At 39.6% G+C, this 272,578-nt stretch overlaps 1 protein-coding gene and 2 long non-coding RNA genes across 4 annotated transcripts; 2 read left to right on the top strand and 1 right to left on the bottom strand.

Annotated features, from left to right (window-relative positions):
* Positions 1-30,862: 30,862 nt before the first annotated feature.
* On the bottom strand, positions 30,863-146,977 carry LOC126354496 (ubiquitin carboxyl-terminal hydrolase 10-like). Of its 2 annotated transcripts, XM_050004224.1 has the most exons (11): positions 146,894-146,977; positions 127,348-127,495; positions 118,852-118,965; positions 110,154-111,854; positions 106,211-106,415; positions 105,235-105,478; positions 101,845-101,949; positions 93,602-93,766; positions 83,630-83,858; positions 59,486-59,545; positions 30,863-34,474 (listed from the first exon to the last, which is right to left on the bottom strand). In XM_050004224.1, the coding sequence occupies exons 1-11, from the start codon at positions 146,909-146,911 to the stop codon at positions 34,236-34,238; spliced, it is 3,228 nt and encodes a 1,075-aa protein (XP_049860181.1). In that variant the 5' UTR covers positions 146,912-146,977; the 3' UTR covers positions 30,863-34,235. The 2 variants fall into 2 exon arrangements, with proteins under 2 accessions (XP_049860181.1, XP_049860182.1); XM_050004225.1 differs by lacking the exon at positions 118,852-118,965.
* Positions 146,972-148,333, top strand: LOC126354497 (uncharacterized). The gene is made up of 2 exons (XR_007565336.1): positions 146,972-147,188; positions 147,275-148,333. It is a non-coding gene; the product is annotated as an uncharacterized LOC126354497 (long non-coding RNA).
* Positions 148,334-252,831: 104,498 nt separating this feature from the next.
* LOC126354495 (uncharacterized) lies at positions 252,832-255,655 on the top strand. Its single transcript, XR_007565335.1, has 2 exons — positions 252,832-253,709; positions 255,049-255,655. It is a non-coding gene; the product is annotated as an uncharacterized LOC126354495 (long non-coding RNA).
* The last annotated feature ends 16,923 nt before the right edge of the window (positions 255,656-272,578 follow it).

Genomic DNA, 272,578 nt, shown 5'->3' with positions numbered 1-272,578 from the left:
CTGGATTTTGTTTTCTGAATAAATCTTTTGCATAAAGCTCAACATGCAATAGTCTTTTCGTTGTGAGTAGCAATCTATCCTTTTCATAATGTTGCTGGTATTCCAACCTGGATCTTCCATTACATTTTATTTTTTATTGACTGAATCTTTTGATAAAAGATAGTTATCTCTGCATGAATTCCAGCATTACTTGCCACTGTGGCTTCGTCCTGATTCAAATAAGCAAATTTTTCTGCTATGTTATCTTATCTCTCATGTACTGACTGGAAAAGTTTGTACACTAATGGGGACATTTTTTAAGTAGAGACATCTGTTCTCTGGGTTTATTCTACAGAATGCCCCAATCCTCCAACCAGTGACAACAGGTATTTGACCACATGTGACCAAACACCCACCTCGTCATTTTACCTGCCGACAAGGGGAACGCCACCGTCCTTCTCTCACGAGTTGAATACAACAGCAAGATGGAGGCGCTGCTCGATGATTCTGCCTATCGCAAGCTAAGAGAGGATCCGACTGGCAAAATACAGAGAAAAACATTAGATCTTCTCAAGAAGAGTTCTATTCCTTCTAAAATGACCAAAGGCTTACACCAACAGGCTGCAGTTCCCCCAAGACTGTACGGCCTAACAAAGATTCACAAGGATGGGACACCTCTTCACCCAATAGTGAGCAACATCGGAGCTCCTATTTATTTTCTGGTCAAATATCTTACTACACTGTTGGGACCTCCCACAGGCAGGTGTGATCACCATATTCAGAATTCAGAGGACTTCTTAGGACGCCTGAAGACACTCAAGTTACAAGTGTCGGATATTTTAGTTAGTTTTGACGTTACATCTTTGTTTATGAAAGTACCTCTGCAGGACTCATTAGAGCTTATCAGCAGCCAGTTTGAGAGAGACATTGTGCTTACCTCAACTTATTTCTTATTTAATGACCAGTATTTTGAACAAGTCGACGTTGTCACCATGGGAAGTCCTCTGTCTCCCATGGTGGTGGGAAGTCCTATGTCTCCCATGGTGGCCAACTATTTTATGGAAGACTTTGAGGAAAAAGCACTGCAGTCGGCAAGTCTCAAACCCTCTTATTTTTGGCAGTATGTGGACAATACCTTTTTGGTGTAGCCCCACGGGGTAGAGACATTACCTGTGTTTCTTGGACATCTGAACTCGCTACATCCCAATAAACAGTTCACTATGGAAGTGGAAAAGAATGGCATCTTACCATTCCTGAACGTCTTAGTCAGAAGAAGAGCTGACAGTACATTGGGACACAGCGTCTATCGCAAATCAACTCATACAGAGCTATATTTGCAGGCCACAAGTTGCCATCATCCTGCTCAACGCAGTAGTGTCCTATGCTCTTTGGTGCATAGAGCACATGTAGTCTCAGATGCCGACAGTCTACCTGGTGAGCTACAACATCTGAGAACAGTATTCCAACAGAATGGCCATTCCGAGAGGCAGATATGCCATGCATTCCATTCTCAGCAAACTCAATGCAGGGATGTATATGAAGATGTGGAGGCACCCACTGCAACAGCGTTCTTGCCCTATTTTGGCGGTATGTCTTCAAGAATAGAAAGAATACTCAAAAAGCACGATGTCAAGTGTGTTTTTCGGCCAACAGCAAAATTGAGGAATTTATTGTGCTCTGTCAAAGACAACCTTGGTCTCAGAAAACGTGGTGTGTACAAAATCCCATGCCAATGTGGAAAATCTTATATTGGACAGACATGCCGAACCGTGCAAGAACGCTGCACTGAACATCATCGTCATACACGCCTGGGGCAACCTGATAAATCAGCAGTAGCGGAACATTGCCTGGACACAGGACATCGTATGCTTTATGAACAGACGGAAATTTTATCCCCAGAGTCATCTTCCTGGGACTGTGTTATTAAGGAGGACATACATATTCGCACGGCAGACAATCTTATCAACAGGGATGCAGGTTGAAACTGAGCACTGCCTGGAATCCAGCACTGGCTGCCATTAAATCAAAAACAGGGAAAACAAGAACTTCCGTTTCCTCAAGTGACGCAACGCGTAGCTAAGATTTAGTTCAGACTTTAACCGCAAGAGCGTCCGACAGCACAGTTATTGCCCATAGCGCACGCGCGGATGGCCTTTCTGTAGCTCCCGGTAGGGGGCACTAGAAGTGCCGCTTTCTCCAACTATGAGCGTTTTCCCGCGCATGCATATTGCCTGCTCCCGTCATGATAAATTCTGCCGCCGCCGCGCGATTATCATCAGTCGCGCCTTGCAGTAGTGACAGCAGCAGCTACCACCACCTGATGATGTCGAGCAGTTGCATCGAAGAAATATTGTGCGATTTACACAATACAATCCGGCGGCAAACCCAAGGAGCGTATTTGCAACTTCAAATATTTCTTCACAGTCATCATCATTTATATCATAATATAAGATCTTTCAAGAACAGTAAGTACATTTTCAGTGAACAGCTGCAGAAGTGAGAAATGGGTCATAGTCACTTTAATTTTTATCATGAGAATCACTGTTTCGTGAAAATGAAAAAAAAGTGATACATTCTTGACTGCATTATGTGTTGCATAATATAACACTTTTAAACATAGTTTGAACCACTTTTATAACAAAATAAAGAAAAGTATTTCCATTCCTAAACTGTTATTTACTGCTTATGATATATGAATATAAAAGAATAATTCAGCAGATTGCACCAATGCTGAGACAATGAATGCAACAATGTTACCTGGTGTGACAACATGGCTGTTTGTAGCAATGTCTGAATGACAAATATGTTTCTCATATTACTATAATATTTCATTTTTGCTATTGACAGTAGAGAAGAAAGTACTTGTAAAATTCTTTTTAATTTTTATTCTCCATAATAAAAGTACTGTTGCTTACTGACGATAATTCAATGTGAGTTCTGAGTCTTTCAATGGTTTTGCTTATATTACTGGTCACGTAATAGCAGTATTGGGATTGTTCTTGGTACAGTGGCTACCATCATTTTTAAACAGAGAATGTTTTGTTATAAAGCAAGTCAACACAGCCTTCAGAAGGTGATATACTGCCCAATGACAATGATGTTGATGATGATGAACTGAAATTTGAATATCAGGTAGGTGAGATACTTGGGATACTATAACTACAACAATCTGCAGAAGCTTCGGTTAAACAAAACCTGACAACTGAAATTTCCTAGACCAAATCAGAAACAAACACTACAAATTATTTTTTTAGAAAAAAGTTTTACTAAATAATAACTTTTATGTCATGGACACTGCACTGCAACCATGAAAATGCCACTAAATGGCAGTACCTAATTCCTGTAAAGATGTAGCGACTGCAAACTCACATTCCATTGTATATTGATTTGTCCTGTCTGTATCCTATCAAGAGTTTACTTTGTTTGAATCAGTTTATCACCAGCCATGTCTACCTGAACCAGCAGTTTACATAACATTTGATAAATAATTTCAACTTGACATGATGACTTACTTGTAGCAATAATGTCACAAATTGAAATACTGTTTTTTCCAGCATATAATACACACTTTTCTTACTTTGAAAATAAGCCTGTAAATTGGCTGCATCTTATATGCCAATAGCAAGTTAATGTAGGTACTTGTTAGCTCCATTTCTTAAAAATTACTTTGTTTCAGCTTGAAGCAATTTATCGTAAGCTTTGTTATGAATTCTGATCATTCCAGTTGTATAGAGTTCAGTGGATGCACATGCGCCATCGTCAATGATTTTTATATTGTTCACTCAAGCTTCAGTTATTGTTGTGTGCAGTGCGCAGATCCATTGTGTTGTATCTATATTGTAGTTTCATTTGCAAACTATGTGTTGCAGCCACATGTAGTAAGCGTTTCTTCACGCAGTGGAGAATGGCAAAACAGAGGCATGCCGGAGACCGAGGCGTTGCGAAGTAGGCAGGCACAGATAGCATTGCTGACAGCAGCAGTCTACCAACAGACTGACACAAGGACGCACACAGACCGAGAGCTGAGCGAAGCCTGGGGAGTTCTGAGTAAATGGAAGTGATGGCAGCACGCTAAGTTAAACTACAATATACTGTGGGAGTAATAACAAAAAGCTACCACCGAGGGTAAAAAACGTTCTCCTGCCAGATATAAATAGTCGGGTGCAGGCAGCAACAGACAGAAGCCATTAGGAAGCAATTCAGACCTGAGGACGGATGTGGTGCATGTCCGAATGTTCAATCTTCATAGGTGATGATTCCGGAAGTCTGTTCCAGCTCCCAGGAGTCATCCGTTTGCCGCCAGATGTCAACTTCAGCTCTGTAGGTTGGCCCGAGTTCGGTCGGCACCATTGCTGACTAACTACAGAAAGAAATTCCAGCAGGACCGGCCTCACCACGGTCTTGGTGCATGGTCCATCCATGATGGATATCGCAACTGATGGCTTCCCAGCTGGTGGTGCAGCAGGCATTGTCTGCTGACCTCACGGTGACGCAGCTCAGTGGGCGTGCCCGTACTGGGGTGCCGAGTGGCGACGAGTTCATCTCAACCACAGGGCAACCTGGCTTCAGCAGAGCACTGGTGGCCTGAGGCTCCCGAGTGTGATCAGCGGCGCGTTGCATGCATTATCGGAGAATCTACACAGCAGCAGCCAGGCGGAGGGACCTCAGGGCTGGGCAGCGACGACGAGGGAGAAATTGTAAAGAAAGTTCAATATCTAATTGTAAAACTCCATGCCGGCTCAGTCTTTAGTGCAGCCACTGCGTCTGCTGCTAACAAGTGGTGTAGAAGTCATAACAAGTGGTGTCAGGCACACCCACGCCACAACTTTGACTAGCACCGTGCGGAGCAACTGAGAAACACCAAATAGGGTGAGTCCAGCAACTGCCTTCTTCCTGTTTTCTGTGTAGCTAGACATGTCAAGGGTAAGGTTAAGGGATGTGAGAGTGTCATTTGAAAGGCCTTGCAGCCCTGTAGACTTATCGCAGTTTCATGGGAATGATAGTCACGTTAAGTCAGTACCATATAAACGTGTAGTGTGTGGATTAACAGGTCATGTCGCTCCTTGCGATAAATTTGTACCAAGCATTTGTGATGTGTGTGGCTTCTATGGTCATGTAAAGGGGCAATGTGGTAAGTCTAGATGGTTTGCGATTAGACGTGCTAGGAATTAACGTGCTTCTGGGTAATACAATTTTATTTTTGTTAGGTGAGTATGCTGCACTGAAAATGCTAGACACACGTGCAACTGGGACAAGTGATGCTGTAGTTGCATTGACAGAGCAAGTTAAGAAACTGATTGAAGAAAATAAGTTGCAAAAGCAGCATATGCAGTGGATGGAGCAATATTTGTTGCAAAATACTCAATCAGGCTCGGGAAGCGATAGTGTAGAATGCAAGGGTACTGTCTTTTCCGATGTGGCAGATTGTTCAGCAGCTAATTTGATACCTTCCTTCTTGGGTAAAACATCAGAGGATGTGAATGTTTTCATTGGTGACATACGTAGTACGGCTAGACTGTGTGGCTGGTCGGATGAAATGTGTTTGCAAATGGCGAAGTTACGTTTAGTAGGTGACGCAAAGACTTATGTGGCATACCACAAAGGGTTAAAGGATGCTACTACGTTCACAGAGTTGGCTGAGGGGATTGTTGCAAAGGTTTAGGAAACAAAACAGTGCCAGACTTTTTAGAGAAAAATTGGGGAGGATGGTGCAAAAAACGGGTTAAACTGTAGAAGAACTTTCTGACAGAATTAGGAGGATGAATGCGCACACGTTAACGCAAGATGTGATAACGCAAGATGTGAGTGCAAATGAAGTTCTATTGAAAGAAGCAGAGAATAGAGCTTTAGACACATTTTTACGAGGGGTCTCGCTGGATTTTTCACACCGGATACAGATGGAAAATCCAAGTGACTTAGCAGTAGCATTGCTCGTAGCTACACATTTGCAAGAAGTGGATAGCGACACTAGAAGTCGCAATGACAAGAAAATTTTTTCGTCTTCCAAAGAGTGTTTCCGTTTTGGGAAGTAAAGTCATTTTAAGGGACAATGTCAGGAACCGCAGTGTTTCAATTGTCAGAAAATAGGGCATAAGGCATGGCAGTGTAAAGCCAAGAAACGGGTTAATGATACAGCAGGTAGAAAACTGTTAAACAAAAAAGAGAGTGTTCCTGCCGTCGGGAGGCATTCCCAGTAAAAAGGGGTACTCAGAGAGTGCACGAAGAGGCAGATTGCTGTTTGATGGTTAGGACAAAAGATAAGTGGCGAAGAGTTTTAGTGGATACTGGAGCGCATGTATCTTATGTCAGTGTGGACATCATGGGCAAGAAAGGATTGGAAGCTCCGAGATACAGATTGCACGCAATAGGTGATAAAAAATTAGATCCACTAGGGACACCACAGCTCAAGTTTAAGATACGGAACATGTGGTTCCAGGAGCAAATGGAGGTGTTGTCAACTGTAGGACATGGATTTTCAGCAATACTGGGGTTGGACTTTCTGATTAAACATCATGCCAAAATTGACCTTTTGCAACGTTCGCTGGAACTCGATGGGAACTTGTCCTCAATGGGTACAGCCGTTGCAAATGTTGCAGAGTCGCAAGGTGCACCGATAGCTAAGGTGATACCAACTAAACTGCATACAAGTGCATTAAAGGTGATTTCGCGTGACTATGTGTGAACAGGTACAGGGAAGTTGATCTGGGTACTGGTGAATTTCGATGACCCACAGCAGGGGTTATTCTTGGTAGAGCCACTACTGAGTAATGAGCTTTTAGATGAAAAGCATTGCTTTATTTGTACGAGTGTATCACAAGTAATGGACATAAACGGGCAGTGTATGGTTCCAGAGAGTTTAGATAACTTCGATCTGCCGAAGGGATTAGTAATAGCCACAGTAGAGTTTATGGATGAAGAGGACATTGATAGTTTGAGGCTAGACTATGATGTAAAGCAAACCATCAGCATGTCTGCACTTCGTGACAAGGTAAATCATTTGAGAGAAAATGATCATTCAGGTATGCAAGCATTATTACTAAAGTATAAAGCATTGTTTGAAGCACAGGGTATGTTACCTGCTACACCGATAACACAGCATCGTATCCTGAAAGGGAATCACACTCTGGTGTATCGTAAGCCATACAGACTACCGAAACAATTACAACCAGGAATAGAGCAACAACTGGAAGATGGGATAATCCAGCACAGTAATAGTCCTTCGTCTAGTAGCGTGGTCCTAGTTCTGAAGAAGACACCAGCCGGGTCGAAAAAATTTCGCTTTTGTTGCGATTACAGACATTTGAATGAACGGACAGTGGAGGACGTATATTCGATTCCGAATATCACAGAAATATTAGACAGCCTAGGGCATTGTAAATTTTTCTCCACTACGGATTTTCGAAGTGGTTATCACCAGATTGAAATATGTCCGGGGGACGCCTGAAACCAGCATTTACGACGCATTGTGGTCACTTCGAGTATAAAACGCTCCAGCAACATTTCAAAGGTTGTTAGATGGAGTCCTTCGCAGGTTGAAACTGAAAAAATGCATAGTGTATCTGGATGACCTTATAGTTTTTTCAAGAGATATAAAGCAGCATGTGGAATGATTAGAGGAGGTGTTTAAAAGATTAGAGGCAGCACGGCTAACATTAAGTTTGGACAAATGCCATTTTGCGCATGCACAAGTAAATTATCTCGGGCATGCTATCAGTCAGGATGGGGTACGGACAGATCCTCATGTCACTTCTGCAGTACGAGATTTTCCGGTTCCGCAAATGGTTAAACAACTGCAATCGTATATTGGTCTTGCGAGCTATTATCGAAAATTTGTACAAGGGTTTGCAGAAATAGCGAGGCCACTTACTAAGTTGCTAAGAAAAGATGTTACCTTCCAGTGGATGTCAGAGTGCGAAGAAAGCATTTCAAGAGTTGAAACGGATACTGACATCAGATCCAGTTTTGAAGTTTCCAGACTTTTCAAAGGAGTTTATACGACAATGTGACACATCTAATCACGCTCTTGGGGTTGTACTTGGGCAAGAAATTGATGGCAAAGAACATCCAATTGCATCCGTGTCTCATCAACTTAACAAGGCAGAACAAAATTGCTCCACGACGGAGAAGGAATTGTTAGCAGTAATATATAGGATTTCGTACTTTTGATGTTATCTGTACTGTAGAAGGTTTAAGGTTATGACAGATCATTCAGCTCTGAAATGGTTATTAGGTCTGAAAGACCCAGCGAGTAGGCTAGTGAGATGGGCGCTGAAACTCAGTGAGTTCGATTATGAGGTAATACACAAGCCAGGTGTGAAACACACCAATGCTGACACATTGAGCAGGAAAATGACAGTATTACAAGTAACAGGGGTGACTGAAGATGAGTGGAAAAGGGCACAAGCTGTGGATAGTGATTGCGAATTGTTCAGAAAGCAACCACAGTTCCTAGTACAGGATGGGTTACTTTGCAGCTCGACAAAATGCGGCCCGTGCGTCGTCGTATCAGCAGCGTTAAGATCTGAAGTTTTGCAACAGGCGCATGACCATTTTCTTTCAGGGCATGGCAGGAGAAGAGCTATGTATAGGAGGATAGTGGAGAAGTTTTGCTGGAGGACACTACGTCAAGACAGGGATGAGTACGTCAGGAATTGTGTGCCATGCGCACAGCGTGTGGACTCGAGCCATCAAAAGATTCAGCTTCAAAGATTACCAGAGGCAAACAGACCTTTCCAACAAATCGGAATTTATTTATTAGGCCCATTTAATAGGAGTGCAGCAAGGAATAAGTATGTGTTAACAGTGATTGACCATTTTTCTAGGTATTTAGTCTTGGTCACATCACCAGATCAGAAAGCAAGTACAGTGGCACAAGCTTTAGTTAATAATTGGTTGCTCAGGTATGGGATACCACAGTCCTTAATCTCGGATCAAGGTGCTAATTTCATGTCTGATCTGATGAAGCAACTGTGTAAGTTACTGAAGGTAAAGAACCTACGGACAAGTCCATTCCATCCGCAAGCAAATGGATGAACGGAGAGAGTGCATCGCACAATCGCTAAGATGTTCAGTCACTATGTAAATAGTCAACACACTGACTGGGATGTGTACTTGCAATTCGTAACCAGTGCATATAATAGTAAGGTATGTATGGGTGGAATGTGCCATCACCTTTTGACATGCTTCGTCCAAGGCAGGGAGCGAAGGGTGAGCATGTAAGGCAATTTGCGAAAACCATTAAGGAAGTAAGGCAGAGAGTTAGTCGAGGTAACACGAAAGCGTTGGAACAACAAGAATGGATGGGAGGTACAACGAGGAAGTTGCCGTAGTACAGAGTAGGCCAATGGGTGCTACTATATAATCCATATGTTCCAAAAGGGAGAACCAAGAAGTTCACAAACAAGTTCCAGGGACCGTACCAGGTAGTGGAAATGACATTACAATTGCCTACCAAGGCAACGGTGGTTCACTATAGTAGAGTTAAGCCGTTCCAGGGGGTTAGTAGATCCGTGTATATGTACTTCTCCTTCTGGCAGAAAGCTAAAAGAAACGCCAGAAGCAGACAGTAAACTGAGTATTAGGTATAAATTGCGTTCGAGGGATGTGTAGTTAGCAGTAATTATCATGTGTGTATTATTTTTGTGCACGGACTAGGGTTATTTTATTGGTAGTGATGGGAGTTTTTTCCTTCTCTCTCCATTCTGTAGGTGATGCAGGATGGGGTACAAGTGGATAGTATGGGGCGTAGTCCTCTGGCAGCTGACACAAGCTGGCCAGGTACAGGATATGCCGTTGCGAAGTGGGGTGTTGTTTGAGAAACAACCGGATGTAGTCCTCACAAGTCATGAGTGGACACTTCAGCTGGCACTCAACATCCTGCAGCTAAGAAACGAGATGTGGCAGCTACAGGAGGTGGTATCGAGTGTGGAAACAGTTTCATCTAAGAACGGAATATTATGGGGCGTGCAAGAAGAGTACGAGGCTTTGGATAGGTCATATAAAGAAATAAGGGAACAACTGCGCCAAGTTGTGAGCATGATTCCAGGGAGGAGAAAGAGAGTAAAGAGGGCTTGGTTGAATGCTGGTGGAAGTTGCTGAAAACAATTTTTGGAACAGCGGATAGAGATGATATTGAGGGTTTGAACAATTCTTTAACAGTTATTCACGACAGGGAGGAAAGCATAGGAAAGTTAGTGGATATACATACAACAGAGATATGGGGATTAGGTACAGAGTTGTTGAATGTGATGTGCGTGGTGCATGAGATGGCTACAGGGTTACGAGCATATATAGAACAAACAGAGAAATTATTGAATAAGGATCTGGAACAGGTACAAGCACGATTGGATAGAGTGGAAAGGCTGGAAATGGCTAAATTGCTGCGGGAACTGGTTAACAGCATTGGTGATGCACGAGTGAGGATGGATGAATTGTAAGAGGCAGTACATCACACATTTCACGAGCAAACAAGTGTGACTTTGATGTCACCAGAAAAATTCAGACGGAGTCTGAAGCAGGTAGAGGAAGTTTCCAGAGTGGGTAGAGCATGTAATGCTGATAATTGAAGTGAGTATGTGACTTTTTTATCATATGTCTAGGATTAAGGTAACAACGGATCTAGTTAAGATGTATATAGAGATTAGATTTCCAGTAACTAATGTGGGGAGACAGTATCACTGTTACACAGTGCATCCTTATCTGGTCGGATGAGAGCAGATGGGGAAGGGTGTACAGTTCAGAACACAGGAGGTTTTATTAATTTCTAAGGATACTCATGCTACTATGTCAAGTTATAATTGAGTAGACGTCTAACGGAGTCAGTTTCTATTTGTCCATCATAGGTTGTTTTCACGGTCAAGGGGTCATGTGAGATACAGTTATTTAGGGCAGAAGCAGAAGCTTCGGAGTGTCGGAGAGTAAAAGTGAAGCCTACGCCACATTTTCAGCAAGTTGGGAGGCATTGGTTGTATTCAGCATTCGCTACAGAGAGGATATCAGCCAAGTGTTATGACAATGGGAACTGGACAGCAACCACAGATATGAAATTACAGGACAGTGGTTTGCTAATCAACGATAAAAATTGTGAAACAGTAGGGGATCGTTCCAGCTTACCAGCGACAATCACGGGGGTCACCAATGTTACAGATACTATCTGACGTTGCACTGGCCATATGCGTCATTCAGCTTCACTCCAGAAGAAAATTTGACATATATTAACAACACCTTGGATGCTACACTATTGCAAAGAATAGATAAAATAGTAGATTCGGAGAAAGGTCAAATTTCAATTCAGCAATTATTAAGGCATGTGGAGGAGTATGATACCAGGCAGAAACATAACATAGTGACCATCGGTATTTCAACCAGTACTATTACCGTGTTGATTGTATTTATCGGTGAGGTATATGTCTTATTAAAACAGGGGATTCAGCATGTTAATGCAAGACCGCTCCATGAGATTCCTGTAGAATGGATTACCAGTAGGGCATGAGTCAGGACAACCTGGATGTATATAGGGAAGAAGTAGAATATAGGATAGAACCAGAGTTAACGTGTAGGGTAAATTCGGGGATGAATTTAATTTTTAGGAGGAGGCAGTGTTGTGGCCACCTGTAGTAAGCTTTGCTTCACACAGTGGAGAATGGCAAAACAGAGGCATGCCGGTGACCGAGGCGTTGCAAAGTAGGCAGGCACAGATAGCCTTGCTGACAGCAGCAATCTACCGACAGACTGACGCAAGGACGCACACAGAGCGGGCACTGAGCGAAGCATGGAGAGTGCTGAGTAAAGGGAAGTGAGTAAGTTACGCTGCAATATACTGCAGGGGTAATAACAAAAAGCTACCACCGAGGGTAAAAAAACGTCCTCCTGCCGGATATAAATGGTGGAGCACAGGCAGCAACAGACAGAACCCATAGGAAGCAGTTCGGATCTGAGAAGTCATCTGTTTGCCGCCAGATGTCAGCTTCAGCTCTGGAGGTCAGCCCGAGTTCAGTCAGCACGATTGCTGACTAACTACAGCGAGAACTTCCAGCAGGACCGGTCGCACCGCGGTCTTAGTCACAGATGCCGCCCCGGGGACTGACGCCCGGACTTCACGGCAACCCAGCCCCGCATTGCATGATCTGTCCATGACGTGACTGATGGCTTCCCAGCCGTCGGTGCAGCAGGCGTCGGCAGCTGACCTCACGGCTCCGTGGGCGTGCTCGTACTGGAGCGCTGAGCAGCGACGAGTTCATCTCAATCACATGGCATCCTGGCTTCAGCGGAGCACTGGTGGCCTGAGGCTCGGGAGTGCGATCAGCGGCGCGTGTTGCACGCATTGTCAAAGAATCTACACAGCAGCAGCCAGGACGAGGGAGAAATTGTAAAGAAAGTTCAATAAATAATTGTAAAACTCCACGCCGTCTCAGTCTTTGGCACAGCCACTATGTCTGCTGCTAACAAGTGGTGCAGAAGTCGTAACATATGGCTGAAAAACATCACTGCTATACTACTGCATTTAAGCTGCAAGTGACTGCATATGCTAAATACCACGGAAACAGGACTGCAGAAAGGTATTTTTGGTCCCTTCCAACTGAAAAAGTGATAAAAACTTGGCAGATTCAGGAAGATGTTTTAAAGAAAGCACTTCACAGTAAATAGAATCTGAGAACTGTAACTGTTAAATAGCAAAACTTGAAGCAGAACTCAATACTTGGATTTTAGAGAACAGGCAAACGAGAGTCTCAGTTTCTACAAAAATAACCATTCATCAAGAAAAAGCAGTATACACTAGCAAATCGATCACTGACTTTACTGGATCAACACAGTGGTGTTGAAGACTTATGAAGATGTATTGGCTTTGTATGCAGACCAAGACAAAAATACCATAGAAGATAAAAGCAAAGAACAAATTTTTGAATTTCACTAATTTATCAATGGCACTTGTGACCCAGACATGATAGAATTAGCCGCATTATATCTCAGGAAGCACCCACATTCATTGTAACATATGCAGCAGCAAATCCCATGTCTTCTGTCTCGCCACTCTTGGTACATTTGCCACCCTTTTGGCTGCATAACAGGGTGTTATTGTTTGATCAGGTGCAAGTGATCTTTCTCTGTGCCAGAATTACAGTGGACACAACCAGATTCACAAACTTAGTGAGTCAGCTAGGTCAAAAACACAAAGCAGAAATCAAAGATGTGATTACCACTCTACCAATGTGGACGCATATGAGTAATTAGAAATGGGACTCGTATGATGGGTTTGTGCTTCACACAAACAACGCATCAGACAAGTCTTAACCCAATAATACAGTGGTGACAGAATATGCTCACAACATTTGCGACACCTGTGGAGCAAGGTGGATACAGGAACTGTGTTGATAGTATGTTATGCATTCTGTGGAGTAATTGCTTGCCAGACCAGGTGAAAGTCATTATTGTGTCTCAAACCAGCATGCCCTTAGATGCTGTAGTGGAGTAAGCTGACAAAATATCTGATACTATAATGCTTCAGGCAGTGAGTACAGTGGCAGCAGGATGCAACAGCTTGTTGCACATGGTAACATGGGCCGACTATGACTTGCTGTCAGCCAGAGTAGATTAAGTGACCAAGAAGGTGGAAGAATTATTGGCTCAGTGTGATTGCACCAGAGATAGGAGTCATTATTGCAAGTATTAAGGTGCCATTTGTCTATCACTTCTTCAGTGTTGGGTACTGAAAAGCCCACCATTTTCTGGTATCCCATGAGATTTGGAAACTGGAAAAAGCAAGTGTACAATGCCCTGCCCACAACTAAATGCCAGCAGCAATCAGATGTAGGCACATCGACCAATTGCTGGGCAGTCTTAGCACATGTTCTTCAGTGACCATAAGTTCAGACAGAAATATCTCGTAAATACTAGTTACTGGTTCTGACTTGTGTGTGTTCCTACACATGAAGTTGCACCCCCTTCTGTCTGACTGTCACCAACAATTCAACTATATCAACATTCAGAACACTGTGAATCAGCCTGGACCTTGGTCTACAATGTGACTTTACATGATTCACAGTTGCAGACATATCAGAATCCAAAATAGGTGCAAATGTTTTTGCACATTGTCAGCTGCTTCCTGACATAGCAGATACTTGGCCTGTTGATGGTGTCACTGGTTTAACAGCTGCAGGTTTTCGTTGAAAAGCGACAGAGCACATAGCTAAACTAGTGCAAGAAACCAGCAACAAGTACACTAACTTATTGCAGAGATTCCCAGCACTGACAAGACCCGGGAGCATCGAAGGAGATATCCCAAAACATGGTAAAAATGTAAATGTCATGTGACTAGGGCCTCCCATCTGGTAGACGGTTCGCTGGGTGCAAGTCTTTTGATTTGATGCCACTTCGGCGACTTGTGTGTCGATGGAGATGAAATGATGATGATTAGGACAACACAACACTCAGTCCCGGAATGGAGAAAATCTCCGACCCAGCCAGGAATCAATCCCGGGCCCTTAGGATTAACATTGTCTCACTGACCACTCAGCTACCAGGGGCAGACCCACAACATGGTGCATCACATACAGTCTACAGAAGGCCTACCAGTCTCCTGCTGACCTCGGTGCATGGTGCCAGATCAACTTGCCATAGCAAAAGCAGAATTTGACAGAATGATTCATGAAGGCGTGATGTGACCATTGAGTGGCCCTTGATCGTCTCCACTACACTTGGTACCAAAAAAGAGGTGCCTTTGTGATCATTGAGCGTGCCTTTGTGATTATTGAGCCCTAAATGATAGAACTGTCTTTCACTTTTTTATCCAATACTACCTGACTGTATTCAATGTTTTAGACTGTGCAAAGGCATATACACAGATTCCAGTGGCGGAAGCAGATATACAAAAGGTAGTCATTACCATCCCTTTTGGCCTTTTTGAGAGTAGGTTCATGATGTTTGATTTGAAATGCAGTGCAAAGGTACATTGACTCCGACCTACAAGGGGTAATCTTTTCCTTTGCTTATCATGATGATATTCCAGTCTTCTCTGCCTCTCTGGAGCATCATCAGCACCATCTTACCAAAGTGGTCAGAAGATTTGAAAAAGTTGAAGCCATCCTGCAGAGGGGCAGACAAAGACTATCAAGGAACTGCATCGTTTCATCAGCGTCCTCAACTTGATTGCTGTCATCTACCTTACGCGACTGAGTTGCAAATGCATGACTAGCTGCATTCACTGGTCCAAAAGGCAAGGAAAATTCACTGGTTTCATGGATGGGTGAAATAATTTCTCCTATTGAAGAGGTCAAATGGAATATAGCAGACACAGAATTACTCATGCACCCAGATCTGAGCGCACCACTAGCATTGGCAGTTGACGTGTGTGAGACAACAGTAAGTGCAGCATTGCAACAACTTCATGATGGAGCATGGCAGCCGCACAAACTGTCTCCATCTTCACAGAAATGAAGTGCTACGACAGAGCTTTTATCAACATAAATGGCATTAAATATTTCTGATCATAACTGGAGGCTGGAATTTACCATTTTTACCAAGTACAAGGTGACTGCATATAAGTTGTTCACCTCAGCAGCACAACAAGTTGGTCTATGTTTCTCGGTTCAGCACAGACATAAAGCACATTTCTGGAATAGACAGTATAGTGGCTGACTGCTTCTCTCATGTCAGCAGCATCTCTCATTCAACAGATTTCACTGAACTCGTGATGGCACAGCAATTAGACTGGGAGCTTCACGACTTGCTTGAAGACTCCGAATCATCGCCCAGACTTCAGATAGTAGAATGGCCAATATTACTTATTAACAACGATGTATAATTTCACCCACTGGCAGGATGCCGCACCGGTAGACAACTTCTCGGCAGAGACCTTAGCCTCCGAATTTGTTTCTTCTTGGGTTTCAGCTGCCATTTGCATGTCACAAAGGATCACAACTGCCAGTTTGAGTCTGACCTGTTCACCCAGCCGACTAAATTCTGTGGCATTATGCATCATAGAACATGTTAAGAACGCTGACACTGATCACTAAAAGCATTCCCAATTTGCCATGATGCAAGTTGGACTCAGCCCTATCAATGGTTTTGCTCAGTCTGAGGAACACTTACAAGACAGATATAGACACATCAGTTGCCGAACTTGTCTATGGTGAAATGTTGCACTTGCCACAGAAATTTGTGCATGCACAGTCCTTGCAGCAACCCAACTTGTCAGATAGTGATTTTAATCGTCAGTTCAGAGAATATATTTCCTGATCGGACCCTGGCAAACGTCCAGATTTGGCTCCAATTCCATGTTTGTACACCAAGACGTTCACTAGTGCATACACAAAACGCTACACCCTGATGGTGTCGAACCCATTATGGCCACCTTACACAGGCTCCCATATTGCACAACATTGTACGGCGAGGAGACCCCCCTCACTCGACATTATTATTAATGACAAAACTGCTACTGTCTCACTGGACCACATGAAACCTTCATACATCTTTCAAGAAGGAATTCGAATGAGGACAACACTACACAATCCTAACCCGATTCTAACTCGTTCGTCACCAACGGCTCTGCCACCCATCAATGTGATGAAGACCTCAGGAAGCACAACACGATTATGCCAATGAGTCTACGAGGTTTAAAGACACTGCTCTGCCTTCCAAGTGAGGGCTGATGGAGCAGACAGAAGCGACACTACAGTGCAGTGCAAGTTGTGTAGTTTTCATGTGTAATTTTGTTAACCACTGTATTCTGTGACAGCTGTGTGCTTACTCTTAGATTAGTTTTTTATTCCTTTCTTAAGTAGTTACTTTTGTACTATTGTATGGTCTAGCTATTGGGTCTGTTCTACTTTCTTGTAAAACCCATTGATCTACTATTCGTCATTAACCAATTCTCTGTGCAACTCAATAAAGTGTTTACTGATTCTGACATGAAGAGTCCATTTGTTGCATCAGTGGCTGATAGTGCACACATAGTAATTTTTTCAGGCCACCACAGACAAATTATGAAGATTCAGATTTTGACTGGTGGCTTGAAGTACAAGGTGATTATAATTAAAGTAAAACTTCCAAAACGCTGTAGAAAAACACCACTGGTCAGAATGATGTCAAACTGCAATGGAATATTATCGCAGAAGGGGGAAAACATATGGCAGAAGAAAAAAAATAGTGTGGAAATTGATCAATAGGTGGCACTGTATGGGTCAGAACACTTAAGTGAAAACACCTGTCATGCTCATGACCTACTGAAGTTTGTATAAACACGCCGGGTACGCGGATTTTTCTCCTTTCGCGTCTGAGACGTTTGCCAAGACTGTCTCTGTGCAGGATTGCGCTCTGCTTGTAAAGCTGTATTACAAGAATCATGACTGTGCACACGTCACTCTTCCAAAGTTCCGGACACTGAAGGGTTTGAAAAACTGTGTTGGTTCGATAACTGCCGTGGGTCTGGAGAAAATGATTCGGAAATTCGAAAAGATGGGTTCTTTTGGTGTGCATCTTGGTGGAGGGAGGAAACAAATTGATTCAACGTCAGTGGAAGAAGTGGCCACAGCAATGCAGGAGGAGACAAGTGGTGGCATGCAAACGTGTGGTGCACGTGGAATTGCACGAATATTGGACATATCCTACAAAACACCCTTCTTTGCTATCCATTCAAAATTATCCATGTGCACGAGTTGCTTCATGTTGGCCTCCAGCAAGAGAGAGCTTTGCTTTGGAATTTCTTGCTTGCGTGGAAGTGGATAATGATTGGCCATGTTAGATTTTGTGGACAGACGAAGCCCACTTCCATCTGGCACGATATGTCAATACACAGAATTGTCGAATATGGGCAACGGAAAATCTACACGCAAATCAACCAGTACAACTTCACCTGAAAAGGTCAGTGTGTGTGGTGTGGGTTTATGGCATCATTTATCATAGGGTGATATTTTTTCAAAGAGATAGATGCTACTGGTCCTGTTACCTGTACAGCCACTGGTAAGCACTATGAGTGTCTTTTGTGCAGCCACGTCATTCCAGCTCTCCAACAGCATGGATGTGTGAATGGAGTCATTTTTATGTAAGACGGCGCACCTCCGCCCATCACAAATCCAGTTAAGCAGCTGCTGAAGTACTATTTCAGAAATGCTAGAATTATCAGCCACATTTTTCCTGTAGCTTGGCTGTCCCGATAACCTGTGCGTAATGTGTGTGACTTCTGGGTGTGGGGCTGTCTGAGAGATGATGTGTTCAGTGTTCCAATTGCAAATTTAGCTGCATTGAAGGCACACATCGCACAACACATTCTGAATGTGACACCGGAAACACTTCGATCAGTTGTGGCCTGGAATCACTTTGATCAGTTGTGGGGACATGTTGTATCTTGATTTCATCTTGTTGCAGAAAACAGTGCACAGCATATTGAACATGTTTTGTGCCATTCACTGGGAAATTAATAATCTGATTTTGATTGATGCTTTTTATGCGAGTTTCAGCCTCAGGACAATTCAAAACTGATTTTTCCCATCCGATGTGATATGATCTTGCCGTGGTGGATGGGCTTTAACTAACAGTATCACACCTGTACACTGAATAGTACAGTTTGTACATCAAACGTACACCTTAGGCATTGTTGTATTATTCATTTGTCGTTTGTAGTTGACCAATATTCAATTGCGGTGCTTACAGAGCCATCTATTGCTACATTTTTAACTATTTAGTTTTCCTCTGCCTTATGTTTTCCCCCTTCTCCGATAATACTATGTTGCAGTTTGACATCATTCTGACCAGTGGTGTTATTTCTACAGGGGTTTGTAAGTTTAACTTTAAAATTAATCACCCTGTATTTCTTCCTTAGTTCTCAGAACGAATTCTACAAATTTGAGGATGGAAATTAAGAGGCAAGTACCTTTCCTTCTTACATTGTTTAGATTTCTCATGATGTACATGAACATATGTGTTATAATTGTTTTGCAGAAGATACAATTATAATTGCTCACCCCATGAATGCCATATACAGTATGTGATCGAAACTATCTGGACACTCCCAAAAACATAGGTTTTTCATATTAGGTGCATTGTGCTGCCACCAACTGCCAGGTGCTCCATATTAGTGACCTCAGTAATCATTGGACATCGTGAGAGAGCAGAATGTGGAACTCATGGATTTCGAATATGGTCAGGTGATTGCGTGTCACTTGTATCATATGGCTGTATGCGAGACTTCCACACTCCTAAAAATCCATAGGTCCACTGTTTCCAATGTGATAGTGATTTGGAAACGTGAAGGGACAGATACAGCACAAAAGCGTACAGGCCGACCTCATCTGTTGACTGACAGAGACCGCCAGGGTCATTATGTGTTATAGGCAAACATCTATCCAGACCAACACACAGGAATTCCAAACTGCATCAGGATGCACAGCTGCATCAAACCAGTCTCAGGACTGAAGACCACAACAACAACAACTATGACAATTAGGAGGGGAGTGAGAAAACTTGGATTTCATGGTCAAGCAGCTGCTCATAAGCCACATATCACACCAGTAAATGCCAAACGACGCCTCGCTTGATGTAAGGAGCATAAACATTGGACGATTGAACAGTGGAAAAACATTGTGTGGAGTGACAAATCACAGTACACAATGTGGCGATCCAATTGGCAGGGTATGGGTATGGTGAATGACCAGTGACAGTCATCTGCCGGCATTTATAGTGCCAATACTAAAATTTGAAGGCAGTGATGTTATGGTGTGGTCGTGTTTTGTTGTTTTGCATGGCACTATCACAGCACAGCCCTACATTGATGTTTAAGCACCTTCTTGCTTCCCACTGTTGAAGAGCAATTCAGGGATGGCGACTGTATCTTTCAACACGATGGAGCACCTGTTCATAATGCATGGCCTGTGGCGGAGTGGTTACCAGACAATAATACCCCTGTAATGGACTGGCCTGCACGAAGTCCTATCTGAATCCTATAGAACACCTTTGGCTTTTTTTTAAATGCCAACTTTGTGCCAGGCCTCACCGACCAACATCAATACCTCTCCTCAGTACAACACTCTGTGAAGAATGGGCTGCCATTCCCCAAGAAACCTTCCAGCACCTGATTTTGAATGTATGCCTATGAGAGTGGAAGCAGCCATCAAGGCTAAGGGTCGGTCAACACCGTATTGAATTTCAGCATTACCAATGGAGGATGCCACGGACTTGTAAGTCATTTTGAACCAGGTGTCCGGATACTTTTGATTAGATAGTGTATATATATAGCACACACACACGCACACACACACACACACACACACACACACACACGCACACACACACACACACACAGAAAATATTGTCATATGCCAAGTAACAACGAATGAAGGGTAAAAAATGTCACTGTTTCTCTATGTTGCCACATGATTGAATTGCAGATTGTGATGTTCTAGTTACAAGTACTACTATGCATAATTCAAAACAGACAATCTTCAAGTTGTGATTCAAAGTAAATGAGATACATTTTCTTTCTAAAAGTAGTGTGCTAGATTTTTATAGAAACATGTCTAATTATTTGTCAATTTTAAATAACCAAACAAGACAGAAATGTACATGAATCCGAAAATCTGACCAATTCCACCCAAGTTGACAGTATTGCCAATACACTATTATATGACCACTTTGAAACCACTCTCTTATAATTGTTAACTAGATAAACTAGATGAAATACAAAAGAATATACACAGAAACTGAACAAAGACAATTTAACAAATGTTCATCAACAGCAAAGGTACTCGAAATATGATTCTGACTTCACTTTTCATAATATGAGAGATAATTTTAAAACAGGACGTTTTCACACTATGAGAGATTGGAGCACCAAGTTAAAACAATGAGTACCCAATTATTGTTAAAACGGACTAGCTGTTCTACAATGTTTTAAGAATAAGATAGATATGAAATGAGATATACAGGGTATATCACCTAAAACTTGCACCACAAATATTGCGGAAGCAGAAAGTTCTACTGATGGGCGGTTTTACAGAACGCATTGGTAGTGAGTGAGGGGCTCATACTGTTAACTGATCAACAGCTTGTAATAATTAGGATTAGAATTTTTAGGTACATTCCTCTTTTCTTAGAAAATTAAAGATGTTCGGAAAGATATCACAATGTGAAATGTTGTTTCTAGTTGAAAAAAAGAGAGACATTTTTTCATGCACTTTTTTCACTTTTTTGGGACCTTTTTCCCTAACCATGCCCATAATCTCCTTTTTTCTTTGAAGTTTCATTCAATTTAGTCTATAAGATGTCTCATCAGTATAAATTACTTTACTTTCAATTAATGTTTCCCCAGGCTTCTTGTGTAAGTGCAAATAGTAAGCCTACCTAATTCAGTAAATGCCGCAAGTTGAAATCACACCTGCAACAATGGAAAATAATTGTGCGCGTGACAAAACCTCTTTCTCACGCTTTACCGCAATAAAGTAGCCTACAATAATGCAAGCGACAATGAGTGATCAGTAGTCTGCTGTTTGTGAATTTGTTTTTGTCACTGTGAGAGACGTCATCTGTTTGCATGGAGGCAGAGGCTGGTCTTACAGACGCAACAGTAACCACACCCGCGTAGTTCCAAGAATTGACACCGAGTTCTGCTCAAAGCTACTAGAAATTACTGTAACTGCAGTTTCAACATTAACGAGAACATTCTGGTAATTGTTGTGATGTTATAAGAGAGAGTGCGAGTAGCATGTGAGCAAGTGGACGCAATAGTATTGCGTGACAGTCGCATTGAGTTAGCAAGCTAAATGGTTTATTACATCATGAACACAAGTGTACTACTAGATTTTGCAAAGATCTGCCAAAGGTGTCCAGTGCCCAATCTACTGTTCTGGCTCAGAAATTCAAATAAGATATCATAGCCACTGATGGAACTGTTATGCGATGTATTATTTGCAATTCAGGAGTTTTGTTAGATGAAAAACACCAGTGAGATTGCATCAAACAACACATTTCAAACTAAGCATCAGATGATTCAAAAATAAACATTTGAGGGAATTAAACATTAATTTGTGTGCAGCTCTTATATAAGCAGGAATTCCACTCAATAAAGTGAACCATCCAGCTGTCAAAAAAGTTCTCGAAAAATACACAAAGATGTCAATGCCCTATGAGTACTTTAAGAAAACACCACTTGGAGCCTGTTTACCAAGAAACCATACAAAGAATAAACGAGAAAGTGTCAGAATGATGTGTGTTGAACATTTTAGTTTTTCCCTTAGCAGGGGTTAAAGCTGTATGAGCTGCAGAAAGCCAATGCCAGTATAGTAATGCAATCAATTATGGACTTCTAACAAAAGCTCTGCCTATGTTGAAGCATGTGACATCATGCCCTTTCACAGGGTTCGTGAATCCATATGGAATGAATACGACGTCGCATATCAATTCATTTCTATCCTTAAGAAGATTCTACTGAAATCTCCAAGTTTTGTTGTTGCCTATAGGAAACCGCTGGCCTGTGCCTTCCATATTTCCCTGTCATTACTCAGAACTTTGGACTAAGTGTGCTGCTATGTGTGAGAATTTTGACAAAATTTAGAGTCTTTGTGCTTTCTTTGGATCCAGCCAATGCAGATGCAATTGTCAAGGCACATCAACTTCTTTTACCACAGAAAATACATAATTTGTAGAAAGAACTATATTACGTCCTTAGTTACAAGTATTTAGCTACTATTAAACAATTAGAAGAACAAGGTCTGGAAAAGGAAAAACAATGGGATATTTTTACTTCCACGTCTGAGTTCTTAGATGGCTTTGCCAAAGGCAAACTTGTCTAGTGTTCAAAAGAATCCAGGTATTGAGGAATTTGCCACATCTATAGAGTTGCCATTCCGAGTGAATACAAGGTTTGCCCCACTGATTTCTGTGGATATCAAAAGAAGCTTTAGCATCTACAGAAACATTCTATCTCCTAATAGAAATAGATTCCTTTCAAAAATGTAGAGATGCTTAATGTCTTGACATACAACAGCTGTTGATGTACTTGGTTGTAATTCAGTAAACCAGAACACAGGAAAGAGAAATCAAATAAACTAGCACTTTTCGTCCTTTTTTTATGTTATTTGAGTCCCCTTTCCTTTTCTTTTTTCACCTAAAAATCCTAACACTGGTTACAAGAAGAGGTTGTGTGCGCTACAGAAAGAAAGCTCGAAAGGCAGTGTAAATACTGTATTCTGTTGAAAGTGTTTTTATGTGCCACACATCAGTCAGCTACAGGTAAGTGGTTGTCTTTCCTTTATTTTACATATTATTCCATCTGGAAATTTCCATTGGTGTAACAATTAAACTAAATGATACGGTTGTAACTGACAATTCATAAGTTGTATTTTTAACAAACACTTTCAAAACATACCACTGAAGCAGAGAGATAATATATCAAAGATGTCATTCCACAAAACTTTGAACAACTAGAAGTAACACCAAATTCCTTCACTGAAATTAATAAATTCTAAAAATCCTAAGAAACAAAAGCTCATATATGATATTGATGAAATCGCGCAAAATAATTCTAAAATGTTGTTCTAACTTTACGTCCTCATTGATAATGTGATGTGTCACTGGCACTGGAAATTTTTTACACTTTATAAGAAAGTTGCACAGAAAACCAAAATAATTATCATCCAATTCCTTACTCATATTGTACTCGAAATAATTTACTTAGTACTTCACAGTTTGGATTCCCAGGAGGGTTGTTCAACTGAATATGCTATTTATATATTCCCTCACAAAATATTAGAAGTCTCAAATAATAAAAAATTGGGTCATTCCATGTCACTTCAACCAATGTAAGAATATGTTCCAGCTGATACTCTCAGATTTGGCTGAAATTTAGCACACCAATGCTACCAAGAGTGGAACACTCATGTACAAAATTTTAAGTTCCCCTGCCAATTAGTTCCAGAATTATTGCTTGTGAAAAAAGGTGGCATGACCGGGAAACTGCAACCTGCATCTGGCAATCTATCTTCAGACCAAACTTCAGGTCTTAATAACTTTGAAACTATTCCACACAGTCCGGTGAAATTTTTACAACCCAGGAACATCCGCTTAGAGAACACACTCATGAATCAATACACCAACATATTTCTGAGGGAAAAATAAAAAAATTCCAAAATGTGATTAAAAAAATGTAATACGTTAAAAGATACATATTCTAGGTGCCCTCTATGCCAAATATAATTCACTCAAAAGGATATATTTTTTTGTGGTAGGCTTAATGTGGCCTAAACACACACAGAACTCATCTTGCCCATATCAGTCACACAAACAGAGTTACATGCACACGAAAATACAAAAATTTGAAAAATTACCTGAAAAACATGGATTTTCTAAGTGTGGTAGCACAAAAGGGACAAGTGATATCCAAGCCAAATTTCAAATACTGCATAAGTAGACCATAATATAATGTGTGGCAAAATTTCAACTTGTTATTGCAAGGCATTTGTGTACAATAAAAGTTGACAGAGATGTATCTGATTACGTTTCTTTTTTAACATGATTTAGCAAGAAAGAGTGATGATGCAGACAGCTTGTTTCATATAAAGTTGCAGCAATTGTTGGGAACGATTAGGCAACAGAAAGTTAAACAGTGGCAGTTTTCAGGGACAGAATGAGTCATAGCGAGGCAGGAACAACAAAGGAAACAAGCAACAATTACAGGTTGCTCATGTTTTTAAGATTCTAGTTAGACTGGTCAGTACTGTTGTGGAAAGTCAGTATGGAGGCGAAAGAGTGTACTAGTGGTGCTTTTTTGTTCAAACAAGTTGCTTTAGTGAACCTTCCTGGCAGATTAAAACTGTGTGCCTGACCGAGACTCGAACTCGGGACCTTTGCCTTTCGCGGGCAAGTGCTCTACCATCTGAGCTACCGAAGCACGACTCACGCCCGGTACTCACAGCTTTACTTCTGCCAGTACCTCGTCTCCTACCTTCCAAACTTTACAGAAGCTCTCCTGCGAACCTTGCAGAACTAGCACTCCTGAAAGAAAGGATATTGCGGAGACATGGCTTAGCCACAGCCTGGGGGATGTTTCCAGAATGAGATTTTCACTCTGCAGCGGAGTGTGCGCTGAAATGGAAAACCAGCAAGTTTGCTATGTTATTGCTGTTTATGATGACAACTGGTACTTAGGGTGTGTGTGTGTGTGTGTGTGTGTGTTTTGCAGAGTGCTGTTAAGCAGAGGGTGATGTATTTGTGAACTTCATGGCACCAGCAGGACGCAAGATCATTTCATTGGCCACGTTTGGCAGACAGGTGTTGGATTCCTTTTGAACATATTCTTATGACAGTTCCAGTTCCTACCAGTGTCAGGAAGACAGTACAATTTTCCATTCAATGTACAGAGTACAGAAGTACTTCTGTTTAAAGCACAATCGACTGGTTTTTAGCAGTTAAGGTGCAGTAAACATTAATGATAAGTTGTGTTAATCTGTCTATATGTTGTTGCTTAGTGATTAAACAGTTGTGGGAGAGGATAAGAAGAGGCAGAACAGTTTCTGATATGTTTTTACAAAACTGTTGTGCAAGATTGGCCACATCGCCAAATACACATGTCAACTTCCATTGCACACAAATGTCTTGCAATAACATGCTGAAATTTTCAGATATATATCCTTATGGCCTACGTATGCAGTGTGTGAAATTTGGATTGGATACCACTTGTCCCTTTTGTGCTACCACACATCTAAAATCCATGTTTTTCAGGTAATTTTTAAAATTTTTGTATTTTCGTGTGCATGTAACTCAGTTTTTGTGACATATGGGCATGATGAGTTCTGTGTGTGTTTAGGCCACATTAAGCTTACCACAAAAAAATTTATACCCTTTTTGAGTGAATTATATTTGGCACAGATGGCTCCTACAATATGTATCTTTAACGTATTGCATTTTTTAATCACATTTAGGATTTTTTTATTTTCCCTCAGAGATATGTGCTGGTGTTTGATTCATGGAGTGTGTTCTCTCAATGGGTGTTACTGGGTTGTTGAAAAATTTCACTGGACTCTGTGGAATAGTTCCAAAGTTATTTTTTTTAAGACCTGAGGTTGGGTCTGAAGATAGATTGCCAGAAGCGGGTTACAGTTTCCGGGTCACACCACCTTCTTTCACAAGTAATTGGCAGGGGTAACTAATACTTTGTACATTAGTGTTCCACACATGGTATAATTAGTGTACTCAATGTCAGTCAAATCTGAGACTGAGTTGGAGCCCCTGGTTGAATTGACATGGAATGACCCAATTGCCACTTGGTTTTGAGATCTTTATAAGGCATTTGGGTAGATCATGTTACTATCTCAGAAAAACTAAGTTTTATGGAATTGATGGCTTTACACACAACTGGTTTGACTCGTACTTAACAAACAGAATGCGAAAAGTTGTGCTGAATTATCAATGTTAGAAGAAGAAGAAATTTTAGTAACTGCGAAGAAATTGCAGTGTTGCACAGTGTCCAATTTTCGGGCCCATTCTTGTTCCTTATATGTGATTGACATTCTGCATAAAATTCATCGAATTAGTACTTTTTGCATACAATATGAGATTTATAATACAATTAGAGAGAAAGCAACAGAGGAGATTGTTAATGAGGATTTTGAAAGATTTATCAAGTGGTTTTCCGAAAATGAGGCTCTCCCTAAATTTTGAGAATACGTACTATATTCAGTTTTGTCAAGAATCGATGAAGCACATGAAGAGAAGTCAGTGAACATTCTTTGGAACAAATGAATGAACCTCCTGGTGTATTATTCACATTTGCATTCAATAATGCCGTGTGAAATAATTTTCTGGGGTAACTCATCACTTACAAGGAAAAGAATGATTGCAAAAACGCGAGCAGTTAGGTAGGTACATCTTCAATGAGTATGACGTTTTAACTAACCATCAATACATATATTTGTTAATGAAAATTGCCATTAAAGATCCATTGCAATTTGTTAACATCAATATCCATACCTACAACACTGGAGGAAATACGTCCAGTGACATAAAATGTCTCACAGGTAACAAAACAAGTTTTAAATGCACTATAAAATCATTTTTCTATGGGCAAATTTTATGCATACCCAGCAACATGAATAGTTCCGTATTATAACAATAAAAAAACTGTTCAAATGATCTGTGGAACATGTACAGGGTGTTTCAAAAATGACCGGTATATTTGAAACGGCAATACTAACTAAACAAGCAGCGATAGAAATACACCGTTTGTTGCAATATTCTTGGGACAACAGTACATTTTCAGGCAGACAAACTTTCGAAATTACAGTAGTTACAATTGTCAACAACAGATGGCACTGCGGTCTGGGAAACTCTATAGTATGATATTTTCCACATATCCACCACGTGTAGCAATAATATGGCGTAGTCTCTGAATGAAATCACCCGAAACCTTTGACAACGTGTCTGGCGGAATGGCTTCACATGCAGATGAGATGTACTGCTTCAGCTGTTCAATTGTTTCTGGATTCTGGCGGTACACCTGGTCTTTCAAGTGTCCCCACAGAAAGAAGTCACAGGGGTTTATGTCTGGCGAATAGGGAGGCCAATCCACGCCGCCGCCTGTATGTTTCGGATAGCCCAAAGCAATCACACGATCATCGAAATATTCATTCAGGAAATTAAAGACGTCGGCCGTGCAATGTGGCTGGGCACCATCTTGCATAAACCATGAGGTGTTCGCAGTGTCGTCTAAGGCAGTTTGTACCGCCACAAATTCACGAAGAATGTCCAGATAGCGTGATGCAGTAATCATTTCGGATCTGAAAAATGGGCCAATGATTCCTTTGGAAGAAATGTCAGCCCAGACTAGTACTTTTTGAGGATGCAGGGACGATGGGACTGCAACATGGGGATTTCGGTTCCTCATATGCGCCAGTTCTGTTTATTGATGAAGCCGTGCAGGGAAAAATAAGCTTCGTCAGTAAACCAAATGCTGCCCACATGCATATCTCCGTCATCAATCCTGTGCACTATATCGTTAGCGAATGTCTCTCGTGCAGCAATGGTAGCGGCGCTGAGGGGTTGCCGTGTTTGAATTTTGTATGGATAGAGGTGTAAACTCTGGCGCATGATACGATACGTGGACGTTGGCGTCATTTGGACCGCAGCTGCAAACACGGCAAACGGAAACCCGAGGCCGCTGTTGGATCACCTGCTGCACTAGCTGCGTGTTGCCCTCTGTGGTTGCCGTACGTGGTCGCCCTACCTTTCCAGCACGTTCATCCGTCATGTTCCCAGTCCGTTGAAATTTTTCAAACAAATCCTTTATTGTATCGCTTTTCGGTCCTTTAGTTACATTAAACCTCCATTAAAAACTTTGTCTTGTTGCAACAACACTGTGTTCTAGGCGGTGGAATTCCAACACCAGAAATATCCTCTGTTCTAAGGAATAAACCATGTTGTCCACAGCACACTTGCATGTTGTGAACAGCACACGCTTACAGCAGAAAGATGGCGTACAGAATGGCGCACCCACAGACTGCGTTGTCTTCTATATCTTTCACGTCACTTGCAGCGCCATCTGTTGTTGAAAATTGTAACTACTGTAATTTCGAAAGTTTGTCCGCCTGAAAATGTACTGTTGTCCCAAACGTATTGCAACAAACTGTGTATTTCTATCACTGCTCGTTTAGTTTTTATTGCCGTTTCAATTATACCGGTCATTTTTAAACACCCTGTATTAACTATCAGTGTATAAATGACAAAAGTGTCTGGAATTCAAAGGAGAAAGGACCAAAACTGTGAGACGGTTGATTCTAAAGTCACAGAAACCAATAGAAAAATTTAAGTGTTAAATCAAGTCAAATATACTTAGTGTCAAAAAGGGTGAAGAAAATTATGTTTGTTCATCACCTGTGATAGTGTCTGGGTTCATGAGTGGACTAGGTGACTTGGGTGAGGGAACGTAACAGGTGGAGCTACAAGCAATGCAGTTTACAATACTAAATTTCAAACAAGACAATTTTCTTATGAGGTCAAGACAGACTCACAGGGAATAGACTGAATGAACACGATTCTGTGGCTACAGATTAAAACAATAAGTCTACAAGAATCACCAATTAAGCAGTTAATTACAAGATGATAACCAAAGATAAACTATCTGCGATATATTAAAGATTTGTAAATAAAATAGAAAGCCCTATCCTTTTTCCCCCCTAAGGGAAGTCTTTCCGCTCCCGGGATTGGAATGACTCCTTACCCTCTCCCTTAAAAACGCACATCCTTTTACCTTTCCTTCTCCTTCCCTCTTTCCTGATGAAGCAACCGCCGGTTGCGAAAGCTTGAAATTGTGTGTGTGTGTGTGTGTGTGTGTGTGTGTGTGTGTTTTTTTTATTGTGCCTGTCTACCAGCACTTTCCCACTTGGTAAGTCTTGGAATCTTTGTTTTTAATATATTAAAGATTTGCACATTTATCGAAGGACACTGCAGTGCTTTAAAAATACTGATGCTTGCTCAACATGTTATGCTGTGTAAGGGAGATATTGTGCAATACAAGCCAGTTCCTGCCAAGACCAAGAGAAATTCAACACATTGCAAATTAGTCTGTGCAAAGACCTGAAAAAAGTAAATAACAAAAGATCAGAGTGTGTGCTAGAGGACCTGTGAAATGAAGTTACTGACTGTTTAGGAAACATTGTTCACAATAGCAATAGCACTGAATCCTGGTGTCATAACAGTGACCAAAAATGTTTTTATTTTACTTTTAGCAGTTTTCAGACTTGGCAAGTAAGGCAGTTAGCTGTATAGTGACTATACATGTTTTCTTCTTCTTCTTCTTGCAACAGTTGTCAGACCACAGATGTAAGGCCATGTAAATATTCAGTCAACACTCAGTAAATGATTGTATTCTTTCATTTGTAACAATTGTTGCAGTTGAGAAACACGTAGAAAACATGTACATGATAAATTACATTGATCATTTGTTTCATTTGTAATTAGTAATACTTATGAATTAATGCTGCAGTGAATGAGTTATTTGATCCATTCTATCTGCTTGGAAGGTAAGCAAATGAGTCCCACAACTGAGTGCCGACATGTTCGCTATGAAGGAGAGTTCTAAGCCCACACATTCTAGGCATAAATATTTCAGAATAATATTGTGCAATTCTTGGCTTTGCACTTTCCTGCAATTTATTGACACAGTATTATTGTGTAATAAATATTGAGCCCTTGAGGGATCCCTTACGGAATAAAATAATGTCTACATAGGCAGGCGAAGCCAGGAAAGCAAAGGAGCAGACTGCATATACAAAGAAAGCAGTTTTCGACAAAAAGAAACCTACTAGAATTAAAGTAAAGCTGAAAAATAAATCATGGAAACAGTATGAGAGTAAAATAACATGATACTACTGAGTGAATGATTATGTTGGAAATCAAAACAAAGTTGAAGCATTCAAACAATTATGTTATAGCGATGATATGAAAAGTGTAGTGATCAGAAAAAGTGCAAAATAAAACAGTATTACATCTCAGATAGTGATGAAAAGTTTCAGAGAGCCATAACTTGAAAGACTGAAAAAACTAAGACACCTGAAAACCAATCTGGCAATGGAAGACATTAGTATTGGGAAAAAAGAGTATGAACTGGTTGAGGAGGTAATTACATAATATGAGGAAAACATAAGGATACTGATCAATCTGAATCTCATGTAAACACAAAGCAGCAGCATAGACTAGATAATAAGTTTAACTGATATTGAAAATTTACAGGGCATCCTCCTCTATTGGATTATTTTGTATTTTATTATGACACTGCTGTATCAGTACACTAATTCCTATTATTGTTTCTCTCATTCTCAGACATCTATCTTGTTTAGTGTCATGGATGCACTGATATCTCACACACACACAGACTTCAGCAGGATAAAAAACGAAATAAACAATATTAAAGGTTCAGTCGTTTTATTAACATGGGAAGGATCTATGCACAAATGTACATGAAATAAATTTTAACAACAGCAAACAATAATCCTATATTTACTCATAAATGGAGGGACTGTTCTGAGAAAAACCAATTTCAGCAATAACTCCTTAAAAGCCAGCAGCAATATATACATCATTATTCTGACTATTTGTGCTACCGTTGTGAACCACACAATTTAAATACTAAGATCACAAACCAATAACTAAATTCTGAGATACAGGCCTTTAGCAAGTTTAAAAGCTATAAAACTAATGCAGACAATAACAGAAGTTAGTGGAGGGGAAAAAATTTAAAGCATTTCCCACCCACACAAACCCGAATGATGGTCTAATATGAAAGTAAATTGAAAGTCACAAAAAGAACCTCCCCCCCCCCCCCCAACTTATTTTACTGATTAATTACGTATAATCCTCCCAAACCATTCAAATGCATTACTATTACAATATCACAGATGTGGAGTTTCATTGAAACTGCTAACATACATATCACACAGCAAATCTTGTAGCAAAGAAACCTCTTCTACTTGAAAAAATTTATATAAACCCATAAATATTTCCTTATAAAATTCACTGCTTGGAAAAATATTTGCTTATGAACAAGTTCTTGTAGAAAACAATGTGTGCACAAAAAATTAAACTACAGAATTCAAGACTGCTTGAGCAGATGTATCTGGATGAAGATGCACATTTTGTTTTTTAAAATCACTGTAACTAAAGACAGAGTCATGTCTGTATTGTTACCAGGATGTAATTTCTGAAAGCTAGTTTCTCCTTCAAAATTTTTAAATCAGTGCTATCAACCTAGGGAAGAGCCCCATTAAGATCTCTGACAAAGCTTTACTATACTTAAGTTCACACTTCAAACAACTACTAAGCAAAACCATCCTGTAAAAAATGTAAAATAAACACTATGGCGGAAAAGTTATAAAAAGTTGATCTGAACAAATACTTCCTTTTCAGGCACAGTGTTAAGTGCACATTGCAAACCACTATCACTCATAGCACACTCTCCCTTTAACCATACAACCTCTTAAAATATTTTTTCTTCTTTTTATATTCGGCTGTAGATATAAATGGCAACAATTTTATTAATATACATCATTAACATTGTAAGTAAAAAGTTTTAATTTCAACATTGCAAGTCTACTGACTTGTAGTTTCGTATCATATAGCTTAAAGCTTTGTTAAACTTATACAGTTATTCAGAGGTAATTAATTTATAAAATGTATCATCTGTTAATGACATTTACATTTTCACTTTACATTATTACATATCAGTCATAAGCCATTACCTTTTTTAATTGTATCATTCGTAATTTTGTATAAAAAACACATTCCTGTTGTCATTCCAACAACTGCACTATTATAACAATGAAACTATGATAGGCAAGGTGTTACATATATTGTACTTCCATTCTTTCACAGAAGATGGAATAATATCCTCATGTAAAAGCTTACATGGATTTATTTACATTTAGGAAACTATACATATTAAGTGCACTTTTCCATGTTTCACTTTCAACTCAAGTGAATCAGCACTTTTCTGATCTGGTTATATCAGGAACATTACTGGTTATACTATATCTACACCTTGAGTTATGATCAGGTAACAGCGGTAAAAAGTAAAAAATAAACTCGTGAGGAAGAACAAACAAAGAAGCATTTTGTTACCCTATTCTCACTTACACCCTTAACTTACTGGTAAAGTAACTTTTGTAGCAATATATTATTTACATATTTACAAATACTTGATCATAAAAACATTCTACCTGCCACTGTTAGCAGGAAGTCCTCATAATAAAAAGTTAAGTCAACCTCAAACTTTATCCACCACACGAACATTAAAAAATGTCACTCAATTATTTGTAACACCATAAATCAAATTACGCACTTGATAAATGAAAATTTATAAATATGCCATTTTCCACAACTAAACAATGAAGAGAATATATATAGTGTGTTGATATTATGTAAAATGTTTGAACTGCTTCCACACAACAATTGTTTTCACAATGATATTGACAAAGTGCAACCCATTACATACAGTTGTGATAAAGAAGGAAAAAGGCTGGGAGAGCAAAAACAATTATATAACAGTAAGATACAAGAAACACTATAAAATTTATAAACAATAGTATATAAACTATTTACAAGAAGATTACAGTGCATGACGAGCATTGTATTAAGTTGCTTATTAACTGAGGTTGTGAACAAAAGCTCTATTTGGAACACAAAATGTGCAACTAAATGACTGTTTGGTATCTCACATGAGCAATGTGCAGAAATAAGAATTACAGTTAACATAAATTGAACTAAGAAAATCAGAGTTGAAATTTAAAACAGTGTCAAAGAGGTTTCACTGTCAAGAGTATGAAATTGTATGAGATTGCAAGAGATTCAAACAATATAGTTACCTGTCCATGAATTCTAAATGTATTTTAGGCAACAGATTACTAGTTTACTGCTGATACAGCACAAACAGAAGAAGATAGAAATAGCAAGCATATCACTAGCCTTCCAGCAGTCTAGGCTGCATGTAGTGAATATTATGTGTAACACAAAATCACGAACACTGCAGATTCACAAGAATAACTTTGTTCTTAAATATGTATTGTTTTGTATATAATGCTGCAATGAAAAAAAGCAACAAACAATCAAGGGGAAAATGAACGAGAGATCCAATTTTTTGAATCAGTTCACAGTTACCCCACATTATAATCACTGGGGGGGAAAACCACACACAAATGTGCCAGTCTCATCTCAATTTTGAATGTTAATATAATAAATAAGTTTGTATTAATGGCTATTTAAGACAATTAAGAATAAGATAATCAACCACAGCCCCACAGAATTACCAGATGCAGAATCACAGAGCTCACATTCTTCAAGAACAGAATTATTGTATACAAGACAACACAGTTTGCACAATGATCAAATGGGAACCAAAGATAACATTATCCAAAACTGTTACTCACACAATTCAAACATACTTACAGAGTCTAAATGTTTCTTAAAAAGACTCCTATGAAGAATTTTTACTACAAGGAATATGGAAGAGCATTCAACTGATTCTTAGTGTGCAACACTATAACTTCTGTTAGACTAAGGCACAAGCAATTTTCCTAACTGCTTACATATATATCGTCAAGGAGTATAGTAGCCTTAGAAATGAGTCATTTTCGGAACTGAAGGATCACACTGAGTCTCAAGATCTCCTAATAGAGAACTGTAGTGGGTACAGTGCTGAGCAGCAGTGTAGTTATTTATGAGCAGTAGGTGCAGCATTCAGTACATGCAGGGAAAATATCACACATCCTCCCTGCAAAGAGCACTTTCTATCTTGCCCTATCTGTGGAATTAACAGTAGATGGAGCGCCAGTACTAGGACCAATAGTGTCACAGCGGCGATAATACAGAAGGTACGGAACTCTTGGACTCCGTGGATGCAGCATTTGTACTTCCTGAACAGCTTTCACAGAGCTGTCATCGTAACGTACCCAACTTCCATAGCCAACGTGGAATACATCTGTTACATAATGACCTTTTGTTGCCTCCTTTCCGTCGTGGTACACAACTGAAACAAAAATGGTCTATTAGTGAAAATATTTGTGTGTGTGTGTGTGTGTGTGTGTGTGTGTGTGTGTGTGTGTGTGTGTGTGACAGGGCGAAAAGCATGAAAGGAGGTCTAGTATGAGGCGTGTTCAATATACTCTAACTATATGTCATCACTTTATGCATGGCAGCAAAATGAGGGCAGGCAATAATGCAGGCTCATGGAATATAAAAGATAGTTTAATGTTACATGATTCCTATCCTCCTCATCTCTTTACAAAACACACTTGTGCTTTACCAGATTTCTTTGTGATACTTATTACTTTCTTTTTGCACCTTGTCTGTTCCTCCTCTTGCACACCAATACTAGGCATTTGCTGTTCTCTATCAGCTTCTTTCGCTTATTTGATATGCTACAGCTGGTGTTTCCTCCCTCTTTCTTGCTGATGTTTTCCATAACCCCACAGATTCTAACATTTTTATCCTTTCCTTTAATCCTGTGTTCTTTCAATATTATAATTTCATTTCTGTTCACATATGCTATTCCTCTGATCTTTTTGCAATTATTTGGTGACCTAACATCCTGCTGGATTTCGAGTGTCCACTCAGCTGCTGCATTTGTAATAGAAGCTGAAAATCTACCAGGTGCTTTTAATGCCATTGTACTGACAGAGAAACTGCCCACTACACACAAAAGTGAAACACACAACTTACTGTGTGAAACAAGGAAACACTGAAGAACCTTGTTACCACTAAGAAGAGGAACATTGCCATCAAAATGTCAGTGAAACAGGAGCAAAACATTCATGATAAAGGTGATACTATTAAAAATCTTGAAAATCAGGTGAATGCAAATAAGAGAATGCTTCTAGCATATCTGAAGCCTATACATAAAGAATTTTCTGTCAGAGTCCAAGCAAGGCTGCTTCTGAAGCCAATCCTACACCACATAGTGTTTTGTCCAAACCCCAAAAATCATATCATGAGAATGAATATATTATGAGCCCCTACATATGCCATTAAAGAACTTAATATTGCAGAAAGATGACAAAATATTATGACTATACCAAAATAAAATCTGAAGTTAAACCCATGAATTTTTAAACCAACCTCATTAGTATTTAAATGCTCAATGACTTGGTTATCAGCACCTTGCTGAAAATAAATGTATGTATTTGTGAAGTTCCAAATAATGTTACAGTGGTGAAGTACCATGGAAATATAAAAAAGTGGTTTTTTGCCAATGTCAGATAACTTAAAATCTTGCCCTCTGAGCAAGCCATGTAGGGAGAGCAGACCCCAACCATTGCCAACACTGGCTGACTCAATACAGTCTCAGGATCGGAAAGTATATTGTACAGGTATGCATAAATGTCACTTTTTAAAAGATTAATATTGTTCACAAAGGGTGAACTAAAATAAAGAATAAATACATGAATGAAAGTTTGCATGACACCCTGACATACTGAAGAATCTTCTCACACTGAAATAAAAGTGTGGTAGTTTTAATTTGTGAATTAGATACTTGGATAAGAGCACCAAAACTCTCCCCTGATATTCATGGCTGGCTTATATTAATGTGAAAACATGGGACAGTCTGCCACTCAATTGTTAAAATCAGTTTTCAACAATGTGGGGATAAGACCAAATTCCTCAACCTTTTTTTTTTTTTTTTTTTTTTTTTTAAATCACTGCTATGCTCACTGAATCATCACTTCAAATAGGCTGTGTATCTCCAGCCTAACCATTTAATGCTTTCAAGTCAGGACAGACTCCACTGTTACAGTAATGCCACATGTGTGCTTTTCGCCACACAGGAGGAACCCATGGATCACAGGGCAACCGTGCCCTACTTAGAACTGAGCTAAAATGTTTTTGTTTCATCTGAGTAACTAGTAGAAGGTGACTGGTTTAAAAGTCACAACTTACATCCATTAGTTTCCAGCCACTCTCTTCCCACATACCCATAACTGTCCTCTCCAGTGAGAAATCTTACTGTATGGGGATCTGGCATGATATCACTTATATCTCATTACAAGATTTCTTGGCTGTTACATGCACAATCTTGTTACTGCAAATTCAGACGTCTTGGTACTCAACAGAATGACACCTCTTTATACTGCTTCTGTATAGATAACAAGAGTATCCTCAATGTTTAGGACAAGGTTTTCTGTTTGGTACAAATGGCAGAGTCCCCTCCTCTTTGGTCCATTTCGACTTTCTTGAGTTAATCAATGTTACTTCTTCCTTTACGGGTGTATTGTAGCAGTTGTTTTGTTTTGGAATACACTGATAACCCATTCTTCCTATATGTTTTTCTTAATTTTTGTCTGTATTCCTTCACCTCTTCACTTAAATACCTACATTCTTTCAGATGGTATAATCTTTTTAGCTAGCTCTTCTTGTTACTCGGTCCTAGACTGTTCTCAGAAATCTCACCTCAGCTGCTTGACCTCTACTATAGATTCTAGAGTTTAAACTCCAGTTTTCACTTTCATACAGTCCAAAATTTTGTCATAACTCTACAAAAGGACACCATGCCAAAATTTTATACTTTTCTCTTGCACTTTCTTTTGATGGTACCACACACATCATAATGAATCTCTCAATATTTTTTCAATATCCACTATGCCAACATGTGATAAGTAACAGACCAAAAACCTAAAGGTGGTACCTTGTTCAATAATTTTGTTTCCTGATATGAATTTACATTTTTTTGAGTCATCAGTCCTCTGACTGGTTTGATGTTGCTCACCACAAATTCCTCTCCTGTGCCAGCCTCTTCCTCTCCGAGCAGTATTTGCAACCAACATGCTCTATTATTTTCTCGATGTATTCCAATCACTGTCTTCCCCTACAGTTTTTGCCCTCTACAGCTCTCCTATATCCTGTCCCTTCTTGTCAGGGAGTTTGTCCACATATTCCTTTCCTCTCTGTTATGGGTAGAACTGCCTCATAACTTACCTTATCAGTCCACCTGTCAACATTCTGCTGCAGCACCACATCTCAAATGCTTCTGTTCTCTTCCATTCCAGTTTGGGAAAAGTCCATCTTTCACTGCCATGCAATGCTGTGCTCCATACATACGTTCTCAGAAATTTCTTCCTCGAATTAAGGCCTATGTTTGATACTAGTAGACTTCTCTTGGTAAGGAATGCCCTTTTTGCCAGTGCTAGTCTGCTTTTAATGCCCTTGCCCTGTCCATTGGTTATTTTGGGGCCTAGGTAATAGAATTTCTTCAAGATCATAAATCCTGATAAGTTTCTTGGTGTTCTCATCTCTGGTAGGCCTACTCCTCATTACTTTAGTCTTTCTTTGACTTACTCTCATTCAACATTCTATACTTCAGACTGCTCATTCCACTGGCAGCCATTTTGCCTTTAGTTTCCCTACACTTCCTATTTATTTTACTCCTCAATGACTTGTGTTTCCGTATTCCTGAATTTCCCTTAACTGAAGCGTGTCTTCTGTTACCCTTGGCTTCTTCGTGGATGCCTTTTTTGTACTAACTTTTTTCTTTCCAACTCGTGTGATTGCCCTTTTTAGAGATGCCCATTCCTCTTCAACTGTACTGCCTACTGAGCTATTCCTTATTGCTGTATCCAATAGCCTTAGAGAACTTCAAGTGTATCCCATAATTCCTTAGTACTTCCGTACCCCACTTCTTTGCGTATTGATTCTTGCTGACTAATCTCTTTAACTTCAACCTACTTTTCCTCCCCGATATGGCTCAATATTTGCTCCTGGGTTCGCCTTGCAATCCATATCTGATTTTGGATCTCTGTCTGACCATGATGTAAACTAAATAAAATCTTTCCATATCACCCAGCCTTTTTGAAGTATACCACCTCCACTTATGACTCTTGAACAGTGTATTTGCTATTACTCACTGAAATTTACTGTAGAACTAAATTAGTCTCTCCCCTCTCTCATTTCTTGTCCCACATTCATATTCTCTCCTGTAACCTTTTCTTCTTCTCCTTTCCTACAACTGCATTCTAATCCCCAATGACTATTAGGTTTTCATATTCCTTTAAATTCTTTATTACCCTTTCAATGCCCTCATATACTCCAACTCTCTCTTTAAATTCAGCTTATGTCAGCATGTACACCTGAACTATTGTTGATGTCTATTTTTTGTCGATTCTGATAAGAACAACCCTATAACTGAACTGTTCACAGTAACACTTTCTGCCCTACATTCCTCTTCATGATGAACACAACTCCCTTTATACCATTTTCTGCTGCTGTCGACCAGAAATCCTTGTCTTTCCATTCCATTACTGTATCTAGACTGAGCCTCTGCATTTCCCTTTTCAGATTTTCTAGCTTCCTTCCCACACTCATACTTCCAACATTCAATGCCCTGACTCTTAGGACATTATCCTTCCGTTGGTTATTCAACCTTTTTCTCATAGTCACCTTCCCTTTGGCAGTCCCTTCCCAGAGATCCGAATGGTGGTCTATTCCAGAATCTTTTGCAGATGGAGATATCATCATGATAGTTTTTCAATTACAGGGCACATGTCCTGTGGATACACAATGTGTGTCTTTAATGCAGTGGCTTCCATTGCCTTCTGCATCCTCACACCATTGATCATTGCTGATTCTTCGCCCTTTAGGGGAAGTTTCCCCTCCCCAAGAACAAGAGTGTGTCCTGAACCTGTGTCTGCTCCTCCGCCCTCTTTGACATGGCCGTTGGCAGGGGGGGGGGTGACTTCTTATGCTGGAAGTCTTCAGTCACCAAGTGCTGATAATTAATAAAAATGTAAGCAATGGTGGGTTTCGAACCCAGGACCAAGGACGTTTTGATTACTAATCAAAGATGCTACCTCTAGACCATGGGTTACATCTTAAAGGCAAAGAAACCTGCAATGAAATGGACTTGGTTTTATTTCTTAATATGCTTAAATTGTGTTGTTTCATTATTTACTGTAGTTCATATAGTAAGTTATCTTCATTACCCGCAACTATAGTTAGAGTCAGGAACAATGACAGTCGAGTGTACGCTTGTTCTGATCAATGAGCTTTCAGTAATGTTTTGAGCTCTCCACTGTGAACATCATAGTCAATCCACCATTATAAATGTAATCACGGTTATTTAATGAATTTCTATTCCATTTTTTGTCATCACCGATTGTCGGGGTAAGCGAAATTATACATAATAAGCCAAAGACATTATTTGCAGGATTTATGCTTTATTTAATCGCACAGCACGTATGTGTGCATACCCCAACTGTCACTTGGAACCAGCAACACTGCAATCACTGTCTGCGCCTCGACCTGCGTGTCACACTATCTTTTATGAACCATATGACAGAATCTGGTAGTGGGCAAACATAAAAGTTTTGATCAAATTTATTTCCTTGAAGAGACCTCTATTTTAGATTTCATAATACATTCTTTCCATTCCCTCACCTAAATATGAATTTAAAGAAAATCAGTGCAATATCAAAACCTTGTCTAATCCTTTTATTAATATTTCCAGATTCTAACTTTACAGTTATCTGCATTTATATATACTTTGGACAACTTCAATCAAGGTGCAGTGGTATTCCACTTTTTTTCTGTAATATCCCATAGTTTTTTTTGAGCACAATATCAAAAGATTTACTATAGTCCATTAAGTTTTTAAATTTTATTCCTTCTTTTTTGGGGGGATTTAGTATGTCAATAAGTAGAAACAGAACCCTTATATGACTACTTTGCTGTCCATCTGTGAAAACCATTGACCATTTGTTGTCCGTCTGTTGAGACACTTTCTCTCAAGAACAGGTAGAGATATCATTTTGAAATTTTTGTCACATACTAAGTTCTATGGTCTCTTGATGATGTGAAAAATTTCAGCTTCTAAGCCAGTGCAATGTAAATATACAGGTATTTATACCACCATTTTAAAATTTGCTAACTCACTCATCAAAAACTACAGGATATTTTCCATTTATCTGAAATCATAAAATTTGGCAACAATCAAGATTTAACAGTACAAGTAAAGGATGAAAAAATCCAGTAATTGTTAACTTGTAATTACATCACATAACTCTTTTTTAAAACCCCCTTTTCTCAGGAATGAGTACAGGTATCAATTTATGTCAAAAACCAAGGTCTATGGTCCCCTGGGTACACATAATTTAAGCCTCTAAGTCAATGCAATCAAAAGATACAGCCATACACATTACATGTTTTGGTACTCAAAAACTTACTCATCAAAACTTATAAATGAATTATTAATCTACATGTTTAGCCTGGTGATCTAGCTGTAAAGTGTGCACCTGGAATCAAGGAGTCACAAGATCAAATCTCCAGACCACAGGTTTTTCGGGCTTCTTTTTAACCTAGCTTTCACTTCCGGAAACAGCAGTTGCATGGATTCCACATTAAACTGTAGGTCCTCTTTCGCTGATTCGACAATTGGGGTAGGTTAGATACACCCAAGTTGTTAAGGTGGCATCTGATAAAGACTTTCTCCAGGCCCCTGTTTCCTTCGCTGCTAGCGTTTTATAAACTTAAACTTTGCTGTTTATGGTTTCCAGGGCAATTTAGTTTTGACAGCTTTGTAATATCTCCTGAAGTTTCTTAAATTCCATTTTACAGATTTCTGAAAGACATCTTTCCATTTCTTCTGCTTCCTTGTTCTCCTATTGCTCTTATTCAGGCCACAAATTTTTTTTACAGGAATTCATCCAGTATTCTCTATGTAGAGGGTGTAAACTTGTCACATCCCGTTCTTCTTGGTTTTTTTCTTTATGTGCAGCTCTTATTAATTTCTTTGTTTCTTTCTACATGTTTCATAATCTTCCACTATCTGAGGAATTTTTCTCATGAACCATTGTAATTATAGCTCCTTCTTCCATCGACTGTTTTTTAATTCTTTATTCCAAATAGTAAGTCCCTTTTTGCTTGTATTTGTCTGTTTCCCACTGGGTTTGCTAAGCTACCTTTCCAATCATCTGAGTTCGATTCTACCATTCTAATTCTATGTTTGTACTGAGATTCCTTTCCTGCATATAATCTTATATATGACTGATGCCAGAATCTCCTAATAAGTCAGTTTTCCATATTATTTCATTTGAAGCTTTCTTTTTGTGTGCTGTTCTTGCCTATGTAGTCTTATACATAACTCTCTCTCTTACTTGGGAATGGTATGAGTTCATACCTGTTCCTCTCACCACTCTTGCATCATGGAATAATTTTCTTTTGCTAATGAATAGTTACTGATCTACATCTGAGGGATGCCCTGGTAAATATGTAATATCTCTATTTTAAATTAGATATTTTCAATTCACAATGAATTAAAGTTCACAAATTCTCATAACATTTTTCCCCCCATTCTGATTAATTGCTGTTTCTCTATGTATTCCAATAAGGTCAAATGGACTTTCATCCTGTTCTAGCATTCCTCTCTCTTCCTATGGCAATATAGTAACTCTTATTCATGGAATCTATGACTTTTGCTGGCTCTTGTAAAATTCATGAGGTTCACTACTTGTTCTCCTTCGGGAGCATACACTGATAATCATCATACATCCTGCAGCTATATTAAACAATGCTTGTTACAATTCTTTCGCTTACCTAATTGTAAGCTGTTGTTCTGCTCCTCCATGTCTCACTTAGCAAAATAGTTGCTCCTGCTCTATTTTAAATAGGTACACCACTATAAATTTATGTATAATTTTCCCCTTGTTCCTGTCTGCTGCTTCTAAGCCTCCAACAACATAATGAACTTCAGTCTTCATATCAGCACATCTGATCTGCTTATCAGAGCCATCAAGATCACATAAAACTCCACAATGGAGATGCCGAATTCTAGCGATAGACGAACTCTTAGTATGTTATGTGGGAAAACTATTAAGCAGCCAACTACATAACCTTGAGGTAACCATAAAACCACAATGTCATAAGAAAGCTCATCTAAAACACAAAAGAATGTATGCTGACAGAAAAAAAACACTGATGAATTCAATTTACTGTACATAACCAAGTTAAAATTTATGCTGGGTCTCTCAATCAGCTAAGGTGTTTCCTTGCTCTAACACAGGGATAACCTTCATATCTCTACAACATGCCAAATTTACAGCACATTACCGAGTGTTATCACCTCAACTTTTTACCATAGTTGACTTTTTTCCTAAGAAATGGGAGTTTGTAAAGTTTTCTTAAGTGTGTATATTAAAATGTACATGCAAAGCAGATCCTAGTCAAGTTATTGAGTTTACTGCACTCGGCCAATTGCAGAGCGCGGCATGTGGCAAAGATTACACTACGGAGTACTGGCCTCTAGAACATCACACCAGTGGCCGCTAAGAAGAAACACCTATTGTTGAAGAGAGAATTAACGTGACATTTGTTCGCTGTAAATGGTTCTTGGCTTGTCCCTTAAAGGATTTTAGTTGGTCTTATGAGCAAGTTGCAATGATAGGATCGCAATAAGTTAGGCAACTACAGGGCTTAGACTTGGGAGAGACCAAAGCAACTCTAAATCATTTAAGTAGATACCCTGAAAACAATATGTGCTTGTGGGAGAAATAAATTGTCTCTAATAAGTGTAGAATTTAAGCTCACCGTGTGGAGGGATAAGCAGAAGATAAATTCGTGATGGAATAGAATTTTTTGGATAGTACCAGTTGAGGCTACGATTAACGGAAGTCTGAGATTGGTTTCTCCTGTCTGTTAATTTTGTGTGGACACAGTGGTTGAACGTTGGGTTTCTTGATAGTCAAGCATTTGCAGGTGCACTGTGTTTCATTTAGTTGTAGATTTTCCATTGGGTTGTGGAATAGGAGATACATTATCACTTGAAGTTGTAATTTGATTTTGTGAAGTCAATTATAGTACACACTACGGGCACAGTGGCAATGCATTGGTGTATTTTGGTTGTGGAATAGAAAGCAAGCACTTAGGAACAGTGCCTTTTGCGATTTTGTGTTAGGGTATATTTTATCGCTTCAGCACCAGCATTGTTTATTGCAATAAACATTGGAAATTCTGTAGAGATACGCTGAAAGTGTAATTTTTGTTGTGAAAACAGATGCCCTACATTGTTAATGTAATATTGAGAACCAATAGGAAGTAATCAGATATCTGCACATACGATCTTTATTTAGCATCTTTTCCCACGGTCTCTAAACAACAAAACAAGAACCGTTTTATTGAGTGCATGCTAAGTATTTAAATATTAGTGGGTTCGCAGTAAGTCAACATCTGAAGTAGTAAGATTTGTGTCCTATTTAAAGTTCACACAATTTAAAAGTGACTGTGACACTCAGTTTTGATATTTTTATTATTATGTTTCCACTCAGGGCTGTTTTGTGTAGTTACCCAGCATTCGTAACAAAAATTGCTGACTTATACCTGTACACGAAATACTAACAGGCAATAAAGACATGGATTTTCTGCTTTAAACTATAAAAACAAATCCTGAGTATCATTTATCCCTGAATTATTACCGGAAAGATATAGGAAAATAAAGCTCAATATTAACGCAGACTATTAATTTGCACATATAGTTAAGCATTAACAGGGTGTATACGGGGACAAGGAAAAAAAAAATTCCCCAGATTTCTCCCGGATATCACGTTTAAAAAAATATGCTTTTTCCTGGGCAAAAATACAATTTTTCTGTGCTAAGTGACAGTAGGTTTACTGTAGATTTTCCCTTGGAACTGTAAAACTTATCAATCCTTTGAATGGTTAACGTTTTATACAATCGCGCAGAACTTCCCGGAAAGAAAGAAAAGACGGGGCAGAGAAGTTTTGGAGAGACTTTTAATTAAAAAAAACTTTGATTTGCAGCAACATATATAAGCTGCATATTTTCGTATTACGAAAGTATAAATTCGAATTGCACCAAACACAGCGCGTTAATTTCCGGAGCGTTGAAACCGAGGTTGCGATGTTCTTTTGTAAGCGAGTCATATCTCAAGGACACATAGTCAGCCAATAGCAAATTCACTGGTTACATAGCGCGAACACGCAAGAGGAAAAGTTAACGGTTTACATTAATGTACACAGTACCGTATATCTACAAGAAAAGCTAAGCTTTCACATATAATTTGGGTCTCTAAGGTTAACACGCTACAACAGAAGCTAAGCTTTCACATGTAATATTATTTTTTTTTTTTTTTTTTGGGCCTGTGTTATACTTTTAAGATACATCACACAAATGTGCCAGTAAATTTAAAATTCTGACATAAATGTCTCGGCTCAAAATTCTTGTAAGTGGCTGGTCCTCAAACTGTTTAGTTTCGAACGCTCTGTGATTTAGATATCCACCCCACTTTCTCACACGTAACCTAATTCATCTTGCGTAAAAAGAAATTTACTTTCAAAGTAACGCTTTTCTAACCACTGTTCGCAATACTATCCGGAGACTGTTAGAAATAGATTCGATTTACCAGTTGCCAGAGAGCGCCAGAAAATAGGCATTATTGTGCGTGTGCAACTGTAGTGGTGTAGGAAGCCTGTGTGTGTGTGTGTGTGTGTGTGTGTGTGTGTGTGTGTGTGTGTGTGTGTGTGTGTGTGCGCGTGTGTGTATGAAGCACTAACAAAGGTTACACTAAACCATAAAAGAAACAGGGCATCAGAGGATACTCCAAAGAGCATCGGAATTTCGTAAACCATACTAAAATGCATAAATGGGCTTGAAGTGCAAATTGGCTTTTTCCAGATTCACAATGAAGTAGGTCCCATCTGATATTAAGCCTTTCAGTGTGGTTTTTGGGATGTAAATTTTCTTGGAGTACCAGTTCTCTGGTATCTCATGTTTTGTTCTTTATCATGGCATAATGCCATATATGGCAGAAAATGATAATGTGGACTTGAAATTCAGCGAACAGTTGGAACTAGGCAATACAGTAGAAGGAAACACTTGTTTCAAATAAAATGATTGCCTCAGCGGAAAGATTAATAAAGCCAAATTTCTTCAGAAAGGGGGGGGGGGGGGGGGGGGGGAGCTTCACTGTTCTGCAAGGCGATTAATGCTTGACTGCTACTAACTTGGAAATAAAATAAAATCAGAAAACTGAAATTAATAATATATTTTTGCCCTCCGTAATTATGTGAATGTATTTTAATTAACTTGATAGCTCCCGGCCACAGAAATCCGTTTTGTTTTCATTTGACGTCAGAGCTGTACACAAAGAGAAGCAGCGAAATCACTTAACGTAAACACGGGTCATGTGGAGGTTAACCCCCCCCCCCCCCCACCAGACAACTCTCTGCAAGTGTGAATCTGGCAGCTAGGGTGCGGGAGAAAATTTTTCCTCGTTTGCATCTGGCTGCTTGCTGCTACTACCGATACAGCTAACAGCCAAACTTCAAGTAGCGGGAGAAAGTCTTGCTTATATGCGAGTCAAATGCGGATACATAACAGACCGCTGGCAATTGGTCAAAGGAACCTAACGTGAACAGTTGTGACGTCATGCTCATAGCGAGCAGTTTATTGTTACGAAGCATTACAGTCTGTGCCCTACGGCCTTTGACATATTTTTGCTATTTGCAGACGCTTGTGAGTGCACAGTGTTTTGTTGTTATAAATTGCACATTTCCTTTGCCACCAAAGTTTTATTTTTTCCCCTTTCGTTTATATTTTATTGCTGCAGTATCATTCTCCAGTAGCAGAATACAATAACATTCTTTGCTAGAGAATCAATTCTGCAGTCAAAATTACAAAAATTTAACTGAAAGCTAAAACAACGAAAAATTCCCGGAATTCCGAAAAATTCCTGGGTTTTCCCGGTTTTCTCCCGGATGAAAAAATTCCCGGGTTTTTCCCAGATTTCCCGGGTCGTATACACCCTGATTAAAGAGAAATCACAGATATGTAAAGAAAAAGGTTGGCACTGTGGCAAAATGAAGTTCAGAGATCTTAATCCTCAAGAAACTGAAACAATAATTTAAATTTATTAATTTGCAATGAGAGGAAAGATAATGTGGTTTATGCAAGGGGAAAGATAGTTTACCCTTTTAACGTGTTATAAGTCGATTTAATCAATGATATTGCTGCAGCAAGACGTTACATGTAGACATTATTGTTGACTACCAACGACTCATATGTAAAGATTAAATTACATATTTGGAAGTTGAACATATAGTTTAGTTTACATAAAAGTCTTAATGACCATAATGATTGGATGAGTTTACCTGATACTTTGAAGCTTTGGTGGGAAAAGTATTTAAATGGAATGCAGGTAAGACAACCAATATTTATTAATGTTGCAGTGGAGGCATATTTTGGTTACACCGTTGCTCTGCAAAGAGTGTCATCATATTGTCAATTCATACACTGGAAGATTTTAGTTTTATGCTGCAAGTAATAAAGTGGAATATCTGATTGCTATCCATAATACACTCTTAGCTTTGGTGGTAGAAACTGACGGCTCATTACCTTCAACAGGGGCTAGGATTAGGGCTTGTTCTCTGTGTAGTCCCTGTTGCCTGTCTGATGATCACACAGTGTACCTCATATAACATCTTTTGGCATGGAGGGAGGAGGGGGGGAGTAGATTAGTGTTTAACGTCCCGTCGACAACGAGGTCATTATAGACGGATTGCAAGCTCGGGTGAGGGAAGGATGTGGAAGGAAATCGGCCGTGCCCTTTCAAAGGAACCACCCCGGCATTTTCCTGAAACGATTTAGGGAAATCACGGAAAACCTTAATCATGATGGCCGGAGATGGGATTGAACCTTTGTACTCCTGAATGCAAGTCCAGTACTGCGCCACCTCGCTCGGTTTTTGGCACGGATCTTGAGATTAGCCAAAAACAGTATGATCATAGTCTATAGTATCTGTGAATGTTTCATATAATTTTTACAGACTGGATCTGTCTGTAACCAGACCTTTCCACTAAGACACTTTGAAGTGCCTAAAACCTTTTGCTGATAAGGTCCCAAATTGTGGTAGTCATGCAAGACACTGAGCAAATGTGAGGCACATTAAAAAGCAGTTCTGGGTAATTAAAAATGTCACCTATGATTAAAATGATCACAGTGTGTTTATCTGCCAAAAAATTAAAATTTGTCTTTGTACTTAATCCTTAAGTGTCTGAAGCATCAATAGTATCAATCATCCTGCATGACAGAAGGATTTGCAATAAATCGTAAAATTGTCAACACAAATAAATCTTCACTTGACTCTTCACAGTGTGCTGTTTACATCAATGGTAAAGCGGATGGAAAAATGCTACCGTTGGGGCCATCATTCATCTGTATAAAATTGCCCGAGAGCATGACTCCTACAGGTTTCGGAATGACCACTCTGCATGAGAGATTTCGATTATATTGCAATCTTTCATGGAAACTCCAGTTATGTTGTGTTGTACCTCCAAGTTGTGTCGTTACCTTTTCAGTGACTACGAAGATCCCTACAAGGTGCTGCCTGTGTAAAAAAGCTTCCTGTAGTGTCAGGTTATGTAAGACAAAACGATTCTTCCTCAATCAAAACTAGAAGTGGCTATATACAGTAGAAAGACCAAGCAGGGTTTCTTCCATTTAACTACATATCTGTCTCAACAAGCTATACATAACAGCAAGGGATTCGCAAATGTAGCACCTAGTTTTGGCAAAATTCGCATATACTTCTTGTGAAATTTACAGCACACATTTCCTGCAAAATTCAAATATAACTGGAGGAGCACCCATTGCTTCTCAGAACACTGTCCATGTGTTGCATCTCGCATCTGAGGTGCTCTGGTTCACATTTTTGTCTTGCTTGCATTAGGAGGTTATTGATCATGCCTCTTTTCTGGTTCGGTTGGTGATTTGACAGTTTGTGCAGGTATCGGTGTGTGTCGGTTGTTGATACATGCTGTGTCCAAAGTTTTCACCATTCCTTGTGACCAGCACATCTAGAAATGGAGCTGTCTGTCCTTTACTACTCCATGGTAAATTTTACGTTAGCACAGAGGCTATTTAAGAGTCTTAGGAAGTCACCAAGAGTTATATCGAAATGTTTAGCATTTAACACACTCATAAGGTGTGGTATACAAGTTGTAATAGAGGCAGATAAACCCAGCTCTGATATACTCTTGAAGTATCAGGGAGTTAAATGTTAAAATAAATGCCACAGTTTTTTCAAGTGACTCATTTACTATATTAATGTTCTTGACCTTCAGGACACCAACATTTGACCATTCTTCTTCAAATTCTTTCTGAGTCAATTTCTGTTATCCCATGGCAATTAACTAGCCTATTGCTGAAATTGAAGGTATTATGCACCTGCACATTTTTTTTAATACACTAAAAGCTTTGACATTTGTTCAAAGTAGCACTTAAGTAATGCGACTTCCTTCAGAAATACAATAATTGCTTCTCAAGCTTCATGTATGTAGGAAAGTGAGATTTTTTTCGAAGTATCCCTCCTCTCTCTAAACTACTACAGGATGGTGACAAGCTTTCTTAACCATAATTCTTATGATGTGTTTTCTCTGGAGGGCTGTCCACCTAAGCTCTGTTTATTGGTTGGGTATTAGTACTCCAAGAGACACTTTGGAGATAAATATACACTGTGCCCTGTTTGCCTGGGTACACTTCATACACTGGGAAGCAACAATTGCCCTATAGGTTACCTACTGGTGACTGTTCTGGTTCAACACTGATCCATCCTGTCAGAAAATGTGTAGTAAGGAGTCAAAGTATACCATGTAGCATACAGTCTATTACATGTCAGTGAGACTCTCACATTCATTCTATGCAGTGTTATGTTCTAAATGTTTAGTGTTATAGTTTTCAGTGGTCGGTGTTCCTTAACTCTCTTAGCACTCATTATGAGCAACAGAAAGCAACCATTCCAAGTACGACACAAACAAGCAAGAGGTACAGGTATCAGTTCTTTCAAACATAACTGGAAGCCAGATCTAGGGCAGCAAAAGTGCCCTGGTGTTGCCAAAGGCCTGGAGAAAAACCACAGAAACATATGGTAGTGGGCTTGAAACAGTGCAGAGCATTTCTTGCAAATGCTACTGCATCGATTCAAGTCATGGGTTCACTTGTTTTCAAGCAATCAGGCAAGTGGAAAAAGAGAGAGAGAGAGAGAGAGAGAGAGAGAGAGAGAGAGAGAGAGATGAGCTAACATGGACACATCTGTGAAAATGTTTCATGACATACAGTATTCAGCATTTATGCTTAAGATAAATGATGAGAAAACTAATTATTTTCCACAATAACACAACAGCTTGGAGGTTTACGTTTTGATAACAGAGCACAAGGTCAAGTCAGCTAGTAGATCTTTAATTTATTACACTGATGAAAGTCCATGTTGGAATATGAACAGTTTTATGAAAAGGATACCATACTCACCGTAAAGGCGAAAATTGCAGACATGGACAAGAAGAAGACTGTTACACAGGGGCTTTTGGCCGAAGTCTTCTTCAGGAGAAAAAAAAAAAAAAAAAAAGAAATAAATAAAACCACCGAGAAACACCATACACACTCTCTCTCTCCCTCGAGCCACTTCTGACAAAATGCAACTTGATTTGCCCGAAGCTCATATGTAACAGTCTTTTCATTGTGCCTGTCTGCGACTAAGTGTCACCTTTACAGGAGAAGCATCCTATTTTTCATTATGTTGTTATTACACGGATGACAAAAAAATAATGCAAAAAGGAATGTTATAAAGTAACAAGAACATGGACTGAAAATTCCAATTGGTATAAATTACTGAATTACTGTGGTATGTCATGGACCAACAGAAACGGACATTATTCCAAACAGAAAACCTATTTTTCAGGCACAGACACTAGACTTTTGAAAATAAACATTCTTAATAGATGTACAGTGAGAGGTGTTTTTAAAAATAAATATTAGCATACCACCCTACGCAGATAATTACTGTCACTGTCAATCAGCGAAGCCTGAACTAATAATACTAAAAAAGCAATCATCACATATTACATCACAGAGTACAGGGGAACTGCTAGTTCTTGGCAATCCAAAGAAGCCTATGTACTGGGTACTAGGTTAGAGAAAATAAAATATTTGGGAAAAGAACAATGCATATGTTGAGATACTTACACAGAAAACAGTCAATAACACCACAATCAACTACATGGAGAGCATTTGTTAGAACTGTAGAAAAACTGCAGGCTGACTAGGAGACGGCACGACCATGGGGTCTGGGATTTGTCCGAAATTTTGTGTGGTGAAAGAGGACCCGTAACACCTCACGTGGTTAAAATATTAGGACACACTACTCGGAAAATCCCGAGAAAAATCGATGCAAAGTTTCTTAAGTGCCTTACGAGTATAAAATGTTAGTCCATTGCTGAGCCGCCGTCTGGCCGACGTGGTTAGCGGTCAGACCCTTACGTCAGAGGTCTTGGGTTCGATTCCTCCTCTGGCACTTTTCTTTTTTCTTCTGCTGCTTGCAAAATTGCAGCGCATAGTTACAGGAGAATCGTGAAATAAATTCCCGGGAAGACTGTATAAAAATTCATTCTATAATTCACCATCAGTTATAGTCAACAATATTCCGAGACATGATTCATCAATATGCCTGGTTTGCCTCAAAATTATCAGAAACTCAAAACATTTTCGTAAATGTTAATGGGGCATATTTTTGTACAAATTTATTCCGAACACCCTGTAATTATAAAAAATATCTGCTTTTATATGTTGCGCAAGATGTCGCAAAAATTATTGCTTTGTTTGTTTTTACGATAATACCACTGCGGTTCTTGTTTATAATTATTATATGTATAAAAACTGAATGTTTCCCAATATAATTTGTTATTCTGATTAAAAAGCCAATGATTCTCCTTATATACTTTACAATGAAAAATGGAAAACCCACCACCATGAATTGTATTGTTGGACAAAAAGAAAATTTTTATTCAATAATGTAACTAATTTGTTAAAGATAATGTAGGTTCGGGAAACTTTCTGAATAATTGGTGGAATAACAAAAGAAAGTGAAACAGAATTTTAAAAAAAAGTGCCACAGGAGGAATAGAACCCGAGACCTCTGGTGTAAGAGTCCCGAGCCCTGAACGCCTAGGCCAGAGGGTGGCTTGGCAATGGACTAACATTATGTACTCATAAGGCACCTAAGAAACTTAGGATCGATTTTTCCCAGGATTTTCCAAGTAGTGCGTCCTAATATTTTAACCACGTGTGTTAGGGGTCCTCTTTCACCATACAAAATTTCGGACAAATCCCTGACCCCCACGCTCGTGCCATCTCCTTGTGAGCATAATTGGAGAGATTCACAGGAACACATTTATACAACCTTTTATAATCAATCTTCACAAGTAAGATTGATTTGCATCAAATAGGAAAGACCATAGCACAGATTTCTTACAGTGAACTGCCGTCAGAATGTCTACAAGACTACTATGTCTTACTAACAGCCAAGGATTCATGTTTGGACTCGTAATAATACAGTTTTTTCAAGCACGCACACTTCAACTTCCAATGCTTAAAACATTCATCAGCACCCACTTTTGTGTTCAGGCTTTTATAATTTTCCTGCAATTTACACTTAATGAAACCACATGCATGGGGAAGGGGGGAGGGGAACCAACTTGGCTTTCACATATTATGATGCTGACATAGGATTGGCTTCAAGTTATGTTTACAAACACTACACCCTGTGCTCCCAATTTTATAGCGCTCTGCATCAGTGTTAGTCACTAGAAACCAGAACAATTCAAATCATTAGTGCTATTGTTGCCTACCACTTCCAACCTAACAGTATCTATTAAGGCTTCTCTGGTAGCATAATGCTTGTTTATCAAATTATCTATTCTACCCCTGTATTTGTCGAACAAACATGTAGAAATATCAACAAAGTTTGTCCATTTTAACATCATTTTTGAAGCAGTTGTCATGCTATGTGCACGTCATGAAGTATCTTGATACTAATGGGCACAGCTAGCAATGCAGACAAACCATTTTTTCCATTGACATTAGCACTGTGTATGAAGAAGAAGAAGAAGAAGAAGAAGAAGAAGAAGAAGAAGACGACGACGACGTTGGTCTGGGGTATAGTTGAAATTGAGATGTACATATACCCATTAAATCTAATAAAATAAATATTACACTCAAACCTGATGATAACATTAACTTAACTGTGAACTTTATTTATTTTGCACTGCCACTTGTATGTTGTGCACAGACTATTCACTTTCTTCTTAACATCTTCCTGCATAATATGAGCCTCAGAAAGATTCAATACCTCTACCATTTACGTAACTGCCAGTTCCCTATTATTTTTATCCATATACTCTTTTGATCGTAGTTTCCACAATTGTGGAAACGCTTATCTTTAATAAAAACCTTTGATCATTAAACATGCAAGGCTAACTTCATGCAAACAATGTGCAACAGCTTGTGAAATCAGTCGTCCATCAAAATTTCTCTCACACACATCAAACATGGTCTATATCTGACCAATATATAAAACAAAGCCACGAACTGCAAATAATTTGAGGAACTGTAATCAAGATGGCATAAGAAGATTCTTGACAGCTCCCTGTGTTGTTGCCACCTGTCAACTGCAAATCACCAATGGCTGCAGCCAAAACCATAGCTGTGACAAAACTGAGATGTTGCCGTAGGGACATTTACAAAACCACATTACGCAGGTGGCTGAGATAGACGCATAAAGTTGCTGTGCCTAGCCCACTGCAACTGTCAGTAATCAACTTATGACAACTCAAAGCAACCATAGATAAATTTGACTCTGTGATTGTTTACAGTGGACTTGAATCATTGACTCCAAGAAGACTCCGATTGGTGCCTCACAGTAGTAAACCCTTCAATAGAGGTGAAGACATATGACTTCTGACAAACATTCAATTGTTTCTGATGCTTCTTAAGGTCCACTTGTGTACCCTTGATGACTGCATGACACAAATCTTTACTCCTAGCCTGGGCCCGTTAACACCGGCATTTGACTGTTGACGAATGGAAACATGGTGCCTGATTGGATGTGTCTTGTTTCAAAATGTATCGAGCGGGCGGATGGACGGGTATGGAGACAACCTAATGAATCCATGGACCCTGCATGTCAGCAGGGGAATGTTCCAGCTGGTGGAGGCTTTGTAATGGTGTGGGCATGTGTAGTTGGAGTGATATCGGTCCTTTGTTATACCTAAATATGAATCTGATAGGTGTCACGGAAGTAAGCATCCTGCCGGACGACCTGCATCCATGCATGTCCATTGTGCATTCCAACCGACTTGGGCAATTCCAGCAGGACAATGTGACACCCCACATGTCCAGAATTGCTACAGAGTGGCGCCAGGAATACTCTTCTGAGTTTAAACACTTCCACTGGCCACCAAACTCCCCAGACACAAACATAATTGAACGTATCTGGAATGCCTTGCAATGTGCTGTTCAAAAGAGCTCTCAAACCCCTCATAATCCTATGGATTTGTGGACAGCCCTGCAGGATTCACAGTGTCAGTTCCCTCCAGCACTATTTCAGACATTAGTTGAGTCCACGCCATGTCATGTTGTGGCGCTTCTGCAAGCTCGCAGGAGCCCTACATTATATTAGACAGGTGTACCAGTTTCTTTGGCTCTTCAATGTAGTTTCATTTACGTTAAAGATAAACAATCAACTGTGCCATCTGCTAAGTAAGGTTATCTGGGTTGACTGACTCAAGAAAGCATTCAATATCAATCGATCTATTCAATTTCAATTAATTTGTGTAGCATAGTTCGTAGCTCTTATGCTTACGAACAACATGTTATTTCGTTAGCTGTTTATCAAATATAACAACAGACTTCTCTGTCACAGTTTTAAGATTGAGAATATTATGGAGAGAGATCAGAAGACTCTTTTAATGGAAGAAAAGATTCGAGAAGGTTGAGGTTCATCACTAAACGTGTTGCACTAGCACAGATTTTAGCAATACTTGTAGCAACACTGAATACTATTGTTGAAAACAAATACTTAATTTTGAAAGTGAAAATAAAAGTGTGCCAAATGGAAAAAATTGCAAGTTTTTGAAAACATGCAGAGCTCGAAGAAATTCCGAAGAACTGGATGTCATGTGCCTTGTCTTAAATGTGGCCAATATACTTACAATCAAGGATTTCTCCACATCTAATGGGTAGAGCAACAGATATAAAAAGCGGTATAATATGGTCTACAAAGTTGTTCGTGGGGAAGCAAGTAGTCAATGTATTAACTGTTGGTTACTGGCAGAACAGTAAATTAAAAGAATATAAACAGACCGAAATAAACCTTCAACATCAATAAATGGGGCTCTTTTTCCAACATTTCTTTTGGGGGAAAAAAAACATGCTTCTTAAAGTAAAAAAGAAGTTAAAAATGACTAAAATTTTGGATGTTGTTGTTGCGGTCTTCAGCCCAGAGACTGGTTTGATGGAGCTCTCCATGATACTCTATCTTGTGCAAGCTGCTTCATCTCCAAGTACCTACAGCAACCTACATCCTTCTGAATTTGCTTAGTGTATTCATCTCTTGGTCTTCCTCTACAATTTTTATCCTCCATGTTGCCCCCCAATAGCAACAAAAATGTCTGCTTGTGTGTGTGTGTGTGTGTGTGTGTGTGTGTGTGTGTGTGTGTGTGTGTCCTTTTTTGTCCTTTTTCCCCCATAAGGTAAGTCTTTCTGCTCCCGGGATTGGAATGACTCCTTAGCCTCTCCCTTAAAACCCACATCCTTTCGTCTTTCCCTCTCCTTCCCTCTTTTCTGATGAAGCAACCGTTGGTTGCGAAAGCTTGAATTTTGTGTGTATGTTTGTGTGTGTTTGTGTGTCTATCGACCTGCCAGCGCTTTTGTTGGTTAAGTCACATCATCTTTGTTTTTAGATATATTTTTCCCACGTGGAATGTTTCCCTCTATTATATTTACATAAAAATGATCACATATATTAAGAGCCTTGATGTAACACAGTTTAAACTTGCCAGGAATGTCTGAACCAACATACACATTCCAAAGCAAAATGAAGTTCCACTATGAAAGCGTAAGGCATGTTCACTTTACCTATGCCAACAACTGATTCTCGTAGTTCCTGTAGCCCAGCCAAGAAGTAGATGCCGTGATAATTTTTGTGACAAGCTAAAATTATCCGACAGAATTAAAACTGTAGCACTGTGTTTCACAGGCAGTGCACACATCACAAACAACACACAATCTGCTCTCCTAAAATACATGACACATACTTCTAAGAGCCTATAGTGTAATACCACTGACTAGTGATCAATTTTGACCATAACTGAAAAAAATTAAGTTCACAAATTTGCCGTGTAGTACAACACTAAACTTGGATCAACTGAATGGGGTTCATTATTGATCCTAATTAGCATGAGAAATGCTTGTTAATACTAACAAATTATTATCAGCATGATTATTGTACCTGACTAGATATGTAATAAACATTGTAGATGTATAGTATTTATTATTGAAGATTTCATGTTGTAAAGAAGGGAGAAACTTAAGTGGAAGAAACTTCTCGAACGTCATGAACCAACTTCACCACAGACCAAAATACCTTCTAAATAATAAATGAAAGAAACAATACAATTATCAGCACTAAAAGTTCTTGAACCCAGTCTGCTGTCCACCACAGTGGCCCAGAATGCTAACAAAAAGCAAGTGATAGTCGAGTGGCACAGTTTCACAACACTGTGCCTTGCCTTTATAACCAATATCATAGAGAATACATCCTTGGTGTTTATGTTCTGTGGGAATCAGACCCTGGCCCAAGGCATATTTCTATGCCTAATGCATGATCTCCTAATATCTACAGAGAATACATTGTTCAACAGCTGATAATCCATGCCTGATTTGACTTCAAAAATAAATAGTTTCCCATGTGATGTCTCAACACATCAGACTTTAAGCCGTTTGCTGAGAATGTTGCAAAAATACATACGGTAGAATTTTGATATTATGTTCTTCAATTTTAAGTTTTTCGCAATTCTACAGCATGAATTCATAACCCCTGTGAAACAAGGGTGAATGCTAAAAACTCCGCAATTTTACGTTTCTTCCTAATGAGGTTTACCTCGATATTACCTTCTTATTCGACATCTCGCTTGACTTCATCCAGTTTTCTTCATATTGACCTTTGGTATGACTTTACGAATTATAAATTGCATAAAGGACAGACGGTTCACACGCAGGTGGTGGCAGAGTTATGGGCATATTTTAGGCCGTTGCAGAGAGGAGAGACATATGACCAGAAATGCTGACATAATCGGCAATCCGCACTGTCAACACAACTTGCAACGTTTAGCTTCACCATGCAATGATGTTACAACTATGGCAAAGTTGCGGCAGCAATAGAGAAACACAACAGTCGATGCGAAGTGTTCCGAACTGAGCCAATAAGTGGCGATAGGGCCCAGCCACCACCTTTTCTTATTCCATTTATAATGCAGTCTCGTCTTTTGGCATGTATTTCTGCTTTAATGTTTACAGCAACACAGAGTATCTAAGAACATGTTCAGTTAGGATCAAAGGAACATCAGTCATTTCCGGTTAATAAGCTCTTGTTGGCTGGTACTTGTTACATCACACAACAGCCAGCACAGCCATCACACCACACCATACCACACAACACTACACCAACACATGTAATAAATTTACAGACCTTAGCCTACGAAGAAATTCGAAATTCCTCAGTTATTGGATTATAAAGTATGAGAGGAATGGAAGCTATAAATCAAAGTCGGTGCGGGAATTTCATTCTCCTCCTACTGTGAACCTATTTATTCTTAACATCAACTGACATAACCAAATTGCAAACCCATAAACAAACAAATTTCAAAATTTTAAGTATATAACAGACCTATTAGGAAAAAAGGTGGGTCTTGCCATTAGTAATACTGTTGAGTACATGACGAAGGACTATCACTTTCAGTAATGACCAACTAGGTAACTGAGTCATTTTCCAACACACACCATTGTAACAAATTATACCTTAAAAAAAGACAGTTTTGAGGATTCTTTCATTTTATGTTCACCTCAAAAAACAGCAAAAATTTATAGCCTACATGGTGAAATTACACTAATGCAATGACTTTTAGCGCATAGTGATAAACAGCAAGCTTACTTCACGGCTTGTTCCAAAGTACTGTACAGCTAATGTTATCAGTGTATAGCAAATGGAGTGAGCACAGCTTCCACTTAGGTTTCATTTATGTAGACATATCTCATATGCCCTTCGTTACCACACATTAGCCTTCCTTACAGTAGTTCTGCTTGGAGCCTGTGGGCAGAATCTGGAATGTACTATGCCTCTATGGACTGCAGGGAATGTAGGCTACTCCATTCTCTGTGTGCACCACCACAATTAAAAGGACACATTCAGCGAATAGTTGTGCGAAGACTTGTTTGTCTTTGTCGCAGTCCTAAATGGTGCTTAATGTTTTTTGATGGCAGAAAGCTTGTTATAAACGTGAGAGATTGCAGGGACAGGGAAACACTGAAATCACAACATGCTCAACTTTATTTTATATAAGTAAATACACCATATTGGAAGGAAAACTTGGGTGTATATGCTTGCTTTTACGAAACCTTCTGTGCTTACACTTCAACAAAATTGCGCAAATTGGTAAAACGGCAGAATGCACCACTTTGACCACTCGGCACAATGAACAAGGAAATGCTTAAAGCGATACACTAGAGTTCACTGCTCTCACATCACTAGAGAGTGCTGCACTGCTATTGGGTACAGAAGGTGAACACACACCTCCACACATTAAGAATCATGCGTATTTCAATGTAATTCACAATTTTCAGTTTTATTCATCATGTTCATATATTTTTGCTTTTTTCTGGGTAGGCACAAAGGAAAGATCTCTCAGAAATGCATGTCTTGACATATAATTTATGGTTGTAGCATGTCGGAAAATGTTTCGGAAAATGTTTCCTACTACCCCGATACCTATTTCCATTTTTTGATGTATTTTTACTTGCTGCTACACATACATGTTTCTTTTTTAAAGAACTCATGAAATTCGTTAGCACAAATTATTGTATAAACACAGTATTGTATGTTTGATTTCCTTCACTTATACAGTGTTAATCATATTTGTCAATTACGCATGTTTTTGCTTGTATTTTCGATGTTTTAACATTTTCCTCAGTTTTGCGTTTTTAAGTCTAAACGGCAGAAAATATAAAAAAAAAGGAGTTCCACTGTATTCCTGATTGTTGGTCATGAATTGCAGTGTAGACAAAAGTTTCAATTTTCACCACTGTTATTCAATGCTAACAAAATTTTCGGCACAGAGAACTGAAAGGTGAAATAAGATCTGGCCTGGCTGTCACACCCAGCACACAATCGACGAACCAACAAACACAATTTAGCCAATAAGCTTGATTTTGCAAACTGACTTACATATTAGCACTACTTTTGTTCATCAATGTGTGTGCAGTTTCATAGTAGTTAGAGCAGATGTTCACTGGTTAAAAAGTCAATATGAATTATTCAAGCCTAACAGAGCATTTCTGTTAAGATATGTTTATTCAATACTGGTGCTGTTGAAATCAATATACTTAACTGTTTACTGCAAATAGTTCAAGTTTTCCTTTCTTACTCTGCTGCCAAGTATGTTTGAAATACCGAAAACACTGACATTAATTATAAATCATCTTCAACAATTCTTCTGGAAATAATCATCATCATTATTTACATCGCCAATAACCTCCTACAACTAACTTGACAGACTAAAAAAAAAATATATATATTTCTACATTCAGCAGTGATGATCTATTAAATTCTTTTTTCTTTAATCCTTTTCAACTCTTATTTGCATAAAACAAAATCTGATATTTCTCAGAATCATTAGGCTGTGAATCTATGACAACTTTTGAACTTAAACTGACCTGTAAAATTCTGCTACTTGAAGTTGATCCCAGCTCATGGTAAAATAATCTGATACTAACATTTATACAACACAGATTTTAGAGCTTTTTTGTGCTAATGTAGCTAGAGAAATGAGAATTTTATTTAACCATAGACCCAGAACATCCAAAAGTGCATAAGTACTTGAATTCCCCATATTTTCTTTTTGTGGGCTTGTAAGAAGTCATATATTAAGAGGTACTCACCAGCAAACAATTTATACTGTTTCTGCTTTGCATTGCCCTTCTTGTGTGAGGACATCAACTCTGAAAAAAAAGTAAGTAATAATTTACCAATTTTTCTTGAAATCTATGTGGAAGGACAGTTATGTGATGGGCAGAAAGGATACAGGTAAGGAAAACAGAAATAAAAATTTGTGGAGTATAAGGAAACATGAATCCCATCACTAACATCGACAGTCTTTACCTGGCAAGAAATTAGAAACAGAAAGATCCTGTTACCTCCTGTTACAGAAAAGAAGGAACATAATGTTACAAAATATCTTCGAACAGATTTATAATTAATATTTACAATATAATCTCATTAAACGGTAAAAACTTTGGGCAGTAGCATGCCACTCTCTCAGCAACTCATGATATGTATCAATTGGGGGCCAAATCTGGAGCATGTATCAATATGGGCTATCACAGCAAGGGCAACAGACTTGCAATATACTGTTGAAAGACAATGGCATCGAGACCTTGAAGATAAGGCACAGCCACTTGCATTAAAAGTAAGAAAAGTAGCTCAAGCAACAGTATCACAGATTGATAAACCAGAGTCTCAACAGGCAGCTGTCAAATTCCAACACAATGGTAGGTTCTATTCATTCTTATATGTGGCATAGCAATTTCACACAATGTTCAAATGCAACTGATGTCTGAGAAATACACTGCATGAGCTATTGTTACATATATGTGATAGATGGCTTTACTCCTCCAACTATCCCATTAAACTACACTGAAATGCTACTTATTCTCAACTAAAAACATGTCAACTGGCCATTTCTTGCATGCTGCCTTCATGGTGTTGCAGTTTTAATATCCATGACTTGAATTTATCACATATAATTTTAGTATGTCTGTGTGTGTGTGTGTGTGTGTGTGTGTGTGTGTGTGTGTGTGTCAGAAGACAGTGGGAGATGTCTCTTGCATTTTATCATGTTGCTTGGAATACAACCTGTGTCATGCAGTTCAGCCATTAATTGGAGTAATGCTAACATTACTAAGTGAATTCGACAATGAACTGGTTCACCACGAAAAGCTAAATATTTATATTTACAAAGCAATTACCGAGCAGGAAGCGACAATTCCAGATCTGGTATGTATGTAATTTAAACCTGTGTGTTCCATTTATATGACCAGGACACAAATACCTGAACAAATTTCAGAAACACATTGCACTTCATTACATTGCCTAAACAGCAACATGAATCATGCAGTTCAATCTCCCATAGATGTAATGCCCACATATTCAAAAGAATTCGCCAGCTGATTCCATATGGGGTCAGCATGAAAAGGTTAATCTTTAAAACTACAAAACATACACTATGTGATCAAAAGAATCCAGACACTCCTGTCAGGTACTACGTATCAGCGACCTCAGTAGTCATTAGACATTGTGAGAGAGCAGGATGGGGCACTCCGCAGAACTCATGAACATCGAACGCGGTCAGGTGATTGGGTGTCACTCGTATCATAGGTCTGTATGCAAGATTTCCACACTCCTAAACATCCCTAGGTCCGTTGCATCTAATGTGATAGTGAAGAGGAAACGTCAAGGGACACATGCAGCACAAAACCGTACACATCGACTTCGTCTGTTGACTGACAGACCACCGACAATTGAAGAGGGTCGTTGTGTGTAATAGGCAGACATATATCCAGACCATTACACTGGTATTCCGAACTGCATCAGGATCTACAGAGGTACTATGACAATCAGGCGGGAGGTGAGAAAACTTGGATTTCATGGTCAAACAGCTGCTCATAAGCCAGACATCACACCAGTAAATGCCAAACGATGCCTCGCTTGATGTAAGGAGCATAAACAGTGGGCGATTGAACAGTGGAAAAACTTTGTATGGAGTGACGAATAACAGTACACAATGTGGCGATCCGATGGCAGGGAATGGGTATGGTGAATGACCAGTGAACGTCATCTGCCGGCACATGAACTGCCAATAGTAAAATTCGGAGACGGTGATGTTATGGTGTGGTCATGTTTTTCATAGAGAGGGCTTGCAGCCCTTGTTTTGTTGGGCACTAGCATAGCACAGGCTTACATTGACGTTTTAAGCAACTTCTTGCTCCCCACAGTTGGAGAGCAATTCAGGGATGGAAATTGCATCTTTCAACACGACTGAGCACCTGTTCACAATGCACGGTCTACGGCGGAGTTGTTACACAACTCTAACTGCCCTGTAATGGACTGGCCTGCACAGAGTTCTGACCCGAATCCTACAGAACACCTTTGGGATATTTTGAAATGCCAACTTCGTGCCAGGCCTCACCGACTGACCTCAATATCTCTCCCCAGTGCAGCACTCAGTGAATAATGGGCTGCCATTCCCCAAGAAACCTTCCAGCACCTGACTGAACGTATGCCTGAGAGTGTTTCAGCTGTCACAAGGCTAAGAGTGGGCCAACACCATATTGAATTCCGGTATTACCGATGGAGGACGCCACAAACTTTTAAGTCATTTTCAGCCAGGTGTCTGGATACTTTTGATCACATAGTGTATGTTCATACAATGTGACATTCTATTATGCATAATTTTAACACTATGCTGTCCAGCGACACCACAGTGATGATGTGCGCGATATAGCGGTCAACAGCCGGTGACCCAACAGTGTTGTCTGTATGCATAGCCTTGCTCAGTGACCGGCAAGACCACAGTGGTGTTGTGAGCATAGCATCACACAGTGCTCAGCGACAACAGTTTATCATCTTCCGCATTCTGCTGGTGTTCTGTTTACGTAACAATAAGTTACACAAGTCAACAAGTTTTTTGTTTTTATAAGTACTTGTGCCCCTTTATCACAGCGGATGAAAGTGACAATTGGATTTTATACTATGAATGCGCGGACCTCTTGTCTGATGTTCCAGATGACTTGGCCGATTGGGAAGAAGACATTGGATATCAAAAAAATGAAAGTGAAGAAGAATCGAAGGTAGATAGTGAAATACATCCACGAAGAATTCGGTGAACGCTATGGTAGCCAACTGATTCGGATGAATCAGACAAAGAAGGCAGTGCACAGTGGTCGGACTTTGATTTACTGAGGACCAATAATAAATTTGAAGGATTCCGGGGCCCAAACTTATTTCCCAAAGATGCACAGAGCATTACGGATATCGTAGAATTATATATTGGGAACAATCTGTTTGAATATATTAGCAACGAAACCAACAAGTACTACAGTCAAAATTGCCATAGAAGGAAACTGGATTGAAAAAAATGTCAAATTGTCGACGTTACGGGACCTGAACTTACAAAATGGTTTGGGCTTGCTATCCATATGGGAATTGCAAAAAAAGCAAGGATCGATGATTATTGGTCAACAAATCCCTTGATACACACACCAATATTTCACAAAACGATGTCCCGCAACCAATGCAGACAAATATTATCATTTTTACATTCTTCCGACAGCAACAATAAACCAGATAATGCCAACTGGCTTATCAAAGTCCAATTTGTAAATGATTGTTTTCCCAAAAAGTTTAAAGAAATGCTATTGACACCTTCTGATGGAAAGGGGCATCACCTTTGCATGGATAATTATTATAACAGTGTTGAATTTGAAGAGAAGTTACTTGAAAAGAAAATTCAAGTTTGTGGAACGATACGCAAAATAGAGGATATCTGTAAAATTAAAGCTCGCTAAAGTCAATGTGTTTGAAGTTTGTCATCAACGGAAAGGTGACAAGCGGCCGGCGAAAGGCATATAATCCGAATTAGTGCTGCCTGTGCCATTTGACAAAATCTGTACATAACATGCGGACGGCAAAGTGTTAAAATTTGTAACTGTATGTTCCACTTGTATGACCAGGGCACAAGAACCTGACCAAAAGTCAGGAGCACATTGCATTTCATCACAGCACTACAGGTGTAACGCCAACATATTCAAAAGAATTTGCCAGCTGATTCCATATGGGATTAACATAAAAAGGTTAATGCTTAAAACTACAAAACATGTTTACAAAGTGATTCTGTATAATTTTAAAATTTGTTAACTGTATGTTCCATATATATGACCAGGGCACAAGACCCAGACCAAATTTTAGGAACACATTGCATTTCATCACAGCGCTAAAACAGCAACCTGAATCATGCAGTTTAATCTCCCATAGGTGTAACGCCAACATATTCAAAAGAATTTGCCAGCTGACTCCATATGGGATTAACATAAAAAGGTTAATGCTTAAAACTACAAAACATATGATTACCAAGCGACATTCTAAACCGCACAATTTTAAAATTTGTAACTGTATGTTCCATCTATATGACCAGGGAACAAGAACCTAACCAAAATTTTAGGAACACATTGCATTTCATCACAGTGCTAAAACAGCAACCCGACTCGTGCAGTTTAATCTCCCACAGGTGTAACGCCAACATATTCAAAAAAATTTGCCAGCTGACTCCATATGGGATTAACATAAAAAGGTTAATGCTTAAAACTACAAAACATATGTTTACAAAGTGACATTCTATACAGCATAATTTTAAAATTTTTAACTGTATGTTCCATCTATATGACCAGGGCACAAGGACCTATCCAAATTTTAGGAACACATTGCATTTCATCACAGTGCTAAAACAGCAACCCGACTCATGCAGTTTAATCTCCCACAGGTGTAACGCCAACATATTCAAAAGAATTTGCCGGCTGACTCCATATGGGATTAACATAAAAAGGTTAATGCTTAAAACTACAAAACATATGTTTACAAAGTGACATTCTATACAGCATAATTTTAAAATTTTTAACTGTATGTTCCATCTATATGACCAGGGCACAAGGACCTATCCAAATTTTAGGAACACATTGCATTTCATCACAGTGCTAAAACAGCAACCCGACTCATGCAGTTTAATCTCCCACAGGTGTAACGCCAACATATTCAAAAGAATTTGCCAGCTGACTCCATATGGGATTAACATAAAAAGGTTAATGCTTAAAACTACAAAACATACGATTACCAAGCGACATTCTAAACCGCACAATTTTAAAATTTGTAACTGTATGTTCCATCTATTTGACCAGGGAACAAGAACCTAACCGAATTTTAGGAACACATTGCATTTCATCACAGTGCTAAAACAGCAACCCGACTCATGCAGTTTAATCTCCCACAGGTGTAACGCCAACATATTCAAAAGAATTTGCCAGCTGACTCCATATGGGATTAACATAAAAAGGTTAATGCTTAAAACTACAAAACACATGATTACCAAGTGACATTCTAATCCGCACAATTTTAAAATTTTTAACTGTATGTTCCATCTATATGACCAGGGAACAAGAACCTAACCAAATTTTAGGAACACATTGCATTTCATCACAGTGCTAAGACAGCAACCCGACTCATGCAGTTTAATCTCCCACAGGTGTAACGCCAACATATTCATATTCAAAAGAATTTGCCAGCTGACTCCATATGGGATTAACATAAAAAGCTTAATGCTTAAAACTACAAAATATATGTTTACAAAGTGACATTCTATTCCGTGTAATTTCAAAATTTTTAACTGTATGTTCCATATATATGACCAGGGCACAAGAATCTTACAAAATTTAAGGAACACACTACATTTCATCGCACCGCTAAAGTAGCAACCAAAATTATGTATTTTAATCTCCCATAGGTGTAACACCGACACATTCAAAAGAATTTGCCAGCTGACTCCATACTGGGTTAACATGAAAGGCTTAATGCTTCCCACTACAAAACATATATTTGCAAAGCGGCATTCTATTTTCTGTAAGGTTAAACTCCATAACTATATGTTACATATAAATGACGAGGGCACAAGAAAATGTCTACACTTGAGAAACCTATTATGTACTTCACCTCATCACTACAATTCCAATGTCATCACAGGCAATCATCCCATCTACAGGGTGTTACAAAAAGGTATAGCCAAACTTTCAGGAATCATTCCTTACACACAAATAAAGAAATGATCTTATGTGGACATGTGTCCGGAAACGCTTAATTTCCATGTTTTGTTTCGCCAGTATGTACTGTACTTCCTAGATTCACCACCAGTTTGCCCAATTGAAGGAAGGTAATGTTGACTTCGGTGCTTGTGTTGACATGCGTCTCCTTGCTCTACAGTACTAACATCAAGCACATCAGTACGTAGTATCAACAAGTTAGTGTTCATCACGAACGTGGTTTTGCAGTCAGTGAAATGTTTACAAATGCAGAGTTGGCAGATACCCATTTGGCGTATGGATTAGCACGGGGCAATAGGCATGGCACGGTACGTTTGTATCAAGACAGATTTCCCAATTGATCGGAATCTTAGGGAGCACGGAACATTCCAGCCTATGACTCGCAACTGGGGAAGACCTAGAACGACGAGGGCACCTGCAATGGACGAGGCAATTCTTCGTGCAGTTGACGATAACCCTAATGTCAGCGTCAGAGAAGTTGCTGCTGTACAAGGTAACGTTGACCACGTCACTGTATGGAGAGTGCTACGAGAGAACTAGTCGTTTGCGTACCATATACAGCGTGTGCAGGCACTATCAGCAGCTGATTGACCTCCACGGGTACACTTCTGCGAATGGTTCATCCATCAATATGTCAATCCTCATTTCAGTGCAAATGTTCTCTTTACAGATGAGGATTCATTCCAACGTGATCAAATTGTAAATTTTCACAATCAACATGTGTGGGCTGACGAGAATCCTCAAGCAATTGTGCAATCACGTCACCAACACAGATTTTCTGTGAACGTTCTTCACCTACGCTCAATGGAGCACGTTATCATGATTTCATACGGGATACTCTATATGTGCTGCCAGAAAATGTGCCTTCACAAGTACGACAACATGTGGTTCATGCATGATGGAGCTCCTGCACACTTCAGTCGAAGTGTTCGTTCGCTTCTCAACAACAGATTCGGTGACCGATGGATTGGTAGAGGTGGACCAATTCCATGGCCTCCACACTCTCCTGGCCTCAACCCTCTTGACTTTCATTTATGGGGGCATTTGAAAGCTCTTGTCTACGCAACCCCGATACCAAATGTAGACTCTTCGTGCTCGTATTGTGGATGGCTGTGATACAATACGCCACTCTCCAGGGCTGCATCAGCGCATCAGGGATTCCATGAGATGGAGGGTGGATGCCTGTATCCTCGCTAACGGAGGACATTTTGAACATTTTCTGTAACAAAGTGTTTGAAGTCACGCTGGTACGTTCTGTTGCTGTGTGTTTCCATTCCATGATTAATGTGATTTGAAGAGAAGTAATAAAATGAGCTGTAACATGGAAAGTAAGCCTTCCTGGACACATGTCCACATAACATATATTCTTCCTTCGTGTGTGAGGAATGTTTCCTGAAAGTTTGGCCGTACCGTTTTGTAACACCATGAATATCTACAAACATACTCTGCTAGGCACTATATTGTGCAAAGCGTAGGGTACCGTACACAGCTACTAATCATTCCCTTTCCTGTTCCACTCACATGGGAGCCACTGGAAAATTACTATTTATATCTCTCTGTACGAGCCCCAGTTTCTTTCGTGTTTGTGGTCCTTGCGCAAAATGTACTTTGGCAGCAACAGAATTGTTCTACAGTCAGCTGAAATGCCAGTGTCCCATAAAAATAACTAACATATTCAAATGAGTTTTCCCGCTGACTCCATAAGGGTCATCACTGGAACCTTACAGAGAGGAAAAGTGACTATAATTTTACTATTTTGTCGAAACATAAAGGCATTAGCTTTGTTTCACAAAGCTAGCTCTGTGTGCGCAAACACACACACACACACACACACACACACACACACACACACACACACACACACCATTATATAAATTACAGGCCTGGACCTACGTCATTTGCTTGTATTTCACCTACAACCACGGCAGTACCCCCAAGCTTTCAAGCTAGTTGTTTCCACGCGTGATGCACACACCTAGCCTACTGGCGGTAGTTTACATGGCTTGCTGGTACAGGAATGCAGCATTTTTTCTGAAATTGCTTTAATGTAAAACATATTTATATAAATGGAATGATATATAAAGGAACTGATAAAATACATTTTTATTGTAATTAAATATACATTATGACTTATTTAAGTTTCCATGTGGTCTTCCTTGAAACGATCTTCAAATAATGTCATACACCAGTCTCTCTCCACCAGAACAATGTTTCCTTTAGTTCCCCTAACTGCATATTGCACATTTGTTTGCAGCTTGTTTTCCTTCTCTGTGGGTGGAGTATTCTCAACTAAATACCCTCCTGTGGGACATTCAGGTATAGCAGTGCTTGAAAACCACTCACAATGAGGTGAAACTACACTCTTCCTTTGAATTTACAGCAGTTCTAGCAGCTTGAAAATAACAAGTGTTTCTTCTTTGTCTTTTCACTGTTCTCTTCATTTCAGCACCATAACGCCCTGTGACTACTATGCTATGAGTTAACCTTTCTCGAGTTTTGTATTTTTCAAGGCATCAGGAAAGTTCTTCCTATTCAGTTGAAATGTGCCTTCAACTGAAGTGCAACAGCTATGTTAATACCTCTTTTCTTAAAAAAACTTACACAAATTGACACACTTGTAATGATCATCCATCCAGAGCGTATGGCCAAAGCTGGTAAGACACTCAACAAGGTTTACTATAAACTGCCTTTTTTCAGGACATCTGCTGAAAGAAATTCCATTTCTACCTCTGTGTCACTTCCAGTATAAACTAGAAACTGCCACAAATATCCTGTGCACGACTCACAGACCTCTCATGACTTTATTCCAAACTTTGCTGCTATTATAGATGTGTAGGTTTTTAATGCCAGCCTTTATTTCCACAACATGATGAGATGCATCAAAAGAAACGTTTTCTCCGATGTAATATTAATTTTTAAATGTGCTGAATGACTGAGCCCAATTTGAACAATTTTTTGTTTATCTCTAATGCATGCAGTTCCTCATTATCAACAAAATCATCTACAAAGTGGCTCAAAATCTGTCTTCATGCATAGTCTGGCAAATAAGATGAGATTTTCCCTAAATTTGTCATTTGAAAAATAAAAGGTAGTTTTAATTTTGTAAAGCAAACAATTTCTGCTGAGATCAAAGTTTTCAGATTGTGTAAAAGTTTGTGTAAAAGTTCAATGAGAGCACCATCTTATATTTACAGATGACGCTTTGTCAATTGTCAAGCACAGATTCATTTCAAAGAATTCAGAAGCTTTGGACGGGAAAGAGATACCAGCTTGACAGAGAATGAGGTTGCATGAGGGGAGGGGAATGCTGAGTGGGTACCAAATTTCATAATGCTGCTAGCCTTGGGACTGTGTACTGCGTCCTCTGGTTTTTATGAATGTCTATCACATTAAGCTGCAGTTTGCATGGATCCATTTCTGTTGAGAAATGAACTGACTTTAAAATGGGATAAATGCTCAAATACAGTATAGATTTCTGCAGGAGACAGTGAGAGGTTAGATAAAGGCCAGTGGTGTACTTAATGTGTTTCATGCTCCAATCTTGTCAATGCTCGCTGTGGGATATTGTGGGAATGCAAGGGGATGTGTGTCAGCTGCTGGTTCTACACAGCCAATGATGGAGCAGCAGGCGGACGTGTTTGGAAGCAAGAGATAAAGAAATACTGTTACATTCTCATGAGAATATTGATATGAAAACCGCTATGTATCCAGAACAAGCAGCTGTGTTGTCAGATCCCACCATAACGCATTCTCAGGCAGCACAACATATTCGAAAGAAACAAGCAAGTATTTATGATAACCAAGATTATAAATTTCACAGTTATTCATAAATAAAAATTCACTGTCTCTTTTCATGCCTCTCACTGTTAGGTGAATCTATTTTCATAGATTACGATAACTGTGGTGACAATTATTATTATTATTATTATTAAAAAGAGAGCATTTGAACTTGAATTCTTTAATGATCATTGTTTTTATTTTTTCTGAGCCCAAATTTTCTTGATGTGTTCACTGTGTTGTTTTTTTCGCTCCGCTGTCCATTTGCATCCTGGTCTCTTCTGTGTTGTGGTGTCAAATTTATGTTTTTCGATAATGTTCCTGAATTCAGTTCCATTTTCTGCATCGTTTACTGTTGTGTGTGATTGTCTGAGGTCCTCTTCAACTTCTTTTATCCATTTTGTTTTTCCCCTGCCTGAGTTGACGACTTTAAGAATTCACTTTGAAATTCTGTTTTCATACATCCTGTGGATATGTCCGTAGAACTGCATTCTTCTTTTCCTTATTGTATCCGTAATCTTGTCTGTGTATTTATATAATCTGATGTTGGTCTCTTCTTCCAGATTCCTTACTCTTGTATCGGGCCAAAAATTTTCCTGAGAATTTCCCTTTCTTGTTTCTCTATTTCTTTGATTTTAGTTTGCCCACCTATTTGTGTTGTTTCAGACAGTACGACAGTGTTTAGTGCCTCAATTTTGCGCTAATGGATAAGGACGTTTTGTTATAACAGTTCCACATGAGTTTATATGCTTTCTGTAGTTTTCTTTGTTCTTTCCTCATTGGCCTTTAGGTTGATCCCTGATGGCTGGATGATTTCTCCCAGGTACTTAAAATGTGGTACTTATACGATTTTCCCATGGGTTGTCACAATAGACAATTTGTCTTGTGGCACTCTTTCAATGTACTGGAATTTCTCATACGAGATTTGCAGGCCAGTTCTTTGTGCAATTTCGTGTAACTTCTCTATGGTGTTAGTGGCTTCTTTTCTATTATTTGTGAGGATTGCAAGGTCATCTGCAAAAGCTAAACACTTCACATTGAATCTATTATCTTTTGTAATGCCAATTTGGATTCCTTTGACTTCTTTTTTCCATGTCCTGATAATTTTTTCAAGAATGATATTAAAGAGTAATGGTGATAGTCTGTCACCCAGTCACACTCCAGTTTGAATTTCAAATGATTCAGAGATATCCCCATTAAATTTAACCTTGGAGACTGTGTCAGTTAATGTTTGCCGAATGATTGCTCATCTTTCTGTCAATGCTGAATTCTTCCAGCATATTGCGGAGCGCTACTCTGTCTATTGAGTCATAGGCATTTTTAAAATCTACAAAAGTGACCACTGTGTTTCGGGTGTTTCTCATCTGGAGAATCATTCTCAGATTCCAGATCTGCTCTATGCATGATCGTCCCTTGGGAAAACCAGCCTGGTATTCTCCTATTTGTGGGTCAGCTTCTTGTTCTAATCTATTCATGAGAACTTTTGTCAGGATTTTGTGTGTGACCGGCACGAGTGAGATACCCCTGTAATTATTTGGTTCAGTTATGTCCCTTTTTTTGTGGAGTAGATGGATGAGTGCGCATTTCCATTCAGAAGGGATCTGTTTTGTTTCCCAAATGTTTAATATGATTTTGTGGATTTTTCCTGTTAATCTTTCATCATTTAGTTTCCATAGTTCTGAAATAATTCCAACTTCTCCTGGGACTCTTGTTTTCCAGTGTCTTGATAATTTCTACTATTTTGTTGATGGTTTAGCGTCGGGATTTGGTGTAGACGACTGGTAGTGATTATTATTATTATTATTATTATTATTATTATTATTATTCTTTCATTTCTCAGACGTTATGTCTGGTCAAAAATGGAAAGTGAAGCGGACCTCGATCAAGTGTGACTTCCTTTTAACTGTATGGTATATGTTACATTGCATTTAGGAACTTTTGGGTAATGGAACATGTATCAATAATTACAGATTTCTGTAGTTGTATATGTACGTTTGGATGTAGCTGTATTGCGTTGATGTACTGGTGGATATTGTGTGGTATGACTCCTGTAGTTGATAGTATAATTGGTATAATGTCAACTTTATCCTGATGCCACATGTCCTTGACTTCCTCAGCCAGTTAGATGTATTTTTCAATTTTTTCTTTTGTATATTTGTTGTATTGAGTATTGATATTTCGATTAGTTGTGTTAATTTCTTCTTTTTATTGGTGAGTATGATGTCAGGTTTGTTATGTGGTGTTATTTTATCTGTTATAATGGTTCTGTTCCAGTATGATTTGTATTCACCACATTTTGTGGTGCGTACTTGTATGTGAGAACGTGTTGTTTTATGAGTTTATGTTGTAAGGCAAGCTGTTGATGTATTATTTTTGCTACACTGTCATGTCTTCTGGGGTATTCTGTATTTGCTAGTATTGTACATCTGCTTGTAATGTGATCTTCTGTTTCTATTTGTTGTTTGTAGGTCTGCATTTATCTGTTGTTGTGTTGGGATCTTTAATAATATGCTTGCTGTAATATCTGGTGTTTATTGTTTGATCCAGTATTGTAATCATGAATACTTCCATCTCACTGTATATATTGCCTTTTCTTAGCCATGTGTTGGATGTGTCTTGATAGAAGTGTGCCTGTGTTAGATGATACGGGTGCTTGCCATGTAGTGTTTTCTTTTTCCAATTTACTTTCTTCATATCTGTTGATGTTATGTGATCTAAAGGGTTGTAGAAGTGGTTGTGAAATTGCAGTGGTGTAGCCGCGTATTTATATGAGTGATTGCTTTGTGTATTTTGACAGTTTCTGCTCGTTCTAGAAAGAATTTTCTTCAGTTGTCTACCTGCCCATAATGTAGATTTTTTATGTCGATAAATCCCCTTCCTCCTTCCTTTCTGCTTAATGTGAATCTTTCTGTTGCTGAATGTATGTGATGTATTCTATATTTGTGGCATTGTGATCATGTAAGTGTATCGAGTGTTTCTAGGTTTGTGTTACTCCATTTCACTACTCCGAATGAGTAGGTCAATATTGGTATAGCATAAGTATTTATAGATTTTGTCTTGTTTCTTGCTGTCAATTCTGTTTTCAGAGTTTTTATTAGTCTTTGTCTATATTTTTCTTTTATTTCTTCTTTAATGTTTGTATTATCTATTCCCATTTTTTGTCTGTATCCTAGATATTTATAGGCATCTGTTTTTCCAATGCTTCTATGCAGTCGCTGTGGTTATCCAATATTTAAACATCTTGTTTAGTGTGTTTTCTCTTAACTTTGCTATTTTTCTTACATTTGTCTGTTCCAAAAGCCATATTTATATCATTGCTGAATACTTCTGTTATCTTTAGTAATTGGTTGAGTTGTTGATTTGTTGCTGCCAGTAGTTTTAGGTCATCGATGTATAGCAAATGTGTGATTTTTAGTTGGTATGTTCCAGTAATATTGTATCCATTATTTGTATTATTTATGGGTTCAGGGCAAGGCAGAACCAGAAAGGACTTAATGAGTCTCATTATTATTATTATTATTATTATTATTATTATTATTATTATTATTACTATTATTAAAAATAGTGTTAACACCTACGCTGGTTTAGATGGGAAGCAAAAATGGAAGTAAGGTGCAAACCATTTACACAGCAATACTTGACACTAGTTGTGTCTAGTTTGAATTCCGTTTCTTTATAATTAAAACTGCAGTGAGTGAAATAAACAGCAATCATATTTATAGTCATACCTGCCACAAATACTTCAATGTTTATGCCAAATATTCCAAGATATTCAAGGGTATAGTCAAGTAGGAATCCTAGAGCGCAACTTCATTTATTTATTATAACATTTGTAATGTGAAGTATTTGCTTTGAAATGTAGCAAAGTTTCTTAATAAAAACTCTCTGTGTATTACATTTGGAGGGGGAAAAAAAAAAAACAACACTGCTATGACGTTTTAGTTATGTTGTTTACGATCTTTGATGTACGCTCGCTACATCACAGGTCAAGGCCGATGACTAGTACTCAATATTTGTCATTATTTGACAATCAATAAAAGGCGGAGATACTAAGTCACAGATGGGCATGTGTGCGTGCACGCGCGTGTCAGCTGCTCTCGACAAAGGCCTTGATGGCAAAAAGCTTATATTGTCACAGTCTTTTTATTGTGGCTATCTGCAACTCAGCATCTCCACTATATGGTGAGTAGAAGCTTTCCTTTTCATAATATTATTACACTCCATATTGGATTTTCTTTTGTCTGATTAACCAATAAAAGGCTAAGATAAGAACAGGTATAATGTTAATTTTTCTAGGCACATACTATAAATCAATAAAACAAGTTTGTAATTTTTGTTAGTCGCATTGATAAAATTTTCTGAAGGAGCCTCTTAAAAATGAGGGCTGTAATACTCTGGTAAATATGTCACAAAGCCTAGGAAGTGTTTCTAAACATTGTTTTTCTCTAGCAAAAGCTGCAGAGTAATGGTTATTTCATGGATGACTTTTCACTGAAATACAGTTTTAATACTTCAGCTGCAATATTTACCAGTTTCACACATTCATACTTACTAACAAATGGAATTTTTAAGGGCACAAGAACTGTTCCACTTCTTCCCAATTTCAGAATCATTATATTGCATATTTCATTGGTGTGACACTGTAAGTCATCCTCACTGTCTGTATATTATTCTTCACTTTTTTTGGCATTTGTTCCAGACAACCAATAACATTTTTGGTGATATTTGTTTTATGGGCATTAAGGTTGTGGACCAAGATATATTTCTTTGTCTGTGTATGCATTAACAGTTCGACTTGCAGAGTTTCTTTGTGATCTTTCTGAGTTGTTATATCCTCTGGCATCACTAACCCATCGTTGGCCAGACATGCAACACATTTTGACTCACTATGCTTGTTTGGGATTGTAACTGCTTTCAGAGTTATTATAGACTGGGTTGGGTTGACTTCGTGGAGGAGACCAAACAGTGAGGTCATTGGTTTCATCAGATTACGGAAGGATGGGGTAGGAAACTGGCTGTGCGATTTTGAAGGAACCATCCTGGGATTTGCCTGAAGTGATTTAGGGAAATCATGGAAAACCTAAACCAGGATGGCCAGACACAGGACTGAACCATTGTAGTCCCAATGAGAGTCCCATATGCTAACTAATCTGCCACTTCGCTCAATAGTTATAGACTGATGATATCAGCAACATTGTAAGACAAAACATTAGGCTTAGAAATATGCTTTGGAACATGGTCTAATGCCCACAAAACAAATATTGCCAAAACGGCTCTGGAAACTTACATTAAAGAGGGCAGAATATTGCGAGGCTGCAACTGACGAGTATGCGGTGAAGATACCATTAGTGCATATGGTTAAAACTGTGAGAGTATGCACTCGGGCTCATGGCTTAAGGTGTTAATATTTCTTTACACCTCTATGTCATCTGAAAGTACCACAAATTTTTCACTGTCTTTGCTTGTGACTGTAATGTGACGTGATGTGATGCTACAATGCACTCTGAAGCTTCTGACCTGATTGTTGTTTCTTTATGCCTAATGTTATGATGCAGATGCTGAAAATGGCTCGGATGTGGGCAAGGAAGTAATCGAATATTTAAAACATCTGAAGTCAGCCCAAAGGTAGTGAAATTGAAAGGCAAATAGAAATTTGCAATGATGATATATTTCAGAAAGGGCTGAATTGAATGGAAGTGGTTGGAGTGCACATCGGAAGAGTGCACCAATGAATCTTACAGTAGCATGAATATTTAATTCATCAAAACCAGGTTTTCATTAAGGAAAGGATGAATTTCAACACAACAGAGGAAGAAAGGGAGGATGAGCTGGGTACAACCACCTTAATAATTTTTGTGGGCCATTCGAAATTTGTACAACACTTTATACCACAGAGCATGATCAATGCCACTTGCAATGAGAAACAAAAAAGTCACAGTGCTGCTAGCTCTTGGTAGATCATCATAGATGACACAATGCTAAAAACACAAAACTGCGTGGTCAGAAAGCTATAGGCTACTTGGAAAGTGGTCTCTCTCTCTCTCTCTCTCCCTCTCTCTCACACACACACACACACACACACACACACACACACACTGTCGAGGGAGGACTCAAACCTCTGATGGAGGGAGCTGTGCAGACAGTGACAAGGCACCTCAGAGCATACAGCTACCCCGGGTGGACCAAACAAATTTACATCAAATTTTGGTTAGCTGTATATTTAAATATCAAATGTCTGTTCAGCGCATATCTGTACCTGGTGAGCCCTTTAGGAGTAAGTTATCTTTAAGCTTACCACATACTACAGTGGATGAAATTTAACGACAGGTAATTTTTGTCACATCTTCGAACATGGCAAAACACTTAAGAGCAGTGACAGAAGTGTAGTGTGTACAATGAACTATTAACATAGACCAAAATCAGTTAATAATGTCATAAGCAGCACTATATTATACACTGTTCACTCACATTAATGTGACCACCTTTCAAAAGTCTGAATAACCACCTTTTGCAGTGTGTACCACTACGAGACATGCAGGAAGAAGTCATTTAGGTTCTGGAAGATACTGATAGGGATGTGGAACCATGCTGACTCCAGTGCCACGGCCAAAACTGACTATAAATGGCACCTACAGCCCAACTGAGGTGGCCCCGCAGGTTCTTGGTTGGGTATTAATTTAGTGAGTTTGATGACCATGGAACTATGGTAAACTCATCTTTATGGTCTTCAAATCATGCATGTCCGCCGAGCTGTGTGACAAGTTGCACTGACCTGCTAGTAGATGCCACTGTACCAAAGGGGGGGGGGGGGGGGGGGTCAGTTAATACTTTTATTGATCCACAGTGCCTTCCATAATCATAAGACCACCCAGGAATGCCACAAAAACATTCCCTAGTCCGTAATGCTCTCTCCTCTGGAATGGACTTTCACACAATTGCTGCAGGGTGTTTGCTTTTCAGACGTTTCACGCCATACACGTCTATGGCCACTGTCGAAAGGAGCACAAATCTTGATTCATCTGAAAAGGCCACCTGTCTACTCATTGGACATTCATCTGGAGTAATTGAATACAAATTGCAGCCTTCATTGCCAATTAACAGTAGTCAGCATGTATACACAAACCAGGTGCCTGCTGCGGAGACCCCTATGCAGCAACACTCACTGAACAGTTGTTGAGAAGACACTTAATAGGCTATTGTTTCATTTGAGCTGTCATGCTCAACAGTTGCATGTCTATTCACCCATACATTTCTCCGCAGTCACAGTTCATCCCATCATCTATGGTTTATAGTGCACCACAGTTGCCTTGACACCGGTTTTGGATAGTGCCATTTTGCCATGCACGATATACAAGGTTCAAAAAATTCCAGAGCATTCGTAAGTTTGAGCCAATGGTATGTTGGAGTGAAATGTGGTTGGCATCTCTGCACATTCTTCAATGCTGTATTGAGTAGAATGTTGTGTCGCACAGTGTGCAAATTTTCGAGATGGCACAGCTATAGGAGCAACACATCTGCATTAAATTATGGGAGACACTTTAAAAAAAAAAAAAAAAAAAAAAAAAAAAGAAGAAGAAGAAGAAGAAGAAGAAGAAGAAGTAGTTCTCTCTCTCTCTCTCTCTCTCACACACACACAAACACACACACACACACACACACACACACACACACACACACACACACACCAAATGATGCAGGAAGCCTACGATACTCAGTGTTTTGAGTAGTTCACAGGGTTTAAAAATGGCTCGAAGGAAGTTAACGATAACCCTCATTCAGGAGTTCTACCGTCAACGAAATTGTGGGTGTCTGTCGAAGACTCCAAAAGAATGTAACATTTCAGTTGGATCAACTCCAACTCCTGGTGCAGCACCTTGGAATGCAGCGTGCTGCCGCCAAGTTCATCTCACAGCTCACGAGTCAACACTAGAAAGACCTTCGCCTCAAAATCTGTGAAGAGCATTTGGACTGCACAAATGAGAACGGGAAGTTCCTTAAGAGAATCATAACTGGTGATGATGACACATGGCTCTATGGTAATGATGTTGAAACCAAGATACAGTCTTCACAATGGTTCAGGTAAAGCTCATCAGATCAGGTCAAATGTCAAAGCCTTGCTGACAGTGTTCCTTGACTTTGAGAATTAGTTCATTATGCGTTCGAGCCAGAGGCACAAACTGTTAATTGATGGTACTATTGAGACGTGTTTCAGCACCTATGAGAAAATGTGAGAAGGAAACGATCTGAAATCTGGCGAGACCATGGCTCTTGCATCACAATAATTCACTCGCACATTCATCCCTGTTGGTGAGTAACTATTGCACAAAAAACGAAATCACTGTGCTGCCTTATCCTCTGCACTCTCCAGATCTGGCCTCTGTAGACTGGTTTTATATTTTTATTTTTTTTATTTCCGAAATTGAAAACCATGTCAAACAGAAGACGATTCGTAACAACACGTGAGGGGGGGGGGGGGGGGTGAATTTCGCAGGTAGCACTTCAAGCAATCCAGCAAGAGGCGTACGACGACTGCTTCCAGAAGTGGAAACGGTGTTGGGAGTAGTGTCGTGTCTCAATTTTAGAGATTATTTTGAAGAAGACCATGCACAATAAGTGAAAGGTACCCATAGAAAAATTTTGTAGACAAATTTCCAAATTTTTGAACAGATCTTGTACTTTCACCACGGCAGCATGCAAACAGTTCACAAACTTAGCCATTTCAGAGATGTTTCCACCTTTGGCCCGAAATTCATTGATCATGCACTCTTGAGCATCAGATAAATCTCTCCGTTTCTGCATTGCAATGACGACTGCATTGTTTTCCGCATCACCTGACAAGCTTTATACACTCTCCACTGCCAGTGTTGCCACCTACTGTTTATGAGTGGTTATTGCACACCGATGTCGAACATCAGTAGTGGTCATTTTAATGTGACTGGACCATATATAACTGCTGTGATACAGCATGGAGGCAAATTGTTAATAAAGAAAAATACTCTTTCTCAGTATACTTTGTTCAAAAGTAGAAACTGTGAACTACTTGAGATGTCTACATACTGTAGAATTCTATAACAGAGGGTTTACCTGAGTCTAATGCACTTTTTTTATCACAGGGAGTGTTCAGAATGGAGTGTGCATAAATTCCACGGCATATTACATTTGAGTACAAACTTGACTGCGTCGTTCGCCAGCGACATCATTGAAATTTAGGTAGTGTTCCCCATGTCACAATGAACGGTAATTCTTAACTTTGTTACATTATTCTTGCCTATTACCAAATAGTGTGTTTGTATTAGGTATGGGTAATGTGTTTGCATTAGGTAGTCACGAAATGGAAGGCAAGCAGAAATCATCATCAAACGATGCTACTTTCAAGTGCAAAGTAATTCTTTATGCTGAAAAATATGGCAACAGGAGGGTGGGATGAGAGTTCACCTTAGCTGAGAGTAATGTTCCCTTGTGCAAGAAACAGAAATTGGCATTATTTTCAACTACTGCTACTGGCAAGGTACAGTAGCCATCACAAAGGGAGACATCCTGACGAAGTATTGGAATTCATCTGTCATGAGACCTGGTGATACCATAACAAAGAAAGCATACGAGGTGGCTGCAATTCTTAATACACGATTGCAAGACTAGCCATGATGGGTTGTCACTTTATGAAATGCACGGTGTCATCCCAATGATACCGTAAAATAGTATTCCAAGAGCTTACAGAGGATTTTGAGAAAAAACTTCAAGAATATCAGTGATTGGTCATCACACTTCAAAGAGAAAAGAATTTACTGATGAGACAAATAGACAATACCAATGATATGCCACATAATTACCTAATTATGAAAAGTGACGAAAGAAGTTACCATAACAAAAGCACATACTGTAATACTGGCAACTACGGCAGATGGGCGCAAACTTCCCCATATCTTAATCTTAAGAGGATAACAAACCCCCCAAAACTCCTATAAATGAAAATCTGTTCCTTATTGAAATCAACAGTAAGAATGGATGACAAACTTTAATACTTGACAGGCTCCAAGCGTATAGAAATTCCTTCTTGGGGGATTTTTACCACGAATACTTTCAATGCTTTATGTATTTTGTGGTCCTCTCTCTGACAACATAAAAAAGAGGATCCAACGCTTTGCCTGGAACCTTATTATTTCTGGAAGAACAACTTCCATGTTACAACCCCTGGATATTACTACATAAACAAAGATTTCGAATGTGATGTTCAGGAACAGTAAGAAAAATGGTTTTGTGAACCAAATCATTGACTCACATGAAAAATTAAGCATGATCCACTCCACATTATTGCACACTGGGTTTCGGTTGCCGGGAAAACATTGAAGCACCCATGATCGGAAAATCATTCAAGAAATGCTGCATTTCAAATACTCTGGATAGCACTGAAGATGATGTGCTCCTGAACAACACCCAAGGATGATGGGTAAAGAGGAAATGAATCTGCTTCTCTGGGGATACCAGTAATGATGGTGTTAGTAACTGCGCCATAAAAACTATTAAAAAATAACAGAACAATTCACTTCTTAGCAACTTTCAACCAAATAATCCATCTTCCATCTTCTGTAGAGACTTTTGTCCCCCAACTGCAATTATGGCATCACAGAGGCTTAACACCTGTAATTTAGGGTACGTTTGCATGTCATGTAAGAAATCAAGTTAGGTGTTCTTTTATAATAATGACTGTGGCTCTTACAAATTGTTGGTGTTTTGATGGTTCATGTAAACAGCCATTGTTGTGTAAAATAAATGTAGCCAAAAAGTGATGTGCCAACAAACTCTCTTTCTATCATTTTGAGTTTTAAAAATTGGGATCTGCATTACATTTAACGGTGCATGATATCAGTGTAAATACGATAAAACAAAATTTGGAGTTGATATCCTGGACCAAAAAACTGGAAAAAGTTACACGAAAACAGCTTGGTAGAGATGGACAGAATACGTATTTTATTATGCGCCTTACTGCATAAGAGCAAATGAATAGATTCTTTACATAGCAGTTACAGGGAAAGTAGTAGTAGTAGTAGTAGTAGTAGTAGTAGTAGTAGTAGTAGTAGTAGTAGTTGTTGTTGTTGTTGTTGTTGTTGCCGTCGTCTTGATGATCTGTATAAAGACTGCTTTGATGCAGCTCTCCCATGCCACTCTATCCTGTGCAAGCCTATACATTTCTGAGTAACTACTGCAACCTACATCCTTCTGAATCTGCTTAGTGTATTGATCTCTTGGTGTCCCTCTAATATTTTTACCCCACACATTTCCCTCCAGCACTAACTTTGTGATCCCTTGGTGACTTAGAATGTGTCCTACCAACAGAAGCCTTGAGGGGGGGAGGGGGGGGGGGGGTGGAGCAGCCAAAAAATAAAGAATCACATTCTACATTCAAGGTATACAAAGGGAACATAAAATATAAAAGAACAGAAGTGTGATAGTGTGAGTTGTTTGATAAGACTGACGATAATACAAGCTATTAATACATTGGTCTGGTGGGAATCAATCCCAAGTCATCTCTCACACATAAGCAGGGATCAAGGTCACAGCTATTATATTGTGTAACTGGCTTTGTGACAGGATATTACATGTTATGGATCCAAACATGCAAACTCTGGGTGTTCATTCTTACTAAGAACATTGTGGTTATTATGCCAACACAAGACAAGAAATAAGTACCTGTCAGGTGGTATGCAACGCAAATTGTCCTATAAATGAGGGAACTTTTAATGAAATAAAATTTTGCTGGTGTAATGGGACAAAAACATAATTCTCCCAGAGAAGTCAGTTGATGAATTTCAAGAAAGAGTAGTGTTATCACAACAGGCACATTCCTTTTTTTAACTGAAGGTCTGCTGAAATAAAGAGCTAAAAATACATCCACTTGTTATTCTTTCATCGATCACTGGACTAGTAATCCATTCTTTTTTTTAATTAAGATGTCAAGCGCACAAACGGTGCTGGTTTTTATTAAGAGTGGTTGCAATGACAACCATTAAAATGTGTAATTAGTTTATAGGTAGCATCCACAAAGTTTTAGAAACAATGAATGAAAAAACTATAAAATTAGCAGCTAAAACAAGTATCATGTTGATGTGATTCTATTTCTCTCTTGTACTCCTAAAAGACTTAAAATTATTGCAATAAATTTTTCTTATGCCTGTAGCTTCTGTGCTCCATATGGAAATCTTATACACAAGGCAAGTGCAATTCTAAATCCAATCTGAAGGACATCCTCAATTTAACCATATTCATTACTAATAACTAGTGAATGCCTACAAGAACAAAAATATCTTTAACTGTTTCTTCTTTCTGCCATATGAATATTAGAGTTAATGTAGTTTAATGAGGTATTATATAATTAAAAATACAGTAGTATATCAAGTAAAAACTGTGCTGTACTTTTTTATCTTTTCTCCCTCCCAAAATATTCCAATTTATAAATCTGATTGAAATACTGGAACATACAAAATAAAATGACATTTGTTGTATCTGTCCACCCACAAGAGTGTGGCAGCTGCTGTGAATGAACAATGACGAGCTTATGACAATCTACAATGCTCAACATACTTAAACACCAAGTGGAAAAACAATCATCGAGCAGCACAAAAATCTTAAATAGTATGAAACAATTTTTGAATACCCATATGTAGAACAAGCAGTTTTCAAACTATCATGAATTCACTGCCAAAACAAACCCATTTACAAGAGGAATGCTAATACTGACAATGATACAAGGAAAGGTAGATAGTAATCAGTCTTTACTGCACCATACCACATTTCTTGGGTCAATGAATACTGCCAAAGTTCAGTAATATGATAACTAAAGGTGATTTGCAGCAAGTTGGAAAAACAAAACAAGAAATAATCAATATCATGAAGTACAAAATGGAAATCAGTCTTCAATACAATACCTAATGGCTAACATTCTAATATAAGATTCTGCTAGTTTGTTTACCCTCTATTGATTAAAGTTTAACAGTAACATTAACTGCCTAAATGCTCCGCACTCTCTCTTCACTAGATCCTCTGGCATCCAAACACTATTTCTGATACAGCTCTGTGACAAACTAATTATTAAAACACTAATGAACCATTTCCACACATGTTCTAACTCAAAAAACATTTTTCAGGTGTTCTTAAATGACGAGCTATCACATTTTTTACATTAATGGTGATAATATCCCAAAAATCTTGACTCAACAGTCTCTCCAGAATGAATCAAATCTCACATTTGTCCACATATCTGATCTTGACAAAATATTGTTATGTAGCTTGAGAACTGCACATTTTTTATCACCATCAATCCAACATCACATGAAATGTTGAGAACACAATTTTCTCAGAAATATAAAGAATCACAAAATATATGAAACTATTGCGAAATACTTAAGATGAAAAGCACTTACAATGTGATTCTTTATAATGACAATGCAGAAAGAGATAGCCTGCTACTTACCGCAAAGTAGCAGGCAGGCACTATTAAAAGACACTTATACATAGCTTTCAGCCACAGCCTTCTTCAGCAAAGGAGAAACAGAGAAACACACCATTCATACACGTAAGCAAGCACACCTCACTACACATGGCCACTAACTCTGGCAGATGAGGCCAGAATGCAACTATCATGAGATGGCAGCAGCAATCATCTGGAGAGGGGTAGGGAAGCTATAGCAGTGTACAAGTGGGGAGGGGAGGGGGAGGGTGAGGGGGGCAGAGGAACACAATCTGCCTGAGAGTACAGGGTCTACAATGACAACAGGTGCGGCATCAGGAGGTTGGGGACAGGGTGATGGGGATAAAAAGGGGCGCAAATAAGAGGAGTGGGGAAAGACAGGTGGGTGCATTGACAAAGGGCAGCAAACAAAGAGGAAGGGAGATGAGAATGGAGAGGAGACCACCCTGTGGCATAACAAGCAGCATGCTTGTTTTCAAGGGCTGCTTCACTACTTTTGCCGTCTTGATTCTCATCTCAACCCCCAGCTTTTCTGAACTGCAGACAGTGTTCCTGTGTCCACCCACCCAAACACTACTATCCCTTCATTTTCCTGCTTCCTCCCCCCCCCCCCCCCCCCCCCCCCCGAGTGCTGCTGCAATCCCACATGATAGCTACATTCTGGCCTGAGCTAGAGCTGCTGGAGTTGGAGTTCACATGTGCATGAGATGTGCCTGCTTGTGTGTATGAATGGTGTGTGTTTTCTATTTCTCATTTGCTGATACAGGTTGTGCCCATAAGCTGCATGTGACTGTGTGCAACTTATAGCAATCTATCTCTTCCTACTCTGCTATCCATTGTTTGAATCTTTATAATGAACTGTAAAAAATGGAGTACTATGACAAACTAATAAGTACAAAAATCTGCACGAATTCACTTACTTCCATCAACTTTGAGATCAATAGGAAACTCCACAGTCTTCACAATTTTTGAACAGCCATCCAATTTGTAATCAAACCATTTGAGGTGGAGCACAAGAACATACGGCAACTGTTCTAATGTCACTTGTTGCCAGGCTTCAATCTGCTGATTTGTTTTTGAACATGTAACTCCTTCCAATTGATCCTTTCCAACAAGTAATTCCAGTGCATCCTTCACAGATTGCGCTTTCTGTAGGGGTAGGAAAAACATATTCAATCTGAAATAAGCTACTTTTGTATCTGCACAAGAACATAATACATCTGCAGATGTTTTGTGCCCTCATTCCCATGCACGCACAGAGAGAGAGAGAGAGAGAGAGAGAGAGAGAGAGAGAGAGAGAGAGAGAGAGAGAGAGATATTTTTCATTTAGAATTATAGCTATTTGCTGCTACAGTTTTAAAGAGCTGCGAGTGTTTACACAACAGTGCTATCAAGAACCAAATTATATGCAGGATGGATAGATGAAATACACATAAAGCACTATACATCACTACTGGATAACACTGTTCTGTCATCATACAAGATCAATTATTACAATTGTGGAGTCACTGTGCCTTTTTCAACCTGGTACTTTTTGTGAAGGTATATGTTTAATCCTATGCTTGTATGACAGCAAAGATAACCAAATAAATAACTAGAACTGCTTTGCAATTGTAACAATTTTAATTATGAAATGATAAGACAGATCAATGACAAAAATCATTAACGAAAGTAGCTTTTGATTGTGATTTATTGTGCTGAATTATATTATTATAACAAAAAACGCCATATCACTGGACACTGAAAATTTGGGCGATGCCACTAACATGTGAATGTTTCATCAAGACATTATTAATAAAAACAAATTTAATAGCAAAATTGAGCTCCAAAACGCATATCTTATGAGTTACGAGCACTTGTTCAGTAGAACATGTGCTTGACAGTACCGAAGATCACCTTTTAAAATGTGTATTTACTACACATTTTCTGCTTCAAATGTTCGTCCCTGTCAAAACAACATACAGGAATGTGATTTGAACCCAGCATCACCTCCCAAGCAATGGATTGTTTTCAAACAAGTTTGACACACACACACACACACACACACACACACACACACACACACACACACAGCTTAAAAAACGAGTATCAGCACTATGGGGCAATGAATTACTTGCAAATAAGGGGAGATAATGGGCAAAAACACCGTTTCTTCTAGCCCAACATACAAGTAACTTGCATGACAGGCCTACTGAGTAAAAATAGTGCCAGTCTGCCCTAACCATCTGCTTTTATCAGGGGGTGAAAAACAGTTACCTGAAGGGTATGGGGAAAGGTGGATAAGTCAAAGAGGGGAAGAAGATGGGTAAGGAAAAAGACCAAGAAGAGATGGACAGGAAGAATGGGGATGGGCACAAGATAGGCAGGAAAAAATGGGGTGGGTTATGGGTTGAGAGAGGGGAAGAAAGGCGGCTGGCAGGGAAGAAATAGGGTGGGAGACGGTTGGGTAGGGAGGTAAGGGTGGAAGGAGGGTTGGGTAGGGATGTAGGAGGCGGGATGGGGGAGAAGGGGAGATGGGAAAGGGGGGAGGACGACGGCACGGGGGGGGAAAGGGGGGAGGACGACGGCACGGGGGGGGGAAAGGGGGGAGGACGACGGCACGGGGGGGGAAAGGGGGGAGGACGACGGCACGGGGGGGAAAGGGGGGAGGACGACGGCACGGGGGGGAAAGGGGGGAGGACGACGGCACGGGGGGGAAAGGGGGGAGGACGACGGCACGGGGGGGAAAGGGGGGAGGACGACGGCACGGGGGGAAAAGGGGGGAGGACGACGGCACGGGGGGGAAAGGGGGGAGGACGACGGCACGGGGGGGGGAAAGGGGGGAGGACGACGGCACGGGGGGGGAAAGGGGGGAGGACGACGGCACGGGGGGGGAAAGGGGGGAGGACGACGGCACGGGGGGGGGAAGGGGGGAGGACGACGGCACGGGGGGGGAAAGGGGGGAGGACGACGGCACGGGGGGGGGAAAGGGGGGAGGACGACGGCACGGGGGGGGAAAGGGGGGAGGACGACGGCACGGGGGGGGAAAGGGGGGAGGACGACGGCACGGGGGGGAAAGGGGGGAGGACGACGGCACGGGGGGGAAAGGGGGGAGGACGACGGCACGGGGGGGAAAGGGGGGAGGACGACGGCACGGGGGGGAAAGGGGGGAGGACGACGGCACGGGGGGGAAAGGGGGGAGGACGACGGCACGGGGGGGAAAGGGGGGAGGACGACGGCACGGGGGGGAAAGGGGGGAGGACGACGGCACGGGGGGGAAAGGGGGGAGGACGACGGCACGGGGGGGAAAGGGGGGAGGACGACGGCACGGGGGGAAAGGGGGGAGGACGACGGCACGGGGGGAAAGGGGGGAGGACGACGGCACGGGGGGAAAGGGGGGAGGACGACGGCACGGGGGGAAACGGGGGAGGACGACGGCACGGGGGGAAAGGGGGGAGGACGACGGCACGGGGGGAAAGGGGGGAGGACGACGGCACGGGGGGAAAGGGGGGAGGACGACGGCACGGGGGGAAAGGGGGGAGGACGACGACACGGGGGAAAGGGGGACAGATAGACTGTAGGAGGGAGAGGTGGTGGGTGAGGACGTGGAGAATGACAGGGAGAAAGTGGGAAGAATAGGGCGTGGGGGGTGGGGAGGAGATGGAGGAGGAGGAGGAGGAGAAAGGGTATGATCTTTAGCGTGGAAACTTTTTGAATTAGGCAAAAAGTAATTAAAAACATTTGTCATGAGCCTACAGTCCACTATTCTCCGAAATGCTTCACTTTCTGCTCTTAACAACATCTTAGGAGTGTGAACAGATTACATGTGTCTTTCACCGAAAGATTTGTCAGGTTATTCTGAAGATGCAACCGACTGTGTTTCAATGTTTCCGTCATTGTACATTGAGTATTTGTCTTCCTGCTTGCTAACAATCTTTTATCACTAAAAATACCTTCCCTCACAGTAGTGAAACTGTCTTCAAACTCTGTGTTAGCATAGAGGTAACACTTGTTTGTGTCATATTTCTTGATGTTTTTTTATAATAAATCTTACCAAAAACAGTGTGTTCTGTCAAATGTTTTTCTGATAACAATAAAAATAATTTTTTTTGTAATACACAGACATAAATACGTAACTGCAAAATATGAGAATTTTAGTTCAGAAACACTTGAAACAGCAGGGTGTACATTAGATCTACTACATGGCATACATCGGATTCGCTTCTATCAGGGAAGTGCAGCAATAGGACATTTGGTTATGGCACAGGTTTTTAGTTGTAAAACAGAACATTGAAAACCAGCACTTCAATATCTGCTCATTATTATTTTTATTATCTATTGTAAACAATGTCTAGGTTGGGTGGTAATATTATTATATGCTAGTAGAGTGAACTCAATTGTTTCCATAAGAAACTATTGTACTACTCGTGCAGCATGATTTAAATTAATCTAGATGTCACACGTGACAGTTGTTATGTCTGTTTGGCATCACATATCCTCTGTTATGATAAACTGTTAAAAGCAAACCAAGAAGGCAAGAAGTTGATTTACATGTTACAAAGGTAAAAGAGCCCTAGTGGGTGGTTTTTGTAATTCACTACAAAAATACATAGCTTAGTTGACGCACTAAATTAATGATCTCTGCGAAACGTGTAAGATTTTATATTATTAGCTGTGCAAATGTGTCAGACATCAGTGCATTAAGGTGTTACTGGGACGGAGTTCTTTAGAAGAAGGTATATTCATCACATATCATGTCTAGTGTTTCAGTTCATTACACAGCAAGCAAATGTTTAAGGTTATACACAGATCTCAGCATTGAGAAAAAAATCAAGATACAATTTCAACACTAAATTACAATCAGTTATCACATTAGTAAACTGCTGCCATTAGATTTATGACATTTTTACACAGGAACAGAGAAATGTCACATTTTATAAGAACTGTCAATTATGTACCTAGTACATTCCACAAGATCCCTTTAAAAAATTGCAGAACATTCCAAATTTTGTGCCAATGGTGTGTTGGAGCAAAATTTGGTTGGCACCCCTACATATGCCTATGTTTAATGTGTAACTGCTGAAGTTTCATTATTGTATGGCTGTTAGTTATTTTTCAGTGCCGTATCCAGTAGAACTTTGTGTTGCACTGTTTGAGAATTTCAAGATGGCACAGTTAGAGGAGCAATGCGTCCACATTAAATTTTGTATGAAAATCATGAAAACTTTTACAGAGACACACTAAATGATGCAGGGGGTCTATGGTGATGACTGCTGTAGCCGTACTCTGTGTTACAAATGGTTCTCTCAGTTTTTAACAATGGCCGGATTGAAGTTGAAGGTGACCCTTGTTCAGAACGCTCTTTGCCATCTACCAATGACGTTCAATGTCAGGAACGTCAATGAAACTGTGTGTGAGACAATTGACGACTGGCTGTCTGAGAGATTGCAGAATAATTCAACATTTCAGTTGAATCACGTCAGGAAATCCTGACAGAGCATCGTGGAATGCATCATGCTGCCACCAAGTTCGTCCTATTGCTCATTAGTCAAGACCAGAAAGACCTTCGCCTCGAAATCTGTGAAGAGCTTATGTACCGCACAAAAGAGAACAAGATGTGCCTTGAGAGAAATAAATGGTGATGAGACATGAGTCTATGGTGACACAGACTGAGGTTCCATCTTCACAATGGGTTAGGTAATGTTCTCCAACATCAAAACAAGCTTGTCAGGTCAGTTCAAATGTCAAGAGTAATGCTGACAGTTTTCTTTGACTCTGAAGAATTACTTCCTCATGACTTTGACCCACAGCGACAGACTGTTAATCGATGGTACTATCCAGTCATGTTGCGACACCTACAAGAAAATGTGAGGCACAAACGGCCTGGAACGTGGCAAGACAATCCATGACTCTTGCATCACGATACCATACCTACACATTCATCTCTGTTGGTGCTTTTTTTTTTTCCGAAGTTGAACACTCCGTTGAAAGGACGAAGATTTGCAGACAAAATGAAAGAAAATTCGTTTACAGCACTTCGTGCAATCCAGCAAGAGGCATACCAAGAGTGCTACCGGTAGAGGTAACTGCATTGGGAGCAGTGTATCAATCATAGAGGAGAATATTTCAAAGGAGACTATTCACAAGATTGAACGGTAAGAGTAAAAAAAAGAAGAAGAAGAAGAAGAAGAAGAGGTTTCAGAATTTTTGGAACAGACCTTGTATACATAAAGTTTTCATGTCTCTATATATCATCATACACTCTGCAATCCTGAGTGAACAAAATGAGGAAGGAATGGCACATATCTGCATTAATGTCAAATTGAGGATGACATTGTACTGTTTGCATCTTGTGCAAATAAATTTCGGTTTTGAATGGACTAGCATAATACAGAAATTCTCAAAGTACCACTTAAAATATAACTAAACTTAGCATTACAAGCATCTGATTGGCATACAAACAATGAATGTAACAACTCATTACACAATGAACAGACCGTGACAATTCAGAATTTGTGATAAACTGGGAGCTAAATTACAACTTCATGTTTTTGCTGAAAAGCAGGAAATCTGGGTTTGAGTACCTGTGTGACAAAAATTTTCACTTGTCACGACATATTCATAAGACTGCATGTCTAACATCTCTGACATTTTCATTAATGTTTCATGTCAATCTATCATCTTGAACTTCATGCCCACTGATCCACCACTCTCTTCATTTCAGTGAATATAATTAATGGTAGTCATTGTGGCCAAGTGTAGTTACATGGCTGTTATGAATAGATTGTATGTTTTGTACAGCTACTACTAAAATTGTCTCAATATCATCTATGTGATGGAGTGATGAACTGAACTTGCTCAAAATACACCACAATGTATTAAATTACAACAAAACTTATAACAGTATGAAAAAATAATTGAATTAATTTAAATTCACTCACTATATAGTTCAGGCATTGAAAGTGTGATAAATTAGACTAAAATTGCCCCTTAAATTTTGAAAATGTCGTTCCTCCGACCATACAGACAAAACAAAATGCACACAGACTGGGCTACAGTGACTAGGCGCTGCAGCCTAATTGGAATGCGCTGTTAGCAAGAATTAAGCCGTATGTGCGATTTAACAATTTTGTTCTACTAATTATTACTGTTAGTTCAGGAGGAGGAGGACACTGCCTATAGAGAGAGTGGTTTCTTTACCTCCTTCCATTGTTTGTATTCCACCCATGACTTTCCTGAATTACATGAGTAATTTTAGTTATTAACCTTTTCCTCCTACAACTATGCACCAGACTGCAAAAAACATTAATTACAGAAATGTTTTTTACCAGAATACTCTTCAGAATGAGTTCCTATCTTTGTTAATCATTCAGTGTCAAATCTATCTTTGTTAATTACTGAGCATCAAATCAATGCTTCTGAGCCATACTAATCAACAATCTCAGCACACAATACATGGCTACGTGACCGCTTGGATTGCTGATACAACATCTGAAACCCCAAATTCTTTCCACTGATAATTATATTTATTCATATTGATCACACTTCCTCCCTCATCTCAAATATTTTACTGCCAACTTGTGAACCTAACTGATCCCCTTTCCACCCTCTTCCCTTATCCCAACACACACACACACACACACACACACACACACACACACACACACACCTCGCCCCTTCCTTTTCTCCCATGTTTCTGCAGGTTTTTAACTTATTTGTGCAAATTTTTGTCTAGTTTTATGGACATGCACTTATTTTTTCAGACTTGCACTTTACATATCAGTGTGTGTTTTTGCATGTCCTTATGTAGTAGATGGTTGTGAAGGGAACTGCTTAACAGAAAAATGTTATCCAGTTCTCATCACAACCATCTAATACCATATGCCCACTTCCACATCATTATTTTATTGCCTACACCATTCCTGCCACAATGGACCCCAGCTCCACCTTTCTGCCACAGTGTAGAAAATAATACCTTTCTTTGGCTAATTCCCAGTCTTATACCCTGCTTCTTAAATGCTGCCAAACCCATGGACTCTGTCCCCTCCTCACCTTCTCAGATTCCGCCAATCCCTGTCCCTCACTAAACAGGTACTGCTGATCATCATCCCCACAGCACAGGGGATAACATCATCCCCATGGCACAGGCATCCTGGAACTACCTATGTTCCCTCCACAAGATACTGCTACTGTGGAGTCCCTGCTACATACACCACTTCTCTGAAATTGAATCCCTTGCTATCCTGCACCTGCTATCCCAAGCACCTGGACCAGCATTCCAGGCATCACTTCAATAAGTTATTCAACCTGCTGACATCCTACTGCCATCTTGGGGCACCACTATCCAAAGTCTACAGTATCCACAGTGTCCCTCCTTGCCAACCTCTCATAGCACCCAGACCATGCCTAACTGACCTTTTCAACTTGTCAAATCCCCAAAACTCCCTACCAACATTCAATTAAATCCATTGTCAAAACATTCCCATAAAACTGTTGTTAATCTTTCCACCAAGCCTCTCAGTTCCACATACATTTCAGTCCTATGCAAATGTTCTATGTTCAGCCCTGCACCCAAATTTAATCCTGTTGCATTCGTCAAAGAGCTACTCTCCTTCTCCTGGTCCCTGCAATGGGAACACTTCTTTGCCACCAATCCCTCATACCAAAGCCAACCTAATCCCAACACTGAACGCTGCCTCTCCCAGTTCAAATCAGGATCCATCAGTGATATTCTACAAATTATCTGACACCACCTCCTATAAACTCTGCCAGAGTGATACCCCTGGAGTCCAACATAACCTCCAATCCCCGCTTAAAGCCTTAGCTCTTCCTAGAACCTTGCCCTTGAATCCATTTGCCTCCTCATCCTTTGCATATTCACCTTTCATATGTTCCACAAAATCCAGAAACCCAACAATCCTGGACACCCCATTGCAGCTCGTTATTGTGTCCCCACTGAAAATTTTGCCACTCACTAAGCAACACCTCCAACTAACTGCCCATAATCTAGCCTCGCACATCAAAAATAGCAACTAGTTCTTTCACCAACTCACCACTATGCCCACCCCTTTACCTCCTGGGATCCTACACATCACTGCTGATGCTACTTCCCAATACACCAACATTCCTCTTGCCCATGGTCTTACCACGACCGAACACTACCATTCCAAATGTCCTCCACACTCCAAATCCTCTACCTCATTCACCTTACTTGCTCTATCCTAACTCTCAACTACTACTCCTTTGAAGGGAAGGTATACAAACAAATCTGCAGCACAACCAGGACACCCTCCTATCCTAACCTGTTTTATGGGCTGTCTAGAGGATACCTTCCTAGCTTCTCAAAATGCCAAACCCCTAGTGTGGTCCAGGTTCATTGATGACATCTTCATGATCTGGACTCTGGAACGACACACCCAAAGTTCATTCCTTCACAACTACAACACCTGCTCTCCCAACAGATTCACCTGTTCCTCCTAAACCTAGCATGTCACCTTCCTAGATGTTGACTAGCCCCCCCCCCCCCCCCCCAATGACTCTATTCAAACCTCTGTCAACTTTAAGCCCACCAACAGCATTCACATTTCGACAGCTGTCATCCCTTCTGCACCAAATGAATCCCTCCCATACAGCCTGGTCGCCAGGGCACAGCGTGTCTGCAGTGACAAAAACTCCCTTGCCCAGTGTGCTGAGCGTCTTACCAAATCTTCCCTGCCATTTCCCCACACTTACCAAATCCTCTCACCCTTCCTTCCCCCCAAGCAGCACATTCTTGTCCATCCCATGCCACTCCCATTCCAACACCCTTGCCACTGGAATCATTTTCATGTGGGTGACCCAGGTGCAAGACCTTGGGCAGGCACCCACCCAGCACTTCCTATTCCCCCGTCACAGGCTTACCCTACCCCATCAAAGACTGGGCCAACTGTGAAAGCAGCCATGTTATATGCCAAGTCAGCTGCAATCATTACACAACTTTTTATACTGGTGTGATTACCAACCAATTGTCCACCTGGATGCACAGCCAACACCAAACTATGGCCAACAGCAAAGCAACAGCAACCCTGTGGTGCAACAAGCTGCTGAACCTCTCCACCTCTTTGCCCAATGGCTGTTGAAGCTGCACCTGTTGGCATCTACTCCCTGCACACTGCCAGACAGTGCTCTCCCCCCCCCCCCTCCTCCCACCGCCACCACCACCACCACCACCACCACCACCCATAAGCTGATACCCATTCCCCTTCCTCACCCCCTACAGATTGCTACTTCCATTCTATGTGACAGTTGCATTTCGATTCAAGCTACCACAGATGGCAGCTGTGTGCGTGCTTGCTTGTGTGAATGAAAGGGTGTGTGTGTGTGTGTGTGTGTGTGTGTGTGTGTGTGTGTGTGTGTGTGTGTGTGTGTGTGTGCGTGCTCTTTTCTGAAGAAGGTTCTGGTTGAAAGCTTTATCGGAAAATATCTTTGTTGTGTCCATCTGCATCTCAGTATGTCACCTTTACAATAAGTAGCATTCTATCTTTCTGTTATATTATTATCACTCCACAGTTTACCATTTTAACTTTCTTGATCAGGTTTCCTTCTATCAGATCATTCCCACAATTTGTTTTTCTCATCAGTTGTGGCAAGCGATATTTTATTTATACAACGTGGATTTCACAGAGCAAATAAGTTTCTGAAACCCAAGACTCCTGTGACATTTACGATTTTCAATTACCTAAGACGCAATAATCTACACCATAAAAACAAAAATAGGATATGGATTACTACATGTATATAATGCCATGAGCAATACTTACATCATGCAGCTCTTCATTAATTTAACATATTAACAGGAAACATTAGTTTTTGAATATACACGTCAAATTCTTCTTACTTCAACTACAAGCAAGGAAAAAGAACACAACAATTACCTCTATGTCAAGCTGTAGGGTGAAGAATGGTTGAACGTTATCTGTGAACTCATCCCCAGCACGCTGAACACGAGAGCGGAGCTGCCCTCTGAATATATCTGAAATGGGAGTTCGTCCAAAGTCAGCGCGGCGAGTGATGGAGCCTCTATTCTTTGGACCCATTTCCTATGGAAGATTTAACAGAAAGAATATCTGAGGACAGATGGAGCAGTCAAATCCACACTTCACATTAATACAAAAATCATATACGCTGTTTGCATTTATTAATAAATCACATACAAGTTACTAACGAACTTACAACTCAACTGGCTACCTTTTTTAATTAGAAAATCATGGACCTTCATCTTACACTGTTTAGCTTTACAGCATATTAATGTGTAACATTCGTGATACACAAACACAACAATGACAATGATATGCTCAAAAGTTTGGCTTGGTCTTCCAATAAGAAATTATCAATTATTTTACATTGACATTTTGCACAAGAAAGAATTGGAAACCTGCAGTTAAAAAAGCTGATTTGGAGGAAACCTATGCAAACTGTAACATCAATTAAAACCACTGTTACGTGGATATATTAATTTAATGGAGTTATAAGATGCACAGCACATTTGGCATATTATTCCAGTTGTCTAAAAGAGGTTCCTTCTAATAAAATCATTCATAGAATTCGAAGTAATATTTTCATTAACCTCGTTAAATCATTCTTAAGGCTCTTATGCTGTAAGTATACAGGTACCTTCAACAATTTGCGAGGCTTTTGGAGGGTGTTATGTGCTTCGTGGTTTTGTTTGTGCATCCATATATGATTGTATATCATATGGTGTTGTCAGAATTTATCTGACACCATTATCATGTGACCTGATCATTTATATGGTGCAGTAAAAGTGCAGTGGGTTAAAGAACTAATAATTGCACTGTTTAGAGCCCGAAGTTCATAGTCAACATATTCCCCTTCATCTTCACATCCATCCTGGCACAATGTGAAAGCATTTATCACGACACAATACATATGACATTGCAGAATTCACAGAGTATAATCACAATGCCTTAAACATGTATCACAATATACTGAGATAAAGTGGGATGCAGCCTTGTTACTGCAACCTGATGAACAGGCCACCTCTGGCAAAGGTGTGGTAAGACATTCATTTTTATTTGGGTCTATGGACAGGAAAGTATAAAATCTCCTCACACAGTCTGGGCTTTCATTATGTCAGACATCTGATAGCATCACTGATACAACCAAAATAAAGAGAGAACTTATTCAGGGTGTATAAGTGGACAAGAAAAAAAATTCTCTGGATTTTTTCCCTGTTAAAATATAGATTTTCTCACCTGACAATACCCCAAATGAAAGGACATTTTTTTCCATGTTAAGCAGCAGTATACTTTCCCTTGAAGATATGAAACTTATCAATCCTTTGATCGTAAAAAGCTTTATATTCCGGTGTAGAGCTTCCCGGCACTTTAGGAAATGGAACTTCACAAAACACTACACATTTTGAAAAGATCTTTGTACTTCATTATTCCTTCTGTCCCTATCACATTTTGCAAATCAAATCCATTCATGTTTTCCAGTCTAGATTTCACTTTTGGTGCTGCCTTTAGCTTGATTTTTCATTGTGCTTATTACTAAATTACGATCTGACCCCATTTCAGCTCCTTGTAAGGATCATATGTCATTAATTGTTTTTATATGTTTGCTATCTATGAGGACACGATCAATCTGATTTGCTGTTTTCTTATCACATGAGTACCATGTTTCTTTATGTATTCTTTTATGAGCGAAGGTAGTACTGCTAATGATCATATTTGTTGATGCAGTGAAATTTATCAGCCGAATGGTATTGTCATTACTTTCTTCATGCACACTTTCTTTTCCAATAGTTGGTCTGAAAATATCCTCTTTTTCCTATTGCCTATTGCTATCTTGATATCATGTTTTGGTACTTTGTTGCACGGGTCTGATAAGTTTTCATAGAAGATATCCTTTATTACATCATCTTTGTCATTAATTGGTGCATGACAGTTTATAAGTGACAAGTTGAACCACTTGGACCTGATTCTAAGATAGCATAGTCTTTCATCAATGTCTTCAAACTTTATTACTGAAGGTAGAAGATCATTTAGTACACAGAAGGCCATTCCAAATTCATTATATTTTCTTTACCACTGCTGAATATGGTGTACTTATCCATATCTTGTATATTCTGATCTAATAGTCATGTCTCCTGTATTGCTGCTACTGCTACATTGTTAATGTCTAGTTGTTTGCGAAGTTTTCGGAAGGATCCTTTTTTAAAAATACTCTGTACATTCCATGTTCCAACACTCACGTTTGATTTCCACTGCAACATCATCATATTTTGGGGTCCATTTTCATCCGAGGCATATGTGAGATATTCGTAATATTAGTTTTTTCTGTAGCTGGGTTATTAGCCCTGCGTACAACCCCCAACCTGGAGGACCGGGTCTTTTTCTATATGGGGTGTTCCTCCCTTAGCCTTTGTAGATTCCTCTACCTAGTACAAGACAGCAGTACTAATTTTGGTCCATCGAGAGAATTTTATTTCCTCGGTGCCTATCATATCTGATGAACACGCGATCTAGTGTATCTGGGGAGTTGCCCATTAGGCGGCCAGCAAACTCCAGAAAAGCGATGGTGACTTTTTTTCCTCTTTGTCCCCCCCCCCCTTTTTTTTTTTTGCAGAGTACAGTGGACAGTGGTCTCTCAGAGCATCACTGTGATTAACTGGTGAGTACACTAATGACTAGCTCTTACAGCCCAATCAGCCAAGTCCAAAAGAGGCACACTGGAAAAAGAGGGGGGGGGGGGGGTTATTTGTTTGTTAAACTGCATTAAATTTCCTGGTCCTAGCCATTTTCCCTCTAAGAATGGTAGTTTCCACATTGCAGAGGATGGAAAGACTGCAAATTATTAAAATAGAGTTTTAATTGTATGAAACTGATATTTACTGTTAAATGAAATGGGTTAGGAATCAATATCAAATGTTTGTACTACATCTAAGTCCAGTAGAACCGTATTAAAGGACAAATTGTGTCCACAGCAGTAAATTACTGGAGGGGATTTTTTTTTTTTTTTGGGGGGGGGGGGGGGGGGGGGGGTGGGTGCATCAGGAAAGGAGGCAGCTGGCCAGATTGTGGTCATGCACTTCCCTACTTCATAGGTCTACAATTTGAAGAACCAACACTGGTGATTCCAGAACTCTCCACCCCAGTGTCACAAAAGGCCACAGCACAGTATCTCACAAACTTATACTGGTCTTTCACAGTTCGCCTTACGAATCATTGTTGACGCAGCGTGCAACACATGCAGATGTAAGTTGCTACATGGAGATATGAAACTAATGCAGAAAAAGCATATGGACAGTGTCCAAGTATATATCTTCACATTGTTCTATGTTACTATTGGGAAAATTGATTCTCTAGTAATACTGTCCAGCAACAGTAGAATTCTTCTGGGAAAGGCAACTTCCCAGCACAACAACAGACCATTTTCAATTTACATACAGACTATACCTTCCTAACACTTCCTGTCCATTTCTCTTATGTAAACAGACAAAATAAATTCACTGAGCTTGTTTTTATATTATGGATTTATTTTTTGTTTATTGAGTGAGTACTTATTACTACCTATTGTTAAGTTAACTTCTATGAAAAATGTTCCTATAAACAATGGCTGAGAAGTGCTTAATTTGTAAATGTTATGTCAGGGATTTACTGTTGAGGGGAAAGCAAACAGTTTGGTAAATGTGGCATCTTGCTGCTGTCTGTCATTGACAGAATATTGTTAAGTAATGTAACAGTGTTGTAGTCACTGGGTGGTAAATGAACGAATGGAAAATCACTGTGATTCTCTCATTAGTAACTGTGTAACTGATGAACAGCATAAATCAATTCAATTCAGGAATTGCTGGCACTTGCAGGGTGGGCTGCACTGAGTGTATCCGTGTACCACATTTTTGGATTATATCTTCCAAGATGGGTGTCAATGTCTGGTGGAAGAGGACTGATAATGTTCAAACCCAGAACAGTAATCCACTGTAATAGATTGCCTGACATATGTTGATATATTTGAAGCTCCGTAACACCTGGGTGACCTACTGCTGTTACAGAGCAAGCCAATTTAAACCTCTAGGTCTCTTCAGATGTTGGAAGAGTCGAGACTGGAATAATGGATTTGATACCCCTAATGTTGTGAAAAGTATTCCATCCACTGATAATGAAGAATGAAACCAACACTGCGAAAAAATTTCACAAGCACGTATTATTGGAACAGGCTCTTCAGTGTGGTAGACAGCTGACAGCTCCAGCTGCGAAGCTTCTTTTGCACAATAACTCACGTAACGACTGCAAGTAAGTACTCACTCAATAAGCTGAAAAAACAAAAATGAGCTCAGTGAAGTTATTTTGACTACTCTCATGACTGCAACGGCTAGGAAACACTGGATAGGTAAAATCAGTCAGAAGACTGAAGACTGAAGAGAGATTACAGGGCTCATGGTGGTTCGAAGAATGCTACAACAGCCATACAGGATGACTAAATACAAAATTCCTTTCCAGTATTACAGAACAGCATGCAGATTTACACCGGTTCTGTTCATACTCTTTTCTTCAATGTAATTTTCACACACATTGTGGAAAACAACACCCCCCCCCCCCCATCTCGTCCCAGGAGTGTTAGCACCTGCGTCACCAGTGACTCACGAGGCGAGCTGCGTAAGAACCAGGACAACTTTGTGGCATACCCTGTAGTCACTTCTTGTGATGTGGGGAGGAAAGTGCATGACCACTAGCAGGCGACTTGCCTTTCCTCAAGCATCTCCTCTTTCCCCCTGCCCCCCTCACCCTCTTGCACTGAATCATATTATTTTTTCATTTTTTTTCTTTTCTTATGTGTAAGCTATATACACTCCTGGAAAGGGAAAAAGAACACATTGACACCAGTGTGTCAGACCCACCATACTTGCTCCGGACACTGTGAGAGGGCTGTACAAGCAATGATCACACGCACAGCACAGCGGACACACCAGGAACCGCGGTGTTGGCCGTCGAATGGCACTAGCTGCGCAGCATTTGTGCACCGCCGCCGTCAGTGTCAGCCAGTTTGCCATGGCATTCGGAGCTCCATCGCAGTCTTTAACACTGGTAGCATGCCGCGACAGCGTGGACGTGAACCGTATGTGCAGTTGACGGACTTTGAGCGAGGGCGTATAGTGGGCATGCGGGAGGCCGGGTGGACGTACCGCCGAATTGCTCAACACGTGGGGCGTGAGGTCTCCACACTACATCGATGTTGTCGCCAGTGGTCGGCGGAAGGCACGCCAAGACCGTAGGATCCTACGCAGTGCCATAGGGGACCGCACCGCCACTTCCCAGCAAATTAGGGACACTGTTGCTCCTGGGGTATCGGCGAGGACCATTCGCAACCGTCTCCATGAAGCTGGGCTACGGTCCCGCACACCGTTAGGTCGTCTTCCGCTCACGCCCCAACATCGTGCACCCCGCCTCCAGTGGTGTCGCGACAGGCGTGAATGGAGGGACGAATGGAGACGTGTCGTCTTCAGCGATGAGAGTCGCTTCTGCCTTGGTGCCAATGATGGTCGTATGCATGTTTGGCGCCGTGCAGGTGAGCGCCACAATCAGGACTGCATACGACCGAGCCCATCGTTCTACCATTCCTAGACCGGCAAGGGAACTTGCTGTTCCAACAGGACAACGCATGTCCGCATGTATCCCGTGCCACCCAACGTGCTCTAGACGGTGTAAGTCAACTACCCTGGCCAGCAAGATCTCTGGATCTGTCCCCCATTGAGCATGTTTGGGACTGGATGAAGTGTCGTCTCACGCGGTCTGCACGTCCAGCACGAACGCTGGTCCAACTGAGGCGCCAGGTGGAAATGGCATGGCAAGCCGTTCCACAGGACTACATCCAGCATCTCTACGATCGTCTCCATGGGAGAATAGCAGCCTGCATTGCTGCGAAAGGTGGATATACACTGTACTAGTGCCGACATTGTGCATGCTCTGTTGCCTGTGTCTATGTGCCTGTGGTTCTGTCAGTGTGATCATGTGATGTATCTGACCCCAGGAATGTGTCAATAAAGTCTCCCCTTCCTGGGACAATGAATTCACGGTGTTCTTATTTCAATTTCCAGGAGTGTATATATTGAATGGGTTATAGACACCGACAAAGATAAATTAGTGAGTTGTTTTGTGGCAAGGATAACATTTTGATACGTCTGTATGAAACGAAATAAGAAATATGAACTTCATTTTATTAATTCCTGTATCTTCACCTTTTTGTTTTGATAAGTGGTAGCGTATGGATGTATGTTTGGATCCGTCATACCAGCTTTGTTAAAAAAAATTGTATTTCAACCATACATTAAAAGTGTTCTAAAAAGTTATTAGAAAAGCAAAATTTATTCACACATTGAAGGAGTCCATCCCTATCTGTTCATCATTTTGCTCACTGCCGAGATCCTGCATCAAGAGGTTCAAGGCAGACAGCAGTAATTTGTGCGAACAGTGGAGGAGCAATCCTGCATCGAAGTTGTCACAATCAAGACTACACTCAATGGAATTAATGTGAAGCAGTGCATAACACAAATTATGAACACTGACCTTGAAAGCATTGATACTGAAGGTCTGCTGATATTGGCATCAGTTGAAGTTCACCTTGCATTCTGCACAGATTCATAAATACCTTTAAATTTCTTTTAACTATTCTTTCAACTATTCTTTCCAATTATTCCAGCAATTATTAATGAACAATTTCCATCCCCCCAGGAATACTTACTCTCCTCTCAGTCACACCCCCAGAACACTATTTATCGTGTAATAGTTATATGGCACTTAAATGTGGTACAAGTTTCATATTTGTTCTTAATCCACTTCATTTAACAACAAACATCAATTTTATACCGTTAATACATTATTTTTGACAGTCTGCAATTTTTACATCCCTTGCAATGTAGAAACCATTAGTCCTAGAGAAAAAAACGAATAAGACTTTTTTGTAGGTTATTTAATGCAGTTTAATTTTGTACTGGGAAACATTTTCATTAAAAGTCATAGTTTAAGATATTCAAGGAAAACAAAAAATTGAGTTTTAAATGCTAGCACTCGTGCTGGTCACGATTTTTAGTGTGTTGTTCATCACACACACCCCTACCACTGCGACTAATTTTCCTTTGTTGAACTGACTGTTATAACTAACTTACTGGCACATTTACACAGTAACATGAAGTAGGACCTTTTACGAATTCCAAAAATCTGCTCCACCTGGTCCTCTTCCAGTCAGAAAGCTACCTTCCTGGATGTGTCTCTTCTCTGATGACTACAACAGAAATCTCTACTCTTACAACCCCCCCCCCCCCCTCAACACACCAACTTCTACAGCAGTCATCTGTTAATACTTCAAGGTGTCCTTTATCTACAGGGTGATAAGATTTATCTCAATGTTGACAACCTTAGCAAAGCTTTTACAGACACAAGATCCTGCCCATGTACTCCAGAAACAGGTACCACTGCTTCATGTAACAACAACAAAACAGTCACCACATAAATAGGTAAATGACTTTATGCTTTCCTTATCACCTTATATCAGCAATGCTTTAAAAAATTCAGTGGCAGCACTTTTGTCTACCATGTTGTGCCTTATAATGAGGGACATCAGTCAACAATCCTACGCTCGCTCACCAAATGGTATTCAGTTTCACAACCAATCATTTTCCATCCTTATTCCACCCATGCAATTAAACCTTTTCTGCTAGAGATCATCCCTTATTGACAAATAAGATGCAGGACTTGGCTAATAGACTACCCCGTAATCTAGAATTGGGGTCCTGTGTCCAGCATTTTCTACACTGGCAAACAAAAAGTTTTTGATGCCTGTAATTTTTGAACTGATTCTGGGTATTTTGGCTAATTCCAAAAATGCCATCCATTTTGTTCTAGCAGCTCTAGTTTATGACACACTGATTATATGTTCTCTTACTCACTGCTTTATTTTTACACAATCATTTGTAAACTGATTGACTGCATGATATTAATTTATTTTATCCAAGCGCTATTCATCACAACAACATGAATAGAGCTTGGATAAAAACCAATTAGTATCATGCAATCAATCAGTTCACAAACTTTATATTTTATGTTATATTATACATTAGGTACAGTATTTGGAAGTCACAATGTTTTCAGCATTGTCTTACCTTCCATGCTGTTTCATCTTCATCCTGACTTTGTCCTGCATCACCATTTGCAATATCGCCATTGCTCAAGTTTGTCTGGGAATTGTCTTGGACAAGTTTCATAAGCTGAAGGGAAGAGCACAACAAAATTAAAGAAAAGATTATGACTAGCTCACTGAACAAATTTGGTAAACCATTAGAAACAGCAAAAGTGCACCAATGATATCTGCAATTCTTCCACTGCATGCTGAAATTGGCAATTCATTATACTTGGTCATGGCCCAATCGTATAATCTTAGTTGACACACATGTTTGGCCATTTCTTCCAAATGTCACTATCTCCGAGGTTATGTTTAGGTTGGGACCCAATAGCAATTTTAAATTGATGTGAGGGAAATAAGTAGCAATGCAATTTATAATCTCGGCAGTCACAAATATCTTGTCCCACATTTAAATCACCATACTAAATGGACTGTAATCACAGTTGATGTGCTGCAGATGCTCTACTTAAAGCAAAGATATTTGTTTTCTTTAATATTGTAAATCTTTGGTGGCAACAATTACTGTAACTACGCTTAGTTGTCGGTTATTGTTGGTGGTTCTTACTTCGAGCAGACACACATATTTATTCACTTATTATGTGCGTATTGTGTTCTCTGCTTCCTGTCAAACCTTGAAAGTATATTCAAGTAAGTTTCTCTGTTACTTTAGACCATTCATTTAGAAAATAACTGTATTTCATCAATGGAAATCTTGATTTTCATTCTTTGGAACATAGTTGTCCAATGTACCAAAATGGTAATTTGTGTACTTGTTTTTGAATGTCATGAAATCATTACTAGTAGGTAAAAAAACGAGCAGAATGGTATTTAAAATTCGGTTGAAAATATATTATCTTTCACTTTATTAAATAAGCGGAAAAAATTTGTACTGGTAAAATTTCAAATCTGCTTTTAGGTCATGTGCTCCAGAAAAAGAGAATTTTTCATCACCGATGAAAGTGTTAAGCAGATTTTGGAGGCTTGCAGTAGTGATGAAGATAATCTGTTAGTGGATGAAGAAGATAAAATTTTTCTTGAAGGAGATATGGAAGATGAAAGAGAACATGTTATTATAGAAGACCTTGAAAAATAAATACGTAGACCACCTAGCAAAAGAAGGCATACAGACGAAGTATCAGAACTAAATGCTGAGGTACCTGATTCCCTTCCAGATTTACCAGAATTTAAATGGTCCAAAACTTACCAACCAAGACGGTTCACTGATAACATGAAATGAATTTGGGACATGCTTTTGTTTAGTGTTAGTGAAAATCGTGAAATGCCATTTGAAATTTTTTCTTCCAATATTGGCCTAAAAGATTTGGTGCACGATATATTACTTACTGAAAGTATTCGGTACGCAGAACCATCAGGCAACACATTCAGCACAAATGAAGATGAAATCAAGGCATTTCTTGGTATAAACCTGGTAATGGGGTACTTTATTTTGCATACATTTAGAAGCTAATGGGCCAACTGAATCTAATTTAGGTGTTCCTTATATAGCTCAGATTATGCAACTACATCAGTTTGAAGAGATTTGAAAGTAGTTACATTTTTCCACCAATGCAGCTCAGTCAATAAAGGAAGACTGCACATACAAAGTGAGACCTGTAATTACCCATTTGAACAAAACCATCCAGGAATCTCTTAGTGCAACTAGCGCTCAAACGGTAGATGAGCATATGAGCAGATTCAAAGGACGTAATATTATGTGATAGTATGTCAGAAATAAGCCAGTCCAATGGGGTTTCAAAATGTGGTGCAGATGTGATTCAAACACTGAAGTAGGGCTTGGTGAGTCAATAGTTCTGCAACTGACAAAATCAGTATCCAGACTGGGATGTGAAATTTACAGAGATAACTTTTCTTAACTCTCCAGCTTTGCAGTATCACCTTGGTTTACAAAATATCAGATCATGTGGAACAGTGAGCACCAATCGTAAAAACATCCCAAAGACATTCCCTCCTGAGAAGGAAATGAAAAAAGGTGATTCATTTCCTGAGAAGGAAATGAAAAAAGGTGATTCATACAGTCTCAGTAGCAATGGTCTGACAATCCTCAAATGGCTGGATAACAAGCCAGTTTCTCTACTGACTAATTTTATTTCCCCAATACCATGTACGACAGTGAAGAGGCGTCAGTCTGATTATTCTGAAAAGATCAATGTTCAGTGTCCTCTTACAATAAGAAAGTACAACAAGTGGATGGGAGGGGTGGACCTTATGGACCAGAAAAAAAGATCGACAGGAAGGCGAAGATTAAGTATTACCTGAGAATTTTCTTTGATCTTCTTGACATTAGTGTATACAATGCATATGTAATATATTCAGAATTGGCAGAAGAATCAGGATTTAAATCAACACTATCATCCCTAGAGTTCAGACAATGCATTGCAAGAAATCTAATTGGAAATTATTCAAGTCGACAAAGGAATTTATCAACAGTAGTGAAAACATCAAGAAGGTTGTAGACCTGTTGCAATCCAGAGGCCAGAGCACAGAATGATAAAATCAGACATAAGGAAGAGACGTGTTCGTTGTGCTTCAAAGTGTGTTGAAAATCGCACTTACAATATTTGTGAACAGTGTGGTGGTAGTTTATGCTTTACTTCAAGCAGAAACTGTTTTGCAGAATTTCACATCAAATAGACAACATATACACAGCCTCTGTAATGTTTGAAATAATAACATATTTTGTTTATAAAACCTCCAGTTACCACAGAGCACTTTAGTTTTCTTATGTACCTGAAAGGGTGAAGGACATTTGTGAGTACTGGGCATTACAAATTAACAAAGTGACTGGCAACCACATTTGACTATGATTGGTAACATTCACTTCGCATCACTCATTATGCGAACTTAACCAACAACGACAACACCTGTACAACGAAAAAGCACTGGAAAACATAAGTGCACTTTTACCTTGGGAACAAATGTCTATTTTACATATTCAGGCATATATTCTTACTCTACTCTAGGCCCTTTCTCATAAATAAGTGTTCCAGATGTTTATATAAAAGCTATGCAGTTTTACTTCCATTCTTATACATCTCACTTTGGTGGATTGTAATACTTATGAAGAAACACAAACTTCAGTTCTTTCATCATAACACACACTAATCAACAGGCTACACAAAGCACACATGAAAAAAGTTGTCAACTGTCACTCAAACGAGGACATATCATTAAGCCCGTAAAATTGACATAAAACACAAAGTAAACATCTGTTTGACACTGGAGGAGGAATAGTTTCCTAAGTCTCCTGCCTCTGTAGCCACTCTTAATGAAAATTCAATTCAATGTGAGAGATTAATTTTTATTAACATAAACTGATTGCTATAAAAATGAATAATAAATTTTATCAAACCTCCTGCATCTCGTCATTCAGTGCATTGAGAAGGCAGCTTAAAAATTCTTCTGCATCTTCCTGACGACCTTCAACTTTGAAAGTATTACTTCGAATGCTATTTAACATCTTATAAATGTAGCTGGGTTCAAATGCAATGCCACTTTGTACTTCAATGGTACCATCATCCTTGCGTTGTGCCTTCTCTTTACGGCCCACACGGGAGGCGACAGGCATAGGTTGGAACTCATTTACAAACTGGACTCTGCAAATGCAAACTTCAAATCAAAACATGATCTAAATTTCTATAAGATCACTTAACAATTAACATTGTGTTATCAAAAACGCATACCCCCATACAAACAATTTTTCACACTGGATTAGAAATAACTCTAATTTAGTTAGTATGTTATGAAAATGTCAAAAGGGAAAAAAAATTATTAGTTTTATTGAATGATGAAGTTACTGAAATATATATACTTTCACTTCCTTAGCAACATGCCAAATTCTGTAGTTTACAGTAACTTCTTTTAAACCCTTCTTTCATTTTCATTTACATCAGGCTATTTAATCTCTCATTTACTGTGCAGCAGCCTACTTCCCAAAATTACTTTGTTACAAGATCAGAATTCAAATCCATATGCTGCATACCAGGGAGTTTCTTTAACCCATCAGTCACAATGTTCAATAATTTTAAGTGACCAGTTTCTTTCCTGGGTCACGATCTCTTCCCCCCTCCCAAATAGATCACTAATTACTTCATTTGTTTTTCTTGTGGTTTTTACAGGAAAATATCAGCTTTGTAACAAATAATATTTTTGTGAAAAGTACATCAACATCATACATTAAAACTGAAATTTCATTTTCTTTATCTGTTCTGCATCTTTTATTAACAATAAGTATAGACTCTGCCGCTTTAATCGTTAACTTAGTCATTTGATGGTAAACAGAGCCAAATGGCAGACATAATTTGATAAATGTATTTCAGTGCACTCACATGCTATCAATTATAGGTGTAGAAGATGAACTCATCCTGTTTGTTGCTGATGGTATTGGTAGTGCCTTCATAAGATTGTAAAATGGAGGGCATGCCAACAGGGCTTGGAGAGTTGAATTGATGTAGCACCAATTGCTGCGATTTGTCAAACCACGTGGCTGGAGACTTATGGCACGGTGATCCAGCTGATACTGTGATAGGAATTCTAAACGAAATGCAACCACACATATAGAATGACTACATGAAATGCAGTTTACATATTCACCACTGATTATATGCAGCCTAAAAAATAATTATTATATGAAAAATGAATTAAAAATGAATCAATTACTATGAAATATCACTTAAAAATTAACCATGATGTATTAGTTTCAGTAGGAGGGTCAATCACATACATGATCCTGAATCACTATTGATTCCTCTAAATGAAGGATTATGCCGCACTGCAATATTGTACAGATTTCCACTGAGTGAATTTGCTCTGACAGTAGTGAAAAACTATTGTATTTTCAATACACTATGAGATCACACAAACCCCAAATGGAAGAAAACCTCAAGTAACACGTATTTGAGGTCATTAATCTAATTGTAATAGCATAAAGTACACACAGCTCTTGTTCACAGCTGGAGTTGAGTGCATCAGATTTATGGAACCAAAATTTCTGTCTATTTTAGTTGAAAGTTAATGTTGATCTTGAAGGTTGGTTGCATGTTCTGTGAAGTAACACTGTAGTCACATGAATGCCACGAGAAACAAGAAAAATATTGTGTTGAAGTTACAGTGGTTTTGTTTTTTGACATTAAGTCTGGTCCACAACATACATACTCAGAGTATGTGAGCACATATAGGTAATGAAATTGGACTTTCCGAAAGATACTTTGAGTCATTTATTAATTTTTTATTAATGAGCCAATGTGTCTTTCACTTACTGCAGTAAGTACTTGATACAAAGCTACAGAAAAATTAATCCTTTTGACAACAACACAGGGTACAGCCATCATCAAAGTTACATTACTGCACTGTAACTATGGGTACAGACAACACTGTCCGCTACAGACATAATATGGCTCTTTTGTAGCTTTCTGATTTACTCATATTCTTCATAACAGCACAAACAAATGGCTTTGGGTATAAGAATGTAAAACAGAATTCATACACAAGTTTTAGTCTCAGCTTTAGAAAACATACACGTACTGATCCAAATGAAGTAGAAGGCAACAGAATTTGCTATTTTCTGAAATGCGCATGATTTGTCACAGAAAATCTAATTGACACAAGCTGTCAATGGAACAATAGAAGTGAAACAACTCCAGATATCTCCACATTGCCAGCCATCCACAGAAACACATCATGGCCAACTGGATAAGCTGCTGCTGCTTAGGGGTCTCAGGAGACTAAATATCTACTGTCATCAGTCTCATTCATCCCTAGGACAGAGTCTGTGCACCCAATATGTCCACATCAAATGTGCGAGAACATGTTTTAAATGTTTGTGTGGTGTGAGTCTGAGGCAGGACATGGGTACCAGCCCAGTATTAACCTAATGGGTTGTGGGAGATCGCCTAAAAACAGCAACCAGGCTGGCTGGCTCACCAGCTCTCATTGTTAATACATGAAGAATATTCGATCTGGTTCAGGGTCATCTCACAGAGTTCCCCAGCACAAATATTAACATGTTTGGCAGACCAGAAGGGTAACCGAATAAGGTTATGTCTTGATATTCTGTAACTGCTTGTTAGGTTTCAAAGAGTATTTGTTCAAAGAGTATTTGTTCAAAAATGAAATTTGTCCAATATAATCCATAAAAGAGAGAATGGGAAATCCTGGATGGAATAAAGACAATATTATGGAAAGGATAGTTGCTACTCACCATACAGCAGAGCTGCTGAGTCACAGGCAGGCACAACAAGATGACTGTAAGCAAGTAAGCTTCTGGCCAAAAGGGCCTTCACCCGAATTTTACACACACACACACACACACACACACACACACACACACACACACACACACACACACACACACACACACACACACACAGTCTCTGGCTTCAGCAGTCAAGAGAATGCGTGTGACCACAGTCTCTTGACTGCTGAGGCCAGAGATTGTGAGAGTTCAATTACGATGAAGGCCCTTTTGGTTGAAAGCTTACTTGCTTGTAGTCTTTTTGTTGTGCCCATCTGCAACTCAGCATCTGCTTTACATGGTGAGTAGGTAAACTGTCCTTTTCATAATAATCCCATGAAAGAGAGAGATTTTTATAAACATCAATTACAAATGCTCTTCAGGTGTAGGGTACTGCTATAATTTTAAAGTATTTGCTGGAAATGGACTCATAAGACCATTGACGAAATTATGCCAACCCTCTAGACCAGTCCTAATAATAAAAGGACGAACTGATATGAATATCAGCTAGTAATATGATTACTGTAGTGTGGGCTGAATGATATTTACTTTCTATCAACTGTTTGTGGAGAGTACAACAAACAAAGAGCTGACATGCCTGAGAAGCATTTATCTTTTCATCTACTTATAACAAGCTATGTGGATTATCAAATTAACTTTCCAAGATACAGTCATGCTGAATGCAAATGACACATACCACATATTGAACCTAGATCCAAAGAGCATAAAATTCACAAGTAACAGGAGAAAATTCCCCTAGGTGCATATCTTGCCAAGAAGCAATGCAATGAGCCACTTACACTTCAAGGAAAAAGCTGGAATTATTCTCCAGCAAAAACCAAGTCAAACGCAAACAGAACTGCTCCCCCTAGAAGATGTAAGGTCGGTTGCGATCATGGGCAACATGGAAATCTGTTTTTGAATTTTATAGAAGTTGCACTTCACACAGACAAATTCTTCATTGCACACCATACACACAATATCCGAAAATTTGTCACATTGAAAATTTCATTACTTAAACAGGAGGTGAATGGGTTAATAAACATATGCAATCAAAATCACACTCTCTGGGAAGCTGATAAAGGGTCATAACTAATCACAAAAACAAATGACATTACATGGCTGAGAAATATCTACTGAGAGGCAGGGACCTACAGACAGCAATAACTCAGTTCCAGAAGATCAAACTTCATGAACATTATTGCATCTATGGCACGAAATAAACCTAATTTACGTATTCAATTCAATTGAAAAAATACAATCCTTGACAACAAATTTTCGTACTATCTGAGAATACAAGTGTTGATCAACCCTCATACTGTTGTCTTCTGCGTCTCTGTAAAACACAGATTAAATCTTCAGTTACCACTACCACATTTCAATTATGTAACTGACACAGGAAGTTCTTCAAAATGTTCTGTGCATAGTGTAACAACTTCCTATGAGTTTCACAGTTATGAGTGGAAGTAACAATGCAGTATGAGCAAACATCTTCAAATTTAAAGCAAACAACATTTACAACCTAATACATTGGGCTTTTACATTTATTAACAAAAAACATACTACCATCTCCATTAATCTTATTCTAACAATCTTGTGCACCATCAGTACAAGTTTTGGCAATCCCGTGGTGTACATAACAATTTAAGTACACAGTATAATTATTCATCAAGTCTATTAAGTTGTTTAAACAACAAAAACATTTAACTTTGATTCTGAAACTTGTCACTCTTAAAATTTAGTTTTATACAAATGAAAAGTAAATTTTTATTTCATTATATTTATTTGACTTATACACACTAAGAGAAATTACATAATTTAAAACAAAGAGACATCATTTTGGCAGAAAATATCCTGTACCAAAACTCACAGTAGTAAAAGTTTTCAGGGTAAGCAGGACTGTGCGTCACCTGACATTAAGAGATGCAACACAGCTATATTAAACAAATCATTTCTTAACCATAACCATGAACAAAAATATCTTGCTGGTACACTATATTATGTTGGCCTACGTATCAGTATTTTATTTTGGTGCCTACCTCCCAATCTGTAGAGGTGAGGATTATCTGCAGCAGACTTTGTGAGCTGAGGAAAGTTTTTGGTATCAACAGCAGGTGCTGGAGCATCCATTAATGGTTGAGAATCTTGAGCTTTATAGCTGGAAATTGGACCATCAGGTGAAGCCATCAACTCACTCTGGAATGGCCGTACAGTTGCACGTGGCTTTGGTGCTCCAGTAATTGCAGTGTTCGTAAGTGCAGCTGCTGAAGGAGAGCTGTGCCAGTTTTGACTGAAAAGACTGGCCCATGACCGTCCAGAGCCAGGTGTTGAGGCTTGGTTTACTTCATCACTATTGATAAGAGCTGCTGTCGTGTTCACTGCAGTACGCCTTGGAATCTGAGCAGTGGTAGTAGTATCAGCAGCACTGGGTAACTTTGTAACAAGGGTCTCTTGAAAAGGACCAGATGATTTTGGAGGACTATCAGGTGACAAGTTACTTGTTTTGGCCTTAGTATCAACTAAAACCAGTTCTTGTTGAGCAGTAGCACTGTTTTCAACTCTCACAGTCTCAACAGTCTCACTGCTCGCAACAGTTGGTGTTTCACTTTTGTTGATAACTGTACTGTTTCCATCACTGTCTCTCCTATCAACTAGAGTAGATGTTTCTTTTTCCTCTTCTTCAAATGCATTGCCACTGTGTTCCTTTCCATTACCAGAAAAATTGTGGGTTTGATTTTCCGGTAAACTCGATGATTCTGTGTTAACTCCAGAGTATGAAGAATCATACAATGGGGTAACCTGTAAACCTTCACTAGGAATAGTTTCTGGTGTTTGATTATATTCAGTAGTCTCTTGTTCATTCAAATCTGAAATTACAGAGTTTGAAGTTACTGGCTCCACAACTGGAACTGAAGACGGTTCAACACAGTACCCATCCGTTGATCGTTCATCTCTAACTGTTTCTGTAGGGAAGCTAATTGCTTCAACTGTTTCCGTAGGATGTTGCTGTGATACATCTGTACCATACACAACTGGTGCCGCTGTAGCAGGTTGCTGATGAAAAGGAGGGCACACAGGAGCATGATATACTGGCATAAAAAAATGTGTTCCGGGAGCTGCATGCTGAGACGGCGTATGTTCTGGAGCCTGGTAGTAAGTAAATGGATGCACAAATGGGATTACTTGATAAGATGCACCACCGGGGGAAGTATCTGGCTGCACATCATGCCCACGAAACTGATGTTGAATTTCCTGTCTCCTACTGGCAGATCCAACTTTTCCTGGTTTTTGGCGCCTTCCTGAACTGCTAGTACTGTCTCTTGGTGTGCTATTGACATCTTGTACTTGGTAAGCTTGCTGAGGAGGTATGTGCCTACCATATGGTGGGGTATTGTAACCATGCACATTAACATTAGTTGTCAAATTGCTGACAAAAACATTAGGAATATGTGGAGCAACCATCTGATAAACTGTTGTCATAGCAGGGGCTGGTACAGTCACTGATGATGGGGGAGGAGGTATGGGCACTACAGAACCAGGTAGCTGAGGATGGGGCAAGGCAGTGTGGTACGGTGACTGTGCTGGTGGTGAAGTCACATGCTGGGGTGAATGATCCCGAACATGGTGATGCAATGCCGGTGCAACAGCTGCTACAGGGTTCGGGTTAGCAGTTTCTTGTGCAGCAGCAGCTGCAGCTGCTGCTGCTGCTGCGGCTGCTGCAACAGCAGTGGATTCAACCTCTGAAAAATGAAACCAAACTTTAATACAATTTACTGAGTAAAACACTCAGACAGTACCATACAAAATAAATGATTGTCACAATACCAAATGTATAGCATACAAGTGAGAAAAAATAATATAATAATTATAACACACACAACCTGGCTAAATGCTGTTTGCTACTGAACCTGTAATTCATGTGAATGAAGTATATGCTATGAAGCATTTATATGACTAGTTTTCAGAACACAAGTAGGCCATGATTATGTGGAATAAGCAACTGCAAGGGAATATTCACATCTAACAGTTACTGCAGTACTGGATAAATCATTCCTATGCCCAATGTACTAACATCTGAGCTTTGCACTAGGTCTTGATATGCACTCAAACTTAATCCTGTTTTACACAAGCAGCTTTCTGGTCTAAATTGACTGCTCTAAGTGTGTTCACCTTTTGTAAGTTAGTAGCCAAACACTACGCTATGAGCTTATGATGTGGGGTTTTAAATTTCAATTATGCTGCAAACCACACACTCTACACAAGCACAGAAACAGTGGCCAAAGGCAGTGTCTGCCAGCATCTAAAGTTACTCTGGCCAATCTTACTTCCATAAAAAATGCTTCTGCATCTTCCTAACTTTACTGTGTTGTTTGCTCTGTTATAGTGACACACTGGCAGGTTACACATGGTCCTAGCACTTTTTTCTACTAATATTCTCCTACAAGAGAGACGATCTCTGAAAGAAATAAAGTTCTTACACTTTACAGGAAAAGGCTGCATTATACATGAATAAAACCGTACACAGATAAATGTATTTTAATGACAAATTATCTGAAAAATGAAAATAATCAGAATTATTTGATGACAAAAATAATTTGTTATGTTTATTAGCAATTAGCAAGAAAATAAGACACAAAGGATAAAGCAAAAAAGTACTATTTGCTGTGCTTTACACACTGTTTGACATATTTGAAAGTACATATTTCCTCGAGCAAATAAATGTATACATTCCGAAATGTTTGGGCAACACTTTTCCCATTCTTTTAGATCGCAGGAGTGTAATTACCACACAATCTTTGACAAGAACTTCTACTATGAATTCTGCTGTGGTCAAGAAGACTATCATCATTACCTGTTCCTTCATTTTGTTGTTTAATGAAGAAAGTAAGAGCATACGGACTATCAGACCAATTGCGTGATTGGATTGAGGAGTCCTTGATAACAGAACACAACATGTCATTCTAAATGGAGACAAGTCTTCCGAAGTTAAGAGTGATTTCAGGTATGCCACAGGGGAGTGTCATAGGACCATTGCTATTCACAATATACATAAATGACCTGGTGGATGACATCGGAAGTTCACTGAGGCTTTTTGCAGATGATGCTGTGGTGTATCGTGAGGTTGTAACAATGGAAAATAGTACTGAAATGCAGGAGGATCTGCAGCGAATTGACGCATGGTGCACGGAATGGCAATTGAATCTCAATGTAGACAAGTGTAATGTGCTGCGAATACATAGAAAGACAGATCCCTTATCATTTAGCTACAAACTAGCAGGTCAGCAACTGGAAGCAGTTAATTCCATAAATTATCTGGGAGTACGCATTAGGAGTGATTTAAAATGGAATGATCATATTAAGTTGATTGTCGGTAAAGCAGATGCCAGACAGATTCACTGGAAGAATCCTAAGGAAATGCAATCCGAAAACAAAGGAAGTAGATTACAGTATGCTTGTTCGCCCCCTGCTTGAATACTGCTCAGCAGTGTGGGATCCGTACCAGATAGGGTTGATAGGAGAGAGAGAGAGAGAGAGAGAGAGAGAGAGAGAGAGAGAGAGAGAGAGAGAGAGAGAGAGAGAGAGAGAGAGAGAATCCAACGGAGAGCAGTGCGCTTCGTTACAGGATTATTTAGTAATCGCGAAAGCGTTACAGAGATGATAAACAAACTCCAGTGGATGACTCTGCAGGAGAGGCGCTCAGTAGCTTCGTACGGGCTTTTGTTAAAGTTTCGAGAACATACCTTCACCAAAGAGTCAAGCAGTATATTGCTCCCCCCTACGTATATCTCGCGAAGAGACCATGAGGATAAAATTAGAGAGATTAGAGCCCACACAGAAGCATACCGACAATCCTCCTTTCCACGAACAATACGAGACTGGAATAGAAGGGAGAACTGATAGAGGTACTCAGGGTACCCTCCGACACGCACCGTCAGGTGGCTTGAGGAGTATGGATGTAGATGTAGATAGTTCGATTTTTTCATAGAATAATCGCTCATAACTTCATTTTCACATTCTGCTAAAATGCACACCAGACAGCTCTCACACCATACACAATTTATGCACTGATGTGTAACTGAAAATGACCACTCGAAACAGCCAAGATATAGTACAGGAATAAAATGCCAGAGGCCCTGCAGTAGACTCACTCATCTTGAGTAGCCAATCAAACCACAGGTTATAGTTAAAAGGAGCTTTACACAAAATAATAACTTTTGCTATGGTCTTTAGCATCCTTTTGATAATCTGGTTTTAAATTTGTAGCTGCTTAGTTAATTTGTAATCTTACATTTCCAGCTGAGTTCTTCATTACCCTTGTATATAGAGGCAACATACATGAATAACAAACGTAGGACATGCAGAGAGTGTATCCTGGGGTATCACAGAAAATTATTAAAAGTCAGTAAGTAGAATGGGGCAACAATTTTACCCCATTTTAACAGATATTTCAGGTGTGATTGTGTTTGGTGCTACTGCATCCAGAGCAGTAAGACTGGATGTTGCTGTGGATAACTATTTCATACCGTAACAACACAATGTAATCTGTAGATGAGCGAAACTTCTGGTACTGTGTTATATTAACTTTACACTCTTATTTAAAGGTAAACCCGCCAAAAATAAAACATGATAGAGGGAAACAAATTCTGGGTTAGCCTATGTTTGGTCACTGTGCAACCTTTGGCGAATGATTATGTCAATTAAAATTATACAAGACAGAAATCTTACTAATCTGCTTCTATTTGAATGATTATAAAGCTATAATTACATCATTTAAAAATCTGATTAGTTGATAGTAGAATATATAATGGCACATAACTAATAACTTCACAGCTTTTGGAGATTATGGTTGCTGTTTGTAGAATGTGTTAAAAGTTCAATTAACAGAAATGGCTAAACTACACTCTCAACTAAGTTTAAGGCATATATTCTTTTTGTTATGTTATTCTATAACTTAGTACTTTAAGCATCAAATAAAAGCACATGTTTAACACTCTCCCTGGTTTAGAAATTTTTTCTAGCATTCAACAAAATCCAGTAGTACATTACCTACATGGAAATTCTTAAATCTTTCACTGCTGTGGGCATGTATAAATGTTGTTCTATGCCATTCCCAAGGTGCTGTGGACATGTATATGCATGCCACTTGGGTTTTCCTAAATTGCTGAGGACCTCTGCAGGTGTTCTCCCAGATATAAAACCCAATAACTCGAGCATGAGATGAGACACTGTTCTGCTCTCAATTAATGTAAAATTTCAATGTCTTATTGACATTTCATTCGCTGCAATGTATGAGCTGAAATCAACCACATGCAAAGTTTACACAGCAGGTTTTTACCTCTGCAAAATTTAATGCAATGTTTTACTTAATTTGACGTTGTACAGTATGATGAGTAACGAAAATAAGTTCAGTTCTTTATTGAGTGAAGGTCTCTCTCACTAAGATGGGCACAACTCAATTTTTTTCACCTAACAGTTTTGTAAGATCGGATGACAATTATCTCTTATTAACCAGAACACTATCGCTCAGCACGAGCGCCAGCATTTGGTGACCAATGCTGCCGTAACAAAAGGTGCCTCAGCATGGAATGCAGCCAGCAAGTCTGTAGCATTGAAAGGGTTAAGTTGTTCACATCCACAATAAATAGCTGACTAAATAAATTTGTTTTCAAATAGAAGAAAATCAAGGATGTATCATTTTGTCAGATTGTGGAATGCATACTAACCTTAACATTAATTATTTCAGTTACCACAGATTGTTGATCATGGGAGTGTAACTCTGATGATGTGCTAGAAACGTAAAGATGAGAGATGGTTCACTGTTTCATTTTTAAGGGGCAGACCATACCACCATACCAATTAAAATGCTGCATAATCTTTGGGATTCATTATAACCAGCCCACAAAATTTTGATAATCTACATTAATGTTGTCATAAAAATGAAAGGTTGCAAGCTGAAGTGTCTTATCAGAAGCTACAGAATGATGAGAAGCAAAATGATTCGTAATATGTATGACGTGTATTAGGTTGCTGTGTAAGTTTGTAGAGTTTTCGCTTTGCTTGTTGGTATTCCAGTTGCTGTGGGTTTAGTTATCGATTTTCATTTTATGTTTGTAGTTTACTGTAGTTCTTATTTTGAGAGATCAGGCACGTAATACAAGTGCAGAAGTGGCACTCTTATCCTCTACACCAGGTTGGCAATGCCGACTATATACCTGTTTATCAGGATGTGCGTTCTCACTGAGAACAACTGAAAACAAAAAACAGAACTGCCTTGACACTAGCAGTTAGTGCAGATGGAGTAGAGCTAATCCCTGCAATTCCCAGCAACATAAATCTTGCCATGTGGAAAACTTTTCAGAGTGAATACTATTTTGCTGCCAAGGGAGACTGGATAATTATAGAACTGAATTTTGGCTGCCTTGCTACTATTGGGACACAAGGGAGAGGCTCAGGCATGTCAAACCAATCTGACTCATGTATAACAAGTCATATGTATACCACCTGCTATTGAAGGCTCACAAATGAAAAAAATCAATACATAACTGAGCATCCTTAAATCATCATATATGTGATCCAGAAACATTTTCCAATAAATCAATAAACTTGAGATTTAGGACCGGTATTTGATTCCTATAAGCACCATGTACTCCCCCACCCCCATTAATTCTGCATTTTTTCCTGTGTTTTTTTCGCTCCATACTGAAGTTGGTGGCAATGGGAAGGTTAATAAGATAAATAAATCAATTATTAATAACAAGATATGTGACTAACATCTCAAACAACTTGGATTAATGATGAATTGAAGTTTTAATCCTAGCCGTATCAAAAGTATATGAATTATTTAATTGGATAGATAAAGAATTTACTCACCAAGCACCAGCAGCAGAAAACACACATAAACATCGCCATATTTGGCAAGCTTTCGGAGCCAGGTCCGTCCTCGTTCCGTCAGTAAGTCTCTCCAGACCCACGATTCTGGGTGACTTTCCCGAAATCTATCCCTTTCCTAGACCCCTCCAGTCCTTTTCCTTCACCCTTCTTCCTTCCCCTTCAACCCTTCTGCCTGACGAAGGAGCCACTGGCTCCAAAACCTTGTCAATTACAACAGTCTTTTATGTGTGTGTTCTGCTGCTGCCTGGTGAGTAGAGTTTTTACCAATCCAATTAAATAATTTTGTCAAGTATGTGAATTAGGTTGATATTAATGGAGATTTAATTAAAGTGGGAGACGTACTTATTGCATATAAAATTTTCATTGATTAATATCGCCTATTTTCAGCTAATTTTCCCTCTTCCATTTATGACCTGACATCTCAACAATCAATATAATACTACCATGGAAATGGAAATGAGCGTTTGGTGTCAATGTCCGGGAGGCCTCTTGCAGGGCAGGTCCAGCCACCTTGGTGCAGGTCTTATTACATGCGACGCCACATTAGGTGTCCTGCACGCTGGATGGGGATGAAATGATGAGAAAGACAACACAACACCCAGTCCCAGAGCACAGAAAATCCCTGACCCAGCCGGGAATCGAACCCGGGCCCGTAGGACGGCAATTTGTCACGCTGACCACAGCTATCGGGGCGGGTAACACTACCATGAGATGGATATAATCATACATCCCAATTATCTCCTGCCAAAACTACTTGCCTGTTACTTCTACCTGCAATCAAGACACACCTCTCCCTTTGTACATCTGAACTGACCAGTGCATGCACACGCACACACACCAGCAATAATTTTATGGGGAAAGATAAATCATATGTGAGATTAATGAGTACAAAATACAGAAGCCTAAAAATTATGTTTCTATTTTTGATCACAAATAATAATGAAATGCAAGCATGTCAAACTTTATTCATAATAACCACGATGGCCATGTTTCTCGTATTTTCATTATGATACAATTTAACAGATGTACAGAAAACTAGTTCATTCTTTGCTATCCATGTTACTTGTGAGGCACTGCATATTTTTTGAGGTACTGCATATCACAATTCTCGTGGCACCATTTCTTCAAAAAGAAACTCTGCACTTTTTTCTGAGTAAAAATAAATAACATGCAAGGAAAACTACAGAATAAATTAAAAGGAGCCATCAAATTCACCAGTAAAACACTTCACACACAAGGAATGTTTTAGCAGAACAAACAGTATCACTTCAATACTGATTTTGCTAAATTCAACCCATAAGCTTTTTAGAAACACTACATATTCTCTACAGTACATACGAGATTGCATGATAGAGCAGTGAATTTCAATGAGCCAACTGTATTGCAAATTTACGTGCAATTACTAGTTCAAATCATCATGCAACTATCTAAAATGTTTAAGCAGATTAAAACAAGTTTCTAGTTTACTACAGATGAACAAACACAAAATGAAATACCCAGAAAAGCTGGAACAAGCAAGCAGAAGTTCTAGTACCTGTGGCAAATATTCACAAGAAAAGCTGATATACAATCTTTAAGAGGGAATTTATCAATGCCTATATTATCAGTTTCTACTTTCAAGTTCCATTCTTTAAACAGTGATAAGAAAGGAGACTGAAGAAAGGAAACACACACACACACACACACACACACACACACACACACACACACACACCTACCTTAAGAATGTTACATGCAATGGGAAGTTTTAGGCATAAAATAACAAACCACTAGCCCCAGACACTCAAACCCCTCTCACAAAAAATCCAGGTACCATTCAGGAACATAGCATTACTGGCAAGTTACCTGTTACCGGCACCGGTGGCAGTGTTGGCACACCAAGTGTGGCCGGACCAGAAGTAAAGAGTGGTTGGGGGAGAAAGACACCCTGTAGAGTGGGGTGAGGAATAGAAGCCACAGCTGGATGCAATCAATAAAGACAAGAATTATTAAATGTGGAAAAATAATGTAATAGTCAGGTTATTAAGGTGATATTTATTTACTTCCTAAATCTGTCGTACAACACACATGAACAAACGGATAAATCTAAATATGTAACTCATTCGTCACCATAAACAACATACCATATGAATCATACACAAAAAGCATTAAGGATCGTAAGTACACCCATGCACAGCATGTGAAGACAAAAGTGGAAATAAAGGGATTTCAGATATTTCAGTAAGGGTTCTATCCTAGAGTATTACATTTCTTCTCCCTGTAACTTTTTTGCACCTGAGTGAACAGGAAACAAATCTACTTTATATTGTAACAACATAAATCAGAATATATTGCTACTCGCCATATACAGAAGGTGTTGCACGGAAGTAACACACATTTAAAAGTAGGCAGCTGCGTAAGTTACTAGACAAATTCCTTTCTCATGTGAAACACACACACACACACACACACACACACACACACACACACACACACACACACACACACACAGAGAGAGAGAGAGAGAGAGAGAGAGAGAGAGAGAGAGAGAGAGAGAGAGAGATAGCTTTTTGTTGGAGAGGTTGAAGGAAGGCATGCACACTTTCTCCTCTTTCCTTCATCTGAAGGGCTAGCTGATCCCACTTGTAAATGTACACGTCCACACTCTAAGTGGTAACAATCTACACTAATTAATATTGGTATTCCATCTCAAATTATCCCACTACTTTATACTTTCATACTGATATGGAAACATACAGTATACTATACATTGATTATAAGTGATAATTGGTTATTGGGGTCAGACTCAGACAGACACTAGACAAATAGGCAGTGTGTCGTATTTTGAATCACCTGACTACATCTCAAAGGCCACACATCAGTTTCAATTTTCTGGTGGATTTTATCCACTTCTCCCAAATCCTACAAAAGCACATAAATGAACTTGCTCCTAACTGAGAATAGGTTCAGTCATGACTTGATTACAATTATGTATTTGTAGAAGTTGTCTACAGAGACTGGAAGTGTGTAGCAATGAGGGACAAATTCTCTTTTTTTTAGAAAGGCTGTCGCAGAAAAAAGTACCAAATGATAGTTTCTTGTTGAGTGTCACACCATTTGGAGACTATGTATGTACTTGCACGTTACTTATGTATTCATACAACCTACACTTAAAGCATGCTGTTACGCTTTTGACATTCTGCAGGCAGTCAAACATACCATTGTTGACAGCACTGCTTAGGGCGATCTTCAAACAAGAAAGCTGCCGTATGAATTTGTGAGATGTTTATGTCCCTTCAGCAAGTATGTGGCCCAGTGTTTTACTATATCCTCAATATACTCTTAGTATTAATCTTGAGAGTCACAACTGAAAATTCAGGATGTGTTCAAAAGAAAAACACCTTTTGCATGCTGCACATTAACTTGTTTTACTTATCTCATGTACCTAGGCAGGTTTCACCTTCATTACAAGGCATCTTCAGTGTGTATCCTGAAATATCAGTTATCTTTTGCACTTATAGGTTATAGATCTAAATTAGTTCACTGAGATTTTTACAATGAAGTGGACAGTGTACTTACAGATCAGCATCTAATTCATTATTTCTAAGCCAAACAGTTTTCTCTCTGGTGGCAAAATGGTTGAAAGGTTTCCTTTTTGTCACTGTTTTCAACATATAGCAATTTAAGTGCCATTTTTGTGTCCCCCCCAATGAACCATGGACCTTGCCGTTGGTGGGGAGGCTCGAGTGCCTCAGCGATACAGATAACCGTACCGTACGTGCAACCACAACGGAATGGTATCTGTTGAGAGGCCAGACAAACGCATGGTTCCTGAAGAGGGGCAGCAGCCTTTTCAGTAGTCTGGATGATTGACTGATCTGGCCTTGTAACACTAACCAAAACAGCCTTGTTTGCTGGTACTGCGAATGGTTGAAAGCAAGGGGAAACTACAGCCGTAATTTTTCCTGAGGGCATGTAGCTTTACTGTATGGTTAATGATGATGGCGTCCTCTTGGGTAAAATATTCCGGAGGTAAAATAGTCCCCCATTCGGGTCTCCGGGCGGGGACTACTCAAGAGGATGTCGTTATCAGGACGGAGAAAACTGGCGTTCTACGGATTGGAGCGTGGAATGTCAGATCCGTTAATCGGGCAAGTAGGTTAAAAAAATTAAAAAGGGAAATAGACAGGTTAAAGTTAGATATAGGTTACAGTTAGATATTGTGTGAATTAGAGAAGTTCGGTGGCAAAAGGAATGAGACTTTTGATCAGGCGAATACAGGGTTATAAATACCAAGTCAAATAGGGGTAATGCAGGAGTAGGTTTAATAATGAATTAAAAAATAGGAATGTGGGTAAGCTACCACAAACAACATAGTGAACACATTATTGTGGCCAAGATAGACACGAAGCCCATGCCTACTACAGTAGTAAAAGTTTATATGCCAACTAGCTCTGCAGACGACGAAGAAATTGAAGAAATGTATGATGAAATAAAAGAAATTATTCAGATAGTGAGGAGACGAAAATTTAATAGTCATGGGTGACTGGAATTCGGTAGTAGGAAAAGGGAGAGAAGGAAACGTAGTAGGTGAATATGGATTGGGGGTAAGAAATTGAAGAGGAAGCCGCCTGGTAGAATTTTGTGCAGAGCATGACTTAATCACAGCTAACACTTGATTTGAGAATCATGAAAGAAGGTTGTATACATGGAAGATGCCTGGAGATACTAAAAGGTATCAGATAGATTATATAATGGTAAGACAGGTTTTAAATTGTAAGACATTTCCAGGGGCAGATGTGGACTCTGACCACAATCTATTGGTTATGAACTGTAGATTAAAACTGAAGAAACTGCAAAAAGGTGGGAATTTAAGGAGATGGGACCTGGATAAACTAAAAGAACCAGAGGTTGTACAGAGTTTCAGTGAGAGCATAAGGAAGCAATTGACAAGAATGGGGGAAAGAAATACAGTAGAAGAAGAATGGGTAGCTTTGAGGGATGAAGTAGTGAAGGAAGCAGAGGATCAAGTAGGTAAAAGGATGAGGGCTAGTAGAAATCCTTGGGTAACAGAATAAGTATTGAATTTAATTGATGAAAAAAGAAAATATAAAAATGCAGTAAATGAAGCAGGCAAAAAGGAATACAAATGTCTCAAAAATGTTTCGAATGGTGAAAACACTGGTGGAACGGAGAGTATTTTGAAGGGGATAAGGTTGTTTTGTAAACAATTTGAAAATTTATAGCGTTCAAAAAATAATTCCGGTTTTGGTGGGAGCAATCTGCAGTTGTTTGCTGCTGATGCTGTTGTGTACTGGAACGTGTCGCAGTTGAGTGACTGTAGGACGATACGATACGACTTAGACAAAATTTCTAGCTGGTGTGATGAATGGCATGTAGAAAAATGTAAGTGCAAAATGGCTAAGCAGGGATGGCTAGAAGACAAATGTAAGGATGTAGAGGCTTATCTCTCTAGGGGTAAGATAGATACTGCCTAACTGCCTACAGGAAAATTAAAGAGACCTTTGGAGAAAAGAGAACCACTTGCATGAATATCAAGAGCTCAGATGGAAACCCAGCTTTAAGCAAAGAAGGGGAAGCAGAAAGGTGGAAGGAGCATATAGAGGGTCAATACAAGGGTGATGTACATGAGGACAATATTATGGAAATGGAAGAGGATGTAGATGAAGATGAAATGGGAGATATGATACTGCGTGAAGAGTTCGACAGAGCACTGAAAGACATAAGTCGAAACAAGGCCCCGGGAGTAGACAACTTTCCGTTAGAGCTACTAACGGCCTAACGCGAATTCTTTACAGACGAATGGAAAAACTAGTAGAAGCCGACCTTGGGGAAGATCAGATTGGATTCCTTAGAAATATTGGAACACGGGAGGCAATACTGACTCTACGGCTTATCTTAGAAGCTAGATTAAGGAAAGGCAAACCTACATTTCTAGCATTTGTAGACTTATTAGAGAAAGCTTTTGACAATGTTGACTGGAATACTCTCTCTCAAATTCTGAAGGTGGCAGGGGTAAAATATAGAGAGCGAAAGGCTATTTACAATTTGTATAGAAACCAAATGGCAGTTATAAGAGTTGAGGGGCATGAAAGGGAAGCAGTGGTTGGGAAGGGAGTGAGACAGGGTTTTAGCCTCTCCCCGATGTTATTCAATCTGTATATTGAGCAGGCAGTGAAGGAAACAAAAGAAAAATTTGAAGTAAGCATTAAAATCCATGGAGAAGAAATAAAAACTTTGAGGTTCGCCGATGACGTTGTAATTCTGTCAGAAACAGCAAAAGACTTTGAAGAGCAGTTGAACGGAATGGATGGTGTCTTGAAGGGAGGATTTAAGATGAACACCAACAAAAGCAAAACGAGGATAATGGAATGTAGTCGAATTAAGTCGAGTGATGCTGAGAGTATTAGATTAGGAAATGAGGCACTTAAAGTAGTAAAGGAGTTTTGCTATTTGGGGAGCAAAATAACTGATGATGGTCGAAGTAGAGGAGATATAAAATGTAGACTGGCAATGGGAAGGAAATAGTTTCTGAAGAAGAGAAATTTGTTAACAGCGATTATAGATTCAAGTGTCAGGAAGTCGTTTCTGAAGGTATTTGTATGGAGTGTAGCCATGTATGGAAGTGAAACATGGACGATAAATAGCTTGGACAAGATGAGAATAGAAGCTTTCGAAATGTGGTGCTACAGAAGAACGCTGAAAATTAGATGGGTAGAGCACATAACAAATGAGTGGTGTTGATAGGATTGGGGAGAAGAGAAGTTTGTGGCACAACTTGACAAAAAGAAGGGACTGGTTGGTAGAACATGTTCTGAGGGATCACCAATTTAGTATTGGAGGGCAGCGTCAAGGGTGAAAATCGTAGAGGGAGACCAAGAGATGAATACACCAAGCAGATTCAGAAGGATGTAGGTTGCAGTAGGTACGGGCAGACGAAGACGCTTGCACAGGATAGAGTAGCATGGAGAGCTGCATCAAACCTGTCTCAGGTCTGAAGAAACCACCACCACCACCACCACCACCACCACCACCACCACCACCACAACAACAACAGTGTCATTTGTTTCTATAAACCTATATGTACAAATGAAAAAATTGTATGATATTTCATGACACCCACAGAAGATACCTTGTAATTAAGGCAAAACATGTCCCGGCGCACAAGAAAAACAAAGAAAACTTAATGCGCAACATGGTAAAGACATTTTTCTTTTGAACCACTGTAATTTATATACAGCTGTTGCGGAAATCGCTGACACAAAAGACTTGTCATGATGTTTACTTCCATTACTAGAACAGACTGGCATGCCTACAGCTTGTTACAAGTTTATACAACGCTGGACAACTTAATCAGATACACCTACTGTTTTGGACAACAAGCCCTCCTGTCAACACACTGAATGGACTAGTTCGGCATCACGATATTGGGTTGCTGGTGGCCCCCATACTGACAACCAGTGTGACATTCAAGTACACAATGCTCAAAGCACATCATTTGACTGGAGTCAGATTGTGAGCTGTCAATGAACAGTACAACCTATCTCCAAGATCACGCAGGCACTGGTCTTTACACATGCTATATCAAGTGTGGAGGAAGTATTTTAATTCAGTAGAATCCTCGCACATGTCTCATCTACCTGGACAATAGACTGACATCACTGTCGATAACTGGATCATTTCAGCAGGAAGTCAAACCACAATGCAACCAGTCACTCATTAATTTTAATGTTGAACAATGACAATAGCAACTAAGCATCCATATAATCTACAATTACCAGCTCCTTGCCACATGTAACAGGGTACATACATAAGCATATGTACTGGAAGTCACTAAATGCTTAAAGAATTGAATAAAGTCGCCTTGACTGGTGAATTGCGATTAAATGCCAACGGAAGGGCACAAATGCACCTAAAACCAGACAAGGAGATGCATTATATCTGTCAGCAGGACAGTAAGTGAAAATATCTTCACATGGAGGATTGAAAGGAATCCTCTTGCTGGCAAACAATGTGGGTCACCTATTTTTGGCAAATCATGCAAATAATTTTTTTTAATGATTAAACATACAAATTTGAAAGGTTGTCACCCTATGTGCCTGAAAACGAACCTCAGTGCTTTGAGAAAATGACTTTTTAATAAGTGATTGATAACTCTGACAGGAAATTTTGTTTTAGCAAAAACTTTTGCAGTATTTTTCTGAAATTGTTTTTGCTTTTTTTTCCTTTCTTGTATCTCTAGTTAAGCTCTCAACAAATTGTTTCTGTTCAGAAGCCCCAGCATTTTCCTGCTCATGAACAGAGCACTTCTAGGGGTTACTCGACACTTTTGTTTACCACTTAATTCGTTAACTAGGAAACCTGAAATATTGATTGCGACCTCTCATGGGCATTCATAGCCACACGGTCCATACCTCACAACACTACAGACAACAGACAAGATATTTACTAGTAGAAGTAGTATGAAAAGTAAGTATTTGCACACAGGGAACTTTCGGCATGGTCGAATTCCGCTGTGAGGTTTTGTTTCCTGGTCACCTCCTTCCACAGCACATTCATAGAAAGAAACATTTTTCGTTCATATCTCTCCATCTCGCAGTAATTCTTTACTTCAAAAGAGACCACTGAGGCCATGCTGTCACCTCTGGAACGTTCAGTATAACTTTGTGAAATACCCTGTAATTGCTTCTTTGCAACTTAGTGCAGTGGAGAGACTGGAAGATTACCACTGCTCACTTTTCATTTTGCATATGTATGAAGTACGGAAGAGCACCACGATTCAATGACCTATTTTTTCTCAAGCTTCAAACAGCCAACGTCTCCTTCCCCCTATTACATCCCCAGAATACAATTTATCCCTTAATACGGTTCTACTGCACTCACATGCAGTACACACATTCAATATTTGGTCTTACCCACTTCATTCGACAAATATCAGTTTTATACCATTGGAACACTATTTTTAATAATCTGAGATTTTCTATCTCCGGCAACTTGGAAACTATTAGTCCTGGAGAAAAAATGAATAGGAACTTTTATACTGGAAATTTAATGCAGATCAATTTTTTTTATCGGAAAACATTTTCACTAGAAGCTGAGGTTTTCGAAATATTGAAGAAAAACCTAAAAATAACCTTTATATCCCCCCCCCCCCCAACTTGCATGCTCACACCCCACCAGTCAGTGTTTTTAGTATATTGTTTGTAACACTCCCTCTACCACTGAACAAAAATGTGCGACTATACAGATCCCCCCCCCCCCCCCCCCCCAGATGACAGTGTTTGGTCTTCACTGAAAGGCTAAAGCGCAGCTGTCTTGAAGTGGCACAGGTATTAGAAGGAAAGAATTGGCACAGAAATCAGAGACTAGTTTCCCAAAGACAATGATTTCATTTCCTAGCTACTATCACCAGTTGGTAGTTACAGGTGACAATTTCTATGACATGTGAATACAAATTTTGTTTTCTTTCTGTGAAAAGTCTCAATCCTTTATTTTATGAGTGAATTGAAATAGAAGAAGTTGTAGGTACACAATGACGCGTGTATATTATTATTATTATTGTTTATCACTTTTTTTATTTACACTATACCACCAATGACTCTCTATTTCATTTGCTCCACAACAGTAATAGTCACTTTCAAGCTAATAATCCCAAATCAGACCTGTGGTATCATATCCCTCTGATAACCCAACCACACACATCATACAATAATACCAAGAGGCATAATGTCTAAAAAATAGTATTATTAAGAAATTGTGTACTGACAGCAACTTACAACTCCTTGTTAAGTGATTTAAATCTGCTATATAAAAATTTCATACTATTGTCTATCTTAATTTCAAAATTTGAATGTACAAAACTGACAACTGTTTAACAGTAAATGATAAAAACCCAAAATCAAGTAAGAAAAATTATTGCCAGCTTAAAACTGTGCACTAAGTGCAACATATGCCTGCAGCTTTGTCTTTCTCATGTATAGCAATGTACTGTCTCAGCACGCCTTATGGCATAACTCAAAGTTTGCCAACAGACGGCATGGCAGACTGAACTCCTGCACTAATGTTCTTCACATGGTGGCAATACTCAAGGTTTGGCTCCTCACCTATTACCATATTTTAACATAATCCCACTAAGGACCAACAGTAATACCATCTAATAGGTGAAATCCTGTGATGACTTATCACAAGGGCAATATCAGATTTTACAAAGAAGTATGCACAAGCCTTAAATCCTCTCCTTTCACTAAGTGTTTACATCTTATATGTGCAAATAAATCTTAATAAAATAATCTGTAATGATCAAAATTGATAAACACTATTTTAAATTTCTTGGTTGCATACCATAATGCTGTGGCGTGTTGTCAGTATGACATTCATATTCTGGAGTATCCCAGGGTAATTGTAGGCTTGGATCTGCACTGTAAAGCACTTGGTGTAAATGTTTCCGTTCATCTTCATCTATGTCCGTCAGGTCAAGGAATTTAAACTCCTGTAAAAATATAAATGTATTCAAATAGAAACTTGCCAACTGCTATTCATTATTCATTTAATTTAATCAGAAAAGATAGAAATAATTAAAGCAAAACATTAGGAGTAATGGGAAGCATAGTGCTTAAATATATTTCAGTCTGTTGCAGAGAAATCCACGATACTTCTTACAAGATTTCTTTTTTATAAAATATTTATGAAAATGACCATTAAGAAATTGAAAATTCTGCTCTCAGCCATCTTCACATTGAAAAGTAAAACAGAATGTTTATCTGAATTTGGTAAAAGTTCACTTACAGTGTCCACAGCTGTAGCATTGCATGCTGATATTGATAACAACTCTTATGATGAACAATGGGAACTGAATACGGTGAATCGTAAGTGGTTCATGGTAACCAATCAGAATGCTCTTTCATAATTTCCTATCATTCATAAATTAAGGAGCTGGTATTTTGTTCTACTAGGTTGGAATTTAATCGCACTGCCCGTATTTTCAGCAATACCAGACATACAAGTAGATTATTGCACTGACAAATATTTATTTCACGCTACCCTAAACATTAATCTATTATGGCAAACATATTTTTTGTTGGGATTCGTTGACTTTGACAACTCTCATACAAATTGTCATATTCCAACCTTACCTAGGTCTCCAGTAATACTACAAGACAGCTAGTTTCCTTCCATTCGCATTTGTTGGCTTCTCCAACTCTCTCACAAATTGTCACATTCCAACTTAACTGAGGCCTTGGACTGTGCTATATGTAAGCGTGCCAGCCGACCTAGTTTTCAATTCATAATAACCCGGCAATAAAAGTTATTCTGGCTCTTTCCATATTGACAAATATAATCAATTCTTATCTCCCATTGCAACGACCAACATCAACAAATTACCAACATCGACACACAATGCAAGAGCCGTGACACATTAAGTTCACTTTAGCCTTTAACTTTTTTTATTATTATAATACTGAATATAAATGGAGTCATCAGATTCTTACATGGCACAGCCAATAATTTGGTTAATAGCTACAAGTATGTCCCCAAACAAAGAAACAAAAGACCTTTAATAAATTATAAGGAAGAACTGATCTAAATTATACATTGTTTTTGATTATTCGAATAACACTAGACTGAGATTTTAATGTTCTAGCTCCTGCACTACAAAATAACAATATGGATGTAATATTTAAACCAGGCAGAATGTAGTGGAGGGGGAGGGGGGGGGGATCTTTGAAGCATGTTCCAGGAAAGAACTTGCACCTCAGCTGCCAATAATAACAATATAAAAATTTCATGTAGGTAAGAAGGGTTGATGTGGAGCATTACAGTGGCAGCTTTTAACAAATAAAGAAGGCAGCAGCAAATAGGTAGCTTTCCTTAAATCTTTTTACTACTATTTCAATTGTGTGAACTGTCATCAAACATCAATATCAAAATTTTGTGTGCATCTGGTACAAGATGTTTATAATAACCTGTTTGAAGATGTGATGTCATCAAAAGTATCCGGACACGTGGCTGAAAATGACTTACAAGTTCTTCGCTTCCTCCATCGGTAATGTTGGAATTCACTATAGTGTTGGCCCACCCTTAGCCTTGATGACACTTCCACTCTCACAGGCATATGTTCAATCAGATGCTGAAAGGTTTCTTGGGGAATGGCAGCCATTCTTCATAGATAGCTGCACTGTGGAGAGGTATCGATGTTGGTCAGTGAGGCAGGCCTGGCACAAAGCTGGCGTTCCAACACATCCCAAAGGTGTTCTATAGGATTCAGATCAGGACTCAGTGCAGGCCAGTCCATTATTACAGGAATGTTACTGTCAAGGCCCCAGGTGTACACAGTATTCCATTATAACTACTGACGGACTTGGGAGAGCCAGTCATGACAAAACTCTACCATCTGGTGAGCAAGACGTATGAGACAGGCGAAATTCCCTCAGACTTCAAGAACAATATAATAATTCCAAACACAATGAAAGCAGGTGTTGACACATGTGAAAATTACCGAACTATCAGTTTAATAAGTCACAGCTGCAAAGTACTAACGCAAATTCTTTACAGGCGAATGGAAAAACTGGTAGAAGCCGACCTCGAAGAAGATCAGTTTGGATTCCGTAGAAATGTTGAAACACTTGAGGCAATACTGACCCTACGACATACCTTAGAAGGAAGATTCAGGAAAGGCAAACCTACGTTCCTAGCATTTGTAGACTTAGAGAAAGCTTTTAACAATGTTGACTGGAATACTCTTTCAAATTCTGAAGGTGGCAGGGGTAAAATACAGGGAGCAAAAGGCTACTTACAATTTTTACAGAAACCAGATGGCAGTTATAAGAGTCAAGGGACAAGAAAGGGAAGCAGTGGTTGGGAAGGGAGTGAGACAGGGTTGTAGCCTCTCCCCAATGTTATTCAATTTGTATATTGAGCAGGCAGTGAAGGAAACAAAACAAAAATTCGGAGTAGGTATTAAAATCCATGGAGAAGAAATAAAAACTTTGAGGTTCACCGATGACATTGTAATTATGTCAGAGACAGTTAAGGACTTGGAAGGGCAGTTGAAAGGAATGGACAGTGTCTTGCAAGGAGGATATAAGATGAACATCAACAAAAGCAAAACGAGAATAATGGAATGTAGTAGAATTAATTCAGGTGATGCTGAGGGAATTAGATTAGGAAACGAAACACTTAAAGTAGTAAAGGAGTTCTGCTATTTGGGGAGCAAAATAACTGATGATGGTCGAAGTAGAGGAAATATAAAATGTAGACTGGCAATGGGAAGGAAAGCGTTTCTGAAGAAGAGAAATTTTTTTAACATCGAGTATAGATTTAAGTGTCAGGAAGTCAGTTCTGAAAGTATTTGTATGGAGTGTAGCCATGTATTGAAGTGAAACATGGACGATAAATAGTTTGGACAAGAAGAGAATAGAAGCTTTTGAAATGTGGTGCTACAGAAGAATGCTGAAGATTAGATGGGTAGATCACATACAGTGTGTTAACTGTAAGACGGCAGAGTTCTGAAGGGAGTGCGGGGAGAGGAAGAAGCAAGCATTGGCTGGTGAGGGAAGAGGAGCCGTTGGGGGGTGAAGGGGGAGGGGGGCAAGGCACGCATACCAGTTGCAGTGCTGGCGCTGCACGTCATGCTCACACGAAAGCAGACGAAAGGCTTGGAAATAAAACTCGCTTTAAATGTTGTTCGTAAACGAAACTGACATCGTCATGTACATTAAAATCTATACATATAAAAATTAATGTATGTTTGTCTACTATGCACTCACAAAACATTCAACGAATTGCAATGAAACTTTGGTGAGTTTTTCTCCAAACGCCCGAAAAGTGTAATGGACAATGTTTCAACAGTCGGGTCAACGTAGCATGCGTAGCGCAATTGATTAGGTAAAGGTTTGTCAGGCAGTGGACCTGGGTTCGATTCCCACTGCTCGCAATTTCCCTCCCTCTCCCCCCCCTCGCAATGTTAAACTATTAATTATAAAATTTAAATATACTTAAACAGGTCATATAGTATATATACCATCACGTGCCCAATATTCTTCTTCTGTTTCTTTAACTTTCTTGTAATATCCCTTCCAATCATTGGCAGTAACTGACTGGAAAGCTGCGTCTACAAGATTCAGCATGTTTGTGGCAGCCAAGTCCCATGATATGTTGTGCTCCCTAACATGCCCTTTTATCTTTGCCCATGCTAATTCCATTGTGTTTAAGTCGCAGTTGTAAGCTGGCGAGCTAACGACCCGGTGGCCTTTTTACAAAGGCACAGGCAGTGTTTAAAAAGGATATATTGCATGCAACCGGTGGTGGCGTGTTCGTCGCTGTTAGTAGTAGTTTATCCTGTAGTGAAGTAGAAGTGGATAGTTCCTGTGAATTATTATGGGTGGAGCGAAATACAGGAAGATCTGCAGCAGATAGGCACTTGGTGCAGGGAGTGGCAACTGACCCTTAACATAGACAAATGTAATGTATTGCGAATACATAGTAAGAAGGATCCTTTATTGTACGATTATATGATAGCGGAACAAACACTGGTAGCAGTTACTTCTGTAAAATATCTGGGAGTATGCGTGCAGAACGATTTGAAGTGGAATGATCATATAAAATTAATTGTTGGTAAGGCGGGTACCAGGTTGAGATTCACTGGGAGAGTCCTTAGAAAATGTAGTCCATCAACAAAGGAGGTGGCTTACAAAACACTCGTTCGACCTATACTTGAGTATTGCTCATCAGTGTGGGATCCGTACCAGATTGTGTTGATGGAGGAGATAGAGAAGATCCAAAGAGGAGCGGCGAGTTTCGTCACAGGGTTATTTGGTAACCGTGACAGCATTATGGAGATGTTTAGCAAACTCAAGTGGCAGATTCTGCAAGAGAGACACTCTGCATCGCAGTGTAGCTTGCTCATCAGGTTTCAAGAGGGTGCGTTTCTGGATGACGTATCTAATATATTGCTTCCCCCTACTTATACCTCCGAAGGAGATCACGAATGTAAAATTATAGAGATTCGAGCGTGCACGGAGGCTTTCAGAAAGTAATTATTCCTGCGAGCCATACGCGACTGGAACAGGAAAGGGAGGTAATGACAGTGGCACGTAAAGTGCCTCCGCCACACACTGTTGGGTGGCTTGTGGAGTATAAATGTTGATGTAGATGTAGGTTTACAGCAAAAGACTTCTCAGCTCACTTATTCGCCCGTACTTGTGCATACAGCTCGTCCTCCCTCATACTCTCATCACATGGGGATATTTCTGCATTGCAGCCACTACAGCATTCGCACTTTCGTGTCAAGCTTCGTTGGAGTTCTCTCTGTTTGCCAGTTATTGTAAGAAGTGTTATTCATAACTATTACTGAATTAGGCGAGAGATTTGGCAGTACATTCTCTCCGAACCACTTCTCAAAGTTTGCCGAATTCATCTGACAACGATAATCGACCTTTGTCGACTTTACCCAGAACACAAGTTGCCCTCCCTTGACGAACCAATTCTTGGATCAGACACTTGCAACTATCGGTCTTCTCGATGAGCTCCCCCATGCAGTGACACCAACGACACACTCTTCACGTAAGTCACCCTTCCTCTGCCAACATTTATTAAATGTTAAGTTATTATAGATCCATGATTCATCGAGATAACATATTTCTCTGCCTGCTTCCCTGAAGTTCTTCATGTCAACAATGAAATGAGATCGCCAGTGCACAACGTCTGGACAATCTAACAACACATTCCCCTGGTTTTCCACCTTATGCCATATGAATCCCATAGACAAAAGTACTTTTCTCAGCGAGACAATACTCCACTTCCAGCCTATTATGCAGTGCAAAACTGGAAGCAGTGTTCGCAGGCTCGGCACAATCTTCCGCACTGATTTAAATTCTGCTATCATGTCGTGAATGACACACAGGTTGATATCATCGATCATTACTTCCATTTTTCCACTTCTTTTCCTAAGTTAAAAGAGAGAGAGAGAGAGAGAGAGAGAGAGAGAGAGAGAGAGAGAGAGAGAGAGATTTATAAGAAAAAACCTTCTGCACTGCATGTATTTTTTTGAATATGGAAATGTACTGTAATATGAATGTGTTTCAAAATAATACAGTAACCAGTGGTGTTTCCATACAAAGCAATACGGTAGAAAGGAAAAAATGAAATATAAGATAATTCGGACGAAATAGGGGGCTCCTTCAAAGTGATCGCAAACAGAATATTTGCGATGGAAACTCACCTTTTCTTGCCAGGCGTTTATGGTAATACGCCAGGATGATTCTTGGAAAACTGTTTAATCTTCCAATGCTACGCATGCTTTGTCCTGTGTATGTAGCAGCAGCACTCACTGAAGATTTGTACATGGGGTGAATCTGATTTTTCTGCTCCATTTCCCTTTCGCAGCATTCAATCACAAGCAATATAATTTTGCAGGCATCGCTACATAATACTGGTTCCCTTCTAACCGTAGGCCTACCGGTAGGGGTTGGCAACTCCCAAGATGGGCCAGCAACTGCCTCTTCACTCATTTTGATAATGTTTAGCACAACTACACAATAAAAACATGCAGAACAGTACAGCGCAAAACAATAACGAAGCAGACGACAATGGCTACCTTGTACAACACAGTCAGCTACATAATGTTGGCAGCAGTCGAAACTGCGTGCCTACCGAAGCCTCCCGATGTTTACCGACATCTACCGATTCAGGACTAGGGAGAGGTCTGCCATCTAAAAGTTTACACACTGTAACTAATGAGGAGGTATTGAACAGAAATGGGAAGAAGAGAAATTTGTGGCACAACTTGACTAGAAGAAGGGATGGGTTGGTAGGACATGTTCAGAGGCATCAAGGGATCACCAATTTAGTACTGGAGGGCACTGTGGAGGGTAAAAATCGTAGAGGGAGACCAAGGGATGAATACACTAAGCAGATTCAGAGGGATGTAGGTTACAGTAAGTACTGGGAGATGATGAAGCTTGCATAGGATAGAGTAGCATGGACAGCTGCATCAAACCAGTCTCAGGACTGAAGACCACAACAACATACTGACATGCAACCACTCTGCCACTGGCCACGCATTATGAATAGGCACTCGATAGTGTTGAAAGATGCAATCGCCATCCCCGAATTGCTATTCAACAGTGGGAAGCAAGAAGGTGCTTAAAACATCAATGTAGGCCTGTGCTGTGATAGCGCCCCACAAAACAACAAGGGGTGCAAAGCCCTCTCCATGAGAAACATGGCCACACCATAACATCACCGCCTCCGAATTTTACTATAGGCAGTACACACGCTGCGGAGCACCCGATTCTGCTCTCTCACAATGTCTAATGACTACTGAGGTCTCTGATATGGAGTACATGGCAGCACAATGCACCTAATATGAAAAACTTATGTTTTTGAGGGTGTTCGGATATTTTCGATCAGATAGTGTAGTTTTACTGAAACCAGTCATCCGAAATAACACACACACACACACACACACACACACACACACACACACACACACGTGCCATAAAAATTATCGCGAATGTCACTTGACTTGCATAGTTCAAATGAAGGCAGCAATACCACAAACCTCCAACCCAACCATAAAAACCAGTGGGTCACCCTAAAGTTCCCTTGACCTACATAGGTCAAATAGTCCATGATAGCAAGAATCCACAACTTCCAGAACTACAGATTAGGGATTATCAATTAATAATATTCCATTATCAGTAACAACTTTTTTTAATTGCCATCTAATGGTTTTTTGAGATACAACTCCATTTTCAGGAGCTGTGCAGCTACGATGGGCATTACATCTGATTCAATTTTTCACCTAACAGTAATGGAACAACACATCCATTAGGTTTAATGAGAAACTAGATTGTATTTACTATTATTCCAATTTAGATAAAAGTAAACCCAACACTCCATCATATTATTGTAACATAGGGTATATATTCAGCGACTGAGTCATGTAACACCATGAGAAACAGTTTAAATAGCTTCAAAATGTAAGTGCAAACAGAAGTTTTTCACCAACACAGAAGACTAAAGTTTATATGGTCAAATGCAAGTAATATTTTACTAGAATTTATTTATCACATTTCTCTCACATTCTCTCATTAATCCTGCATGAGGTATAGTTTATCTCATTAAATCTGACAATTACATAGAGGGGCTGGCCAGTACTTACCTCAGCTCAGTACAGCCGATAGATACACAAAACAGAAGAGAAAATTTATGTATTCTAGCTTTTCTGTTCTATTTGTTTCACATCTTTATAAGAGATTTTCCATTAATCGTTTAAATCTAACAATTGTGTTTTTCTGTTATTATTGGGTGAAAAACAAGTAGATGAAAAATGGAGTTGTACCTCCTAATTGCACTGAACAGCAACTATAAGATAGAAATTTGTGACTGATTATAGAATATTACTAAATTAATAATCCTTACCCTAGTGCCACTGTGTGGTGCTAGTATTTGTTTATGTCACAACACACTTCGTGTAGCAGAGTACAGTGATTATTTGCTTCAGAGTGACAGAAGCTGTAATATCTGTTGTCAGTGTTTAGGAGCAGAGACATACAAAAGAAGTTCAGTTACATGCTAACATAGTACAGTCACAGTCTGTACTGACTCTTCCTTTGAGTTGGACTCATATTTATTAGAGAAAAACAGAATAATCAATGATTGGGGATACAGCAGGGCAATCGAAAACTACAGATAACCCCATCCTGTTTATTAGTAACTGATGTGTGATATTACTGTAGAAGAGGTGGCTGGTATTGATAATAAAGAAGGCTGACTTTCCGTGTTAACACATTATATTTCAATATACAGTATAATATTTCCATTTATGTTATTTACATAATTGGTTTACCTTTGCACAGTCCTTTGAATGATGCTTGACAAAGCACAGGAACTATTTGAAACAAAGCTAGCTTGAAAATGAGTAAGAAAAATGAAAGGATCTGAAAGAAATCTCCTACTGTCAAAACCAAAGACTAAATGCAAGTCTTTGCTTGGGAAGAATTGGCTTTTTAAAATTTATGCTTTTCTTTGAAACAAAGCAGATTTGTTAGAATTGCCATATTGGGAAATGATACCCTAGTGAAGATATGAAAGGCAGAGCTGTTTCCCCATAAGCAGTGTACCACCTCACTGCCCATTCAATAAAATGTTTTGTCCAAAACAATGACAACGCCATGATGTCTTAATCTGCTTGTGTTGTCAAGTATTATTATTATTATTATTATTATTATTATTATTATTATTGCACGACTCACATAATTAGTTTATGATCTTCAATGGACATAGTGCAGCACTCACTCAGTGTTAGAACAATACAAAAATGTTTGTTGCTAGTGTGGACTGGAGTGCAACCAACAAACAAGTTGAAACTTCCTGGCAGATTAAAACTGTGTGCCGGACCGAGACTTTAACTAGGGACCTTTCCTTTCGCGGGCAAATGCTCTACCAACTGAGCTACCCAACCACGACTCACGCCCCGTCCTCACAGCTTTACTTCTGCCAGTACCTCGTCTCCTACCGCCTTCAACAAACAAGTTGTAAACAATGTGGTCTTGGTCACAAGTTGTAAACAATGTGGTCTTGGTCAGAAACAATGTTGCAATCAGCAACTTCCTTTTGAACTTTGTGTAAAAATGGCTTAGGCCACTACTGACTAGAACTTAGGAATATCCAAAAATGACATTCACAACTGAAATATGTAAACACAAACATTTGCAGATGCCATCTATGCAGCATATGAGTCACATTTCAAACAATATAACAAAGGCTCTTGTTGTTCACTTGACCCAATAACAAGATATGATTACAAAAAGGACTCCTTGTACTGAAGAACTTTTTTCCCTATGATGTATTAGAACTTTTTTTCCCTATAATGAATTATTAAGTCATATACCTGCAAGTTTGCTATGTTTTACAACAATGGAAATTCCTGGATGGTAAAATATGTAAAATAAGGAAAAGGCAAACCACTTATTTATAGAGGACTGGAGCAGAACAACACAGAAAAATGTAATAGAAAATAGTTAACAATAGCTTTTTAGCTCTTCCTCTTTTTCTACAGAGTGTACCCACACTCACATACGCCGTGATGTCCACATTACTGTAGCAGCAAGACTGAATATTGAAGGAAAAAAACATGCCCTTATTCCCACACAAGAGTCTGAAGTGTGGACATTACTAGATCACTCCTCAACTGGCACACTTCAAACATACAATATGCCTGTCTGTTTCAAAAATTAAAATCACTTGCTGATAAGCAGTACTGTACTGCAGCATTACACAAAAGTGCTGATAAATCATGGTTTTTAATTTGATATGTTTTTCATGCAGCAGCATACACTAGTATGAGATATCAATTTGTAAAATAATTCCTACATTCTAAACCTACACAATACATTGAAATTTTCATCCAGTCTGTAAGACAGACAGCCTCCACACAAAGTACATTTCTCTGGCTGTTCACATTACATGGACAACAGTGTATGGACATATATGTCATATGAAGCAGGGAAGTTTTTAGTATGAAGATCAATTAAAAGTACATGACACAGAACATCAAATTTTCCTAGGAGTGTTCTCTCATAGACAGACCAATTACTGAAAGCAAAACTTGATGCTGCCTTTCCAATATTTAACAATGAAGTTGTACATGCTGTGAAACTTCGAAAAGAGCAGCAGAGCCACATGCACAGTTGGGAGTTTCTGTTGAAGTTCTTACAGTAATAATACAATGGGAGCCTACTAGAGCATCATGTTATTCAATAAAATATATACTTCACGAGTGATAATCTGATTGTTGTTGTTGTGGTCTGCACTGCAAAGACTGGTTTGATGCAGCTGCCCATGATACTCTATCCTGTGGAAGCCTCTTCATCTCCAAACAACTACTGCAACTTACATTCTCTTGAACCTACTTACTGTATTTGGTCTCCCCCTAAAGTTTTAACCCTCTCCCCCCCTCTTCCCACCAATACTAAACTAGTGATCGATTCATGTCTCAAAATATGTCCTACCAACTAAACCCTTCTCCTAGTCATGGTGTGCCACAAATTTCTCTTCTCTCCAGATCTACTCAGTACCTCCTCATTAGCTATGTAGCCTACCAACCTAATCTTCAGCATTCTTCTGCAGCATCATATACAGCTGTATCTACGTGGCTACTCTGCAAATCACACTTACGTGCCTCACAGAGAGTTCATTGAGCTGGCTTCACACTAATTCTGTTTTTTCACTCTTAAACAGTTCTCTATCTTTCTGTACAAGCTCCGATTTGCCTAATTTTATTCTGATGACCTCCCTATGTAGGTCAGTGTCAACAAAATATTTTCGCAATCGATGGAGAAACTTGGTACCTGAAATTTTGTGAGAAGATCTCACCCCACAAAAGTTTTAATGATCTCCACCCCAAATCCTGTATCATGTTGAATCACTCCCCTTCTATTTCTCGATAATCCAAAACAAGCTACATTTTTTTAACTTTCTCAATGTGCTGCATTAATCCTATCTGGTATGGATCCTACCACCATGCAGCAGTACTCCAAAAGAGGACAGACAGGTGCAGTGTATACAGTCTCTTTAGCGTATCTGTTACATCATCTGTGTGTTCTGCAAATGAAATATAATCTTTGATTCGCCTTGCCCCCACAGCATTCTGTGTGTGTTCTTTCCAATTTAAGTTGTTCATGATTGTACTTCCTAGGTATTTAGTTGAATTTACAGTCTTTAGATTTGACTGATTTACTGTGTAGCCAAAGTTTAATGGATTCCTCTTAGTAGTCCTGTGGATGAACTCATATTTTCATTATCAAGGGTCAATTACGAATTGTCAATCTTCAGACCATACAGATACCTCATTTAAAATCTTCTGCAATTGGTTTTGATCTTCTGATGACTTCACTAGACAATAAACAGAATCATCATCTGCAATCAATCTCATACAGCTGCTCATTTATACAGAAGGAAAAGCAGAAGGCTTTTAACACTACCTTGTGGAATGCCAGAAATCACTTCTGTTTTACTCAACAACTTTCCGTCAGTTACTATGAACTGTGATCTCCCTCACAGGAAATCACTAGTCCAGTCACATAACTGAGGCAACGTTCCATAAGAACACAATTTGATTACAAGCCTCTATTTTCTTCTTGTCGACACTGTTTATTGTGTATGTTTCACTTCCACACACGGCTACATGTCATTCAAATACTTTCGAAGGAGACTTCCAAACATTTAAATCTTTATTAGATGTTACCAAATTAGTCTTCTTCAGAAATACTTTACTTGCCATTGCCAGTCTCTATTTTATATCTTCTCTACTTCGACACATTGCTTTCATTAATGTTATCTTACATTCTCTTTTCAAGACACTGTCCATTCCATTTAACTGCTCTTACAAGTTCCTTGTATCTCTGACAGAATTACAATGTCAGCAGCAAACTTCAGAGCTTCTATTCCTTCTCCCTAAACTTTAATTCCTACTCCAAATTTTTCTTTGACTTCTTTTACTGCCTGCTCAATGTACAGATTGAATACCATTAGGGGACAGGCTAAATCCATGTGTCAGTCCCTTCTCAACCATTGCTTCCTTTTCATGTACCTCAACTCATAGCTGCCATCTGGTTTCTGTACAAATTGTAAATAGCCTTTCATTTCCTGTATTTTACCCCTGTTGCCTTCAGTTTTTCAAGGACAGTATTCCAGTAAACACTGTCAAAAGTTTTCACCAAGTCTACAAATGCTATAAACATACGCTTGCTTTTCCTTAACCTGTCTTCTATGAGATGACATGTTTCTACATTTCTCCAGAATCCAAACTGATCTTTCCTGAGATTGGCTTCTACTAGTTTTCCATTCTTCTGTAAAGATTGTTTTAGTACGTTGAACCGATAACTTAATAAACTGATAGCTCAGTAACATTCACAGCTGTCACCACATAATTTCTTTGGAATTGGAATTATTATATCCTTTTTGAAGTCTCAGGGTGCTTTGCCTGTATCATATACTATGTGATAAAAAGTATCTGGACACCTGGCTGAGAATGTCTTACAAGTTCATGGCTCCCTCTATGGGTAAAGCTGGAATTCAATATGGTGTGGCCCACCTTTAGCCTTGATGACAGCTTCCACCAGGTGCTGGAAGGTTTCTTGGGGAATGGCAGCCCATTCTTCATGGAGTGCTCCACTGAGGAGAGGTATCGATGTCTGTCAGTGAGGCCTGGCACGAAGACGGCATTCCAAAACATCTCAAAGATGTTCTATAATCTTCAGGTCAGGACTCTATGCAGGCCAGTCCATTACAGGGATGTTGTTGCTGTGTAACCAAGCCGCCACAGGCCGTGAATTTTGAACCGGTGTTCGATCACGTTGAAAGATGCAATCACCATCCCCAAATTGCCCTTCACAGTTGGAAGCAAGGTGTTTAAAACATCAATGTAAGCATGTGCTGAGATAGTGCCATGAAAAAACCACAAGGAGTGCAAGCCACCTCCATGAAAAACAACCACACCATAACATGACCACCTTTGAATTTTACTGTTGGCACTACACATGCTGGCAGATGACTCATCGCACTTTCACCATATCCACACTCTGCCATAGGATAGCCACACTGTGTTTTGTCACTCCTCGCAATGTTTTTTCCACCTTTCAGTCGTCCAATGTTTACGCGCCTTACACTAAGCAAGGCGTCACTTGGCATTTACCAGCACGATGTGTAGCTTATGAGCAGCTGCTAGACCATGAAATCAAGTTTTCTCACCTCCCACCTTACTATCTTCGTACCTGCAGTGGCTTCTGATGCAATTTGGAAATCCTGTGTGATGGTCTGGATAGATGTCTGCCTACTACACATTTAGAACCTCTTCAACTGTCAGCAGTCTCTGTCAGTCAACAGACGAGGTCGGCTTGTACACTTTTGTGCTGTACATGTCCCTTTACATTTCCACTCCACTACCACATTGGAAACACTGGACCTAAGGATGTTTAGGAGTGTGGAAGTCTCACCTACACACGTGTGACAAGTGACACCCAATCACCTGCCCACATTCAAAGTCCTTGGGTTCTGCGCAGCACCCCATTCTGCTCCCTCACAATGTCTAATTACTACTGAGGTCACTGATATGGAGTACCTGGCAGTAGGTGGCAGCACAATGCACCTAATATGAAAAACTTATGTTTTTGGGGATATCCACATACTTTTGATCACACAGTGTATGTCTTGCACACCTGATGGGAGACTGTCTTGGCTGGCTCTCCCAAGGCAGTCAGTAGTTCTGACAATGTCATCTACTACAGGAGCCCTGTTTCAACTTAGGTCTTTCAGTGCTCTGTCAAATTATTCTCTCAGCATCACATCTCTTATCTACGTCCTCTTCCATTTCTATAATACTGCCTTCAAGATCACTTCCCTTGTACAGACCCTCTACACACACCTTTCAAGCTTTCCCTTCTTTGCCTAGGACCGGTTTTCCATTTCGTTCTTGATATTCACACCGCTTCTTCTCTTTCCTCCAAAGGCCTCTTTAAATTTTCCTGTAGGAGTTATCTATCTTTCCTTAGTCAAATACGTTTCTAGATTCTTAGACCTGTCCTCTACCTGTTACTGCTCATCCATTTTGCTAAAACTAAACTCCTCCCGAACAGGCCATGAAGTCCCAATGGTAGTGAGCAGCTGCCATGTCATCCTCAGCCCCCAGGCATCACTGGATGCAGATATGGAGGGGCATGTGGTCAGCACACTGCTCTCCTGGCAGTATGTCAGTTTCCGAGACCAGCGCCACTACTTCTCAATCAAGTAGCTCCTCAGTTTGCCTCGCAAGGGCTGAGTGCACCCTGCTTGCCAACAGCACCCAGCAGACTGGATTGTCGCCCATCCAAGTGCTGGCCCAGCCCGACATCGCTTAACTTTGGTGATCTGACAGGAACCGGTGTTACCACTGAAGCAAGACCACTGGCTATCCATTTTGGACTTCGGGTCAATCTCTTTTTTAGACATGTTAGACATTTGTGTTCCCTTTCGTTTACTTTATTTGCTATTTGCCCTTTCATCAAATTCAATTTCTCCTACATTATCTAAGGATTTCTACTAGGTCTTCTGTTTATATCTATTCCATCTCTCAAAACTACTCTAATCATCTATTGTATTCCTTTCCACTGTTCTAATTAATCTCTGCCTCATGTGTCCTCTGAAACTTTCAACAACTTCTGTCTATGTCCAAAGTTAATTTCCTACCTTTTTCACAGTATCTTCACTTTTACTCTACAGTTAATAACATATAAATTGCGGTCAGAGTCCACATCTGCCTCTGAAAATGCCTTCCACTTTAAAAATTGTTTTCCAAATATGTTTTACCATTATATAATCAATCAAACCTTCCGGTCTCCTTCATGTATACAACAATGTTTGATAATGTTTTATAAACTACAAACAGACGTTTGACTGTCAAGCATTAACTACTAACGGAGATTCTCTGATAAATTGGTATCAAACATGATTATCTACACAAAACCCAGCCTATATATATATAAATCAGATAGCAGACTTCAACACTCATCAAGGAACTTATGGAACAACCTTGATAAAAGGTGTTTACATGGCTGTGTAATCTCTTCTTTTGTTAAATATTTATTCAAATGTAGTTTTTAAGAAAGCATCAACACAAGATCAAGGAGTGGATCATAATAAATTAATAGCACCACATATGCTGATAACACAGGCATCATAGGGTAGAAAAGTTACCTGCCTTTCAAGGCATGATATCTGCCTATGCCAATGTATTGAGTTTGGAACTCAAAACCAAAAGTCATGCATCCCTAAAAAGGAATTCAAATAAATCACACAATATAGATAATACAATTTGACAAGTGGCCTCTTTCAATTATGCAACCACTACTTCCAATATACAAGAGGATGTAGATGAAGATGAAATGGGAGATACGATACTGCGTGAAGAGTTTGACAGAGCACTGAAAGACCTGAGTCGAAACAAGGCCCCGGGAGTAGACAACATTCCATTAGAACTACTGATGGCCTTGGGAGAGCCAGTCCCGATAAAACTCAACCAGCTGGTGAGCAAGATGTATGAGACAGGTGAAATACCCTAAGACTTCAAGAACAATATAATAATTCCAATCCCAAAGAAAGCAGGTGTTGACAGCTGCAAAATACTAACGCAAAATCTTTACAGGCGAATGGAAAAACTGGTAGAAGCCGTCCTCGGGGAGGATGTTAGGATTCCGTAGCAATATTGGAACACGTGAGGCAATACTGACCCTACCACTTATCTAAGAAAGATTCAGGAAAGGCAAACCTATGTTTCTAGCATTTGTAGACATAGAGAAAGCTTTGGACGATGTTGACTGGAATACTCTCTTTCAAATTCTGAAGGTGGCAGGGGTAAAATACAGGGAGCAAAATGCTATTTACAATTTATACAGAAACCAAATGGCAGTCGTAAGAGTCGAGGGGCAGGAAAGGGAAGCAGTGGTTGGGAAGGGAGTGAGACAGGGTTGTAGCCTCTCCCCGATGTAATTTAATCTGTATATGGAGCAAGCAGTAAAGGAAACAAAAGAAAAATTCAGTGTAGGTATTAAAATCCATGGAAAAGAAATAAAAACTTTGAGATTCGCCGATGATGTTGTAATTCTGTCAGAGACAGCAAAGGACTTGGAAGAGCAGTTGAACGGCATGGATAGTGTCTTGAAAGAAGGATATAAGATGAACATCAACAAAAGCAAAAAGAGGATAATGGAATGTAGTCGAATTAGGTCGGGGTGATGCTGAGTGTATTAGATTAGGAAATGAGACACTTAAAGTAGTAAAGGAGTTTTGCTATTTGGGGAGCAAAATAACTGATGATGGTCGAAGTAGAGAGGATATAAAATGTAGACTGGCAATGGGAAGGAAAGCATTTCTGAAGAAGAGAAATTTGTTAACATTGAGTATAGATTTAAGTGTCACGAAGTCGCTTCTGAAAGTATTTGTATAGAGTGCAGCCATGTATGGAAGTGAAACATGGACGATAAATAGTTTGGACAAGAAGAGAATAGAATAGAAGCTTTTGAAATGTGGTGCTACAGAAGAATGCTCAATATTATATGAGTAGATTACATAATTAATGATGAAGTATTGAATAGAATTGGTGAGAAGAGGAGTATGTGGCACAACCTGACAAAAAGAAGGGATCGGTTGGTAGGGCATGTTTTGAGGCATCAAGGCATCACAAATTTAGCACTGGAGGGCAGCACGGAGGGTAAAAATCGTAGAGGGAGACCAAGAGATGAATATACTAATCAGATTCAGAAGGATGTGGGTTGCAGTAAGTACTGGGAGATGAAGAAGCTTGCACAGGATAGGGTAGCATTGAGAGATGCATCAAACCAATCTCAGGACAGAAGACCACAACAACAACAACAACAAAAACAACAACTTACAATCAACAAAACGACTCCATCCAAGAAATAAAATCTCGAATTGAATATGCCATGGAACAAATTAACATGAGAAAATTTTCTTAACATCAGACCTCAGCACACAACATAGAAACTGAATAATTCAGTACTAAATATTACCTAAAATTTATTTTTTGAATATGACGCAAGAACTGAGGCAACAAATGCATTAGTAACAATGCCTGTTGCGCATATCTTGGATATTGAAAATAATATATGTCAAGGTTCTTTGTCAGAAGATAAAAGGAATTGCTACATATTATAAAACAAAGAAAGCAATACATGGGACATGTGAGGGCAAGATACATCGATTCCTACATCCTACTGTGTGTGTGTGTGTGTGTGTGTGTGTGTGTGTGTGTGAGAGAGAGAGAGAGAGAGAGAGAGAGAGAGAGAGAGAGAGAGAGAGAGAGAGAGAGAGAGAGGGGGGGGGGGGGAGGGGAGAGCGCCAGCTACATTATTATCAACTTTTGCTAGTGCATGGCATCTTGAGAAGTATACTTTAACAAAGAAGGTGCCTACACTGTACATAAATGAAACCCTAAAAAGATTTTAAAACTGTGTTTTTAATGAAGATATGAACACTGAAACAGAATGATAGTGACCTCTCTCTGAAATCATGGTTGCAATGACAGGCTGGTCTGTGGTATAGCTTGAGATCTAGGTTACACTGCAAGGTGAAAATTTGGCTATAAAGTGGCAAAGGCCATTAATATGACTGCTAAATCAAGGTCTGTAGTGTAGGCTAATGTATTAAAAAAAAAAAACTGCAAGATAAATTCAGAAAAGCTGTGTTACACAATACATCTCCAATGGGTATTTTGGTGTATATTGCATACATATATTGTATGTCACCTATGAAAAGTCTTAGTGGAGGGAGGGGATACACCACTACATAAGAATGTATGGAACTTAGTAAGTGGAAAAAAAGTAAGGAAAAAGGCTCTATGTAAGGTCTTATAAATTTTTTTCTTGGGTACTACGTAGAAGTACATACTTTCTCAAACAATTAATGCTGTTACTTGAAGGAGAATTACCTCAAGTTGTGCCAAATAAATGCCGATGGTTTGAAATGGTTGGACAATACTTTTTGCCTTCTAGATACCAGCAGCACAAGCCTACAGTACTCAATATATGACCTTTGCAAAGAACTCATGAAATGCGTGTTTGCAACCGAAACGACTCTGCCACCATTGCCACCATGATGAGACTTGCACAAGAGAGACTAACATGGTTAAATGCAAACATCTTTAAACAGAAGACCACAACAACAATACTATTGCTACTTACATACAACTAAGGGACTGCTGCAGCTTTCTGTAAGACAGTCAATCTCTGATAATCTCATTTCCAGCAGCTAGTACTATGTGGTGCAATATGTTGTGCTGATGTTCTGTCAAGTGTGACATTCGGTTGATGACGAGTGTGAATAAGCTCCTCCACCTCCCCCTTCCAGCTTCAGTGTACTCTGGCTATTGCAGTGGCTATTTTCAACACTTAACATGAGACATCCCAACGATGGCTTAAGAGAGTAGTTTAAAATTAACCTCATTGTCTTATCAGATAAATAATTAAAAAAAGAGGAAAAGACATATATGGGCTGACACACTAAACATGAGACGTGCAGATTCTTGGTGTATTTGTACCACTAAGAGATATGCCACTAACAAAGCTACAGGAAATCCTTAAAAAATAGTAACACATATAGCAGTATAACCATGTCTTAAAAAAAAAAACGCAAGTCTCATAAAATGTATGTAGAACAAAACTAGTCACGGATGTTAAACCTCCGACAACAGAGCATGGGGATATTTGTTAGCATTTTAAAAGTTAGTTAAGTGTAAGCCTACATGTCTCCTCACATGACGTCTGACCTACTCACATTTTTCACATACGTCACAACCCTTTTTCCTAAGCATTATGCACTGCAAATCTTAATACAATCCACCTAAATTAAGTAAAGGGGTTACATTCCTGGCCTTTACAGTCTCTGCCAATTAACAAGACTGTACGATTGTCCAACAAATTAGTACACTTCACTCGCACAAGTGAATTAATTCTTGTAACCCAATCTTTGTTAGATGATGTGGATGAAGGTGGAGTGGAGATATGTAATGCAAGTTTAACATATACCCCATGAGTTAACCTAAAAACTACCACGGTCAAATTTTAAGACTTCAGCAGAACACTGAGGTGTAATTCAATATTTCTGCACCCTGGAAAACGGAGGGTAGGTGGAGACCATCTCGAAACACAGTCCGCCAAAGGAAATCATAAACCACGTGCACATATTATAGGAACGACATTTTGCCGAATGTATGCTGCCGAGTCATTCAAGTAACTACAAATTGATATACACACCGTTTAATTTACAATTTAACTTATACATGTAACTCCCTACAACAAAAACTTAATTCTCCAATTTTACATGTTGCAATTACCTGAAGTGTAGGATCCATGGCCTTTTACACTTGATTCAAGTCATTACTACCACATAGCAGCCATTTTTCTACGAAAGAACTTCCTGTTAGCCGTGAGCGCATGCGTGAATAGAAGATATCAAAGAACATTTGCAGACCGATGCCTCACGCAAGGAATTGGAATTTGTTTTGAAAGAATCTTTGTCGTCGTGATTGCGGTTATAGTTATGTACAGGGATGAAATGATGTTCTAAGTGATTTACTTAGTATCTACGTTTGTTGCTGCAATCAATATTTTTAAAGTGTTATTGAACTGGTATGTCATGAATGTTGATATTTTGTTGTGATGGAAATAGGGCACCTTTTTTTATTTTAAAATTAACATTTTATATTAATTTACAGGGCATAAACATGGCTTTAAGATTGGCTTTCGGCCATATATCATCCAGGATCACGTCAAGAATAATGTATGCTAATATGATCGCTACAACATGTTTTCAAACGAACTTCAACACACTTCGCAACGCTACTTTTTGGAGTGTACGGAATGTTCACTGTAACCTACTACCTCCGGTGTGCCCTATGCTGACATCGGCTTGTGGATTCAAAATGAAAGCCAGGCTTAAAAGACGCTGTAAGGATTGCTATTTTGTCATGAGGCAAGACAGACTGTATGTTATGTGCAAAACTCATCCGCGACATAAACAGATGGCAATCAAACCTCCGGAAAAGAAGACTTGGATATTAACACACGCCACACAAGGAAAAATAAGACCATGGTAACACATTACACAGATACAGATATGCTTCAGATGAAAATCTTGCATAAGCGCTATGATCTCTTAGCAAAGGGACAAGCCCTATTGAAAGAGCTGGTTGGTTGTTACTTAGTAATTAAATGAAAACAAGTCGAATATTTTTAGCAGTTAATCATTTATTGCAGATAAGACATTGCGTTATTTGAAATAGGAAAATGAGTATAAATGAATTCACTTCAGAACATTATCTACTTGGAATTATATTTCCCATTTAGATGTTACGTGTTGCATTTGTGAACTCTCAGATTGACTATAATTTCAGTTTCAAGTGAGTGTATGATCAGCAGCATGGATAACACCTGAAAATGCCATTTTTATTCTCAAATTGATATTGTTATGAAGTAAATTTCTTTATGAAGTCTTTTTGACAAATTTACACCTATAGACTCCATAAATCATGATGCAGAAGTGGATACTGTGAGTTATTTACTCCTCAGTACATTATCATCCACTATATGGCCGAAAGTCTCCAAACACCTGTTGCTGTTTTGTCACAAAGATTTCATGTATGCTACTTATGGTTTCAGCAGTCAATCTTGAAAAAGTCTCTCTGGTACATTTAGGTATCCAGATACATTGTTTTGCGTTATTTATGCAGTTTCAGCCAGATGGATGTTTATTAAATCGATTGGATGTTCTTTCAGCTGTATAAGTGTATTAATTTTTTCCCTGTCTGCCTTTCCAGCAAGAATGAGCAGCCCATGCAGTTCAACAAACATGGCCAAAAGATGTTGTGAGAATTAACCGGTAAAGCACAACAAATGTGTAGTAATACAGCTGAGGTGGTTTTCATTAATCAGTAAAACTTGTCAGCTATAGTTGTTAATGTGATCAAGATAAATCATCATTGTACTGGTACAGACAATTCACACTTACAAACAATTGTCATGATGTGAGAAACAATTGAACAAATTTTGCACAGCATGCATTGTGTAGTGCCATAAACTCATTTGTCACACTCATAGTTGTGTCTTGTTTGATGGGCACTTAAGATTATCAGAATTTTGTTGAAGTTAATAAACATACACTATGTGATCAAAAGTATCCAGACACCTAGCCGAAAAAGACTTAAAAGTATGTGGCTCCCTCCGTTGGTAATGCTGGAATTTGGTGTGGTATTGCCCCACCCTTATACTAGATGCCAGCTTCCATTCTCACAGGTATGTGTTCAGTCAGATGCTGGAATGTTTCTTGGGGAATGGCAGCTCATTCTTCACAGAGTGCTGCACTGAGAAGAGGTATCGATGTCATTTGGTGAGGCCTGGCACGAAGTGAGCGTTCCAAAACATCCCTAAGGTGTTCTATAGGATTCACGTCAGGACTCTGTGCAGGCCAGTCCATTACAAGGGTGTTATTGTCATGTAACCACTCCACCACAGACCGTGCATTATGAACAGATGCTCGATCGTGTTGAAAGATGCAATTGTCACCCCCAAATTGCTCTTCAACAGTGGGAAGCAAGAAGGCGCTTAAAACATAAAAGTAGGACTGTCTGTGATAGTGCCACACAAGACGAGGGGTGCAAACCCTCTCCATGAAAAACATGACAACACCACTGCCTCCGAATTTTACTGTTGGCACTACACGCTGGCAGATGACGTTCACCAGGCATTTGCCATACTTACAGCCTGCCATTGGATCGACACATTGTGTAGCGCGATTCGTCACTCCACACAGTGCTTTTCCACCGTTCAATCATCCAATGTTTACACACATTACTCCAAGTGAGGCGTCGCTTGGCATTTACTGGCGTGATTTTGAGGCTTATGAGCAGCCACTCAACCATGAAATCCAAGTTTTCTCACCTCCTGCCTAACTCTGTTAGTACTTGCAGTGGATCCTGATGCAGTTTGGAATTTCTGTGTGATTATCGGGTCAGATGTCTACATAACACACATTACGACCCTCTTCAACCGTTGGCGGTCTCTGTCAGTCAACAGATGAGGTCACCTGTGCACTTTTGTGCTGTACATGTTCCTTCATGTTTCCATTTCACTATCGCATCGGGAACAGTGGACCTAGGGATGTTTAGGAGTGTAGAAATCTTGCATACAGACATGTGACTCAAGTGACAGCCAATCACGTGTCCATGATTGAAGTCTGTGAGTTCTGCAGTTCTGCACAGTGCCCCATTCTGCTCTCTCATGATGTCCAATTACGACTGAGGTCGCTGATATCGAAAACCTGGCAGTAGGTGGCAGCACAATGCACCTAATATGAAAAACTTATGTTTTTGGGGGTGTCTGGATATTTTTGATTACATAGTGTATATATTGATCACAAGTAACCACAGATTTTTATCTTGGAATAATTCACATTGGATTTCCCATTTATTTTTGACTGCTTTTAAGTCAGAAGGGCAGCTGTGGAATATTTCAACTGGAGGTGAAGAATTCTCTTGTGCAGGAATCTCGTGCCATATTTTATTAGAAGAGAAGCATAAATATTCCTGATAATTTTCAGAAAATGTTTCATGCATACATTTTGCGCTGATCGGAGCTGTGTTTTAAGTTAATTGGCAATACATAATGGAAGAATTCACTTACTGACATCATCCCTTTACTGCTCCCACAATCTTTTTTTTTCTCTCCCTTGTTGCAAAGCATCGAACCTGCAACAAACATTATCAACTAAAGCAGAAAAGATTGGAGGGTAACATTTCCTAAGTGGCTGGACATCCAAGCCAGGACTGATTATCAACACCACCACCTCAGTTGCAGTTCCTCGCTCTCTTTCTTTCCACTTCAGTACACATATATACAAAGCAGATACATTTACATGTCCAAAATAAATTAAAGCGCTGCTTTTTGCATTAAATTAAATTTGGAAAAGCTTATTCAATTACTATGGAATATGCAATAGTTTTGGTTTTTCTGCTTTCAGCAAAATCAAATAAATTTTTTGGCTGACCCACTCACTAACATGCAACATATAATTGACTGTGTGGAAGCCATGTTTAGTCCAAATTTGATCCACACTCTTGAAATGCCTGTCTTTGTTCCTTGGTCATTGAGAATGTACTAAGGCATTTGAAAGCAAATGGCATGTTACTGGGAATATGTGGAATCAGCACATCATCCTCTTTCGACTTGCCAATCAGAACTGTTGCTTTGATGATGTTTTGCATGAGTTTTTTGATAGTGTGCCTTGTTTCATTGCACAATAATAGGTCATATGTGGTGTTAGCTGTAGAGACAAAACTATATATATATCTAGCACATACTGTGTTATACTGATATGGTTAAAATATTACAATGGGCCAAATTGAGACTCGTTGCACTGACTATAATAATTGCTGAAGTCACATAGAAGGTGAACAAACTATATTTTTTCCCAGAAACCACCACTGATGACCACACAACAACTCAACAAAGTTTCATCGTATGTAGATGTATGGTATAGGAATACATAAAAAGTGAACAAACAAATATTCGTCTTTATATATAAGACTTGTCTAGTGGTTCCTATTAGTAAATTTCTCAGGCCGACTGCAACGGTTATTGAGTTTAGTGCTCCTGCAAAATTTGGCTTCTGTTGAACAGTTTTGTGCTTTGAGCTGTTCTAATAAATCTTATGCAAGTTGTTGATGCATTATTGCATGTACTTACATAAAGTATCCTCAGATGCATAGCCTTAAGTTACGCACTGTGGAGTGTACGTGTGGAGAGTTTTCGCCACCTGTTAGAAGTACATCTCCATATCATTACCATTCCTATATCCCTAAAACTTGCTTCCATTACCAAATTGACAAATTCTCCAAATACATTGGGAAATTCCAATCAACCACACCATTCTTTTAGTCAAACTATGCTATCATTTTCTTTTCTTCACAGACTGATTTAGTAGCTTCATTAGTTAATGAATCTACAATCTATTCTTCACCGTTCTTCTTTAGAACCACAGGTGCAATTCTCTTCTTGTCTGAACTGTTTGTCATCCGCATTTCACTTCCATATAGGGCGTCGTTCCTTACAAATACGTCCAGTAAAGGCTTCTTAATTTTATTTGAAGTCAATATTTTCTGTTTTTCAGAAGCATTTTTCTTCTATTGTCACTCTGTATTTTATATCCTCTCCTCTGCAGCCACCATCTCTTATGTGGCTGCCCTAGTAATGGAACTCGTCTGTTACTTTTAATGTCTCCTTAATTTCATCATCAGCAGCTGATTTGATTTTACTGCAGTTCATTACACTTATTTTACTTTTCTTTATTTTCATCTTAGAATTCATTTTCAAGACACTGCCATTCCCTTTTAACTGTTTTTCCACGCCCTTTGGCATTTCTTTCAGAACTACACTGCCACCGACAAACCTTTCTTCACCTTGAACTTGAAGCCCCTTTCCTAATATTTTCTTCTTTTCCATTACTGCTAGTGCAGTGAGCAGATTGAATAACATCAGGAATAGGCCACAACTCAGTCTGACTCTTTTCTCAACAACTGCTTCCTTTTCATGCCGTTTGACTCTTAGAATTGCAGTCTGTTATCTGTACAAGTTTTAGATAGCCTTTTGCTCCACCTGTTTTATCCCTGCTATCATCTGAATTACAAAAAAATATTTCCCAACCAATTTTGACCAAAGCATTTTAAAATCTACAGATGGCGTTGTGGTGTTGTTCACCGCATACACCGCGCCAAGCTTGTCAGTTTGTAATTTGTAGGGTAGCACCATACATTCAAAGATGCAGTCACCAGCCGACTGCTGTCGCATGGACATGGCCTCCTCAACTGGGCTAGTTAATGCCGCTGTTGAAGCGTATAAGAGACTGCCCACAAGCTGTCATCTGGCCCCCATTAGTATTGTGATAAAGGCGTGCAAGTACTAAGCCTTTCTCTCACTGTTTACAGTATTATGGACTAAGACTCTCTGTACTCTGTTTGAATCTGACTGCAAAGTAAATGATTTTTATCAAACTGTTGTGTGTCTCATTCTCTGCTTTCTGCATTTATCACCCACAAATCACTACAGGATAGAACAGATACAAATATATGTTTGCCTGTATTCAGTTTGCTTGCTGAGGTAAGTTACAGGGCTACTATTGTCTTGCATGTCTCTTCATTTCACTACTAGCAAAACATATCTTTCCCAAGGTCATCTTCTACCAACCTTTCCATTCTTCTCTAAATAAATCATACCAGTATTTTGCAATTGCGAAGTATGAAACTGATGCTTTGGTATTATTTCAACCTATCATTACTTCCTTTCTTTGGATTTTTTTTTTTTTTTTTTGTGAAGTCAGAGGGTATTTCACTTGTCTCATCTCTTGTATACCAGGTGGAATAGTCTTGTCATTCTGCAAAACCTCAGTACTGAGAGATTGTCATTTACTCCAAGAACCTTATGTGTATTTAAATTTATAAGTGCTCTGTCAAATTCTTCTCACAGTATTATTACCCATCACATCTTCGTTTACTTCATCTTTCCATATACAAATCCATGGTATGGCAATGGGCACCTGCATGTCACCATCCTATGCCACCCTATTCATGGACTATTTAGAGGAATCCTTCCTAGCCACCCAGAACCCCAATCCCCTCACCTGGTTCAGAGTCATTGATGGCATCTTTGCAATCTGAATCATGGGTGAGGAAACCTTATCCACATTCCTCCTCCAGAACCTCAACTTGCGCAACGCAGCTAGCTCTTTATTCGCACGAAGTAATGGCCGCTATCTACAGGGGATCTCAAGTTGATTCCGTATTTCTAGATTTCCGGAAAGCTTTTGACACCGTTCCTCATAAGCGACTTCTAATCAAGCTGCAGAGCTATGGGGTATCATCTCACTTGTGCGACTGGATTCGTGATTTCCTGTCAGGAAGGTCGCAGTTCGTAGTAATAGACTGCAAATCGTCGAGTAAAACTGAAGTGATATCAGGTGCTCCCCAGGGAAGTGTCCTGGGACCTCTACTGTTCCTGATCTATATAAATGACCTGGGTGACAATCTTAGCAGTTCTCTTAGACTGTTCGCAGATGATGCTGTAATTTACCGTCTAGTAAGGTCATCCGAAGAAGAGTATCAGTTGCAAAGCGATTTAGAAAAGATTTCTGTATGGTGTGTCAGGTGGCAGTTGACGCTAAATAACGAATAGTGTGAGATGATCCACATGAGTTCCAAAAGAAATCTGTTGGAATTCGATTACTCGATAAATAGTACAATTCTCAAGGCTGTCAATTCAACTAAGTACCTGAGTGTTAAAATTACGAACAACTTCAGTTGGAAGGACCACATGGATAATATTGTCGGGAAGGTGAGCCAAAGGTTGCGTTTCATTGGCAGGACACTTAGAAGATGCAACAAGTCTACTAAAGAGACAGCTTACACTACACTTGTTCGTCCTCTGTTAGAATATTGCTGCGCAGTGTGGGATCCTTACCAGGTGGGATTGACGGAGGACATCGAAAGGGTGCAAAAAAGGGCAGCTCGTTTTGTATTATCACGTTATAGGGGAGAGGGTGTGGCAGATATGATACACTAGTTGGGATGGAAGTCTTTACAGCATAGACGTTTTTCGTCGCGGCGAGACCTTTTTACGAAATTTCAGTCACCAACTTTCTCTTCCGAATGCGAAAATATTTTGTTGAGCCCAACCTACATAGGTAGGAATGATCATCAAAATAAAATAATAGAAATCAGAGCTCGAACAGAAAGGTTTAGGTGTTCCTTTTTCCCGCTCGCTTTTCGGGAGTGGAATAGTAGAGAGATAGTATTATTGTGGTTCGATGAACCCTCTGCCAAGCACTTAAATGTGAATTGCAGAGTAGTCATGTAGATGTAGATGTAGAACATCATCTCCTTCATTCACCTCACTTGGTCCTCCTCAACCCATCAAGCAACCTTCCTCGATTTTGATCTCCACCTCAAGAATAGCTACATCAGTAGCTCTGTCCATACTAAACCTCCACTTTGACAGCTGCCACCCACTCCATACCAAGAAGTCCCTTCCAAACAACCTAGACAGCTGTGGCCATCACATCTGTAATCAGGAGCAGTCCCTCTCCATAACTACCAAGTGTCTCATTCCAGCTGTCACAGACTGAAATTACCCTTGCAACCTTGTACAGAAACAGATCTCCTGTGCCTTATCTCTCCAGTCACCTGCCACCACTCACATTCCCACCACCCAGCCACAAAGGAACACTACCCTTGTGACTCATTACCACCCAGGACTGGAATGGAACCGCTGAATCACCTTCTTCTCTCGGTTTTCAACTATCTCTTGTCATGTCCTGAACTGACGAATATCCTACCCAGTTCCACTCCTCCCATAGTAGTTTTCTGCCACCAACTGAACTTACACAGTACCCTTGCCCATCTCTGTCCCTACCACATTCCTGCACAAACTCATAGCCTCGTGCCCCATATCCACACAGTAGATCTAGATGCAAGAGCTGTCCCATACATCCTCAGGGTGTATACGGCCTGGGAGATCCGGGAAAAACACGGGAATTTTTTCATCCAGGAAAAACCCGGGAATTTTTTAGAATTCTAGGATTTTTCATTGTTTTTGATTTTAGTTAAAGTTTTGTAGGTTTGACGTGTAAGATCTGATATGCTGACAAAGAACTTTAGTCCACTACTGCTGAATAATACTGCAGCAATGAAACATAAATCAGAGAATAACACCAAAATAAAAGTTTAGTTGCATATAAAATGAGTAATTTACACAATGCACAAACCAGAGTGCCGACACCGAAAAGTGTCAAAGGCTTTAGGTCGAAGATTATGCACTACGTCCGTAACAACTAACGTGCATTTGATGTGCGTGATGTCACAATTGTTTACATTTCTAACAGATCACCAGAAAATATTACGAATAGTGGCTTGAGATGTGTTACATTCAAAGTAAATTTCCACGCAAGATGATTTATGTTACGTGTGAGAATGTGCAGTGAATTTATTAAACTACAGGGTGTTATAACTCTCATTCAAAATGTAACACTTTGAGGATCAGCCATTTGAAAAACATCGGTCCCAGAAGATAAGTCATTTATGCCACTATTAAAAATTTTACCGGCACATTTGTATTTGATGTGACTTAACGTGTAACACACTCTAAAAAAAGACCGAGCTTCAAGTTAGTTTTCATATTTAATGTTGTTCTTTCATAGATACAAAATTATGCAATCGATGGCAAAAAATGTAATTGACCTTAAAAAAAAAGTGCATAATGTGTTACTGAGCAATGTCACAAATCTCTTCATGCCAGAACACTTCGACTTTTCTACGCAACTGATAATCATTTTGGCACAATTTTAATTGCCAAATTAGAGCCTGTTAGTAGGCCTACAGACTTCCTATCATTGTAGGACTAATAACAGTGGATGCCTTAGACGATGCAATTCTCGTTTGTACATACATTTCTACTTATGAGTTAACCGGTGTACAAAAGCACTTTGCTGAGTTGAGCGAGCTCGGCCTACCTTCGTAATGTACACGCCGCGGCCTGTCTTTCTCGTAGGCCTCGGGCTCTGAATAACTGCCGTCATTCGCTAACGAGATCACGTGACATGAGCTATGACTGGCTGTCAAAAGTGCATCACTCAATGCAATCTCTATTTTAGAGTTTCAGAAGCTAGTGTGCTGTAATTTGTGGAATTTGTGTATACAGGGTGTTACAAAAAGGTACGGCCAAACTTTCAGGAAACATTCCTCACACACAAATAAAGAAAATTTGTTATGTGGACATGTGTCTGGAAATGCTTACTTTCCATGTTAGAGCTCATTTTATTACTTCTCTTCTAATCACATTAATCATAGAATGGAAACACACAGCAACAGAACTTCCCAGCGTGACTTCAAACACTTTGTTACAGGAAATGTTCAAAATGTCCTCCATTAGCAAGGATACATGCATCCACTCTCCGTCGCATTTAAACCCTGATGTGCTAATGCAGCCCTGGAGAATGGTGTATTGTATCACAGCTGTCCACAATACGAGCACAAAGAGTCTCTACACTTTCAAATGGCCCCCATAAATGAAAGTCAAGAGGGTTGAGGTCAGGAGAGCGTGGAGACCATGGAATTGGTCCACCTCTACCAATCCATCGGTCACCGAATTTGTTGTTGGGAAGCGTACGAACCCTTTGACTGAAATGTGCAGGAGCTCTATCGTGCATGAACTACATGTTGTTGTACTTGTGAAAGCACATTTTCTAGCAGCACAGGTAGAGTACCCCGTATGAAATCATGATAATGTGCTCCATTGAGCATTGGAAGAACATGGGGCCCAATCAAGATATCACCAATAATGCCTGCCCAAATGTTCACAGAAAATCTGTGTTGATGACATGATTGCACAATTGCGTGCGGATTCTCGTCAGCCCACACATGTTGATTGTGAAAATTTACAATTTGATCACGTTGGAATGAAGCCCCATCCATAAAGAGAACATTTGCACTGAAATGAGGATTGACACATTGTTGGATGAACCATTTGCAGAAGTGTACCCGTGGAGGCCAATCAGCTGCTGATAGTGCCTGCACTCACTGTAAATGGTACGGAAACAACTGGTTCTCCCGTAGCGCTCTCCATACAGTGACGTGGTCAACGTTACCTTGTACAGCAGCAACTTCTCTGACGCTGACATTAGGCTTATCGTCAACTGCACGAAGAATTGCCTTGTCCATTGTAGGTGTCCTCGTCGTTCAAGGTCTTCCCCAGTTGCGAGTCATAGGCTGGAATATTCTGTGCTCCCTAAGACGCCGATCAATTGCTTTGAACGTCTTCCTGTCGCGACACCTTCTTTCTGGAAATCTGTCTCGATACAAATGTATCACCCCGTGCTAATCTATTCATCAAATGGGCACCTGCCAACTCCGCATTTGTAAACATTGCACTGACTGCAAAACCATGTTCGTGATGAACACTAACCTGTTGATGCTATGTACTGATGTGCTTGATGCTGGTACTGTAGGGCAATGAGTCGCATGTCAACACAAGCACCAAAGTCAACATTACCTTCCTTCAATTGGGCCAACTGGCGGTGAATCGAGGAAGTACAGTACATACTGATGAAATTAAAATGAGCTCTAACATGGAAATTAAGCGTTTCCGGACACATGTCCACATAACATCTTTTCTTTATTTCTGTGTGAGGAATGTTTCCTGAAAGTTTGGCCGTACCTTTTTGTAACACCCTGTATACTTTTGCAATACGAAAATAAACTCTGTGCATATTGTCTCGCATCAAACAACTTTCCAAACACACTGTTTTTCCTGGATTTCATTTCCTAAAGTGCTGGGACGTCCTCCGCCGGTATAAGACCTTTACGATTCAAAGGACTGATAGGTTTTACAGCTCCCAAGGAAAGCATATTGTTACTTAACACGGATGTATTTTCACCCGCTTTATAAGTAATTTCATCCGGGAGAAATTGTGTTTTTAACCGTGAAATCCGGTAATTTTTTTTTCTTGTCCACGTAGTCACCCTGATCCTTCAGCCATCATCTACTCCAGTCCAGTGACAGGTCGGGCTACCTCTGAAAGCAGTCATGTGATCTACAAACCATGCGACAACCACTGTGCTGCTTTCTACATTGGTGTGACAATCAGCAGTGTGTATTTTCACATGAAAGGCCACCGACAGACTGTGGCGAAGAGACAGCTGGACCATTTGGTTGCTGAATTTTCTGCCCAACACAACATGCTTCACTTTAATAACTGCTTCACAGCCTGTGCCATCTGATTTCTTCCTACCAACACCAAGTTTCTGAATCGCAGAGATGGGAACTTTGGCTGCAATATATTCTACATTCCTGTAATCTCTCTGGTTTCAGCCTCCAGTAGTCCATGTCCTTCACCTACTAATCCCCCTCCATCCCCTTCTGCTCCAGTACTACAATGCCTTCTATTTCACCAATCCACCAAGTAATGTTTTTTCCCTCTCTACTTCTCTCCCTTTCCACTTCCCTTGTCCTACCTTCCCCCCATCCACCATAAACCTCCTGACTGCACCTAGTGACCCTACCCTGTCCCTGCCATATACCCCCTGCGGCCGCGGAGGTTAGACTATGAGGTGGAATCCGTAATTTTTGAGAGTGGTGCTGCCATCTGGAAAGCAGAAGTAGTAGGTCTTTGCACTGCTAGGTGGCAAGAGCTGCATATCTGATGAGTCAGTGTGCAGAGTGGCATTCAGCTGGGAGGATGTGTCGCTGTCCACAGTGATTTCTGTAATACTCTATGTTTGATATGTGGCGATTTCATGATGGATCTGTGAATGGACAGTGGGTGTGTATCAAATTTTCTGCAAATCTCAGGAAAAGTGCTATGGCAGCCTTTGCAATGATTTGACAAGTATTTGGGAGCCAGAGCATGAGCCACACGTGTGTGTTTGAGTGGAGTGACATTTTCGGTTCAGAGCCGGCCGTACAGATGTCAAAGATGATGCTCACACTGGAAGCCCCGTTAGCCGCACAATGCTGGACATTGTTGCCAAACTTTAGCAATTGGTTTGTGCGGATGGACATTGGACCATTCAAGACCTTGCGGATGAAGTGGGTATTGGTTATGGGACATGTCAATGAATGTTGACTGATGAATTTGGGCATGCATTGTGTCGCTGCAAAATTTGTGCCAAGGATGTTGACTGCCGATCAGAGGGCACAATATGTTGAAGTGTGCATGGACCTTCGTCAGACCACATCTGATGATCCAACCTTCTTGTCATGGGTTATCACCAGCGAAGAGAGCTGGATTTACAGCTATGACCTAGAGACAATGCAACAGTCGTCCCAGTGGAAGAGCCCAGGCTGTTCAAGACCCAAAAAAAAGTGAGAAAGGTGAAGAGCATGATCACTGTTTTCTTTGATACCAAGGGAATTTGTGCAAAGAGTTCGTCCCACCCAACCAAACAGTGAATTCTGTGTACTACAGTGACGTTTTGTGACTCCTCCGTGAAAATGTGCGGCGAACCGGCCCGAACTTTGGCGTCAAGGGAATTGCCTTCTGCATCATGACAACGTGCCCTGTTACACGTCCTTGCTCACCAAGACCTTTTCGGCAAAAAACAACATGGCGGTTGTGCCCCACCCACCATACTCACAAGATTTGGCACCTTGCGACTTCATGCTATTCCCAAAACTGAAACTCAAGTTGAAAGGCTGTCAGTTCGACACTCTAGAGAAGATTCAAGAAGCATCGCTGGTGGCGATAAACACCCTCAAAGAACAGGACTTCCAGAAAATGTTTGACCAGTGGCAGAAGTGCTGGGACCTGTGTGTACTTGCGAGTGGGAACTACTTTGAAGATGACAGTGACTATTAGTCCAAAGGTAAGGGTTTCAATAGATGGCAGCACAAGTCCCAAAAATTTTCGATAGCACCTCATAGGCCCGAGGTATTTTTGCCTGTTGTAAGAGGCGACTAAAGGGAGTCTCACCCCTTTCAGCTTTTATGTGATGGTCTCCTGTAGGGCTTGACCTCCATTTTTCAAAATTTTCCCGAAGAGTGAGCCAATTGGGGAAGGGCACTTCACATGGTGCATCATGTCCATCATGCATTGAGATATTTAGCTCACTTTCCCATCAGTCCTGCTCATCCTTCATCTCTTGGGTGAGTACACCTTCCTGGGTGCAATTTCCTCTACCCACTATGCAATGTCATTTTCTGTGCCGACAGTGACCATGGAATTCTTTGCACCTCATATCCAGCACAGTAGCCAGTCCATCATGGTGGGGCTGCCACGTACCCTTTTGGTTGTAGCCCTCTGACTGCACAGGGATCGCTCTGTTGATGCCTGCACCATTAACCCCCCACATATGCCAAGGAGTAGATGCCCATCACCCTGGGGCATTGGGACTCCTAGCAATGGCCATCCTGCCAGGTGGCCTTTGCTGAGGCTGGGTGGCACTCATGGGGAGAGCCCCTGATCGGTATGGTTGGCATCAGGATGGATGACACGCGATGAATCGTACCCTATCATCACTTGCTGGTGATCAAATTCCAGCAGTCTCTAAACATTCCAAGTCTCAGTACAATGCAAGGAAGTATGATCCTAAATCATTCCCCTCCCTGGCCACACCATGGGAGGAACACCGGGCTACTGATGGCAGCGAACCTTATTCGCCCCAGTACCTTGTATGTACGAGAGCTGATGGGGACTCCTTTGTCTCGATGAGGCCTCAGATTTTTTTGTAGAGCATTTAGAGGACAAGTTTGGGGAGGTGGAGGACTTGTCTAAAACACGGTCAAGGTCAGTCTTGACAAAAACAGCATCCTCTGCCCAGTCATGGGCATTACTCACTTGTGACAAGCTAAGGAATCTTTCCATTACCATCATGCCTCATAAGAGCTTAAATGTGGTCCGGGGTATTATATTCCACAGGGACCTTCTTTTGCAGTCTGACAACGAGCTGTGCGCCAACTTAGAGCGACGAGGAGAGTACCTGCATCCTGTGGCTATGACCTACTCTTATAACGCCGCTGTGAGAACAGTTGTAGTCCCATCAGTTCCGCGAGTTCCAGTTGGCTCTCAGAGCCGCAGGACTACACCTGCCCCCTCGATGGTGGTGATGGGGGGGGGGGGGGGGGGGTGCGCACTTCCCTCCCTGTTGCTCCCGCACCACCTACCTTGAGAGTACTGCCCCCCTCCCCCCTCCCCCCCCCTCCCCAACCATCGGGGACACCAGTCCACACTTCTCAGGCAGAGAAGCATACATCTTCTTCGGCTCCCCTTGCTAGGAAGGGGTCCCTTAGGTCAGTCCCCTCCCAGGTTTTTCTAGTGGGAAAGATGGCACCTGCCAGTGGCTGAAGTGCCCAAAAGCAGCTGGTCGTAGGGCTTCACGATCACCCTCAGTCCCAGAGACTGAATCAGTGAAGCCCACCCAGCCAGAGAAACCCAAGGATCAGCGAGAGAAATTCAGAAAGAAGACTCCCAAGACAAAGGGAATTGCAGTGGCACCCACACCACCGCTGCCTTCAAGCTCTGTGTCTGAGGATGAGGTGAAGAGTCTGCCATCCGCCGAGGACCTAGATCTCGCCAGACCCTCAGAGACAATGGATATAGCCTGTTCAGGAAATAAGTCGTTGGCAGCAGGTAACCCTGAGGCGTAGACTGCCTCATTGAGTGTTTCATGCCTTCCTAGTCTCATGATGACGTCATCCTCCAGTGGAATTGCAACAGTTTTTTCCACCACATGGCTGAGTTACAGCAACTGTTAAGCTTTACACCTGCTTTCTGCATTACCCTCCAGGAAACCTGGTTCCTGGCAGTGCGGACCCCTGCTACAGGGGATATTACAAATACTGTAGCGAATATACTAGAGTGTCAGGTGGAATTTGCATTTATGTCCTGAACTCAGTATGTAGTGAACCTGTGGGCCTCTAAACTCCTCTTGAAGCTGTTTCTGTCTGGATACGGTTGATGCAGGAAATAACTCTGCAACATATATCTCCCTCCAGATGGTGCGGTACCCCTGAATTATTGGCTGCACTGATTGATCAACTCCCTAAACCTTTCCTACTTTTGGGAGATTTTAACACCCATAACTCCTTACGGGGTAGCCCCATGCTTATTGGCTGTGGCAGAGATGAAAATTTACTGTTCCAATTCGACCTCTCCCTCTTAAATACTGGGGCTGCCACACATTTCACTGTGGCTCATGGTAGTTACTTGGCCATTGATTTATCAAATTGCAGCCCAGGACTTCTGCCATCTATCCACTGGAGAGCATGTGACAACCTGTGTGGTAGTTACCACTTCCCCACCCTTCCTGTCACTCCCACAGCGTCATGCCCACTGACACCTACCCAGATGGGCTTTAAACAAGGCAGACTGGGAAGCCTTCACCTCTTCTGTCACCATTGAATCTCCCCCACATAGTACCATTGATGTTGTGATTGAGCAGGTCACTACAATGATAATTTATGTGACGAGAAATGCGATCCCTTGTTCTCTAGAGTGCCCCCTGCGAAAGACTGTCCCTTGGTGGTAGCTGGAATTCACTGAGGCAATTAAGGAGTGTCAGTGAGCTCTACAGTGACATAAGCGGCACCCTTCCCTAGAGCACCTCATAGACTTTAAGCGGCTCCGTGCCCGCGTTAGCCTGCTTATAGAACTACGGAAACAGGAGCACTGGAAGAGGTATGTGTTGATTATTGGGTGCCATATGTCACCTTCCCAAGTCTGGATGAAGATCAGACATCTTTTTGGGTAGCAGACCCCAACAGGTGTCCCTTCCATTAACATCAATGATGTGTTCTCTACCAATGCAAACATGATTTCTGAGCACTATTCTCGAGCCTCTGTGTCAGAGAATTACCCCTCAGCCTTTCACACCCTCAATCAGTGGATGGAAGGGGAAGTCCTTACATTCACTACATGCCACAGTGAACCCTGTAATATCAGAGTGGGATCTCTTCAGTGCACTTAAACATTGCCCCGATCCAGCTTCTGGGCTGGATCGGATCCACAGTCAGATGATTAAACATCTCTCATCTGACTACAAGTGATATCTCCTCATCATCTTCAACCGGATCTAGTGCGACAGCATCTTTCCATTGCAATGGTGGGAGAGCACCATCATTCCGGTGTTAAAACCCAGTAAAAATCAGCTTGATGTGGATAGCTATCAACCCATCAGCCTCACCAACATTCTCTGTGAGCTGCTGCAATGTATGGTATGTCAGTGGTTGGGCTGGGTCCTGGAGTCAAGAGACCTTTTGGCTCCATGACAGGGCAGCTTCCACCAGGGTCGCTCTTCCACTGAGTCTGCCATCTGAATAGCCTTTTCCAGACACCAACACCTGGTTGTCGTCTTTCTTGACTTACGTAAAGCATACAACACGACCTGGCGACATCATATTCTTGCCACATTGTATCAATGGGGTCTCTGAAGCCCGCTTTATCCAAAACTTCCTGTCGCTCCGTACTTTCCATGTCCAAGTTGGTGGTTGGTGCTCCCATAGAACCCCCCCCCCCCCCCCCCACCGCCCCCCTCCCCTCCCCTGTAGTCGGGAGAAAGGCATTCTGTAGGGCTAGCATTAGCTGTAGGGCTGTTTATCTCCCCTTCTCTATATGCGGATGACTTCTGCATTTCATATTGCTCCTCCAGTACTGGAGTTGCTGAGCAGTGCGAGCAGGGAGCCATTCACAAGGCGCAGTCATGGGCTCTAGCCCACTGCTTCCAGCTTTCAGCCACAAAGTTGTGTGTCATGCACTTCTGTCAGTGTCGTATGTTCATCCAGAACCTGAACTTTTTCTTAATGATGATCCACTCACTGTAGTGGGCACGTATCGATTCTCAGGAATGGTTTTCAAACGCCCAGTTGACTCGGCTACCCTACCTTCGTCAGCTTAAGCGGGAGTTCTGGCAGCACTGAATGCTCTCCGTTGCCTGAGGAACACCAACTGGAGTGCAGATTGCCTTATATCGCTGCAGCTGTACAGAGCCCTTATTCAACCCCACCCAGACTATGGGAGTCTGGTTTGTGGTGGCATCCTCAGCGTTGCATTTACTCAGCACAGTGCAGCACTGTAACATTCGTCTAGCGACGGGAGCTTTTAGAACTAGTCCCATGACCAGTGTCCTGGTGGAGGCCGGAGTTCCTCCATTGCGAATCCGACGTGTGCAACTGCTCACCAGCTATGTTGCACACATTTGTAGTTCTCCTGAGCATCCAAATTACCGTCTCCTTTTCTTATCCGCAGCAGTTCTTCTGCAACATCGGCGGCCCTTGTCATGGCTCACATTTGCAGTTCACATGATATCCCTTCTATCTCAACTGGAGTCCTTCCCTGTACCACCTCTCTTGAGGTCTATTCACATAATTCTTCATTCTGTACACTTCGGCCAAAGCTTCATCTGAACCTTTTGCATGTCCCTAAGGACTCCGTTAACCCTGCCACTCTCCGCTGTCACTTCCTCTCAATTCTTGATGTGTTCCAGGGCTCTGAAGTTGTTTACACTGATGGCTGATGGTAATATTGTCTTCACCTATGTCCACAGTGCCCATATTGAACAGCATTCCTCACCCGCCGACTGCAGTGTATTCACTGCAGAGCTTGTGGCCATATCTTATGCACTTCAGTACATCCGTTCCTATTCTGGTGAGTCATTTCTTCTCTGTCCTGACTCCCTGAGCAGCTTATGCACTATTGACCAGTGCTACCCTCACCATCCTTTGGTAGTTAACATCCAGAAATCCACCTCTGCCCTGGAACAGTCCAGTCGTTCAGTGGTGTTTGTGTGGACCCCAGGACACATCGGAATCCCAGGCAACGAACTCCCTGACAGGCTGGCCAAACAGGCTATGCTGAAACCGCTCCTGGAGATAGGCATCTCTGAAACAGACCTGTGCTCTGTCTTATGCCACATGGTTTTTCGGCTTTGGGAGACAGAGTGGCATAACAGTATGCACAGCAATCTGTGTGTTGTTAACGAGACTGCGAATTTGTGGAAGTCTTCCCTGAGGGCTTCTCATAGGGAATCAGTTGTCCTTTGTCGGCTCTGCATTGGCCATACATGGTTGACACAGTTACCTCCTCCGTCGCAAGGACGCATCTCAGTGTTGCTGTGGCTCCCTAATCACAGTCATGTACCTCTTGCTGGACTGCCCACTTTTAGCCGCTGTACAGTGGACTTTTAATTTTTCCGGCACCCTACCTTTGGTATTAGGTGACAATGCCTCAACAGTAGCTTTAGTTTTATGTTTTATTTGTGAGGGTGGGTTTTATCATTTGATCTGAGTTTTAGCACATGGCCTTTGTCCCTCTGTCTCCTTCACCCTAGAGCTTTTAGAGTGGAAGTTTTAATGTGTTGCAGAGTGGCTAGCTTCTCGTTTTTTGTTTTCATGGTCAGCCAGCCATTGTAATCTGCTTTCATGTTTTTAATCTCTTCTTCCTGTTTCTTACATATCTCTGTGGTTTCCTTGTCCTGTTTCGTCCATTGTAGTGTTTGCTGTCCTCCTGTCGTTCTTCTGGTTCTTACTTTCTTGTGTTATTGTCCCGTACATCATCTTTGTTTTCTTCTCTCCCTTGGGTAATTGTTCTACTGGGAACAAGGGACTGATGATCTCGCAGTTTGATCCCTTCCCACCCCCGCCACCCCCCTAACCCCGTTTTAAACCAACCAACCCACCATATAGCTGTGCACTCCTACAAGCAGCACTACATTTTCCCTTCCCACCCAGCCTTCTCCTTACCCCCACCACTCACAGATCACTTCTCTCATCAGGCGCAGTTACTGTGCACGGTCCAGCCTCAGTGGCCAAAGACAGTGGTCATGTGTATGTGAGTTCCACTTGTATGAATGCGTGTTTTGTACCTTAGAAGAAGGCCATTTGGCCAAAAGCTCAAAGGTATAGCACTTGTTTTGTTCTGCCTGTCTGCGGCCCAACATCTCCCCTAAATGGCAAGTAGCAATCTGTTCCCTGCATAATACTGTCATTATATAATGAAAAGGATAGATTGCTACTCACCCCATAGAGGAGACATTGAACTGCAGACAGGCACAACAAAAAGACTCCTATACATTTAAGCTTTTGCTCAAAAGGCCTTCTTCTAAAGTAGAAAACACACACAATGTTATGAAAAGGAAAGTTGCTACTTACCATATAGCAGAGATTCTGAGTCGCAGATAGGCACAACAAAAAGAACACGCACACATACGTACGAGCAGAAATCAGACGTACATGAGCACCTTCTCTGGCTGCTGAGGCCAGACTGCATGCAGCAACTGTGCCTGATGGAAGAAGCCATCTCTGTGTGGTGGAGGGAAAAGAGGTGGCTGGGGCAGGGAGATGGAGGGATGGCAATGTAGTGGTGTTGGAAAATGTAGTGCTGTTTATGGGTCTGTGCAGGAGTGTGGTGGAGACCAGGTTGGTCTGCTAACTGCGGGGGAGGGGAGCCAGAAGTTGAGTTGGAGGAAAGACTAGTGGGTGCGTTAGAATAGAAGGCTGTGTAGTGTGGTAGTGGGAGCAGAAAAGGGGAAGGTAGGTGAAGGACAGGAAATAGTAGAGGTTGAGGCCAGGGGATTTATGGAAATGAAGAACACAGTGCAGGGAGCATTCCCACCTGCACAGTTCAGAAATGCAGTGTTCATGGGAAGGATCTATGTGGCGCAGGCTGTGAAGCAATCATTGAAGTGAAGAACTTGCTGGGCAGGCACTTTCTGCAATTGGGTGGTCCAGCTGTCTCATGGTCGCAGCGTGTCTGTGGCCATTCAAGTGGACAGACAGCTTGCCGATTGTCATTCCCATGTAGAAAGCAGCACAGTTGTTGCAGCTTAGTTTTGTAAATCACTTTACTGCTTTCACAGGTAGTCCTACCGTTGGCTTTCTATATGAGCAAGACAACCAACAAGCTGTCTGTCTGTGTGAATGGCCACTGACAAACTGTGTCCAAGTGACAGGTGTATCACCCAGTTACCGAGCATGCTGCTTAACACAACGTGCTTCACTTCAGTGACTGTTTCACAACCTTGGATTATTCTTACCAAGACAGATTTTCTGAATTGCACAGGAGAAATGTCTCCCTGCAATATATCCTATGTTCCCTTAACCCTCCTGGCCACAACCTTTGTTAGTCATGGTCTTTCATCCCCTTCCCTGTTTCCATTCCAGCACTACAGAGCCTTCTATTACAACAATCCTCTTCTACTTCTCTCCTTTTTCCATTTCTATCCCTCTCCCACCCTAAACCTCCAGACTACAGTTAGCAGCCCTACTCTGTTCCCACCACATCCCTACATGCTGCCACAAGCAGTGCAACACTTTCTTTTACCCCTACTCTGCCACCCATCCTCCATATCCCCCCCCCCCCCCCCCCCTGCCTCCCACCATGGCCCAGCCTCCTCCTCAATCTCACCACACACGGACTGCTTCTACCATCAGAATCAGTTGCTATACAGTCTGAGCAGAGCAGCGAGAGAGATTGATTGTGGGTGTGAGTTACGCTTGTGTGAATGTATGTGTTTCTTCTGCCTTAGAAGAAGTTATTTTGAATGAAAACTTAAAATATGCAGTCTTATTGTTTTGGCTGTCTTTGATTCAGAGTTCCTGTACGTAGTGAGTGGAAGTCTATCTTTTCACAATATTATATTTCAATGGCATAGGTATTTGAACTGAATGGAAAAAAGTATGTAATTAATGACTGGAACAAAACTCGAAACAAAGAGTCAGTGATTATCAATCTCTGGGCTATTGTGTATTTTACATTTCATGGAAATGCTCATTGAAGATACACCTATATTTAAAAATTTGCATTGGCTGGGAATTGAACCCAAGCACTTTACATGGCACATGAGCATTTTACCACGTAACTGCACAGCTTGTTGAAATAGTGATTATTTTAGGGTATTAAAAGCACTTGGGAAACTTCAGTGCTGATTTTCTCAAGAATTATTAAGAGTTGCATTGAACTGCTTTAGGAATTCAGTATTTAAGTTCTGGGAATTGTCTAACTTAAGCCAAAGTTCGATTTTTTGTTGAATGTATAACGCTTACGACTTTGATCTCTCCATGCCGCTTCAATCTGGTTCAGCTTACCTGGTAAGCAGTTTCTTACCAGACAATAAAGTTCAAACATAGTTCATCATTTACTTCTAAAACCATGCTAAAATCCTTTTCATCAACCAAATTGATTTCTTCAGTAACTTTTATCTTATTTTCCAAAAAATTATAAATTATGCACAAACACAGCTAATCTCCCATGTATGTGACATAAGACTGATAGTTGAATAATAAGAACCAAGAAAACATCTGGCAGAGTTAAAGCAACAGCACTGAAAAGTATTACAATGTATTTATTTCTGGAGATGTTTCTTACAATTTTGTAAGAATGCATGAAATGTGTTATTGCACATTTAGGTTTATGCGTGTATTATGACTATAATATCAGCAAGTCACAGTTGGAACCAGCCAACTCATACAATACCTGGGTGTAATATTTTGTAGGAATATGATGTGGAATGACCACATATGCTCAGTTGTGGGTAAATTTATTGGTTGAATACAGGGGAAGTGCAGTCAGACTACAAAGGAGCTTGCTTACAAATAACTTGTGCAACCCACTCTAGAATATTGCTCAGTTGTGTGGGACCCATGCCAAATAGGACTAACAGGGGATATTGAACATATACAGGGAAGTGCAGCCCGAATGGTCATACATCAGTTTGACTCATGGGAAAGTGTTACAGAAATGCTGAAGAAACTTAACTGGAAATTCTTGAAGATAGACGTAAACTATCCCGAGAGAGAGAGTCTAGTAATAAAGATTCAAGAACTGGCTTTAAATGATGATTCTGCTAATATATTACAACCCACTACGTACCACTGACATACGGATCATGAGTCCGAGATTTGAATAACTGCAGCACACACAGAGGCATTTCAACAGTCATTCTTACTGCGCTCCATTCATGAATGGAAGGGGAAGAAACACTAATAAGGTACAGTGGGATGTACCTTCTGCCACACACTTCATGGTGGTTTGCAGAGTATAGATGTAAATAGACATTGTGTGAAGATCCTTGTTTAATCTGCTGTTGTAATTATGAATATCAGTCTCAAAATGTAAGTGGAACTGAGTATATTTACTCAGCGTAGCATTCATATAATCAGTATTTTTAAACAGTTTTTCAGTCATATGCCTAAGAAATTACTGGGAATAGTAGGGTAATAGCAGTTCTTTTGCTGAGAAAAATTTCGAGTTTTATCTTGGTTTAGATTTGCAAATAAATTTAAGGGACCCTACTCTCTCCTCCATAGTACCAAGATAATGACTTCACAGTTCATACAATATTCAGTAAAACCCAGCCTACTAAAACTATGGGATGTTCAAATTTATATTTACGTCAATGGGGGTTTTACATTTACTCTTGGCATTATGGAAGTTCTGAGTTACAATCTTTTTCATGGAAAGAATGTTTTGCTATACATTGGAGTGTGTGCTATTATGAAACTTCCCTACAGACTGAAACCATGTCAGGTATAGTCAATTCACAAACGATGGCGTTACGCACAGGTCGAGGCATGGGCAGGTATGCATTGTTGCCGGTTCCATGCAACGTCCTTTGTATGGAGAAAGTGTGTATCATGCAAATTATATCTGTCACTTGCCAGATCCATTAAATAACACTGCTGTCATGTTTAGTGCTGGCAATGGCAGTATTAAACACTACTGAGCACTCACTGGCTGTCAAAGAATGCATAACGTAGGTGCCCAGAACAAGCCTAAACTCGACCGCCATTGTTCGTAACTCCAACTATAGGACTGACAGAAGAGACGGAGAGAAGATACAATGAAGGGGCATACATTTCATCACAGGTTGGTTAGTCAGCACGATAGTATTACAGAGACGTTCAACAAGCTCTAGTGGCAGACACTACAAGAGATACATTGTGCAACAGGGAGAAGTTTGCTATTGAAAGTCGAGAGAGTATTTTCCAGCAAGAATCAAACAACATATTATTTCCTCCCACTTACATCTCACAAAATGACCACAACAAGAAAATTCAACGAATTAGAGCTAATACAAAGGCTTACTGAAAATTACTCTTCCCAAGCACCATTCACGAAGGGAACAGGGTAGAGGGGATCAGTTATGGTACCAGAAGTACCCTCCGTCACACACGATCAAGTTACTTGTGGAATATTTATGCAGATGGAGAACTGTGTGGGCTATGATATGAACTGATACCCTTGGCTTGTGTCAAGTCTTTACAGACTGAGGTAAATGGTTCAGTGGTAAGACACTGGCACTTCAAATCCTCGTCCAGATTTAGACTTTTTGTAATTGCCCTCTATTGCTTAAGGCAAATACAAAGATAGTTCTTTGAAAGGGTACAGCCAGTTTCCTTCTCCAATTCAAGCTTGTCTTCGTCTCTAATAATCTCATCATCTGTAGGTGTTGAATTCTAATCTTTCAAACTACATGGAGGCTCTACTGCATTCATTACTGGACAAATAACTGTGGGAGAATGTAGTGAATCTACAGCCAGGGATTAGGCAGGCTGTATTTAATTGTCTGCTGATTTCTAGCGGTATACTGCACTGCAGAACAAGGTAAGTTGAGAAGTACTAAGTATGTGACAATCCAATAAATAATACAAACAAACATAATGTAGCATGCCATGCTAATGTGCCTTCTTAAATATGTTTGAAGAAGGATACCTACGTAAGTTAAAGAAGGTAGTTTTTTACCTGTTGTTACAACTGAAATGAGAGATTATTTGCATGTATCAAAACACTTTACATTTTAATGTATTACCAATAAATACATATGAAAAAAACATTTTTTTACCATGTATGCTAATTACACAGGCCAACAAAAAAAATTTGAAAAACTTTTTTTACTTTGTTAGCTGATCTGTATAGATTTTTATGAGCTGAATCCAAATCTAGTCTTAGTTTTTCTGTACCCCCTGTAGTTTTCGAGCAGTATGCTTTTTATTATATAGTATAAAAATTCTATGTTATACAGTTGTTTTCAAGAAGGGACGTCGAACAGATGTGCAGAACTAAAGACCTATATCTCTAACGTAGATCAGTTGTAGAATTTTGGAACACGTATTATGTTCGAGTATAATGTCTTTTCTGGAGACTAGAAATCTACTCTGTAGGAATCAGCGTGGGTTTCGAAAAAGACAGTCGTGTGAAACCCAGCTCGCGCTATTCATCCACGAGACTCAGAGGGCCGTAGACACAGGTAGATGCCGTGTTTCTTGACTTCCGCAAGGCGTTTGACACAGTTCCCCACAGTCGTTTAATGAACAAAGTAAGAGCATACGGACTATCAGATCAATTGTGTGATTGGATTGAGGAGTTCCTAGATAACAGAACGCAGCATGTCATTCTCAATGGAGAGAAGTCTTCCGAAGTAAGAGTGATTTCAGGTGTGCCGCAGGGGAGTGTCATAGGACCGTTGCTATTCACAATATACATAAATGACCTGGTGGATGACATCGGAAGTTCACTGAGGCTTTTTGCAGATGATGCTGTGGTGTATCGAGAGGTTGCAACAATGGAAAATTTTACTGAAATGCAGGAGGATCTGCAGCGAATTGACGCATGGTGCACGGAATGGCAATTGAATCTCAATGTAGACAAGTGTAATGTGATGCGAATACATAGAAAGATAGGTCCCTTATCATTTAGCTACAAAATAGCAGGTCAGCAACTGGAAGCAGTTAATTCCATAAATTATCTGGGAGTACTCATTAGGCGTGATTTAAAATGGAATGATCATATTAAGTTGATTGTCGGTAAAGCAGATGCCAGACTGAGATTCATTGGAAGAATCCTAAGGAAATGCAATCCGACAACAAAGGAAGTAGGTTACAGTACTCTTGTTCGCCCAATGCTTGAATACTGCTCAGCAGTGTGGGATCCGCACCAGGTAGGGTTGATAGAAGAGATAGAGAAGATCTAACGGAGAGCAGTGCGCTACGTTACAGGATCATTTAGTAATTGCGAAAGCATTACGGAGATGATAGATAAACTCCAGTGGAAGACTCTGCAGGAGAGATGCTCAGTAGCTCAGTACGGGCTTTTGTTAAAGTTTCGAGAACATACCTTCACCGAAGAGTCAAGCAGTATATTGCTCCCTCCTACGTATATCTCGCGAAGAGACCATGAGGATAAAATCAGAGAGATTAGAGCCCACACAGAAGCATACAGACAATCCTTCTTTCCACGTACAATACGAGACTGGAATAGAAGGGAGAACCGATAGAGGTACTCAGGGTACCCTCCGCCACACACCGTCAGGTGGCCTGCGGAGTATGGATGTAGATGTAAACAGGGAAATTAATGAAACACTTTGTTATAACATAAGCGTGGTTTGTATTTACAGTAAGCTATTTAAAACAATGATATGTGTTAGAGGTTTCACTTGTCAGCTGGAATTGATTAGTATTTTCTTTCTCTTTCTTCTTTGAAGCTTCTTGTGTAGCTTTCTCTACGATAAGTCGCTTGCTAAACTTCTCAGTGAAGTGACCGACAGTATTCCCCCATCATGTTGGTGTTTCAGCGGCCTTGGTAGTGTTTTTCCATCACTTGAATGTCCCGGTGAAAACACTCTTTTTGCTCCTCACTAACAAGCCCATATTGCCCAGGAAGTAATCAAGGTGACTGTTCAAAAAGTGAACTTTCAGGCTCATTAAACATCCTACAGTTTTTAACTTCTTTAACATTGTAGCTATAATAGAGACATATTCTGGGTCTTTCTCATGTCCTAAGAATTTTGTAACGACTTACTTGAATGATACCCATGCTTCTTTCTCATGTAAAGTCATTGTGGATTCAAAGTTAACATCAATTTTTCTAATGTCAGGTCCGACAAAGACACCTTCTTTTAGTTTAGCTTCTAAAAGGTGTGGAAACGTTTGACAGAAATATTTAAAACATGGTCCATCTTTAGGCAAATCCTTTACAAACTGTTTCATTAGGCCTAATTTTATGTGTAGAAATGGTAGGAGTACATTTTGTGGATCTACAAGGTTTTTGCATAAAATGTTCTTCTCACCAGGTTTTGAAGACTCCCTCACGGGCTAGTTCTTTCCGCACTGGTGTAGATCCCTAGCTTACTGTCCCTTTCTCACAAGAAACATGGAAATTTGGGAAAGCAACCTTGCTGACTGAGGAGCATGCAGTTACTTTTAGATCGCCACATATCATCCAACTATGAACAGAATAGCCTACTTTATTTAGCACCATTTCCAGGTTTTCATAGCTTTGTTTCATATGTAGAGAATGTCCAACTGGTATAGATTCATACATGTCACCATCGCGTAATAAAACAGCCTTTAAACTAGTTTTGGATGAATCAATAAACAGCCTCCAGTCCTCCTTTTTGTATTCAGTACCGAACTCATTTATCAGACTGGGAATGTCTGAGCAGTACACTAAATCACCTTCTTGTTGAAAAAACTTGAAAAATTGCTGTTCTCTCTTTCTATACATGTATATGCTGGTTCCAACTCCCAATGAGTTCTTTTCTTTTAATCTAGAGCCAAGCAGTTTGGCTTTTTCTTTCATTAAGCCCAGATCCCTAACCAAATTATTGAGCTTGGTCTGAGGATACCATTTGGGCTTTAGACTTTCTGTATTACAGTGGAATTCATCATCATCTGGTTCATCTAAATCACATTGTACATCAGAAAATACTTCTGTTTGAATAGAATTTAAATCATCTGGTGGTTCAGGAACCGGCAAATCTAAACCATTCCCCACTGGTCGGATGGCAGACGGAAGGTTAGGGTAGCTTATTACCTTCTTGTTTTTCGAATTATAACCAGTAATATCAACATTTCAAAAGTAGCAATCAACAGAATGATTTCTTGTATCCCTTCATATCATAGGAACAGCAAATCTAAAGGCTTTTTTTCTTCTTCTTCTTTTTGGACAATTTTCTCAGCTCTTCAACACACACGTAACATACCTTATGGGGCACCCCAGATTCAATCTTGATCACAAAGTTTAGATCCAATATATGACAGATAAACCTTTTTCACAAAGTCTGCAATGTTTCTTTGGTGTTTTTTAATCATAAATTCACCACAAAAATAACAAAAACGGTCACCATAGTTTTGACAACCACGATTAGGCATTGTACTGAGCACATGTACAGGAAACATGAAAGTGAGGTTAGGTTGACCCTAAACAAAACACCATCTGTTAATACAAAAATAGAATCGACCTTTTTTATGCCACCAAATGTTTTTCAGCAGTGCTACCAATGTCGTCTACATTCATTACACCTCCTTTTTAAATCTTTTAACTATATAAAAGTTGTTAAATTCTTTAAAAAATCGCTTAATTTAATAAATTTAACTGTAAAATGTGAAGAAATGGTGGGTGATACAGATTTTTAAGTATCATATTTGGATTTCCCACCCTAAAAGACAGCAGCAAAAAAGTTTTTCCATCGTTGGCCTGTGTTATTGAAGTCACCAGTCTTCTGACTGGCTCGATACAACCCACCACAAATTCCTCTGCTGTGCCAACCTCTTCATCTAAGAGTTGTAACATTATCAAATGTAAGTCAATGTTCATTGAGGCAAATAACTTTGATATTTCTACATTCTGATAGAATAATTTGTAATTCATCCACTGTATGACTTTTGTTGGAAAAGCTAGCTCTTAGAACATTTATATTCAAATGCATTATGCAAGGACATTCTTTCCTATTTATTGTCTCACACACACCCTTTCTTGGGTACTGTTTCGGTCTTGCCATTTTTGTTACCAAACAGTTTTTCATCTCCATCATTTCTTGTAAGTTCCCCTATTTTTCATATTTTTCAGAATTTTACATGTATATGCAAACATTTTATGAAGAATTTTGGACCGTAGCGAGCTTTTTTTGAAAAAGAGAGAGACTGTCTGCACCCAAACATTCATTACTTAAGAACTTATTCAGGTTTGTAAACCCAGCTCCTAGGTCATTATGCACCACCTAATTCTCAACATTCTACTGTTCCAGTTTTCCCATTGTCCTTGATTCACTACCATACATTGCTGTACTCCAAATGTACATTCTCAGAAATTTCTTTCTGAGAATGAGGCCTTTGTTTGATACTAGTAAACTTCTCTTGCCCAAGAGTGGTTTCTTTGCCTGTGCTAGTCTGCCTTTTATGTCCTCCTTGCTTCATCTGTCGTGCTATTTTGCTTCCAAGGCAGCGGAATTCCTTTACTTCATAATCCCCAATTTTTTATATTTATTGCTAACCTTATTTCATCTAGAATGCACACAAAATAACTTTATCCATATTTGCACAGACATTTTGGTAGGGGAGGGAACAACAGTGTTGGTGGGGTTCCACTGCAGATGGACACCTCATGACGGGGGATGTGCAGTTCAACAGCTGAAGGTTACTCACAGGCAGAACTTGTAAGCTGCAGTAAGCAGGTCTCCGAACAGTTGTATTTACAGATTATCCCAGTATGACCAGGAATTCAACAAGTTGACTGTTTATTACCTAAAACACAATGGGCTACAGAATTACACTGAAATTCCAACAGAAGGAGCAATTTATTTGCACCTGACTTGTAAAGATTTTTTTTCTCTCTCTTGTTGCTGCACTAAAATGAGTTTCTTTTGCTAAAACACGGTGGGTTTACACATCTTCATCCCAATAATTTGCTAACACAGTTGCAGTTGCAACAGAAGCCTGGAACAGTCTGTTTTTAAACAGGCTAGTGAAGTCAATATTTTAGGAAAAGAACATCCTCAGTATAAAAATAAATGTATCATTTCTTCACCTATGATGTTGTAGACTCGTACTAATTCTCATTTCACCACATATCAATGGCACTTAAAATAATTAGATTATTTCACCAAAAAAAAAACTCTAGTTACACTGTATTGTGGTAGATAAGAAAGTTTCACATGATAACTGATGGTAAAATACTTTTTTTTTTTTTTTTTTTTTTTTTTTTTTTTTTTTTTTTTTTTTTTTTTTGAGGTTATAGTTTGCCAGAAACTTGTGATGCATCAAACTGTTCATGAAATATGAAGGATGTTATGACTATTTCACTTTTGCTCTACCATTGAGCCCAAGCTGAAGTGAGTGTGATACATACAGTCCGTTTTCTCAAGATTTGTGATAGATATAGGTCTCATCTCAGGTTTAAAGTAAAATTCAATGTGTTAGCTACATGTCATATGCAACAATGTATGTTCTACTATGCATCAAATGTGAAATCATAGTAACCTCTATTTGTCAATTCTTACTGTTCTAAATTCACATTGTAACTTACTTAATGTCGAAGTTTCACATAACTATGACTATTAATGAAATTGTAGGCAGTTCTTCACGAAGCTGACAAATGAGGCGATGTGAGAGAATCAAACTTTGTAACCTTATAGTTTCTTTAAAATCATTTGAGAAAGATTGCAGAGCAGCCCAGCATGTGTGTGGCTGTGTTCCTGCAGTGCAGCAAAGCATTCACCAGCCATGCCAAAGCAAGCAGAGAATGTTTCATTCATAATGGACGAAGTGCAAAGCTCAGTAGGCAACAGGAAATTGAGCTGGCCGCCCCTTTGGAGAAAAGGGATACTCGCCCAGCAATGAGAATGAGAACACATCTCTGCGTAGAGGCCAAGTTGTCTTCCATGAGCCTACTTCTGATTACTTATGGTTTTCTCTCCATACATATTGTGTACTCACTGGACTGTTCATTCCATTCAACATATCCTGTAATTATTCTTTATTTTTACTGAGGATAGCAATTTTATTAGTGAATCCTATCATTCATTTCACACTGAATTTTAATCCCACTCTTGAACTGCCTTTTTACTGCTGTGTACCTTGATGTATAGTTTTAAGAGTAGAGGTGAAAGATTACATCCTTGTGTTATACGCTTTTTACCAAGTCGACAGCCACAAGGCCTGTGGCCACCGGCAGTCGTATGGCAGTCAATATGTTAATCCAAGCACTTCATTCGTGGTCTTCCTTTCCAATTCAGTAAAGAATCAAACTCCCTTGTTTAGAACAATCGGAAACTTCTGATTACGTTAGAAATGACTTAATCCATTACATTAAGCATGTAAGTGAGAAAAAGTTTAAGAAAGGTTAGAAATTATGTTTAAAGTTAGTTGGAAGTCATCAGATGCTCTCATTATCAAGTGTAGGATGATTGTAATCTCAGTAATTTGTGTTCTGTTTTAAGCTAAAGTTTTTTAAGCATCTCAATGTTCATAAAATCGTATCTTCTGAACTATGTGTTGTACAATTATATACCGTAATTTTGTAGATACATTCAGTGGTATATGTGGATACTGTCTACAAGACATGTTGCAGATAAGAGTTAGTAATAAAGAAGTAATAAATTAAAATATCATGTATGATGCTGAAGTCTTACTGCATGAACACTGAAAAAGTTTCGTAAAGGTTTGAAATTATGTATAAAGTTTGTTGTAAGTCACTAAGTGCTCTTATTCTTAAATACTGGATGAACAGAAATGTCATTATTTGTGCACATTCTGTTTGGCACAATTGACATAGAAGTATTATGGGCAACTTGTGTCAGGGAGGCAGAGACATGCTGTGGACAGGGTGTGAGAAGCACACTGAAGAGGCACTGTCAAAGAAATGGATGGCGGTCGTGCTATAAATGGATCAGGATGTGTCATCTTCGTCAGAAGAAGCACTGGATGTTTTGCAACTCGCCAGCGTTCAGCAGTGAAGCAGATATTGGATACACCCTTTAAGGTTGAAGAAATGGCATTTTCAATGTAGTGAAAGAACTGAACATGTATCCCAATCATTTCCAGAACATGTTAAGAGCGTTTCTGTATCGTGTTAGACAAAGGGTAGGACAGCATTCAAAGAAAAACAAGAAATTGGAGCAGCCTATATGTCCAGAAGAGAGATTATTAATAACCTTGAGGTAAGTTGACTAGAAAAAATCTGTTTGTTAAGCAAGTGTCTGTTTAAATTTTGTTTCTAAAAGCATGAATGAATAATCATTATTTGTCACTTTTTATGTGAAGGACAGAATAAAAGAAACGTAAGTTTGTTCTTTTTACAGGTGCTGTAGTAGAGCAGAGAGCTGCTATGAAGGCAGGTCGAGGTCAGATGTGCAGAAGCTTGCGGAAGTGTACCACTTGACTCACAGCCCGTCACAGATCAGGGACATTCTTGTCTTCTTTTCTGTGCATGTTGTGCTATGTTCGTAAATATTACTGTTTGTTTCAGCTGCTGAGTGGTTATTTTACTCCCATAGTGTTCATTGTGAGTTATGGTAAACAATTACTCCATGTGCTGCACAAACAAGCAAGAGGAATAGTGTTCCTTGTGTATGAGTACATGAACAGACATCTTCCCCCGACTCCATGCCAGCACAATGTGTGTGTTGCTCCATTGCCAAATGCCAGGAGCAGACAGCTGATGTGTTTGGTGTTGGTTTGAGGAACATTAAGAGAATATCCAGCAAAGGTAAGGCATCAATGCAAGCCTGCGCTGTTCTTAAGTCACCAGGCATGCAACAGAGCTGCAGAAAAGAAGCGGGTGAGCTAGCAGATTTTGTGAAAAACTTTTTGCGGTGCATAGTATTCAGCACGTATGCTAAAGGTTAATGTCTGACAGCAGAAAAATTAGTTTGACATATGAAGGAAGCTGAAAATTTTAATAAAAGCAAATAGCCCATGTTGAGGATACTGAAGGACATGGCGTTCAGATATCAGAGATGAATGATAAGATGAAATTACTAATGGAGCATAGTGATACGAGGTGTATTCAAGTTCTAAGGCCTCCGATTTTTTTTTTTTCTCCAAACTGGAAAGAGATAGAAACATGCTCATTGTTATAAAATGAGGCCGCATTCATTGTCAATACGTCCCAGAGATGGCAGCACCGTACGGCATATGGAATTTTACCGCCAGCGGCGAGAATGAGAACTGTTTTAAATATTTAAAATGGCGACGTTTTCCTTACTTGAACAGCATGCAATCATTCGTTTTCTGAATTTGCGTGGTGTGAAACCAATTGAAATTCATCGACAGTTGAAGGAAACGTGGTGATGGAGTTATGGATGTGTTGAAAGTGCGTTCATGGGTGCGACAGTTTAATGAAGGCAGAACATCGTGTGACAACAAACCGAAACAACCTCGGGCTCGGTCTGACAAGAAAGTGGAGAGAATTGTTTTGGGGGATCGCCGAATGACTGTTGAACAGCTTGCCTCCAGAGTTGTCATTTCTGTGTGTGCTGTGCACACAATCCTGCATGACGACCGGAAAATGCGAAAAGTGTCATCGAGGTGGGTGCCACAAATACTGACGGATGACCACATGGCTACCCGTGTGGCATGTTGCCAAGTAATGTTGATGCGCAACGACAGCATGAATGGGACTTTCTTTTCGTTGTTTGTAACAACGGATGAGACGTAGATGTCATTTTTCAATCCAAAAACAAAGCGCCAGTCAGCTCAACGGAAGCACACAGGTTCAACGCCACCAAAAAAATTTCGGCTAAGCGCCAGTGCTGAAAAAATGATGGTGTCCATGTTCTGGGACAGCGAGGGCATAATCGTTACCCATTGCGTTCTAAAGGGCACTACGGTAACAGGTGCATCCTACGAAAATGTTTTGAAGAACAGGTTCCTTGCTGCACTACAACAAAAACGTCCGGGAAGGGCTGCGCGTGTGCTGTTTCACGAAGACTACGCACCCGCACATCGAGCTAACGTTATGCAGCAGTTTCTTCGTGATAACAACTTTGAAGTGATTCCTCATGCTCCCTACTCACCTGACCTGGCTCCTAGTGACTTTTGGCTTTTTCCAACAATGAAAGACACTCTCCGTGGCCGCACATTCACCAGCTGTGCTGCTATTGCCTCAGCGATTTTCCAGTGGTCAAAACAGACTCCTAAAGAAGCCTTCACCGCTGCCATGGAATCATGGTGCCAGCGTTGTGAAAAATGTGTATGTCTGCAGGGCGATCACGTCGAGAAGTAATGCCAGTTTCATCGATTTCGGGTGAGTAGTTAATTGAGGAAAAAATCAGAGGCCTTAGAACTTGAATGCACCTCATATTGTACCTGCAAGGCCTGTGTTTTTGAGATCAGTGGAGGAGATCAGACAAGTTGGCATGACTCAAATTCATTATGTAGATGGAACTTTTGTCAGTCAAAACTGTGCAAGGGCTATTTGCTAGAAGGTGGGAGATGGGTATGGTGGATTAAAAGTTCCAGTTGGTGAGGGTAATAAAATTATAGTGCTTAATGTCAGATCAGCAGAAACGGGCTTTATTCCCCACAGTAAGCTGATTTTTTAACGTGTCATAGTCTAAGTATTCTGAAGATTACCATTCTAAAGTATCTTCAAACAGTGGTTTACAGAACAGTTATCGGCTTATATCCTGGCTTGATGGATTATTGTCATGGATAATGTGAGCATACACTCAGTGCTAGTGAACAGATCTCCAACTGCGAGTGCCAAAAAGGCAGACATTGTTGCATGGTTGCTATGTAATGGAATATGTCGCAGTTTGCCACATACCGTAGCATAATTGCTGGTTCTTGTCAATGCCCACAAGCCTGCATGCAAAGTTTATGAGACAGACAATACTGCAAAGCAGCTTGGATACCATACTGTTACATTACTCCCATATAATTGTCATTATTACCCAGTCGAGGTGGTATGGGCTCAAGTAAATGCTTAGATTGCAGAAAAGAACAATACATTTAAAATTGCCGGGTTGAGAGATTAACACTTGAACATCTGTATGGTCAACTTGCATAAGACACACAGAAAAACTGCAGGATGAAGATTACCGTAAAGAAAATATCAGGAACACTATCATCGTACCTTTCATTATAAGTCTTCCTGAAAGTGAGTTATTTACGTCAAACGGTAAAGATGGCAAGGATTTCTTACCGTGAAGTATATAAGTATTAACTACTGCTACTTATGACTTCTTTTGTATGACTATGTCTGCATTTCAATTCTCTAGGATATGGTAGAAGGACACTTTTTCCACATGACTCATCTTTTTGGATGAATCAACATTTCATCTACTGTGTGAGGTAAACCATCATAATGTAATAACTTGGGTGTCACAAAATCCTAGTGTCATCATTGAACATGAAAGAGACTTGCCAAAACTGATTTTTTTTTTTTTTTTGCCATTTTTGTTCATGAAGTTTGATGACCTTTCTTGTTTGGAAGAAACTATGACAAGAATGTTATACCTAGTAATGCTGCAGAATTGGTTGTTTCCTCAACTTCATGACGATTTCAGTTTGTGCATGACAGTGTTTCTTGGGCAGTGCATGGTGCTCATGTTGAATGAATGGTATACTGTCTGCGCAAACATAAAACTTTGAACCTTCTTTTGTATAGTGACATGCACAAGTGTTTCTATCAGCTGTCATGGTGCCTGAACTGACAGAAGAATATTGGCAGCGTGGCAACAGATCTTTCACCCTTCTCTGCACATAATACATGCTGCACCCACCTTTAAGACTGCTCTCCGCCCCACAGGATGCTCATTCAGATCTCCTTCATTCTATTATTATTATTATTATTATTATTATTATTATTATTATTATTTTTTATTTTTTTTTTTTTTTTTTTTTTGGCCATCCCACAGTTCAGCCAGTTGTACACAAAACATCCCAGGCGTTATGGCAAAACCTACAACATTAGTACATGAGAACACCTTCTGTGGCCAAATGGGAGAAAATGACTCACAGTTTTTATGCACTGTGGATCTGCCCAACTGTGTCAGTAGATAGTAAACATGTGAGAATAAAGGACCACAATCTTTGAGATCTGCCTTTGTGAACTAAGCCCTGCTGACAAAAGTAGTTTTATCGATAGACCTTTTAGACCAATCAACAGCGAGAATCTTGAAACCTTCAGACATTTGCAGCAGTTAGCATGGGACACAGTATATCAGGCTAAAAACGTCAATCATAAATTTAACCTATTCCTGAATGAATTTGTTACACTTTCTAAAGCTGTATTTCCTAAGCGAATTTCAAAAAGTTCCAACCTGTGTGATTACAGGAGACAGTGGCACACTAAAGGTATCAAAACATCCTGTAAAACAAAGAGAAAGCTTTCTTTATCACTCAAAAATTCTAACACATCTCAGGGTGGGGAGCACTATGAGTTATACTGCAGCATCCTAAAGAGTGTAATTAAAAACTCCAGGAGCATACTTATTAAATCTGACATTGACAGTTCAGGCAGAAAATAACAGCAATTTGGAAGGTGATCAAAAGGGAGACAAGAAAAAATTCAGAAGATATAGACAGTATCAAAGGGTATCATAATGAAAGGATGGCAGATAAAGGTGATGTAGTTGCCAGTATCTTCAACATATTTAAAGGCCTTTAAATATGTCTGCTTGTGTCTGTGTATGTGCGGATGGATATGTGTGTGTGTGCGAGTGTACACATGTCCTTTTTTTCCCCTAAGGGAAGTCTTTCCGCTCCCGGGATTGGAATGACTCCTTACCCTCTCCCTTAAAACCCACATCCTTTCGTCTTTCCCTCTCCTTCCTGAAGAAGCAACCATCGGTTGCGAAAGCTAGTAATTCTGTGTGTGTGTTTGTGTGTTTTGTTCATGTGCCTGTCTGCCGGCGCTTTCCCGCTTGGTAAGTCTTGGAATCTTTGTTTTTAATATATCTTATAGATACGATGGACAGGGAGAGGGATAATGGAAAAGAAAGAGGGCACTATTTTCTATAGCTGTGATGATAACAGACATGAGTTTGGTACAGGTTTCCTTGTCCATAAAGGTCTGAAACATTTGGTGATGAATTTTACACTCATTAATCCAAGGCTATCAGTAATTAGAATTAAAGGAACATTCTCTAATTATAGTATAATTAATGGACATGCACCAACAGAAGGAGCTATTGAAGACCTAACAGATGATTTGTACGATGCACTTGAAAAAGCTTATGGTAAATGTCCAAGGAATGACATCAGGTTCGTGATGGGTGATTTTAATGCACAACTTGGAAGAGAATACATGTTCCAGCCCATAATTGAAGCCCATAGTAAACATGGATCCACTAATTACAATGGGATAAGACTGATCCTTTCTGTAGCCTCCCAGAGTATGATAGTGGGATCTACCAGGTTTCCCCATAAGGAGATACACAAGGGCACATGGAAGTCACCTGATGGTAAAACCATTAATCAAATTGATCATGTACTGATAGACCAGAGGCATAAATCCAACTTGTTGGATGTTCGAACCTTCCGTGGCCCTAATGGGGATTCAGATCATTTTCTTGTAATGGCCAAGATAAGAGCAAGGATATCAAATGCTCAGAAAGAAAGACATACTAGGAGAGAACAGTACAATATTGCAGCAATGCAATTAACAGAAACTTACAAATCTTACTGTCAGACATAGAACAAAAATGGCTGACTCTAAAAAGAGCCATAGACATTTCAGCTAAGGAAACACTTGGGATGGAGAGAAAATCAATAAGGCACACATGGTTTGATGAAGAGTGTAAGAGCGACTGAAGAAAAGAACATTGCATACCAAAATACGAACTGCACAAGAAGCTCATTGGAGGATTTTTGAGTGAAAAGGAGGAGTGAAAAGATGACACATTGCCAAAAAAAGGGGGAATGGACTAAGACTGAAATAGAATGGATGGGTTGTCCAAGAAGAAGAATGAAACAAGGAAGCTCTTTATAAAAGTGAATAATGCTAGAAGACAATCTGCTCCAATAACCAGCTTGATTAGAGTTGACGAAGGAAACATAATAAGCCTGAGTAAACAGACCCTGGGAAGATGACGAAGATGCTTTAATGACCTGCTGAATCGAGAGATAGAGCAAGCAGAGGATATCTCTAATGATTGTGACCAAGGATTGGATTATGAACAGCCACTGGATGGCCCAGGGTTAGAGGATGTTAAAAAAGCCTTAAGAAAACTGAAGAATAGCAAGGCTCCTGGCACTGATAGCATTCCTGCAGAATTGCTAAAATGTGGAGGAGCAACATTAGAGCAGTCTGTGTATGAACTTAGCATTCTCATATGGGAACAGGAAAGGATACCAGATGAATGGAATGAAGGAATATTATGTCCCATACATAAAAAGGGCGACCGAATGGAGTGTAGAAACCACTGTGGAATCACCCTCCTGAACCTTTGGTACAAGGTGGTATCTAATATTATTTTTGATCAGCTGCTACCACAGGTGGATAAAGAAATTGGAATATACCAAAATGGATTTTGACAAGGAAGGTCAACAATAGACCAGATTTTCAACCTTCACCACATTTTGGAGAAAACTGTTGAATATAAAATTGGAACACATCACCTCTTTATTGACTTTAAGGTTGCATATGACAGCATCAATAGAAGCCAGTTGTTTCATGCCTTACAGGAGATGAGGATACATGGAAAACTCCTGAGGATGGTTAAAATGATGATGTCCAATGTAAGAAGCTGCATTCGAGTTCAAGGAAATTACTCAGACCCCTGGAAATTAAAAAAGGGGGGGGGGGGGGGGGGGGCTACGTCAAGGAGATGCATTAGCATGCTTATTATTTAATGTAACACTCAAGAAGGTGATTAGGCCTACAGACCAGGGGCACTATCTTTTACAAGTTAGGGAAGATTTTTAGCATATGCAGACAATGTAGACACATAGCACAGACAGTACCAGCACTGAAAGAAACTTTTACAGCCTTAAGTCAAGCAAGAAAGAAGATGGGTCTTATGATAAATGAAGATAAAACTATATACATGGCCTGTGGGAAAGCATATCAACCCAATATGCCATCAACTTTCAGTGTGAATGGATACACATTTGAAAGAGTTGATAGCTTCAAGTATTTTGGTTCCACAGTCACTTGCTTCATTGACATCTCAACTGAAATTAAGATTAGGCCAATGTCAGCAAATAAGCCATATTTCGCCTTGAGTAATTTAATCCAGTCAAGACGCCTCAGCTGCCCAACAAAAGTCACCATTTATAAAACCCTTGTTAGACCAGTTCTCACTTATGCTTTGGAAACATAGCCCTTGACAGAAACTGATGCAAGGCTGCTCAACAGATTTGAGAGGAAAGTTTTGAGGAGAATAATTGGCCCTGTATATGAGAGAGAACAATGGAGGAAAAGGTACAATGCAGAATTGTACACTATGTATGTCGATGCTCCTGTAACAAAAATCATATGATCAGGAAGGGTAAGATGGCAAGATTGGAGGAGTCTGAGGTGATAAAGAAGATTCTCTTTGGTAATCCGGGAGGAAAAAGAGGGCAAGGTTGACCTCGAGCAGGATGGCTGGATGGAGTGGAAGAAGACCTATGGAAGCTTGGATGCAGAAACTGGAGGAAGGTAGAATGTGACCGTGATGGATGGCGGAAGCTCTTTGGGAAGGCCAAGGTGCACCCTGGACTGTAGCGCCACAGAAGAAGAAGAAGAAGAAGAAGAAGAAGAAGATGTATCTTATATTATAACCAGTGAGAATGAGAATAAGCCAAATGAAAAATAAATATTCCACTGGCGTGGATAATACGTCTATTAAAGTACTGCTGCAGATTCATTCTTAAAGTTCTCTGTCACATATTTAATGAGTCTATAAATCAAGATGTTGTCCCTAAAAGGGAATTGTTAAACCAATGTTCAAATAACATGACAAACCTGTTTCCAGCTACAGACCAATTTCATTAATACTAAGTCTTTCTAAAATCCTGGAGAAACTTACGTTCAAGAGAGTCATGGATCATCGTGTTAAACAATACCCTGAATAAAAATCAGTTTGGATTCCGAGAGGGTATACCAGCTGAATATGTCAATTTCTCATTTGTCTGCCAACTCCTTAAATCCATAAACAATAAAATGTCACCAGTTGTAATCTTTTGTTATCTGTCTAAAGGATTTGACTGTGTAGATCACTATGACTTAAAGGGTAAAGTAGGGGTGCCGCTTGAATCATATCTAGATGACTGAAGGCAGAAGGTGGTATGGGAGTAACTATTGATAGTCTACAGAACAACATGTGCATTAACTTTAAGGTCAAGTTCTTTGGACCAAGTTTTAAAAGTGTATTTCATTTTCCTCCTTGATGTAATTTGTTGTTCTATTGTGCTGTATAACAAATTTAAGTGGTTTGAGAAGTGTGCTTCATTTTTCTGCTTGATGTAATTTGTTATTCTGTTACGCTGTGTGATAAAGTTAAATGGACATTAGCAAAAATAAGGAAATGTGTTCTCTTTTGTAGTGAGTTCCCCCAACATAAGTGATGACCTTGAAACTACAATGGTGTGCTGCACCATCTTCTACCAGTGCGTCATATGCGCAAGACTCCCTCTGTTACATCTACCGTGCCATGCAGAACATCAAGAAGGAACTTTACTTGATACAACAAACTCCCCAGTCCATGCCATCACAGGATCCTATGCATCAAACCAAACCCATTCATGATGTTACATTTCAAACCAGGCTGGTTATGCCATCATTTCCCACAACACTGCCACAAGATATTGCCTTACACAGCCAATCTACAGGACACAGTGAAATGAAGCCAAATATGAACATGTTCGCATTTCCACCACCTGGTCCGGTGCTGCACCACTAGCTACAAACTTTTTGCTCACAGGGTCTTGTGTCCCACCAGTGTCACAATTGCAAATTTGGGCCCTGCCATCCATGCCTGAACACCTGGAGATGTAGTTCATAATTATGGAGAGTTTCATGCAGCCCGGGCCTGTGCTGCCACAGCTGTGCAACAACTGCTGGATGTGAAAAAAGATCTCTGTGCCACCATCGATCAGTTGACAGCCCAGCTGCAGCACTTACAGAAATGTGACGTCACATGATTGCACCACATGGTGCAGGCTGCACAATATGTAAACAATGAAACTGGTTATTGGTGGTTCCACGAGCAATTTGGCTCACAAGCTACCAAGTGCAGGGTGCCATGTTCACACCCAAACACCTCTCATGACCTGCCTTAGGTGCAGCTGACCTTGACAACCACCATGTGCGACTAAACTCGCAGCAGAGCAGGACACGCCTGTTTCATTGCAAGCCTACATTATGCGGATTGACGTCAACAGCTGTGAGATACAAAGCTTCACAAAGTGTGTTCATCCCTGATTGCTCTACGGGGTGGATGTTTTTGATGGACACTGCGTGAGCTGTCAGCACATTACCTGTTAATTCTTGCCCCACAGACAGACACAGATGAGTTTCAATTGAAAGCCGTCAATGACTCAACCATTCAAACATATAGGTGGAAAGCACTGGTGGTTGATGTTGGACTCAGAGAGAAATGCAACTGGACCTGTGTGCTTTCCAGTATATCGACTAACCTATACTGGATGCCAATTTCTTGACAAATCACACATTGACTGTGGAATTACACAAAGCATGCCTCATGCATTCTGCTGATGGCCACATTATCCATGGAATACAGGGTCAGCTAACATCTCACTCCTGACCGAGGATGGACAACCACACCCAGCTTACATTAGAAGATGACTAAAGCTGGTGGGAGCATTATCACCGCAATCTGCAAACAACCACCCATTGCTTGGAGGGGGAGAGTGGTGTAAATAGAGCCATATCCAATAAGTTACATACAGGAAACAACAGACTGATGTAGGAGCCTGGCTCAAATGACCGCTGCAACAGCCCACCCACCGCTTGTCCTGCTGTGGCAACACCTAAGTCACAGTGACATGGAATGAAAAGAGGCATAGTTAGGCACAAGACCATGCACCACAGTCAGAAAATACCAGACCCATCAGTCTCTTTCCACGTTTGCAGCCTTGCACCTGACTGCCTACACGAAACGAAGGTGTTGTCGGCGAGATATTACAAGAAGAATTCATCCATCCATCCAGCAGCCCATGATTCTCCTTGCTACATCTTGTCCATAAGAAAACTTCTTCATAATGCCCATCTGCTGACTATTGGTCATTGGAAGCACAAATCATGCCAGGCAGAAACCTTGTGCCACACATACAAGGCTTTACTCATTCACTGCCTGGGGTAACCATATCCATTGTGTTTAAGTGTCATAAGACTTAAAACCATATTCACATAGCCAAACAAGACATACATAAAATGTCAGTGATAGCTCCATTTGGGCTGTTTGAATTTTTGTAATGCCATTTTGGGCTCAAAAATGTAGCATAAATTTGACAGAGATTTTTGGACAGTGCACAGAGAGGATTACCTTATTGTTTTACCCACCTAGACAATATTTTGGTACTCTCCAAAAATGTTGAGAACTACGAGAAGCATGTAAAGGAGGCAGGAAACAGACTCAGTGATCATGGAATAACACTTCACGAGGACAAGTGCGTGCTTAGAGAACCAGAGGTGACCTTCCTAGGTTACAAAGTATCAGCTCAGGGCACTCTTCCATTGCCGGAAAGATTAGGATTGTTGCTTACCCTCCCACGCCCTCAAAATTATCAGGAACTCAGGTGATTTCTAGGAATGATAAACTTCAATCAATGCCGCCTTGCCAGAATGGCCACCCTTCAGACATCGTTAAACAATGTATTGGCTGGTAAATGCCTGCTCCTATGGGCGCCTGAGATGGAGTCAGCCTTCATAAAGCTGCAAAACAGCCTGCATGATGAGGTGGCTTTCACATACCCTACACCAAGAGCTCACCTAGACTTAGTAGTTAATGCAAGACAGTTCACAATATGTGCAGCAGTCCATCAGAAGGTGAACGGACATTGGCAACCACTACGTTTTTTTCTCTCAAAATTTACATGCTGGCTAAACTTACTTGGAGTACATAAGACAGGGAACTCCTCACGATGTATGATAGTGTCAAGCATTTCCACCTCTTCATTGAGGGCACACCAACCACAAACCCATCATGTCATACTTCCACAAAACCAGTGATTCGTGTTTTTCTTGGCAGGCTTGTCAAATCGAGTATGTGTGCCAATTTTCTACATATGTGTGTCATATCCACTGAGCTGACAATATTGTTGTCAGACTGTTTTTCATACATCAGTGGACTAACCCCAATCTTGAATTATTCTGAACTTGCAAGTGCTCAAAATTTGGATGCACGGCTACAGCCTTTATTGGCAGATTCTTCCACTGGCCTGCATTTCCAATTTATGGATGCACCCTGTGACTCATGTAAGCTATGGCTCGACATTTCCACTGGCAGACCACACCCATACATTACTCCTCAGTTCTGAAGGAAAGTATTTCATGGCATCCACAACCTCTTTCACCTAGGAACTAATGATTCGGTGAGGTTGGTGATGGACCATATTGTGTGGATGTCAATCAAAAGAGATACACGAGAGTGGGCCTGCACCTGCTTTCACTGCCAACACAGCAAAATAGGACACCACGTGCATGCTCTAGTAGGGCAATTCCCACCTTCCATTATGCATTTCAGGCATGTTCACATTGATTTTATTGGTCACCTCTCCCCTTCCCAAGGCTTCAGGTATTTGTTTATGGCAGTGCTCCGCTGCACAAGGTGGGCAGAGATTATTCTGATCAGAGACTTTTCTGTGAAGGCTTCCATACAATTATTTGTGGAAACACTGGTGGCCTACTTCAGGTGTCCAGTTTTTGTTACCACTGACCAGGGATGCCAATTTGATGCCACACTGTTCCAGCAATTGTCAAAACTTTGTGGTTTCCAGAGTAACTGGACAATTGGTTACCACACAGCCAGAAATGGCATGGTGAAAAGGTGGCACCAAACCTTAAAGGCAGCCCTGATGTGCCCAAAGACTCTGGGAATCAAATGTTGGTGATGGTTTTGTTGGGCTTGCAGACTGCCTTAAAAATTGACGTGCATTGTTCATCGGCGGAGTTAGTGTGCAGGAACCATTACACATCCCAGCAGAATTTTTCTGACATGTGCCATTCCTGAATGAGGCACAGCTATCCCACCTCTTGCAACAAATCAGAAAGCACTCAGAGACCATTTGTGCGAGTCTGACATCACAGCACGGCAGACACCTGGTTTTTGTACAGGAGGCTCTAGATATTTGTCCACACACCGTGCTTTGCACAGATCTGGTATGACTTCCTCAGCAGCCACCATACACCAGCCTGTAGCAAACACTACGACAACACACACACATGCGCGCGCGCACACACACACACACACACACACACACACACACACACACACTCTCTCTCTCTTTCTGTGGACATCCCCCTCCAGGGAAAACTGACCAAAGTCTCCACAGAGTGGGTAAAACTCGCTTGGACACTGCCAGCATTGGCCACCACCCCATGGTCAACTTCATGCATGCCTCACACCAAGTCCCTGCTGTGTCATCTGCCTGATCTGATGAGGCACAGTAAAATGTGGAATACTACAGGACTCATTGCTTGGTTCTGTACTTTTTCTAATCTTTATCAGTTATCTTCCATGGTGTATGACACAAAAAGCACACTTCACTGTATTTACAGACAACACAACCATTATGATTGACAGAGTACCCAACTGCAGATCACTACAACCACTATTTTCAAAGTTCTAGATTGGTTCACATCAAGTGGTCCTTCCCTCAATGTTAACAAGACTCAGTTCATTCATTTTCAAACAGCAAACTAAAAATAGGAAAATACTGAAATCAAATGCGGTGGCAAAGAAATACTGAAATTTCAGTCTTCCAGATTCCTGGGATTACACATTAATTACAACCTTGACTGGTCAGTTCACATCATTAATTCAGCAGCATTTGCCATTCGCTCAATTTCATCTGCTTGTGCCTTGTAAAGTTGCATAGCTTGTATATTTCCATTCACTTATGACATATGGCATCATGTTGTAGGGAAACGAGTCATGACCAAATGAAGTCTTTATTTCACGGAAGGAAGTCATTAGAATTATGGGTAGAGTGCTCCCTAGCTGCTCTTGCAGAAATTTATACAAACAGTGAGGAATCCTCACCATGCCATGCCAGTGCATTTTTTCACTAATGTGCTTTTTGAACAATAATCATACAACTAAAAATCAAACAGTGAATATCATGATCGTGATACAAGAAGTGAACATGATCTTTGCAACGATATAAAAAATCTCTGCCTGGTATGGAAAGGATCACATTATTCAAGTATAAAAGTATACAATAAACTACCAGTTCATGTTAAATCAGTCTTTGGGGATATGACCACATTTAAAAAACAACTAAAACTTCATCTTCTGAATAGTTCTTTCTGTTTTTTACAGGAATTTTTGACAATATGTAATAATTAGTGAAATGTGTTTAATTTTTAGCATTCCTGTAAGAACTAACTGTGTAACATTGATATATAAATTGTTCACAGAATGCTTTCCACATGAATTAGAATGTAAATTTTGTAATTTGATTGTGTAACCATTATTGTTATTATTATTGTAATCTGTGTTGTTATTTGAACATTTGAACCTCATGTATCTGTTTACATATGATTTAGACTGTAAGCCTCATGACCACATGTATTTAGCAATACCTGTACAATAAATAGCGACAGCTACAGGAAAGTTTTAAGTACTGGAAAGCATGCAGATACAAGACAAAAGATTTTATTTCTATCTGATAATCATGGATGACACTGCACTAGTTTATTAAACCAGACACTTCCACCAAGATATTTCGTGACATCCATTGTCAAACCAATGCACAACTGAAATATGTTGTTAATAACATTGAAGAGAAGGTAAAGGTCTTCAGTAAACTTGACTGTGTTATTGTTCTGGCTGGAAAAAATGATGTAGAATCAGATATCAAGGATTACCAATGCACTGTGAACATGCTACTCATAAAAACTACATACAGTAAAGTGCGATTCTGTGTACAATACCCTGCAGATTTGACAGGGTGGACTGAAATGACAGAATATACCAAATGAACGCATTCTGATGGAAGATGTTGCCAAGTACAGTCACGCTAAGATACTGGATTTTAGTCTGTTTTTGAGGAGGACTGATTACATGAAGCATGGGTTACATTTGGTGCTGAAAGGAAAAGAAAAACCCTGCAGGAACCTTCATTATTCAGCCCACCACACTGTCAATAATCTCTGTTAACTGCTTGCAACAGGCAGATCAGTCAGTCACCAAAATTGAATGCTTACAATGTGGGAAAATAACAGAAGACAAAACCAAAAAATTAACAGTAAATACACATGCTATGGAACAAAAAGTGACAAGGAAGCAGCACAGAAGACAATATCACTACATTATGAGAAAATAACAGAAGAAGAAACCAAAAGGTTAATAATAAATATGCCTTCAGTGGAACAAACAAATGACAGGGAAGAAGCACAGAAGACAATATCACCATGTTAAAAGACTGAGGAGGAAGCTGTATTAGAGTTGACAGAAAATAAAAACAACACATCAGGATGAAGCACCAGGCAGAGGACAGCATCCAAACAATACATGAACAATTTTTTATGGCCCAATCCACTGCAGAAGAAAACAACCAAGAAGTAGTCCAGGACTCTGAAGAGATGAAAATCAAAACAGAAATGAAAAGAAGACTGGAGCCTACTCTTCAAAAAATAAATCAGGCAAGAAATATACCTCTCATAGAACTGCATAATTCTTTAACCTCCCTACATCATAATGTACAGGACTTTACCAGTACGTTGTATGAGCTAGAGGTCTTTTGAATGGTACATTGAAGGAGGTATCAATCCTGTGTGTAACTGTAAACTGGCTGCAACAAGTACAAAAGTGAGCACTGGGATTTCAGATTTCCAGTTGACCAGCAGCTTTTGCAGGGAAGCATACAGAGGGGGTGGAAAAAAAAAGACCACAAATGTCTGCTTGTGTCTGTGTATGTGCGGATGGACATGTGTGTGTGTGCGCGAGTGTATACCTATCCTTTTTTCCCCCTAAGGTAAGTCTTTCCGCTCCCGGGATTGGAATGACTCCTTACTCTCTCCCTTAAAACCCACATCCTTTCATCTTTCCCTCTCCTTCCCTCTTTCCTGACGAAGCAACCGCCGGTTGCGAAAGCTCGAATTTTGTGTGTATGTTTTTGTTTGTTTGTGTCCTTACCCTCTCCCTTAAAACCCACATCCTTTCATCTTTCCCTCTCCTTCCCTCTTTCCTGACGAAGCAACCACTGGTTGCAAAAGCTCGAATTTTGTGTGTATGTTTCTGTTTGTTTGTGTGTCTATCGACATGCCAGCGCTTTTGTTTGGTAAGTCACAGATATTCTATGTTTAAGTGAACATTGGTGTTTTGATATCCTGCAGGACAGAAAAATTGTGAAAGAGCTCAAAAATGTGTTTTGACAATTTAACCTGTACTATGTTAACTGCAAACCTACCAGAGGCTTATCCTGCCTAGACAATATATTTACAAATATTAAGAGAACTAGTATGTCCACCAGAGGCTTATCCTGTCTAGACAATATATTTACAAATATTGAGAGAACTTTTATGTCCACTGTTGTAATTAGTTTCCCTTACTCAGGCCATAATGCAGTATATCTTAGTCTTAATAATGTAACTTCAGACTGCACCAAACCAGAATCTAAAATTGTGATTACTATACCAGTGAGCAGAGAGAGGATGGATAGGTTTAGACATGTCTCACCTATTTCAGTTGGGACACATGTTTTATTAGGCTTCAACACTGTTCAGCTGATAATGTTTTCACCAAGTTTTTCTCTGTATTTTTAAATATATTTAAAAATAACATCCCTTTGAAAAAATGTACAGTGAATATTAGTAGTAACTACAAGAAAAGGAAAATGAAGAAATAGTATACTCCACAGTTAGGGCAACTGAAAAATATTGTTATGCTGTATTCTAGTCTGTACAAAACCAGTAAATCAGAACTGTATTCTACAGCTAAATACAAGTATAGGAAGGCAATAAATGAAGCAAAGAAACTGCAAAACATAGTAAACATTGAAAAATCTAACAATAAATGCAAAAAGGCCTGGAGTGTACTAAACACCATTGCACACACTAAACACAAAGAGAACATCACCATTACCCCAGAAGAATTGAATAAATATTGCATTCAGTCCATTGAAGAAGTTAGTAGTTCAATAAACAAACCCCCTGAAAATGCACTTAGTATTATGGACATGTGCTTAGAAAAGCTTCCCCCCAAGCACCTTCACTTTCACAGAAGTGAATCCAAATAATATCCTAAAAATAGTGAAAAATTTCAAACCTTCTTTAAGTGTTGATTATTATGATATGTCATGTAATTTGTTGAAAGATGTTATTGATTGTGTGATGTATCCTTTCACTTTTTGTGTTAACAAATGCCTCCAGAATGAGATTTTCACTCTGCAGCGGAGTGTGCGCTGATATGAAACTTCCTGGCAGATTAAAACTGTGTCCCCGACCGAGACTCGAACTCGGGACCTTTGCCTTTCGCAGGCAAGTGCTTTACCATCTGAGCTACCGAAGCACGATTCACGGCCGGTACTCACAGCTTTACTTCTGTCAGTATCTCGTCTCCTACCTTCCAAACTTTACAGAAGCTCTCCTTCGGTCAATAGTACTTTCACGTTTGCTGCCATATCTGGTGGTATCTTCTACACATATGTCCATATTGTATGTTTTTAGTAAAATAACCAGTTTCTGCCTATTTTTACAGTTCTTCTTGAAATTAAGACTGAAATCCCCATGCACAATTATGTATTTTGACTGTTTATTTAGACAGTTTGCTGCCATATCTGGTGGTATCTTCTACACATATGTCCATATTGTATGTTTTTAGTAAAATAACCAGTTTCTGCCTATTTTTACAGTTCTTCTTGAAATTAAGACTGAAATCCCCATGCACAATTATGTATTTTGACTGTTTATTTAGACAGTTCAGAAGATTTTCAACTTTTCAGAGAACATTGGGCACCTATAATAATAATAATAATAATAATAATAATAATAATAATAATAATAATAATTTTATTGTCATTCGGCAATAGACAAAGTCAAGAGCATATATTTCTACATCAACTACTATATTGATGTGAATTGGTTTACATAAAATAGGTACTCATTAGAATACAGTATTTTCATCTTCAAAAAATTCATCAATGGTGTAAAACTGTTCGCTAGTAGCTTGTATAATTTAGTTTTAAAAATATTTACAAGCAGTTCTTTAAAGTCAGCACTTAGTCTATTAAACATCCTTAGTCCATGAACTAGGTAGGAGTTCTATGATTTTGATAATCTATGATACGGCATGTCTACAAATGTTCTGTTTCTGGTATTATGGCTATGAATATCACTTCTATAAACAAAATTAGAGACATTGTTTCTAATGTACAATAAAACATTGTAGAGGAATAAGTTTACTACTGTAAGACACTGCAATTTAATAAACAGAGGTTTAAAATGTTCTGTTTTATCAGAATCCATTATTATTATTATCACTTTCTTCTGTAAAAGTAAAATGTCATTTTAAATTGACTAAGGAAATCTCACGAGAAAAGTGACAACAGGAGATGTATTGAGAGGAGATTAATTAATGATGACAGCATTAGGGTCTCTAATCTCATGTTAAAAAATGTAACTGGAACATGGAAACTAATAGTTCTGTTTATATAAAATTCAAAAAGTTCTTGTCAAATTATAAATACTGCTTTGATATTTCATTCCCTCTGAAGAGAGTGAAAATAAACAAAAAATTAAATTCATGGATGACAAGTGAAATCAAAGAGTGATCAGAAAGTCTTAGAATGCTGTATAAATGTGCAAAGCAAAATACACTTTGAAACCATATTAAAGTGTTACAGGAAAAAGTACAGGGAAGCTATAGTTGTTGCAAAAAAGAAGCACGATGATTCATACATCAGAAAGGGTAACAACAAAATTAAATCAATGTGTAAAGTTATTAATAGTCATGCAGGCAAAAATGAAAATGTGAGTAATAAAACCACCATAAAACACAGAAATGAAATTGTTGATGTTCCACTTCTAATAGCCATTATATTTCATGATCATTATTTTAATGTAGCCCAAAATCTAATCACAACTAAATATAACCCAAAGACAAAGGTAATAACTCCAATAAACAAAAGTACAATGTACCTATGTCCCTAAGACCAAAAGAAATTCACAACAGCCATCATTAAAATAAAAAGTAAAATGACCTCTGTATTTGATGGTATACCTGACAAAATTATTAAATATAGTATCAAGAATGTTGTCTCTCAGCTTGTGGACATAATCACTGACTTCTTTGAAACTGGTGTGTTTCCGAGTGAACTTAAGCAGTCAACAGTAATACCAGTTTATAAAAGTGGTGACAAGTTTGACATTAAAAATTTCAGACCACTATTATTATTAGCTATATTTTCAAACATAATTAAAAGAATAATGTGTGACAGATTGCTCGACTTTATAAACAAAAATAAAATTTTTGTAAATGCACAGAATGGTTTCAGAAAAGGCAAACCTACCCAAATGGCTCTCTTCAATTTCCTAAAACTTTTTTACAAAGCTATTGAGGACAAGGAATGATCTGTGGATTTTTATACCTTTCTAAAAGCATTTGATGATATGAATCGCAATCTACTACTGTTACAACTATATAATTATGGTGTTTACTACGAGTGGTTCAGGTCATATTTAATGCATAGGAAACAAAGAGTGCAAATTTCTCAGGATGGGAATGTATACCATTCTGACAGTTAATTATGGGGTGCCCCAGGGCTTGATATTGGGACTATTGTTGTTCTTGGTTTTTATTAATGACCTACCACGACAGTTTTCAACAACTGATACTATATTATTTGCTGATGACACCAACTTCATTATAAAAATGATTTTGAGACGCGGTAAAAAGTTGACAAAAGAGCATAAGTGGCAGAAAATTGGTTTAAAGATAACTGTGTAGTTGACAATGATAAGAAAACTGTATGGATGAACTTCAACCATATAAGGAACAAAACTAGGACCAATGTAAAATTAACATTATCGAATAGCCAAATTCAGCAAAAGAATCACATAAAATTTTTAGTATTATGGGTGGATGAGCATCTAAGATGGGAAAAACATGTATAAATGCTTAGCAAAAACTTTAGCAAGTACTGTTACATATTAAGAATGCATAAAGGTTGCTGCAACACCGAAACACAGTTAAGTGCTTATTACAAGTACATACATAGTCTACTGAGGTATGGTATAGTATTCTGGGAAAATACCTCATTCGCAAAGCAGTCTTTTAAGCTTCAAAAGAAAGCTGTAAGATTAATAAGTGATGTTGCTTGCAGAGCATTATGTAGAGGTATCATTAAGGAATTAAAAACCCGCCAGGTTAGATGCTTCGTGGACTCGTGTTGGCGCACCAGTCCCAGATCGATTCCACCTGGTGGATTAACGATGAGGTCCAGTGTGCCGGCCAGCCTGGATGTGGTTTTTTGGCGGTTTCCGACAGCCCACTAGATGAATACCAGGCTGGTCCCCATGTCCTGCCTCAGTTAACACCCTCACAGACATTTGATAAATGTTTGCACTGTTTCATGGTTTACACTAGATGCAAACAGCTGGGTTACACTAATTCCATCCCAGGGGGTACGGGTGACAACAGGAAGGGCATCCAGCCACCCCAACCATGCCAAATCTGAAATTAACCATTCTGACCCTGTGCACAATGTGGGACAAAGGCACTAGCAAAAGAAAGAAAGCTCTTAAAGGAGTTAAAAATCATGACCTTGCCACTTATATTTATATTTGAAAGTATCTGCTTCATTAAAACCATCAAGTTTCAGCTTTGAATTGTGAGATCCACAATTATGAAACAAGGAACAGGGATGACTGTCACAGGGATGTGCACAGAAAATCAATGTATCAGGCCAGTGCTGTTTACAAACCAAAAATTCTTTACAGTGCATTGCCAGATAACATAAAAAAATACCAAACATTAAGATATTTAAAAAAGAACTAAAAAACCTACTAATAAACAACAGCTTCTACAGAATTAATGAATACCTGGAATTTTGCTCAAATCTGTAGGTCTGCTTCATAAGTCCCTAAAGAAAAATTCATAATTATCAAATCATTCCTAGATAAAACTAAACTTCTTTTATCCATGTATGTATCTAATTACACACCTAACTTTTGTGGCTTATGTTATTGTGCCTATTTAACTAAAGTACTGGTATTTAATAGGTTTAGTAAAATCAATCAAGGTGTTTCATTAGCTTTTATTTTATCTGTATGTACATATATAATCTAATTAAGCAGAATAATGTTTTTGTTATAAAGATGTGTTGATACGAATGATAAGATTTTGTACATGATGTAAATATATAATATTATATACTGTATTGTACTTTGACAAGTCCAATATCATGAATGTTGTAATATGGATGCTAAATAAATAAAATAATTAAAAAAAAATATGTAGACATAGTTATTACTGTAATAATCTGACATTTTTTACACTCACATCAAGGGTCCATGAAAGTCGAAAATAAGTGAATAAATAAAATAAATAAACAAAGGATTTTTTTAGTTGTAGTTAGACACTGCAGATGCAGATGTATTATTTGTAACAACAGAAATTGGTGAATATGGACACAACAATATTGGATGAGCTTTTCAGAACAGTGATTCTGATTGGGCTTTGCAACGATGACACTTCAGTTTACCAGATCCAACTCTGTTATGGGTGAGGAGATACAAGATTCCTTTTTATTTCATGGGAGGTGAAGCATTAACCCACTGCACAAGTGTAATGAAACCATTCTCATGGAATCAGTGGAGAGGTGAGCTAAGAATATTTAACAGTAGATTGTAAAAGGAGAAAAAATCTGTGTACTGCCCATTTGATGTATTAACATCTAAATTGAGAGCTTTAAATGTGTCATTGTCTTACAACCTTTCCAAACGTAATATCATTCAAGCAATATGTGTGTTGCTCCAAGACCTCAATGCACAAATAACATAATAGGAAACCAAGAGATCAGTGGTTTACAACCACATCACACAACTCCACACTACATTAGAGTGTATCTTTGCACAGACTTCTCTTACTCCATATTGCATCCGCTGAAGGGTCAGAATAAGAATCAACTGCAGTGTGTTATCTTTTATTTCCACAATGTTACAAGTCAATAACTTAGGTACTAGACTCATGACTAACAATGGCACAATCAAACAATGGAAAATCTAGGATGGAATAATGACAGTATTATGAAAAGGATAGATTGCTACTCACCATATAATGGAAATGGTGAGTTGCAGACAGGCACAACAAAAAGACTGATAAACAAGTAAGCTTCCAGCCATGAAGCCTCCTTCTGGACTAGACAAAACAAACACACACACACACACATTCATGCAAATGCAAATCCCACACATTACCACTGTCTCTGGATGCCAAGTACACACTGGAAGCAACTGCACATGATGGGAGAACGTGTCTGGATGGTGGGGTGAGAGGGAGGCTGATATGGGAAGGGATAGTAGGGTAAAGATGGAGACAGTAAATGGGGGGGGGGGGCAGGGGCAGATGGAGAAAGGGTATGGCAGCTAGGTACTGTTGGTAGTTTCCATGGTGTACTGGGGGAGTGGAAAAGGAGAGAAGTAAAAACACTATGTTTTTGTTGGTAAAATGGAAGACTGTGTAGTGCTGGAATAGGGATAGGGAAGGGGGTGGGTGGGTAAAGGACAATGATTGACTAAGGTTTGTGACAAGGAGGTTTATGGGAATGTATATTGCAGAAAGAGTTCCCACCAGAACAACCCTGAAAAGCTGGTGTTGGTAGGAAGGATCCAGGTGGCACAGGCTGTGAAGCGATTATCGAAATGAAGAACGTCATCTTGTGCAGCATGCTCATGAACTGTGTGGTCCGGCTGTTTCTTGGCCACAGTTTGCCAATGGCCATTTATGCATGTAGACAACTTGTTGGTTGTCATGCTCAAGTAGAACACAGCTCAATAGTTGCAGCTTACCTTTTAGATCACATAACTGGTTTCACAAGTAGCCATGCCTTATGGGGTAGGTGACGCTTGTGAGTGGACTGTAGTAGGTGGTGGTGGGAGGATGTATGGGACAGGTCTTGCATCTAGGTCTATGACAGGGATATGAGCCATGAGGCAAGGGGCTGTGAGCAGGGGTTGTGTAGGGATGGACAAGGATATTGTGTAGATTCAGTGGGCAGTGGAATTTCCCTGTGGTAGGTGGGAAGGATAGTGGGTAGGATATTTCTCATTTCAGGGTACAACAAGAGGTAGTCAAAACCCTGGCGGTGAATGTAAAGCAGTTACTCTGATCCTGGGTGGTACTGATAGATGAGGGGAAAGCTCCTCCGTGGCTGTATGATGGTGCTCTGGGAGGTGGTGGGTGACTGGAAAGATAAAGCACGGGAGACGTGTCTCTGTTTTTGTACGAGGGGGGGGGGGGGGGGGGGGAGGATTAGAATCTGTAAGGCTTCAGTGACACACTCTTAGATAGAGACCACTCGTCACAGCAGGTGCAATGGCCATTGGTGGTTAGGCAGTGTGGAAGGGACTCCTTGGTATGGAACAGGTGGCAGATATTGCATTATAGTGATATGAGCAATGAGGCAAGGAGTTGGGAGCATGGGTTGTGTAGGGATGTATGAGAAAACTGGGTAGGTTCAGTGGGTGGCGGAGTACCAGTGGTGGAGGAGTGGGAAGGATAATAAGGTAGGACATTCCACATTTCAGGACGCAATGAGAGGTAGTCAAAACCCTGGAGGAGAATGTAATTCAGTTGCTCCAGACAGTCTTGGGTGGTACTGTGTCATGAGGGCGATGCTGCTTTGTGGCTGGATGGTGGGACCTTGGGTTTATATTCTTTGGAATGGCTGTATAGTGTGTACTGATAAATGTGTGAACAAAATAAGTTACTTTGATCGTTTCGTGAGCTTAAGTTACACATATTACGGTGTGTATATGTGGATTAGTAATTGTTCTCGGTGAGTAACTAAAAATTCGGCGATCTGTTGAAAGAACAGGGACATATTGTGCTTTGAAACTAACTAGTGCACAATGGCCACAACCAGTTCAGAAAATTTGAATACTGTTTACGAAAGAAGTGAGGAAGCGTGGAATAAACCGTGTTCCTGTAACAAAACAGCAAGAAAAGGCGTGTGTTGTGTAAAGTGTAACAGGAAATTCCATTATTCGTGTGTAAATTCAACAAATAGAGTGAAAAGCTGGAAATGCAGTAATTGTTTTCGTACCGACGATGACGAATTGGACGTAATCAAAACAGACCTGTTAAAAATGTGTGTGTGTGAAAAGTTACAGAATGAACTCAGAATAGTAATAAAGGAACTTAAGTATTCGAAAACAATTATATGTTTGCTAACAAATGAACTACAGAAGCGAGAATCAGGCAAGATAGAAATGTGCAAAAACTACAGATTTGATGCACCCAACATAAATCACGATTCACAACACAGTGTGCATACCACAACACAGAACGCAGTTCAAAAAGGAAATCAATCTATGGGTGCAGCAATGAAAAAACGAACCTTTGCTTCTGAGAGTCAGTCAGTGAATAGGAGACCCAAAATATTCGTTGCCTCAGATAGCCATGGCAGAGACTGTGCAAGAAACATTTTAAACTTAGCTTCAAATAAATATGATGTTGAAGGGAATGTGATAAACTAGGTGCCCCCACTAGTGTAATACTAAAAAAATGCAATGACCTCCATAAGTTGACAAGTGAAGATTTTGCAGTTACCTGGGCAGGGGCTAATGATGTAGCAAAGAATGAAACCAAGTTGGCAATTCGTTCACTACATAAAGCCTTGTCAGCATTACAAAATACAAATACGAAGGTGATTGTAGTTGGTGTACCAAATAGACATGACCTGCCTGAATGGTCTTGTGTAAACCAAGAAATTCAATCTGCAAACAGAAAACTAAAAAAATAATAGTGAAAGGCTTCCATAACACTTGTTTTATTGATACTCCTAGTAACAAGGAGCTTTATACAGCACATGGACAACATCTTAATGCAACTGGTAAAGAATTAATTGCCACAAGCATTTATGAATCAGTGGAAACAAACAGGAAAGTGTACAAAGCAGCAATAGAACTTACATGGAAGTTTACTGAAGTCTCAGATAAAGAATCAGTGAGAATTGTTACTGACACAACTCCAGCACAAATAACAACAGAATCCTTAAAAGTGAACTCTGTTTGTGTGGAGAGGACAATTACTCAAGCAATAAACTTACCCAAGAGGACAGTACAAAAGTTTTAAGAAGCAGCAAATGAGGTGGCAGGAAAGAAGGCACCATATAAGAAGAGAGACCTACTTACAAAAAGAAGAACAGCAAATCAAGCTCAAGGGATGAGAATACCAACACATGGAGTACGTCAGTCAACCCAAAAAAAGAAACCACAACCGAGGGACGAGGATTTTTGGTGGGATCAGCAGTGGTTTCATTGACAAAAGCAGTTAACAAAGTGAGTCATCAAGTGGATGAACAGGTATGTGACTATCATAACACATATGATCACAGTGCATCAAGATTAAAGACATTAATGGAACCTACAACTTCAAATATAAAGTCAAATTGCTCTCAGAGGAATACAGACAGAGACAAACTACTTACTTTTCTACAAGTTAACATATGTTGTATTAGAAATAAAATTTTAGAATTAGAACATTTATGTAACACTGAGGATGTAGATGTTATATGTGTATCTGAGCACTGGTTAACACAAGAACAAGTAAATATGTTCATTCCTCAAGGGTATGTTGTGGGAGACATGATATGTAGAAAACAGAGATAGAATGGTGGGGCGGGAATTTTTGTCAAAGAAGGAATAATGTTTTCCAGAATTGATGTATCCTACATACTCCTCAGAACTAAATGGGGAGTTTAGTTGTGTAAAACTAATGAATGAAAATATAGTGGTAGTTAGTCTATATAGGTTGCCAGATGGTGATGTAAATTTGTTTATTGAAAAATGTGAATTAATAATTAAAAAAATATTGAAGAGTAAAACGAGAATTGCTATATGTGGTGATTTCAACATAGAAATGGTAAACACACAGAGACCAGTTGCTAGGACATTTTTGAATATGCTAAGATCATTAGACCTCTATTGTCCAAATAACTGTGCCACACGTAAGAATGCCTGTATAGACAATATTATTGTGAATTTCCATAGGGAGGATTTTACAGTTAGACTTGCAGGAAGTGGACTTACAGATCACGAGCCACTACTCCTTACACTATGTAAGAGGCAGCCAGTTAAAACTGAAGAATCTAAAGTAGTAGTGGTATGAAGACAGAAGGAAGAGTACATAAATATATTTCTTGATAGATTAGGAAGTACAGATTGGGACTTTATATATAATTGTCAATCTGGAAAAAGGGAAGCTGAAATTAGCTTTGGTAACTTCTTTAAAAAGTACACAGATTTATGGTATTCTTGCTCACCAGTAAAAAAAATTAGATATCCAAATGAAATGAAAAAGAAAAGTCTGAACTGGTTCACACAAGAGCTAGTAGAAATTAGAGGAAACTTGCATATGCTGTACCAGATGCATAAACAAGCCTCTGACCAAGAGGCAGAACAGAGTGTGAACATTCATAGGTCATATCTGAAATGCAAAAAATACTATAAAGCTAAACTTCTGGCAAAAAAGCAAACAGTGGAGAACTATATAGAAAGAGCTCCCAATAAATGTAAGGCAGCCTGGCAAATAATAAAACAATAGAATACACCAAAATGCACAGAAACAGCTCTGCTTGACCCTGAAGAATTAAATGAGTACTTTTGAAACTCAGTTAAAGAAATAAGTAACAGTGTAAATGCAACAAATTCACCTGCAATGAACCTTGTTGGAACACGACTGCCTGTTAACCTGGCATTTCAATGGAGGGCTGTCACACCTGCTGATGTTATAAAAGCTGAATCCAAATTTTCAGGTTCTAAAAGTATGGACTGTTATTGGTTATCAAATAACATAATTAAAAAGACAATACAGTCAATCGCCAAACGGTTAGCTTATATCTTTAATAAATGTGTAGAATTTGGAGTTTTTCCGGATGCACTCAAGGTATCAAAAGTTGTCCCAGTTTTCAAAAAAAGGGACAACATCTCCCCCAAAGCTACAGACCAGTCTCCATTGTTATAATATTCTAAAAGGTATTTGAGGCGCTGATACACAAATAAGCGACTTCTTTGAAAAGCACAATATCCTATGTAACGAACAGTTTGGCTTTCAAAAGGGGGAGAACACAACAGGGGCCATCTTGGAAATCATTGACCAAACCTTAACAGCTTTTGAAAATAATAACATGGCATCACTGGTATTATGTGACCTAAGCAAAGCTTTTGATTGCATTCCTGTTGACATACTACTGGGGAAACTAGAGTTTTATGGGGTGAGAGGGAGCACTTTATCTGTAATAAATTCTTATTTAAGTAACCGAAAACAATTCGTTTCAGTCAGAAATTTAAATTCTTCCATCATGGAAATTAGCTCAGGTGTACCACAAGGGTCTATCCTTGGACCCTTCTTCTTCATTGTCGCTATTAATGATTTATCTAAAAATATAGCTCACCCTGTTGTGTGTTATGCAGACGATACAACACTACTTACCACACATCAGAACATTTCAGATCTGAATAACCTAACAAAAGAAACACTAGATAAGGCCTGGACTGGTTTGCAGCCAATAAGCTCCGATGCAACCCTGATAAAACACGACAACTTTTAATGGGAACATCAAATGAAGTAGGCATTAAGTTGGTAAAACTCTTAGGTATTCACATTGACTCAAAACTATATTGGGAGGAACATGTCAATCATGTACGTGAAAAAATATCTCGGGTGGCATACCTTCTCTTGAAACTAAGGGAGGTACTGAGCTTGGAGTACCTCAGGGTGACATACTTTGGGCTGTTCCAGTCACATATTTCATATGGTCTGATTGTATGGGGGCACTCCCCTCACATCAAAAACGTATAGAAATTACAAGAAAAAGTCATACATATAATATGTAAAAGAGGTCATAGGGAGCACTGTTGTCCTCTTTTTTCCAGACTCAGAATACTTACAATTATAAATTTATACATCTATGTGTCTGTACTCTATATTAAAAATAATATTTCAGAATTTATTGCCCGAAGGGAAATACACGAACACAACACCAGGGCTAACTGTAATTTAGACATACCGCGCCACAGATTAGAGAGAACAGGAAATTCCCACAAAGTTAACCCACTCAAAATGTTCAGTAAACTGGCAGTTCATGTTCAGAGTATGGATACAAATTCTTTTAAAATTAAGTGGTACAGCTGGCTGTCAGATCATTCATTCTATGACATTAAAGAATTCTTTGAGATGCCTGAGGAGAATATAAGCATTTAAAAGTTGTCTGTAGTTAAACATATTATTTTGTGCTGTGGTGAATCGTGTGTAATTACAAAGTTTATATTATAAACAATAAAATACCATATTATATTAGATTATGAGATAGCTTGTTGCGTTAACTTTTAAAAGCTATCCCTTGTAATTTGGTACACTGCCATGCTTCAAATGTATTCTATAATGTATTGACAGAAGTTTATTCTATTATTCTGTATGTACTAGTACATCTTGTATGATGAAGCCAATATCATTGTAAAATGATCTACGGTGAATAAAATTCTTGAAAATTCTTGATGGTGATTGACTGGAGAGAGAAAACATGGAGATCTGTTTCTGTACAGGATTGGAAGGGTAATTACAATTTGTGAATGCCTTAGTGAGAACCTTGGTATGTTTAAAGAACAACTGCTCATCACTACAGATGCAGTGGCCATGGGTGCCTAGGCTGTGTAGAAGGGACTTCGTGGTATCGAATGGGTGGTAGCTGTGGAAATGAAGGTATTGCTGGTTGTTGGTAGGTTTGACACAGACGAGATACTCATGTAGCCATCTTTGAGGAGGACGTAAACATCAAGAGAGGTGGCTTGTTGGGTTGAGGAGGAACAGGTGAAGCAAATAAGAAGGTTTTAGGATTCTGGAGGAATGTGGATAGGATGTCTTCACTCTTCATCCAGATCACAAAGGTGTCATCAGTGAACCTGAAGCAGGTGAGGGATCTAAGATTCTGGGTGGGTAGAAAAGATTCCTCTAGATGGCCTATGAACAGGTTAACATAGGATACTGCCATGTGGGTGCCCATTTTTTTGTAGGTGAAGCCTTCAAAGGAGAAGTAATTGTGGGTGAGGAGACAGATAGTCATGGTGATCAGGAACGAGGTTGCAGGTTTGGAAGCTATGGTGCATTGGAGTAGGTAGTGTTTAATAGCAGCAAAGACATGGGCAGTAGGGATATTAGTTTAAAGGGATGTTGCATCAATAGTGATAGCAATGAACTGTGGAGAGTTGGTGGAGGAAATGGTTGGTATCTTTTATGTAGGAGAGTAGGTTGTGGGCTGAAGATTATGATGTACAGGAGCAGAGATTCTCTCAGTGTGAGCACAGTAAAAAACCTCCCTTTACACTAACATCCCTAATACCTGTGGCATTGCCACTATTGAACGTTACATTTTCCAGTGCCCGTTAGATTCCAAACCTACAACCTCCTTCCTGGTCACCACAACCAACTACATCCTCACTCATAATTATGTCTCCTTTAGAGGTATGTCTTACAAACAGATCTGGGGTACTGTTGAGGTCACTCACATGGCACCATCCTATGCCAACCTAATTCAGAAGTAGGCTTGTTGGCCACAGTTATTACGCAACTGATTGTGTTATCTTTGAAAAATAGCACTTTTTTTTATTTTCCTGGATGAACAACATTTTTTTTATGCTGTGACAATGTTTTGCTGCTGAAACACATTAGTTTTTCTTTTTTACTATTGCAGAAATAGAAAGCTTATTTTAACAGACTTTTTCTTATGCCTGTCTGTGACTCAACAAGTCCACTAGGTACAAATTTTTTCTGGTTTTACTGTATGAAACTACTTTATACTTTTAATTATGTCTAAATCTTGCTGACTCACTCAAATGACAGCCATTACAATGCTCAGTTTTGTAATCGTTTGTTGTTTTTGTGGTGCCTGTGCTGACCTGTGCAATAGGCTGCTGTCTGTTGGAAAAAGTGTTTGATAGCTCTTCAAACTGACAAGCGGAGGACGCTCTTGCACTCTTGTTACAGAAGTTTGCTACTGCGCTTTAAAATACATAGTCTTCACTTCCGTCTTGTTGTGCCATCATTGCCTTCATACCTGGCAGCAAACTTCTTGGAAATGTCATATTTGTTTCAAGTTGATATAATTTGGCATGTGTTTTATTTATTTTCATATTGATGCATCTGCGTAACAATTTCAGTTACTCTCTTCTTTCTTTGTTATTGTTTCCTATTTTCCAGTACTGCCTCATTTTCTCTTCTTGTTATCTTTTTATTTGGGCCAGATTTTCATTTCTTCCACTTTGAAAGCCTTCTAAATTTATTATTTTATTCTTAAAAACGTTTCTTTCTGTTATTTATGATTCTTTGATGTTTTTTCTTCAAGTTCTTCCCTCATTTCTGTAATCTGTGCTATTTTTGATTTTTTTCTTCCAGGAATACAGGAATATTTGTATTAAAGTTGTATGAAAGTTCTGGTCAAGTGTAAATACTTTTCTACTTTAGGAGACCTCTTCCCAAAAACTAGAAGTGTTAAGTTGTCAATAGGGACCCACAAAAAGAAAGAAAATTTGCTAGTTGTCAGAGTAATCCTTCTATGAACTAGAGTAAAATACACACAGAAAACACACACATATGCGTATGCATGCCTACACCTCTACATGGTGCTGGCTGGACTAACAGTGCCAGTGATGCATTTCGGAAAATGGACTGGATAGTGTTGGGTGGGGTAGGTAAAGAGAGAGAGAGGGGGGGTGGGAGATGATTTGGGCTGGGTGGCTTGTGGTTTGTAGTTGGATGTTTGATTTTCCAGCTAGGAATGTGGGTGCAAGGGATGGCAGGTATAAGAGCTAGGCGTATGATGCTCAGTTGTCAGCGTAGATGGGGAGTGGTTCACTATTAAGGTGATGAGATGTGAATTGGGGTGAGTTGACAGGATGGAGGAAGTGGCAACTATCAGCTTGATGCAGTGGGAGCAGTGGATTACCAGAGATTAAGGCTTATGGGAGCAGAGGATGTAATTTAAGCATACTCCCACCTTAGAAGTTCAGAGAAGCTGGTGGTGGAGGGAAGGATCCAGATGGCCCGTTTGGAAGCAAGCATTGAAATTCAGTATGCCGTGCTCAGCTGAATGTTGTGCCACTGGGTGGTCAACTTTGTTTTACACAGCACTTCAGCAATGGCCATTCATCCTTCTCCCACCCAACCTACACAACATCATATCCCTTTGATAGACCAAAGTGCAGACCTGCACAATCCACTCACCCAGTGCCTCCTACTCTAGTCTTGTCATAGGCTTATCCTGCCCCATTTCTGAAAGCAACCATATCATACACCAACTCTGCTGCAAACACTACACAGATTTTGTTTTGTATGACTACCAACCAGCTCTTCATCAGGATGGATCACCACTGCCTACCTGTTCCCAAGAACATAATTGACCACCTGATGGCACAACATGCAGCTGAGCACAATACACTCAGTTTCAGTGGCTGTTTCACAACCTGGGCCATTTGGATCCTTCCCTCCACCATCAGCTTTTCTAAATTGCACAGGTGGGATTTATCCTTACAACACATCCTCTCCTCCTGTAACTGTCCTGTCTCTCCCTCCTGTTCATGCCTCTACAGAACCTTCAGCATGTGCCACTCCTCACCAGCTCTGACAACCATGCATCACATGCCTTGCCCCCATACCTGCCACCCCTCCCTTCCGTATTCGTATTTGGCAAACTAGCTGCCTCCCTATGAGCCCCTAGCCACCCACCCCAAATCCCTCTCCCTGCCTCATGCCTCCCTCTCCCTCTACCCATCCCACCTAAGCTATCCCTACCACAATCCAGTCCACTCCACTTGCCAAAATCCTGCACTGGCATTGTTAGTCCAACCAGCACCATATAGAGACAAAAGGGGTAGGTGTTTTGTGTGTGTGTGTGTGTGTGTGTGTGTGTGTGTGTGTGGGTGGGTGGGTGTGTGTGTGAGAGAGAGAGAGAGAGAGAGAGAGAGAGAGAGAGAGTTTTATTCTAGTTCATACAAGGATTACACCAAAGACTACCAGGTTTACTTTCATTGAGTGTGTGCTTATCGACAACTCAGTGCTTTTGCTTTTTGGTAAGTGGAATATTTGTTTCATTAGCCTGTTCTCTTTCATTCAGTAGAGGTGTCCAAAAAATGTTAATCTTCATGCAGCCATTACTATATTTTTATAGATATCCTCATTAATTCTCATTTTCCAACTGTCTGTAGTTTGTGTTGTACTCATTATTTTCCTAAAAATATGTCTTTCAAGTACCTCTTATATGTCCAGTTTATAGTCCATCATTAGGCATTCACATCCTTGTAAACTTTCTGGTCATAGTGCTGTGGTGAAGTGTTTTAGTTTTGTTTTTCTAGATGTGCAAATCTTGTTGTAAATATAAACAATGAAGGAAAAGACAGACTACCACTTGTGCCTATCTGCAACATAACATTTCTTCTCTACAGTAAGGAGCAATATATCTTTTTGCACATTGTTGATATTCCTACATGGAGTTTCCATTGTCCGATTTTGCTGTAAATATTCTCTGTCAAACTATATGCTCTTTTCGTTTCATAAAGATTTAAGCTCATTTACAAATTTTTAAAGTCCATTCTGTTGTATAATTCATCCAAGATATTTACATTTACTTACTCACTCTATTTTCCTATTTGTGTTTCTTTTAATTTTGGTGCATTTTTTATACTTGTCATGAATTTTATATTTTCAACTGAAATTTTGAGACCAGTTGCTATTTTTTCCAGAAGATTTATTCGAATAACTGCTTCTGCCAGATTTTCAGAAAGTATTGCAAAATCACCTGCAAAAGTGAGGCAGTTTACCTTAATTCTATTTCTTTTCCCTCCCAGAGTTATTAGTTTGATTTTGTGATTTTTTTTAGCTCCAAATTGCAGATCCTCACAATTTTTTCTAGATCTCAGTTAAACAGTAGAGGTGATAAATCAGCCCCTTCCTTATTTCAAATGGCTGAGAAACTTCTCCCATAAATTTAACTTTAGATGTTTTTGTTTCAATAAATTATGTTTTTACTGAAACTACTTAAATACACTTTCATTGATGAATTGTATTTTTATTTGTGCTTTCCTCTTCACGTTATCTTGGAATGTAGCAACTACAGATGCTTCAGCTAATATATAAGCTGAATGTGCTTAGAAAGTAGGAGATGGTCCTAATGAGGAAGTACAGGAATGTTCAACCAACTGTTCATGATACTCTGCATCACAAAAAAGCCGCAGTTCTTTGTTTTTTTATGACAAACTTGATATATAAAATTTGTGATCATAAAGACTTATCTTAAGAATTGAAAGTGTGATATCAAGTAATATTTTCTTACTCGTTTAGTTCCTGAACCTGTTGGAAGAAGTTCTGCCTTTTTATATTTTGCCAACTGCTCTATTATATTTTTCCATCTCTTTTTACAGTCACTCACTAGAGAGAAAAAGCTAGTTTACTATGTGGTGACTGGTCTGCTTTAGAAGGTAAGGATATTCTTTAGTGATTGAATAATTTATCTGAACAACATTGTAGCCAACATTTTTGTTAAAAGTTAGTTAGAGTGGGAACAGCATTGTAACTGACATACTGAATCAGCTCGTTAAATTATTTGTGCCTCACTTAATATTAATACTAGTGTCAAACCAGAAAATTCTTTGTTGTGGTGAACAACAAGCAGAGCAAAAAAATACATGAATAAAATAAGGAGACATAAAGCTAACATTTGTGAATGGAGGGCAGTATATGCAAGGCATTGAGAAATAGTGGGTGCCATTTTATGTTTAGGAGAAATGGTGATGTTCCCCGACAACATTATTACCCTAAGGGGAAGGAAAGGCCATAACATCGTGCATCCATGGACTTGTAAAAGCTTGGCAAAGAAGCTGAGAGGTACAGTTTTCCCTATCTTGTATGATACACTTCTGCCAATAAACAGAGTGGTAAAAAAAGCCATACTTTACATGTGGCAGTATGTCCCAGCTTTGTATGAGCAACTACCAGTGCCAAGTGCATTGTGGATTGGGGGATAGTGCCTGTCTGTGAAGACCTTAGTCATACCCTAAGCATACTGAATTTTTGTCACAGCAGAATGACACCCGTCGGTTGCCAAACTGTATGAGAGAGAGTTTTGACATGAAAGGGATGACAACTGTCAAAATGCAGGTACTGTTGGTGGTTGGTGGGTTTAATGTGGACAGGGGTGTGGATGTAGTCATCAGAGAGGAGGAGGTCAACACCTAAGAAGGTGGCATGCTGGGTTACGGAGGACTGTATTGAGGTTGTGAAGGAATGAAGATAGAGTGTCTTGGCCCTGAGTCCAGATCATGAAGATATCATCAATGAACCTGAACCAGATTAGGGGTTTGGTGTTTTGGGAGGCTAGAAAAGTCTCCTCTAGATTGTCTATAAACAGGTTGGCATAGGAGGGTGCCACGTGGGTGCCCATGGCTGTGTCATGAATTTGTTTATATACCTTCACTTCAAATGAGTAGCTGTAGGTTATTATAAAGTTAGTGAGGTATTTGGTTTGGAATCTGAAGGACGTTGGGAAAGGGAGTGTTCAATAGTGGTAAGACTGTGAGCATGGGGGATGTTGGTATATAGGGAGGTTGTGCCAACAGTGACATGTAGGGATCCAGGAAGTAAAACTGTGGAGATGGTGGAGAGTCAGTGAAAGAAGTGGTTGCTGTGTCTAATGTGGGATGCTAGATTATGGGTAGTTGGGTGGAGATGTTGGCCAGTGAGGGCTGACATTCTTTCAGTGGGGGCACAGTAACCAGCCACAGTGGGGTGTCCAGTATTATTGGGTTTGTGGATTTCGGGGAGCAAGTAGAAGGTGGGTGTGCAGGGTGTTGTTGGGGTGAGGACGAAATAGATTCAGTGAAGGTGTTCTGGGATGGGGTTAAGGCTTTAAGCAGGATTGGAGTTTGTGGTGGATTTCTGGGATGGGATCATTCTGGCAGAGTTTGTAGGTGGAGGAGTCAGGTAATTGGTGGAGGTCTTCTGCCAGGTAGTCACTGTGTTTCATAACAACAATGGTGGAACCTTTGTCTGCAGGTAGGATGGTTACTTCAGGATTTGTTTTGAGATTGTGTATGGCTGTTCTTTCTTCTACTGAAAGGTTGGTGTTCTGAGGGAGGAATCTCACTTCCCACACTATTTATTTGCAGCCCTCTGCCAACACATCTGCCCATCTTTCCTTGCTCCTCTCCTTTTTGCCCCCTTTTTTCTCAACAAGCCTCCCCTCAACCCCCTAATGCTGTGCCTGTTTGCAGTCTAGTCTCTGCACACTTCACCAGACTGCATTTGTCTCTCCCCACAATTATACACTACTATCCCTTCCCCTTTCCTGCTCCCTCCAGATTGCTGCTTCTGTCTTATATGATAGTTGCATTCTGGCCCGAGATGCTGGAGCTAGTGGTCATGTGTGCATTAGGTGTACTTGCTTGAGTGTGTGAATGGTGTGTGTCTCTTTTTTACCAATGAAGACTGAGGCTAAAATCTTTATGTAAGTATATTTTAATTGTGCCACTCCACAACTTAATGTGTCTTCTTTACAGTAAGTAGCAATCTGTCTTTTCCTACATTGTTGATATTCCTGCGTGCAATTTCTGTTGTCCTATTTTTCTCAGAATTTTGGGCATCTTGCACCATTTTACATTGTTGAACACTTTCTTCAAGTCAACAAATCTTATGGAAATGTCTTTTCTTAAACCTTGTTTCCATTATCAGTCACAATGTTAGAATTGCCTCTCTGTTGCTCTTACCTATTCAAAAGCTGAACTCAGAACCACAGTTTCTACTTGATTCTTCTGTACATTATTCCTGTCAGCAACTTGGATTCCCACTGCGCTTTTCATGTTTACATCCTTGTTTTAGTATCACTGAAGGGTGTTTTGATTTTTCTATATGCTGAGTAGTCCTTTTGTCACAGATTTCTTTTGTGATTTGTTCATATTTTTCCTGTATCCTTTTCACCTTAGCTTCTCTGAACTAAATTCCCTGCTCTAAAGTAACATGTGCTTTAAAGTGCATCAGTGTCAGTTGTGAGGCATACTACAGTTTGACAATAACTGTGAAAGAAATACAAGTACACATGATTTTGGTTATACATGAATGCTGATTTACATTGTGAACTAAATGTAACTAGTGTTCTAACCCAGGTTCACAGTGATAGCACTAAATATCTATGGCCAGATGACTTGTGTGGTGTAAATTTACTAAACAATATGCATATATCAGTGAAAACTGTTTCAAAATCCCTGCAGTAGTTCATGGGATATTTCACTTAGAGACTGGAAAATGTGTTGGGGGACTTAAATTTATTAATTTGAATATGTATTATGTTATAAGCATCTACAGTAAGGGGGTCAAGCTCATGGGCTGTGTGCAGCCCATAAACGTTATTAGTGCAATCTGCCCTGCCAATATAATGGTATGTAAATATTGTGTCGCCTTATGTGCAGGCACACAAATCAAACTAGCTAGGTATATTTTTGAAGGTAACTGCAACAGACAGACCCAAAGAGTATAAAAGGACATTCCACTCAGGTGTATTGCAGACTCCCCCTTTCAGAGTGTCAGTTTCAATAAAAGTCTTTGTCAGTAATAGTCTGTTGTCATACAGTTGCAGCTAAGTACAAAACACAACATGATGCATCTGTGAATGCACAACCACTTGGTATGAAGTCACATAGCAACATTCAGAGACAGTCTATATCATACTTCTCACTGGTCAGTGAAATTGCTCTAACCACAGAGCCCTGGCCCATCAACCCCTCCCCTCCTCGTCCCCCCTCCCTGTTCCCTGGTAGTGTAGAGCATGATAGTAAGCTGATGTCCAGGAAGGTGGGACACCTTACCGCAACTATTAATTATAGACGGTAAGGCTTAGAGTTCGTGATAACATAGATGTGCAGGCACGCAATTGGTGTAGCCCACATGAGGAAGAGTGGTGGCTGGTGGAGAGGAGGGAGTGTTGTTACATGCGTCATGGCCAAGTGTAGCCATGGTGAGCTCACGGACCAGGGGTGGCAAGTGTGACATGGTAATGATGAGATAGCCATCATTCCTGAAGTGGGCAGAGGGGGGTCTATGCATCTGCATCTGCAGGTAGTGGGAATGTTTTGCAAAAGTGCTGTTAATCACTGTTGTTTGAAGCCTGGCAACCTGCATGCATCCTGTATATGTTTCAAGCAGCACTAGTGCAGTGAGCAGGAGATCCTAAGGTCAGAAACATTGCACATCCAGGTACACATCGAAAGGGATTGATGCATCCAATGCAGTAGGTGATGACTTGTCAGCAGCTGCAAGTTCATCATTGAGTGTCCAGGCATTTTGGGACTAGTGCAGGAGACAGTGACAGGCTTGCCATGCAGCAAGGTATTCAACATGTGAGCATCACAACGAACTCTTTTGTGCAATCCTGAGGAAGGGAGTTCAGGGGCGACAAGTTTTGTGTCATTGCTGAAGCATGATGAATTGGAAATTCACAAGCTCCTTCAATGGGAAGATTTTCAGAGTAGAATGAGGGAAGGAGGGAGGTATGTAGAGTGGGAAGATGTGTGTTCTCACTTGGTCAGTGAGGGTTGGCAGGGGAGGTGTCATGGATGGAGGTTGATGCAAAACAAAATTGTCCAAGTGTGATGTCTCACCATAAAGCAGCTTGGCAAGTGAGGTTTCCATGTCACGTTTATAAGTAGTGCATCCACTAAGAAGCACTGAGTGGAGGACACCAGTCCACTAGCCTCCATGGCACCTCAAAGGTAGAGTGCCACCTCTCAATGTGCCTGTTGCTTTGTGGATGATATACTGTAATGAGTGATTCTACACAAGTTGTGAAGTTCAAGGAATGAGGAAGATTCAAATTGTCTGCCTTTGTCTGTGGTGATGAGCAGTGAGCATCAGTAACAAACAAACCAAGTAAACATCTGAGCTTTCACAAGTTTCCATTGTAATGTTGGGAAGTGGGATTCCTCCACTCATTGTATCACATGGTCAATAATGACAGGATGTAATGGTAGCCAGCTTAGAGAGGCAGGGGCCTAGGAGGTCAGCATGTACGTGCTGGAAGACCCTTCAGTATTTCAGTGGCTTAGAGGTGGCTAGGTGTGTTGTGAGGTTTTGCTTCATTGACAGGGAACACAGGCTCTTGTCCACAGCTTACAGCCTTTCTTGATGTTGAGCCAAACAAAATGCTTGTTGATAAGGCATGCAGTTGTCGTAGTCTGGGACGTGCAAGAGTGTAATATTGCTCGTAGATCAAGAAACACAAAATTTGAGGGGCAAGGGGGGGTGCGTGGTTCTGTGAGGTGTCACAGAGAAATGGGTGAGTAAGAGCCTGAGTTTGATGTGAAGGTTTCTCAAGGAATTTTTAAGTAGATCTTGGATCATTATTTTGTGCCTGTGCAAATTCCTTATAATCACTGTGCCTGGAAATAGTGCCAGTACACAAGAGGTACAACATTCTCTGCACCTTTTACATTCTGGACATCAGTTGTGTGTCATGCAATGTAGTCTAAGTCTCTTTGCATTACAGTTGTGTAATCTTATGGGAAAAGAAGTGTAGTGGCTGTTCAGACCCTATTACTTCCTGTTGCAGCAAAATACCAATGGCCAGGTTGCTAGCATATGCAGTAATTGAGAGCTGGGCCTCAGGGAGCGGATGCGCCAAGGCAGTGACTTGCACAGGGTCAGCCGCGATGTGTTCAAAGGCACACTGCACATCCAGCATCCACATAAGTTTGCATCAGCCAGAGGTGTTCTTGCCCTTTAAGACTTGGGTGAGGGGGCCCTGGAGTGAGGTCACATGAGTTAGATGGCAGTGGTAGAAATTTAATTTACCATTAGATGGCAGCTGTGGAAATTTATCATTCCCATGAAATGGGAGGGGGGGGGGGGGGGAGGTGAACAAGCACTGTATGCTAAGGGGTTGGTCGAATGTCTGAAGTGTTCACAATGTGACCGAGGAATGTCACATCTGTTTGGTGAAGTTGACACTTTTCATTGTTCGTCATGACACCATTATCAGCTGAGAGCTTGTTTGAGGTGAGACGAATGAGTGTCAATATTGGGCAGGAATACTAGTATGTTGTCAAGGAGTGCATAGCAAAATGAGAATTTGAAGAGTATACCATCAATAAACCATTACCATGTTTGGACAGTGCTTAAGTCTATATGGTATACAAGGGAACTCAAACAGGCAAAAACATGTCATTGTAGTCATTGTGTGGATGTGCTCTAGGCACATAGGGACCTGTAGGTAAGCTTTTTCGCAGCCAATGACACTCAACACTGAAGCATCAGCGAGGTGGTGCATGAAATCCTCAGTGTTAAGTACAGGGTAATTGTCTGTGGGGATGAGGGCACTGAGGGCATGATAATCACCAAACAGTCTTTGGGGATGAGGGGGATCAGTGATGCCTAGCAACTGTCTGAAAGGCATACAATGCCCACCTGAACAAGTTTGTCCACTACAGCCTTCGCCATACAGAGACAGTCAGGTTAGTGAATAGTGGCAGGGGGACTAGAAATGTGATATATATTAGAAATCCTAATAAAAATGTGCTGCTTCAATAATTAAAAGGAAAATTTTTAAAGAATCATTAAAAAAATTGGAAAGTATTCATATTCTGGGTAAACTTTAACTGGCACTAATATAAACAGACGTTTAAGATTACATACTTATATTCATAATCAAACACTCATACATTTGAGTACATCCATTTTGTTACGATAATTGTGCCTTGAGATTGGTATGACAATACTGGCTCAAGGTCACCCCTCCTATGCTCACGCAAATTTTTCTTGTTAGCTTCGATCCTCTTTAAGCAGGATTCTTGGCGCATTGCGGAAATATGAACAGGCAGGTATCATCTGCATGATTGAATGAATTAACTTTGCTATCTTGATAAGCGTTTATAATATTTTCTAATGCACAATTAGAATACACACTTCTGAACAATATGAATGCGGCAGAACTCTTCACACATCCACCTGCTACCACTTATAGGAACAGACAGATGAATCTAAAAATTGAAGAGCATCTTTCTATCTCTCTTTTTTCGTAAATAAAAGAATGAGGGAAAAAAGAGCAGAAAGATAATAATAAGCTGCATTATAATTGCCCCCATTGTGCACTGACAGCATATGGAGTTGCACCACTGTATGAGCTTATTTCCCTTTTTATGGGTTGATAACTGTGGCCCAGTATGGGTATAGCCTTTATTTTTTGGGCATTTGAGTCATCATCTGTGATTACCAATTTATATAGGCATGTCAGCTCCAACACATACATACATAAGTCGTCCTTCCTAACAAAGTGTTTGCTGTAAGCACATAGTCCCATTATTGTAAGTCAGTATCTGCCCAGTGTTTAGCGTGTGAAGCATGTGCATGCAGCTCAATGTCCATTACCACGTGTTTAATTCAAAGTCAGAGTGCCCATGTCGTGCGTCCACGTAGTCTTTACTGCACAAAATTTTGAATCTCGTGTTTATCAGTGAAATCTTCACTGCGGTGACAACTTGTTTCCATATCAGTGGCCCGAGGAAAGTATTTCATCTCATCACTCACACTTATTCAGTGGGGATACCAGCCGTTCATCCAATATCCGCCGACAATGTAAGTTTCTTGTCATTTCTACGATGTTGTCAAGCACAGAAAATTCATGTTTTTATGACATTGTCGAGCACACAAAATTCAGTTTACATGAAGTATTGTCATGTTTTAGCTCATCATGTGCACACCCACATATATCATATGCACACTTAACACTTTGCAGGCAGGTTTTGTATGTTTTCGTGCTTTATTTTTTAGAGTCTTTCATACCATTGCATTACACAAGAATTTCTGTATTGTCCTTTCCACATACTGTACATATGACAAAAATATAAAATTACGACTACAAGAGTAAACTTATTCTATTCATTTGCTGACATGCCATTATCGTTGCTTATATACATTACAGTCTGATTGTCATTTTGGTTTAGTGTACTGATTATGTTCATCGTATAAAGGATAATCATTTTACATGCTGAGGTATACACAGGTGTATCATCAATACCACACTACTGGCCATTAAAATTGCTACACCAAGAAGAAATGCAAATGATAAATGGATATTCATTGGACAAATATATTATCCTAAAACTGACATGTGATTACATTTCCACGCAATGTGGGTGCACAGATCCTGAGAAATCAGTACCCAGAACAACCACATGTGACTGTAATAACGGCCTTGATACACCTTGGCATTTAGTCAAACAGAGCTTGCATGGCGAGTACAGATACAGCTGCCCATGCAGCTTCAACACGATACCACAGTTCAACAAGAGAAATGACTGGCGTATTGTGATGAGCCAATAGCTCGGCCACCATTGACCAGATGTTTCCAATTGGTGAGAGATCAGGAGAATGTGCTGGCCGGGGCAGCAGTCGAACATTTTCTGTGTCTAGAAAGTCCCATACAGGACCTGTAACATGTGATCATGCATTATCCTGCTGAGGTGTAGGGTTTTGCAGGGACCAAATGAAGGGTAGAGCCACAGGTCATAACACATCTGAAATGTAATATCCACTGTTCAAAGTGCTGTCAATGTGAACAAGAGGTGACAAAGACGTGTAACCAAAGGCACCCCATACCATCACGCCGGGTGATACGGCAGTATGGCGATGATGAATACACGCTTCCAATGTGCGTTCACCGCGATGTCACCAAACATGGATGCAACCATCATGATGCTGTAAACAGAACCTGGATTCAACAGAAAAAATGATGTTTTGCCATTTGTGCATCCAGGTTCGTCGTTGAGTACACCATCGCAGGCGCTCCTGTTTCTTATGCAGCGTCAAGGGTAATCGCAGCCACGGTCTCCGAGCTGATAGTCCCTGCTGCTGCAAACATCATTGAACTGTTCGTGCAATTGGTTATTGTAGTGCAAACGCCCCCATCTGTTGACTCAAAGATTGAGACGTGGCTGCATGATCCATTACAGCCATGCAGATAAGATGCCTGTCATCTCAACTGCTAGTGATACAAGGCGGTTGGGATCCAGCACGGCATTCCGTATTATCCTCCTGAACCCACTGATTCCATATTCTGCTAACAGTCATTGGTTCTCGACTAACGCGAGCAGCAATGCCACGATATGATAAACCGCAATCATGATAGGCTACAACCCGACCTTTATCAAAGTTCGAAACATGATGGTATGTATTTCTCCTCCTTACACGAGGCATCACAACAACGTTTCACCAGGCAACGCTGGTCAACTGCTGTTTGTGTATGAGAAATCAGTTGGAAACGTTCCTCATGCCAGCACATTGTAGGTGTTGCCACCGGAGCCAACCTTGTGTGAATACTCTGAAAAGCTAATCATTTGCATATCACAGCTTCTCCTTCCTGTTGGTTAAATTTTGCATCTGTAGCACGTAATCTTCATGGTGTAGCAATTTTAATGGCCGGTAATGTATATGTCGTGTACAATGAGTGTAAAACAGTGTTTATGCAAGTAGCAAATATGTACACAAGAATTAAATGTAAATCAGGTGTTTGTCATTTTCATGAGTAGTTGATGCTCACAGTAGTTTGGTTTTGACCCCTTGGTTATTTGGTAATGCTCCACCTCAGTTCAGTATCATGATATGTGATGTACTGCGACTGTATTCTTCTACACCTATTTTCACACTATCACATTCATACATATCATAAACTTACAACTATATTTACTTGCGGTGTGGCCCTCTCTTATGTTTATATGGTACCTAATACTTGACAAGCATTTATCTTTCTTCACTTTAGGACGTGTTGATGCATCTTCCCTGGAAGAAATAACTTATTACTAACTTAAAACTAAATCTTTATAGATAAGTGTACAGTGGCTTGATGGTCACTAATACCTCTTTCATATGTTCAACCATGTATTCATTCACTTCAGTGCACAGTCATGTTATTAAAAACTCGTCATGTGTGCATCTCTACTTACTTTGTAAATCTGAAAGATAAGTTGAACAATGGAAAATCCAGGATGGAATGTAACAATACAAGAGAAGGAAAGTTGCTACTCACCATATAGTGGAGATGCTGAGATTCATACAAGCATAGCTCTCGGCCATTAAGGCCTTTGTCAACAGTACACACACACACACACACACACACACACACACACACACACACACACACTCATACAACTTGCACACATGTCTGCAGTCTCAGAGAGCTGAAACTACACTGTGTAGTGTATTAGTGTAGTATATTATTATGATTTTTACAATCTGCAATAGCATTTTTAAAGCCTACTGCATAAACTGAGATATAGAAAATTAAGGGAGAGTCTATACTACAACTATGACTGTCTACATAATACAAACAAACAAAGATAAGCTAAGGGTTCATATACACGGAAAGGGATCCTAAACTGCAAAATATTTACTGAAGTTACGTTACTATGTGCACTATATCTAGATATTTACAAATGTAATTATTGAAAGTACATGCCAGAAAACCCTTGCTGCAGGTAAACAAGCAAGTACAATGTAAGTTGCAAGCTGAATAAGAGGTTGCACCATGCTGATAATACAATTTATCTTTCAATACGAGAGAAGGGAAGTTGCTACTCACCATATAGTGGAGATGCTGAGTCACGATAGGCACAATAAAAAGATTCACACAATCATAGCTTTCAGCCATTAAGGCCTTTGTCAACAGTGTAGTTTCAGCTCTCTGAGACTGCAGATGTGTGTGCAAGTTGCAGAATAAAATTTGGATACTAACATGTGTTTGATTCAGTTGGAATCTACAAACTCTTTCCATTTACATCCCACAAAATATGAGGTATTATCCATTAACACGACATCTAGTTTTCCTACTCTTGCAAAATAATTCTCTTTAATTCATCTTATATTTGAACTGGCTGTAACTTTCCGTGTAGCATACAGTTTTACGTATTTAGTAAAAATATCATACAGCCTACTATATATTTTACTCCCCCCTTTTACCTCTGGGATAGGGTCCAGCCACATCTAATGATACCTTTCCTAAAGGTTTCTTAGCCGCAATGGGATGTAATTTTATCTGTTTGGAGATGTTAGAATGTTTTCCTTTCTGGCACACGATACAGTTTCTTACCATCTGTAGTACTCTTCATCTAAGGTTGGGGAAATAACAATATTTAGCTTCTTTATCAGTGCATTTTGCAGTTCCATAATGGTCTCAAGTATTGTATGTATATAAGATCAAATCATCCACATAGTCCTCTGGCAGACATACGCACCATTTCACTTGGTCAGGAGGTTTCCTATGGAACAAAACACCTTTGTGAATAGTGAAAAACTTTCTAATTTTTCATCGCTGTTATGTGCAAGTTTTGCTCTTACCTTACCCCATCGTGTGTCTTGCTGCTGTAATTGCTCCACATGTTTGCATGTGTGGACATAGTATGGTTGCAGTGTTTTATCCTCCACCAACATAGCTCTTGTTTCACCTTCCTGCTCTAAAAGATTGTGGAATTCCTCTAAGCCTTATGGTAGTCGAAAAAGGGCATCAGCTATTGTGTTTTGATTTTCTTGTATGTATGATTTTTCAAAGTCGAATTCTTGAAGATACATACGCCATCTTTCTATTTGTTGGTGTAGAAACTTACAAGTTAACAAAAATGTTAAAGACTGATGGTCACAGTCGACTTTTGTGTGTTTACCCCAAAGGAAATATTCAAACTTTTTAAAGGATCAAATTACAGCCAAACCATCTAACTCCATGACTGAATATAAACATTCAGCTTCGGATAAGGTGTGCCTGGTGAAGTTAATTACTTTAGGGATGAGATTTCTTTCTTCTTCTACCATTTGAGAAAGACATGCTCCCAGACTGTGAAAAGACGTGTCGGTGCATAAACAAAAATCTTTTTTCATGTCTGTTTGAGATAAAATATTAGCATTTAATGAGGCTCACTTGTTTTCAAAATCGGTTTGACATTGCTTGTCCCATAGCCGATGTCTGGTTTTCAGAGAAGACTGAGCGAAGCATCACTGTTCATAAGTTGGTTGGGAATGAATTTCCTAAAAACTGAGACTAGACCTAAGTATGCCTTTAATTGTTTCTTGTTTTGTGGAATAGGACAGTTCCTAATGGCATCAAGTTTTTTCGGATCTGGCAGTATGCATTCCGAAGAGATTATGTGTCCTAAAAAGTTTACTTTTTCTTGTTTAAAATTAGATTTCTTGAGTGGGTGTAGCGAGTAAAACGTTGTCATTACCAAATAAGCAGCAATCAGTCACAAAATCATGTTTTATTTATTTACTTTTGCAAATTGATTTCAACTGATTAACAGCCATCATCGGTGCTTTCAACAAATATGTGCCCTGAGTAGAAAAATTGTCTTGAGCAGAGATTGAACATTTTATGTTCGTTGAAAGCACCGATGACTGCTGTTAATCAGAAATTTAGCATTGTGGAATTTCGTAAGCTGTTCCTCTAAATTATCTGGATGTGTTTGGACTGGTACAATAATCTTATTAATGTTACATGTGTCAAGCACCAAGACACCTTGCCATCTGGATTGCTCACAGCCAAGACAGGACTACAATAATGGAAAATTATGTTTGTATTATGTTCCATTCAAGCATCCTGTTAATCTCTTTTCTTACTGCTTCCCCCTTTGTCCATGGTATAGGGTAGAGGCAAAACAAAAGGTTTCACGAGAATACAAACATTTCATGATTGACATCTGCTCAAGACAGTTTTACTACTCAGCACATATTCGTTGAAAGCACCGATGATGGCTGTTAATCAGTTGAAATCGATTTGCAAATGTGAATAAATAAAACATGATTTTGTAACTGGTTGCTGCTTATTTGGTAATTTCATGGTTTTCGGTCACTGCACAACTGCATGGAGCCCATCATTCATAAAAGGTTGTCCACATATACTGTCACCTTACTCAAAAGTTCAGGCCCTGGCAACCTGTCAAATGCAGCGATAAATACACCTGCACTTACATTAAATCCAAATGGCAATACTTAAAATTCAAAGCTCCTGCCCCCACATAAGAGGTGGTATACTTATGACTTTTTTGATGTAGTTTGATTTGCCACCATGAAGACCGGAGGTCAATTACAGTAAGAAATTTAGCATTGTGGAATTTTGTAAGCTGTTCCTCTAAATTATCTGGACGTGTTTGGACTGGTACAATAATCTTATTAATGTTATGTGCATCAAGGACCAAGCACACCTTGCCATCTGGATTATTCACAGCCAAGATAGGACTACAATAAGTGGAAATGATGTTTGTATTATGTTCCATTCAAGTATCCCGTTAATCTCTTTTCTTACTGTTTTCCTCTTTGTCCATGGTATAGGGTATGAGGTAGAACAAAACGTTTCATGAGGATGCACTTCCATTTTGTATACGAAATCCTTAATAATACCAGTTTTTTTCCAAATACATGTACATAAGAAAGTATCAGTCCCCTAAGTTCTGCTTGCTGTTCTTTAGACAAGCACTTTAATTCACTTACATTTGTGCTTATTTTGTCAACATTTATTTCTTCTGCCGATGACTGTTCGTCACTGTATGTGTTGACAAACATAACTATGGGATTTACCAATTGAACTGCAGGGTCATGAGTAGCTTCAGTTTTACATCTATTAGTACTTCCCCTGATCAGGTCTATTACAAATAATTGGTTATTTACAGTGAAATGACATTGGCCTTTTCCTATATCAATTTGCACTTGGTACGTCGTAAATGTATCCATACCAATTAAACAATCAGCTATTAATTTCTCTACTATCAAAAAACTGCATCATACAGAAAGCTGTCCTAATTGTACAGGTATTAAGGCTTTTATCTTGACTCCTTTTGATTTCTGACCAGTGGCAGTTTGTACCTTGCAATTTTGCACTGGTATTTTGGTATACATCCACGTTTCTTCTGTTCTTGAAAGAATCCCTGTGACATCAAATTAGCCACAGCACCTGTGTCAAGCACAGTGGGTACATCAAGGTCAAATACTTTGGCTTTATTTGGAGCTTGTACCTTGTCCTCCGTCAAGCTTTTCTGGGTACCCTCATTACCTTGATACAGATCAAATCTCATATCGTTACCATGATCATATCTGATGAAGCAAGTGTCGTTCAACCTCATGACCCTACTCTCCTCTTAAGGTCACAGAACAGGGGTCTACCATGACCGGTTCAAGTTTTCCAGTGTTGTGGTGGCATCAACCTCTAGTTTAGGCGTAACTTCCACTATGTTAACCCTTGGTGTTTGGTTAGGCCAATTGTTGTGCTAAGAGGCTCCCAACTGAAATTCTCTTTGCCTCTGCATGTCATTCGGCATATGTGTGTTACTTTGCATATGTACACATTGTACAGGCTGACGATAAGCTACTCACCCATTGTAATTGTTTTGCTAAATTTTAGCCCATTTCTTTTATATCCACTTTTGTACTTATGGCTTTCCCCATTGCCATTGTAATTACCATTACCATTACCTTAGGTCTGTGTGGGGTAAGGTTGCCATCTGTGTTGTACTAACTCTTTCACATCCCATACGCACAATTGTGTGAGTGTGGTTTATTTGCATTGCAGCATCATATTATTCCGCTATGCAGTTGAGTCTGGAGTCACACGAGTGTGCAGGAATCGCTGTTTCATATACAACTCGATTTATATCGATATCTTGTTACAGATGCGAGATATTGTGTCTTAATCTTTGGTAATTTTCAAGATGGGGGGCGGAAGCATGTCTGTCGAGGTAAATGTTTATTGTGCTTTATTTATTGCATTTTGACATTTGGAAAAATGTGTTTGAGATTCCAAAAGGTGTACAGAAGTAAATAAAAATATGTCCACCACAATTATTTGAATACTTTCATAGCTACAATGACTGTAACATCCACACGCACAATTTTGCATGTTGGGACCATTTTACCGGCATATGGTCATTTTCGGTCTATGTTTGTGGTTATGATTCGGAACAGATTATGGAATAGGTAAGTCTTTTTACTAATGTACACTCCTGGAAATGGAAAAAAGAACACATTGACACCGGTGTGTCAGACCAACCATACTTGCTCCGGACACTGCGAAAGGGCTGTACAAGCAATGATCACACGCATGGCACAGCGGACACACCAGGAACCGCGGTGTTGGCCGTCGAATGGCGCTAGCTGCGCAGCATTTGTGCACCGCTGCCGTCAGTGTCAGCCAGTTTGCCGTGGCATATGGAGCTCCATCGCAGTCTTTAACACTGGTAGCATGCCGCGACAGCGTGGACGTGAACCGTATGTGCAGTTGACGGACTTTGAGCGAGGGCGTATAGTGGGCATGCGGGAGGCCGGGTGGACGTACCGCCGAATTGCTAAACGCGTGGGGCGGGAGGTCTCCACAGTACATCGATGTTGTCGCCAGTGGTCGGCGGAAGGTGCACGTGCCCGTCGACCTGGGACCGGACCGCAGCGACGCACGGATGCACGCCAAGACCGTAGGATTCTACGCAGTGCCGTAGGGGACCGCACCGCCACTTCCCAGCAAATTAGGGACACTGTTGCTCCTGGGGTATCGGCGAGGACCATTCGCAACCGTCTCCATGAAGCTGGGCTATGGTCCCGCACACCGTTAGGCCGTGTTTCGCTCACGCCCCAACATCGTGCAGCCCGCCTCCAGTGGTGTCGCGACAGGCGTGAATGGAGGGACGAATGGAGACGTGTCGTCTTCAGCGATGAGAGTCGCTTCTGCCTTGGTGCCAATGATGGTCGTATGCGTGTTTGGCGCCATTCAGGTGAGCGCCACAATCAGGACTGCATACGACCGAGGCACACAGGGCCAACACCCGGCATCATGGTGTAGGGAGCGATCCCCTACACTGGCCGTACACCTTTGGTGATCGTCGAGGGGACACTGAATAGTGCACGGTACATCCAAACCGTCATTGAACCCATCGTTCTACCATTCCTAGACCGACAAGGGAACTTGCTGTTCCAACAGGACAATGCACGTCCACATGTATCCCGTGCCACCCAACGTGCTCTAGAAGGTGTAAGTCAACTACCCTGGCCAGCAAGATCTCCGGATCTGTCCCCCATTGAGCATGTTTGGGACTGGATGAAGCGTCGTCTCACGCGGTCTGCACGTCCAGCACGAACGCTGGTCCAACTGAGGCGCCAGGTGGAAATGGCATGGCAAGCCGTTCCACAGGACTACATCCAGCATCTCTACGATCGTCTCCATGGGAGAATAGCAGCCTGCATTGCTGCGAAAGGTGGATATACACTGTACTAGTGCCGACATTGTGCATGCTCTGTTGCCTGTGTCTATGTGCCTGTGGTTCTGTCAGTGTGATCATGTGATGTATCTGACCCCAGGAATGTGTCAATAAAGTTTCACCTTCCTGGGACAATGAATTCACGGTGTTCTTATTTCAATTTCCAGGAGTGTATTTACACATTATTTTCACAGTTCGTTTGTTTGTTTCAATTTATGGCTTACTGACGAGGAAATTCTAGCCATATAAGATTACTCTGAAGTGGAAGTCTTCAATAGTAATGACCAATTGTTAGATACAACTTGGACTCTTCCAACAATCAAACCTAGACTTGGAGAAAGCTCTGAATTTTCTGACAAGGAGGAAAATTGTATCAATGCTTCTGCAACAATACTACCCCATGCTCCAGAAGTTCAGGACAGGAATGTAAGCCGCACTTTTTTTCCAGTTTTTGTAATCCAAAAAACTGCCTGCAGCTTAGAATCGAGTGCAAAGTAAGCAGAAGTTTTGAAAAATATTGGTAGGTGCCGCCGCAACTAACTTCTGCCGTCGAATATATGTAGTGCTACACAGGCATGCTTTGCAGGCACAAAGATAAATACTGTCGCCAAAACCTCTATGAGTCAGTAAATAAATTAAAAAAAAAAAAAAAAAAAAAAAAAAAAAAAAAAAAAAAAAAAAAAAAAGGTGGAAGATGAGTTTTTTTTCTCGACCACTGAAATTTTCATACTTTATCCAACGAAGTAAATACAAATTCCGTATTGTTCATCTTCGACTGTTGCAGCATTTTGATGACTATGAAAATCCGACTGGCAAGACTGTTTGGGATGTTTGTCAATATGACCAATTCAACGTTCTGAATTATTTCCTACCTGTGAGAAGAGATTGTTGCTAATAGGAACTTTTATGAATTGTGAATCACATACAGTATTCTCTTCACCATAAGAATAATACGAATATAAACATTTTGCCATGTATTCTTTTGTGTTTGCTGCTATCTCATTTGAATCATGTCTGCCTAATAAACTACGAAACTAATGTGAGACCAACAGCAAACGCGAAAGAATATAAATATTGTGTCATGTTTATATTCATATTATTCTTATGCCTTATAGCGATACAGTCAGAAATGAAGCACAGCAATTGACTAGATTTTTAAATCTAAGATGACTAATTTCTGTGCGGAATGTAATGAACAAAATAGGCGTCTGCAAAGATTTTCAAACGGTGAAAAATTTTAGCTAAACTCTCGTTCAGAACATCTTCTATCATACGCAGTCGTATTATTTGGTCATTGTTGATCATTATCAAAGAAAGCAGCAGTGTAAGTCACAACAAATAGTAGTATCTTGCCATTGTTTCGCTAATGAGACAATTCCTCTCTTTTTTTATCGTAAGCAGCAGTAGCGCGCACAAAAGCAAGCCATGCCGCGAGCGGCGACAGCTCGTAAACACACATTATCAGAATTCGACAAACAATGCATGACAAAGTACAATAATGCATTTTCAGCTTAGAGTGACGTAAACACCTATAACAAAGAGAACAGCACTTACAGATCAAAGAAAAATAAGCAATCAATTCAAACCAGACGAAGCACATGAAAAAGGAAGGGTTCCCGTATAAGTACAGGCGGAACGCCTGACGCGTAGCAATGGCTACCTGGTAAAGCTTAACTGCTAAGCTTATGACTCGAACCAAAATACTGTAGCTGTATCACCATTCATTCAACCTAAATTCTACATCTACATCTACATCTACATCCATACTCCGCAAGCAACCTGACGGTGTGTGGCGGAGGGTACCCTGAGTACCTCTATTGGTTCTCCCTTCTATTCCAGTCTCGTATTGTTCGTGGAAAGAAGGATTGTCGGTATGCTTCTGTGTGGGCTCTAATCTCTCTGATTTTATCCTCATGGTCTCTTTGTGAGATATACGTAGGAGGGAGCAATATACTGCTTGACTCTTCGGTGAAGGTATGTTCTCGAAACTTTAACAACAGTCCGTACCAAGTTACTGAGCGTCTCTGCGGCAGAGTCTTCCACTGGAGTTTATCTATCATCTCCGTAACGCTTTCGCAATTACTAAATGGTCCTGTAACGAAGCGCACTGCTCTCCGTTGGATCTTCTCTATCTCTTCTATCAACCCTATCTGGTACAGATCCCACACTGTTGAGCAGTATTCAAGCAGTGGGCGAACAAGCGTACTGTAACCTACTTCCTTTGTTTTCGTATTGCATTTCCTTAGGATTCTTCCAATGAATCTCAGTCTGGCATCTGCTTTACCGACGATCAACTTAATATGATGATTCCATTTTAAATCACTCCGAATGCGTACTCCCAGATAATTTATGGAATTAACTGCTTCCAGTTGCTGACCTCCTATTTTGTAGCTAAATGATAAGGGATCTATCTTTCTATGTATTTGCAGCACATTATACTTGTCTACATTGAGATTCAATTGCCATTCACTGTACCATGCGTCAATTCGCTGCAGATCCTCCTGCATTTCAGTACAATTTTTCATTGTTGCAACCTCTTGATACACCACAGCATCCTCTGCAAAAAGCCTCAGTGAACTTCTGATGTCATCCATTTTACAAAGACCAACTTCATTTCGATTTGGAGGTGCAGCCTAAAACTTTTCTCTCCCTCGAATTTCGGGTCTCAAATTTCAGATGGGGCTTAGATTCGCGAAACATTTTTTTTTTCTCGATTTCAAGTCTCATTTTTCAGGTGCGGCTTAGATTCGAGTAAATACAGTAGTTGTTTGTCCACTTGGAGAAAAAGACCATTCACCTCCAAAATTTTTGCGCACTCAGAGTGAGGTAGGACAGGAAATTAAAACTCCAATGAGCTATTTCAGCGAGTACTACCCAGAAGATTTTTTCAGTTAGCACCTGACTGCACTAACAGTTGCTACTTTTTGAAGAAAGGAAAGCTGCTTCATACAAATCCTCAAGAGATAAAAAGGCTGTATGGCATGCATGTACTTATGAGATGCATTAGATATCCTTGTACACGTATGTATTGGCAGAAGTCATTGCGTATGCCAACTATTGCAGATTGTATGCCTAGAGACAGGTTCTTCACTCTCAGAACAGCACTGCATGTTGTGGACACTAACAACATTCCACATGAATCAGAAGCTAATAGTTTGTGGAAAGTACAACCTGCAATTAATGTTGTACACAGTGCTTGTTTGAGACTTCCACGACTCTCTGAAAATGATTATTCCATTGATGAGCAAATGGTACCATTTACTGGACCCTGAACATTGTCTCTGTATGTTACAAACAAACCGCGCTCTTTGGGAATTAAAAACTTTGTTTTGGCAACAACGGAAGGTTTAGTACTTGATTTTGAATTTTATCAAGGCAAATCAACTCCTCTGCCAGATGTTGGCCTTGGTCTTGGGCCATCTGTAATACTTCGCCTTGCTCAAACATTACCTCAAGGTACAAGACTGTATTTTGACAGATATTTTACGGCTTTATCATTATTGCAACAGTTACTTGACCTAGTGCTGGAAGGAACAGGAACCATAATGAAAAAACAGAGTGAAACCAGTTCATCTGACAGAAGAAAAAAGGCTGAAGGGAGGAGATATGGAAGAATTCTGCAGGGACAATGATAAAATAGTCATTGGTCAGTGGAAAGATTCAAAAGCTGTGACCCTTGCCTCTACTTGTACAGGATGTGAACCTGTAAGCAATGTTGAGAGATGGAGTAAACCAGAAAAGAAGTACATCTTAGTGCCATGTCCTGCAGTCGTAGTGAAGTACAACCTGTGTATGGGAGGAGTGGACCTCTGCGATCAAATGATGGAGACCTACAGGACTTTCTTGAAGACAAAAAAGTGAACTTTAAAACTTTTGATTCATTTACTTGATTTGGCTTGCGTCAATTCCTGGTTACAATACAAAGTTGCATCCGAAGCCAATAAAGTACAAAAGAAAAACACTTTAGATCTTCTTGGATTCTGGCAAGTGATTGGGGAAGCGCTAATTTCTTCTTCTTCAGGACAGGAACATGAAAGTGAATCCGATAAAGAGCCACCAAATAAAATGTACAAATCAGCAAACACACCATGTGATGAGAAGCGGCTCGACGGATATCATCACTGGCCAACTGCTGATGATTTACCTTCAGCTCTTTGCTGCAGGCAAAAAAATTGCAAGAAGAGGACGAGAACAAGATGACTGAAGGGTAAATAAAATGTAATAATATAATATAAAAATAATATAAATATAATAATAATATAAAAAATAAATAATATATGACTGACGGGTAATATTTATTTGTGTTTGTCAAAAGATAGTAATTGCTTTCGTGAATATCACTGCAAGAAATGACATAAATATGTAAGATAATCCTGACCCAAACAATCGTGTGGGTTCAAAATTTGTATCAAAATTAAAAAATAAAATTTTCTAAGAAATTAGTCCACGGATCTATATTTGTTTAGTTACAAAAATGCATTTATTTCAAAATTTTCATTTCAAGTTTGGGTGGGGGTCTGAAAGGGCTAAGAATCCGTTGTGTACATGTTGGTCCGTAAATATCTGTGTCACTATCAGCGTATTAACATGCTTCGGTTATACTGGCCTCTATTCATATATTGAATGTATTGAGTCCAGTACAGAGAGAAAGTATTCAGTATTGTGTTCCAGGATGGTAATGAGTTTTTCCCTAATGTGGACAGGAAGATGGCTATTTAAAATTTTCCGCATGTCTACTTGAGATTGCGGGTTCGTCCAGTACCTCATTTTACTCAAATATTTTTCAAAATAGCCCCTTAGGCTCCCATACTTAGCATTGAATGTCTGAGCCTCTCTTGTACTTCCTCAGACCAGTACTTATCCAGAAATGCTCTCTCAAACTGTTCATAATAGTGGCAATGTTCTGCCATGTCTGTAGCCCATGGCATATCGTCACCCTGTGTGTATCCAACAACAAATCTAATTTTCTGGGCTTTGGTCCAGGTACTAGGTAAAACATTTCGAAATGCTCTGATAAAGACCACAGGGTGTGTTCTTTTCCCTTCAGAAGTAAATATCGGGAATTGTCGATGCCTACGTAAACCCTCATTGGCGAGTAATGTTGACAAACACGCCACAATGTCAGTGACAGGAGTGTTCATGTTCACTTTTGGGGTAGTGCATGGCAACTGCACTCACTCAACAGGTGGAACTGCCAGAAAGTGTTGTTGTATTGTGCAACCATCGCTATTTTCCTTCGAAGGGCTAACCGCATATTGTGGGTAACCAGTGAAGGTATCTAACTTCTCTAAGAACATATGTTTGTTTTCTGCCATATGTTGTTTTGGAAGGTCAGTAAATTTGACACTGTCTCACAACCTTTCCTCTGCTTCCTTTAAACCTTAGTCTGTTTTAGCTAGAAGTTGACTTTCCTTCCCTTTTAGAGCTTCTTATGCAGCAGCTACATACATTTTGCATTCTGACACTACCTTTTCAGCAAGGGTGCTGCCCTTGTCCAGCATCTCAGCTTCAGCTTCTTTAGTTATTTCCTTTACATCTATACATAATTATTTATCACCCTGTTTTTTGGCAAATTCTGACTCTAAACGTAATTGATCTGCTCTTAAACTCAGCTTGTGTATGTCTGTAGGTAGGTTTTTGCATACATCTTGCAGCTCGCTGACTGCATTCGTGACATTTTTTATCGACACATCCACTTGGGATTGCATCTCCTGAATTTGGGAATATGCTTCACTGAGGTTTTGCAACTTACCTGCCAGTTGTTCTTGTTTGCAATCTACAGAGGATACCTTTTCCATTAACATATTTATATTGCGGGACATGTCAATAATTATTTCTTGTTTTAGTTGTTTACTGAGCTCTGTCAACTTCCCAGATAGTCCATCAGGTAACTCAGTGCTTATAACTTTGCTCACCTGAGTGAACTGTTGACTAATACTACTTTTGAAATCGTTAAATGCTTGATTTTGCTGTGTCAGCTGTTGTCCTGTATTTTTCTGATGTTTTGTGAATTGCTGTGTAAACTGTTGTCCTATATTTTCCTTATGTCTTGTAGAATGTTGTGCTATTAGTTGCATGAGTTGTGTCAAATTGTGGGTGTCACTAGTATTCACATCACTTTTTCGAACTGTTTGCTACTTTTGCGCTCACGAGGTAGTGAGCAAATTGTCAGAGGGAGTTTGGAAAAAAGTTTCCCCCTGAGTACTGAGAAATTGTCTCATCGAGTGTCATAAAAGTGACGTCATGATTAGTTATATCACCAGTGTCATCATTTTTTAATTAAGAGCCTACAGCCTGGTTGCTTTGGTAGTCATCGGCCAGTTCATGAGTTGGCGCATTACTTTCAGCTGTTTCCAGGTGCAGATTTCCGCCAAATTGACATGTTGCATTTTGTAATGAATTTTCAACAATGGCCATTTCCTTTGACTCGGTTGTGAACAATGCTTAACAAAATTATGAAAGAAATAAAATTTAAGAACCGGAATTTTGTTTGTATTGGTATCTTTCAATTAAAGCAGTTTCATGTGTGTCTTCAATAATGAACCTAAGTATTCTCTGATGCAGTCGTACTGATAAAACCTTACAGAATTTGCAAGAATTACTTTGCACGTTCGTGGTGACTTTATACAGATTTTTGTCTTTTATAGAGAAATGCACTTTTCGTGCAGGATATTCATTGGAAGGAAAAGAGATAATTTACTGCGAGAGAGATGGCACCAAGCTCCGCCATTTAAGCATGCAGTGTAGCAGCTTCCTATCTTTACCATTGAAATCACAGCTTCCTATCTTTACCATTGAAATCAGCATTCCCGGCACGTCTCGTCTGTTGGCAGTATTTAATTTTACTTTGCTCCTTCAAGTTGTTAATATTTCCAACCTCACGGATGTGTAACAAATGCAACCAAGGGCTCATTAGTTTCTTATAACAATAAAAATGGATCATTTATCTCAAAAAAAATTTATCTGATCAATTGGAAGGTCTGTTCATATTCTGCTTGGCACTGTCCTTTGAACGGTTGCCATTGAATAGTGTCAGGGGGACTAGAAATGTGGTATATATTGGAAATCCTGATAAAAATTTGCTGCTGAAATAATTAAAAGGAAAATTTTTAAAGAATGATTTAAAAAAAGGATTGGAAAGTATTTATGTTCTGGGTGAACTTTAACTGGCACTAATATAAATAGACTTTTAAGACTACATACATATATTCAACATCTAACACTCGTAAATTTGAGTGCATCTGTTTTGTTACTATTATTATGCTTGGAGATTGGCAGGACATTACTGGCTCTGGATTGCCCCTCCTCTGCTCACACGAATCCTTCTTGTTAGCTTTGATCCACTTGAAGCAGGATTCTTGGTGCCTCACAGTGATATGAATAGGCGGGTATTGTCGGCGTGGTTGAATGAATAAACTTTGCTATGTCAATAACATTTTCTAATATTTTCTAACGCAGAATTAGAATTACACAGTTCTGACAATACCAATGTGGTGGAACTCGTCACATGTCCACCCACTATCACTTGTAGATACAGACAGCTGACTCTAAAAAATTGAAGAGCATCTCTCTAACTCTCTTTTTTTATTATATCAATGGTATTGGCACGTGGCCAGCACAGATCCATGAGTACCAGCAGGAGGTGAGGAATGGAGGCCCTCAAGGAGGCAGAATGTCTCAGAGAGTTCATCCTCAGCCACACAGATGCAACAGTGAAGCATTTTGTAGTTATTCTGAAGTTAAATCCATGCTGCATCAGTGTCCATGCTGGGTTGATGGACGTCCTGAAACATTAGTTGTAATCCAATGCATCATCACAGGTACTTCTTGGTGGAAGATGACTGAGTTGCATGATCTAGTCACAGGTCAGTGCCACGATGATACATTGTTGAAGATCACAGATTCCCTTGACAAAATGTCCAGAAGGTAAGTATGTTGACTCACCTGCTTGCAGTGACAGAAGAAGGTGGAAGGCGTGAAGGAAGTCAGCACTGAGAAATGGTTCACTCATTTTAGTGATAATGAACATCCATGTGAACAGTGTGGAAAAACCCAGGTCAAGTGTGTGAGATTGAGAACCATTAACAGTACTGATGAAGTCATTGATGGCCTTCAGGTGGAGCTGCTGTGTGTTTGACATCCAACCTAAGAACCAGTGTCAGATAGAAAGTGAAGGCCATTGTTCTGGTTGAGAATATATAGTCTGTTATTTAGAGAAACATTATGTGTTGAAGAGCTGAGACATTCGCACGTTGATCAAGATGACTTATGTGTCTGACACAGCCCAGGGTGCCTTTGTGGGCATTGATCTGAGCTTGGGTGTTGACAGGCTGTTGACAGTTATACATGGCGTTACCGAAGCATGTATGGTACCAGCAGAAGCATGACTGCACTTGCAAGGCATCCAACATGGTGGGGGCAGCAGTGGTGGCAGTCTATGTTTTATCAACACTTGGGGCACTGACCTTGCTGCCTGCTGTGATGTGAGCAGTGAGTAGGGTCAGAAGTTCTCGGTGGCAATCAGAGGCAGCAAGTGGTGAGTCTGTGGCTGTGCTGCATCACACCTGGCACCATTATTGTTGGCATTGTTAATTCATTGTTAGTGTTGAATAAGTCTAAAAATTCAATCAGCCAGTTAAAGATGGGTACCAACAGGTGATAGCTGCTTGAAACTGTTGCTATTTGAACTTGCGTAGAGTTTAACTATCCAAACCATCCATGAGACCTTGTCAGACATGAGGTGGGGGGTGCTCTTTATGTGGAGGTGCCACCACAGTAGGGATGGGGTTCCGTCTTGTAAATGTTCATCATACATCACATAATGCAGTTGCTCCTTGGGAATGTGTGACAAGCACTGTAGGAGCATTGTTTTCACTGTTAGGTACTTGTCACTGGGAGGGAGTGTGAGGATTATGTTGTTGATTGTGTCTGCTTGGCTGCCCAGATGGCTGAGTAAGGCAACATATTTCATATTGTTGGTGATAAAACTATTTGCAGTGAAGATGCTTTCCATGATAGCAAACCAAAATTGAGGGATATTGTTTGTGTGTGTGTGTGTGTGTGTGTGTGTGTGTTTTACACATTTGTGTTTGCTGTTAGTGGAGACCATGGAATAGCATCATGATTTGCGAGGTTCGTGGCACAATGGCTGCAGGAGGACCACATTGTCAGACTAGAATAAACACATTCACATGAATGAACAGTACACAATAGTTGGAGTCACCAGTTGTGGAATTCGGGTACATAATTATGATGAATATTAGAGAACACCATAGGTGCGAATTACAAAATACACATTAGTCAATACAACACGCTATATATGAGAATGCACAACCACTCACTACAAAGCTCCAGACTGAACTGCACAGTCAGACAGAGTATACATCGTACCTCTTACTGGTCAGCGATATTGCTCTTTCCACACTGAAAATGGGTTTTCTACATTTACATATATAATCTGCAAGCCACAATATGGTGTATGGCAGAGAGTACCATATATAATTATACAAGTCATTTTCTTTCCTATTCCAGTCACAAAAAGAGCAAGCATAAAATTACTATGCCTCTGTATGCATCCTAATTTTTCTTCTCTTTGTGGTCCTTATGCAAACTGTACATTGGCAGCAGTAGAATCATTCTGCAGTCAACTTTCAAATGTCAGTTCTCTATTTTTCTAAATGCTGTACATTGGATAGAGCATCACCTTCCCTCCATGGATTCCAACTTGAGTTCCCAAAACACCTCCATAATACTTGCATGTTGATCAAAACTACCAATAACAAATTTTGCATCCTGCCTCTGAACTGCTTTGATGTCTTTCTTTAATCTGGTCTGGTGGAGATCCCAGATGCTCAAGCAGTTCTGATAAATGAGTGGCACTTTCCTAAAAATTCTCCCAATAAATGAAGTCCACCATTTAGCCTCCCTACTACAATCCTTACATGCTCATTCCATTTCATTTTGCTCTTCAACATTACACCTAGATATTCAGTCAATGAGACTGTGTTGGGCATCACACTACTAATGTTGTTTTCGGACATTATAGGATTGTTTAGCCCACTCATGTGCAATAACTTACATTCTTCTACATTTAGAGCTAGCTGGCACTCATCATACCAACTAGAACTGTTGTATAAGTCAACCTGTATCCTCGTACAGTCCCTCAACAGACATCATCCCATACACCACAGCATCATCAGCGAACAGCCACAGATTGCTGCTCTACCCTATCTGTCAGACCTTTTATCTATATAGAGAATAGTTGTGTCACACTTCCCTGGGGCACTACTAATGATAACTTTGTCTCTGATGAACAATCGCTGTGAAGGACAACATGCTGGGTTCTATTACTTAAAAAGTCCTCAAGTCGCTCAATTATCTGGGAACCTATTCTGTATGCTCAAACCTTCTTTGACAGTCTACAGTGGGGCTGCATCAAATGCTTTGTGGAAATCTAGGTATAAGGAGTCTGCCTGTTGCCCTTCATCCATGGTTTGAAGGACACCATGTGAGAAAAGGGCAAGCCGAGTTTCACACAAGTAATGCTTTCTAAAACATTGCTGATTTGTGGGAAGAAGCACTTCTGTCTCAAGTAAATTTATTATATTCAAACTGAGCATGTGTTCAAGAATTCTGCAGGGGAGGGGGGGGGGAATAGGTTGATGCATAAATTCATGGAGTTTTTGTTGGGCACATAGGTTGCTACAAGTGCGTTCATCGATTGTTATTTTGTATTTGAAGTTATAGTATTAATTCCTATGGTGACATATTGAATGTTGTGAGAACTATTGTTTCAGTGTTTGAAATCAGAATAATAAATGGGAAAAGAATAAGATTTGTGACATTTTGTTCACTTTGGATTTAATAGGGGGATAAAGGCAGCTTGAAATATTTGTGTTGAGTGAGGGGTTGACTGCCATCTAAGAAATCACACCAGAAAAGTTTTGTTGTTTCAGGTAGGTACCTGTAATTAGTAGATGTGATGAACTGTGTGCACTGAATCCTGGTGTGATATTTGTACTCTATAGGTAAGTTTCAGTAGTCAGATGCAGCAATTCTGACTGCTCTAATTCAAAGCAATGAAAATCATACTGCATTTTTGCATGAATATTATCAGCTTGCTCATTGAGCATTCCTGTCTGATGACATTATTGGTGATGAGATATGGTGCCTTATGTTTACTTAACACAAATAGTCAAATCTAACTACTCAACTATGGGTGAATGCGTCCATGAAAGATAATATTTTACATCTGGGAGCACACAGAGGATGTTGTGCACTACAAACTGCTCCCCAAGTGTGTGTTCATTGAAACTGGTGTTTGTTGCAAACAACTGATGCTCTTTGGTTGACATGTAAGGAAAACAACCAAGAACACTGTATCAAGTGTTGTTACAGCATGAAACCCCTTGCTAGCATTCTGCTAACATTATGGGAGAAGCTATTCAGTAACTTGTTTGGGAAGTCATCCCTCACCACATTCATTATTATGATCTTGTGCCCTCATGTGTTCACTTTTATCATTCCTTATCTTAATCCGCCAAAAAAATTGTCACATACCCATAAAAAAATTCTCTTCCTGATGAAAAAAAATGGTTCAAACTTGGCTTGGCAACATCTTTAACTCTGAAACAGTAGAGAGGATATATTATTGATCAATAATTTCTCTCTGACGTTCTGTAAACTAATGAAAAATGTTGTAAAATGTACACTGTATTACTATAAACAGATTACAGTTTGCTATGGTACCTTACCACAAAAATCTGTTTTAGTAAAAGATGAAGCATCCATAACACAAGCATACCTCAATTGTCATAAGTTAGTGAGGTATTATGAACTTGCAACTTGGATGCTCACTGTGCCTACATGCAGTACTATCTGAAAATCAAGTAGCATTACGATACTACAACATAAGAATAGAATTGTGTTACTGGGAGTAGACACATGTAATAAACAAAGTTAGCAAGTTATTCAGTGCCATAGTTTCATCAATAAAGGTATATGTTTGCAATGACTAAAAATAATGTCAGCAGAAGCAGAAAAATTCAAAGATTAGCAAGTGTGCAAATCTAAGTATTATAAGCTTTTCAGCATTATATCTTTGGTGTACTGAAAGTAGGGAGAAGACTTGCAGAGTTTTCTTAAGAGTTAATGACTGATTTTTGACCTGGCTGTTTGTAGCTCTGTCCACGAAGAAGTGAAAATCTTGTCTCCAGCAAAATTAAAATCAACAGCTAATACATCCTTCACTTCACAGCGAGGCCACATTACTGGAGAGCTAGCAAACAATTGTATCATTTCTCTATCCGTCTTTGCCCCAGTAACGGCTAAGACAGATAATTGGCAATGTAAAAGATGAGAATAGTTATAGAACCTCTCTGGACTCCAAAACAAATTTACTAACTCAATATCACACACTGAATGAAAATCACTTGGAATATTTAATGTAAATGACAAGCAAACAGCAAATGAATTTAGTAAGATAATTCTGTGGCACTCCACTAAGTAACTTGGTGATAAGAGAGTTGCAAACATACTATGCAATGTTGCCAAGTCTCAGTTACACTAATGGCTATAAGGATATGTTTTTATAGGTGATGTGTTTCTTGAGTAGATTGGCGCATGAGGGTTCCTCCAAAAATACAGTGCAGGCAGCCACTTGATTGACTGATGGCCAAAATACCAGAGGAATAGGCCAGTGAGTTTCAAGGGGCTAGAGCAGGGGCTGTCAATCTTTTTTGCTCAAGAGCTAATATTCACATTGTAGGGTGGCAACTTGGGCTGCATGGGTATTGATCTTTTAATTAATCAGGAACCTACATAAATTAGTGTTGTGAGGCCCAATAGACTAGTTATAGTATGGTCATGATAAGTTGACTGCCACCCCCAAATACTGATCATTAAAAGTCAGCACCATTTGGAACACTTTGTACTGACTGTTCTCTGTTTAGGTTGCAGCCAACCTCAGCAACCCCAAAGCTGTAACACTGTAATTGCCTAACAAAGTGTTGTGTTGTGTTTGTGTAAGTAGATGATTAATGACAGTAATTGTACTGATATTTAAGTGAGACATCACCACAAATGTTTACTAAATTTTAAGAATATCATTTTTATTCTACTTGTTGTGGTACATTAAAACACCTTTATTTAATTTCATATTCCTTGCTGCAAATATGTACCACATTTGAACATGACCATCTCTATAATGCACACTCTTGTTACTTCCATTTGAATAATTTATACTGTAGCAGCTGATTAGTGTGAAACATGACGAAGAGGTGCCAACATTGGAAGACAAATGAGAAAACATTCCCCCAATCACATCCCCTCACCCTGCAATGACCAATGTATCTGTCCCTGCCCACAGCTTCATTCCTGATGTGACCGTACCTACTATAATTCCTCCAGCAGATTTTTGATTTGATGAAGGATTCTGGTACAGCCAACCATTGCAAATGATCAGTATTTATTCTTTATATACATACGTTATCTTTCTTCAGAAGCTGTTAAATGGCAACACCTGCTGTAAATGGAAATGTATACTCAGAACCAATAGAGCATAATACTCACCATTGACAACTGTTGATTGGACTTGACTCCTTTGTTTAGTAAAATTATTGTTCAGTTACTAACAAGAATCAGCCATGTTCATGATATTAAAATCCTCCACTACAGAGAGTAAGAGTTTTAGATTGCCTCAGGCTGATTTGGCAATGATTAGATTTTGAAGGATGTATTCACATGAGTCTAGTGTTGGCATGCACTGTAATGAACTTCTGGCAGATTAAAACTGTGTGCCGATACTTAGAATTGAACTTGGGACCTAGTCCCTAGTTTGATTCTCTGTCCGGCAAACAGTTTTAATCTGCCAGAAAGTTTCATATCAGCACACACTCTGCTGCAGAGTGAAAATTTCATTCTGGACTGCCATCATATTTCCTGTGATTCTTGAGTTTCTCCCAGCGTATTTCATAATCAAAATATCCACGGGTGTACTGCCAGTCTACAGTGTCCAACAGGCACAATATTTCGGTGATCATACATGTCGCCATCATCAGGTGAACTGACGGACTGAGCTCCTGTGAATGTGCCGGCACGGAGATCCGTACACTATGGCTGCTCAGAGGGAATTGGGTTCGGTCGCGGCAGCGGCCAATTTAAATACCCTCCGCCCACGGTGCGCTCCTTCCGCCGTCCGTGCCTCGCGCCATGGTGGCACGGTAGAACAGATTGCAATGGCATCTGAGATGACGTCGGTATTTGCATGCAGACAGCTGCCACCACCCTTCACATTGGAATGGGGAACTTAAAACTCTAGTACATAGGGCGCACACTATCTCCTGACGCAGAGAGTCTATCCCAGGAATTGGAACATCTGAGAACTGTATTTCGAAAAAATGGGTACTCAGAGTGGCAGATTCAACATGTTCTCCGCCCAACCACTACAGCACAACCTGTGGAGATGGATGAAATCACAAGGGAGGAGGTAAGCACTGCGTTTATTCCATATACAGGCGCACTCTCGGGGACAATCGCCCGCATATTGAAGAAACACCAGGTCGGAACTGTGTTTTGTCCTCCAAATAAAACTTGTGCACTGGTGGGGAGTGCCAAAGATGACCTTGGTTTGAGGAAGGCCGGCGTGTACCAGATTCCATGTCAATGTAGCAAGTCGTATATTGGTCAGACGATGCGTACCATCGAGGATCGATGCTGTGAACACCAGAGGCACACTCAACTGATGTATCCGAGCAAGTTGGCGGTCGCTGAACATTGTTTGTCGGAAAATCACACTATGGAGTATGAACGCATGAGGATTCTGGTCGAGATACTGGGACAGCGTCGTCCTCTGTTAGAATATTGCTGCGCGGTGTGGGATCCTTACCAGGTGGGATTGACGGAGGACATCGAAAGGGTGCAAAAAAGGGCAGCTCGTTTTGTATTATCGCGTTATAGGGGAGAGAGTGTGGCAGATATTATACACGAGTTGGGATGGAAGTCATTACAGCATAGACGTTTTTCGTCGCGGCGAGACCTTTTTACGAAACTTCAGTCACCAATTTTCTCTTCCGAATGCGAAAATATTTTGTTGAGCCCAACCTACATAGGTAGGAATGATCATCAAAATAAAATAAGAGAAATCAGAGCTCGAACAGAAAGGTTTAGGTGTTCCTTTTTCCCGCTCGCTGTTCGGGAGTGTAATAGTAGAAAGATAGTATGATTGTGGTTCGATGAACCCTTTGCCAAGCACTTAAATGTGAATTGCAGAGTAGTCATGTAGATGTAGATGTTAGAGAGGCCATTGAAATTCGCACCAATGACCACCTCATAAACCATGACTGTGGCTATAATCTTAGCAAGGCTTGGAAACCAGCGACTGGGTTAACCAAGAGTAAATCGAGCAAACGTATAGTTGTGACGACCACGGCAGACAGAGCCATCACACCGATGTCATCTCAGGCGCCGTCGCAAACTGTTCCACTGTGTGATTGTGGCTTGGGGCTCGGACGGTGGAAGGCTCGCATCGCGGGCGGAGGGTTTTTAAATCTGCCGCCGCCGCGACAGAACCCAGTTCCCCCTGAGCAGCCATAGTGTACGGATCTCCGTGCCGGTACATTCACAGGAGCTCAGTCCACCAGTTCACCTGATGATGGCAACATGTATTATCGCCGAAATATTGTGCCCGTTGGACACTGTAGACTGGCAGTACTCCCGTGGATATTTTGATTATCACATTTCCTAATATAGAAAGTAATGAAGTGCTTCTGATCGCTTTCCAATAACCTAAAAGAAAGAATATGGTGCCATCCAAATGAGTCCAGTTCACTTTATCCCAGTGAAAATGAAGTTCACCTGTTGTGCATAGTCTTAAAATGCCAGTGTCACTTTACAACTGCATTTGAAGGGTACAGGAAAGAAAGGGTCTCATTAGTGATACATCATTTTTATTTATTTATTTATTGGTCCAAGAATCAGTTTTGTACATGTGATATAGGACAGTGGTAAACCTAGTTAGATTACAATACAGTAGTCATTTTGACTACATTGTTGACATAATAAAAATTCATGATAATGTAGGTTGGTGTTCTGCATTGTTTCTACATGTGATAATAGCAGTTATTAAGTGAGATGACATGATAAGCACAATGTAAACTATATAATGAATTGACAATTAGTGAAATTTGGTAAATGAGGTTTACTTTTTGTAATGTTCCATAAACTCAGGCAAAGAATAGAAGCAGTGGTCAAGCAAGAATTGTTTTAACTTTATTTTAAATGCATTTAATGTTGGCATGCATTTTAGGGAAGAAGGCATATGGTTATATAACATAGCTCCAGAATGATACACTCCTCTTTTGCATAAGTTTGTATTTACTGTGTTCCTGTGTAGTTTCATATATATGCATAGCATAGTTGTTTTTGTAGAGTTTTCCATTTTTAAGATGCTCCCTTTTGTGAAAATTATTATTTCGTATATATACAAGCAAGGCAGTGGCAATATTTTCAGAGTTTTAAAAACGGGTCTACAGGAATCCTTACATTTAGCTTTCTGTATCACCCTCATAATCTTTTTCCATATTTTAAATGTTTTTTCTAGTATTTGCGGAATTCCCCCAAAAAATTATTCTGTATATAAGTAGCAACTTCATACTGCAATGATACATTGTCAGTACTAATAAGCAGCTTGTATTTTGAGTGAGCATCCTAACAGCATATGCTAGTGAATTTAGAGTCTTATTTAAATTATTTAGGTGTACCTCCCACTTCAGATCTGCCTGAACATGTACACCTAAAAATTTTGAATGACTGGCCTTCAACACATTTTTGCCTTTGATAGTGAAAACAGGGTTTGCAGGATGGAGGTTTTGTGTGGTATGAAAGTTAACTGCCACAGTTTTTTTTCATAATTTATGATGAGCCTATTGGTCTTGAACCATTGTTTTAGGGTACACATAACTAATATTGCAGCCTCCAGCAGATTTTCCTCATTCTGTGATTTAATTAGAATATTAGTGTCATCTGCAAACAGTACAGTGGTTCCATCATGTATTTTACTAGCCAAGTCATTTACATACAGCAGAAATAGGACAGGCCCTAGAACTGATCCTTGTGGGACTCCATACTTGATTTTCTGATCATCACTGTAAAAACTAGAACTTTTTTGTGTTTCACCATCTTTGTGTTTTATTTCTGTAATCTGCTGACAATTACTGAGGTATGACTGGATTCACTTTTCAGACTGGCGTCTAATCCCATAACTACTTAATTTACACAAGAGAATGGCATGATCAATCACATCAAAGGATTTACTTAGATCCAGAAATATCCCAGATACATGTTGTTTATCATCCACTGCTTTTAATACTTCATTTAAGAAGGCAAAAATTGCTGACTGAGTTGACTTTCCAGCTCTGAACCCATGTCGGGAGTCACTTATCAGCCTGTCTTTATTTAAGAAAACTGTTAATCTTCTAAGGAACATTTTTCCACAATTTTGCTGAAGCCTGAGAAAACTGTAACTGGTCTATAATTATCAATATCACTTTTTGCACCCTTCTTATGCAAAGGTGTTACTTTCGCAGTTTTTAGATTATTTGGAAATACACCACTCTCAAAAGATGAATTTACTATGTCTGTAAGTGGTCCCACAATAAATGTTGCACTAACTTTGATAATAGCGGCTGGTATCTCATCAACACCCACTGAATATTTATTAGGTAATTCTTTATTATTCTTGACAGTTCTTCAGGTATTGCTGGATACAGGAATATTATGTTTGAATGAAGTTTTTGATCTGAGTGACTGCTTGGCTGTTTGTCATGGTGTGTATTTATTAACTGCTCTTCTCTATTTGAGAAATAATTGTTGAAAGCACTTGCAACATGTTTGGGGCAGTTAGTTTATTTTTATTCATAATCAGCTCTATATTACTGTGATTAACTGGTCTGGTACCCATTTCTTTCCTTATAATTTGCCAGGTTGCTTTAGTTTTATTCTTGGAACCAGATAATATTTTGTCATTTTCTATTTTGTTTTGCTTTTGAAATAATTTATGTTAGTATTCTTTTGTATCTTTTGAAATATGCAGTAAAGTCAGGACTGGTATTATGCTAGGAGTACTCATACAATCTCCTTTTATTTTGACATGATATCCTTATCCCTTTTTTAATCCAGTTCTTTGTTTCTTGAGTAGAGTTCAACATAGTTGTTTTCTTGGGAAATGCCATTTCAAAAAAATGTTTAAATGTAGCCATAAACCTATCATATTTCTCATTGGTCTCATTACAGCTGTATACATCTTTCCAACTTTCACCCTCTAGGAGAGAACAAAAATATTCCACATTTTTTATACTGAAATTCCTTACAGTGTGTTGTATTCGACTGGGAATTTGATGTCATGAAACATTCATTGCAAGAATTTGAGCATAGTGATCGCTAAAACCCTTGTTTACAACTTGTGTGTTATAGGCATATTTGCACGTATTTATCAAGATATGATCAATAATAGATGTAGAGGTAGGTGTTTCTCGAGTTGGCTCAGTTACCATTGGACTGATGTTGAACAATTGTAGTAAATTTATAATGTCATCTCTGAATTTATAGAATTTTGAGAAATCAATTTTAAAGTCAACACATGTAATTATATTTTTCTTGGGAGAGTGAATTTCTTCCAAGAGTTCCTCCATGTGATTGTAAAACACTTTTCTGTCTCCATCTGGTGACCTGCATACACAAATAATAACTGTATTTTGCCTTGGTAGTTCAGCAATAGAGGTCGTTATCTTTTTCACAGAACAGTTTATGGTATTTAGTTACACTATTGAATTCAATATTTTCTTTAACAGATATACAAGTACCCCCATGACTCGATATTTTCCTACAAAACATGCTTAAAAGTTTGAACTGAGGATGGTACGTTTGCTCTAACATATCTTGTTTGAGCTTTGTTCTGTAAAGCGTAGTACAGAAATATCATTTAGATCATTTAATATTTCATTTAGTTTATAACTATCAAAAATGAGTCTAGGATCAGTGAATTTTGTCACTGGAGCTGATTTCAAAGTAATTTTATGAAAGATCAGCTAGTTGTATTATTAAAAAAAAAACTATGTTACATTATTCAAATGTCCGCATAAACTTTATTCTAATGCCATTAATCTGAAGTTTTCAGAACAACAAAAGGCCTATGAGCCTCTTCATTTCTGATACTGTTCACATGCCAAATGCTATGTAAAGAAGCTACATGTTTGTGCTTGAATCTAGATTTTTATTCATTCTAATTGCAAAACAAACTTAAGTACAAGAATAAAACTGTTAATTAAGTTGACATGTAATGATGTACTCTCTGGGCATCTCATCCATATTTGTGTCTTCTAAATGACTGCTGATTGCGATACTTATTTTTCAAGTAGATCATATTTGAAAAAAGCTAAGTTGAAGGAAACTTGGTTAAAATAAATTGTGCACAGTCTCATAAATATTTTTATGTACTACGGATACATCCCTAAAATTCATTGTACTCTGCTCATGATGTTCTATAAATTAAGCTTAAAACTGTATGTTGTGTTAAAATATGATTATGTTTTATTAAATGAGTTTTATGAAATCCATATTGACAGAATAATTTGAGATCATTTTCAGTATAGGAAGTGTTCTGTAAGAGAATGAAACAGCATATTTTTTTTTTATTTTTTCCAGATTATCTTTCAGATAGGATGCCATGCCCATAGTGCTAGGTAAATGATACTCATGTCTGAACAGGTTCAAGATTTCCCAGTACACCGCAGAGCTCAATACAATATTGAATGCTGCTCAAACATTCTAGTGACATATGACTTTTGCATCGCTAGTGCAGACATATGCGAACAATTTGAACTAGCTACAGCTACAAGCATGCTGTGACACAACAAAAGTGAAAATCATGATTTAAAAATTGTATATTTTATTTAAAACTGTTGAGATGTAATATACCACTTTGGTGAAATCAAGTGATGTGTTGCTCAGTGTTTATGGCACTGTCTGACAGTGATCGGCAATCATGCAACCAACTTTTCTTAGCTGGTTTAGAAAGTCTGGACTCATATATTATGTGGAGATTTTATATTATCTGGGCATGTGACTGAGTGAGAACGATCGCAGTTTTTCTGCATGATGGCAGTTTGCTCACGCTATGTGGCACCTGCTGGTTTTGCAATTACTCCATGCAAATGCGCCCCTGCATTCGAGAGAGGCTGCCCTCCATGGAATAAGGCACACCATGACTTGCCATAAGGCAAGAAAGAGGATAGAGGCAGTTTGCTCTGAAGGCTGATAGAGAGTTGGGTCTGAACTGTCTATCAATTTGTATTGCTTGATGTAATAACCAATAATAATGGGAGACAGTTATTGTATGGGATGTTTCAAAATTGTATGAACTGGGAGAATATAGGTACTTCTTCAGACAGTGATTTCTGTTATTTAGTAGCTTATTGGAAACAGATAAGCACAATTCCACTTACAGCAGAGGAGACAAAGTCTCCAGAAAGAAGAAAGAAAGTATCGAGAGGGGAGATATTCTCCAGATAAGCAAGTCAGTAATTTTAGATCAGTACGCATCAGCATCGGAATTAATACAGAAAATCCACCTTTGAGCATCTGTCCCGTACAGCAGGAAACATTCCTATTGAGAGGGTGTTTGGTGTTGAAGAGAGAATCAGTGAGAAATAGTAAAAATAAATTAACGTTTGTGGTTGAAAATTTTTTGTGAAAAAGAGTTTGGTTGTACTGGACAACCTCATCAACAACTGTATTTCTGGAAGTGTGTAAGCTGCAGTTGAAGAAAATAGAAGAATTAATAGTTTGGGGAGCCAATATTAAATTGATTAACCTCATCTATGACAAAGAAGAGTTCAAAAATAGTCCACAAGTTGGACGATTGTTGTCAGCTGCCACTATGAGTTGTAACATCATAGGCTGTATTTTGCTGACATCCCAGGAGGCCAAATGCTGTTCCATCCCTGGCTCACCCCACACATCACAGGACAGAGCATCCATCTTCAGTGACACAGTTCACCTAGCACATTGTCACTGCTATGCACTAGTGTCGAAACACAGAGAGCTACACAAGCAATTCAGTGAGCTATGTTTATTAATTTGAGTCATTTCTTGTGTGATAATTGTGGTGGTGTGTACAATGTGACCATTATGAACAATTAATGAATTGGTGAGCAGCATTTTGTACTGTAATAATAAACAGCTGATCTAGACTAGATATGTTATTCTCTTTGTCACAGGATGATCCTATTTGTGAGAAGAAGCATGGAAAAAATATACTATGTGGTTTAAGCTATTCAGCAAAAATTTGAGTAGCAAACTATCTGCAAATAATGAAACTATAAAAGCCGTACAATCTCAGTTAAGGCAACTAAGACTGATTTAAGCATTGAGATGGGTACTAGAAGAATTGAGTTAACTCTAATCTTGAGCAGCAAAAACTAGAACTTAATAACAAAACTTCAGAATTATTTATGACATTTTATGCTCTAAAGCCTCTATTCACTCAGTACACCTATCATATACAAGTCTGTATGAGCACCCCCAAGCATTTAAGTATGGAAATGCTGACTTTTTCATACTGATTCCAGTCACTGGAGGAGGTTTTATGTCTCCAAAAGCCTAAGGAGTACATTAAACTCAAATTTGCTATAGCAACAGGAGGCTGCTGTAGCTTAAATTGAGAGGCATTGCACTCCCAAAGGCAGTTGGCAAGCAAGAATGCATTCCAAATAATGATGCACTCTCACCAACCTGTCTGTGGTGCACCCAATATGACTGCCCCCCCTCCCCACCCCTTGTCCTCCCATTGGTAGGCAGAGGGTGCTTCAATGTGCATCCTTCCAGTCAGTGGTACTTAAACAAACATGGCATCCCAAGTCAGGAGTACTACCATGGGACAATGTTCACTGGACTGAGCATGGGTGTTATACAAGAGATCTGGTGCTATGTCATGGGTCAGCCAATGTCTTACCAAAGAAGCAGTATCATAAGTCATATGAAAAATAATTGAAATGGAAAATTCGAAAAAAATTTAAAAAACATTTTTCCCCTCAATGAGACTGCTCGACACACACATTTTCTCTCCTTCCATGGGAGCTATTGTACGGATCCTAAAAATGAGCTATAAATTATAAAAATGAATGCAGATTTAAAAGACTCCTGCAGAAAGTTCTGCCGACATTTATGATAGTATGAGACCAGAAATATTAGGGAGGGGGAGTTGAAATATAGTGAAACATTTTAAAAAATTACATGGTTTCGAATCATTTCTGGCACTTGTTTAAGGCAAACTTACAGAGAAGAAGCCCTGTAAGTTGGGTCTTGATAAGGGCTTGCTGATGTGATGCCGTTGGAGTGAGGGCATTGTCAGGAGGGGGTGACTGCTAGACGTGGTAACACAGTAAGTACTTCAGGCTGGTGTAACATAAAAGACTTAAGACTATTGTTGTGGGAATAGTTTAAATGAGCAGAAAGCTTAATAGTGGGAATAACTATGTCACAAAAAGAAGTGTTAAACAAGAGTCCACTGTTTGTTATGATGACCTGATAGGTCTGAGATCGAAACTACTGGGATATATTATGGCACAGAGTACAGTAAACTTTTTGAGACAGGGAGGAACCAAGATTCATATATCATAGGAACAGTACGAGGGCAACGACACGTTTTAGTCTCTTCTAGGAATAGTGTGAGTTCACAGTTTCTTACCCCAGTATTAAGTGATAGCATAGAACACGTGTAATGATTGGAAGAGATACAAGACTGAAAGGCATTAAGAGATATCACCACAAGTGTTTGATGATCTTTACTAATGATCAGGACATGTTGTATTTGCCAGATGATCATTTTCTGGGTGAATGGTCAGCCAACTGGAAAAGAATGTAAACAGTAACACTCAAATTCACAGCTGGCACAAGTGACAGGTAGAGATACTGTGCCTATAAAAGTTTACTGATAATGGTAAGTACAACTTGACAATGGAATAATAATATGACAGAGTTGATTCCCACATGGGGTAAACTATTTGCATTGACAACAATAGGTGAAAACAATAATAAGTGTTTGAAAGAACAGATCAGTGGGTAATGGGTTAGGGCTAAGTTTCTGTTGTAAACCTAGGTGAATAGTAGCATGCAAGGTAGTAGCATGTGATTGGGTAGTGTGGATTGATAAAATAGAATTTCCAGGGTTCACTTGCATTCTAAATAGTTTACAATGACTTATATTAGCAAAGTTTTTAAGCTTGATTGTACTGGATCACTAGTGCAACTTACAGCACCTGGCTTGCGATGTGGTTTGCTGTTTATTGATGCTTGGTGTGTGCCATCTCAGTGGAGTCAACTTACACATCTGCACAGGCAGTCTGTGGCTGAGCGCATCACTGTGGCTTCACATGCAGAAGATACAAAGAATATTCATGGCTACGAAGGTGGTGGGGTAATATTCAGTTTTATTAAGTGGCATCTATACATATATTGATTTGAGATATGTAGAGGAGTTGTACAAGAAATCCCCTTTTTAAGTTAATGTAGAAAGATATGTAATCAATATTTAGTAATTTAGAAGTTGATCATTGATAACCTCATTGGCTTTGTAGGCCAAATACCCTAAGTCAGTTTTGGAAGTTCAGAGATATAATAAGGGACTAACAAATAAGTAACCTATTTTACCTTGATCTGTTCATGAAAGTGACTAACAAATAAATAACCTATTTTACCTTCTCATTCTGGAAACATCCCCCCAGGCTGTGGCTAAGCTATGTCTCTGCAATATCCTTTCTTTCAGGAGCGCTAGTTCTGCAAGGTTCACAGAAGAGCTTCTGTGAAGTTTGGAAGGTAGGAGCCGAGGTACTGGCAGAATTGAAGCTGTGAGGATGGGTTGTGAGTCATGCTTGGATAGCTTAGTTAGTAGAGCACTTGCCCACAAAAGGCAAATGTCCTGAGTTTGAGTCTTGGTCCAACACACTGTTTTAATCTGCCAGGAAGTTTCTTACATTGACCTCGATGAAGTGTCGATGTGATGCCGAACATATGAGTTGAGTTCAATCACTGAAATATGTGAATTACAAAGGGGAACCACTGCCCTGGGCCATAAATGATGAGTCTACTCATTGCAGCATTGATAATCCAAGTATGTACACACAACAGCACACCACTCTGAAGCAACATGAAGAACACTCTCCCAGCAAACTTCACGATTAAAAGTGAAATGGTATCACTGACTCGGACAGCCTATCTGTATGTAGCTCCAGTTCTAATGAACTCACAAAGTGTGCAAGCAGCATACACCACATGATATTCATGTGCTTAACCATGCTGATAGCAGGCAATGGCTATACTACAATAAAGGAAGCAAAAACTTTGACTTTCAAATTCACTTATTGAAACTTATTTGTAAACATAAATGTACATGTTATAATGCTAACATGTCCTGGGAAAAGAACAAATTAAAAATTGAGCCATCAATAAAGGTCTTTCATGCCCATACGGGCCAAAAATTATAGTTTAAAATGTTTAAAGATAGAAAATTGAAGATATTGGATTGCACCGGTACTGTGTACTGTTATCCAGTAATAGTTGACCATGTCAGTACACAGTAGGGAAGCAGTTGTGAAGGTACCTATAAGGTTTATCTTCATAGACAAACAAGATGTATTAATTACTACAGTTGCCAGTTGAATGTGTCAAAGGTATATTAATGTGTATTACGCTGCATTAATGTAATCTGAAAGGGCAGCAGAAAAATTAAAAATGATATACCTTCAGATTTTTTACGACACCTCTCTTGTTACGATGCATGTAAGAAGGCTCTTCTGTTCTCATCCGCCTTGGTGTACAGACATGTACTTATTCTCTATGTGTCTAATGACTATAAAGTAGGTAGCTCATGAAAGAAAAGTACTTTTTTCTGTGAGCTTTAAGTACACATTTCTTTCTATGTGCATCATGAACCATCATGGTTGGATGGGGATATGAACTAGAAGAGGCAGGGTGCAATGTTGGGACTAGTCTGTCTTTGGTTGGAGGGACTGGTGACAAAGAAGTGTTTCCATAGCAGGGACTGGAAGAAGGAGAGATGGTCTTCAGCAAGTGAAGCATGGTTAAATTTGGGTATAGGACTAAAGGTGAGGCCTTTGGAAAGGACTGAAACTTTTAGAGGCTGAGGATTTTGATAGAAAGGTTAACAACAGTGTTCCAAGATTGTCTTGGTTCTGGATTTAGTGGAGTGTTGGTAGGGAGTTTTGGATGATGCAGCAAGTTGAATAGTGGCATATGTGGGCAGGCAAATAATGGAAACTGATTAACAATTTCTGCTTGAGTAACTGAAAAAAATTGATTGGAAAGAATAGTTGAAAGAAATTGGAAGGTAATTTATGAATCTTTACACAATCGTGGGTGACTAACTGGTACGAATACCAACATACCTTCAATATCAATACATTCAAGGTCAATATTTGTAATTTCCCTTATGTAGTGCTTCACATTAATTCCATTGTGCATAGTCCTGATTATATCAATGCCAATGCAGGATTGCTCCTCTGCTGCTTGCACAAACTCCTCTTGTCTGCTCTGAACCTCCTGATGCAGGATCTCAGCACAGGTGAAATAATGAACAGACAGGTGTGGTTGATATGAATGTATGAATAAATTTTGCTCTCCTAATAACTTGTTATAACACTTTTTAATGTATATTAAAAAGCTTTCCCACTTGGTAAGTCTTGGAATCTTTGTTTTTAATATATTTTTCCCATGTGGAAGTTTCTTTCTATTTTATTTACTTTTTAATGTATGGTTGAAATAAAAATTTTAAAATAATAGTGGTACGATGGATCTAGTCATACGTCCGCGCTCTACCACTTATAGAAACAAACAGGTGAAGATACAAAAATTAATAAATTGAAGAGTGTATTTCTTCTTCCTTCTTTTTTGTGCCGATGTATCAAAACATTATCCTTGCCACAAAACAACTCGTTAATTTATCTTTGACATGTTCTATAAATCATTCTTTTTACATATAGCTTACATGTATAAAAAGGAAAAATAAATATGATTCAACATAATTGCCCCCCTCTTTCTGAGCTTATTTCCCTTTTTGAGGGTTGATACTCCCGGCAGGTAGGGGTGTAGCGTTTATTTTCGACTGTTGGAGTTATCCTGAATGGTTATCACTTTATATGGGCATGTCAGCTTCTTTTAACACATAAATACATAAATTTTCTCTCCTAACAAAGTGCTTGGTGTAACCACATAGTCCCATTGTTGTCAGTCAGCATGTGCACAGTGTTCAGGTTGCGAAACATCTGCACCCAGCTCAAAGTCCACTATTGTCCCATTTTGCACTCACGGAGTGTCCTTGTCATTCATTTACATTAGCTTTCACTGCACAAACTCGTGAAGCTCGTGTTCAGCAGTGTGACCCTTTGTAAAATCTTCGATGTGGTGACATCTGGTTCCATATCAGCAGCCCAAGGAATTTATGTCACCTTGTTGCTCTCATTAATTCAGTGGGGACACCAGCCATACATCTGACATTAGTCAACAAGGTAAGTTCCTTGCCACTTTTACAACGTTGTTGAGCACAGAAAATTCATGTTAAACAATGTATTGCCATCTTTAGTTTATCACGCATGTGCACGCGTGTACACACACACACACACACACACACACACACACACACACACACACACACACACACACCACATGCACACTTAACATTTTGCAGCCAGGTTTAGTATGGTTTCGCACTTTGTTTTTGAGCATCTTTCATACAGTTGCATTACATAAAGCTTCCATAGTTTCCTTTCCACATACTATACACAGTGCATAAAAAAATACAAATACAATTATAAAATACACTTATCCTGTTCATTTGCTGGCATGCCATTATTGTCACTTATATACATTATGGTCTGTAACATATTCTCTCCCCTTTTTATATATATTTTCAATGCTCATCGTTTTGTTTTAGTACATATTGTTAAATTACAATTTTGTAACATTATTAAATTCCAGTTTTATGAGTACACATTTTACTCTCATTTAGTTGTACATTCTTCATATAACATTCAAACCATAATAGAGTCTGTTTTCATTTATGGCATACATTGATATACATTTCATTTCAATTTACAGTGACTTCCTGTCAGAGGAAATTTACAGTGACTGCTTGTCTGAGCATATTTACCAATTCCAAAGAATTAAAGATGTAAACAACAGTCGCTACAGCAGTAAGTGTGTCAAACATAATTTCACGAGTCATAGGTACATTCTCCGATCCATTAAATATGTAAACTTCTGGTAGTTTGTAATTGTCAAGCATGAAACGGAATTTACCAGTATGATAATTAACTAAACAATCTGATTCAATTCTATATGGTAATCCCAACACAAAAATATCTAATGCATTATTTAATGCTCCATTAACTTGAATTTGTGCACATTCAAAGAGATATTTAGGATTCACCACTATTCAGGTAACTATGCATGGCCTTGCCTCTCTAGCATTCTTGAGGAAGGATCTACACACTACAGGGTTGAGGAAATTGTATAGAAAGGCATTTATGCACTCAGTTACATCTCGTTAAAAAAATGACTGTGATTCCAAGAAAATAATAGTTTGTTGTTTTTAAACACGACACCAATCATATCAGATACTTATTCAGTGTTTAAAAGTGCAGCTCAATATTTACTTGTTATGTTCATTGTATAAAGGATAACCATTTCATGTGATGAGGTATACAGAGTTGTCTCGTCAATACAATATGTCACATACAATGAGCATAAAACAGTGTTTACATAAGTAACAAACATGCATAAAAATTGCAGTGTAAATCAGGTGTTTGATGCTTCGATTGGTAGTCAGTGCTCACAGTAGTTAGGTTTTGGCCCCTTGATTATTTGGTAGTGCACAACCTTAGTTCAGCATCATGATATGTGACCTACTGCAACTGTTTTCTTCTTCACATACTTTCACACTGTCACATTCATATGTATCATAAACTTATTAATATATTTACTTGTGGTGCAGTCCTTTCTTATGTTTATATGGTAACTAACACTCTACAAGCATTTATCTTTCTTCACTTTAGGATGTGTCAATGCATCATTCCCTGGAAGGAAGAAAACTTAATACTAGTTTAAAACTATATCTTAATAGATAAGTGTATAGTGACTTGATGGCTACTAATATCTTTTTCATATATTCAACCATGTATTCATTCACTTCAGTGTGCAGTTGTGCTATCACAAAACTTATTTAACATCATGTGTGCATCTCTAGTTCTATACATATCTTCTAAATCTGATAGATAAAGTGTATTATAGGCATAGTGTGACCTCTTGTTCATTTTGCCACTAATACTGTACTCGCTTGTTTACCTGCAGCAAGACTTTTCTGTCCATCAAGTATAATTAGTGCATGCACTTTCTATACTTATATTTTGTAAATATTGTATATACAGGGTGCGTCAAAAAATGTATACACACTTTGAACTGTCATAGACAATTTATTTCCTGTTCTACAAGGTTAAATATCTGTAAGAAAGTAATGTTATGTTTCTTCAACAGATGGCACTGTGGCAGCAGTGGCAGGGAAGTAACTGCTTCATGTCGGATGTGTGTTTGAGCTTTGAAGTGCGGAAGCAGATAATTAAGTGGTACTGGAAGTTTGAGAATGTAGCTGCGGTTCGAAGACGGTGGAGAAGTGAGTATGGTACAGAACCACTTTCAAGGATAACAATTACACGTCTACGAGACAAATTCAAAATTCATGGAACAGTGTGTGATGTACATAAAGGTTGATCAGGGCAACCTCGTACAGCTACAAGTGATGATTCCACAACTGCGGTCTCAGAACTGTTTCAGCGTTCACCTCAAAAATCTTCACGGCAAGCATTACATGGGAGTAATGTAAGTGCTAGTAGTGTGCTACACATTCTGAAGAAAGGCAAGTTTTGTGTGTACGTTCCAAGGGTGGTGCAACAGCTAAGTGGCGACGATCCAGATTGAAGGTTAGAATTTTGTGAATGGGTTCAGGAGATGATGAGGTGTGCGCAGAAATCTCATTGGACACTTTGGTACAATGTACGGAATCAGTGGTAACTCATACTCAGAAGTGTATTGATTATTGATGCTGTATGTCACCAGTTTGTTCATTAATCACATTTGCAAAGTACATTAATTGGACTTTAAGCTTTCCATTTCCAGAAATTTTCTATGACGCTTCAAAGTGTGTATACATTTTTTTGATGCACCCTGTATCCTCTTTGTGTGTGTGTGTGTGTGTGTGTGTGTGTGTGTGTGTGTTTCAATATGCTTTACAAATGCTATTGCAGGCTGTAGCTCTCATTTGTTTTGGGCGCTCCAACACTCCCAGTTGTGCCTGTCTGTCATGCATGCATTTGAGGTTTCTTGACTAACTTGCTCCCCAATGCACATGCACTGCATCACTCTGATACTACTTACATCACAGCGAGTTGTGTATTATATTGGGTACTGCCGTGCGTTTCACAAATTCATTTATTTTGTTTACAACTGGGCTATGCGCAAGGTGAAGCATTGAAAGAATATCATCATCTCTAGAAACATAAAAGTAAAATTCTTCCTTGTTATAACCTTTCATCATATCCTTCACACATATGACATATAAGAAAAAACACAAACAAAATTTTTCCTTATCAACTAACAACATAAATTCTGGACTGTGACTTTCCAGCATCCTAAATCTAATATTATATATATATATATATATATATATATATATATATATATATATATATATATATATATATATATATATATATATATACACACACAACTTAGAGGGTATACAGCTCTTGTTCGAAATATAAACATTCTCAAGTCTTTGTTTGCGTAAAGGCCCTTGTCTTTACCTGTCTTTTTCATTTTTTTATTTTTATTTATTTGGTATGCATATTCCACGGATCCGTAGGCTCCATGCGAGTGATTCGCCTGGATGTTGAACATGTCAATACAATTGTACAAATACAATTAATGCTACAGAATAGTAATATAATACAATGATATAGATATTAATAAGGATCACTTTTTCTCATTTACAAGCTGTCATTTAACTAGTATGGCAATTTACACTATAACATTATAGCTATGACATTAACACTATATCAGTAACATAATATTGTATCGTCCATCTAATAACTAAGAGACTAAATACATCTATTATTAAGGGAGTGCAATACTTCTGGAAAATAATTCATCTAAGGACTACAGTGGATGGTTAAGCAGGTATTTTTTTAATGCACCTTTCAACAGCGTTTCATTTTCTCTTGTACATTTAATATAATTAGGCAATACATTAAAAGTCTTTATAGCAGCATACTTTACTCCCTTCTGTACAAGTGACAGATTTTTTTAGTTTTGACATGTAGATCATCTTTACCTCTAGTATTGTAGTTATGGTATGAACAATTTGTTTCATACTGAGCATAGTCTTTATTAACTACATTCATCAGAGAGTGTATGTACTGACATGTTGCGGTCAGTATACCTAACTGTGTGAAAAGTTTTCTACATGCGGTTCGTGGAGGAACCCCACACATGATTCTGACTGCTCTCTTCTGAGCAGTTAAGATTTTTTTTCACAATTACCTCAGAAGATTATTCTGTAACTCATTAATGAGTGAAAGTATCCAAAGTAAGCTGATTTTAAAATGTTAATATCCCCAAAATGAGTAATGATTCTTAGAGCAAAAGTTGCTGATGAAAGTCTTTTTAGAGTAAGGGACACATGCTGTTCCCAGTTGAGCCTACTGTCAATATGAACCCCCAGGAATGTAGTGGAGTGCACCTGTTCTAGGCTAGTTCCTGGTTGTCATGAGCAATTACTATATTTTCTAGAGTTTTATTTTTTGTGTGGAACTGTATAAAATTAGTTTTTTTAATATTAACTGAAAGAGAATTAATTGAAAACCAAGCTGTAACTTCTCTGAGTATATCATTAACATCAGTCTCCAGATCAGCAGTAGACTTACCATCTACTACAATGCTTGTATCATCAGCAAACATTGTGAATTCACAATTTTTACTAAGGGACAGGGGTAAATCATTAACATATATTACAAACAGCAAGGGTCCAAGGATAGATCCCTGGGGAACTCCATGCTGAGTTTTGCCCCATTCAGAATCCACTAGATTAGAAGATCCTTTGTTGCAGCCATTTAGAACCACTTTTTGTTTGCTGTCTTCAAGATACAATTTTAGCCAGTTACCTATAGGGCCTTTGATTCCGTAATGACAGGCCTTCCTTAAGAGTATCTTGTGGTTTCCACAATCAAAGGCCTTGGAAAGATCACAGAAGACACCAACTGGTGACGTTTTACTATTAATAGACTCCAAGATATCATTTGTGAGTGAATATATGGCACGCTCTGTGGAAACCCCTTTTTGAAAACCAAACTGTCTGTGGTTAATAATATTAAGTTTATCAAAATGTGCCACTATCCTGTTATGCACTGCCTTTTCAAGAACCTTTGAAAATGTTGTTAAGAGAGAGACAGGATGATAATTTTTGACATATGTAGCATCGCCAGACTTGAAAAGGGGTCTCACAATGGCATATTTCATTCTCTCTGGAACAACTCCATTATAAGGAGACGTGTTGCAAATGTGTGCAAGTACTACACTTACATCATTACTGCAGGCTTGCAACAGTGTACTAGAGTTGTTGTCTATGCCTGAATATCCTTTACTTTTCAGTGAGTGAATTATTTTTATTATTTCATTAACAGTTATGGGTGTTACATTTATCTAATTAAAACAGTATGGGAGGTTAAGTTTCAGAATATTAGGTCACCACTGCAACCTATTTGAGAAGTGACAGTTAGAAAGTGGTTGTTAAATGTGTCTGCTATCTGTTTACTATCAGTTATTTCCAAATCATTAATTTTTAGGACAGCAGTTTTTACATTGTCAGATGGTGCAGTACCTGTTTCCCTCTTTATTACATTCCAAATCGTTCTGATTTTATTATTTGAACAATTAATTTAAGATTGTATGCACATACTTTTAGATTTTTTAATGACTTTACTTAAGATTTTACAGTATGTCCTATAATGGTTCATCTGGAGGGGATTATTGGATTGTCTGGATATTATATACAGTTCTCTTTTTCTCTGGCACGGTATTTTTATGTCTTTGGCAAGCCACGGTTTTTTGCTTGATTGCCTGTTCTGTAGTCTGCAGATCTTTTTTGGAAAGACACTTTCAAACATACCTGATAATTCATCAGTAAATAAATCATATTTTGTATTAACATCATTTGCAAGATAAACATACCTCCAGTCAGTCTCCCAAATGCCTAATATGAAGTTCTGGATATTTTCCTCATTCATGTTTCTAATGGTTTTCCACTGTGCACCAGCTTTGCTCTGATTTGTATTAAAGTTGTCAATTGTGAGTATTTGCCCATCATGATCAGAGATCATTTATGACTTTTTCAACTTTGGTGTGATGAGTTCTATTCATATCTACAAAGATATTGTCTATAGAGTGCTGGAAGTGGCAGTAGTTCTTGTGGGAAAACTGACAGTGGAGACAAGATTGTAGGCATGCATTAAATTTGCAAACTTTGTCTTAGAAGATGAGCTTTCTAGGAAATCTATATTAAAATCTCCATCACTATAATGTTTCTATTTTTCCTACTAAGATACAATAGTACAGAATCTGATTGTTTCATGAATACTTTAAAATTACCAGATGGAGCCCTGTATACTACTACAATCACCAGTTTCTTGTTAGCTTCTCCTATTTCTGTGACACATGCCTCTAAGTCTCTCTCTACACAATATTTCTCTACATCTATTGTATTAAAGGACAAGCTGTTTTTCACATAAATAGCTGCCCCACCTTTGCACATATGCTTTCTATGAAATGAGGTAGCTAATACATAGTTTGGAATATTGAGCATTTCGTTGCCAAAAGTGACATGGTGTTCTGTCAGACAGAGAGTATGAGCACGATTTGCACCTGTTGGTTCATCAATATTTACATTACGTTGGTCTAACTTCAGAGCAGACTTTCAGTATTTTGGTGAAAAATTTTGAGCTTATTTTTAATTACATGATTGGTTGTGGTGCTGCCACTGTTGGGACTGAGGAGTTTTATCTCTTTTGACATACCAACATTACAGGAACAGTTTCCTGCAGGGAAGGGGGAGCTGTTGTGCTGGTAACACCCATATATCTTGATATTAACTGCATTACTTACATTCTGATTGGAACCTTCCCCCATCTGTCCCAGAACCATAAAAAATCCCCATTTGCAGCTGTCGACTTTCTTGATCTCAGGCACATCCTATGTGGAGCAGCTGCAGTCACTACTGTGCTCCTTTTTACCATAGAGAATGGATCTCCTGTTGGTGAGGTTTCTACAATGTCAGCTTGTACACTTGATCCTGTGGGGGTTGGTGTTCCTGTTTCTGCTATTGATGACTGTTCCTCCTCCTTAAATGCTGCTGCTGCTTCACAAGTTGGTAGTGGACTAACTTTTCCAACTTGAGTTGTAACTGCTGGTGCTGTCTTGCTTTTGTAAAAAGACCTGTTTGTGTTGATTCACATACAGGTGCTGCTGCATATGAAGTCTTCCCTTCAGCTGTTCCATTAGTTTTGAAAGAGTATTTTAATGACACTGTCTGTATTTCTTCCAATGGCGTAGTTTCAATGGGCACAGGTGCTTTTAGTGTGATTGGAGGGATGGTGTTTTCAAATAGTTTGAATGTTTCTGCTAGCGAGTACACATTTTTCTAGCTGGTTCCTGTGCATTCCATCTTGAATAAACTGGTTTCTCTCTTCGGAATTACTGTCCAAAAACTTCACGTCCTTGAATGCTTTGCATACTTTTTGAAACATTCTGTTTGTGAATTTGATTTCATTATTTACACGTGAACTGTTCATTAGGTCATGTCTGTGGGATGATAACGATGATTGTTGTTCTTGGCGAAATTCTGTTCAGTGCATTTTGCAATGGTGTGATTGCATTTTTCAACTCATTTTATAAACATTGTTAGCTCCAGCAATAATTACACAATCATTGTTTGGTTGAGGGTTTAAATCTTTAATTATTTGCTGGAAAGGGCCCCTGGTTTTACTGTAGCAGTAACGGAAAATTTAGATTGCATAATTATAATAATAGTGGCTAAATCTCATCAATGGCTGTCTGCAAAAATACAAATTTTTGGTTTTGTTTTGTCTTTTTTCAATAATTTCATTTGTCAGAGTTTCTCTTGTGCAATGGGTGCAAACGAGTTTCTCGTGACTATAGCACATATTGGAGCACTTTGATTTTCATTAACAGTTTCTTTGAGAGTGTTGTAGGTTTCACTTTGTACATTTTTCACACAAGGATTAAAATTGACATTCAAAGAATTAATTAACGATTCAATGTCATTGATACAGGCTATTTTTAAGCTATTGTGAGTTCTTCATTCAGCACATCAGAGATGAGTTCTTCAGTACCAGCATTATACATCCTGATTGCACTTTTTTAACCACTGCATTGAACAAAGCCACATACACAATTTGGATTTATCACTTTTCAGTTCTTCATACATGATAGATGGATCTATATATGTAAGAAAGAGCCCAAACGAATATTGCTGTGAACACTGCTTTGGCAGACTATGCTCTTTAAACTGAATGTGTTCATGTGTACTAATCTGTATTCTCCAGGTAGGGGATTTTAGTAATTTATATGGTGTGATGTATAGTAGTTGTCACTTACAGTTCAGTTTTCCAGCTTTTGTGGGTTTGGGATGTGTTCTAAGTAACACCTTTTGTCCTATATAAAATTGTGTTGTACATTTCAGCTTTCTGTCATAACTTCCTTTCCTATATTTAGCTCAGGTTTCAGATTGATTACTGCTTGTCATATTTTATCATCCAGTGATAACTCCTGTATTGGTGTATAGGGCAAAGGTTTCCCCCACTTGCTACTTGTTTGCAATTGAACATCAGTTCATTTGGTGTAGTTGATGTATGGGAAAGGTTGTTAACAACTTGTAAGAAGGTAGTAACATATTCAATCCAAATGGTAATACTTGAAGTTCAAAGTTCCTGCCCCCACATACCAAGGCAGTACACTTCCATTTTGTACTTCAAATACTTAATGATACCTTATCTTTTTTCAAGTACATGTATATAAGTAAGTATCAGTTCCCTAAGTTCTGCTTGCTGTTCTTCAGACAAGCACTTTGATTCAGTTACCTTCATGAATATTGTGTCGACATTTACCTCTTCTGCTGCCAACTGCCTGTTGTTGTATGTGTTGACAAACATAACTACAGGATTTACCAATTGAACTTCAAAGCGGTGTGTAACTTTAGTTTTACATCTATTAGTACTTCCCCTGATTAGGTCTACTGCAAATAATTGGTTATTTACAGTGAACTAACACTGGCCCTTTCTTATATCAATTTGTACTTGGTATGTCCTAAATGTATCCCTACCAACTGAACAATCAACTATTAATCTCTGTACTATCAAAAAATTGTATCATACAGAAAAATGTCCTCATTGGATGGGAATTAAGGCTCGATTTTGATTCTTTTCCATTTCTGACTAGTGGCAGTTTGTACCTTGCAATTTTGCACTGGCAGTGTGGGTATACACCCACGTTTCTTCAGTTCTTGAAAGAATCCATGTGACATGAAATTAGTTGTAGCACCTGTATCAAGCACAATGGGTACATCAAGGTCAAATGTTTTGGCTCTAATAGTAGCATGTACCTTGTCCTCTGCCAAGTTTTCCTGTGTTTTAGTTGTTTACATAGCTCTGTCAACTTCCCAGGTAGTTAGTCAGATAATTCAGTAAATATAGTTTTTCTCACCTCATTGAAACGGTGGCTAATACTATTCTTGAAATTGTTAAATGCTTGATTTTGCTCTGTAAACAGTTGTCCTATATTTTCCTTGAGCTGTTGTATTACAATTTCCTGAAATTTCTGTTGTTCTGTAAATTGTTGTGTTATTAGTTGCATAAGTTGTGTTGAATTGTGTGTATCACTAGTATTTACATTGTTTTTATGAACTGTTTCCTGTTTTTGCATTCACAGTGTCATGAGCAAATAATCAAAGGAATTTTTGCTGTCATGCCCTTCAATTTCACTATTTGAAAAACTGTTTCCCGGTGAGAAAAGAGAAATTGTCTCATTGAGTGTCATAAAAGTAACATCAGGATAAGTTATATTATCAATGTTATCATTTTTTGATAGTGGGACCCACAACCTCATTGTTTTGGTTGCCATCGGCCAGTTCACGAGTTGGCACTTTACTTTCAATTATTGGTAGGCTCGAATTTTCAATTAAAGCAGATTTAGCTGCATATTCATTAATAAACCTGATTATTATCTGCCACAGTTTTATAGAATTTGAATGGCGTATCTTGCATGTTCATGATGACTTTGTACAAATTTAAATCTTTTCTTTAGAATTACACTTTCCATAAAGGATGTTAATTGGAAGGATAAGAGATTATCTACTGCATGGGAAATGATGCCAAGCACAGCCGTATAAGCATACAGTGTAGCAGCTTCCTATCTTTACCACTGCAATCAGCATTCCCAGTGTGTCTTGTTTGAAGGCAGAATTTTCAGTTTTCTGCTTCAAGTTTTTATGAGTCCCAGTCTCGTGGACATGCAACAAATACAATGTAAGTTTAATTAGGTTTTTGTAACAGTGATATAAATCATTTATTTCAAAAAATTTTATCTCAACACTTGAAAGGTCTGTCCATATTTCACTCAGCACCATCCTTTAAATGTAGCCATTGAATAGTGGCATATGTGGACAGGCAAATAATGGAAACTGATCAATAATTTCTCCTTGAATAAGTGAAAAAAATTGACAGGAGAGAATAGTTGTAAGAAACTGGAAGGTAATTTATGAATCTGTATTTATAATTTCTCCTATGTACTGCTTCACATTAACTCCATTGTGCATAGTTCTGATTATAACAATGCCGATGCAGGATAACTCCTCTGCTGCTAGTGCAAATTCCTCTTGTCTGCTCCGAACCTCGTGATGGAGGACCTAGGCACAGGTGAAATGATGAGCAGACAGGTCTGGTTGATGTGAATGTATGATTAAACTTTGCTTTCCTTATAACTTTTTATAACAATTTTTAATGTACAGTAGAAATATACATTTTTAAACAATACTGGTACGGCGGATCTAGTCACACATCCACCCTCTACCACTTACAGAAACAAACAGGTGAAGATACAGGAATTAATAAATTGAAGACTGTATTTCTTCTCCCTGTTTTTTCGTGCCAATGTATCAAAATATCATCCTTGCCACAAAACAACTTGTCAATTTATCTTTGATACAGTTATTCAGTTTATGTATAGCTTACATATAAAAAGAAAAAAATAATATGATTCAACACAAAGTTGAAAGGACAGCTAGGCAGGGTCTGGATGCTATGAGCAGTTGACAAAGAGCAACACTGTGGATGGGGTAGGAGTCACCACCCCCTGGTCACCTTTTAGGAATTCCGCACGTCCAACTTGGCTTCAACATCTTTCCTCAGAGCCCTTTCTAAGAACACCAACCTTTCAGTAGAAGATAGGACAGCCACACACAGCCTTAAAAGGGATCCTGACCAAATCATCCCAACTGCAGTCAAACTTCCCAAAAGTATCAGTATGAATTGAAGTGACTACCTAACATAAGGCCTCTGTCAATTGTTTGTCTCCTTTGCACTACATTCTTTGTCAGCACCTTGATTATTTATCATCATGCCCTGAAATGAGGGACATTTTACCCAAGATCCTTCCCATACCCTCCTAAAGTGGCATTCTGTCACACACCACAAGATCCTAGTCGATATCTGTGCCATTCCCATACCCAACCCTTTGCCACAGGCATCATATCCATGTGGAAGAGTCGTGTGCAAGAGCTACTCTATCCACCCACTCAGCACTTCCTGTTTCCACTCCTGGCTTATCCTATCCTGCCAGAGGGTAGGCCATCTGTGAAAGCTGCCTTGCCATGTGCAATCATTGCACAGATGTTTATATTGAAATGACTATCAACTAGCTGTCCACCAGGATGAATAGCCATCGCCAAAGGGCAAAGTGGACTGCCTTGTGGCACAACATACAGCTGAATATAACATGCTTTATTTCAATGGCTGCTGTACAGTCCTAGCCATTCTGGATCCTTCCCTCCACCACCAATATTTCTGAACTGCACAGGTGGGAGTTATCCTTACAACACATTCTCTGCTCCCAAAATTATCCTGGCCTCACCCTACACACAACAGTTTGCATCCTGTCTGTCCCGTCCCCTCTTCCCAGTTCATGTCCCTCACTCTCACTGTGTGTTACTCTCTGCCAATGCACCCACTGGTCTTTTCCCCTTCATTGTGAATGCCATTACCCCCCCCCCCCCCCTCTTTGTCCCTCTCCTACAGATTCCCAAAGCTGCCGTTGCCAGCCTTGTCCTATTTGTACAAACAAAAATATTGCCCCCTTCAAAGCAGTTTTCTGCAACTATACAGAGTCATCATTCGCAGTCTTTGCAGCAGGGCTGAAAGGATTCAACTGACAGGGCCTTTAACATGTCAGTCAGATTCTTTTGAATGTTCTCCAGAGTCCCAAAATAACATTCTTTTAAGACTTTTTTAATTTAGGGAAAAGAAAGTACCGAGGACTCAGATTGGGTGAATAGGGGGGCTGTGGAACAACAGGAATTCCTTTTGAGGTCAAAACTTCTGTGACGGAAGTCACCATGTGACATGGGGCATTGTCATGAGGCAGCATCCACTTGTCTGCAATGTCCGGTCTCACTTGAGGATAATTCCATGAGTAGCGGAATGACACTCGGTGATAGTTTTTGCACTTAAAGCATAGAAAAGACCAAGAATCATGATAAAAGACAAAAAAATTGATATTGTATTTTTACATAAGCAAAGGAACACAATTTAAATAATTTAATAGTTTTAAGTTTCATCACATAACTAGCTGACCCGGCAAACTCTGTTCCGCCTTAAACACACTGGACTCGCATTCGGGAGGACGATGGTTCAATCCCGTCTCTGGCCATCCTGATTTAGGTTTTCTGTGATTTTCCTCAATCATTTCAGGCAAATGCTGGGATGGTTCCTTTGAAAGGGCACGTCCGATTTCCTTCCCAATCCTTCCCTAACCCGAGCTTGTGCTCCGTCTCTAATGACTTCGTTGTCGACGGAACGTTAAACACTAACCACCACCACCACCGCCTTAAAGCCAAAAATAATCAGATTTTGGATGTTAAGTTCAATTTTTTGTTAGGACATACAAATAAAAAAATTAAGTATTTGAATGATTCTTTATTCTTTATGTTCTTTGGTGCATAGCTTCCACTCTTCAATTAAGTACCTTGTGATAACAACATTTTTTGTTTTATTATCAGGTGCAAGAACAAACAATGCAGATAGTCTTCTGACCCATGAACATGCCTCATATAATTGACCATGTGAAAAACATGGATATTTCAGATTTAAACCACAAACTTTCAAGGATTGGCCTGGTGATTTGTTAATGGTCATGGCAAATGCAAGACGGATTGGAAACTGAAGTCTTTTAAACTCAAACAGGATATTGGTTGGGATCATTGAGATCCTCAGAATGAAAACTTCCTCACTTTTGAATTTTCCTTTGAGTATCGTCACGTAAATAACATTGTTCATCAATTTACTTACCACCAAACGCGTACAGCTGCACAGTTTTGGTTGGTTTATGTTTTGAAGCATGATTACTATGGAGCCAACTTTTAGGCGTAAATTGTGCGGTGGTAAGCCAGGCACATCCAAGGAGTTTAAAAATTCAATTGGATAGTTTGTGGCTTCATCTCCATTTGTTACACAGTCAATAGATTTAAATGAATGCATTTTACCAATGATCTCATTCTGAATTATATAGTTCAGGTCATCTACATCTTTATTCTTAGCCGCTAAAATTGCTCGCACGCTCAACTATTCATTACTTTTGTAGTTAGTAATGATGTTTGGGAATACTTTGTTGATAAATTCGTCTTTTGATGAGACAAAGTTACAGAAATTATGAGGAAATGAAATCAATCTGCTCGATTCTTTGACAGGTACTTGACCATTACCGATAGTCAGCAATTGCTCAGAGAAATCTGCAGCAGCTGTATCATTAAGCAATGCAACTCTCATGTTTGTTGTCAGCTGAAGTTTCTTCATGTAGTGCCATAGATTCGATGATTTGAGGCAAGCATTTATTTTGTCTGCAACCATTGATCTTGGAGGTACTGGCAGTGTTTGACGGAAATCGCCAGACAGTAAAATGCTCCTCCAAAACATCTCAGGTCATTGCGTAGATTTTTCAATGTTCAGCTAAGTGCCTATAATAGACGTTTATGCGCCATTGTGCATTCGTCCCAGATGACGATCTGACCCAACTCAAACACAAGGATGCAAGCAGTAATCAGTGCTGCAATCATATCTAAATGCTGCTCGATTCAAATCATCATGTGATAAATCTCTTCTTGTGCGTCGAAAATTATCTACATGTTGATCTCTGTTGTCCGCTCAAGGATTTCACTTTGCCAACTGAGCCATTTCACGGGCTGCCTCACTTTGCTCTTGTGATTGAGAAGCACAAAGTCATGCCATACTAACGCGGCACTCTTCACGGGCAATTTGTTGTTCCTCTTCAGTCCTTTCATTCGCAATATTTTGTATCCTTCTTGCATTACGGCTTTGTCGAGAAATATTCAATTGTCTTGGTTGCGGCATTTTTAATCATGATTCAAAGAAAATACAAATTATTTATTTAAATTTTTAATTAATGATATATACTGATACTTAAACATAGATGTTTAGCTCTCATTTGCATTTTGTTATTCCATGCCAGATGCATTTTTGTTATAGCACATTTTATAGCGGTCGAATGGGATAAAAAGTATCCTATGTCCATCTCCTGGTTCTAAGGTACCTCTCCACCAATTTTCAGTCAAATCGGTCCAGCCATTCTTGAGTTATAAATAGTGTAACTAACATGACTTTCTTTTATATATAGAGAAGAAGAAGATGAAGGTCTTAGTGTTACAGGATATCACAGCAAACAGTCCTAAATAAATAGGAGCCAATGGGGGCCTGAAATTGTCATCCCTACACCATACCTGAGGAGAATTGGAGAGGTGTTTGAGGAAGAAGAACGTTCGAGAATGGTGCCGCAGTGGGGGAGGAGTAAGTGCACTGCAACCTGCAGCTGATGCAGAAATTGGCCATACTCGCCTGTTCCCCAGTCACTCAAATGGGATGAAGCAAATAGTTCACTGGGAACCTTCAATGCTTTGGCATAGACTAATTGCACTGAAGAACACCTGATATCCTCCTTTAACATGCTACAGAGTCTCAACAAAACTATGGGCAAGGCAACTGTCCATTGCCACTGTGGCATGCCAAGGCGCCCTTCAGAATAAAGTGTATACATTCTACCATCCCAATGCTACAGCGATGGTAACTCAAATTTTCCAGGTATTTGCAACCTGTCATATGTAGCAATTCATTAAATAGTTGGTAATCAAACTGACAGCCTCTGTCAGATGTAATTTCTGTAGGAATACTGAACCGAGCAAGTTTTGTGATGATAGCTCAGGCAGCAGTGCAAGCAGACATATCAGACACCACGCCTCCAGCCAGCTCATAAATCTGTCAGTTAAGGTGACAACATAATGAAACCCCTTCAAGCAAGGAAGCGGTCCTGCAATGTCAACTTGAATGTGGGTGAAACGACCTTTAGGGGTGGGGAATGTGTCCAGGGCAGAGGTCGTTTAGCAATCAATTTTGTTTTTCTGGCATGGTGTGCAATTACGTGTCCAGCACCAGCAATCTTTCTGTATTTCCAGGCACATCACTTTGAAAGCCACAAACTTAGCAGAAGTGTTCATGCCAGGACATGACAAGATATGCAAAACATCAAAGATAGTGCACTGCCAATGTAATGGAATAAATGGGCACAAAACATTCTGAGAAGTGTCACACCATAGGCGGTACTGGAAACCTGTACTGACAAACATTTGAGCTTCAAACTAGTATATGCAGGATAGACGTGATACTGTTATAAAAATGCATCAGAATTTTGGTCTTTTGCGATAGCTGTCCAATTGATACATGTCAAGGATGCACAACTGCATGATAAGTAGTCCATGCCAGTGTTGTCAGACCCAAAGATGTGGCTGAAATCAGTAGATATTGGGCAATAAATTCTGCATATTGGATTTGACATTGGGAGTTCAGTTCAGACATCTGCTGAAAAAGTGAAGTTAAGGATATGTGGTCTGTGTAAATTTTGAATTCCAATGCTCCCACAAACTGTCAAAAATGTATTATAATGAGATACATAGTACGTAAATCTCAGTATCCTGATACTAATTGCTAGATTAATGCCCCCATCATCAAAAAGAGCTACCTGAGCACCAAAAATGGGGTGGAACATTAAGACACCCTTCGCTAAAGACATTTTATCAGTCTTGAAAGCCTCCTCAGCTGGAGAACTGGCAAGACTCAACACTAAGCTGTCTAGGGTACTTCTCTGACACTGTAAGTGTGTTTGCCATTTATCAGGTCATTGGTAGTTTCTATAATTTCTGCAAACTTCAGCAGCTGTTACCAGTGATAATTGACCATACCTAAAAACCTGCATAACTCTTTGAATGTAATGGGAAGGAGCATCTGCAAAATATCTGAGATCCTGTAAGGAGTGGGAGAAATACTGTCTCTTGATACAACTTAACCCAAGAATTGTACTTTTTCCTTAGGAAATACATACTTGTCCTTGTCAATTTTCATGCTGTATGTGTCAAGATAAGAGCAAACCACTTTCAGATGGAAACTTTGGTCACTCATGTTATCACAGAAAACCAACACATTGTCCACAAAGCAAAAAGTGTGGCTTAAACCATGTACAACCCCATCCATACAAAACTGCCTCATCTGAGTGGTGTTACAGCTTAAACCGAAAAGCATGACATTGTGTCGAAATAGCCTGAAAGGCATTGTGATGGTGCTTGACTCTCACTGCCATTGCAATCTGTGCAAAATCATTAGTCGGGTCTCTGATACTGAAAGCAGGGGCACCTTCTAAATTGCTTGTGACATCCAATAGGGTTGGTATTGGGTACTGGTCTGGCATAATGCGGGTGTGCGGTCACCTATAGTCATTGCACAAATGCCAAGACTTATCTTTTTTAAGAATCATTTGTAACAGGGTGGCCAATGCACTGTTAGAGCGAGACACTGTTCCATCTGTTGGCATTGCTTCAAAAGTGGCTTTAGCCAGCCTTGACTTCTCCAGAAGTAGTCAGTGTGGGCGGAAAGCAACAGGCTGTTCTGTCACTATGTGAATGTGGTGGACGGTGGACTGTTGCCGTTGGCTAAGTGCTGATACTGGATCCATAATTGCAGGGAATTTTTGAAGCAACTGCTGCACAATATCATTGGCATGTTGGGCAGCATCAATGGGCACCATCATTAAATCTTTTAATTCTGCCTGAGCCTCAAACAGTACCTTCTCTTGTGTTGGCAATCCACTGCTTGTATATATCATCACTGTAAGTTAGGCCTCCTACAGATTATTCTTCTTCTTTGAAGAAAAGTTCATTGAGATGAGTAATCTCCTGCTGTAGTGAAGTGCATTGCTGTTGAAGGGAAACCCACTCCATATAGTCATGTGGAAGATGTAAACAAGGCGTGCACGGAATGGACAGAAGTTGTCATGACACATAAAATGCTGAAGACATGGCACAACCTTCATGGCTTCCAGGTTGGTGGAATGGCATGTGGTGTTCACATAAAGGAGCATGGCTACAGCCAGAGACTGCAGCAGAAGATGATTATTGAGGTGCATTTCAGGTAGGTGCTTAATGGTTGTTGTTTGGGAACCCACATGGTTGTGAACATTGTGTAGCAATGTACCTAAAATGTCTATGGAACCAACACCATTCAAATTTTCTTGGCGGCACTTGTCAGAGCACCATATGCTCCTTGGGTGGCCATCTGTCAGCTTAGTGTTGAGTCTTGCCAGTTCAGTGAAGATTCACTCCATAAATGGCTCTGACAGTTGCTCGGCCAAGTGCCCAGTGTGTGAAATGTAGCTTTGCATGCCAGATGTGTATGTTTCAGGGCCAGGGTCCATAACCTCATCAATTGCTGTGCATGAATTATTCATCACATGTAAGTGCCACAGTGTATGCCTTTAAAGCCAATTTATCCACAATTACGTCAGGAAATGGGGGAAAAAACTCCACAAAAACCCTGCAGGAGTTGACGTAACTAAAATAATTTCATTGAATGTTCTGAAAGGAATACCAGACCTGTCACAGGATGAAGGAAGCATAGAAGGTGGGAGGGGATTTACCGGTACAAAAATTACTGTCCACAATCTTTTGCAAATGAGATTCTGGTGACAGAAGGAATTGCTGAAAAACAGTTTCTCTGAACACCATAAAAGAACAACAAGGCAGAGTGTCCTGCATCTGCTCAATAATGTTTAAGTCCAGCTGTAAAACAACAATGGCAAATTGGTCTGTGACAGAAGTAATGTGCAATTGACGTAATTGTGGCCACGTAGGCAAAAAATGCAGTAATTTTACATTACCCTTTCTTGAATTGTATGTAAATCAGGAACAGTAGGAGACTGTATGGAAGAACCAATTGCTGGCGATCCTTGATCTTCTGTCTTAACGGTGGCGGGCATCATCTTCGTAATGTTGGAGCATAATTATGGCTCACAATAAAAAAGCAGTTCCATAACAGATAATGTCTGAGTCACTATAATAGGGACAAGTGCAAACGGTATGCACTTAAATGAGTCCTTCTTTATGTGCCAAAATTTACTTCCCAACAAAAGAACACAACATAGGCACATTTTCACAGCTAGATGGTAGTAGAAGATACGAAAGATAATCAAACAAGAGATATAACACACAGAATATTCTTGGACATAATAATGATATTCTTGGTCATTGACTATTGCAACTACACAACATGAATGTGACTGGATCATGTACAATTTCATGAAGAGAGGTTCTTGGAAGTGAGAGAACGTCAGTTGTCAGACATGTGCTTGTAAGCAGAAAATTTTTCAACATTTGTTGACAGAAATGGAGTCCGCACTTCGATATTTTCTTTCAGTTTAAAAAACAAAGCCAAATTGTGGCAACTACACTCCTGGAAATGGAAAAAAGAACACATTGACACCGGTGTGTCAGACCCACCATACTTGCTCCGGACACTGCGAGAGGGCTGTACAAGCAATGATCACACGCACGGCACAGCGGACACACCAGGAACCGCGGTGTTGGCCGTCTAATGGCACTAGCTGCGCAGCATTTGTGCACCGCCGCCGTCAGTGTCAGCCAGTTTGCCGTGGCATACGGAGCTCCATCGCAGTCTTTAACACTGGTAGCATGCCACGACAGCGTGGACGTGAACTGTATGTGCAGTTGACGGACTTTGAGCGAGGGCGTATAGTGGGCATGCGGGAGGCCGGGTGGACGTACCGCCGAATTGCTCAACACGTGGAGCGTGAGGTCTCTACAGTACATCGATGTTGTCGCCAGTGGTCGGCGGAAGGTGCACGTGCCCGTCGATCTGGGACCGGACCGCAGCGACGCACGGATGCACGCCAAGACCGTAGGATCCTACGCAGTGCCGTAGGGGACCGCACTGCCACTTCCCAGCAAATTAGGGACACTGTTGGTCCTGGGGTATCGGCGAGGACCATTCGCAACCGTCTCCATGAAGCTAGGCTACGGTCCCGCACACCGTTAGGCCGTCTTCCGCTCACGCCCCAACATCGTGCAGCCCTCCTCCAGTGGTGTCGCGACATGCGTGAATGGAGGGACGAATGGAGACGTGTCATCTTCAGCGATGAGAGTCGCTTCTGCCTTGGTGCCAATGATGGTCGTATGCGTGTTTGGCGCCATGCAGGTGAGCGCCACAATCAGGACTGCATACGACCGAGGCACACAGGGCCAACACCCGGCATCATGGTGTGGGGAGCGATCTCCTACACTGGCCGTACACCTCTGGTGATCGTTGAGGGGACACTG

The sequence above is a fragment of the Schistocerca gregaria genome, chromosome 3 (genome assembly GCF_023897955.1).
Source record: "Schistocerca gregaria isolate iqSchGreg1 chromosome 3, iqSchGreg1.2, whole genome shotgun sequence".
Taxonomy (NCBI): domain Eukaryota; kingdom Metazoa; phylum Arthropoda; class Insecta; order Orthoptera; family Acrididae; genus Schistocerca; species Schistocerca gregaria.
This window is presented reverse-complemented; position numbering and strand designations above follow the sequence as displayed.

Excerpts from the sequence above, each read along its gene's own strand:
- LOC126354496 (XM_050004224.1), bottom strand. Across the intron at positions 106,416-110,153 it reads TCACCTCTACAGATTGGGAG|AATTCCTATCACAGTATCAG; the intron begins GTAGGCACCAAA and ends CATTTCGTTTAG. Across the intron at positions 34,475-59,485 it reads ACAGTATAAATTGTTTGCTG|TTGTGTACCACGACGGAAAG; the intron begins GTGAGTACCTCT and ends TTTTTGTTTCAG.